This window comes from Anoplolepis gracilipes, chromosome 9, assembly GCF_047496725.1.
Source record: "Anoplolepis gracilipes chromosome 9, ASM4749672v1, whole genome shotgun sequence".
In the NCBI taxonomy this organism is placed as follows: Eukaryota; Metazoa; Arthropoda; class Insecta; order Hymenoptera; family Formicidae; genus Anoplolepis; species Anoplolepis gracilipes.
Window position 1 is genome coordinate 1 of NC_132978.1, and position 212500 is coordinate 212500.

The 212500-nt window shown below is 34.8% G+C and overlaps 9 protein-coding genes and 1 long non-coding RNA gene across 20 annotated transcripts; 5 read left to right on the top strand and 5 right to left on the bottom strand.

Moving 5' to 3' along the window:
- Positions 1-7753: 7753 nt before the first annotated feature.
- Sirt2 (Sirtuin 2) lies at positions 7754-14423 on the bottom strand. Of its 5 annotated transcripts, none has more exons than XM_072899362.1 (8): positions 14296-14423; positions 14185-14222; positions 13279-13527; positions 12594-12950; positions 11390-11585; positions 8460-8652; positions 8111-8301; positions 7754-7982 (listed from the first exon to the last, which is right to left on the bottom strand). In XM_072899362.1, the coding sequence occupies exons 2-7, from the start codon at positions 14213-14215 to the stop codon at positions 8245-8247; spliced, it is 1083 nt and encodes a 360-aa protein (XP_072755463.1). In that variant the 5' UTR covers positions 14216-14222; positions 14296-14423; the 3' UTR covers positions 7754-7982; positions 8111-8244. The 5 variants fall into 5 exon arrangements, with proteins under 5 accessions (XP_072755463.1, XP_072755462.1, XP_072755464.1 ...); XM_072899361.1 differs by having other exon boundaries at positions 14185-14327; positions 14387-14406; XM_072899363.1 differs by having other exon boundaries at positions 13279-13544; positions 14185-14402.
- A 688-nt stretch (positions 14424-15111) lies between these two features.
- LOC140669314 (bridge-like lipid transfer protein family member 3B) lies at positions 15112-27830 on the top strand. 3 transcript variants are annotated; one of them, XM_072899030.1, is made up of 17 exons: positions 15112-15314; positions 15850-16051; positions 16168-16359; positions 16479-16704; positions 16777-16943; positions 17018-17177; positions 17339-17596; positions 17678-17917; positions 18056-18082; positions 18513-18605; positions 18702-18883; positions 19062-19299; positions 19455-20677; positions 20774-20908; positions 23205-23576; positions 24133-24280; positions 25790-27830. In XM_072899030.1, exons 1-17 carry the CDS (start codon positions 15271-15273, stop codon positions 26155-26157), a joined length of 4275 nt encoding a protein of 1424 aa, XP_072755131.1. In that variant the 5' UTR covers positions 15112-15270; the 3' UTR covers positions 26158-27830. The 3 variants fall into 3 exon arrangements, with proteins under 3 accessions (XP_072755131.1, XP_072755130.1, XP_072755132.1); XM_072899029.1 differs by having other exon boundaries at positions 15113-15314; positions 17339-17599; XM_072899031.1 differs by lacking the exon at positions 18056-18082 and having other exon boundaries at positions 15114-15314; positions 17339-17599.
- Positions 27831-31293: 3463 nt separating this feature from the next.
- Positions 31294-43224, top strand: LOC140669739 (uncharacterized). Of its 2 annotated transcripts, none has more exons than XM_072899805.1 (6): positions 31294-31524; positions 31900-31999; positions 32732-32851; positions 33638-33812; positions 34295-34414; positions 42217-43224. In XM_072899805.1, the coding sequence occupies exons 2-6, from the start codon at positions 31940-31942 to the stop codon at positions 43092-43094; spliced, it is 1353 nt and encodes a 450-aa protein (XP_072755906.1). In that variant the 5' UTR covers positions 31294-31524; positions 31900-31939; the 3' UTR covers positions 43095-43224. The 2 variants fall into 2 exon arrangements, with proteins under 2 accessions (XP_072755906.1, XP_072755905.1); XM_072899804.1 differs by lacking the exon at positions 31294-31524 and adding an exon at positions 31608-31767 and having other exon boundaries at positions 42217-43222.
- Positions 43225-45970: 2746 nt separating this feature from the next.
- On the bottom strand, positions 45971-133672 carry LOC140669737 (paired box protein Pax-6). Of its 3 annotated transcripts, none has more exons than XR_012047396.1 (10): positions 132904-133672; positions 126177-126300; positions 106967-107132; positions 105709-105889; positions 87814-88004; positions 86804-86913; positions 52389-52648; positions 51271-51575; positions 49422-49828; positions 45971-47718 (listed from the first exon to the last, which is right to left on the bottom strand). XR_012047396.1 is itself a non-coding variant. In XM_072899803.1 (10 exons), the coding sequence occupies exons 2-10, from the start codon at positions 126187-126189 to the stop codon at positions 47624-47626; spliced, it is 1605 nt and encodes a 534-aa protein (XP_072755904.1). In that variant the 5' UTR covers positions 126190-126300; positions 132904-133672; the 3' UTR covers positions 45971-47623. The 3 variants fall into 3 exon arrangements, 2 of the variants coding, with proteins under 2 accessions (XP_072755904.1, XP_072755903.1); XM_072899803.1 differs by having other exon boundaries at positions 49518-49828; positions 51271-51548; XM_072899802.1 differs by having other exon boundaries at positions 49518-49828.
- On the top strand, positions 69127-71881 carry LOC140669740 (uncharacterized). The gene is made up of 3 exons (XM_072899806.1): positions 69127-69191; positions 69345-69794; positions 71275-71881. Exons 1-3 carry the CDS (start codon positions 69186-69188, stop codon positions 71764-71766), a joined length of 948 nt encoding a protein of 315 aa, XP_072755907.1. The 5' UTR covers positions 69127-69185; the 3' UTR covers positions 71767-71881.
- A 24024-nt stretch (positions 133673-157696) lies between the features above and the next one.
- Positions 157697-161737, bottom strand: LOC140669499 (proton-coupled amino acid transporter-like protein acs). The gene is made up of 8 exons (XM_072899393.1): positions 161587-161737; positions 161106-161198; positions 160631-160903; positions 159902-160256; positions 159574-159752; positions 158796-158980; positions 158153-158393; positions 157697-157795 (listed from the first exon to the last, which is right to left on the bottom strand). Coding segments are annotated over exons 1-8 (1335 nt in total). The 5' UTR covers positions 161589-161737; the 3' UTR covers positions 157697-157788.
- Positions 161738-185434: 23697 nt separating this feature from the next.
- On the bottom strand, positions 185435-188734 carry LOC140669735 (uncharacterized). The gene is made up of 3 exons (XR_012047395.1): positions 188517-188734; positions 187481-187630; positions 185435-186146 (listed from the first exon to the last, which is right to left on the bottom strand). It is a non-coding gene; the product is annotated as an uncharacterized lncRNA (long non-coding RNA).
- A 1125-nt stretch (positions 188735-189859) lies between these two features.
- On the top strand, positions 189860-191591 carry Rbm13 (RNA-binding motif protein 13). Its single transcript, XM_072899259.1, has 7 exons — positions 189860-189981; positions 190059-190105; positions 190181-190324; positions 190541-190853; positions 190943-191185; positions 191248-191325; positions 191398-191591. The coding sequence occupies exons 1-7, from the start codon at positions 189967-189969 to the stop codon at positions 191533-191535; spliced, it is 978 nt and encodes a 325-aa protein (XP_072755360.1). The 5' UTR covers positions 189860-189966; the 3' UTR covers positions 191536-191591.
- Positions 191592-201262: 9671 nt separating this feature from the next.
- Positions 201263-209547, top strand: LOC140669423 (post-GPI attachment to proteins factor 2-like). 2 transcript variants are annotated; one of them, XM_072899261.1, is made up of 5 exons: positions 201263-201708; positions 202260-202585; positions 202676-202943; positions 203040-203237; positions 206972-209547. In XM_072899261.1, the coding sequence occupies exons 2-5, from the start codon at positions 202331-202333 to the stop codon at positions 206977-206979; spliced, it is 729 nt and encodes a 242-aa protein (XP_072755362.1). In that variant the 5' UTR covers positions 201263-201708; positions 202260-202330; the 3' UTR covers positions 206980-209547. The 2 variants fall into 2 exon arrangements, with proteins under 2 accessions (XP_072755362.1, XP_072755361.1); XM_072899260.1 differs by having other exon boundaries at positions 201264-201708; positions 203322-209547.
- Positions 209548-209969: 422 nt separating this feature from the next.
- Positions 209970-212003, bottom strand: LOC140669429 (integrator complex subunit 12). Its single transcript, XM_072899270.1, has 3 exons — positions 211287-212003; positions 210841-211120; positions 209970-210130 (listed from the first exon to the last, which is right to left on the bottom strand). The coding sequence occupies exons 1-3, from the start codon at positions 211737-211739 to the stop codon at positions 209970-209972; spliced, it is 894 nt and encodes a 297-aa protein (XP_072755371.1). The 5' UTR covers positions 211740-212003.
- Positions 212004-212500: the final 497 nt, after the last annotated feature.

The window sequence follows — 212500 nt, forward strand, 5'->3', positions numbered from 1 at the left end:
AACCTACTTTAACCTAGTCTAGTCTGCTCTAACCTAACCTAACCTAACCTAACCTAACCTAACCTAACCTAACCTAACCTAACCTAACCTAACCTAACCTAACCTAACCTAACCTAACCTAACCTAACCTAACCTAACCTAACCTAACCTAACCTAACCTAACCTAACCTAACCTAACCTAACCTAACCTAACCTAACCTAACCTAACCTAACCTAACCTAACCTAACCTAACCTAACCTAACCTAACCTAACCTAACCTAACCTAACCTAACCTAACCTAACCTAACCTAACCTAACCTAACCTAACCTAACCTAACCTAACCTAACCTAACCTAACCTAACCTAACCTAACCTAACCTAACCTAACCTAACCTAACCTAACCTAACCTAACCTAACCTAACCTAACCTAACCTAACCTAACCTAACCTAACCTAACCTAACCTAACCTAACCTAACCTAACCTAACCTAACCTAACCTAACCTAACCTAACCTAACCTAACCTAACCTAACCTAACCTAACCTAACCTAACCTAACCTAACCTAACCTAACCTAACCTAACCTAACCTAACCTAACCTAACCTAACCTAACCTAACCTAACCTAACCTAACCTAACCTAACCTAACCTAACCTAACCTAACCTAACCTAACCTAACCTAACCTAACCTAACCTAACCTAACCTAACCTAACCTAACCTAACCTAACCTAACCTAACCTAACCTAACCTAACCTAACCTAACCTAACCTAACCTAACCTAACCTAACCTAACCTAACCTAACCTAACCTAACCTAACCTAACCTAACCTAACCTAACCTAACCTAACCTAACCTAACCTAACCTAACCTAACCTAACCTAACCTAACCTAACCTAACCTAACCTAACCTAACCTAACCTAACCTAACCTAACCTAACCTAACCTAACCTAACCTAACCTAACCTAACCTAACCTAACCTAACCTAACCTAACCTAACCTAACCTAACCTAACCTAACCTAACCTAACCTAACCTAACCTAACCTAACCTAACCTAACCTAACCTAACCTAACCTAACCTAACCTAACCTAACCTAACCTAACCTAACCTAACCTAACCTAACCTAACCTAACCTAACCTAACCTAACCTAACCTAACCTAACCTAACCTAACCTAACCTAACCTAACCTAACCTAACCTAACCTAACCTAACCTAACCTAACCTAACCTAACCTAACCTAACCTAACCTAACCTAACCTAACCTAACCTAACCTAACCTAACCTAACCTAACCTAACCTAACCTAACCTAACCTAACCTAACCTAACCTAACCTAACCTAACCTAACCTAACCTAACCTAACCTAACCTAACCTAACCTAACCTAACCTAACCTAACCTAACCTAACCTAACCTAACCTAACCTAACCTAACCTAACCTAACCTAACCTAACCTAACCTAACCTAACCTAACCTAACCTAACCTAACCTAACCTAACCTAACCTAACCTAACCTAACCTAACCTAACCTAACCTAACCTAACCTAACCTAACCTAACCTAACCTAACCTAACCTAACCTAACCTAACCTAACCTAACCTAACCTAACCTAACCTAACCTAACCTAACCTAACCTAACCTAACCTAACCTAACCTAACCTAACCTAACCTAACCTAACCTAACCTAACCTAACCTAACCTAACCTAACCTAACCTAACCTAACCTAACCTAACCTAACCTAACCTAACCTAACCTAACCTAACCTAACCTAACCTAACCTAACCTAACCTAACCTAACCTAACCTAACCTAACCTAACCTAACCTAACCTAACCTAACCTAACCTAACCTAACCTAACCTAACCTAACCTAACCTAACCTAACCTAACCTAACCTAACCTAACCTAACCTAACCTAACCTAACCTAACCTAACCTAACCTAACCTAACCTAACCTAACCTAACCTAACCTAACCTAACCTAACCTAACCTAACCTAACCTAACCTAACCTAACCTAACCTAACCTAACCTAACCTAACCTAACCTAACCTAACCTAACCTAACCTAACCTAACCTAACCTAACCTAACCTAACCTAACCTAACCTAACCTAACCTAACCTAACCTAACCTAACCTAACCTAACCTAACCTAACCTAACCTAACCTAACCTAACCTAACCTAACCTAACCTAACCTAACCTAACCTAACCTAACCTAACCTAACCTAACCTAACCTAACCTAACCTAACCTAACCTAACCTAACCTAACCTAACCTAACCTAACCTAACCTAACCTAACCTAACCTAACCTAACCTAACCTAACCTAACCTAACCTAACCTAACCTAACCTAACCTAACCTAACCTAACCTAACCTAACCTAACCTAACCTAACCTAACCTAACCTAACCTAACCTAACCTAACCTAACCTAACCTAACCTAACCTAACCTAACCTAACCTAACCTAACCTAACCTAACCTAACCTAACCTAACCTAACCTAACCTAACCTAACCTAACCTAACCTAACCTAACCTAACCTAACCTAACCTAACCTAACCTAACCTAACCTAACCTAACCTAACCTAACCTAACCTAACCTAACCTAACCTAACCTAACCTAACCTAACCTAACCTAACCTAACCTAACCTAACCTAACCTAACCTAACCTAACCTAACCTAACCTAACCTAACCTAACCTAACCTAACCTAACCTAACCTAACCTAACCTAACCTAACCTAACCTAACCTAACCTAACCTAACCTAACCTAACCTAACCTAACCTAACCTAACCTAACCTAACCTAACCTAACCTAACCTAACCTAACCTAACCTAACCTAACCTAACCTAACCTAACCTAACCTAACCTAACCTAACCTAACCTAACCTAACCTAACCTAACCTAACCTAACCTAACCTAACCTAACCTAACCTAACCTAACCTAACCTAACCTAACCTAACCTAACCTAACCTAACCTAACCTAACCTAACCTAACCTAACCTAACCTAACCTAACCTAACCTAACCTAACCTAACCTAACCTAACCTAACCTAACCTAACCTAACCTAACCTAACCTAACCTAACCTAACCTAACCTAACCTAACCTAACCTAACCTAACCTAACCTAACCTAACCTAACCTAACCTAACCTAACCTAACCTAACCTAACCTAACCTAACCTAACCTAACCTAACCTAACCTAACCTAACCTAACCTAACCTAACCTAACCTAACCTAACCTAACCTAACCTAACCTAACCTAACCTAACCTAACCTAACCTAACCTAACCTAACCTAACCTAACCTAACCTAACCTAACCTAACCTAACCTAACCTAACCTAACCTAACCTAACCTAACCTAACCTAACCTAACCTAACCTAACCTAACCTAACCTAACCTAACCTAACCTAACCTAACCTAACCTAACCTAACCTAACCTAACCTAACCTAACCTAACCTAACCTAACCTAACCTAACCTAACCTAACCTAACCTAACCTAACCTAACCTAACCTAACCTAACCTAACCTAACCTAACCTAACCTAACCTAACCTAACCTAACCTAACCTAACCTAACCTAACCTAACCTAACCTAACCTAACCTAACCTAACCTAACCTAACCTAACCTAACCTAACCTAACCTAACCTAACCTAACCTAACCTAACCTAACCTAACCTAACCTAACCTAACCTAACCTAACCTAACCTAACCTAACCTAACCTAACCTAACCTAACCTAACCTAACCTAACCTAACCTAACCTAACCTAACCTAACCTAACCTAACCTAACCTAACCTAACCTAACCTAACCTAACCTAACCTAACCTAACCTAACCTAACCTAACCTAACCTAACCTAACCTAACCTAACCTAACCTAACCTAACCTAACCTAACCTAACCTAACCTAACCTAACCTAACCTAACCTAACCTAACCTAACCTAACCTAACCTAACCTAACCTAACCTAACCTAACCTAACCTAACCTAACCTAACCTAACCTAACCTAACCTAACCTAACCTAACCTAACCTAACCTAACCTAACCTAACCTAACCTAACCTAACCTAACCTAACCTAACCTGACCTAGCCTGGCCTGACCTAACCTGGCCTGACCTAGCCTGGCCTGACCTAGCCTGGCCTGACCTAGCCTGGCCTGACCTAGCCTGGCCTGACCTAGCCTGGCCTGACCTAGCCTGGCCTGACCTAGCCTGGCCTGACCTAGCCTGGCCTGACCTAGCCTGGCCTGACCTAGCCTGGCCTGACCTAGCCTGGCCTGACCTAGCCTGGCCTGACCTAGCCTGGCCTGACCTAGCCTGGCCTGACCTAGCCTGGCCTGACCTAGCCTGGCCTGACCTAGCCTGGCCTGACCTAGCCTGGCCTGACCTAGCCTGGCCTGACCTAGCCTGGCCTGACCTAGCCTGGCCTGACCTAGCCTGGCCTGACCTAGCCTGGCCTGACCTAGCCTGGCCTGACCTAGCCTGGCCTGACCTAGCCTGGCCTGACCTAGCCTGGCCTGACCTAGCCTGGCCTGACCTAGCCTGGCCTGACCTAGCCTGGCCTGACCTAGCCTGGCCTGACCTAGCCTGGCCTGACCTAGCCTGGCCTGACCTAGCCTGGCCTGACCTAGCCTGGCCTGACCTAGCCTGGCCTGACCTAGCCTGGCCTGACCTAGCCTGGCCTGACCTAGCCTGGCCTGACCTAGCCTGGCCTGACCTAGCCTGGCCTGACCTAGCCTGGCCTGACCTAGCCTGGCCTGACCTAGCCTGGCCTGACCTAGCCTGGCCTGACCTAGCCTGGCCTGACCTAGCCTGGCCTGACCTAGCCTGGCCTGACCTAGCCTGGCCTGACCTAGCCTGGCCTGACCTAGCCTGGCCTGACCTAGCCTGGCCTGACCTAGCCTGGCCTGACCTAGCCTGGCCTGACCTATAAAAAAAAATTATTTTTTTATTATTTTTACGTCTGTTTTAGCTCATATTACTCACCTTATACAATTACATAAATTATGTTTTATACATTTCTCTGAAAAACTTACCGTTCTCAAGTTACAAAGTATGATTCTATAATCGTATTTTAAATTGCGGTTAGATTAATTGTTCTTTATTCTTCTTTATAAACCTTATTATACCGGAGCCAAACCTGACTCCGGTAAAATAAATATTTGAATAATTTATTCATGTAACATTTTTACAACCTTATATTTCGCGGTCAGGTCAATTGTGCTTTATTTATCTTTATAAACCTTATTATACGAGCCAAACTTGACTCTGGTAAAATAAATATTTTAATAATTTATTCTTGTGACATTTTTACCACTTTGTATTTTTCGGTCAGGTCAATTGTACTTTATTCATCTTTATAAACCTTATTATACAAGTCAAACCTGACTTTGGTAAAATAAATATTTAAATAATTTATTTATGTAACATTTTTACAATCTTGTATTTTGCGGTCAGGTCAATTGTGCTTTGTTCATCTTTATAAACCTTATTATATGAGCCAAATTTGACTTCGGTAAAATAAATATTTGAATAATTTATTTATGTAACATTTTTACAACCTTGTATTTTTGCGGTCAGGTCAATTGTGCTTTATTCATCTTTATAAACCTTATTATTTGAGCCAAACCTGACTCCGGTATAATAAATATTTAAATAATTTATTTATGTAACTTTTCTACAACTTTGTATTTTGCGGTCAGATTAATTGTGTTTTATTCACCTTTATAAACCTTATTATACGAGCCAAACTTGACTTTGGTATAATAAATATTTAAATAATTTATTCATGTAACATTTCTACAACTTTGTATTTTACGGTCAAGTTAATTGTGCTTTATTCATCTTTACAAACCTTACCATATGAGCCGAATCTGACTTATGTAATATTTCTACAACTTTGGCCCGTGTTCTAAGCTCACATTTATCGCTAAATGTGCCTCTAAATGTGCCTTACATGACGCGCTAAATGTGGCGGTATTCTAAACGCACATTTAACAGCGCATTTAGAGGCGGACCGCCATGTTTAGCCTAAATGCGCAACTTTAGGGTGAAAATCCTATTCTGAGCCACATTTATAGCACATTTATGCCATATCGATAGGTGCGTCGCTAAATGTGATCGGAGGCACATTTTAGCAAGATAAAAGCGCTCTGTGCGTAACAGTTACGGTACGATTGACAAATTTAATTGATTTTATCAACGTTATATGATTGATTTGTTTAATATAATGGATATATATCAAGTTCCTTTCAATTAATAGAGATTTTACACAACAATAATTATGATATTTGGGCATTTTAAAAATTTTCTTTATCTTAACAATGCATCAGTGTGTAAAGCCAAGTATATAAATTGCGAGAAGTTAATACAATAGCACTAAACTAGAAAAGTACATACAAAAGTACAAAATAAATACAAAAATGTATACAAAAGTACGAAAGTACAAGTACATAATCATGAATGTATTTTGGAAGAGATTGATCATGCGATTGAAGTTCGGGAAATAAATACAGTACGTGAACGTGAGTCGCGAGTGTTCCGAAATAGAATAGATGCTTTTGAAATTTATATTAAAGTTGTAAATTTATCTTATGGCGCGAAATTGACCGCGCGACGACCAATCACAGTGCCGCCATAAACGAGCAATTCGCATGATGTGACATAATAGTCAAAATGTACCTCTAAGCTAAAGGCGCTATAAATGTGCGGTAAGAATATGACGGATTTTAGTCGTATTACCAGAACATTTATCAGCGCCTCTAAAAGTGATCTATAAATGTGCCATTAAATGTACTAAGTACTATACTAGCCAATCATAGCCATTCTTCCAAAGAATGGAATGTCTGTGATTGGCCAGTAATATTTAGTTGGCATATCAAAGTATGCCAACTAAATACTACTAAAATGTTTACATAATTATATTTTAATGATGTAAACATTTTAGTAGTTTACATAATTATATGTAAACTAAAATGTTTACATAATTATATTTTAAAATAATATTGTGTAATTATTTGCAATGCGGTGAAAACGATCGATAATGCTATTAATCTTTAATTATTCTCGGGATCATTGAATTCCTTTCAGTGGCAAAAATTTACCTATGGCTGATTGCTGTATAATCTTGAAATATTTCGTCGGTGTATAAGAGTCAAAGTGGATAATCATAAGTTTGTTTCGTCAGTGTTCATGACTAACTACGCTGATCTGACTGACTGATTAATTCATGGTTTATGGACTTTAAAATATTTATTAAAGAAAATCGTTTGTAAGAAATAGTTATAAACTTACCTCTTATGTATAAAGATAATTATATATTTTCTTGCTTATTCACACAACTAAACGTAAAGGCAAAGTAAAAAAAAAAAAACCAATTGCTTGCTACGCAAAGACATCTATATAATAATAGATGTCTGTGGCAAAGACAGACTGATGCTCGACTTTAGCGCATCCGCACACGATCTTCTCTCCCCACCACCGTTTCTCATACATCGCCATAGCGTAATCAACGTTACGCAGTTATCTCGGTGGTGCAGTTTGACCATTATTTCTTATATGTAAGCGCAAAGGAGTCAATTCAACTATGTTAATTTCGAATATTCTAATTAAAATGTTATCTAGTCATATTTTGGCCGTATGCAGAAAACGAATCTGTAATTTACAGCTCTCCGCACGAGAATCCCTATATTCTCTCCAGCTGATATTAAATATTTAAAATTAACGAGCATTAAATTCGTGAGTAAAAAATATAAATGTACAGAGAAATTATAGGCCATCACCACATTATTTTATTTTTATTTAATAATGCACATTTTTTAAAAGCATAAATAAAACATTTAGTATCTATAAGCACAAAATATATTCCTATGTCTTTATTTTCCAATGTATCCAATAATTTTACCACAAAATCCATATGTTTTTACATTTGAATTTCTCATACAGAAATCAAATGATAAATGATTAGGAAGGGCTGAGTCATTGGTAATTCCTAATGCTATATTAAGATTGCACATTAATATTATTTAATTATTTACTTATAATAAAATAAGTCAATACACATATATATACATTTTTAACTAATTACAAATATTATTTAGTGTTTTAACAGTTTTTGTTACTTACCTTAACTCTAAAATTTTGTATTAATATATTCTTGAGATAAAATAAAATATTCAATAACTTTTAATCCTTTTTATCTTACAGAAAATTTTTCATCAATTATTAGTAACATTCATCATTGTCATCAGTTAATTATTTCATTTTTTTACATCCAAATTGTCATGTTCTCTTTGTATAAGAGTTCGTAATTCATCCTATAATTATAAATTATTTATTATCTTTGCTATGTATAAAAAACGAGTTATATTTAAACAAAAATAAAAGTAAAAATAAAAATATCAAAACATGCAGATATTAATTCATTTTCTGTATAAAAACTGAAAATAAATAAATATAAATATAAAAATTTTACCCCCCAGCCAAGTTTATCTGCCAATAGTTGGCAACCTGTGTTGCAATCACCCAACCAAGCTATATCACGTCCTCCTTGCGTATTCTTAGTATCAAACATCAAACCCTGTCGTAGTCCTAAGAAACGCGATAAACGATCTTGCATACCTACTTTTTCATTGTTGATAAGTAGACGTGGACAAGTAGTTTGCACCCTTAAAAAAAATTTTTAATATTATATATATATATATATATATATATATAGAGTAAGCTGCGTAAAACGTGAAAACTAAATATTGCCAAAAATAATGATAATCTAATAATATGACGGAATGATAATATACAGAAAAAAAACTTTTATTAAACAATTGAAGTATAAACAAAGACACATTTTCAAGTATAATATTCATTTTTTTCTATAAAAAATCGTTACGTAGAATTTGTACTTCCTTATAATTTGAATCCGAGCTTGAATCTTTCTTACAAAATTATTTATATAAATGATATAATTAATCCATTAGAATTGTTCTCTATAAATATGTATTATAAGAATTATGCTTTACAATGTTATAAAAAAAATCAGCTTTACTAAACTTTTCCATTTTACTCACTGTTATAGAAATATTGATAAAATAATTTTCTTATTCATTTATTTCATGAAATATTGATAACAGAATTTTCCTTTATTTATTTAGTACATATGAAATAAAAGCAATCTATTACTTTTGTTAACAGATTTAAAATTAATACATAATTTATGTAAAATTACCAATTAAAAGTGAATAATAACAGCATGTGTATTATTCCAAGTAACTAACAAGAAAAAGATTGAAACTGTCTGTCACCGATTTTGATAGGCCTTGGATACGTTGTACAACAGCTAAAAATAAGAGAAACATTTTGTTATACGCGTTCTCGCATATAACAAAATAATGTTTAAAGATTAAAACAGTCCTTTAAAGTTAATTGAATATATTTGATTTCAATCAAATATCATGGAAACATGTAATATATGAAAATATTTTTGACAAAAGTTTTATGGTACTTTATACATAAATGTGATAAAAAACTAAGTGCCGTAAATTTCTGTGATGAAAGAAGGGACGAATACAAACATTAGAGATCAGAGAGTGATGACTCTTTTATACCGCAGGTGGGTCCCCTTTTCTTAAAGTTTACCAAAAACTGTTTCAATATATGAAAAACACATGTAAGAGATACGTATTTTTTTTTTATCAGTATAATGTGCACAATGTCACTACAACTATGGGCCCAGGTTTGATTCCCGATTAAGCCACTCGTGTCTCCTCTATTTTTCGAGTTTGCAAAAATATTTTTTTAAATCATCTCCACTATATATACCCTTGTTTTATTACTTATACTTCTATTATTACATATATTTACTAATTAAACTTTACAGCTCTCTGTTTAATATAATTTCATATTGATATTTCCACTCACAACATCTAATAATACACACACAAATTATTATGTTTACTAACTGCAAAACTAGTAACTACTCTGTTTACTGTAATTGTAGAGATAACAAGACCAATAAAAAAACAAGGAGCACAAATAGGAAAATTACTTACATCTTCGAAAATATTAATTATACGACCCATGTTTACTAAACTTTTTTCTTGGTTTAAATAATATTACCTGCTCTTAAAATATGTGATTTTTTAACGCCTTTTTTTTAACATCCTGTAAATACTACTAATAAAATTTTAAATATATTATAGAAAATAAAAAAATATATATTTCTTACACGTGTTTTTTGTGTGTTAAAGCAATTTCACTTCAATTATATAGAAAATTCAGTGTATTTCCTTCGCTATAATAAAAAATAAAGAATGAAAATAATGTCAACATAAAATTACGTTGTTATTTCCTTATACATATACAAATTGCTTATTATGTTGTAAAATACATCATACATTATGCATTTGACTCGTGGTTATTTTATAGTATGAGGTAGAGAAATTGTTATTGCATATTGCGTAACATAAGCGCAATATAGACATATTTAATATAACATTCAAAATCAATTTCTTAAAAATGTGATTTTGCAAAGCAATGTTACAATACATAAATTTGGAATTAAACACTCTTTGCCTTTTGTCCTAATATAAATTTTAAAATCTACAAAAAAATAAAAGATGAAGAACATTAAAGAATGACATTTTTTGAAAAATCTAATGTGTAGTTATAGAGTATAATGCTGTAAAACTTTTGTCTAAAATATTTTTTCATATGTCACATAACTATTATATTTGATTGAAATTAAGTATATTGAATTAATTTCAAAGAATCGTTTTAATTCCTAAATATGCAAGAAGACCGCCTATAAAAAAAAACTTATCTTCTATTTTTATCTTACAACATATTCAAAGATCATTAAAATCAAATACAGTTCTGACCCTTGTAAGAATAATTATTCAATTAAGCTTTCCTTTTCCTATATGGAATCTGACTCGATATCACATTTCGTTCCAGCCTAAGTCGAATCTAGTTCGATATAGGAATTTATAACTATTTACAAATATTCTAGAGAACCCGAAAATATTTTTCGTATATTATATGACTGCATATATTTTTGTGAAGATTTCTTTCCCTTTTTTTATGCATTTTATGTAATCTAAGAGATTACTGAAAAATGGAAACACGTACAAGCTATGGGAGTATAAACAGTAATAACCGAATTTCATGTGTGAATTTTTTTGTTGATTTCAATAAAATGATTCAACTAATGACATGTCAGAAATGATTTGGACTGTAAAGGAGTTAAAAACCGAAAGAAACTATTGCAAACGCAATTTTGCTAAAGAAAATTTACTTTTTCTAATATAGAGAATTGCAATTTGTATTCTGTATGCGCTTATACATATACATATGTCCTGCAAATGAAACTCTACAGTTTTTAAAGTATTGCTTCCTAATTTTTGTACATACCTGTCTATTAGTGATGCAAAAGGTTGCACCACCAAACTTGATCCCATAATAATTAAAAGATCAGCTTGTACAAAATCTCGATCAGCAAATATTTGAAAGCGTTCAGGTAACATTTCACCAAAAAAAACTATGTCAGGTTTTACAACACCTTCATTGCATTCTTCACATTTTGGTATCATGCCTTCCATGATTTTTTCTATAGTTAAAATCATATAATTAGTCATACAATCTCATTTAAGTAATATCTTGCTAATAACTTATTTGTTCATGAGTTTGTTTAAAAAGTCCAATTTACTCAAAAGACAAAAATAGGACTATACTTAAAATTAAAATATTCTGTTTTACATATATTTAAAAATAGTGTTATGTTATTTACAAAAAAGATAGCTATATATTAATTTACAGAAAAGATAAAATTTATGTTAAAGTTTATATATATATATATATATATATATATATATATATATTAAAGTTTCATAAGTTTTTAAAACATCATAAGTTTTATGATAGTTCATATATTCTAAAATTCATAATTCTTTCTAAAAAATTAATGACTTCTGTGTATATCTTTTCATATAATAATATTTAATTAGATATTTAAAAAATTGTTACTTGATTGCAAATTAAAATATATTAATATTCAAAAAATGATTAGTTTATCTAAATGTTGAAATTTAGAAAAGTCATATTATTTGAATATATGTATACATATACGTACGTGCGTGCGTGCGTGCGTACTTGCGTGCGTGTGTGTAATATTGATAATTAACACTGACCTACTAATAATTATTGATTTATATATATATAAATCATTAATTAGTATGTCGGTGTTAATTATCATCATTTTAATATGTTTAACATATTAACTGCCAAATATGAGTTAACTTGTCATTTAAGTTTGTATTTAATTAAATTTTTACTACATATACCGAACATTAATTAACTCAATTCGATTTTTTCAACAGAAATAAAATTTTGTTAGTTTTATTAAAAAATAAATATAATTAAATTGCATAACATGCTGATATAGCATCTAAAACAAAGTTTACCTAATTGTACTATGGCAGCCAACATGTTAAGTTGTAAAAATATAAATTACGACTAATTAATAATATAACAAGTATAGATATTTTAAATGTGAAATTTATAAAAAGCGTTTAAAGTTATAAAAAAAAATATTCTTTTAAATATTAAAAAAATATACCTTTCATCCATGGGAGTGTATATGGAGCTCGGCATTTAAGACAACGACCAGTATGAAATGTTCCATGAGCTTCCACTAATTTCTCAGAAGGTAATCCAGCTACACGTTCCAATGTATCAATATTTTGTGTATAATGCCGTAGTAGTAGACCTTTTTCCCATAGCAAACGAATAAAGTAATGACTTGTTGTAGGTTGGAAACCTTCTGGCAACAATTCTTTTGCAAGTGTGAAGAATGGTTCCGGATTCTTCATAAAAAAATCTAACTCAAAAATAGCCTGCGGATAAGGTAAATTATATTTGTCTAATTTATGATAAAGTCCACTAGATGGAGACCGAAAATCTGGTATTCCAGCAGCTGAAAAACAGATAAACATTTATATAAATATCTATTGTATTTTACATATATGTTAAATTTATATATATTATATATTAGTATTATATCATATTATTTTATATAACCAATATATAACAACTAAACATAACGGTTATACAACTGCTGTTGATTATAAGAAAATAAAATATATTGTACACATGTTATAAAATACAAAAAAAATAGTTAAAAAATTTTAAAATATATAAAGATATATTAAAATATAGAATTATATAATTAAAACAAAGAAAAAAATTATCACAAACTAGAAGTAAAAAAATCTAATATAAACATATTCTAAATATATACTAACAGGTAGAGATTCCAGCACCTGCCATAGTAATAATTTTGCAATCTGGCTTTTCTTTAATGTAATCAACAATTCCATCTAAGCTAAGTTCACGAAGAATTCTTTGTTGCGACTGATCATTTTGACTACTTGTTGACAAATCAACAAGTCTTAATTTCTGAACTAGATATCTACGTAATCTTTCCATTTCAGAATCTTCTATCTCCGATGATTCAGGAGGAATGGTTTGTTTTTCTTCATCTAAATTATTGTCTAGAACAAAGAAAAAACTTGACATATAACAGTCAAGTTATGCATTATATTCTAATAATAAATATTATTTTTATGTTAAAAGTAGCTTATAAAAATTATTGAGGTTTCTATATGTTTAAAACTTTCCTGATATAAAATTATAGACAAAATAATTGAATATTAATAAAATAATAATTATTTTCTATTGTGTTTGAGCTTAAATTACTTGGAGAAAATCACTCAATTATGTTGATTTCTTTTAGTATGCTAATCTTACAAATAAATTTTGTCAATAATTTTGAGCTATTTAAATACTTATGTCTTATTCTAATACATGCCAGATTTAGAAATTAGTTTACATAAAACAGGTTTGTTCTTATTAACTGAACTTTTTGCACTTTTCATTTTTCCTCTTTTTCTTTCCAGTTTGTAAATATATATACCTATCCTATTTATGTATATTGTATTTCAGTTCAGTTGAAAATACAAACCTCATGTTTACGACACCACAAAAAAAAAGATGTAAAGTTAAGATACAAAAAATAGACTTACATGATATTTCTTATATATATATATATATATATATATATATAACACATTATATTCTTTGTATATTATTTTTTGTTTGATTCAAGAAAAGTAAATGTATATAGCGTATTAATATAGTTTGAAAATTACCTTTTCGGTCTTCTTCGATCTCCTTATCCATAATGCAACTTAATGCAATTATACGATTAATGTATGATTTTGAAAATGTGATTTGTATAAAACTATCAACGATACACTCACTTCGTTAATGATGGTACATACGATCCCACGATCTGGACAAGAAACTTCGTTAGAACAACGTCTATACGTGATGCGATTGTATAGAACGTACCTCGCTCTTTGAGTTATACTCACAAATAAAATAACTGCGCAGCCACCGATGAGGAATATATATTATATACACACATATATATATATATATATATATATATATATACATATACGAAACCTCTTATCCTACGACAAAAAATCCTCTCATGCTACGACCGCGAAAGAGGAATTATACCCCCACTCTCAAATGTTTGTCGTAGAATCAGAGGTTTAGGCCGGGTCTACAATAGCTGTAGTAAGCCTTAAGTCGTAAGAAATGAACCAATCATAAGCTTAGTTTATACCGAGCACTTGATACGCGTACTAAGTACTATACTAGCCAATCATGGCCAGTCTTCTAAAGAATGGAATGGCTATGATTGGCCAGTAGTATTTAGTACGCGTATCAAAGTATGTCGGTGTAAACAAGGCCATATTCATTATTCTTCTCTAAAGTCAATTGTAATTGGTTAATTTCTTACGGCTTAAAGCTTAGGGCTATCGCACACAAAATGCATAAGCTGCATGTGCATAGCATAAGATCGTACGAACCAATAATAATATTATGTAAATCAATATGGCGACTTAATGCTCGATGCTCATTGGTCCATACGATCTTATACTATCCTCATGTAGCTTATGCATTTTGTGTGCGATAAGCCTTACTACATCTATTGTAGACTCGGCCTTACATTGTGGTCGTACGGAAAACGGCAGCATAGTTCCTCTCAGAGTTCTCTCTGCTATATCTATGAATATGATGGATATAGTGTATGTTCTATGGTGGATGGATATTCATGAATATTTCGCGATAAGCGACAATTGGTAGATAATAAGAGTATGTGGTGTCAAACTAACCATGCTAAGACGTTTTAATCACCGTAAGAGTTAGGACGTGATTGAAAAATGGTCTCGATTATCAAAAATCAGTTGCTGAAACATTTGTCGAGGTATTATTCATGCGTAATCGCAAATTAATTAATCCATAACGTAACTTGGCAATTTTAAATGTGTGTGTGAGACACTGAAAATTACTCTCACAAGTCGTTCCATAAGTCATACGACACATAGGCACTTTCTTATCTTCGAAACATTCGTCTTATCATTATTTGCGTTACATTTTTTTTTTCTCTATGTGTTTTGTATAATTATAATATTGGTATACATTCACAAAACAGCTGAAAGTAATTGGAAAGAAAGTTCTCCTTTATTTTATGTTTAAAGCACATTTTTGTCATATGATTACTGACAGATTTATTCTTTGCTTTTACTTATCAGTGAAAACCTCTCTTTGCATTAGCTGAAACAACACACAAAAGTTATATAATTATATTTTGCAAATATAAAGATTTATATATTCTTATGCTAATTTATATATTCAAATATAGGTATGTGTTAATGTACAGTTTCCTTTATTGCACATTGCAATTAATAACAGATGATTATATTTTGAATGTAAAGCATTTATTTTTATAAATATTGTAGGTTTACCAAAAATTTATCTGCTGATAAGATAAATTTGAGCACATTCAAGGGTGAAGGAGAACTGACGAACTTAGAACTTGATGAAATAGTTCTTACAGATTTATTAGAGTTGCCATCATGGTTAAGACTAACTAATGCTTGGTGCAATAAAGTTTCATTTCGCATTCAATGGACCAAACTAAAAAGCGTTCCTATCAATTTGGTAAAAATAGTTTTATGTGCATACAAAAACATATATATATATATATATAAGTTTTACACATTATCTTTACAGTTTCTTATATTGCAAATAATACAAGTAAAGTATTATATTTGTAGAAGTTGGACGAGGTTCATATAGATGTAGAAACATGCGAAGATTTGAGAAGCATGTTTTCCCCGCAGGGTATATCATCTTATACAGGTCCTACAAAATATTCTTTTATACACAAAGTAATTGATGGAATAACGGTAGATGTTAATACTGTATTGGTTACATTTAAAAGTCCTGCATTTATTGCTTCAGTTCAGGTATGATATCACAATGTATAGCATAATATTTAACAAATAAATAATTTAAGTATAATAAGTTAAACAAATAGATTTTGACATTGAAATTAATATTTCTTTAAAACTACTACATTATTTAGATGAACCGGATTATGGTAGAATCAAAATCTGCAACGTGGCAACGTTGTGATCTTAGAACCACTAGAGTAAAGGATCCTGATCGAGGGCAATTACTTATCTTTAAGGAGTTAGAATGGCAAACTCTTAGAATAGAAGCCCAAAGTACTAAGGATAAAAATTTGACACCACTTCGTTTATTGACGAATCAAGCAAGATGTCGAATAACAATAAAAAAGAGGATATCAGGTCTGTTATGCAAATATTCATAAATATTATAAATCTTTATATTATTGCTAAATAAACTACACCTTATTACAGATTGTTTTGTTATGGGCTCTAGACTAGTAATTATTCTAGATGACCTTTTGTGGGTGTTAACAGACTCACAATTGAAGGCTGCACTCCATTTTCTCGATTCTTTGGGTGGTCTTATTGAGAAAGCTACAATTCTTGAACGAAAAACAAAAGCTGCAAGAAAATTAGAGGTTTGCACACTTTTATTTCAATTTTAATATAGAGAACTCAATGATTTATTAATTTGTGTTATTCTTAATTTAAGGTTTTACCAGAATATCAGGCTCAAATATCTCAACAAAGCAGAACAAAGAATCAATGTAATTCAGCAATATCAAAAATATTTACAAGATACGATGTTGTAGAAACATCATATCATTTTCTTTCACAACGTATTGATCTTCACTTATGCGATGATGCTGGTGGTAAGTCTAAAAGAGATTTGTATACTTGTTCTTATATGTTTGACTATTAAACTAGTATGATTTACTTATAACTAACTAGTATTATTTATTTATTATTTTAAGTATTTATTACACGTAATATGATTTTTGCATTATATAATATTTCCTGCTTATTAAAATAGGAGGTAGATCATTACATCCTGATTTGAAGGATGGTGGTGCATTACAAATTTCATTAGTTAAGTTTCAAATTGATTATTATCCATACCATTTGGCAATGGCAGATAGAAAGCATTGGGCCAAATACAAAGAAAATGCCACACCTCATAGTCAGTGGTTGCAACAATCGTTGAGTTCGTTTCGAAGTCAGTTCATGGATCTTATAGATTCTGGTAGAACACAACATTCTCCTCTAACAAGAAGTCAAGGAAATGTAACAGGTTGTGCGTATGAGTGAATATTTAATGTAAAATGTAATTGATATTAAAAAATCTTTATCATTCAATTTTATTTATCAACAGCTAGTGGTATGAAAGGTTCTGGGGAACATCTGGAAAAGAATAATCAATTACAAAATACGAATGTAACACCATGCGAGCAGAAGAAGTCTCAGCATCCTAGTGGTAATCCAGTGAAAAATTATGTCTTGGAGCAGCTTGCCAAATTAATGACGACCTGCATCATTATCAGGATCGACGATTTTACATTATACAAAGTGACAACAACGTCGCGTAATCCAATACCGAAAGAATTTATCACAGGTATATTTATTCATATTTAATATTCGAGTTACTTTATTTATTAGAATCGTTCTTTTTCTCTTTATTAAAAAATAGCGACGTTTCTCAAACATCAACAAGTTTATCAATAATCTTTTTATTTATGACAATTATGTACAGCTCAAGCAAGGAAGAAGCATACACCAGGTATAACAGATTAATAGTTTGTATAAATGTATGAAGTTTTTAGCTAAACTCGATCTATTTTGATAAATAGATTTATTTCTTATTCCTAATTTTTTTTTCTTTTACATCAAGTGTGTTTTATGTTAAATAATTTAAGAATGATTTATAACTTGTTATGTAATGTAATGTACATATTAATGTGATATTAATGAGATTAGAGAGTAAAGGTTAATAAAAAATATATTGATATTACATATCAATATTATATTTATTAATAATTAAATTTTTTCTTGTTAGAAATCATATGTTTTTTTTTATAAATGATATTGAGTGCTGTTTTAATGTTTTATTACAATAAAACAGATTATTATGCATGAGATAAGTGAATCTTTAGATTGAAATTTTATTTTGATTATTCAGCTAAATTTATTTAACTTAAATGTTTATTTAGGTGATCGTGACCGATTTAGTCTTCCAGAAGATGTAACAATACTTCATGCTGAGTTTACTTATTATTATTACCCAGGAGATATTACTTTTCCATGTAAGCAGAGATTTTGTTATAAAAGTATATTTTTCTTGTTTTTAATAATGTAATTATAGTGTAAAATTAAAAAATGTATAATTTTTTTCATTTTAGTGCCACCACCCAAGTTTTACGTACAGCTTAATCCTATTCAAGTAAACTTTGATGTCTGTTCGTGCCTTTGGTTTAATTCTTTTGCATTGAATCTTCATCATTCTCTTATGGGAAAAAACAAGCAGCTGAGTTCTTCACGTTTAATATATTTTGATGTAAAGATAGAGGCTATACTTCCAAGAGTAAGTTAGGACAGAATATATAATCAACATACTTCGAGATATATTAATTATATGATATTATATATTCAATATATATTTTATTATTATAATATGATATAACATAATATATTAATATAATAAATATTATGTTACATATACTTAAAAAAAAGTAACATTTATAAATAATCTGTATTTTTAGATAGTTTTTGAAAGTCAGCAGGAATATCCAAATCAAAAGGACAGACCAAAGTCCTTGCATCTTCAAACTTCCAGGGCATCTATAACAAATGTCCGATCTATGGAAAGATCTTCAAGAGCAGATTTGGCACAGTGTCTGAATGCGTTTCAGATGGGGCAAATGTTCTTTGGCGCAGAATTTCCCAGTAAATCAGGAGACTTCCATGTAGTAACCGATAAATTTCTAGCTCATTGCGGAGGTATGGCGTTACGATTTTCTCTCTCTCTCTCTCTCTCTCTCTCTCTCTCTCTCTCTCTCTCTCTCTCTCTCTCTCTCTCTCTCTCTCTCTCTCTCTCTCTCTCTCTCTCTCTCTCTCTCTCTCTCTCTTTCATATTTCTTTTTTTTATATTGTAGGCACTGATAATATTAGACAAATACCACCCAATTTCAGTAGCAATTCTGTAAACGAACTACTGCGTGAGCTGAGTAAAGAACTCTTGTGGACCGAGGCGAAGGATGTGTGGTGCTGCAATTTTGAGCCTGTGTGGGGAGATTTTTTTGGTGCGCGGGCCGTCGGTCAAAGTCGACCCGTGCCGTTTTTAGACGCATTTCCTTTAACATTATGGTGTCATTTTACCGTGGGTTCCGCGTCAACCGCGGAAAAACCGTCGGGTGCTGATATTCATGGATTGGCGTACATAAGCAATCTGGTTAGCGTACAGATAAATCATTATCAATACTTATTCTTACTCAGATTGTCAGAGATACTTTCCGAGATGGCTACATATCTGGCAGTAGACTCGAATAAGATTTTAAAAATCGAGAGCGGTGGATCATTGATTATAGGCGCATTGATACCGCAAGTGGAAGTGACGTTTGTGATGCCGTCGCATACACCCGGTAAGGAAAACTCCGGCGGCGATTTAGAATCTGTTGTGCCTGACTCGTCCAGCATAGCGGATGATCTCATCGGCTCGTCTACGGTCTGGCACACAGGTACTGTGAGCGCGCGTGTCGATTTTAGCGCCAAGAGAATGAACACGAGCAACGATGTGGAGACACCTCAGAGCGAGGCGTCATCGATGTTGTCTATGGATTATTCGCATTCTGTTGCGATATCGCAGCCGGTCGTCACTTTCAAGCAAAACGGCACGAAGAAAGGTGATCAGGAAGGTCCGGCTAATCCTACAATGTGGTGCATTCCCGAGAGTTGTGGATCACAAATTACAGTTGTCGGTACGAGCGATGAAAAGAAACATACGGTAGCTGAAGCTACGCATAATAAGCAGAGTAAAGATTCGATCTCGAACACGCCCTTCATTCCGAACAATTTTAACGTCAATCTCTCATCTATGAAAAAAGGATTCAGCAACTTAATGACATCAATTGACTCGGCTTTGAAAGCTTCCCCAGAAGACGGTAGTAGCGATACGATGTCCATGAGAAGTGATGTTAGCTCGGATAGCGAGAACTACGTTTTGGTGAATCTTCAGGATCAAGGAAAAATTGACGCAGTATTCGGCATCGATAATACGATTAGGATTACAGCGGTAGAAGAAGCAACTGAAGTGATAGAAGAAACGCCAGACACGCAAAGTGAAAAATCTATGGACAGTGTATGCAAAAGAAAGGATATAGTAAGTATATCATAAATTGCGTATTCGTGTACAAATTACTTCATGACTTCATGATTATTAAAGGTGAAAATAATTTTTTTTGCTTCTTGTTCATAGGTTTCCATGGTAACATTCAAACTGTCAAAGGTAGAATTTATACAACAGTCTTGCGGTTATTCATCTGTCATTAAAGTTCAAGTTTCTAACATTGACAATGATGAGTGTTCATCTATTCCTTGGGATGAGTTTCAGGTAAGCTAGATTTATGTTATAATCAATAAAATATTAAAAATATACACATATACGTTTATGCTGTTATTATATAATTATGCTCTTTTTATAAACAAAGTTTATTATTAACTGTATTGCTGCAAAAAAAAAGTTTATTCTTTTTCTTTCACTATAGAATTTTTGTTATTTTTACACAATATAGCAGTATTATTACGTCAAATATTACAATCTTAGAAAATAAAGTTTATTTAACATATTCTATATACATGAATTTAAAATATATATTTCAAATTAAAATTATATACATGTTTACACATTAAATCTTGCATTTGAAACAATTGAACTTGATAGTATTTGAAAGTTATTAACACTGATATAATCGCTTTTCCACATAATTATATAACTACAATTATGAAAAAAATGCATTGAAACTATATGTAACTTTGTGATTATAAATCAAAGTATATAAACCTTTCCACTTAGAGTATATACATTCGAAATAGCGACTTGTGCATAAGAGTTACTAATACTCAAGTAGTTTTGCAGTAATTTGCTCATTGTTTTTATATTACAACCAGTTGATATTATACATGTATATTTATACAATTTTTGTCTCTTAACTTTTTTTGCATGCCTCTCCCGCGTGTCTCCTTCTCTTGTGAATGTTTTTATGTGGCACTTGTGGCAGGTCAAGAGAAAGGTATTGGCAAAACCATTCATACATTTATTAATCTTTAACACTGTTAAAAAATGCATGCGTCGAGGGATATTGAACCACATCACAGACACATTATTGTTATTGTTACACTGTTGATAGATTTCTCGTATAATTAATGTAAGACGTTAAAAATAATAAATTAAAACAATTATTAATAAATATTATAATTAATAATAAATAATAAATTAAAATAATTATTACAACTACATATGTATATTTGCCATATATCATTAACAGATGCAATCTATAAAAGGTCAACTAGACAGATGTATATTTAATAATAATTGATATGTTTAAATGTATGATTGTATGGTAATCTTTCCTTTGCAACATTATTAAAATTGAATGGCTGCATTAAACATTTCTGCTTTTATTATTTTACATTTTATTTAATAAAATAATTTTAAGATTAATTTATCAAATGATTATATATTCATTAAATTAGAGAGCTTACTGAATGTGATTTTTGCTTTTAATTCTTTTATGATTTTCAGATACAACACGATTGATATAAATCTTGAATAATTTTGAAATTGTTAATTAACTAGATTATAATAGCAACATACAGCTTGATATTGATTCTAGACTTTTGGAGACTAGTGAGATTACATTACAATATTTACAATAAGCAAATGGCAACATACTGATCATACTAGAAACTCGTAGATATATGTATCATTTCATTTGCTTTTTATACACTGGCGGTCAAAATTATTACATATGTAAATTTATACAAAATTTTGCATGATTTCAAATAAGCATAACTCCGTCAAAAATGGTCGTATTTGAAATTTTTTTTTATTTTAAAGCTTAAAGTCTCTACTTTAAAAAGCATTTGAAAGGGCGGCGGAAGGGGTAAAGGAGAAATTCAAAATCTTACATTATGCTTTTTAAAGTATTAGAGACTTTAAGCTCTCTTTAAAATAAAAAAAATTTTTTTAAATACGACCATTTTTGACGGAATTATGCTTATTTGAAATCATGCAAAATTTTGCATAAATTTACATATGCGATAATTTTGATCGCCAATGTATTACCACACACACGCGCACGCACGCGCGCGCACGCACACACACACACACACACACACACACACACACACACACACACACACACACACACACGCACGCACGCACGCACGCACGCACGCACGCACGCACAGAGAGAGAGAGAGAGAGAGAGAGAGATGGCGCTATATTAAAATAAAATTTCATATATTAGATATATTGCATTGCTTTCTTGCATCTATATGCTTTTGTATTTGAATATTTTTTGCTCATATGCTAAATCTTATCCAAAAAGTGTGCTTAATATATGCAATTTCTTATCATAATGTGCGTCCATTCTATAATTAACAAATTTAATAATTACATTTTCAATTATATACTGTTAAATTAAAACCAAATTTTGTGATCTATAATTTACAAATATTTGTAAAGATATTCAGTTAGTGTACAAATCATATTTTAGTACAGTGTTACAAGTTGAGTAATGTAAGACCAACATATAGAAATATAGAGATATTTTATTAGCTGTACATTATATAATTTTAAGATTCATCTAAATTTAATATTATTTATTACGCATTTTGTTTGATAGACCAAGTTCAGCTCGCGATCTCGAGGCTGGGTGGAATTACCGTCCGATTCAGACTGCAGATCGCGCATTAAATTACGTTTGGATCATAATTTAAAAAATGCAGACGATTCTCACAGACTTTGGGATGCCAGCCAGAAAATTACTGACGACAGTGATAGGCCAGCGCCTCAAGACCGCGTTAGATTGCTCGAACAAGCCACATCCTATACATCTGGCATTGATGTACATGACAAAGAAAGCGTTATGAATTTATTCAAGGATAAATTAGATATGAAAGTCGCTAACATAACGATGGCATTGTCAATGAGCTCTGTAACGGGTTTAACGGATCTGGCAGAGGACGAAATCATACCTAAACCGATTCCCATGCAGGTGGGTAGGGTGTCGCAAATGTCATCTCTTCTTTCATTCAAAATATATAAAATTATTAAATTATTTAAGATAGAAAAAAAGCAAAATTATTATTATGATAACATTTTTATTTTTAATTATTTTTTTATTTTAATATTAATAAAAAAATAAAAAAATTATCATTTTATTTATTTTTTATAATATTTGTTTTATTTTAAGATTTAGGTTTTTATTTAAATTTATATTTAAAGATGAAATTTGAATTAGAATTAGATTATATATAGGATATGATTTTCTTTCCTTTTTTTAATTAGTTTTGGGATTTTGAATTTTAAGATTAATATGAGGCTTGTTCTTTATTGCTGAACTGACTACACTAGGCTGCACTAGTTCAGACGATATCTTTCTTCTTCCAATATGGAAGAGTACAGCCTAGCGCGGCCAGTTTAGCAAAAAAAGAACAGACTTATGTATAGTTATTCAATTCAAAAGAAGAAAGTAACAATAAATTAAATAAAAATAATTATAAAAAAATATATAATATCGATTTATTCGCTTGCATATTATTATATTTCAGATATATTTGGAAAATATATCATTACGTTTGAATGAGGATCGTCCACCGAATAACATAACTTCTCCGGGCCCGATTCCGATAGATTTGAATATTTCCAAACTTAGAATAGCACGAGATATGAGCGGTGTGTTTCACATCGAACCAGTCGGTAAGTAACACTACGTTTAAGTCATTTGTATCTTGTTTCTGCCACTTGCCAGTTAACATTTTTGAGTTGACTTTTTCTTTTCCGATTTCCATGATCTTAATTCTTGGTTGTAATCATTCCTGTGCGCCTGTAAATACGTATATTTGTAATTTAGTACCATATGTAGATATTTTTACATTGTGCAAGTGGCAGATTTATGTTTGAAAGTAATTAATATTAAATACTGCATAATTGTTCTGTGCACCCAGGCGGCCTTTCTAATGTGAGCATTGATACAACACATGTAGACAAGTAGCTTTAGTTTCTTGCTGCTTATTATTGCACAAACTTAAAGTGATATTGTTTCGTTTGACATATGCATAATCTACAAAGTATATATTACAAGCTCTTTATACATTTTTTTTTTTTTTTTTTTTACAAAAAGTTTAGACTTTTTGTAAATGCCAACTTGTAAAGATTTGGTGTTTTACAAAAAGGTTTTTGTTAAAAGATTGTATTTTGTGGAAAAACCTGTAGTATATACGTGTAGATAGAATATTTTAGACGTGCATTTAAGTAAGCATGACTCATAATTTTATTATTTATTTATGTAAAAAAAATTTGTTAGCTTAGTAACATCAATTATATTTTTTTATTCTGTTTTTTATTATTGAGTATTCTATATTTTATTTATATAAAACTTGTATAAAGGTACCCCTAAAAATTAGGGAATTAGTAGCATTTTTTTTTTTTTTTTTTTTTTTTTTTTTTTAAGACTATTTTCTTTGCGGCTACAAATTTATATTTTATCCATCAAACTGTATCTTGACTACCTTATATCTTATATAGATAATATTATCACATATTGATATTATATTCTTTAATTATAAAGAATTAAGGGCAATAGTTACATTTTTTATAAAGAATTTAATTAAGGGTAATAGTTACATTTTTTCATACATTTTACAGAAGATTATTTATTATAATTATATTGTTATATAATTTATTAGATATACAAAAATTTATGTGGCATATAATTTATTATAACATATTATTCAGTTGTATAATATTCCATGTACTTTTTTAAAATTATCTATTGTCATAAGTATTTATATCTTAGTTAACGCTATTAATAATGTACATATAATGTGTTTAAATGAATCTTATTAATGCGTTAAACTATCTTTGAATTTTAGCTAGTTTATTTTTATAATATTCCACGTACTTTTTTAAAATTATTTATTGTCATAAGTATTTATATCTTAGTTAACGCTATTTATAATATGTTTAAATGAATCTTATTAATGCGTTAAACTATCTTTGAATTTTAGCTAGTTTATTTTTATCATAAAATTTATATACATATATTTGACATAGATGTGACATATATATTTCAGTATGCCAATCTCTTTTTTATTATTATTATCTACTAAAAAAGTTAAATATTGTCACATTTGTATGTTCCTGTTTAAGATTACATAATAAAACTTGTATCCAGTAGGTCAAATAATAATTTTCTTATGATTTTAGTAACTACAATGGAGGAAGGCCGTTCAAATATTATGTTATCAAGTGATAATAGTCACATGCTTAAGAATGTAGAGTGCGAAAAGGAATTAAATATTCTGAGACAATCTAGTAGACAACTGAAATTGGATAACGAGGAATTGAGACGTCGTATGGGAGCTCTGGAGAGATTATCGGAAGAAAACGCAAGATTAATGCGCGCGAAAGAAGAATCGGATATAATAAGATCTCGATTGAGCGTTGCGGAAGATAGTATCGGGAATCTTCTGGAAGAGAAGAGAATCTTACACGAAACTATTACTGAGCTGCGTAATCAAAGACTGGAGGGTTCTGGAGGTAGTAATAGAGCTTCATGGTCTATTAAGAGATAGCATACCAGTTGTTTTGATTGCTCCAAATGTTGCAGCTCTACCAAATCTTAATCACTTGCACTTTGTATATTCTATAAGATATTTCTGTTGATGAACTTAGGATAATCCTTATGTAAAACAAAAGACTTCACATACATTTCTTTATAAATAAAAAGGTTTATATTTATGGGAGGTTTTAACTTTACATATAGATTAACAGGAATATTAGAGTAATTTTAATTTTTTTCTGAAAACGCTATGAGATTTATAACTGTTTTCAGGAATACATTATTCTTGTCTGCCGTAATTACGCTAGTAACTGCCGTGTAGCTCCTTTGCTTAAACTTTAAAACACAGTGATACAGATGCGCATGTGCCGCATATACGAACGTAAATAGAAAATATCAATTTTCTTATCGTGATTGTAGCAAGGCGAAAATAATTGTATGTTAATGCTTTTGTTTCACTGTTAAATTAATAATTCATGGTATGAATTTTTGAAAAATCGCCTGGGATGTCCACTATTTATGGATAGCACAGTTGAAAATTGCATATGACTGCATATACATTATATTATATACATAAATTTCATTACGTATTTATAATGTGATGTACATGTCCTTGTGAAAGCAAAATAATGATTTTAAAGTGCAACAAAGCTTTAAATAAATGAAAAAAAAAACGATTTGTTTAAATGTAAATTGAAAAACTAGACTAAAAAAATCTGCTGTCTCTTTATGTTTTCCAATATAATAATAGAATTGTGCAATTTACTTATTGCAATGTTGTGCACTATATTTGTGTTAGAATTTCAAAAAGATATGTATGTACACACAGGAATAGGAATGCCTTAATACAATTTGAATTTAAACACATGTTAGAATATACAGGGTTTTTTAAAAGTTCGAAAACGGTCGACTGCTTTATTTTCGAGATATTCAATTGTTTCCGGACTTTTCGAAAACCCTGTATATATATGTTCTGATATGTCCAATTCATGTATTATAGTATTCCTGTTGTCGAGTGTACATAGCGAGAAAGCAAAGTGCGCTAGTCAGTATACCACAATTACATATACATTGGATAATTTTACTATTTGTTATATTTTGACATCATTTTTATGAATATAAATGGGGATTGTAAGAATGTATTGTGAAATAATAATTTAAAGCATATGATTGTAATTTAGTAATATATACTAGTTGAGCCTATGGATAGATTTTAAATGAGAATTGTGACCTGGTGGTATCGCATTATATCATATACATAATTTTGTATCGACTGATTTAACAACTTTCATCAAATGATGATAATTACAAGTAATAATGATAAAAGTGATGTGTATGAAGCGTTCCATAAGATATAAGACTGTGTAAAATTCGGAAATGTTGGTCTATAGTCTATAATAGTTGCATTAGAGTTTTTGAGGTAATTTGTATAAACATTAGAAACGGCAAATTAATAAAATTGATAAATTTTTAATGAGAAGGAATTGTGAAATACGACGAATTGCAAAATATATTTAACATGTTTTTAGTTCACAATTGGTCGAATTAATAGTTGTTTTAGAGTTTGATTTTAGTAAATTTATTTTCTATGATGGGGGGATTGCTGGTCAATCTTACATAAATATGGAAAGTATTTTTTTGATGAATACGAAGACTAAATATATACGATTGAAATTTGTTCCATAATGTAGACTTCTGTGCTCTTACTAGAAACACCTAATGTATTATAATATGGATTTCCATTATTTAGATGCAACTTCGAACAATGCGTTTCCTTGACAAATATTTGAAAATAAATACAATCTAATGCAAATATAATCATATGAGATAATTTGTGCTTATATGATAATATTATTTGAAACGATACGACAGAATCGTCTAATATATAACTAGTAAACGCAATGTTTGAAGATAGCGTGACATATGTAAACTTTAGAAAAAGATAGAAGGTGAAAGAATTGCTGTTTTTGTTACTTTCAGATACAGATAAGCTTTTTATAATGCACATATCATACTTGTAATGAAGGGTTTACTTATATAACACGTTTATATAGTCTGATAATATTTTGCAAGAGCATAATTTTTATTGTAATTTAATTGTATCAATGTCCGTTTTTCAAGTCTGATTTCAATTTCCTAAGGTTTGTTTATATAGTTTTCTTCTTTCTTGAAAACTTGATGTTTGTACCAAATGTTTTTGTGTATTAGAGAATTAAACTAAAATTACCTCTTTTAATCTTTAGATTCATTTTCTTTAGTATCTATATATTTCTAATATAATGAGTAATGAATATTTATTATATTATACTTTATATAAGTATTGATATTTAATATTAATACTATAGTATTAATATTTAATATATTATATTTTTTATATATATTATAATATTGATGTGTATATTTTAAATATAAGTAAGGGGGATTTTTGCTTTTCTCTTCCATTTTCTTATATATCCTCATATAAAAATTTTAATAACAAGTACCAAAAGTATATAATCAATGATGAATAAATGTATCTTATTATTCAATTAACAGCAAATATGTTGTGCATAACTGTTATAACAAGTAAAATTGATTGGTATGAACCTAACTTCTTCCTTTTTATATATTTTTGAGTACTTATTACACATATTTGTGTATTTTATTATATCAATATTAATAATACAGACTTTAGGAAGTTGAACATGATGAATTAATAACACAATAGAAACGATAACATCACAATTCATCGAAATGTGTTTTACAGTTTGTATAATTATTTAGGCTTAATACATTTAAGTTTTATAGGATATTGTTATCCTGGTAAAAATAATATTTTTATATTAACTGTTTTCAATTTTTTGTTGTTAACGCGTGTTGTTAACTTTATTTTAATTATACAAGTATTTTGGATTGATATATTTTCGATTGTAGCATTGTGTCAACAGATAAGATTTTTTTAGGGGTATTTAGTTCCATAACATATATAACTTTATAATAGTTACTCTAGTTAGTAAGATTTCAAAAAATTGTTGCATATAAATATATATAAATATATATATATATATATATATATATATATATATATATATATATATGGAGAACAATATCATGCCACTTATGCATGAGTGCAATGGTTCCATTTCGTAAATTCATATCGTATGTCAGCAGCTATGTGATAGATTGTCTGAAAAAACGATGCAGCCATAATTTACGAAGTGAACCTATTTTATATATTAGCAGAAGTATAGCAAAACAATATATTTGAAAAAATTGTCATTTCAATATCAAAGTGCTAAAAGTATCAAGAGTGGGTTGTGCAATTTCCAAACTTCTTCATGGAGAGTATAAAGAGAAATTGATATGTATGTTTGCCATGTTTGTTCTTTCTCCATAGCTTTTATTGTGAAATATATTACAATTGTTTATATACATAAATAACATAAGTAATTTTGAGGAATACACATTATTTTGTTAATATATATGTATATATATATATATATATATACACATTTCAATATTATCTATGAATTATAACTTTTTGTGTTTCAAATATAGATTGAGTGTAATAATGTATTTTAAATATATTATTTTAAAAAATGTATTTTAGTAATATAAAAATAAAATGCTAATCAATATTGATGACATGATCACAATGATGACAATGTGGACAAATGACCCGGGAAAAAATGTTGGCCATATATGGATTTTGTCAATATCTGATCATGTCTTACCAAGTATAGTCATATATGATATTATATGATTATTAAATAAAATCATATGATATCATATATGATTTTATTTCATTATCATATTATCATATATAACTATATATTTGGCAAGATATGCTCAGATATTGACAAAATCCATATATGGCCAATTTTATATGGACTTTTTTTTCCCGGGGAGTTATATATATATTAACTATTTGTTATTATGATGTCATCAATACTGATTATAATAGCATTTTATTTTAATATTGTTAAAATATATAATATATACATATATAATACGAAAACTTGGCAATATATCTTAATTTTTAAATTTATTATTTTATATATATATATATATATATATATATATATATATATATATATATATATATATATATTATATATAATATAGTTATTATTATTAATTCATTGATAAATTATAAAAATATGAATTTAAAAAATTTAATCATTAGTTTCGTTTGTGTGGAATTGAAAGTGATAGCCAAAGTGTAATTTCATCTTTTTAATCTAATAAAAAAAAATGAATATCACTTTCTCAATAAAATTATTATTATAAAGAAAAGATATCGTAATGTTTAGTGTTATTCTAAAAAGTAAACTGTTCTTTCAACTCTCTGCCCCCTCTAATCCTATTAATATTATATTTTACATATTAATACTGTATACTGCTTAATTAATAATTACATTTATTTAAATTACATACACACACACACACACACACACACACATATATATATATATATAATTGTGTCTGCGCGCGCGCGTGTGTGTGTATAATTAAAATTCTATTAAAGTAAACTCTGTCTGAAGTTAACTAAAAAATGTAGTTTTGGTAATTTTTTAACTCCAAAAAGTTTAATTACAAAAAGCATCTCTTTTTTAATCGCTCTTAGGGTGATTCCACAATAGCTGTCGTAAGTCGGATGTCGGAAGAGTTGACCAATCATATGCGATTATTCTTCTCTAAAGTCAACTGTGATTGGTCAACTCTTCCGACATCCGACTTACGACAGCTATTGTGGAATCACCCTTATAACTCAGAAATTATTGATGCCTCGACATTCTCGCTGAGGAAAAACCGTCTCCAAATGATCTCAAGAATCTGCCATTAGCAGGTTTTTCACCAATTACAGGACACCCTGTATAATATTGTGTGTGTGTGAGACTTGTCGTTTAAAATTATTTCTAAAAAAAAAGTAAATCAGAAATATAAAAGTTTGAGAAGTAATGCGTTAGGCTTTTGAAAAAACCGCCATAACAGGATCAGTAACATAAGCAATAATAGTACTACGGTAGACTGCAGCGGATGCGATCCATTTGGCATTACAAATGTCCGAATCATATCCGATTGACCAGTCAGAACAAAAAATGTCTTAATTTTGATTGGTCGATCGAACGATTGAGAATATTCATAAACGTCAGCGTGGAGCGCGTCAACGTACAAACAACAGTTGGCAGTAACGTTTCCGCGGACGGGAAATCGTGCGAACGACAGGACAGCCGAGAGCGACAGCACGAACGGCACGTTGCATAGAGAGTAATTCGGTACTCACTGACGGGGGACGAGGTCGAGACCGAGATCGACCAAGCGAATCTGTGTGTTGAGTGGATTTTGTGTTGTGCACAAGGTTGTGCGAGAAAAAAAGGTGTCACCGTAGGATTCGAAGGTACGTATACACACAATGATAACGATATACACGAAAATGCGTGAGGAAAAAAAAAAAACCGAGAGCGCGGGTCACGCGAGACGAGTCTCATAAATATTGTTGCCCGTCGATCGGGAACGAAAACCTTCGTCAGTTTGGCCGTAGCTGCTTCGCGTACTTGACTGTACTTGACTGTTGCCGATCTAGCGATAGTTGACCGACTACGAGATCCATCAGAATTTCAATCATGTTTCGCACAAAATGGTAACGTTTTTCCTCTCATTTTACAATCGCCCATAAATTTATCAATCGTTTAAAAACACGTTTGACATTTACATTCGCGTTTCGCTCGACATTTGACGTATGTAACTTAGAAAGACTAATTTCTTTTTTCAGCAAGGAACACGATCACTCGTCCTTTTACAAGTTCTTACAAATGGAGCACAACCATAAGAATCTAGACTGCTACTTCTTTTATTATTCTACGTGCAAAAAGGTGAGAAAAATTCTCTCGAGATCATCTTTTCTCGAACCAAACTGCATCCCTTCGTCGCTTCTTGTTTAACATTAATTCGGAAAAAAAAAAAAACTCGTGATACAATCTTTCCATATTGCGATCTGTCGAGCTCGCGAAGGTTAGGTCGGCCATTTTGATGCCATGTTGATATGATTTTTTCTTAATATATCGTAATTCAAATATATTTCAAATATATAAATCACATAAAATTTAATCACTTATTATTGAAACTAAATTCTCGACCGACGCTGATGACTTTTTACCCCTATGTTAAAATTTCATTTATTGCGTAAATATTTTGTCACATAATTTTTGAAAAACAATATTTACTACATTGCGTGTGGATGGCTGGATTTTGTCATCCTGTTTATTTTAGTTCAACGTTTATATACATTTTTTTTACTTTGATTTATATGTGATTTAGTTAACGATTCAATTATAATATAATATTTATAAATAAAATATAGTATTCATACATTTCTAACTCATGAATAAATAATTATAAGTAAGTAATAAACGAATGATTATATTTACGATACTTTATATATATTTGATAATCTATACTATCTTTTGATTAATCTCACTTGCAGTATTAATTACATAATTTGGCACTGCAAGTGTTTATTGTTGTTAGTTATAAATAGTATTTAAGCTCAACTATTATATTAATCAATTTTACATTTCATCATTTTTTTTTTTTTATTCTTACAGGGCGAATTTTGCCCATATAGACATGAACCATCTGCTCTAGGTTGTGAAACTACGTGCACATACTGGCAGCAAGGAAATTGTCTTAATGAGCACTGTAACTTTAGACACATGGAATTAAAGGTGATTATCTTTACTAAATAAACTTCTCACTCGATAAATTAATTTGTGATAGTTTATGTAAATGTGTCAATTTACATAACGCAAACTTACATGTTTACAGATTCATACATGTATTTCAATTTTATACGTGTAAAATAATGTTTTACCATATTCTACGGTCATAATGTTATTCATTTAACTCTGTTGTCACAAGAAAATTAATAAATCATTCAAGTTATTTATGCATGTGAATTATCACACAAATCTGATGTAAATTTTACACATACACAGTTTAAAAGATTGCAACTAAGATTTGACTTACAAGTAGAAATAAATTCTGATGTGTTATCTATTTCTAATTCTCTTAAAAATTCATTATTTGTAGAGTTACTCTTCCTACACAATCAAACTCAATTTTATCAGATATTGTCAAATCAGAATCAGATTTATCTGTTAAGTTCTGATAAGATTTTTTAAATACTCATATATATATATATATTTTTTATATAATTATTATTTATATGTTATCTTCTCTTTAAAATATAAATCTGTAGAATTTAATATATTAATATGTAGCTTTATTATTATTTTTTTATTATAGTTATTGAAATAAATAAGCAATGCTTGATTTAAAAAAATAGTTTACATATCATAGCGATATTTGTCATATCGCTATGCGATCATATCAGTCAAACTATTTCAAATATTAGAATTTTTAACAAGAAGAATTAAAAATTTTTTTTTTATTTGATTCTATTTTATTTATTTATTTATTTATTTTTATTTTTATTTTTTTTTTTTTTTTAGAAAAACCGCAAGTCAATTCCTTGTTATTGGGAGACACAACCTGGAGGATGTAGAAAGCCACATTGTCCATTTCTGCATGCAAGTCCACGCAATATTACTAACGATCCTATCAATCCTGTGAAGACCACAGAAGTAGCAACAAAATCTCCTAATCAAGAATGGCTCAACCGTCAAGGTAGATATTTTCATATTGTTATAAAATAAATTTTAAATAGTAATGAATAAAACTCATCCGTTTAGTTGCAACTTTGAGTTTGAAAATTTTGTTTAAAAAAAAGATACGTATAAATTATTTTATACATTTATTGTTTGTGGATTGTTTCTATTTTGATAAAGAAACAAAAATTATTTCATTCGACAAAAAAATTTTATTTATTAGATTTACTTATATCAATATCCTTTTAGTTTATTTAATACTATTGACAAATTGAACGCAGAAAAAATAATACCGCTTATTTCAAGTTAATTTTAGAATCATTTATATCCTATATTTTTAGCTTATATAAATGAAACATAAATATAAAAAAGATAAATATAAAAGATAAGGTTTTAATGTCATCCATTAATTCATTATTTTGTTATTAATATCATATGTATAGTAATTAACTATCATTGTATATATGGACAAATATTTTTACATTTTTTTCTATCATAAAGATGACCCCAAGTATGACGGCAGCAGTACTACCGAGTCGGACCAAGGTAGAGGAAACAGCGAGGCTGGTAGTTTTATCGGTAGTCCCGCCGTTGATCCTCTCATCGTCAAATTTGAAGAAGGTATGAGGCTTTACTAGCCCCCCCGTCCATCTTTCAACGTACATTATCTTACGTCAGCTACTCTCTCTCTACCGCCTAGCTTGCAAACAAATATGAATCTCCCGAATGCGCTCGGTATCCCGAAGAGCCTGACAATCCCTAACAATCCTAACAGTCTCAACATCCCTGGTAGCATCAGCGTCACAAATAATCTAAACGTCCCTCCGCCGACCAATTCGCAATCCTCTCCCTGTCATCACACGCTGTCGTATCCGCATCATCAACAAAATTTACACTCTCACTCCCCCGGGCAATCTCTGTCGTCATTGCAAAATCAACAGAACTCTCCGCTCCTCCAGCAATCGCCGTACACGTCGATTCATACGCAACAAACTCCACAACCTCAAACCTCCCGATTTCCTTTTCCGTTTCTCGGTATAACGTCGTATAGAAGATTTTAAAATCGACGAAAAACTGTATGTTGTGGTCTTTATCAAGACAAATGTATAATTTTCTTCGTCCGTCAACCAATAACAGAAAAATACTTTCGAAGAATTCATGATTATTTAAAACTTTCTAAGTTTTCAACGATTAAGTTATCTCGATTCTGTGCTATTGATTCTCTCATATATAGTATAGTTAAGATAATTTAAACGCATAAAAAAAAACGATGAATTACTACGAAAGTATCATTCTGCAGAATAATATGTATATATCTTTCTAACAGCGAAAGATACATAACAGAAAAATCTTGTGTCGATTTTAATATAATATTTAATTCACAACGTTAGGCAATATCATATACACAGAGTACATTCCCAATATTTAATCGACTTCCACGTTTGAACTTGTTTTATAAAATGGATCGATCTAATGAGATGCAACTAATGCAAAAAAAAAAAAAAAAAAACATTTATGCTATTATGACACATTATTATAAATTGCAAAGATGATATAATTTGATTAAAGATTTTATTACATTGGTTGCTCTTATTGCAACGATCATTTATGTTTGTGCGACTTACCATATACAAGCTTATTTATTCGTATGTTGTCATGGAACAGAGGTATATATAACATACAATATATCTACATAGATTGAATTCACATTTTTAAAGAATTGGCACTTATTGGTAATCATAATACGATGATCGAAGTACAATTGCCCAATCGTATTAATCGATCTTATTGATAAATCTAGAACTCGTGTTGCCACGAAAAATTTAGTAGTAAATATCGATTTTTACAGGGGCTGCTATATCTAAACTTTGCCTAAATTAGCCCTCTAACTGCCTATGGCTATCTTTCTCCGGCTGCAGTGCAATCGGGCTCGAATTACCAGAATGGTCTAACTTAAGAAAAATGAGGTTCAAGTGTCTTCGTCAATGCATCACATACTGTAAGATGATCGCGAAAGCGAGAACCGTGCTAGACGAAAAAGAAGATAGCTATGGGTCGTCGCTTTACCACATACACGCACACATATATGCACACAGACATACATACACGTACATACACATAAATTTTTTACATTCATAGAGATTTTGCTCTTAGTTGCGGAAAGCATTGCTAGCATTTCAATGTTAATCGGGTACTTGTAATACGACGAATGAGCTTTGCTCGTTTTAGGTTTGCGTCTTTGACGAGAGAGTGTTTTGCTAGCATCTAAAAAGTTTATTTTAAATATTGCTCCGCGCCCCTCCCCCTTCTTCCGGATGTGTGGATTTGCATTACATCCTTTGCATGGCCGATTGAAAAAATATTATATATATATATATATATATATATATATATATATATATATATATATGTAGTATATATTCGGATTAGCCGATATGTACATCTCATTAAAAGAAGAAGAAAAAAAAAAAGAATCCTACGCACCTTATTCTGTCGGCCATGTCTTGGGCTGAAATAAGTGCAATGGCGAATAATAGGAAATAATTGAAATATTTATATCCAAACCAATAAGCGCGCGAGCATGTATGCTTTCTTTGATGTCACGTACTTTACTATTATGCGTGAGATGCGTGATGTAGAAGGAAAAGAAAGAAAAGAGTAGCGAGAGAAAGAAAATGAGAGAGTGGAAGATAGAGAGAAAGAGGATTTGAAAAAAAAGAGAGAAAAAGAGAGAGAGAGAATGAATGAATGCTTGACTAGAGAAAGGGATAGAGAAGAGAAAAAGATTTATATAATGAAGTAATATTCGCGCGCGAATCCGTATTTAAAGATTTAGACAGATTCCAATCGCGTCCTTGTCTTGTGTTTTACGCGTGCACGAATAATAATGCCTTCATATGTTTTGGCTTCTCACGTGAATTTGAGAATTTCAGGACGGCGAAATGGAAATAAATATCGCGGAAGTGATATCGTGCTTCACATGAAACTCACACCGGACGATAATTACGTAAATTTTCGCAGGTCACGATAATCCCGATGTTGTATCTTTACAACACAAGGGCAATTGAGAGAAAAATGAATAAAAAGAAAATAATAAAGTATTTAGATTTAAAATGTAAGTCAAGCGTGATCTTTTAACGCTTTAAAGAGCACGTTTAACAATTCGGCTTAGAAGCTTGCTTTCTACGTGATAATGTTAAACGCCGATGTCGTTTATTATATATCGAATAAAAGAATACACGATCGCCAAGAGAATATTACATATTATACTGATTCACTTTTTACGAGTTTCCGAGTTGATAATAGGATATAATGAGCCTTAATTGAGACGTTGAAAACGAAAACTGAAGTGACACATTATGAAAAAATTCTAGTTAAATATCGATGATCGTAAAAGTTTCATACAATTTACACTTAATTTTTATTTTCAACATTAAACGTAAATCTCTTGTTTTCAGCGCCTCAATTTTTCTAATATCGCACGTCTGATCTTACGGGCTCGTTCGGGGTTAGAAAAAAATTAAAAGAAACTCTTACTCATAAAATAATTTATCAAATTATTAATCTTGCACCGATGGAAAAATATATAATCAAGGACAGTATATGTGTATATGTGTGTATGTATATATATATATACACATACACATATATAAAGTATGCGTGCGTACGTGCGTGCTTGTGTGTGCGTGTATGTGTGTGTGTGTGTGTGTGTGTGTGTGTGTGTGTGTGCGTGCGTGCGTGCGTGCGTGCGTGCGTGCGTGCGTGCGTGCGTGCGTGCGTGCGTGCGTGCGTGCGTGCGTGCGTGCGTGCGTGCGTGCGTGCGTGCGTGCGTGCGTGCGTGCGTGCGTGCGTGCGTGCGTGCGTGCGTGCGTGCGTGCGTGCGTGCGTGCGTGCGTGCGTGCGTGCGTGCGTGCGTGTGTATGTGTGTGTGTGTGTATGTGTGTGTGTGTGTGTAAGATATGCTGGGCTTTTACAATAATAATAAGTTACATCACAAAGAGGAGAGAAGAACGTAAGGGAATATCAATGAGAAATAACGTAAATTATTTAGAAAGACTATGCCGGTTTTTCTCGAGTTTCCGATAGCGAACTTTTTTTTCGAGTCAACGGTGCATGTGATAATTTGATAGACTAAATGACAAGAGGCAAAATATCCTATCGTTATAGAACACGCGGTGAAAAAAAAGAAAGAAATTATAAAATTTTATGAGGTAATTATTGAAATAATTGAATTAGGAGAGCGTATAATAGAAAGAAAGAGAAAGAGAGAGTGAGAGACTGAAAGGAGAAAGACCTCAAATTGATAGATTGAATGCATACACATTACGCGTATTTTTTCGTGAAATACGCGTTGCAAAATAACTTTTTTTACATAGCGATATATGTTTTACATGCATATATATTATATTTAAATATATATTATAGAATTATATATATAAATATATATATATATTTTTTTTTTTTTTTTTTTTTTTTTTTTTAATATGGTCGAGATTATTGTCGAAGAGCTGCATGGGTTTTTTTTTTAAATACTCGTTATTGAGTTTTACTCACGGTTTCTTCGCGCAAAATTTGCGCGTATATTTCAATCGATCGGCCAAAATTTTGTGCCTTTAACCGTACAGAATCGTCAGTTTGTTTTGTGTTCGCATAATGTCAGAGTCACGTTTTTTCTTGTGTACGAGATATTTTTTAACAGGCAAATTAAAATAAACGCTGATTAAGTGATTATCCAGATAGATCTGCACGGTAGATTTCCCATTTTAAAACGGGGAAACAAGATGCGCAGGTCGTTCAAGAAAGGAGCGAATTCGATCGAACTCGATCGCGATGTGTATCCGGGTTTATAAAATCTATGTGCAAAAAAAAAAAAAAAAAAAGATAAAACGTACAGGAATATAAAATATGGTTGCGCGCGTGAGTTTGGAAAGCAAAAGAATCTAGCAGCGAGAATATAATATGAAAAAATGTAAGGATGACTATATCAAAGAAGAGAGAGAGCGAGAGAGAGAGAGAGAGAGAGAGAGAGAGAAAGAAATGTATCTGATAAATAGTGTGCCTGTGTGTGTGCGTGTGCGCGTGCGCGCGCCTGCGTGCGTGCGTGTGTGTGCGTGTGCGTGTGCGTGTGCGCGCGCGCGAGCGAGCGAGTGAGTGAGTGAGTGAGTGAGTGAGTGTGCGTGCGTGCGTGCGTGCGTGCGTGCGTGCGTGCGTGCGTGCGTGCGTGCGTGCGTGCGTGTGTGTGTGCGCGTGTGTGTTTGTGTGTGCGTGAACAAATGATGCGAGAGATATACAAGTATGAAGAGTAAGGATCTGCAGCGGCAGGTCCTGCCACGCCCTTCGACGAAGGGCCTTTATCTGTGCGAATATTTAACATCTATCTCCACAATTATTAATTATATCGAAAGCCAAAAGCTATCGACAGGATCGAAGGATCCTGCAGGCCTACTCTGTAACTTCTAATACATGCATTACACGTATAACGCATTTTTTTTTATAGGTACTACAAGTCCTGTAACTCATGCATTGTAATAATAATGCATGACGTATTTAAAGTTGCCGAGTAGGCTTGCTTGGTCGCAATGGACGATGACACCGTGAGCTCGCCACGTGCCGATAAATTCTTTCTTCTGCTCGTTAGCGAGTCGCTAATAGTCGTCTACGTCGATCATTACGGTCTCATTGACTGTAAATTGATTATAAGCGAGCCACGGGTGATGCTCGTTGTCTCACTCGGATGCGACTTGTCAGAGGCGAGACAGGCGAGACAGGCGCGTCTCGCTTTCGTCGAGCGGTAAATCTTTAGCGGAGAGTGTGCGAGTCTCTCTCGGTTGCGATTAAATCGGTGATTTATACAGGATGTTTGGATATGGTCACTGATCGTATTGTAAATCTAGGAGAGACAGCGAGTATACGTGATGTGTTTTCTTTACATCGCCGGGGCCTGTGACTCGCTTTAACTTGTCTGCGTGTACGTATGTGCGAAAAAGCGCGTAAAGTGAAAGAGAAAAGATAAAGAGAGCGTGTGTGTGAGAGAGCACAGAGAATATTATATTATATACATATATATATATTATATACTATATATATGTTACACGAAAAAAGGAGGCGGTTGCGTACAACGCGATTCTCGCCCCTCGATCTTCGTTTTGTGTAAGATCATTGTTTACAGCGATTTGTTAATTTGATTTTTTGTCTGCATTTCCTCTCCTTGTGATTAGAGAGAGCGCAAAAAAGCGAAGTGATTATCATTATCATTGTATATGTATCTCGCGATTATTACGCCATCGACGCTCTTGCATTCGACAAGAAAGATCATTTGATTCAACGTTACTCTTTTCTTCAAGGATTATAAATTGTACGACGATCTGAATTGGAGAATCACGTGCAGACTCGTCGATGCGTGAGTAATCGCAAGACCAGCATAATATTAGAGCGAACCGACAATAGTTTTTCGATCGCTCTTCTCTTGTTTCCGATTATATATCTTTTTATCAATGTTTTTTTTTTTTTCTCTCTAACTTCCCTCGACTCGCGACCTCGAACCTTCTGTCGTTGAAATGCGTGCGAATCGAGTCGCGAGTGATTTTTCACGGCCGTACGCGCGACCGGAGCTCTGTTTCTCTAACGTTTTCTCTTGTTGTTTCATTTCTCTTTTAGTTTTTATTTTCTTTCTTACACATTTTGGCCTCGGTCGCGTGGCGATCATGCGACGAACTTGTTAAAGTAACAGTCGACGTAACGATTGGAGGATGTCAACGCGTCAACTGTCAATAAGTCGAGCCCGCGAACACGCCTCCTTGCGATCGGGATCACTCTCGTGGACGAGAAACAGACGTCCGCAGCGCGGACGAGGCTCTCGAGAGCTCGCCCAAAATTCCTGAAAACGGGATTGAGATCACGGTGATGATGAATGACATCCGCGATCGTTCCTACGTCGACTTGTTACTCGTTACTGGCTACGCAGAAACGCGCGTTCGTTTTCTGCTTCTCTTGTCTCGAACGCGAACTATAGAGAAATAACAAAACAAAAAAAAAAAGAAAAAAAAAGAAACGAAATAGCCTTTTTTTCTCAGCCAATCATGGCTGCGAATATGTGGAAGAGGAGAAAGATTGATTGATGCTAAAGAGTAAGCGATGCGCAATTTAACTATAACGAATTGATGTAAGCGAATGGAAAAATCAATACTTTTCATTGAGATGATATCTGGATTTCAATAAACTTGATACCTCGAAAACCATCCGGACAATTGACCCGGAGAGCGAGCATATGACCGGTAAATATTTATATATGGTGACAATTTTTTGACAAATGTCATGCCTAGCATTACCGGCGATGCTCTTCTCGATGGGGCTTCTTCTTTCACTTCTTTCCGATTCCATTAACCGTAATTTCATTCATCTTTCGATTATTTTGAAAGAAACTTTCGTTACTTTCGTTACTTTAAAAATTTATAATTTTTGCGATTACGACGAATCCAGTCAAGATTTCTCCGACTTGTTTCTTTTTTAGATTGACTATAAATCGAGAGAACTGTTAAATAAATTGTTATACAAGTAAGTATTGTGCTCGAAGTGCGAATTAAAGTGTGGTGACAATAAGAAGCATTTTCATTTTGCACAATTTCGAACCTGGCAGCGCAAAAGAGAAATCTGCGGAGAGAAACCAATTTTAAACTGATAGAGATAAGAAAGAAAAATCGCGTGAATTTCTTGAAAGAAATGTATGTATGACGGGGGAGAGAAAGAGAGAGAAATCGGATTTTTTCTTGGCTGTATTAAGAAATTTTTATTGTGTAGATAAAAAGCTCGATTAAATAATCAAGTATTGATCAAAAAATGTGTGAAAGGGAGGATATACATCAAAAGTTGAAATGACGAATTTGAAGTTAAGATCTAAAATCAAGAAACCAAAAAAAAAAAAATGATCAAAAAGAGAATCTGTTTAGAGATTAAAGGACAGGATTTCAAGAAGATATGAAAATTATCCTATCACAGAGCGCGTGCATGTGAAACACGATATAATGTACAATATAAAAAAGAGCATTAGAGCAAAATTATTGCGATTGACTGCGAGAAAAAATTCGAGAGAGAAAGAGAGAGACAAAATATATAAATTTTTTATCGTTGTAATTCTCAATATGAAGTAAGATTAAGTCCTTTCTGGTGACGGATGAGAAATTACCAAAACCGTAAACAGACAATTGAGTGTTTTATGATTTAAAGAGAAAGAGAGAGAGAGAGAGAGAGAGAGAGAGAGCGTGGGAGAGAGAGAGAGAGAGAGCGTGGGAGAGAGAGAGAGAGAGAGAGCGAGAGAGAGAAAGCTGATTATATTTAATATAAACGGCCATCAACACATAAGTGATGCCTTCTTCGAATAATCCAGACGATTATTTGATCCATCGTTCTTCGTATGTTTCTTCCAGAATCCGATAATGAAAGTGCACCATCACCGGTAAAATCGCAGCCCAAAGTGCCGTACTGCAAGACCTACGAACAAATGAGACTGGAAGAGATCCAGGCGGAAAGTGCAGCGTATTACTCGTACGAGGCTGGAAACAATGTCGGACTTTTCCGCAATCAAGCGGATATTGGCAAGACTAACAAGATGATCGGCGCTAACCGATGGGTAAATTCACCCAAGACGGAAGAACCGGTAAAGGAGCTGGATTTTAAGGTATTGAGCCTGGAGGAGATCCGGCGACGGAAGAAGGAAAGAGAGCTGGCCGCTAAAACTCCTCCGAGGAATGCCTCGTCGGAACCTTCGTTGCCGATCGAAACGACGACGACATGCTTAAAGAAGCGTTCGATCGACCAACGCGATGAGGAGTGCTCGGTTAGTCCGGCGAAGAAGCGCAGGATCAGCTCAGAGTTCGCCAAGAATAACGAATCCGCCAACAAGACGCCACCGATAAAATTGCGAAGGTCCCTGAAGAGCTCTATTGCAAAGGATACCGAGATGAAATCACACGACGGCAAAGACACGACCGGAATGATGGACGATCAGGGTAAAATATCGTGTCGCGAAAGGCTGGAGAACTATAACGAGGAGTCGACTAACATAAACAGGAGAAGCGAGGTGGAGGTCAGACTGTGCGACAGCAGTACAAACGAGGAGAAAACTCAAACCCAACCGGAACAAGCGACGGATGACAAGAAATCAGTCGCTACATACACGACGGAGGATATCATGAGTAGTATGCTATTGGCCGGTCGTTCGTACGCAAATCCCGAGGATGAATACCTGAGACTAGATACGTCGTCCGATGATATTATGAGAGATATCGAAGACTTGCTCAAGTAAAAAAAAAAAAAAAAAAACTGCTGCTTAAGCGACTTTAGACTTAGCCTCTCTATTTGTAAGTAGAGATATTCACTAACAATAAATATATAATATTATACTCTGCGCTCTTTTTTCAAGGTTTAAAAATGTCTTAAAAAATTGTATATAAAAATAACATCTATTCTTGTTTTAATATTTGAATAGATATAAATTAAAAAAGAAGGATTATATCGTTACGCTCTTCAGATAACTATTTAATAAATCGTTGATATTAAAGTTCCATTTTATGCTTTAATTTCAATAAATTATATTACATCCTAATTTTTATTATCCAAATTTAAAATTATGCATTTTTCAATATATACATAAGTATTTCTCTCATATCTTTAATCATATATCATTTAATCATATGATTTTTTAATCTTAATTATGAAATTTCCGTGAAAAATTAAAATAATAAATATGATATTTCAAACGTGCATTGTATAAACATCATTTACAATTAGAGGTGCATGAAAGTTAAATTAAAATGTAGTAATCGGACTGACAATGAGATAGAACGATATTTCGTTACATATTTCGGAATCAACGGATAATGAATTTTTTAAATAGACGCGTAATAATAAAAAAGAGTAAACTCTGTACTTTAAAGTTCTAATACATACTTACTTTAATCTCGATATCATATATGCCTTTGAAGTTAAGACTTTTGATTGACTCCTTTATTGACGTCATAAGTACCATATTGAATTATGATGTTAGAAATCGTATGAATTATTTTCTTGGAAAATACATCAGAATTGTGGAAATAAATCAGATTTTTTTAATTTGTCATCATTCGTGATAATATTGCATAAATTAGTAAAATATATCTTACAAAGATTATCTTTTTGATTCGTTAGATTACAATCAATAAATAACTGCAAATCATAATCAATTCTCATAAGGTCCGTTTTTGCCGGAAATAGGAGTGTAATGTAAATTACATACTTATTAATAAATTGTTAATTAAAAAAATTTATTATATAATAAAATTTATTAATCAAAAAAAGTTTCGATATATCTTATCGACCTATTGAATGCGAATGATAACGTACTAATAAAATATATTTAGTACAAAAAAAGTATTCACGATTTCTCATTTCATAATTTAATATAACTACAGCAAATGAAAGCCTTAAAGACTAAGGCTATACTGAATGTATCTATTATATATTATTATTTTTAAAGCCTGTAAACATTTTGCTTTTGTACCAAATTACGTGATAACTATAATAATGTTATAGTTATATAGAATATATATATATATATATATATATATATATATATATATATATATAGAATTATATACATGTATATAATGATATTATGTATACACTGTTGCAATTTTGTAATAAATGTCCGCTGGGCTTTAATTTTTAACTCTGATATTACTTCTTTTATTATTTAATAGTCTATTCCCTATCAACACACATGTTCAAAAGATGTTTATAAGAGATCCACAGGATATTAAAATATGTTTTTAACATTCTATGGATTTCTTAAAAACATCTTTTGAACATGTGTGCTGTTAGGGTTCATACATATATCAAAAAAGTATCATTTTTTACTAACTTAAGTAGAGAAAGAAACATGCACATTTTTTAATCATTTGTACACATTTTCATAATGTTGTTACTGATATTTATTAACTAAATGATTATAATCAAAGCACAACTTTGTCACATCAGGACTAATTTAAACTTACCCATAAGTATTTTTTTCACTCAGAAGTAATCCAGAGTTAATTGCGCCAGCAGATCTATATCGCAATAGATATTTTCTAGTGAGGATTTAGGAATTACAACGTGTCTTCGAATGTAAATTAATTATTAAGTCGAAATAAATATACAATTGTTACATTTGCAAGGTAAAACGATGGTATCTTTTTGCTTGCACACATTCCTCTTTTCTTTATTTCTTTTACAATTGGTTCAATTAATTAGTATTAATTTGGACGATAATACAGGAGGGATCGTTGATATCTTTGTTGATTATCGATTATGCTAAGAGGATCAACGAAATGGCATCGAGATACATATGAATTATCGGATCGAGATGAACACGTTCGGGAAGGAGTTGCGCTTGATCTCTAATAGGAAATCACACGATCGTTACTTATCTTGATCAACAATCGATATCCAGTATTACATATATGGTTGTTTTACTCTCTGCAATTAATATTTGATATAGCAAGGAATATATACGCTAGGATTCTCCGATTAGAAAACAAGCGTTGAGAGAACTCTCGATTAAATGTACACACTATTTATTTAGAATGCATAATCGTACGCTTAACATATCTGGCCTAAGGGAAATCACAATCGACATTTTCGGTCCTTCTTTTTCTTTTTCTTTCTTTCTCTCCCTCTCTGTCGAACCTTGCACCTTCAATATAAATTACGAATTGATTTTATCAAGTATATTTAGAGAATTGTAGAGACCACTGTGTGCGTGTCGTGTGCGTGCCCGCGTGTGCGTGTGTGTGCGTGTGTGTGCGTGTGTGTGCGTGTGTGTGTGCGTGTGTGTGTGTGTGTGTGTGTGTGTGTGTGTGTGTGTGTGTGTGTGTGTGTGTGTGTGTGTGTGTGTGCGTGCGTGCGTGCGCGCGCGTGCGTGTGTGTGTGTGTGTGTGTGTACACATATATATATATATATATATATATATATATATATATACACATGATGACTGGGTCGAACACTGACGGGATATTATTAAAGACCATCAGCCCTGGGCAAATTTTCGTGACGGCTAAGTGAGCGCGATGAGCGCGGACGTAATTGAAGAATAATGACATTATCGACCGTTTTGACTTAATTATACGAGTTATTTGAATCATGCGAATATTTTAACTCATCTAATTGTTGTTTCATTATAAAAGATGTATAGATCTTCTGTGTATATAGCTGTCTCTAAAATAACAAAATAAGCGTTTTATTGTATCTAATCATTATTTTATTATCAATAGTACAAAGATTTTCTTACCTACATTAAGAAAATTTTTGCATTGTCAGTAATTTTTTCGCGTCACGTTAAACCGCTAAACCCCGTAAGACTACCGGTCTTTAATAATATCTCGTCGATGATCGAGATATTCTTACGATGTATGTACACACAACAAACTCACGTTTATTATCTCCTGACTCTCTCTCTCTCTCTCTCTCTCTCTCTCTCTCTCTCTCTCTCTCTCTCTCTCTCTCTCTCTCTCTCTCTCTCTCTCTCTCTCTCTCTCTCTCTCTCTCTCTCTCTCTCTCTCTCTCTCTCTCTCTCTCTCTCTCTCTCTCTCTCTCTTGCTCTGTTTTACACGAGTATAAATAATAACATAATACCGACTTAGAAACTATTTTTATTTCCCTTCCTCTCGCCTACAAGAATTACATCTACGAAACGTTGCGAATAAAAACTGCGAGAATTCTCGAGAGCGAATTTCTCTCTTTTTTCCCTCTCCGATTTTCATGCTAATTATTATTACACGAGTTGCACATTGCCGATGATTCATTTTTTTTTTTCTTTTTCACCGCGTCTCATCTTGCCCGATTTTATTTCAAAGATATGGGAAGTATAATCGTATATGAATAAAATGAAACTGCATAATTATAAAAGTGTGCATATACGTGGATGTGATATTTTGGAAAATTTTCCAAAACATCTTGCCGATCATTAATACATTATATAAAAAAATTACCACGCGTTTACTGACATATGTCTTACAAAGATCGTGTGTGACTTACGAGTTATTGGATTTTAATAAAACGTCTCGAAATAAAGAGGAGAAATATCTTTTTGCGTGTGCATTATGATATTAACATTGTTAGTGAAAGTACGGAAAAGCAGCATTATTATTTGTCTATAAATAATAAAGGGACTTGATCGGGAAGATGTTAATCGTAAGTGTAAATATTAATTTTTAATACAGGATATTATGAATTTAATTTTAACGATGAATAAGATTCACACCATCATATACACAGAAATTAATTGATTCGCCTATTGTAACCCAATTATGTCACATTTGTATTGCAATTATACAATTACTACACCGATTTATCATCAATACATAAACAGATTCGATCAGAACCATTTAGTTAAAAATTTAATTCTTCGCCTTGACCGAATAGATAGAACGGATTCTATTGTGTCTCGGATGTTTTAAATATCAATGACTTCACGGACAATGTTGTTTCTTCGGGAAAAGTTTCTGTGTGTGAAATGATGTTCATGGCGCATTCATTGCCTTAGAGAAACGGAAGCAGCGGACGCGAACACGGACAAATCAAACTCGTTTCCATGAAAGCAGAGCTTTGGCTTAAACGAAACGCGCACGGGTGTGATAGTTCACTTTGATTTTTGACTACGAGACAGAGTCGCACGCACAAACAATCAACATCATAAAGTGCGGAGACTTTCACGATCACGCGTAACCGTTTGTGTCGTTCTTTTTCGATAACGTAAACTAGATAGACGAAGAAGCTCAAGTCTAAGGAGACGAGGTCGACGTCGAGGACCACCACGGTCACTGCAGCCTCGGTGACCAATATTGCGCCGCCATGTCGGGCGCCGGTTGACCTGGTACCGCGATCGGCACACTCACGCCAGGCGATATTAGACCTGCAAGAGAATCCATTGTGTGGCATTCTAATAAATTCATGGACATGGAATATTTTGCATGCAAAAAAATTATGTGCAAATTGCTAGTACTAGTTTTGGTAAAAAACTTTAGATTAGAGGCCCTAACTCCGATTATGATGACCTTGACATATGTTGTCAAGATCACTGCTCTAAGTAACGTTGTAAAGGTTTTAGCCGTCGCTCGCTGTGCATTAAAAAGTTATGAACAAAAAAAATTTCATAAATAGTTTTCTCACATCATGTATATTTAATGAAGTGTACTTTTAATGTATTTATTTATTTAAATGTAATATATTGAACGCGTGAGCGGGGGAGAGAATCCCCCCTCCCACGGATTCAATATATCACATTTAAATAAATAGACCCATTAAAAGTATATTTCATTATTATGTGTGAGATGTAAAAATTCATGTAGCATCTTCCGTTTACTTTCTAACATTGAAATTTAATTACTGAAATTTACAACTATAGTCACGTTGACGAGTGAAAATGAACTAAGAAAGATTCGTTAAGTATAATGTGTTTATATTCTAGCATGAATTATCACTTTACATTAGCAAGGACATATAAATAAACAGTGGCTTATAGAATATCAAGCATGAAGAAAGTCATCGACAAGAAAATAATATAGAATTAAAATTTTACATTCTATTTCTAGTATACATAGAAAGTACATGCTAGAAAAGAATGTGCAGGTGGGAGTGCACAGGGAGACAAAGCCCCGTCCTCCATGTCTTCCCACATAAATAAATATAGTAAAACTTGAGAGTGTGGAAACTATAAAGGACTGATAGTACTGCGTGGAAGTTTTAATGTAAAATCTTAATCCATGTCCGAAAAACATATTGAGAAATTTTCTTTCTTTCTTAATTTTTACCTTATTGGATATAGTTACAAATAACCAATTTCCCATATTCTGTTGGATCATTATATACAGTTTCACATGAGTTTTCAGTACATATAATATGCGAAAGATACCTATAACGTAAATAAACTGAAACTTTTCTGTTTATAATTTTTTAATAAATAATGAGCGACGGCTAAAATCTTTTGAACGTTACTCAGGGCAATGACAGTACAATGAGTATAAATGACAACATCGTCATAATCGAAAGACCTCTCCTCTAATCTAAAGTTTTACCCTAGTTTTCTATATAAAAATTTGTATACAATTTCATAGCTTATTTAACATATAATATATAAAGTTATTAATAAATGTTAGTAATGATGAATTGTTCTATCATATCATCTCATCATCAATAAGATAGATGTGTAATAACACACGAAATCAAACCACAAGTGGGTAATAGCAATGACAGTATAAATACATACACATTTGATTACACTTTTTTTATAATAAAAATAATAATTATTTTTTAAGACACGCAGAGTTTTGTACAACGTATTGTTCTGTCAACATAAATTGCACGTCACTCTACTAACACCTACAATCCATTAACTAGAAATAAGAAGCGCTCAGGCGGCTAATATAGACGATGCAGGCGAGTAGCTTTACGGACATCCCTAGATAGCATTTACTGATATAATGAGATGGGGAATTATCTCTCACGAGATCGTTCGATCGCGCGAACGGGAATACTTTGAGGGGCACCAAAGAAGGTGGGGGGAGGGGGGAGGGGGGAGGGGGGCAAGGGAAGACAGAAGCGTGTATAATCCATTACCGGCAGGCTCGATAGCGTGTTATCCATGGTAGCCGTAGTAGTAGTCCATCGGCTAGAGTGCAAGCAGCGAATGCAGTGAGTGCGGTAGACACTCACCGGTCGAGCTGGCGTTCTGATTGTACTGATTGAGACCCGCCGCGTGATAGGGCTGCGTGGGGCTGCAAGTGGGTCTGGCACCGTAGCCTAGATGAAGAGGCTCGTAGCTCGGCGGTCTCGCGACCCCGCACGAGTAACCGTTGTCTCGTTGCTGGAGGCACGCGCCGGGACTCGGTCCGACGGTCATGCCCACGGTCATGCCCATCGGACTCATACCACCCCCGGTGGACAGTGAGGACATGCTGCTCGTCGTATGCTGGTTCTGCTGACTGGCACCCGACATCGTGAAGCTTGGCATCGACGTCATTGGGCTGTAATATCAAAAAAAAAAAAAAAAATGACATGACGCGACACTATCATTTCCTCTTCTACTGTAAAATATGAAAGTCTTTCTTAGTTACGTATATTTTGATATCACTTTACTGAAATAATATCGCTATTAAGCAAGTACTTTGAGAATAAAAAATTAAAGTTTTGAGAAAAGGAATTTTATTATAAACAGAGCTTAAAGAAACAGTGCTTAAAGAGTAAATAATGGAATTCAATACAAATAAATCAAAATTTAAAACATAAGTTGACGAATGTCCTAAAAACCTCCATAAGAGACATTACGATAAATGAACGCGAAAATTTAATAAATTAACATCATTGACAAGATGTGAAAAATAAAATAAAAAAACGGATAACAAGTTAAAAGATATTTCTGTTCTTGACTCGAATTTTATTATTTCACAATAAATGATATAAATATTTAACTATTATATTATATCATATATCTCTATTACATAGATAAAGTAAAATAGTAAATTATAAAATTAGCCATCAAATATAAAAAAAGTAGGCAAAATGGTATTTGAAATAAATACGTATTTATTTTGACATTTTTCTAATTTTCTTTACTATATAATATATGAAGTAATATTTGAAATAATACAAAAGATTATGTATTTATTATATATTATACTTGAAAGAATCAATTTCAAGTGTGTGTGTGTGTGTGTGTGTGTGTGTGTGTGTGTGTGTACATATACACACACACACACACACACACATGACACGCGCGCGCGCGCGCGCACGCATATATATAAGGTAAAGAAAAAGTATGGAAACTCTGAAAAATCTCAAAAAATATAAGTTTTATAGAAAAATGTTTCAGACAAAAGTTGTATAGTTTCATAAGGGGACATAAAATGATGTCATTGATTTAACCTTGAATAGTCGTGTGAAGGTCACGTAAAGGTCACCTTTTTCTTAAATGGGATACCCTATTTTTAATTGCAGATTCTTGTAGCTTACCTCGAGCTTTCCAAAACAATATATAATAAAACATCTTTTGGTTAAAAATTTCCTGAGATATTTTACAATTTGTTATGATACTTTTTAATATAAAATATGAAATAAATGGAAAAAAAAATGAATAGAATGTTGGCTTCGATAGCCAGGATCTTTTCGCTATCTTGTCTCATTGTCAGATTCTTTTTCTGTAAAACTTATATTTTTCAAAATTTTCCAGGGTTTCCTCATTCCGTATATCCGAAAACTTCAAATAAATAATTTTAATGTATTTGTATTCTTGTAGAAAAAAAATAAATGTTTGAATAATGATTGAATGATGAATTTTTAATCTATGCATATTTGAAATACATGCATCATTGGATAACTGCGATTTCATCATAATGTTAATCATCGTTTTAATATTTCTATTTTGGATAAACTTAGCCTCGATAAAAACTTTTTCGCGTTCTTTTCTCACCTGTATGAATCGGGCATGCTGGGTATTCCGGGATACACGGCGGTGGGCGCGAATCCGTGATGTATTCTAGGGGGCGAGGGTGGTGCCTGCGGTGGCGGCTGACCTCCGAGTATTCCCGATGGTGGCGGCGGCGGCGTCGGGTGACCAGCAGCCACTAGACTAACGCCGGCAGTGTGTTGCTGTTGCTGCTGCTGTTGTTGCTGTTGCTGCTGCTGCTGCTGCTGCTGCGGCGTCGGATTATCCCTCCGTTGCGTGCGTAATTTCTCCTCGCGCCGCCACTTGGCCCGCCGATTCGAAAACCAGACCTGAGTTAGTGAACGAGAAGACAGACGAAGATACAGGTCAATCGCTAGGCTACGGATAACTTTTCGTATCGGTTGACAATCGTGGACGAAACGGCTCATTAAGAAAACACGTTACTCTTTGTGAACATCTATTACGAATTATAATATATTATATTGAATATATGCTAATTTTTTAATTAATCTTTATGATTATTTCATCAATTTTAATACTTGTGATAAAATATAATAGACCTGTATATATTTGATATGTGCATAAAAAATAATATTATAAAACTATATAACATTTGATACAACTGATATAAAAACATTGAGATGAAGTTATAATTATATAAATAAAAACCGCTATAACGAATACCGTTTTCTTTCAGAAACTGCCAACCACTGTTCTTACAGCCATAAGCCACAAGTATGAAACCAATATGTTCAAGAATTAAAAGGTACAGCAAACTTTCATGTAATAAGAATCCGCAAAATATATAAATATAATTATCAATGAAATATATAAAAATTCACCATGTGTGTGTCTTATAATTCATGAGCAATGAGTAGCCTCTGATCATATATTATAATTGAGACCTTGACGTAGATAGGGAAACACAAAATAATCTTCTAATAAAATTATTCATAATTATTATTTTTCAATAATACATCATAATAAACGAATATTTACTATTTAATATTCTGTCCACGATAATTGCTAACTTTTCCAAGGAAAAACGTGCTATCATTTATTTGACGGTCTCAATTATTCTACTTGTAGTTATATAATCAAGTATTCGGCCAAGGCTGCGAAACGTTGTGCCGAATAGTCACCTGTATTCGCGCTTCTGGTAGGCCGATCTTGCCGGCAAGTCTCTCCCTGGCGAACACGTCCGGATAGTGCGTCCTCTCGAATTCCTTTTCGAGCGCGTCGATTTGCTCATTGCTGAAGCTCGTGCGATTCCTCTGCAGCTTCCTTTTTAGACGTAGACGCGCCTGATCGTCATCGGCGCCGCCTGACACGCTGCCGGCGTTGCTGTTGTCACCCCCGCTGTTCGTCTCGTCCGAATGCGCGCCGCCCTCGAGCTCCGTTACTGTAAAAATAAAAAGTATCGCCGCGCACCGTTATCACGTCTGTTGCACCTAGAGCGATTACGAGAAATTTCTCTTTGTATATGAAAAGTTTTTAAAGAATTTCTGGCAAATTAACTGTCTATTAGATAATATATACAATTAAATAATTTTTATTAAATATATATATATATATATATATATATATATATATATATATATATATATATATATAATTAAATAATAGAATTCTATTGATTTAATCCCTTTATGGAGCAATAAATCTCCAAGAATTTTTGAAATACATCCAAAAGTTTTAAATCAAAATGTATTAAATATTTCTTTTATATATTTTGATTTATCGAGTTTTAATCTGATTGTGAGTCGTCAAACGTGACATGTAAATTGTTATAAGAGTTATAATTTAATAAACTTTCTGGTGCACACATGTCTTCGGTCTATTCGGTTCAAATAAATTGTAAATTTTATAGTTCAAGAACTTTAAAAAAATCAAAATAAGTTTATTTACTATAGTATCAATATCAAATATCATAACACAATTGGTGAATTTAGCTTACAATTTGAATGGAAAAAATTAATTTCAAACTCAAGGAAAATTTTATTAAAATTAAAATTCATTACTCAGGAAAATTATACATTTAGGTAATATACATATAATATTTTTTGTCAAAATATCGATAAAGACTATCTCTCTAAATCTACTTGCGAACAAGTTGAGCTTTTCAGGAATTGTTCTGGGTTGTAACGGCGGAGGAAATCGGCGATGTATTATCAATGTCAGGATGTGTGATAACGTGTGGCACACGATTTGAGGTTTCGCGTTTACTCCCCTTCCTCCCTCTCTTTCTCTGGTTTTCTTATATCAATATCTACATGTGTTATATGCGTCGCGTCTTTGTACGTGTGTCTATTCGTGTGTATGTATGTATGTATACGTGCGGACGCGCGTATGTGAAGGAACACGAGCGATATAGGCAGGCGTCGCCGGGTGAACCTTATCGTCGGTTTCTGGGTGAGCGCGTCGAGGCGTCACCGGGTTTGCTTCGACGACGATGAGGGGTACGGTGCGGAGACATAGGGTAGAGCGAGAAGAGAACGATGAAGGAGAACGGGAGGGGGATGGGGCTACAGGGTGCCCGATAAGACGACGGGCGTCCCGACGCCAGTCGCCGGCCACCCTCCCCCTCCTTCTCTCTTTACGAGATACGCCACTGTCATTTCGCGACTACCTCCTCTCCGTTGGAGAGGCTCGAGTCAGAATCTGGTTCGATGTGACACGCTAATTGTGTCGCTGTTATCGAGATTTAATTATATATTCTATATAATTAAAGTTCTGAATTTTCGAAATAATCATATACATATAATTGATAATAAGAAATAACAATTTTTTAATTTTTTTTATTTCTGTTGATTGGCTTCATTATATTCAGAGGTAGCTAGAAAATAGTATTTGTTTTATCATCTTTTCTTATTACATAATTTCACATAAGATTTGAAATAAAAACGATATTTAAAATAATTTTTGCAAAAGTTTGAAAATTTTAAATATTATTTCGAAAAATGTTTGATATTTCTATTAGAATTATTCTATTAGAATTATATATTATTATATATTATGAATTATTATAGTTAATAATTTTATTCATTGCATTTTTCAAATAGATAGTTTCTATATTTGCATATTTTTATATATATCATTAATGATATGTATAATTAAATTATATAAAATATGCAAAATAGAATCTATTGTATTCAATAGTAAACTCAGTAATAAACATATTTTAAATATAATTTATTGAAAATATATACTGTATTTCACATTTAAATAAAACATTATTTAAAAATGTATATATATATATATATATATATATATATATATATATATATATATATGTATGTATTTCAAATATATAAATGTGAAGATGTATCGTTTGACAATAAGAAATTACGTTAAAATATATTTATTGGTGCAAATAGGTATACATACATATACATACATATATATATATATATATATATATATATATATATATACATAATATTTAATTTATTTTTAAGATGTGAATAGCATTAGTATCTCGATATATTATTTTCCTGCAGGATAAAAAACGAGTACATACAACATGTTAAACACGTAAGAAACTATATGTAAATAACAGAAATAACTGTTATCGTTGAAATTGCTGTGTAGATATTATCGAGAGATAATATCGAGTAATGATATTACATTTTCTATATCTATGACGTCAGATTACAAGTACCCGCGGAACTCGGGGATAACGAAAACGTCTGTAATAATCGTCGTATAAGCGGCAAAATCCAAGATACACATCTTCCCGATTCATCCTTTCGTTCCCCTCCGCCACGTGATTCGCTTGAGGAAGCTGGCAGACGGCCACGCTAGTAGCGGCAAAGTTCTCGCGGCTCGGTAGGGTTGGTTGTCTCGAACTTCTGCCCCCGCGTTGAGGGGAATCGAGTGCGAGGTTAGCGTACAAGTTCTCCGCGGTCTTCGTTCCCTTCTCTCTACCTTCCTCTTGCGTCCTTCTCCTCAGCCACCAGCCTCGGGTCGTTCCTGCGTAACCGTGTACTGCAAACGATATCTTTAGGGGCGGCCCTCCGTCAGTATCTACGACGCGGGGTAAACGTTACGAGGGTGTCTTAAGCGGTAATTAAAACCGCCTTATCCTCCTTCCCTCCCCCTACATTTCCTTTCTCCTCCCATCCTTCCGAGCCTTCCGTCGGAACTTGAGGAGCAACTTTGGGCCTTCGCGGTTGCTGGATCTCGTCTTTACCATCACGACCGAATCGCGCTGCTCATCGTTTCTACGCGGTGTGCTCGCGACTTTAGCAGCGATGCAGAGCATTTAAAGGGAAGAGATTTGCCGTCGGAGCAACTATATAAGATAGGGTGAAAGACAAGATAAATCGGCAACCAGAAATTGGTACACCATATTCTACATACGGACGATTCCCAGTGATAAAATATCGTAATTAAAATATTAACAAACTTTTTGTTACACAAAACATGTCAGAAAAAATTTTTCCAAAAATTTTTTGGAGCAATATTTTTAAACGTAAGATTTAGAAAATATTTAACTCGGATATAACATTAATATTATATTTAAATAAAAATTATTAAATTGAACAATACTTTACTTAATATTATACTGAGTACTTATTAATATCTTAATATTTTCTGTGTAGTAAAACGAGAAAGAAATGCAAGTCAAGCAAAGAATTAATTCACAGTATGTAAAGGGAATACATTTATAAATTACAAAAGATATACATATATTTTAGTTGATGATTTATATCTTTCTTTCAATTTGATTCAATTTTGCCCTCTCTTTGTCGATTTCACGCATAAATATTGTCTCAAATCATTCGCTTGCATATTTTAATTAAAAAGACCGAACTTGAGAGATGCTACAAATGTCACAGCATTAAATATATTTATACTACTTTTTGCGGACAAAAAAAAAATATATAGATAGATGAATAAAAATCTTTCAAGGGGGATCTGAAAGAGGGGGATCTCCGTGCTAAAGAACGTTTGGAAGATAGAAGCTAAACACGCGGGACCATTTTTGCCCATGGAGGGGAATCCACGTCATCCAGGCAGCTTCTCGTTTTTCCCCCTGTCTTCCTTCGTTTCTGGCCCCAACCAGATCATTCGCATCTTCCTTCAACGAATTATCCACCAACCGGGGCTGCCGCGCGTTCGAGCGTGATGGCGGAACTGTGTTCATGGTTTAAACTATACCAACGTCGTTCCGTGTATTCGATATTCGATATTGTACGTGCAAGATTCTTGATAATGTAGTTTGCACTCTTATATGTTTAATGTGGATTAAAAAAATGTACAGCAATTTTCATAGGTTATTTAAATAAAAATATATAAACCTTTTAAATGAATTTAAAAACATACAGTGAAATTTTTAGAACATATATTTTACCAATAATTACTTTTTTTAATGTATTTATTATAATGTAGAAATTATATAAATATATATGTACTCTAAACATATTTTTTTGTTCTGATAATTATTTGCCTTTAAGTAAAATATATTAGAGTCTAAAGAGTTGGATACATAACAGATTATTCGTCTTATCTCTAATTTATTCTATATCTTATATTTTTTATTTTCTGAAAAGATATTGCATCTCTTTTAAAGAATCCAAGAAAAACTTTCCATCATGTGAAACAATAGCGTCAGTTCTTTTTATAAATCAAAAACGCGGAATCGTTAAAACGCGTCGCGTCTTCAGGTCGTAGAGTCGAGTATACGCGATCGACGAGAGGACGAGAGAAGGGACGTTTATTAACGTCGATAATGGACTTGGTGGTGCACTTAGCTAAACGCTTTAAAGACCGCGTCGAGAGAGCGGTATTGTACGCGAACGTGCGCGGCCGCGACAATGCCTATTGCAATGAGGTCGCATTGTGACGATTCGTATCGGTAGTTTACTTTCAATCGTCGCGCGATCGGCCCGGGAAAAGGATCGTCGAGAGCAGCCCGTAAGAATAACAAGAGCGAAGAAACAAAAGTTGCCTGGAGAGGGGAAACCGATTTGAGCCGCAACGCGAGAAAAGGAAGAGAGAATAGTGAGAAGCTCTCTTTCTCTCTCTTTCTCTCTCTCTCTCTCTCTCTCTCTCTCTCTCTCTCTCTCTCTCTCTCTCTCTCTCTCTCTCTCTCTCTTTCTCAAAAGTTTCTGTTACCCGCGTGCCCTCCTAACTCGACCACGAGAAGTCACTCGAATGAGAAATAAAAAGTAAAAGGAGGAAAGAAAAACACACTCGGCAGGAGAGGACCCTAAGCGCTTCCGATCTACTTCTCTTCTCTTCTCCTCTTCCTCTTCTGCTGGTTAGGTCTACGACATGGGCTATTGCCATAAGTTCAAATTCATGCGTCACGTGATTGCAACTTGATGATCGAAGAAAACAATGCTACACTTAGGGAAACTTTACACATAGGGTAAACGGCACGTGGTCCACTCTCGTGCGTACTACGCAATCGATTCTCGTCGAGAGATGCACGTTCCCTCCTTCAGTCCTCTTGGATGACGAACACAGTGGCGAACACAAAGTGGCAAGCACCAAGTGGCCAACCTTTCAGACCGCGAGCTTCGTCGAAGCATGATTAACGTGACTCTCGTCTGGGAAGAGAAACGTTTTGTGGCTCGTGCGACGAGAGATCGAGCTCCCGAGGTACTGGAATGAACGATCAGCGAGAAACACAACGTGCATATACATTCTTTCATTGTACATTCATCCGTTCTTAAATTATTATACATTTATAATTTGTTTGCTAAAGCTCATTTTAAACGACTTATAATTTGCGAAAATTCTATTTATAATTATATAACTGTATCTTCTTCTCTGTATTTTGATTATATATATATTACATATTTACATATTTAAATATATTTATAATCTTGATATTTTGTGTGTTCTAATATGTATTTCTATACACTATATGTGTATTCTGATTTAATTTAAATGTTTTCAAATTCTATTACGATTTATAAGCCACATGTAAAACAAATTTAAAGAAATTAATTAATGCTGACAATAAGTTAAGAATAAGAAAAAATCTTTTTCCCAATTATTATTTTCCAACTACTTCAATACTAAATATATAAAAATTTAATAAAAAAAATAATATCATAATATATTTTTACATAATTCCGAATTAAAACATTTATTATACATATATTTGCTTGAACTATTTTAATTTCTTAACGTGCAAACACATACAAGTGAGAAGCTTCAAAATTAATACAATTATAAACCACAGATCTTTCTTTACTTCACAATCCCTTAAACTAGTTTTGCATGAAAGACGACAATCCCGAGCCAACACTTTGACTAAAACGTCGAGCATGTAAAGGACATTTTACGGTTACTAAGGCTAAACATATGAGACCGGAGGGACTCACGGAGGGAGGAAAGCCTCGGGTAAAAGACCAGATGCATTCCGCGTCGAATGGCATCAGAATGGCAGCGATGATACAGATGTTACGCGCGCGCGCACCATGTTCATTCAGACGAATAAGAGTCAACGTCGGCACGGAAAGTCTGACGGCCATTATTATTAGGGGGCCAGCTAATAACGCGTAATGCCAACCGCGGCCGCCCTTTTTTCGTGCATTTTTATTAGCGTATTCTACCCTCCTCAATGTAGAGAGTAACACTTCCCCTCGTTATATGTACGTGCGATGCTATAGGTGCGCGATGTACGCGAAAGCAGAAGACAACAGATCGGGGTACCACCCGTTTTGGTGCGACACCTCGCACCCCTCGGGATGACGATTATCGTTTTTAACCCGACTAGAAAAGCCAGTCGACGACAATGGCCGGCCATGATGCGTTAGCAACGGCCATCCAGATGTCGTAAAAATGGCGCAAAGGGGGCGGGAATGATAGGAAGACACGGGTGAAATATAGTATAGATAAATAATATATAAACAATTTCAGAGAATCCAATATTTATCAGGATGACAACGGTACTTGAATTAAACAAGACTAATTGTAAATAGAAAACTTCAACATGATTACTTGGTGGATCACATATTTTATATTAATACTTTATAACTATGTAATATTTTTAAATTTCAATATAAAGTAAAAATATATAATAAAAGGACATTATATGTAAAAAAAGAACATTATATATAATAAATATAATATAAATATAATGTAATGTAAATATATAATATAAATATATAAATATATAATAAATATATACTAAAATATAATAAAATTATTTTATTTCGTATAAACATATGGCTTTAAAATTATTAACTTGGAAAATTATTATTGCATATATGCAAAATGTTGTGTTTTAACTTAATTATAATTAGAACATAATTTATTAATACAGAAATCTATTAAAATTCGGAAAATGCGATTGATTTTTCAATTAGAAATTTAAAATATCTGCGAAGGATCATTTCCGAATAATAGAATTGTAGGGGCAAAAGAGAACTCTCTCCTCTCTCTCTCTCTCTCTCTCTCTCTCTCTCTCTCTCCTCTCTCTCTCTCTCTCTCTCTCTCTCTCTCTCTCTCTCTCTCTCTCTCTCTCTCTCTCTCTCTCTCTCTCTCTCTCTCTCCCCCTCTCCCTCTCCCCCTCTCCCTCTCCCTCTCTCGCTCTCTCTCTCTCTTGCTGCGAAATTGCGTATCGTATCGCTCAAGAGCGGATAGGAGTAAGAGGTATAATCCGTTCCGACCTAGTGCCTAATCCTATGTACAAATTTATTGGATTTCCCGTCCCTTAATACCGAATATGCGACGCGCGTCGAACTTTCCAACGTGAATCTACCGAAAATATATCTCCTGGATTAGAGACCATTTTCCAATTGAGATACTAAATGTTGCATAACAATGAAATTATATTTTTTGCAAATTATATTATTTGCAAAAAGATAGGAATAATCAAATATATCCGACACGTCAAGAGATAATTCGAGATAATTTCGATTTTTGCTTAAACAATGTAAACACTGCAAATTATCTATATATTATTTGTTTGTTTAGATTATTAAAACTCATAAAATTTGTCTATAAAAAAATTAATTTAATTTTATAGACTATATCTATTACGATTATGTCTTGAAATCAGAATCACTTTAATCTTTTTCTTATCATTACTTATAATGTTAAATTATATACTAAATTTAATGTAGGCACACATTTACATATTGACTTATATATTTGTCAATTGGAAAATGATGATTATAGCCACAATGGGAATGGAAAAGCTTCATGGGATTATAATGGACTCTATGGCGATAAACTGATGCGAAAATTAATGCGACATTCCAAGTTAAATTGAGCAGTACAGGTGATCTTCCCTCTTTCCTCGTTCAACTTACTCAGCCGATGCTGAATGATTAACAACGTTTGAATAATTCGATATAGGAGCGTGACGATCTCCACCGCGTTGTGTAAAATTGTATTCAAAAGAGTTAATACATTCACTGGCTCGTCGATGACGAGCGGGGAACAACGGTGAACGAGTTCCGGTTATAGCGGGCGCTTTCCAGCCGTGTTAAATGGCTGGAAAGAAACGAGGTGTCGACCCCGGGCTGGATTAAAGGCTAAGCGGTATAATATGGACTGTGCTCTGGTTATGCCGACCGTGCAACGAAACTGTTAGTATGAGCGTACAGATATACATAGATACCTAATCGGTAGCCAGTGAACGCGGAAGAATTGTACGCGTACTACGTTTTAACATTTCATACACACAGTTTGTGGAGCCAACACTTTCAGTATAATAATATAACGATGGTATCTTTTTAATCATATTATATCCAATGCTATTTTTCATAAATCAGTTGTGTCAATCACGATATTTTGAAGAGTTGTGTAAGATATTATATATAAGATTTAGTTCTTTTTTTTTGTAAGGTATTATATATAAGATTAGGTATCACACTGGTGATACATTGATTGGAGCTTGTCAACTGATTGCAAAATAATATATACCTATATATATATAATATGATATCTTGCTGATATTTCGTATATGTATATGCTATATTGTGAAAAAAATTAATTGTAGCCAAATGATAAGGTTCTTAATAAGATAACATGCCTAAAGAGACGTACATACGTGCTACGATAGAATTATACGGCTGATTTTGACCTCCAAACTGTCTCAAAAGGCTAGTAACCGTAACATCGAGGCAGGTCTCACGAGTTAACGGGATAATATATCGGACAAACGTTAAAGGGAGACATGCGAAAGGCGGGAAGAAGTTGAAGAATCGATCAAGCGAACGGACAGACGCCGAGAAAGACTGACGAGGGAGAAAGAGAGGGAAGCGCGTAAAACGAGGCAAAGGGGAGAGCGCGGGCGATGCAGAAAGGAAAATATTGGAAACTCCATTAGCGGCAGTGCAACCAGCCGTACACTGGAATACCTAAGCAGCTCTTATAGAGAGAACGAGAGGTGAATGAAGACCGAGGGAAGTCGACTATGGGGATTATTGCGCGATTCATTTGTAACATTCTCCCAGTTTCCAACAGTTAGCGTCATATCTCTCCTTTTTGGGGTCTCTTCCTGTCATCTTTTCTCATTGTCAGTTTCGTTCTGTAAATCTTTGCCAAATTCTTTGTATTTAATATTTTGATTTTCTGTGTGTTTTATATCTTCTTTCTCTTCTTTTTTTCACTTGTTAATAAGACAAATGCTTTTATGTGTATGCTTTAATGTGATTAAATATTCCTTTAGAAATAAAAATTAATGAATGTACGTAAATCAAATTGTAAATATTTTAAATATGTTAAAATAGATATATTTCATTCACACAAATCATACTCTTTTACTAAACTTCATTTCTTTTACGCAGACAAAAATGTCGAAGCATTTTAATAATTGCTGAATTACAAGCAATAAGAAAACTTTCCTACCATGACTTTAGATCTGTTGAATTTACCTAATCGAACTTTTATTCGATAACTTTTATAAGACAGATGTCAAATTAACCAAAAGAATCTTTATACGTGAAAAATAGACGCCACAAAAAATTTCAAATCTGTCAAATCAAAAGCGAAAGGATACTTTGGATACTAGTATATTGAATACTCATATTTCTCGGGATTGTTACAGCGGTGCCCCGCTGTATACTAATTCTTTCTTATTCTATTAATTCTATTTTGCCTTTTTTTTCCCCCTTTTTCTTAATTCGACGCGCGTCACGCGGAACAACGGTCGCCAGCCACTAAACGCCGTGAAATCGCTCGGCGATAACGCGGATCTCGCGGCGCGCGGAATTCACGTGATTACTTCCGGCCTCTTGAGCCGCGATGTACTTTTGCAAGTTTCGCCTCGAGATTTCTCTCCTCCCTCCCACCTTCCGATCTCGCGCGCGCTCGTTCTCTTCCCCCTCCCCCACCTCCTCTACCTTCTTCCGCTACGAGATACGGTTAAGATCCGTTTACGCGTCGCGTTACTTCCTCTCATCCGGATTTCCACGAGGCTTTTCTCCGCGAATCTCGGAATATCACGATTGATAGTTATTCGCAAGTTCGCGCATTGGTTTCCAAGGATTCTAATTAGACGAAAGGTAATGCTTTTTTTTTGAGAATTAATAAGAAATATTATATTCATGTCATTTAATGTTTAAATATCTGTCATTGAGTAATACACTATAATATACTCGTATACTAATATATATATTAAGTAATATACAGGGTGAGGAAAAGTATGGAAACCCTGAAAAATCTCGAAAAATATAAGTTTTACAGAAAAAGAATCTGAGGCAAGATTGTGGAAAAAAGGATCCGACCATCCAAGGCAAGGTCTGTTCATTTTTTCATTTATTTCATATTTTATATTAAAAAGTATCGTAACAAACTTTAAAATATCTCAGGAAATTCTTAACCAAAAAAAGTTTTATTATAGTTTTGAAAAGCTTTTTCGAGGTAAGTTACAAGAATATGTAATTAAAAATAAGTTTTTAATGTTCCATTTAAAAACTTGAAGGTGACCTTCACGTGATCTTCAAGCGATTATTCAAGGTTAAGTCAATGGCACCTAACCATCTTATATCCCTCTCAAAAAATCATACAACTTTTGTCTGAAACATTTTTCTGTAAAACTTATATTTTTCTAGATTTTTCAGAGTTTCTATACTTTTTCCTCTGTGTATACCCTATACAGGTTATGTAAACTGTCTTTAAGAATTTATCTGATTTACTTCAATTACTTTTAATATATGATAAATATTTATATCGATTTTATATAAGGTAAAGATTACAATTTAAGATAATTTTTCAGCAGATCTAAGCTCATATAATATACGAGATTGGAGAGAATTTTTTTTTTAATTTAAAATTAGCAAAAGTAAGTAAATAAAAAAGAAGATATATACTCTTTTGAGAAAATATCTGTTCTTAAAGAGTTTCCATGTTACCACTGAAGCTTAACTGAACACGTGTTCTTTTATCGACGATGTAACGACCGAAGTACCGTGATAGAGGGCGATTAAACCAAGGGTTGAACTTCAAGGTGCGCTAAATACGTCGAGCAAACTCAGACTCCTATACACAGTTGGTTAAATCGGCAAACATTGACTGACTTTACACATTTCGTGTTAATTTGACGATGTCAAAGATGTCTTCTCGTCATTGACAGTGCCAACAGTTCAGAAACCTATCGCAAGCATGCATTAACTCATTCAAAACGATTGAATGTGTGTTTAAGTAATTAATATTCTTAGTTTGATGTATTTTTCCTTTTATGAAATAAATCCACAAATTTTAATAAAATAGACATGGTATGTAATCGGCTTAGCATTATATGGTTAACATATATTAATTCGAATTTAATGCAACTCTAAAAATCTTAAAATAATTCCAATTTCCATTTTGTTATTTTTGAACGTCTTCTGATTTTGAAATCCTTATTATAATGACTATTGATTAGTTTTATTCATCCAATGTCTGAATAAAACTAATTGTAAAATGCGTAAACCTAATTATTTTCTCACACTATCGGAAAAAAACGAGCAAAGTATATTTAATTATCCAGTTAACAAGGATTCAAAATTGAAGCTCATTGTTAATCGACGTGACCGCGAGCAATCTCGCGTCGATGCCACAAGTCGTGCACGCCGGCGTGACCGGAATGTAAATCAAAAGCGGTTTCGAAACTCTTCCCCGATGACTGAATGCGGCGCGATGGAAGGCCATAATTCGTTTACGAATTGCAAAACGAGCCTTCTGGGAGCGCGCAACTGGTAGCCAAACAGTTTGCACGACGTCACGCACCCCCGTGCCACGTCCCAAGGGTGCTACAAAGTAAAATCCGGCAACGAGCGATGCTTTTACGCCGACGGACCTCGGCGGTGAACTGGCACAAATCACTGAAGAATTTCAAACTTCAAAGAATTTAAATAATGTTTGATAACTTCTTTTTTACAAATCATTTTGTACTATATTTATAATTAATCTTTTTAAAAATTATGTAAATTTTTGAGAAATAATTCATTGTAAACCATGCAATTATATCTTTTTAAAATCCTATAATTATCACTTCATCTTGCACGAATTAGAAATATAAAATTGATAATAAGGATAATACAATAGTTACAATAATATACAATATATGGTCAGTGCAATTAAACGAGTTTAGATAAATTATTATTAGTAAATTCATCACCGCGAATCGATAAAAAAAGCCTAGGTAGTTGAATTAGTTTACAAACTCCTTTGAGATAGTTTACGACCGCCTAGTCCCTTCGAACATGTAATTATCCGAATAAAACGTTGCATGCAGATGGGCTAATTTATTTCCTCGGAGGCGCATTATGGATCTCTGGAATAGACGTTTTGTAGTCGATATAAGTCATTGTAAGTCAATGCAAACGTCATGTCTGATTTACGTAAAATCTTTTACAGCGGTTTCATGAGAAATCTCCCTATGTTTCATGGGTTTGATTTCTCTTTATAGATGAGAGCGAAACTTACATCGCAAGAGACTATGAAATTGATTTTTTTCGAGGACAATGTTTTGGCACTTATGCCAAAATGTATTCTTCTATTCTCTCAGAATAAATTTTACAGTTTTCACCTTATAAAGAATATTTAATATCTATTATAATATGATAATAAATATAAAAATATAAACCATATATTTATTCAATAGTTTAATATTATTAGATTATTATAGATTATAAAATTATGAATTTTCAAAAAATGTCGATAATCTTATTAATTTTATTATATATTATTCGCATTGCATTCATTAGTAAATAAATTTGAAATATTTATTTTAAAATTTATACACATTTTATTTTCTAATTATATTACGAGTTTTAATATATCGTATAATCATAATTTTATAAATTAAAATTTGGAAAAATTTGAGAAAGAATGTTAATGAATTTATGTTATGTACGAAGAAAGCTTCACACATTGTATGCCTTTCTCCGACTTTCTCTCTCTCTCTCTCTCTCTCTCTCTCTCTCTCTCTCTCTCTCTCTCTCGCTCTCTCTTTCTTTCTCTTATCGTAATATCTTTAACAATGTTACTGATTCATTTTAAATGTGGAGCAGTTGAGTACGCGCCTCCAACCCGATGATCTTTCCCTATCTCCTTGCGGGTGATCGATATAAAATTGCAGTGGAAACAAGGCGGCGCGACGCTCAACACAAGCGATGTTGTTTCGCGTTCCCCGGAGGGATCTGATTGCAAACGAATGCGGCGGGGTTACGGTCTCTCCCTTCATAGACGATTAATCCAGTTTACTCGCAGACGTTACCTCGCCATGGGGTTCTTGTAAGCCGAGAATCCGCACAAACGTTCCTCCCGCGCTTAAATATATTCAATTACGAGGCTCAAACCTATGTGCCTCATTGTCTCTCTTTCTATCTTACAGTCTTGTTGTTTTCCTTTTTCACTCGCGCGACTGCAATCCTGACTTTCCACTTCCGTTTTGGCCTCTCTTAAAAATACAGATTTATGCGCTGACGATCTCGGTAAACTCTTCGGTATAAAGTCGGCCAGAATGTCTTACGAATAATACGAGATGCAATAGCCTACGATTAAAGTGACTATGCGTCTAATAAGTGCCTTGCAGTTTTTCATTCAATATTAGCTACGTAAAGAATGTTATTTGCAAATTAATATAACATTAATAATATATACCTATATAAGAAGATACATAGAGTAATGATTAAAGTGTTTGATTTTTTTTTTAACAGACGCATAAAAAATATTGCATTTTTCAGACAAGTGGAAAAGAGATAAATATAAAAAAGAGAATATCTTATATATATATAATAACAGTTTGCTGTGTTAGAACTTTAATAATGTATTGCCGAATATGGAAAGAAGAATCAAAGCTTTCGACAGTCTCGCATGAAAAGTCGAGATGTCACGATTCCACGATATTTCCCGATGTTTTCCACTACCAGGCTGACATGCCACCAGGGTTAGATGATAGAGCAAGAATAGAAAACGTCGGGTATAACGAAAACAACAGGAAAGAGAGAGAGAGAGAGAGAGAGAGAGAGAGAGAGAGAGGGAGGGAGGGAGAAAGAGAGAAAGGGGGACAGAGAGAGAGAGAGAGAGAGGGAGGGAGGGAGAGGAAGAGGGAGAGGGGGAGAGAGAGAGAGAGAGAGAAGAGAGAGAGAGAGAGAGAGAGAGAGAGAGAGAGAGAGAGAGAGAGAGAGAGAGAGACAGAGAGACAGAGAGACAGATCGAGAGAGAAGAGGGTCACGATATAGGGGAGAGGGTGCAGAGCGAGAGAGGAAAAGAGAGTTAAGCCTGCAGGCTGCAGACAGAGGCGAGCAGCGGTAGCGGCAGCGGCAGCGGCAGCGGCGCAAAGCGAAAGCAGGAGGGAGACAGGCATCTCGCCCTTCTTTTGTCCCTGGGCTTCGGCCCGATATTGAAATGGAGTCGTTGAGTGTGAATAATTTGCTTTGCCCGGGCCCACCCCTCCACCGCCGCCGTCGTACCGTCTCTCTCTCTCTCTCTCTCTCTCTCTCTCTCTCTCTCTCTCTCTCTCTCTCTCTCTCTCTCTCTTTCTCTCTCCTTTGCCTCTTTCGTTCTCGGCCCGACTCGGCGCGACTACCACCGTGATCGGTCCCCCCCTCGTGTACCCTCGCGGTCCCCGTCAACCCCTGTGCAGTAGCGGCGCGTTTATTTCGCGTCGCGTTGGAGAGAGTTTCGCGATTTCCGTAGTCGCGAATCGAACTCTTTTTCCACCGTCTTCTACATCGGACCGGCCAAGGGTGCGGACCGAGTTCTCTTAAAGTCACATTGTTGGAGAACAATATCCAGGATACATCTTGTTAAAACTCTCTTTGCATGGAGAATTATTTGAAAGCAAATCATATGTAATATATATACTTGTAAAAGATCGAAGAGCTATATTTTTTATAAATTAAATAATTTTATAATTTCAAAAGAATTAATAAAAAAGTATAAGATTAAACGATGTTATTTATTTAAAATATTTAAAAAAGAAACTTAATATTTTTTTAAAAGATTCAGGAACTTATAAATTTGTTTTACTCGTGTTTAATAAACATTTTGAATGTGATAATAAGATCTTATAAGATTGTACAAATTATTGAATTATTTTAGACCACGAAATACTAAATACTCATAAAATATGCTATCGGAGTTACTTTTGTCTGCCAAAAGTTTGATGTATAATTCGATTAAAAGTCTCCTTTCGTACGAACGATGTGAACGCCGATCGAGGAGCTCGTTGTACGCACGTATCTCTCGCAGTGACAGAGAGAGAGAGAGAGAGAGAGAGAGAGAGAGAGAGAGAGAGAGAGAGAGAGAGAGAGAGAGAGAGAGAGAGAGAGAGAGAGAAAGAGATCGGTCATTATAAATTCCTAAGTATTGTCGCGATCGATCGATCGAGCGACCCTGGTGCATCGGGCGATTCCATTCCTCATTTCTCGGATGCTGGTCAGATCGGGTACGCCGCGTCGGTGAATTGATTAGCGCGAATCATCGTCACGCGCCGCGCCGGCGAAATCCATGCATGGAATGGGCGACACGTACGACACGCATGCCACGCATGACGAGCCGCACGGTCGGAGTTAAAATTACATCGACGTAATCGTCGCATAACGCGGTCTTGCTTCGACCCGTAAAATATGTTAACTAACTCGATCGTCGGTCACGGCTGATGAGAACATCGATGATGGATTAGATAAGTCGAGAACGTTTTTCTTAAAATTCAAATCATTATGCAAAATTGGAGCATTTCTATACGATGCTTGGTAGCAGACGTATTTTAGCGAACGTACGATATGCTCATTGTAAATTATAATGAGTCCAGCTGAATAAAAATGCCTTAAAACATTAATGACAATATAATATGAATAATAATAAACCTCATTCTTTAATTAATTTCTTATTAGACTTTATTTTAATAGAATTTAAATATGTGACATATTGTGTTTTTTTTTTTTTTTCGAGATAGAATGTTCATCCAATATTTTAAATCTTGTAATAATGTTAATGAAAAAATTCGATAAATACATTATAAAAATATTTCACAAAAATGCATGCGTTTCGCTGAAATATAGCAAAAATGGTGTAACAAATGCAAGCATATACACATCGAACCTTTCTACCTTTCTACATTTAATCGTCGATAGAACAGAAGCACGATTTGTACGACCGGAACAAACACAATGCGCGAAAAAGCAAAGTTGGGAAAGGCGAAGTTGGAAGTCGTGGAAGACGAAGAAGCTGGTCGTACATCGAGCATTGAAGAAACGCCGCTTTTATGTTGAAAAAGGCGTCCGCTCGCCGACAAAGACGAAGGTGAACGCGCGCGAGCGACCGGATGATGAGCCAACAATGATCGAGGATTCATCAGTCTTTTAAGAGGCCAATGTCATTCGTCGGCCAGCGAAACGCGCGTCGCGCTACCCTGGGCGCGTATCCTCCTTAGATATGCAGAACACGGGACACGGGTGTATATAATACACCAACGTCGGCCATCCGAGTTCAGTCAGCTCGTCAACACAACCACAACAGCCAACCACTATCGTACAACGATGAAGGTAGTCATCGATTCTGTATTAAATATTTTGCGATTGATAGAAAGTCAGTTTTTGAAAAATTTGCGATTTACGTAAACCTTTTTGTTGATTAGTTTATTACAATAATATTATACATTCAGCCAATTGATGTGATTGATCGATCTTCGAAAATAGGTATTCATCAACATCGTCCTTTTGGCCGCTGTGGTCTTTGCCGAGCCGCCGAGATATCGTCAGCAACAACAATACTACTTTGCCCGCCAACAGGAAGAGGCCGCGCCTTATCCAGCTTCCGGCTGGAAACCAGCGGGACCATCCTTTAATCTTCCTCAAAGACAACCTCAAGAGCAATACGGAGCGCCGGATGCGCCTCAGCAACAGTACGGAACGCCGGACGCGTCTCGAAGGCAATATGAAGCACCAAGTGCACCTCGCCGACAATACGGATCGCCTGATGTGCCTCAGAAACAATACGCAGGACCAAGTGCACCTCAGCAACAATATGGAACGCCAACTGAGCCTCAGCGAGAATACGGAATACCGGAAGAGTCCACAACGACTGAGGCACCTAACACCACCGTAGAGGAAGAAGTGTCCACCGTTCAAGGCATCACTGAATCCGAGGTGAGTAAAGTGAAGCATCAATGTCAATTTGTTGTTGCTCGATTAAAATATTATAATTAATATAAATTCAAAATAATATGAAGAAACTTGGCTTCCAATTCAATTTTTTGTTGTAAAAAAATTTTTAAATTCATCAAAAAGAAATCGAAAGAAAGTAACATTCGATTTATCGATATTTTATATATATATATATATGTGTGTGTATATATATTATATTATATATTATTATATTATATATAGATATCGTGTAAATCGAATCATCGTGGTTTATCATATAGTATATGAGATATTTCCTTAAGAATGTAATTGACTATTTGAATCGTTAAATTATGTATGTACACAAGATTTCTAGAAAAAAAGTTGTATAAAATTTCTGTGTCTTTACATCTACATGTGCACTAAATTAATTACTTACAATTTTTTTACACATTAATTAGACATTTTAACGGAAAAATCGCAGAGAAAATTTTGCAGCTTTAACGCGCCAAGTTCCAGATGCCAAACGTACGCGTTCTCCGATTTTACATAACAGATTTATCATCTCGTTTTGGAGAGGAAACGCGCTGAAGCATCACCGTTGGCATGTGAGCCTAGGAACGTAGACGGTTCCGCGGAATTTAAATCGCACTGACACTACGAGGCTCCTCTCTTTTTCAATCTTCTACGCTCGCTCGTTCTCGTCGTTTCTCCCGCTTATCCTAACGACATTAGTATTCGAGGCGTCGTTTACTTTCGATCGCGAGTCTCAAGCACGTGTATGCCCGTACCAAATTCGAAGACACTGTCACCGGCGTGACACAACCCATAATGCATTCATCCGTGATTCGAGGTCGTCTGCGACTCTACGCTGCCTTCTGTTTAGCGAGATATTGAAAAAAAAAAAAAAACCCTGAGAAATCTGCTTTTACCAAAAAATACTTTGTCAATGGAATCGCTCCGTTTATTTAACATGTATACTTTGACTAATTCTTCAGCAAATAATTTATACCGTGACGTCGCACCAAACCTTTTTTTTGTGCCATTTATAATAAATATTTTAACACACTTGACAGCAAAACAATTTTAGAAAACCTTGTAGAGAATTTGTAATTACAAATAATGTTGACATTACAGAGAATAGATTTTTGCATACGCATTTTTTTCATAATATACATTTTCTCTCTCTCTCTCTCTCTCTCTCTCTCTCTCTCTCTCTCTCTCTCTCTCTCTCTCTTTCTCTTTCTCTCTCTCTCTCTCTCTCTCTTTTATTGGCTTCTATTAATATTTCTATCAATATATTCTATCTATATATTTTCATAAACACAATTAAAATACACTCTTTTTTTTTTGCACTCTTTTCTCTCTTTTCTTTTAATTAGAGCATGTAACGTAATAATAATAATAATAATAATAATAATAATAATAATATCGGTCACCGATGATCAGTGACTGATAATGTAAAGGTAAACAATTACGTACAAATAAAACATTATTCTTTCAGTCCGAGCCCGTGAACGCGGTGAACGAGCTTGAGGACGAGGACGTGGACGAGAAGCAACCTCAGCAAGTCGGGGAATACTATCTGGCCCTTCCCGACGGTCGTCTTCAACGCGTGCGATACATCAGTCGGCAAAACGTCGAGGCCATGAAGTACTTCGCGAAGATCCGCGCCGAGAACGTGGAACCTCTTCGCGGACCGATCTACGCGTACGCGCCCCTGCAGAAGTTGCAGATCTTGCCAACAGGCTTGCAATTGTCCGTCGCCCAGGTCGCCCAAGTCGCCCCGATTGCCGCCGAGGTCGCACCTGCGGACGCCAGGCCGCAGAAACTTGAAATCGAGCCTGTGACCGCGCAGGTACAATATCAGTACAACAACCCCTCGAGAGTGGTGCCTCTGACCAACCCTCTGAGTAACTCTTACACCACCTACACGACTAACTATCAAACACCGGCAGCCAATAGCGAGTCCAGATTCCTACTCACTTTCCAATGAACCAGTTGTCTCAAACTCGACAACTTGTAAATTGTATTGTACATGTTGCATAGGTTGTTGTATGTACTCGCAATTAGATTAAAGTAATGACGTAATAAAGCTGATGCTAACAAGACTTTCTATTGTGTTTTCATGTCGCTTGTAACTCTGTGATCGTAGAGCCATTTTTTTGCCATGATTACGTTGTGTACGTGGTCATTATTTATTAACCTACTGTGGCTCGTATCATATACCATAGAGGTATCATAATGAGATTAAATAATCTATAACTGATAATCCTACAAGAATCTGTATTTGCGAAAATTGTTTCAACTGAGACTTGCTATTTTACAACGAAATTAAAGGAATTTCTTCAGCATGCGATCGTGAGTGTAGATGTATTGATGCGAAAGAGAAGGAGAGAGATCCGTCGGCATGTAGACGGTGCCTAACCGCAAAATTCCAGAAATTTAATATCTCGCTCGACAACCTCGGCAACCGACAACCGGCAACCGGCAACCGGCAACCGGCAACCGGCACCAGGGTTGGGCGTTTCATAAGTTCACTCCCGACACGACCAATCCCCCGTCAGAATTCTCCCAAAATTCTACTGCGAGCGTTCCAACCTACACATACTCGTACACACACAAACTCTCCTCTCTTTTCCTCTCCTCTTTTCGGCGCACTCCGTTATCTCTCCCTATTCTTTACTACAACGACCGATGCGCGTCTTGAATGTTCTTTGCCAGTGGTATGTACATAGCGTTTTGAAGGAAAACAAAAACAAAAACAAAATGTTTACGCTATCGTTTTGAGAGATACGTTTAAATCGAATACGTTCCAATTGAACTTGAAATAGATCTAATTCTGCAATCTCACAAATTTGTAACAATTTTTTTTTGTATCTATGACCGATTTCATGATATATTTTATATTATTTATCCTAAATTTAGGAATTTTAAAAGATACATAACAAATATATAAAATAAAAAATCAAAATCTATAATAAGTAAAATTGTATACAAATTATACAACAGTTTTAAGCTAACAACTCTATTGAATAAAAAAATCTTGTAACATTTAAAAAATAATGAAAGAAAATGGCAACTCTAATCTGCAGCTTCAACCTTCGCCAAGATATCTCATATCAGGTATAATTATGCTCACCGAGTTAACGGAAACTTTTAATTAAGGTTCACCGGCAACAAACCGCTCTTAAGAATTCAACCGGACCATCAAGTCAAACCGAACAAAGGAATACCTTCCGGCAGCTCGGGAGCAAATAGCCCGAAGAAGCACAAACATCCTCGCCGAGATTTCGTCGATAGGCGCAATCGGCCGATTAATTAATCCGGTCAAGCGGTCAGGCCCAATTAAATTCCACTAGTCGGCCGAGTCTCGGAAACGCAAATCGGTGATCTCGTTCTTAGACGAGTTCTTCGTTGGAAACTTGGCTCGCAAGAGATACGTCTAATCCCTTTTCGCACTTCCTTCGGATGCCACCGGATCATCTCTTCACTGGAAAGCGCTTTTGGAAAACAAAATTTCTTCCACAGCTTCTCATTTGCCGCTCTTCGCCATCCGTCGTTTTCTCGCTCCTCTGCACCCCGTCGAGCATGGAAGCGTTCCCGAGAGCCAACCAGCCGGTGCACCCTCCTTTCCACGGGATATTAATTTTTCGGGAAGTTGTACCGTCGTGTGCCATTCCTTTTTTTTTCTGCAACCCCTCTCACTCTCTTTCCTTTCCTTCCTTTTGCTCGACAATTTGTCCTTCCTTGACGATTTAAACTCGAGATGAGTATCCGAATTTTTTTCATAGTTTTTAATCCTTAGCGAAAAAGATTTTGATTGAAGAAATCTTTCGACTACATTGTCTCATTGTCTCAGTATCATCCCCGATAATATTTTAAGAACAACTATTAATTTGAAACTAATAAAACATTTTAATGAAAAAAAATGTTTAACCAAAATATTGAAATGTCGGATAGATTTACATATGAAAGAAAATAAAGAGAATATTCTTTTGCATTTGGATTATAAACTTTTTCACTATGCTTAATTTTTGCTGAATAATTGTAAAAAACATTTGTAAAAAAAAAAATCTTAAGATAATCGAGTCCAGCAATATTGAAATAAAAAATCTATTCCCACAATTTTTTGCCGCTCAATTATAACGTTATATGAATGAGTTTTTTTATAAGCCTCATATCAGCTAGATAATATTTCGCGATTTCTTTCAGTAATCTTGTTCCTCGTGCAACATGAAGCATCGATGAGGGAGAGAAGATTAACTTTCATAATCCGGCAGAAACGTAATATACATGCATATCTCTATCGGAAGTTTTGCATATCGCTTATATCTCAAAAAGGTATCATCAATTTCACCATAAAAATCACTTCAAAGAACGAAATTAAATGAATAGTTATGATATTTTTAATATTTTTGTAACTATCAATTATACTATTGAAAAAAAGAAAATCCCTCAATATCATACTTGGGTCATTAACATAATTAATATATATATATATATATATATATATCTATTATATATTTTTTTTGACAACAAATTTTTTGTATATAAAGTATAAGTACTTTTTAGTAAATTTATAAACATATATAAACCTAATATCTGTTTGATACGCGCTATAAATTTATGACAATAAATAAATGATAACTTTTTAGCAAAAAAAAATCTGTATTTTGCGTAACAACAACTTGTTCGTGGCATCAGAGGAGAAAAGAAAAGTCAATTTTGGCGACCGGTCTCGACTTTGATCGGCGAGAAACAAAGATTCCAGGAACGTGATCGAATCGACTGTGAGAGACGATTATAGTTTCGGAGCACCTGAGGAGAGAGTCGCGAAGGAAAAAATAGAGGGGAGAGAGAGAGAGAGAGAGAGAGAGAGAGAGAGAGAGAGAGAGAGAGGGAGGGAGGAAGGGAGGGAGGGAGGGAGGGAGAGAGAGAGAGGGGGGAGAGAGAGAGGGGGGGAGACGTTAATAAAAATGAATTGGAGAAGGAACGAGAACAAAGAGAGAGAAACCGGAGGAGGGTAGAGTAGTTGTAAGAAAAGACGCTGAGAACGAGAAACACAGCGGTGACATCTGGCTCTGTAATGGTGGAGGACGTCGATTACACATCTACAGGGGTAGCTCTCTCTCGCGGCTTGGGGGGAGATGGCGGCGACTCGCGTGTATTTTTGCATGTGAGCGTGGACACACACCGCGGACCGCCCGCTTGTTTGTACGGTGCCGGATTAAGAAAATAGCGGGAGGCTCCCGCGGCGTCATGTCAGTGGGAACGCGGCCAAACCGATGTCCTTCCTCAGATTCTCAGGACTCGAGAGGGAAGAAATACGAGCGTTTCCTGCATGGTCGATTCAAAATAGTTAGCTTGGCGATAAAATATTTGCACACCATGATGTTTCATTCCAATAAAATAAAGTTTGAAACTTCTTTCATATATATAAAATTCATTTTTGTTCCACCTTCTTCCTCTCTCTCTCTCTCTCTCTCTCTCTCTCTCTCTCTCTCTCTCTCTCTCTCTCTCTCTCCTCCTCTCCCTCCCTTTTTCTCTTTTATACAGTACAGAAGAAACGAAAAAATTTTGATTTATTAATATTCGAAGAAAATAGTCACGAGTTTTCGACATAAGTCGAGAACTCACGACTATTCGATTATTTCTCGAGATTGGTTGTTTTTTAAATTTTGTGTAGATGCAAAACTTTTTCTTGTCTTATTTTATGTATTAGGTTAATACCTAATGGTATTCTTAAACATTCTCCCCCGCACGCTCCGTGTTTTATATTGTCGTTCTTTAACTTCTCTATTCACTATTCGGGAATTCTTCGAGCAACCCCACGCGACGACGAGGTTCGCAGAAACAAAAAAAAAAAGAAAAAAAAAATGGAAAAACAACGGAAGAGAAGAGGAGAGGAAAATAGTGCGTGGTTGTGCGTATGCATTCAATATGCGAGTGCACTACCGTCGACGGTGATTGGAGATCCCCCGTCGTCAAGCACGTCGAATTCTTTCCGGCTCTTTCGAAGTCGGCACCTGCTTTCGTTCGATCGCAACGACGTCGTCAACCTTTGTGATTCTTCTTCCTTGTGTGTCAACGTATCCCTCGCAGTTTTCACGAGCTACATATATCGCGTACGAATTCGTACCATATATGTATGTTTGTATGCGTGTGTGGATATGGACGCGTAACGATGGCGAATAAACGCATTGCGTCACAGGGTATGTCGATATTGAATCGGGAAGGGAGTACCGAAAACAATGAAGCACGCTATGACGAGAGAGAAGTCGCTCTTTGATTAATATCGCCGAATTAAACGAAGGAATTCAACGAAGGAAGGGGAATACGGTGTCTATAGTCATTGTTGTTGCGGTGATGTTTCATACAGAGAGATTGCATATATCAACCGTTGATTGAAAAATAAAAATATTTCGAAATTGTGAATTAAATATAAAAATTAATTTTATACTTTGATATATTCACAACTTTATATTTAATAATTTTATTAAATTATTTTATGAACAAAAATGTTTTAGAATAAATTTTCTTTATATAAAACAATGATATAACTGCTGATAAAATACAAAAAATTAAAAAATAAAAATTCTCTGTTTAAAAAACATTTTTTTCTTTTCTAAAATGACTTTTACCGTTAACTATTATTGTACTGCCAAACAGCAGTATTAGGTCAATCATGAAATAAAATCATATGAAATTCCGCACACACGAGGAACATAATTCAATCGACAGGTAGCGCACAATAAGCGTGAGTGCGCAATGCTGAAACATTATGCAACATTATGGGTGATTGATCGGTGAACTACAATCTTACGTAATTCATTGTTCGTCGACCATGTATATGATATACGTCAACACATTTCTCTTATTTTCATAATTTTATATTATTAAATATTATTTTAATCACATATTTAAATGCATATTCGAATTTCTTTTTCTCTCCCTTTAATGAAAATATGAGAAGATTATATTAATTGGATTAATTCAACAAGCAAACGAATCTTGCTTCATCTCATCGCGATATTAATAATAATATTATCTATTAATAATACTATTACATTAATTAATCGAATTTAATTCGGTAATTTGATAACAATATATTATAATAAAATGTGTTTTGTATCAAATAAAATTTTAACACAAATCATTATTATGTTATATAGAAATTCTTTATTTATATGTTGCTATTTTCAAATTTTTTAATTCTTTATCCTTTTCAAATCCTTATCACATCTGATAAATTGAGTATTCTTGTAACATTTTGTCAACAAATTTTTACAAATATAATCTTGATATATTTTAATAAAGCATTAAAAATATATATTTTAACAAACATATATTTTTAATGCTAATTTATTTCATCGCTTGATAAGTTGAATGCATCTTGACATCAAATGTCGATGGATTGCGAGGGAAAACGCGATAAAACTGTCGAACGAATTTCTCGATTCCGAGCGACTTGTAACGAATTCCGCAGACGCGTTTATCGTAGGTTGGATTCTTATAGGAGTGTCTCTTTTGGAAAACAGACGCGTAGCAGTTTGGCTCAAAACCTGGTGCCTCTCATCTCTTGTGCTCATCCTTCTAGTCCGCGGAAAACGCAGAGTTTAAACTCACAATCAGTGCCCTTTGTATCAATCGCATATTTCCTTTTTTTAACTCATTTTATACGGTTTTATAACAGAAAGTAGAAAAATTTTATAATTGATAAGATTCACACAGAACCCTATTCAGCTTTATATACGACTTGTAATATAAAGAAAACAATCAGAATTATGTAAAATTCTGTAAAATTAGGAGAATCTGCAGTTCAACTTGCTGTAATTTATAGACAACAATTGCACGCTAGATATAAGTAGATATAAATAGATATAATTGAGTGATATAAAATCCAAATAACATAGTTTTCAACAACATAATCAAGTAACAATATTAAACAATCTTCTTTTCTTAACTGATCTCCATACTTAATACTCTTTTTAGAATTAACAATAGAATTTTGCGACTGTTTTGGCAAGAAGGACCGTTTAGGTCGTGGAAAAGGAACCTTACATACACATACACGTTGCGTGTATCTCGACATTATTCATACACTCGTCACGTACGTGAGTTCAACTCTTGCCCCTTGCAACCTTTCCTCATCCCTCGCAGATACATCGACGGGGCGAGTAAGGTATTCGCGAGGCTCGTGTGAACGTTGCCTAAAAGAACGTCGGTCGACGTGTCACACCGGGGGGTGGGTTCTCGCTGTGTGTACTGTGTGTATATCGATTGGCATTACGAGGCAGATCAGTCAACCCTACCCGTGTGTCTCGTCGAGGGGTCGAAGGAAATAGCGTGTGAGGAGAAAGAGATCCTGCTGCCTCGTCCGCCCTCTCTTCGCGGCTGCTGAGACACTTTGTCACCCTCTCAGGCGTCTCATTCCCCTCCCTCCCCGGCCCTCAGCCCCTTCTCACTCTCGACGGATTGTCGGATGTTGAGGCCTACGAAGTCGAAGCGACACGTGGGGGAGAAAAACGCGTCCGCAATTAGCGCCTCTTTATTCAGTCTCTTACGACTCATTGGAAATCTATAAAAAAAAAAAAAAGAGGTGCGTCGACGTAAGCGCGACACCTTAGAGTTAAAATCGATAGATCGAGTACCACTATCGCCCTTATCGTTCTTATTCCACTTTGTCACTCTCTCACGCGTTACTACCCTTCCGATAGACGACGGCGAGTTGACGGATGCTCGCAAGGTTGAGCGGAGTCAAAGAAGGAAGGGAGAGAGGAAGTAAGAGGGAACTTACCCCGTTAACCCTCCGTTAACCTTCCGTTAAGGAATACGCTGGTAAATGATGGAATATAAAGATGCAGGGAAGAACAAAGATAAGGATCCAATCGCACAAGTGTCATCACACAATTAATCGCTGGATGAAAAAGTACTATTATATAACAATGTAATTAAAAATGTGCATCGAACATGTATCTTTTATAAGGTTATACTTATACATTCCAGACTCTAGATTTTTCCGCAAATTTCAGTTTCATGTTATTTTAAAAAATTTGAATTTTGTATATATCTTTCCCTATTATCTTGCTTACTGTTAAATTTTATTTCATGCATCTTAGCTATTTTATTAGCTAACCATTTTTTTACACCATTGTTATTAAAATTAGCATAGTAAGAATAAAAAAAAAAAAAAATCAACGTTGCGAGAATTTTGGTGTAAAACAGGAAACAACCGTAGCTTTTATCAGAGAAACATAAAACGTCAGCCGTCGCAACGTGCGTAGGAATTTCATCTCCAGATTCCGTTATATGTGTTTTGCGAACTGGTTCGCTCGGGAAAGAATTTCTCCTCGATCGCGGTTTCCGCGTGTGGTCGAAAGTCTGTAATGGCGAGACCGCGAACGGTCCGAGCGGAATGATTTGCGCGCAACACACGTAGGAATTACAAAATCGAAGGGAGTAGACACCCCCTCCGCCCTCCCGCGTCCGCAATTGCCCTTTTCCTCGCTTTCTCTGCCTCTCTCTCAATACGATGTGGTTAGTGCACCATATGTATAGGGTGTTCGTTAATAAATGCAATTTGATGAACAGCGATATTGCTTGTGCTAAAAATAATTTTTTATTCTCGTTTATTTTAATAAACGTTAAAATAATTTTTCACTTAGTTTTAATTAAATACGGTTCTCCCAGTAGCATTTCCCTATATTTATATTTATATTAATATTTAGATCAATATTTTAACAGCAAATATTTATATATTGAAATATTTTTTAAAATTATGCAAGAGGAAACAATGCGTATTAGAATTAAGTTCAAAATAACAGAAAAAGATATTTCAACTTTCGATAAAATATAAAGGAATCGCTCTATTTATCGAGCGCCTATTATCAATTCTATATTTGTTTTAGTTAGTAATCTCACTTTATAGACTCATACAATATCGATGGATTTTCCCACAAAAGTTACAAATTCGCGATACGTGGAAAAGTTAATTCTCTCCTCATTGAATGCATGAGAAAAATGCATGAGAAAAATGCATGTGTACATGTGACAAGTTTGTTTCTTTTTTTTTTTTTTTTTTTATCTAAAACGACATTCTGCCGCAAAATTTCGCACAATTTCGGCCCAACATGAATCGACAACCGAAATTTCTCGTATCGCCGCGAATGCGGTGAAGTCGATATCGCGCTGGCGATTTTGCACAGTGAAATATCGGGCACAAAGAGGATTATGCCAATTCGATCCTAGGGATTACCTCCGAATAATATCTCGGACGCGATGGAAGGGAGAGGATCAGTGTATTGTTTTCGATACGCAAATCTCAACAGAAATTTGTGCAACCGGTACAGAGAGAGAGAGAGAGAGAGAGAGAGAGAGAGAGAGAGAGAGAAGAGGGAATAGAGATAGACCACCGTAACGCATTATTAATCGACACACCTTTACTCAGCGGAATCTAAACGTCACGCCGCGTTAATTTATGGTTCATTCCGTCGTTTAAGCAAATTCATTCCTGGCAGCTTACTCTGTATTGCACAATACTGTATAAATAAAGATTTGCGTAAATTAAGGTTGTGTGTATGGATGAAAAACGCCGATTGAAAAATGTGATTAATTGAATCTAATCGAAAAATTACACAGATTTTTGATTACATGTTTTCGAATATGTAAGAGATGCATTTTTATAACATTTTTGAGCAAAAAAAAAAAAAAAAAAACTGTAATTATGATTGTGATCTAATCATTGTTAAATTATTTTTTAACAAAATTGTCAAAGTGCAAGTAGATACAGTTGTAAATCAGTAAGAATCTAGATATTTTATATTAGAATCTTGCGCAAACTAGGGATAAGTAAAATTTGAATCTTAAATTTATAATAATGTTCCACGAATGAGAATTAAAAAGAATTAATCTCACAATAAAAAAAAATAAACTAAGGGAAAAATAAGAATTTCAAATTCGTCGAAATTTTCGTAGAAAGAGAAGAGTGCGTAACACAATCAAGATATCTTTCCTCCTTCTTGTGTAACGTAATGTATAACGACTGACTGTCACGGTTTCTATCGGAGCGTGCGTGCGAGGCTCTCGCATTAGCTTCTCTCGCAGGGAAATAAAGCGGAAGACAAAGGGGACAGCGCGTTGGTATACGCGCGCCTACCGGTCAGCGCGGCAGATGGATAGATAGATAGATAGATAGATAGATAGATAGGTAGGTGGGTAGGTAGATAGGTAACCCGAGACTCGACGAGAGGTCAGCCTTCGCAGATTGACGGACGCGATAAATCGAGCCGCGGTGACATCGGGCTCGAGTGACGCGTAGCCAGGCGAGGCGAGGAGAAGCGAGGCGAGGCGCGATAGAACGCGACGCGACAACCCACTGACCTGCGAATCCAATGCATAGAGTTTCTCTCTTGTCGTGCATCGTCGCTGCATCAATGCGCACCGATACACACATATATATATATATAATACGTACACACATAGAAAGTTACCGACTAGAGAGAGAGAGAGAGAGAGAGAGAGAGAGAGAGAGAGAGAGAGAGAGAGAGAGAGAGAGAGAGAGAGAGAGAGAGAGAGAGAGAGAGAGAGAGAGCCTCGTAAATATTCCTGTTTATACGTCACCCACGTAATGCTCTACCGTGCCCTGTCGTGTACGGAGGTGTATGCGACATCGAGCACTGGAATCCTGAAATAGAACGGGGCAACGTGCATCTATGACACGATATATCCGGATATCGTGGTATGGCACATCAGGAAATCTCTCGGTCTATATCGAATTTCAAACTCGATCGTAAAAATGCAGCAAGGTTCGGGGATTCTCGATCGAGAAGCCATTTCCCGCCAGAAGTGAGAAGGATCGGTCCGCGGTCAAATTGGAAAGAGCAATGACGATATACGTGATAGCATGCCATGTTAAATGCAGCTTTTACGTGGAATCTGTCAAAGTTATCTCTCGAAAGATATTTCTGTAGAAATGACAATTTTAATATGAAAATTTTAGCAGAGATTTTAAATGAATTCATCCTAGCTTTTTAAACTAACCAATATAGTAGTACTCTAGATAATCACTTTTTAAAAGATAGATACATAACGTATCTCTACCTTTACCGGGAGAAAATTCGAGAGATAAAAGCGAAGAAGACCACGAGAAAGGTAAAGCGAAAAAGCGATGACGGATGGAGAGCGAGAGATTGGGTTCGCGAGATAAAGAAGGTCGACAATAATGCTCTCGGTGCACCCTCGATCCCGTGGCAGCGGACGCAGCAGCAGCAGGCAGTCCCATTATATTGTTTTACCTCGACCGGAGATCAGCGAATACGCCGCAGAAGGCATATATATGTGCGTTTTTGATAAGCAAACGAGAAAACCAACGGAAGAAGGGACTCGCAAGGGAGACTCAAACCCGTGGGTCGCGAGTACAAGGATCTAGACAGTGATAAAAGTACATTAATCCGACATTCGTGACGTCGAGAGATTGAATACGCGAGCGTGCCATCAAATCCAGAGCAATCATTCTCGTTTAAAGCTCGTCTGTAACGTTAGTTGCATTCGATTCTCTTTCATTTATATGATTATAATCGGAAAAAATTCGAGATTTAACATCTCGAACAAAAACTAGAAAAAAAAAAAACGATAGTGAAAGTAACGAAATTCCTTCACTTAATACTACATATGCTATGATTCTTCCTATTTTGCATAAATTTCAGTTATAACGTACTGAAAAATAATTAAGCAAACAACGTGACCATGAAAATAAGGTCACGTTAGTGGCAAAAATAATACGTTCGTGTATACGTCGTCAATAACTCGCATACCATGTACGTTGTCGCATATATCCAGTGTTTCACGTAGATAACATTCAAGTCATCTAGATAAAAATAAGATAAGACATACAATGTCTCTTGTTTCAGATAAGATAAAGATGATTTATTTCAAATTTATCTAGACAATAGATAATAGATAAAATTATAAAGCATCTTATCTTGATGATTTTAAGATAACATTTCTTTAAAAAATATAATTAAGGAAAAAATGAAAACATTATAATCGTATAATACAAAACACTAGCAACATGCTGCTTTCGAATCTGATACCATAGAGTCAGTGTATATACTACATATACTGAATGATACATTTTATCAAGCATTGATTGGGTTGAACAAAACTCAGCGTTTAGTAAGTGCTTAGGTGATTCTTTAATATATGATTGGATCTTATCTTTGAGTCACCTTTGGAAATAAATTTAAGAATCAAACATATTAAAAAGTGCTTATTAAGGACTAATTGTAAGTTTTGTTGATTGCAAAATTATCTTAAAGGTAAGATAAAGCAACTGCTTCATCCAAATGATTATCTAAATATAACTTCATCTAGATAACAGAAAACACTGCATATATCAGCAATATTGAAATCGTAGACATGCGTTTGATCCCGTGCGCGCATGTTTCCTCCGCAGTGACGCCTGTTCAGGACCCGGAGGTGAAAAAACAATGCTGCCACGACCCGAACCCCTTTCGTTTCGATCACGATGGAAACTCTTCCCGCGCTCTCTCTCTCTCTCTCTCTCTCTCTCTCTCTCTCTCTCTCTCTCTCTCTCTCTCTCTCTCTCTCTCTCTCTCTCTCCTATTTCTCCTTTTTCTCTTTGTCTCGCTGGTCTCCTATCTCCTCTCGACCCTCTCCTCTCCCCCCCCCCCTCTCTCTCTCTCTCTCTCTCTCTCTCTCTCTCTCTCTCTCTCTCTCTCTCTCTCTCTCTCTCTCTCTCTGTGTCTGTGTCTGCTCCACCCGCCTCTATATACATATTCCGTTCTCGTCATCCTCTGGTGAAATTCTTCCGCATGCCTCTACGCCGCGCCGCGCCGTCTCGTCTCGTCTCGTCTCGTCTCGTCTCGTCTCGCGCAACTCGGTACAATGCAACCCCGAGATGCATTGTGGATCAGTCTCACCAGACAACCTAGTGTGACGTCAACGACACGGCAACTATACGATAATGTACATATGACCGGTCGATTTCAAGAGATGTTTTTTTTTATAATCATCTCATTCATTCGCTCGTTTGACGATATCAGAAAAAACATTAAGAAACAATAAAATCTATCATAAAAATGAAATATTTTATATAAAAATGTCTTGATGCTTTTTGCAAAAAAGTACGAATAAACTCGTCAAATAAATTATCCAAATTCAATTCAATTGCAACTTATCTTTGTAATAATAAAATATTTTTAAATAAAAATTAAAATAAAATTTTTAAATAAAAATTTTTTGGAAAATTTTTACAAAGCCAAAACAGAAAATTTTGTTGTAACAATATAATGGTCTTTATAACCATTGAAAATTGAATAGCGTATCTTAAAAAGAGTTAACAAAAGAGCGACAGAATTATCTTCAAGGTAATTACAGTTTTTTTGCCTAGGTAGGTATTATAATCGTTTCAAGGGAAATTTCTGTTCTACTGATCTATTTTTCGTAACTCTCGTTAAGAAGGAAATGAAAATACCGGTGTTCTTTGCAATCAACGACAAAAAGGGGAAAATACATTCGTGTGTATCCTTGCTGGACTCTTTACCGCCAACTCTTTATAGAAAGCGCGAAGAAAGTGCGATAAACGCGACGTTCTCACCCCTTCTCGACACAAAGGTATCGACGTTATCGAGAGAACCGTGAGAACCGCTGAAGACTTAAATAACTCCCTTTGAGGAGTATACATAAAAGAGTGCTTAGAAGGATGCGGCGATGAAGGCTTGATTTCAATATGCGTTGCAAATAATTAAATAAAACGATTTATCACGTTAAAAGCGAAAATTGTGTAGCAAAATTCTCAATGTTAATAAAGAAAAATATGCAAAAAAATATCTTTCATACAATTTAGTATTTATTTCACATTTTCGTTATTGTAAATAGATATTTGTTAGATATTTATAATCACACATTATTTATAATGGTATTCTTTAGCATTTCGAAAATGGCGATTATTATTTAAAAAAAATGAATCTTGTTCAATAGAATTCAATATAATTGAGTGTATAGTTTGGAGAAAAAAATATATAGTTTGCATTGTACACGAAATTTTCAATGAAAAATAAAAGTCTTGATAGTCTGTCTAAATCTAACGTATAAGATGTGTTATATGAAGCAGGCCAGATCGAAAATCTCCCCCCTTATCGAGGGGAGACAGGCGGCGCCTGCAGCTCGCGCGATGATTGCGCCGTAATCTGCTTTCGCTTTGCTTTTCCGAGGAACAGGGAGAGGGTGGGAGAGGTAGAAGGGTGGTTGTTGCGTGATTGGCCGGGGGCGTCTCGTCGGGTCTTTCGTTTCGACCGATACATCGACAACACAGTCGAGATACTTAGGGAGGATACGCGGACAGAATAGACGCTCGAGGAGAGAAAGAGAAATTTTGGTAGCGGAACGAGGATGAAGATAAAACAACCCTTCTGACACGGGTTATCCTATAAACGGTGCCACCCCCGCAGCAACGTATCGATAATCCGGCCCCCGGGGCCCGCATGCGGTTGAACGCTCGCAACAGTTACCATATTTGATTGTAAATCTCCTTCCCATTCCCTTTAACAAGATAGAAATAATACAAAATAATATGCGCTGCATCGTAAAAATCTTGTGAAAACACGTGTTATTTTTACGTGCGAGAGAAATTTTATGTAATATTATTAATATTTTTAATAATTCGTAAAAGAGGTTGTTTCCTCCCAATCGTGATATTAATATAATCGTAAGTCAGTTGTATAATATAACAATGCGTATACGTGGTCAATAGCAAAATATGTTATTGATTCATATATGACTTGTTAATTTATACCAAGTGCATTGCCATGCAATTTCTGATTTACTTTTTTCAAAGCGATTTTTATGTTATTAGCATGTAAATTGTTTAAATTTCTAGAGTGTATTCTTTATCATAATCATTTCAAAATGAGAAGAAAAATTTTATTCATCCTAACAATGCTTATCATTTAAGTTTGGTTCAAAGAACTTTCCTTAAGACATAAAATGTATGACAAAATTATGCAATTATAGGTACTACGAAAAAAATCTTGACTCCTACGTAAAATATTTGTTGCAAAAAAATATCCTCAATTATATGTCACTTTGTCACAATTATTATATATATATAGATTTGCAATAGCAAACAATCGCGAATCTTTCGACGACAAGACCTGCGGGATGAACCTCACGATAAATAAAAAATCAGAGAGGCTCTTTTTCGTTGCGTCTGACACACCCCGTGTTGAGACGGTGGCGACGGGAAAACGCGGAAAAAGAAATCGCACGCGTTTGATGTGCCGGCAAAGGGAATGCGGTGCGATAGAGGGGACGAGGGGGGGGGGGGAGGGAGCGGGAAAGGGGAGAGAAAGCGGGAATACGCGATGTCGGAGGTGGAGTAGTTTCGCGTGGGTTGGTCGGTCGACTGCAACCACGTTTCTGCGCAACCCCCCGCAACCCCCTCGACCCCCGACCAGTCTATTCGACCCCCCCCTCTCTCTCTCTCTCTCTCTCTCTCTCTCTCTCTCTCTCTTTCCTTTTCTCTGTCTCTCTGTGTTTCGTTCCGCGTTTCTCTGTTCCTCTACGCTTCGAAGACCACGCTTAAACGTTACCGGAAAATTATTACCGGAAAAGCGTTGCGCACACACGCGTGCGGCAAACCGCGGGACCCACCGACGGAATTACATTGATATTAGTATCGTTTGGTCCGACAAATTAATTAATTAAAACGCTCCCGTCCCGTCTGCCGCCTGTGGCCACTACGCCACACGCGTATTTGCGTTTCACGCTAACGCTTTAACGCAGTAAACACGGAAATACCGTGCGCCAACAATTGTCGAAGGCTTTCTCGTGTGCGAAATCTTCCCCTATAATGGCCTTGTCTAAAAATACGGAATGCTTTCAACAAAGTGTAATATTATTCAACATCGAACTCTCGTTTCTTTCTAATAACAGGATTATTTAAACGAGAGTCCGTGCTTATTGAAAAAAATATCGAAAATCACGATAATTATGATAATATATAGACTTACCTTTCTTCGCGTGCAATATGTCCGCTGGATCTGGTGGCAGAGATGAACAATGGCTCGGACTCAAACTAGATTGTATTGACGAAAAAGGGCTTCCCGCACTCGATGGATACCTAAAAATAATAATTTGCTCTTAACAAATGCGTATAACAAATGTAATTATACTATAAGAATTAATTTCATCTTATAAAAAGAAAAAATTTATGCGCAACCTATAAAAAAAGAAACTTTGAAAACTTCAAATTAAATTAAATGACAAGCTTAAAATTTTGTTCCGTTTCGTTGCAAAGTCATCTCATTGTCAGTGCAATCATAATATATTATAATTTACTTTGTATAGTCGTCTCTGTTATCATTTGCAGACCGATTGTCTGCAGGTATCTTATTGTTATATTATATTTGAAGAGTTGAAGATTAAATAAAAAATTTAAAAATTTATTGCCTTTGATATACATATTCAGCAAAACATTTTTTTCTAAAAAAGTAATTATTTCTCATACTTCTTTTTTATAATAGAGATTGGAATAAAAAATTCCAATCTCTATTATGTCACAATTTCGAGAAACGTAAAATTAAGAAAGTATTTTAACATATTATAATAAACTATAAAATTAATATATAACACTATAACGAAGATAATAATTTCTTATAGATTTTTTATATACTCCCTTTTTTTCTAACACATCATAATATATGACGTGTTAGAAAAACAGGAGTCATATTTTATGACGTGTTAGAAAAAAAGGAGTATATAAAAAATCTATAGGAAATTATTATCTTCGTCATAATGTTATATATTGATTTTATAGTTTTCATACATTCTAACACGTCATAACATATGACGTGTTGGAGAAAATGGAGTATATAAAAAAATCTAGAAGAAATTATCTTTTTTTATATGTAAGTTAAATTATATTTCATAGTTAAATTACCTTCATAGAATATATATAATGCTTCTACATATAATGCTATTTACCAAGCACACCGAGTATATATTTGAATTTTAGTTTTACCAGGGATTGGGACGTGGCCAGCCGGTGGTCTGTCCGTTTAATAGCCTGAGTTTATCGTAAACGCTCTCCGCTGGACTGCCGGCACCGACGCCAACCCCCACGGCGCCCACCCCTTGCTGTTGCTGCTGCTGCTGCTGCCTCTGTTCCTTCTGCGCGGCCAGATTTCTCAGTACCCTGTTGATCGAGGACACCTGGAACCCGAATACATTTACTGGTGTGTAAAACAGGTTAACCATACACTTCGCGGCATAATTAAATGAACGTGCAACCGTCATCTGCGTACTTAATTCATTCGTGTATCGTGTATTTTGAGACGCTTCTTGTGAAAAAGAACGCAGTACAATTTTCACAGCGTTAGTAAATATAAAGGAATAAAAACAAAATAAGATCTTTCTGTATTAGTTATTAGTGTATACAGTGAAATTATCAAGTGACTATACAAATTTTGAAAGATAAAGGTAAACGCAACTTTAAACTAAAATTCTATTTAAAATCAAGTTTTGTCAAAGTTTTGCTAAACGAAAAATAAGGTTTTACTTGTGTTTTTCTGCTTAATTGAGATAAGATAATAATTTATTTTTAGTCACTGGTAATATAAAATATCGTTATTCGTCAATGTTTTCGTCTTTGACTTGAAACAAAAATCTCAAAGAATCTCTGGAATCTATTAACGATGAGATTGTAACAGCTAGCACATCTTATTATATTATATAACTAAATTTAATCAATCTTATATATTTTCTGCTTTGCTTTATAATTGCATCTCTTTCTCTTTCGTTAACTAAATTACTTTCTCTTTCTCTCTCATCCCAAAGTTTGAAATGGTAGGAAAATGTCGTAAAAAATTTCTCCCCCCCCCCTTTTTTCTTTTTTTCAAGGAACACCTTTAGAGGATTATCGAATGGTATTTCGCGTATCTTCCTCTCTTTCCTTCTTCGCGATATCGGATTTATTATAAACAAGAAATGCACGGCAAGTGATGAAGATTCTCTCCCTAGGAGGAAGGGGGAGAGGAAGCGCTTCTGCCCGATGAAATGCGACGAGAGCGGTAATTAAAACGATGCGGTGAGCGGCTGCTGGCGCGGCACGAGGGAGTTAATTACCTCCGCCTTCAATTATATCCGTCTCCGCGCCACTCCAAGGGGACTTGGCTTCTGCCGACGTAAGTACGCACTCGCGCACTCGCGCATTCGCGGAGCGCGAGTTTACGCTCTCTACGCGCCTACGTATTCGCATATACGTATACCGAACCTCGCGATCGCTCTCGAGTGCGACAACGCCACAGTCTATCGTGTTCGATATGAGAATTTCAACGGGAAATTTCCGAGAGAACAAATTTCCTATTACACGTGTATCACGAGATATCGACATATCATTTTGTGTTTAGGCTTTAATTTAAGCGTTAAAAAAATTAATTATATATCCATAGATTTACAAGCTTTTTGCTAAATAAGCTTTTTCATTCCATTATTTTTTAATTGATACTTATTATTTAATTTGATATTTCAATTTTGTTCATTGATATAATTTTGAATTGAATTCGTACTTGTGTAATACAAAAATAAAATAATAAATCGGTTTCTGTTTATTGGGTAACACATAGACAATCTATTTTGCGCGTGTGTATGTGATTACGAAAGCGATGAAATATCTACGGGCGCGAAAAATTTACGATGTCCTTTAGGACGGATTTGTTCTTTTATTTTCGTATCTTTTATTTGTCTTCTTCTGCAGGCTGCCCGGTCGCTTCTGTCACTTACAGCTCGTATAAATCCCGACGAAGTCGTAAAAGAATTCTCACGAAACTAAGCGGTACGTCCTCCTGCTGCCGATAGTTTTGTAATTTATTCCTTTGCATTCTTATGTTATACTACGCACGTCGTGGCGATCAACGCCGTATTAAAAGCGTTGTAAAATGTCAAACTTTTCAATTTGAACCTTTCGTGTCGTTAAAAGTATCAAGAGTTAATGGATTCACAAAAGTTCTTGCGATACAAAATTCATTTTAATGCACGTAGAATATAATATTTTACGGATAATAGTTGTAGCACAAAAGTGTAACAAATTGTTACACAGAATATCCTCCAATTATTATTATTTTAATTAATTAGTTTGACTGATTTTTGATAAATCTCAAATAAAACTTTTTTTTTTTTTTATATTAAAAACCCGACAGTTTCATTAAAAAGACAAAAACTTAAAATTTCAATACAATAGAGATCTGACAAAAATTTTTCTGCAAAAAGCTTTAGAAATTTATATATATTTGGGAAAAATTTTAGTATTTCAGTAAATTTTCAGTTCTTTTGTTAGTTGGACATTTTCTTAAGTTTCCACGAGTTAAATTTTTTTTTCAAATTAAAAATTTTTAAAGGTTCTAAGAGAAAGTATAGGTTCATAAAAATTTCGTCGAAAAGTATTACGACTCAAGACAATTGTGAAATAAGAAAATTTTTAGGAATTTTTGTACGCAGATATAAAATTGATACCCCCGTCTATATTTTGAACTCCCGCTTTTTCGCTTAATAAAACCTCTTTTAAAAAGGATTAAGAATTTTTCTATATATATATATATTTTCCTTTAAAAAAAATGTTAAACTTTTAGCCATTATAAAACAAATGTAACATAAAAATAGGATGCTAACATTTTACAAAAATAAATCAGCCATTAATCTACTATCAATATTAAGATAAAAGGTTATCCAAAAAATGCAAAAAAATAAAGAAATCTTTTACATCTTTTTAATTATCCATTGCACGACGCTTATGTTTTTTTATTATACGTCGAATTAGAAGACAAGACGAGATAGACGGTCGCTAGCGAATACTGGTGACAGAACACCGGATCGGTCATAGGAGATATTCGTTCCCTGGGGTTTGTTAGACCCGGTGTCAGGGTTCCACGGCATTGAAACGAGCTGACATCTCGGACCCAACACCGGAGCAGGAGCAGGAGCAAGAGAGCGTCGTCCCCCTCGGCGCCCACGACGGCCACCATCATCACACAACCGCACAATCTCGTCGTCTCTCCGCCGCTGACGCGAAAGAGACGTCACTGACACTCTCCCCTCGTCTTGTCTCCGACATCCACGTCCGATGTCCAAAACATCCTCTCTCCTCGCTCCTTCGAAGATTCAAATGCCTTCCGTCAGCAAATTAACAATCTCCGTGACGTAAGAGAAGATCCGAATAGGATGACCGATAGATGACGAATTGACAATGAGATTGAAACGAGATTATACTCTATTTTCTATTTAATTATAAATTTCTGATCTTAAATTATATTGTTATATATTTCACGTGTATGCCTGATTTTTTTTACAAACAGAAAGTTATATAATAAAGTTGATTTTTATGCGATGACGTATGCTTTCAATCGGAATCTATTGATAAGTATGTGACCAAAAATATTTATCATATTTATTGTAAAAAATACAATGTGAAATATTATATTTTATAAATAAATAAAAATATAAATAAAAATTATTTCATATTGTATTTTTATATATAAAAATACAGAATAAAATAATACAATATTTTTTTGTATTTTTTACAATCAATGCGATAAACATTTTAAGAAAAATATCACGTAAAGTGGAAAATAAAATGTTTTATTTTAATTTTACGCCAATTTTAATTTCAATAATAAGTTTGTTCCTATCAAATTTGTACCAATTCTTCTACTATGTGTATGCATCTTATCGGTAGAAAAATTCATCAGGCGATCTTTTCAATTAGGCAAGTTGGTTCCTCGATGATTCCGCGCTAGTAAAGTTGGCCGATGTTAAAATCGATCCACAATGAAAAGTCATTGTCGTACACAAAGAAAGCACTTGGCGACAAAGCCAGAAACCCGACGAGCGACGGCTGCCTGTCAAGGGACAATCGGCGCCTCATGTGACATCGAGTGTCCGGACTGTTTGACCGTTTTTTGATTGACGTCAACCACAAATATCATGCTGGCTGCTTCTGAACCGTTGCGATATATTTACGACGTGTGTCACCCCCGTTATTATTCGTGAAGATCGTTGTGCGTTGTAGAAATCGATACCACAATGGTCCCGCTTTTGTAGCGAGTCAGGCAGGCACTTGCGAAACTTTGAGACACTTCCTTCTTGGACCGATCTCGAAGCCATAGAAAAGTTCTTTTAAACGCATAATCTATAAGCTACTCTACTTCTGAATTAAATTTTAATGACAAATTGTTTATTTTTAAAGCTGACTTTTATGAAACACGAAGAACTTATATATATATAGAAAAAAAAAAAAAAAAAAAAAAAAAAAAAACATTTATTAATATTATTTAAACATATTATTATTACTTATTAATAAAACATATTCTTTGGAGAGTTATTTATTAGTGGAAATTAATTCAGGGTATAATGATCTAAACTGGTATCAAGATGGGATAGAAAATGAAAAACACATGGGCGAGAACTCGTGTTTTATTGGCTCATCGTCGACAATGGGATTCTCGACACATTTTTGCACGGTTATAGAGCCGGGCGATGTGATACGCGAATAGCATATAAAAGGAACGTAGATATTATCCTTCATCCTTGTGCGCACAAAGGCGGACACGCGGCGAGGGCTTAAAACGCGGCGCGAGAGGAAGAAGCCGGCATCGGATCGATGAAATTAGCATGAAGCGTGAAAAGCTCGAGGGTGGTCGATCTCTTAAAGAGGGTGCTGGATAGAGACGTCATAATATTGCTCTCACATGACATCACGGCGATAGTTGCCCGACGGGAAATCTCTTTCGCTACGAAAACCATGGTGTTTCGAGAAAACCATGTTTTAACGATCTATAAAGGAGTTATAAGAATCATTTTTGCATCTATTATACATCATTAATACTTTTCTTTCATACACATAATTCTTTATTGTATACGCAAAAGTAAAGAGATTTAATCAACATATCAATCTGCTATAAAATTACCCTCTTTTCTATTTTCTTTAATTCGGAAAATATTCTACACTCGATTTTTAACTGCATATTCGCTAAAATTCATCACTTTTATTTGTATATTGCGTAAAATTGGATTTTTACATATTGGATGTTGTCGAAAGTAAAAGAGAATTTTTAATCGCTGTCATGAGATATAGTATACGGACGACGCATAGCCTACACGCGTAATAGTGCGTGTACATATTATCTTTTAACGCGTAGGGATTCAACGCGCAGAGAATGCGGCTGCAATTTTTACGAGTGCTTATTCGCGGTAGTCGCGTATTTCCTGCCACGGCTCGTTCATATGTATGTATGATGAGACGAGGGTGTTAACCGTGAAGAGAGCGGAAGGAGAGAACACGAGGGTGCCACGACTTTCTCTTTTCCTCTCTATTCAGACTACTTCCGTTATCCTGGGGGTGCGTACGAGCCCGTCATACAGCACGGCTTTATTATCGCGAAAACATCCTGGAAATAATAGCCGGACGATTCGACACGCGTAATCAGCAGCACTTCATAAAACTTATTCAAAAGTCAGGGGGCATACTCGGAGGAGATACAAAAGCAGTTGCAAATGCGTTAGTGTTAAATACTCAAGAAGGGATACAAACTCTTTGCTTTATTCTAAAGAAGGAAAAGAAACAAGAAAAATAATAAAAAATAAAATTTAGTGGATTTATAACCTTTACTTATATTAAAACAAAAGTTATGTAACAATGTTGATAAAAAATATTTATAATTTCATTATTTCTTATATCTTCAGAAGATGCTTTTTAGCGAGAAATATAATTTTACGCCTGATTCTTTGTACGACAATACAAAAGTAAATCACATATTCCCTTCTTGTATTTTCAAATACAATAAAAATAAATAAATAAATAAATACCAGCGTCATGTAATATTATACAAAGAAGAATATCGTGATGAATTAAAGCCGTGATAATCGGATTTTAATGACATGGATACGGGCAGCTATGGAATCTATGATCTTTCCATTGACACGGCGCGTTAATCGGGACTTACATTATTCGCATTTTATATCTCCACGCGTCCCGTGCGTGTATTTCGAACTGGGGATGTGAGGACACTTTGGCACGTGCTGCCTAGCGACATTCTGCTCGCACAGCAACCGCGCTCGTATAACTAACGTATGCACGAGTCGAAAGTGAGCAAAATACCATAACCTGTCATTAAGCCACCCTTGTCGATCGAGAGAATAAAAGTGGACGTGACGACCTCTCGTACGAGCCTCGAAATTCACGGGTTTCATACGTTAAAATAATGACAGTATCGTATGCGTTACGTGTATGATCTCTTTCTCTCTCTGTTGTGGTTACAGTTTGAAATAAATTTTTTTCTAATCGAAATGCTTGCTAATTCTTATAGATGTAATCTTTATTAAAAATAACAACATTCTTAACAAAATCTGATATAGTTCAAATCTTCATATATTAAAGAGACTATAAAATAATAAATTATATAATATATGTAATGGTATAATAAATTATACCATTACATAAATACTGAAACTTATAATATCTGAATAATATTGATACTTATAATATTGAAATAAAATACACTTATTTAATTATTATAAAGTAAGAAATTATTATAAAGTAAACTTCAAAATCTTCCCTCTTCTTTATTGGAATCGGTACTACGACTCAAGGTATGAAACGCGATGTCGAAAAGAAAGACACGCAATTTCTCGGCGATTATTCTCGCAATTATGATCGTGACCAATTCGGAGATCCAAAAAAGTGCAGTAACAGGCGCGCCACGCGGCCTCTGCCCGATACGGGGATTTCTAGTATAAATTTTGCACCCTCCGCAATATATGGCACACGTTGTCGTGCAAAGAGTCACCGTCCCGGGTTGCGTGGGAAATTTTGTTGGGATCGGATCGGAGACGTAAAAAAAAAAAAAAAACTGCGAGAGAGGCGATCGTAGAGGCTGACGTCTCTATTATGCGCGTCTGTGACAGCCGTGCATTAACGGTACCCCAGTTAATTCGATCTGATAACTCGAAATATTCATGTTGCACCTTCGCTCGTTGGGGCGAATAACAAATCAGACTATATGCTCTCTCTCTCTCTCTCTCTCTCTCTCTCTCTCTCTCTCTCTCTCTCTCTCTCTCTCTCTCTCTCTCTCTCTCTCTCTCTCTCTCTCTCTCTCTCTCTCTCTCTCTCGATTACAAATACGACAGCCATGAAGATTGTAATCTCCGATGTTGTCTATTTTTTATTTCATTTTATTTACTACTTTATGGAAATTTTATAAAAATTTGAAAATTGACAAAATATACTATATGTGATAACTCATATATCAAATTGTGTTGAGCAATTTTTAAATTTTCCGTAAAATAACAAAAAGATAGACGGCATCAGAGATATTATGGCTCTTTTTTTACAAAAAAAAAAAAAAAAAAAAAAAAAACTGCAGTCAGCGATAATTAAAGATAGTAAGTAAAATAGTTAAGATTAAAATTTTTTAATTAACAAAAGATGCAATTATTATTACCTCTTAAATCAAAAGTTTGAGACACAGCGGAATAGCATAACGTGCGAACAAGGCGCGAAAGTATCCGAGCCAATTCCCGACGACGGAGACGATTCTACCGGTGTATCGTTATCTCGCGAGCCATTATTCCAGGAGTTATCATAGTCGGTTTGATTTATCGTACGGACCACCAAGAAACTTAGTGCGGTTCTAGCCCCACGTCGTGGATCGTATCCTAGTAGTGTGGAATATTATCGGTACGAAGAGAGAGAAAAAGAGAAAGAGAGAGAGAGAGAGAGAGAGAGAGAGAGAGAGAGAGAGAGGGAGAGAGAGGGAGGGAGAGAGAAAAGAGAAGAGAATAATGAAACGTTGGGGAAAGATAAGAAATATTATGAAATGGATAAAAAATTAACTAAAAATACATATGATAAAAATTGAGATTGTAAATGGAATTATTTATGATTTTGTTGATATTTTTAATCAATTTTTATTCACATTTTCAATTCTGTCTCTCTAAAATTATTTTTAAGTAGAAAATTATATTTAAAAATATATATAATTTTTTATCTCTTTCCACTTTATACTAATAAGAAAAATTATTTTGGTATAAATAACAAGTGTATTAGATTAATGTTTCAGATAGATTTTTTAAACTTTTGCTTTTCTGTTTAATGATTTTTTTTTGTGATCCATGTATCTAGAATTTTTTTGTATAATAAAAATCACAGTTATTAGATGGTAAAAAAATTGTACGTGCTTATTAAAGAAAATTATGTATAATATTATTTTTCAAAAAATTATAATTGTTACATATCATGAAAGTTGCAGTATTGTATAAGGAAAAAAAATATATATATATATATATATATATATATATATATTGCCATTCTTATATAATAAAAATTATGATTATTACATGATAAAAATTACGAGATTAATTGATATATTTTATTTAGTATAAATATTACAACAGAGAAGGTATGAAGAAAAGACTTATCGCTCGAACACGTGTTTTTAGTCGCGTGCGCATGAGTAGCGAGAGGATCTAGAGAGAGATTCAGGGGCGAGAGGAGTCGAATGGTCGCGCGCGCAAGCAAGATACAAATTACATTTAAATAGAAGTCGAGAGGAACGCGTGGTATTCGCAATTTAAACAGAAAGAGCCACGGGGAGAGTGAAATACAGACGGGAGAGAAAGAGAAGGAGGCATAGGGTGGCGAGTAGAGGCGATTTCAAAATACAACGGTGGTGGCGGAAAAAGGACAGAGGGGAGAGAAAGAAGCACGGAGGAAGAAGACAGAAGGGAGGAGGGGGAAGAAGGGTGTCTGATGCCACGTATAATCACAGCTTTTAATCTGGAACGGCTGAGGGTAGCGAGCTCTCGCTGATATAAGGGACTATCTCGAAGGCGGTGAAGAAGGGGTGGCGGTCACCGCCATCGGTGGCGCTCGTCGTCCAAGAGGGGCACTCGGTATTTAGCAGCGCGCCGGGGGTTCCCTCGGATAGCACGGGGGTGGCGTGGACGCCACGCGTCGCACCGTTATTGCCTGCTCTCGAGCGAGCACCACCAGCAGCAATCAATCCCCCAGTTCCTTCGGATTCTTGCGACGATGCACGACCGGCGGACGATGATTACTGAAGCGGACCGGGGGAAGGGAGAGAGAATGTTCCAGCTTTGCGCGGAGATTGCCACGTGTCCCATTTTGCCAACGTTTAACGAATCTGCCACGCGTATCGGTACCGATGAGCGTTTTAACGTAAAACTAATAAATTAAGGTAACGTACGAATGAGTTTTAAATTATTTTATACGGTATCTAGATGATTTCTAAGCGATTTCTTCCGAATTTTGTAAATCATAATCAACAAATCGATGTTTCTTGAGAAAATGGGAGATATTACAGGCTATGTATTTTGCAAATGCTTAACGAATCGGTTACATGTTTCGGTACCGATTAAAGAACTGGTCCCAAACTGTCCGCACGAGCTTGACGATCAACGTGAAACGGAGAATGATCGATCAGATGGCCGGTCATATTTGGGAAGCACGGCGTAAAGAGATACAAGACGATGCAAAAGAACGATGAAGAGAAGAACGAAGAAATCTAATGATCTCTCTTTTTCTCTTTTCTCTTTCTCTTCTCGCGGGAATATCGAGATTGTCGGAGATGCGTGGATAGGAAAAAAAGGCAAGATTTGACGAGGAGGAACACGTACCAGTTTTGAAAAAAAGGGACTCAACCACGGAGAGAGATTTCAACGTCTGATAGTCGTCAGCCGGGAGGACAATCGAGACCGGAGAAGCCTGAAAGTCGATATTCTTCGGCCGCACATTCGTGGGCCGTGTACAGTTCACGTACACGAGCATATGGTTCGCGCGGATCAGCATGACAACGACGATGACGATGACGATGACGATGACGATGACCTGATTGGACGGGGCAACCGGTGCACGGTGGATGAACTCGAACAGCGATGCTGGAACGCGGATAGGGTTGCGAGAGCAGTCAGCGGTTAAAATGACGTTAACCACTTCGACATAGAAAACTATCCCTTCCTCCCTCTCTCTTTTTTCCTACTAAAGAGAAATCTACTTTCTCTTTTTTCATCCGTATATTTCTTTATCACCTGTCATCGAGAATAGAATATCTTCGATCGATAGTCCTCAATCCAAGCAAGTCTTTTAATTATTTATATTATTATTAAATATTATATATGATACATAATAATATTATTCAATAATATCATAACTTAAAAAAATTGTTGCGTTTTATAATAAAAAAATACTTTCAAAAAATATGTAGTATTTTTTTTGTTAATAATTTATACTTACATATAATAGAAATATTCTGAATATATTAATGCTTTAATTAATGTATTAAAATAATGAAATAAAAATTAAGTAGAGTGTTGAGATAAATTTATAACAAGGATTTGAAAATATTTTAAATCTCTTACGATATATGGTATTAAAAATTGATCAAAGTTGAAGAATGATGTCAAAACTGACTTCCAGATATCTTCAAGAATTTATAATCTGCCTATTACTTTTATCTGCCTATTCATCAGAAAAATCAATTTACTAAATACATATACTATTTTTTTTATATATGAAATCAGGGTCAATCTTAAAGTTCGAAATTCTTTTAGCACGAATAATTACATAATCTAATAGAGCGATTAAATGTGCGACTACACATGTGGACTATCCTTTAATCCGATTTATATAAACAAAAGAAAGGAAATTACTTTCATGTTAAATCACAAGATCTAATTCTTCATCGAATCAACGTCACCATAACGTCACACGAAGACACGAACGGCGTTTAGCAGAGACCGGCGAGCCACGCGACTTCGCCGTGACAATGGCTACGTTCTCGATGGACGCGGTAAGTAACCGCAACAATGCCGGGGAGACAGCTCTAGGGGGTGACGGTGGAAGAACCAAAGTAATGGATGGTTCCTGGAACCCGAGGCGAGTGAATTGTTGGCCCCTGCACGTCCGCCTTGGAGACACCCTCGCCTTGCCCCGGCTGCGTAAATCAATGCACCCCTTCGTACACTCGCGCGCGCCACCAACCCCCTCGGCCTCCCGTTCTCCTCCTTCTCTTTCACCTACACCATCACACCAATACCACCGTAGCCGTGGCCAACCTCTCCTCTACATACTCTCTCTTGTTCTCTTTCTCGCGGCAGCAGCCCCTCTTCCTCGTCCCGGCGAAGGGTGAGTTAGGGGGTGTCGGAGACGTCCGGCTACTGCATTATGTATTTCTCACCGAGCCGCCACTAACTTCCACTCTTTCCCCTTCGGGCACTCCTTCTTTTCCTTTTCAACCCTCTTCCCATTCTCGACCGTTCTTTCTCGATGCCCACTACTCTTCCGTGTTTCTCCTCTTACCACACACAAGAACGAGAATCCTTCTCGCCGCTGAAGTCTTTTTCTTCTTCGCGCGCGAACTGACGTTCCTTTTAATCACCCGGCCGTCGCGCGTCGGTGTCGGTCGAGCGGGCTGCGGGCTGCGGGCTGTGCCCCCTCCCCCCCCCCCCCCACTCCCGTTGCGGAATTAATTTCCTACGCTCGCAATTGGCTCTTCGTAAAATATGGATGGATGCGGTAAAGAGAATTTATAATATAATATAATTCGATTTCTTTGATAAAGTTAGAGATGAGAGAAATTAGAAAATTCTCTCAAATATTTTTTTTTTTTTACTTGCAACATCTAATAATGTCGACTAATTGATCTTTTACGCGAGATTATTTCGCGAAACTATTATTGCGACGTTACGAACGTCAGAAACGATACAAGCAATCAAGGGCGTGCCATTCTTTGAATAGATGGAGATGTCAGTAGAGAGATGGCCACTCGCTTAAACAATCATCCGATTCGCTCGGACACGCGGATACAGCCTGTAAACTCGATTCTCGGGACGTCCGTCGACGGTAGGCGACTATTAATTACAGGGACAGCGCACAGCCATCGCTCGCCTCCACCCATCCCGATTCTGTCGTGGTACCCGTGATTTTCCACCCTTGCATCGGGGGAATGGGAATGGGAGCGAGGGCTGGCCGGCTGGCGGCCTGTATATCGCGCGATTTCGCGTACTAAAAGGGTTGGGCGGCGGTGGCGACGGCGACGGTGCGGCATTGACATCCAACCCTCTCCCCCCCCTCCCCTCCCCTCCCCTCCCCCTTCCCTTCCCTTTTCACTTCCCTTTACCTCCCTGCGGGATCGGACTGCCTGAAACCAGCCGAAACGACGGTGCTGGCCACCTCGACAAATGTAATCTCGTCGGCGCAGCGGCGCTCCTCTCGCTTGACAGCGGGTTCTCTGCGGATGACGAATGTTGTCATCGAGACGCACTTTTGCAAAAATGGACGCCAGATAAATTGAATCGCGGATGGCTTGGTAAAATCGCTGTAAGCTCGAGAAATCAAATTGTGCGAGAAACAACGAAAGCTACGCTGTTATATTGTAATAAAGTACAATTATATATTGCCTGTAAATATAGAATAATATTTATATATGTGACATGTAATTTAAATATATTCTTTACAATATCAGTAGATAAGTGTCAAAAATGATTGATTGGCATTTGTTGTTTGTCATATATTAGCTATTAGCTTATCTCCGCGACAAAATTATTCTCACGCGATTTATGATTTTAAAATTTCGATCAATAACATAACTTTTAAAAGTTAAAAATTAATAATGTAAAATAATCCATTCAATGAATTACACAGCAATCTGATTATAAATAGGAAGTTTGACAAAAAAAAAAAACGGATTTCTTACGTAAGAAAGATGCGCGCCGTATAATATAAAGATGCTCGATGGAGGCGAGATGTCAACGTCAGCCCTTGGAATGGACGCGCACGGTCATTCTGGTCAACGAATATAATCTCGTTTCGCAGTGACGCTCTTAGTTGATCTATCAGTAAGTTTTGTAAGAAAAAATGCCCCTTTGATCTTTCAAAAGTAAAACTTGAAATTTTATGACTTCGAACCTCAATAACCTCAGCTTCCTCCGTAATATTATCGATATTTTTATCAATCACCGATAATATTATAACAGTGTAATAAGATGTATATTAATATATTAAACTATTTCAAGTGTGTAACAAAAATTCTAAAAAGGTATAGAAAAAAATTGTTTAAATGTGATGATAATTATTTAAGTGATAAAGACACACGACCTGATAGATAACATGTTACATGATATTATAGATTAACTTTCTAATTTTTTTCTTTTTCGCAAAATTGACGACTGAAAAAAGGATTAATGTCGTCTGGCGAATGAGCAATTCACACACGATTCACAAGTGATCCAGTCTTGCTGGTTCTCGGATGAGAACCGCTGTCGGCATCCCGGAGCCAGTGGCGCGAGTAAACCAATAACGCGTCCGCCGTCCGCCACGCCGCGCCGGATGCCAGATTCAAATCCGGCAGGGACCGAAACGGTATTCCACGACGAAACGGATAGCGGGAGCTCCGCAGGACATTTCGAATCCGTCTCCGCGTCCTGCGGGCTTTACTGGTTTGTCGAGCCATTGGCTCGATTCGACAATTCCGCGCGCGTTCAACTTTCTCGCGAAAGAGGATGAATGCGATCGGGCGCCCGTTCTACACAAAACTGTTGCTCTCGCGCGTAATTTTACTTAATCTGGTTGTTGTAATTTTCACAAAATGTCGAAAAGATAGAGAACAATTAAATTAAATTAAGTATCGTTGAGTAAGTTTCTATGAGAATTTTTTATTATTAAATATACAAATTTAAATAATCACTGTAATTATTAGGTATAAAAGATTTAATTGAATTGTGTTTTTGATTGGAAAGTAGAAAGAATCATAATGCATGTAATGCAAAGTTGAGGCTGTAATGTTTATTACGGTAAGAAATTATGATAAACAACGGATTAATTGCAGCAACATACATGAAAAAAAGAAGATTTTTGGAGATGCTTCATAAAAATCATATCAAAATCTACATGCAAGAAAAACTTTGTTCATGAGAAACTTTGGCAATTTATACTTTTATAAGAGTGTCTGTCATAATTACGACGGAGAATGCATACTTTTTGTTTAGTCAAATAGATATACTTACATACAAAATAAAATTGTTAGAGCAAGATGAACAAGTCCGCAACAGGGCGAGCTTGGTTCGCGCAAAAGAAGCGGAAGAAAAAAAAAGAGAGAAAGAAAGAGAGTTGACGAAAGAGGAAAGAGCCGGAGATATTCCACCCGTTCCACAAGGTGTACGAAGCGTATCCAATTTGATGGCATTACAATAACGGGGGTAATGTCTGAGAATAATGAAATTTCCCCCAATCACCACGGCTCGCCTGGAATACGTTCCTTCGTTCCGTTCGTACCTTCTCTCATTCTTCCTCTTTTCTTCCCTCCACACCCCCCCCCCTCCCCTCGCCCCTCTTTCTCGAACTGAGGTCTTCTATCGTCTACCACACGCACACATGGATAACGCACAAACGGATCAGAGAAAATAAGTAGAAACGTTTTTGAATCAATCCCGTTCGCGAATTATCTTGCTGAGGAAAGTCGAAAGATTTTCAAGTCCTTTGGTTTAGGAGAGGAATTCTGTTCAAAAGTTTTTAAATGTCACGTTTGTAAAAAGTCTATGCCTTCCAGTGATATTTTGCGATATATTGCATAATGTGATAAAAATTCGAAGACAACATAATATATATTTTTTTAAATTCTTCTAGTAGCTTCAGAAGAATAGCTTCAGAAGAGTAATTTCAGAAGAATTTCTTTACAAAGAAAGTATAGCAAATATAATGTAAAATATTATATATATACCATATATATTGCCCACAATATATGTATTGTATACAATACTATATTATATATAATATTATATACAATTCTCGAAGACAAACATACATTTATCAAGACAAATCAACTTTTCGAAAATTATTATAAATTAGCATAGAACTAATTTTGCAATCGTACCATTCAGGCAAAGTACAATCTTCAAATTTTATTCAATGATACTTCGATGTATCAATTTTTTTGAGATACGTCATGTTAATATATTTTCAGAAAGAGATGCAATATCTGAAGACTTCACTGAATGTGAAACTGAAATTCCTTTTGACCGTTCGATCGCTTCCCGAATCCGTTCGACGCTACCTTTTACTTTGGCCGGCGCAATAATTCTCGAGCGAACTGTACGTAATGGAATATTACACGGACCATTAAAGAAACGTTAATCTTGCCCACAACAAGTTCAGAAGCGTTCGCAAGATCCTCAAACGCGGCCGGGATTACGCGCCGGCTTTGATCCTCCAACGCCCCGGAGGCGCGCTCCGGAGTCCGCAAGCTCTCCTGTAATTTGTTAAAACGCGAAATTCTGTAACGTCGCTGTTTGTGTCGGCGCCTCGTTACCGCTTAAAATGCTTAAAAGTCACGCCTTTGACGACTCGCTGTAACATACTTGTTAAACTTTTTCGCGTTGTTTCTTTAACGTGTTGAGCGGTTTTTCCACCGTTTTTCGTTTACTTCTTTTTTTTTTTTTTTTTTTTTTTTTTTACCAACCATTTATATGTAAGTAGTCAAAAAGTTACGATTTTGGAATGAGATTATATTGACGCGAAGTACATCGTTCTAATGTGTCATTTTTTACAGAAACATTTCAAGATTACGGGATTAAATACATAAAGAGTTGAGAATGATAAATTTACATCAAAAAAAGTTTTGAAGGAAAAATAAAAATTTTCTATTATAAACTCTAAGATGTCAAATGTATTTTTGCGAATTGCTTCAGTCTATTTTCCTGGACGCGAATGCTGAAATTTGTCGTGACAACGAAAGAGAAAAGGGGCTGTACAAAAAGCCGCGAAGATGAACTCTCGTCGGCTTTCTTTCACGAGTAAAGGCGAGCCTTTGACACTTTTTTCTCACATCGATAAGAATACTCTCTTGGTTCTACCATCATCCTTTTCCTCTTCTCCAACCTCGCTACAACTTTCACCCGTGGCCTCTTCACGAGGGTGGCTCGCGTGCATCTCGGCGTTGTTACGAAGACGCGAGGGAACGAGCCAACCAGCCAGCCAGCCAGCCAGCCAGCCAGCCAGCTTCAGCAAGGGAAGACGAGTAGAATGAAGAAGACGCATATAGAAACAAGGAAGAACAGCGTAGGGCAATGTGGGGGAGGGGGAGGGTAAAATTTAGCGACCCTCTTTCGCTTTTTACCCTAAGCGAGTCGAGAGCCCCTTAGCCACCGTTTATTGGACGCATGCAAATATCCATGGCAACGGCAGTATACGGGGAGGAACCAACCCCGTCGTCGTGAACACCGAACGTATCGCGGGGTTGAAGGGGACGGGAGGGAAAGGGTCCCTCTTTCCACAGGTCGGAAAAGAAAAAAAATAAAAAAGGAAGACGTCAGAGAATTTTCTTTTGATCCGTGCGTCGACCATCCTCGAGCAATCTCTTAATTAATTCTACAAGAATGGTATTACGTTCCTTTTCGGCGGACGTTTCTCGGTGTTAAACACATTCGCTCTGCTAATCATCATATATATATATATATATATATATATATATATATATATATATATATATATTTATATTTCAAGTTCAATTACACTTGAACTAATTGTGCATTTATTCATTCTTAATAAAGATATCTGGACAATTCCTCTTCTCCAGATATCTTTTGAGAATTATGAAAAATCATCTGGTCATCTTTACGATTTAAATTTCAAAAATGAGAATAGGAAATGATTTTCTTCGATCTCTCTTTTTTTTTTTTTTACTTTTCATTATTTTATTCTCCTGACGAAAATTGGCAACTCTATACTTGCGAAACAATAAAAAAAATTACATTTAATGTTAATATAGTAATGTTGTAACAGTGACAAATTCTCTATCGACGGAATCTCCTGGAATGTCGCGATTGCGAGATGGGAAGAATGATTCCCGCGTTGGGGAAACAGGGAACTCGTCGGGGCGGAACCGGTTAACGCCAAATCGTCTGTCATCCGTTTGGGCGATTAACCGCCTCGTGTTAACAACATCAGCCGCGCGCCGCGACGAGGGGGTGGAGTTTGCACACGTCGCCCGAGAGTCCATCAGCTCGCATAAACATCCTCTGTACAACCGGTCGCCAACCCCATGGAAAACTGATTTCCATCCCTCACCTCCGTCCCCCTCCTCGACTCGCGCTATCTATGTAAATGCGGTCCTGTTTTGTGTGAGTAGAGACAAAACCCCCCGTTGACAATACGCCTGCGCGTTTACAACTTCCATCCACCCCCGCCCGCCGAAAGTCAGGCTCCATTACGGCTGTTTTGCGACGCGCTTTGTATTGTCGCCGCCGCCGCGACACCGATTCTTCCGCGGAAACTTTTGTCAAACTGCGTAATCGATCAGTGAGCTTTAACTATAAATTAACAAAGATTTTTTTATGAGCCGCGAATCTTTATTATGTGATTTGTATTTTCACTGCTATCCAAAAAGAATAACACACGTTTTTATTAAATTTGCGATGTATTTTACGGTCTAGCAGATTTAATAAACTGAAATTTTGAATGATGTAGAATAATCTTGAATAAATCCAGTTTTTGCCACAATTTCATTACGTATTCGCGTTGATAGAAACTTATCTTCTCTTTTTATAGAAACTATGTATATATTTATTATATTTATTACATTTTACTCTCTCTCTCTCTCTCTCTCTCTCTCTCTCTCTCTCTCTCTCTCTCTCTCTCTCTCTCTTTTTCTTAATCATTATTATATTAACTATAGGTCAGTTTGTTTATTATGTTAGTAAAAAATATTTTTAATTACTTTAGTGTATTATTTATTTGTATCTATTGGCCATAATAATAATATTAACACTATAATGAAGATAATATTTTTATCAATCTTCTGTTTAATATATAAATCAAAGCAAGAAAAAAACTGAACATATTGTAGGTACTTACACTCGGGATGTTGTCGTTCGTGCATACACCCTCCTGCAGCAAGCGATCTCGAATCTCCCACGCAAAGATCGACGGGCACTCGCTCTTGTAGAGCGAGATCTTGTTGACAACCTCCGCCGTTGCCACACGAGGTTTGCTGCCGCCGATGGCCCTGGGCCTTATAGATCCGGTCTCATAGTACCTACAACAATAATAATTTGCGGTACAATGCGGTAGGAATACAAGAAAAAACACAACTCTAAAGTAGCGATAATACGACATTATACTTAAATGTAAGCATATCATCCGCCATATTATGATTTAAATTTAGATCGAACTGCATAATGCGGGAGCAAAGTCATTATTGAACAATATATTTACTTGATTGCGTCTTTTACGCAGTAGCTGTGCATAACATTAAAGTGTTTGAATAATCTATTTATATTCTCCTCTTGACTGGTTTGAATTGCATTATGACTTTGCGACATTCTTTTACTTCTTAAAATTTATAAACGTTATATATTACATTAATGTAAGACAATAAATATAAAAGTTTTTTTAGTGACACTATGAATAGATTTTTAAATTGATACAATTCGAGAATTTTAATTTATAAGTATATAATGATTTGAGAAGAATGTGCGTTCAAAGTGTCTACTCAAATCTTATAAAAAAAAAAAATTCCATGAAAATTTCCTAATCTTCTAAGTTTTTTGTTAAAAATTTTAGGTGAAGAGAATATTTCACACATATACATACACAGATTCTTTGATACAACTTTCTAAAATAAGTTTTATATATGTTTTCCAATGCTTTTCACTCGAAGAAAAAACATAGAGTCATTTCAGTTTCAAGTGCTAAATTTGCAAATATACTGAAAAAACTGAATTATTTTAAGATAAACATATTTCACTTGCATAACATTTTCATTTTTTATCACTAAAAATTATAATAAAAAGAATATGTACTGCATATTTTATTAAAACATTTAATATATAAATATAAACAAAAATATGATATATTTACATTAGGTATATTTTAAACATATAGTTCATAATTTGATGGATTGCCGATTATTTGCAATATAAAAGAGAATTATCAAAGTATTATGAAAGAGAATTTTGAAAAAAAATTTCCTAAATTCCAAATAAAATGTTAAAAGAATTTCCTGATTTTTCTAGATTCAAGAAAAAAAGAATTCCAAGTTTTCTCATGTTTTTCCAACGACCAGTAGACATTGTCATGTTAAGAAAAACGAATAAGCAGTATTGCAACCAACCTGCCGAGGATCTTCGAGACGCAGCCGTTGCTGACCTGCAGTATCCTGGAGATATCGCAAGGTCGCGCGCCCGAATGTGCGAGCTCGACGATCTTTTGCCGCGTCGAGTCCGGAAGTGGCCGGCCGCCGACGAAGACACCACCCAGCTGGTTCACCCCGCTGTGTCCTGCGAACGATGAAAAAATTGCATACACTTCATGCACTATGCTTTTAAACATCATTTTTTTTAGAACTAGATATATCAACAAATCAAACGGTAAAAAATTACTCCGACAAAAAAAAATTATATTTCTCTGAATTATCTCTCCTCTCGCGTCGAATGTTCGCATAAGGGGTGTGAAAAGTTCAAATGCTCCACCGCCTCTGGTGACTTTTTCGCGTTTCGACGAACAATACCGCTGTCGCCGTAGATCATGTATTTTCTCTCCTCCCGTTCAGAAGCTCAAATCCGAGAGGAGAGAAGAAGACTACGGCGGGTTCTTTCTTTCTTTCTTTCTTTTCGCGCTCCACGAAAGGGAGAGACGGAGTGGCGGAGGATGAGCGCAGGGGGTTGGTCGCGAGCGTCGTAATGTCAGCGAATCCCATCGTAGATAATCTTCGACTCATTGTGCCAGTGACAAGACAGGCACACACGCCGCCGTCTTGGGACACTCGAGAGAAACGGCACAGAGAAGAGAGAGAGAGAGAGAGAAAGAGAGAGAGAGAGAGAGAGAGAGAGAGAGAGAAAGAAAGAAGCGTTCCCTCGCGTAGATATTTTATATTCCCGTCACCGCCGTGCGCAAAAGCTGCATCCGAAGGTGACACCTAGAGTGGAGTGCCACGCCCTAATTTTTCCGGGGTAGAGAGGTCCTATCGTTTTCAAAAAATAGGTAAAACTTACAAACAAGATAAGAAATAAAAAAGTAAGTATCATTATATAACACATACCTACATATTAAATATTTTCATTTTTTGATAATGTAAAAAAAAGAATGTATGAAAAGATTTAAGATTGAATCTAGGATTTTTCAATAATATCCTGACGTATAATAAAATATCAGTATCAGAATAACTAATTGTAAGTAACCGTAATTAATTATCATAAATATGACTTTATACGATTATAAGAAATAATTAGAAAACAAATTAAAATTTTGTTTTTTTTTCATGTATTGTAACATTATGACATTTCTAAAATATATTTTTTGTTCTCTCTTGTAAGTTAATAATAATTAAATAATGTAAAAATACTTTTTTATAAATGAAGATGAGATTATTCCAAACTTTTTAATTAATACATATTACACTAATGTAGTGAAATTACATAAATGGTTACCCACTAACAATTATCACGATTTTGCACTGTAAAAGATTAAATTTTTTATTTCTTTATTTCATATAGTAACAATAAAAAATTATTAAATTCTTTATATACAAATTTATCGAGTAAATCTAATAACAGATATAGTAATAGGAAAAGATTAAATCCTCAGTTTGCATCGAAACCGATTGGAAACCATCAAAACAAATGAAATATGTTAGTTCAAACATTGTATATCTATACAAAGCTTCCCTACACGAGTAATCGCTCATGAGGTCCGTTAGGAAAAAGGCAACGTTAGTTGTCAAAAATATCCTGTTAACGCTAATTCGGCGCGTCGCATCGAGTCGACTGGCATACACACCCGGAGGGTTACAAGGGAGATTTATGAGTGCGCGCGATCGACGAAAAGGGGGCTCACGGTCGATTGACTTTCGAAAATGGGCCTAGCGCGAGAATTGCGAGCCATTTCTCGCGTGTATGTCCCATCATGAATGGGACTCTCTCGTTGTCGAAAGAGAAAAAGAAGAAATAAAAAGAGAGATTACTCCACGTATGCGCGCACATATGGTATATATAAAGGTAGGTGTAAACAACTACCGTTGTCATAATTCATAAATTAACGTGTCTATGTTTTAATAAGTCTCCTACTTTTTTGTCTCTATAAAAATCTATAAAGAAGAGACATGAGAAGGCACAAGAGAATGCAGAAGCGATGAAAGCGGAAATTCTCGTCCGGAGAAATCTGCCGATAATACCGCGCGGGACTCGCAAATCGGCGGGCAAAAAGCGGAGTAGTAAATTAAAGAAACAAATGGAGTCTGAAAAGGAGGGTGAGTGCGAGCAAATTGTTAAACGCGCTTCGAATGCCGGTTCTTAACGAGCGATAATAACTCGCGCAAATAACTGGCGCGTCTTTAGAGAGGGCTAGTTTCTCTCTCTTTCTCTCTTTCCTCTTTACATCCCTCGCCCAGCCATTGTGTTCGAGCACGAGAGAGCATCGAGGAATTATAGTTAGCTCCTCGTCGTGGACCCAACGCGGATTCTGGGGATACGTACGTTTGTATTAGAATCGGTACAACAACGCAAGAGGGTGTGCGATATACTGTGCCTTTAAGGCACCCGGTATTAACCGCGCGCGCGACCAAGGGGTGCGCTCGAGTGGGCATTCGGACCCAGAGGACGTGTTTTGATATTGTAACGTTTGTATTAAATATCAAGCCGGAAAGGGTGTCGCCGCCTGCCTGAGCCTCGGCGCCGTTTATTAGGACTTCATTAGCCGTCCCTTGATCCCTTCTCGCTTTCTCGCCCCAACACCCTTTCCCATATCATGATGCATCATCGAATACGCGCAGAATTTTTCCGAATGTCCGTCACCGTTTTTCACTCTGTGAATCTCTGAAAAATGTTATTACGTTCATCATAACTCTTTCTGATACATTGTTTTATATTATTATTAGTCTGTTATTGACATTCATATATATATATATATATATATATATATATATATATATATATATATATATATTAAATAATCAAAATTATGAGAGATATTAGGAAGAAAAATGGCATATACATCTTATTGTCAGAAGAGATTAGACTGTTTTAAAATCAATGAATTTCATAAGTTAAATTTTTCTTTAATATATTTAAAATATTAAATTAGAGAAAAATCTTTTATAAATAAACAAATTCGTGTATATAACACCACGTAAAAAATTACAGCATTTGTTTCTTTCATCATTACATTTGTGTTTGACTTGTTGAAACAAGTAACGACATAGCCTTCGCACATGTCAAACACAATTAGAAGCAGGAGTCAATTGCCTTGGAGTAGTATGCTGCATTGTTTTAATAACTGATGAACGTATAAAATCTATGTGACAATATAATTGGATCAAGGAGAGGGACGTTCACTCTATGCTGCTACAAACGCTACCATATGCGCGATAGGACTCATTACAATATATAATACACTATTTCTTAGAAAATAGCTTCTCATCTGTCGACGTAATAATGTATTTCCAATAGTTACCCAAGGCAAACTTTCTTATCCCGCGTTAGCGCAACCGGCTGTGAATAAAACCTTGTACAAATGCATTATTCCAAATGAGCATAGTATGAAAATTTTTTTTTTCTTTTGCATTATATATGCAAAAAAGTTGGTTTTTTTTCACTCTTCTTTTGATATGTTTGGCGAGTATTAATATATATATACTGATTTACATGTACTAGTTTAACTATATCTTGTTAATGACTGATAAGCCGAAAGAGTACACTAATGTTGTCATTGTCACAGCTGCGATATACTTAGCTATAGGAATAATATTATCGCGTATTATTCCAGATAAAAGAAAATATAAAGACAAAATAGATTTTTAAGCATGTACATACACATATAGATGTATGTATATGCCGCTGTCATATATAAAAGAAATTGCGGATAATAAGCTTGGCAATACTTTCGTAGCTCTGCATAATTAATAACACTCTACACATAATTTCTAATTATTAATTCTATTGATATTACATTTTTTCTTTTATGCTTACTTTACGGTCAGTGTTTTCTGTTATCTAGATGAAGTTATCTAAATAATTATTTAGATGTAGCAATTGCCTTATCTCATCTTTATCTAGATAATAATGCGATATATATTATCTATGTCTTATTGTTAGATAGAAAAATGTATTATCTGGCTTAAATTATTTAAAATAATTCTACAATTAACAGAACTCACTTCTCAATAAGCACCTTATGATTTTTTTAATATATTTGGTTCTTAGATTTATTTCCAAAAGTAATCCAAAGGTAATATCCAATCATATTAAAGAAATCACATTAAAGAAATAGTAAAGAATAAGCATTTACTAAACGCTGAGTTTTGCTGAATCGAACATGAACATCAATGCTTCATAAAGTGAACTATTCAGTATATATTGTACACTAACTCATTGTCAGTGGTGTCAGATTCAAGATGTTAGCAACATGTTGCTAGTGTTTTATATTATACGATTATAATTTTTATTTTTTCCTTAATTATATTTTTTTAAAGCAATGTTATCTTAAAATCATCTAGATAAGCTGCTATATAATTTTATCTATTGTCTAGGTAAACTTGAAATAAATCATCTTTATCTGAGATAAAATATTATATATCTCTTATCTTTATCTAGATGATTTCAACGTGAAACTGTTTACGCTGTATACGAACAAAAAGCACACAATTTTGGAGATTTTAATAGCAAGTGATCAGTGAACTCTAATCGAGGATCGACGAGCAAAGTGTTTTCGGATGTGCGCAGACAGTTTGATACTTTTGGCAGCGCGTAAAGAACGATGGAAAAAAATGGGAAGCTCGTTTACAAACGGGCAACAGAGCCTCGCTGACGCGACGGCTCAGACAGCACATTCATCATCCGTCCGACTTCTTCCACCCCGTCCGACTTATATATCCACCTCTCTTTTCCCTTCTTGTTCTCCGGGGTGGTCCTCCTCTCGCCGTCGTGACGTAATCAATTACGACGAGCAGCAGCGGCTCGTCGGAGGTTATCGGCTTCCTCTACGCGAAACTTGCTCCGCGCATCCCAATTTTTTCTATTAGAATAAAGTATTCTATTTTTATTTGTTTTTGACTTTCTCAAATGGATCATTGCGTTCCATCCCATCCCATTTTCTCTGCATCTCTTGTAAATGATATGTTGTTTCCATTTTTACATACGAGTATAGCATCCTTCTTTACTTTAAAATCCTATTATATATATAGAACAATTTTATATAAAATTTTATATAAAATATTTGTCAAGAATTTAAAAAAATGTATATATTTTATATTATTATAATTGTAATAAAATTATAGGAATAAAAAGTATATGTATATGCATATGCAAAGGATTTTCTACATGATTAGAATTTATAAAAATCAAAGATAAAACATATATTTCATGTTTCTATATAATTTTATTATTAACAAATGACTGACAAGTGTTCAATCAAATATAGAATACATGAGATATATAGTGCAACAATTCAAGAGTCAAATTTGAGTTTCCATCCATTTAGCGAAAGGATTTGTATATCAATGACACGGATTGATCGAATTTTGTTTGACGTGAAAAGCCTCATTCGGCAGTCTGAAAGCTCTTCTGTCGTAGCCATTGTCACGGATCATTGTGCATCCTTGTATCGAGTTGCGCAGAAGTTGCGGACTTGAGAACAAGAACGGCAATCTCTATCGTAAGGTTCATGTATTCGCTCTGCTAAAGTGCCATGACAAACGCTTACGGACAGTCAAAGTTGGTTCATCATCAACAGCACCTCGGCGATGCCTACTGCCAGGCGTCTCAATCATCCACCGCAAAGATGCGTTTCCGGCGAATGAATGAATGAAGGAAGGAAAGCACGGGACACCCTTCGAACCCATTTGAGGCTCCTCAACTTCGGGTAGATAGATAGGTAGGTGCCACGAAGGATGGCCACTTGGGCATGAGTGGCATCATGTTTCGCCACAGTAATCGCTCAAGAGGATGAAGAAGAAACGAAATATCTGCTCCATTAGATCTGTCGTTTCATGCCGATTCAGAAATACTTCTAATTCTCTTATTTATAACGAAATTAGATTAATAAAATCTCAGAAAATATCTCGTTGATATTTTTTTTAATCAGTATCCCGTGATTACTTAATGACATACATTTGCACTATTCTTTTGAACATCTCTTATTTCTCTTCTTTATAATTAATTCTTTGTAATTAAATATTTGTGTATGGTATGTAAAGATATAAAATTTAAAATATTTTCTTGTTGCAACTCAGAACATTACTTCTGATCCTTAACTGCTATTTGATTTTCATTCTTCAATTCAAAATGTACAAGAGAGTTTCCAATCGCTCTATAAATATACTCACAAATGTGTCAAGAATATAAGTGTAAAGAATATATATAGGGACACACGATGAAGTCCTCTGTGGATTTTACGGTGTCAATGATACGTTCTCGAACTAATTTATGGAATCTCGTCGATACAGGGGTTTCTCCGTGAAGCGTCAACGAGTCGGCCTAAAGTTGGCTACTCGCGTTTACGTCGGAAAGCTGCTAGCATAATACGGAAAGTCGTATGCATCATCGTAGACGACAGTAGTCTATTTTGTCGGTGAAATCGTTTGACGATATAAAAGAATCTCCCTCTCGTACCGATTTCCTCTCCTCCCCCCCCCCCCCCTCCTCCGCTTGTCGCTGTCGTATTGAGACGCCATGGACGACATGACGAGGGTCAGTCTATAGCACAACTGACCGTCTAGGTAGAGACGGAAGAAACCGCAAGAGAGCAGAAGAAGAAGGTACGAGAGAGCAGCGTATATATGAATGCGACCGGCTCGACGATCGTCATAATGGCCTCATTGTTGCGGACATGTTTTCAAAATGAGGACCCTTATACCTTAGCAGGGTGCGTTTTTCTCGTAGCCGCTATCGCGAACTACACGACACTGTCCTGCGCGAGGAGAAGCGGCGCACAATAAGAACTCGAGTATTTGTTGTACCGTTGTTTGCAGCCAATCTGCCGCGTGCTTTGACCTGCAGCGACTCCTCTTCTATTCCCCTCTTCACTTTTTTTCCTCTCTCTTTCCATTGCCGATACAACCTTTTTTCTCGAAAACGTGCTCCCGACAGTTATTAGCGTTATTAATGACCGGCCATTGACAACTCGATTCATCCTCGATCACCGATTTGTATCGAAGGGGAAAGATCGACTCCGGAGACAGATGTGGGATCTTGTTCCAGGTCAAAGGATCTCATCGACGATTTTGTACTGTGACACGGTTAGCCTATATACGTATATGGCTACATTCTTACGATACTAATGAGATTTCAACTTGGCGATTGATCTATTTGCAAAGTGTTAAATGGTCGTCGATACCGAAGAAACTGAGCGTGTAATTTACTTTCAGATGATGATAATAATAATCAATAAAATGACAATTCTAATTACATTTAAATTTCAAGATGAACAAACTGTTTTTATTTTTATTTTTTTTTTTTTTTTTTTTTCTTTCATAAAAAGTAATAGAAAATAGAAACAGACATATTGCAAATTGTAAATTAAAAGCGTTTTGTTATTAAATTATTTGAAATTAAAAGTATTAATAAATTTAAATTATTTTTATCAGAAAAAAATTTAATGTATAATTGTGAATGCTTTTTTAACTCTTTCCTCTTCAATAATAAAAAATATTAAAAAAATATTTTAACATAATATTTCCAATTTAATTTAATTTTAACATAATATTTTTAATTTATTTAATATAATATTTTAATATTTTCTAAATTTATAAATATTGAGAAATGCTGCTAGTTAATTAAATGTAATTAAAACATCAAATGTACATATCATCCATCTTAATTTTATAACATTTGAATCCTCTGATTCCTCAAAGCTCATTGTCAAGAATTATAAAAAAAATATCAGACAAATGTAACTCTCATTCGTCTTGGAATTATTTTTGTCAAAACAAACATACACATATTATTTCATATAATTTGAGAGGTAGAGTGTACTAGTTATAATATAATTTTTTAATTAAAAGTAAATGTTTGATTTATAAAAAAAACTTCAAATATTTCACCTTTAATTACACAACTCGATTAAATGCGTCATTACACGAGCAACTACTCGACGGTCCCGCGGCGATCGTCTATTACGCGCGCGAGTCAACGCGCTGCTCTGCGCCGGAAAGGTGAGCGCTTCCTGGAGGGAGTTTCTCTTTCCGGATCGAATTATCCAATTACCTGGAGGCCAACTATATGCTAGAAGGTCGGGGAAACAGATCGGGGATCGGTGCGGCGCGGCGGCGGCGGCCACGAAACGGCTGGCGCGGTCCAAAGCGGACTGGACAAAGAGCCCTGTAAACGCGTTATTCCGCGCCAACGAGTCTGTCAGAGAGCCGCTGCTTCTCTCTAGCAACATGGTGCGCTAGGAAGCCAGGTTCGTCCGCGGGCAATTCCGGTACTATCGTCCCCTTACGCGCGTGTCCGGCAGGTAGATCATCATCTCTCTGAATTATATTCTGCATCTCACAATATCAACTGCGATAAACATGGTACTTTAATCTTTTTGGAGTGAAAGCTTGTTTGTCAATTTGATTTTTTGGATAGCATGTTAAAGTGAAATATGATAAATGTTTCTATTACTTAATATATAAGTCTTCTCACAGTATATGCGGCTCCAATATATTATAACGAGAGTGATATATGTGTATATTTTTATAAATCAATATTTTTGATTAGAAAAGATTATATATATGACGTAGGAATAAATATATATTATACTTCTTTTCATAATTTCATCAATCTTTTTATAAAAAAGTTTTATTGATTGATTTTATCTGATTCAACCTTTACTCCGTACTATTGTTTTTGACATCTAACCATACAGATGGGTCAGCGTATTGTTGATTATTTTATTAATATGTAAAAAGTGTTTTAAAAAATCTGAAATAATTTATATATCTTCTTTAAGAGTTCTAAATGAAGACTAAAATCATAAATATAAAAAATAATTTATTTAAATATATATTATTTTATGTTTATTCGTTTTCGAGAAATTGACGTCGTTGGAAAAATCACGAACCGATCAGTACGGAATAAGTGTCCATTTCGAGTTTTTTTTTCAACAAAATTTCTATTTTTAAGACCACAGCGTTGATGTTTTTCTATATATATATATGATTAAACGCGTATCAGCGAAGCGAATTTCTGCATCGAAATTTATTTCCCACTCAAATTCCATGGTCTCTGCATTTACCGCTACTAATTCCTGTTTATACAGCATTATCCTCTAGACAGTCTAGACGTCGGAAAATTTGAAGAAACTCAGAAACACCGGTCGCCAATATTTCCGTTAAATAAGCAAAATTGCGGCAACAATATCGAGGAACATGTGTTCCGGTCATGTAATCCGCGCGATTTGTGAACGAGGAAAGAGAAAAAAAAAAGGGAGTAAGCTTAATCGCGATCGAGGGAGATTCTCGCTCCATCGTCTACGGAAGCCCCCCCGTTTTTTCGGCGGTTATTACCGAAAAATGCGGGAAGGGTCCGGCGAAGGAGCCTTGTGTAGACGTAGGCCGGGGGTCGACGTGCATGTGCCACCAGGAAATAAGGCGCCGCGAGGGCCCCTTTAACACACACGCACACAGAGGCGTACTACAGTACAATCGTACAAAGTGCACAATGAGACATCGACTGGTTGGTTGGCATTGTGGTCGCGCACCGCTCGTTCCCATGGGAGTGCGATGCCCATGGGGATTGTGACATAATTAGATCTACGTATCGGAATGATCAGCTGTGGGAATAATGCGGCAGCGTCGTCGATCTACATCTAACACGGGGATCTACGTCCGAGAGATGCAAATGAAACACCGAATACTCTGTCAAATCACGAATCATATGCATCGATCCATAGTAAATAAATTTTCACAAATATTTGATATTCATGGAAACAAGTTATGGAAAAATATTCTTTATATAAAAATTTTTAATGCTGGGAATAAGGTTAAAGGCTAGTTTAAAAATCTATCTCTCTTTATCATTAGCACTTTCGTAATAGACTAAAATAGTAAGTTTACTGAATGTTAAATGAAATGGAAAAAATACTTTACATTTTCATAGTCGATTTTGTCATCCCCATAAAGAAACTTTTATCATTAATATCCGCAAAGATGGCGTATAAATTTACATGATAGATATCGCGCGCCCTGCGTGAGAAAATATTCTCGAGATAGCAATAATTCTTCCACATATTTTCCATAACAATCTAGACGTAATACGCGAAAAATGTCGCTACAGGAGAAAAATGAAGAGTGCACTTTCGAGAGAATCGCAGGTGAGGTTTATTTGGCCTTGTTATGAAAATGAGAATGTGGGTCGAACCATGTTCGGAGATTGGTCCGGTAGTCAGGGCAGGTGTGCGGGTGGAATCGTTATTATTGTGCACGAAGCAGGACGGTTCTTCAGAGTTTGAAGTGGCATACCTCTCGAGTCCTTTTCGGAGAAAAGAGAGAGAGAGAGAGAAAGAGAGAGAGAGAGAGAAAGAGAGAGAGAGAGAGAGAGAGAGAGAGATTTTTCGGTGGCACGTAAAAGTACGTTTGAAGACGTCGAGAGATGGATGATGGAGAAAAACGGCCAAGAAAGGGCCAAGAAGAGAAGAAGACGAAGGGTAAATAAACTCGTCGCTGATGCGCTAACAGCGTATGCAGAAATGAACCTTTGGAGAAATCAAATGAAAGTGCTGCTAGCGCGCCAAACGACGTCATTATCGCGCGACGGATAAACGCGCCATGTTTCGCTAACGATTTTTCCTCATTTTATGCATTTGTCCGTCGTTTGTTTTCCTATTTTCGACGCAGGGTGCACCGCAGAGGAAGGAAATTACGTTTCCTGACTCTCCCACATGGACTGACATAAAATTTTGCCGCAGAGAAATAAACAATCCTGAAAGGAAGTGCGTGTCGAGTTAAGAATGCTTTAATCCTGTCGAGTTTTCTTTTCGATATACGAGAAATGCTTTTCTTGTACAATATATTGCATTTCATATACATATGTGTTGGAAAACGATTACGATATACAGGGCAAACAATCTTATAATAATTATATATATATATATATATATATACAGAAAAAATGTTGAATCGACAACATCATTACAGTTAATATTTATTTTATTAATTCAATAACATTAATAATAATAATAATAAAACTATTAAGCAATACGCTATGTATTAATCAAATCAATACATAGCGTATTGATTAATAACTTTATTGAATTAATATAATAAATAACTATGATGTTGCTTCAACGTATTTTGTATAATATATATATATATATATATATATATATATATATATATATATATATATATTAAACTAAATTACTATAATAGATTGTTTGCGTTAATTGTTGCACAACACCAGCACATTAATGTAAATCAGGTATCCGTTTTTCCGAGAGGCTTACAAAGTTCCATTGAAAGATCACGACATCGTACACGGAATACGTACAATAGCGAACCGATGTAATCTCCGGAAACATTTAGGGGAAAATTAGGTCGACAGTTGCTCGTATACCCATAATACATCCATGGTATATGGACTATCGCTCTCTCTTTCTCTCTGTCTCCCCGTTGTCAAAATATTTATTTAGCGAAGTATACGCGTCTTTATTCGATGCACGATTAAAAAAAGATCTTTTACTATACAACTATGTTTCTATTACAAACATATACATATACAAACTTCTTGTTTATTGGAATAACCATGATTAGTTCACTTTTAAATTACAACTTGTGAATCTTAACATTAAAATTTTTTTACATGGTGATTAAATAACAAATCACATTAATATTGCCCTAGAAATTTTATTTACTTTTTTTCTGCCCAATTCTTCTAGATTATTAAATTTAAGATTTTATAATTACTTCTTTTTAAGTTTTTTTTCATAACATGTCACGTAGGTATAATGCGTGCGATATAAACACACCCGTAATTTTTGCACGAGTCGCGATAGTGAATTTATTTACGCTATAACATTCAAGCAGAGAACGTGAAGGAATTTTCAACGCTAACTTAACCGCGTTTACCCTCTCAAACGCTTTCGAGACTCGTCTCGTCGATTAACGTCATGCCCGCGTAAGCTCGTCGGCGGACAAAAGCGACGTCCGCCGCCGATGTCGGCGACGATGTCGTCGTCGGCGTCGTCTCTCGCGGTGGCTTTTCACACCGTCTCCATTTTCTCGCCGTCACCCTCTCAACATCAGCGCGAAAGAGGGCGCGGTTTATATGACAGTTTTTTTTGTTTCCCGTCGGGGGACTATATAGTTAGGATGGAATAATGCATACGCGAACGAGCGCGAAAGAACGATGAGTAATGCGAATGGATCTCTAACGGCTTAAGATATCTCTGAGATATCCTGTCGGAGGCATCAAAGAATACTTTTCTTGATACCATCACATACTTTATTTATCTACTTTACTTTTTCTCATTTCTGTTACATAGCTAAAGTGCAAAATTATTTCAAAAGATTAATTCATCAATAAATTAATTTTTCATGAAAATATAGATATTTAAAAAACCCAAGTGTATTCATATCTATAAAGTATTTTTTTTTAATATTATATATATATATATGTGTGTATATATATATATACACATTATTATAAAACTGTTGTTTGAAAAATTTTATTGTATATTTCATTGTATATCGTGATCAGAGTCAAGCATGTTAATTTTTCTCTTATTTTGAGCTACGTATCTGTTACTTGAAGAAAGATTGTCCCAAATGTTTTGTAACAAGTTCAGCAGCATAAAATGTTCAAAACAAATAGTTTCATAAAAGTCTTGTGAAAACTTGGCGACAGAATTGGCATCTAAAGTGCGGTCAAGTTACCGCCATTTGGAAAGAATATCCAATAACATTTCGTAGTCTCTCGGTCTCTGTTCTCTCTCTCTCTCTCTCTCTCTCTCTCTCTCTCTCTCTCTCTCTCTCTCTCTCTCTCTCTCTCGCTCTCTCTATCTCTCTTTGCAGTGTTAAATCAGTGAGACGATCGGAAGATTATTCGCGATGGCCGCGGAAAATCCATGAAATTCCCATAGCAATAGCTTCACGTCGTGACAATGGCTAGGGTCGTCGGGCCGCTCGTTCTTTTCTTTCGCTGCGTTAATGAGCTCCCGGCTTTAATGCCACCTAGGTGGCACTTTCTTCTATTGGAGAATAGATAAATATAAGCGCGAGATTAAGAGCAAAAACTTCTCCACATTTGTGAAAACGCGAAAAGAAAAGAGATTTAAAATGTGCGTTTAACGATTAAAAAAATTTCAGAATATGCAACAGAGGCGGAGAGGAAGGGAGAGGCGAGATCTTACGAGATCTGAAAGAATAAGTTGAGTAATCATTCTTGAGAAGATCGATATGTTTTTCTCGACTGTACAAAACGATACTACTATTTTTAACCGTTGTGCTTCAATTCCGCGAATGCGAATGCAATGTAACTGCAAGATCATCTTAGCTGCCGGAAGTAACTGTCGGGCACCTTTTCGAAGAACAGTTTCTCCGTGAAAACTAAGATAGTCGGACAGGAACTGTGAGTCTTGCATTGTGAGTCAGGCGTATTCGACTGTGAAATTCCCTCTTCAAACAGAAACGGGTGGCCAGCACATTTGGAGCTCGGAGTCCATCCTGGTGAAGGGATGGTAAGCGGGGATGGCTCCGAAGAATTCGTAGTCACAACGCGATGGCGCAAGCGAAGGACCCCCGGAAAATCCACCATGTATCCAGTCCACGTACGAAATGCTTCGATAGATAGTCGTAAAAGCCGCCAGCGGCGGCGGTGGTTACTACAGAAGAAGGAAGAAACGGTAGAAGAGAAGGGCGTCTCCTCTCGTCCGCCTGAAATAACGCGTATCTTCAGCGTTTTCCAGCGGTACCGCACAAGTGGAAACGACGACAACGACGACGATGATGATGGCGATGGAGGGGAGTATTCGATACTTCAGGAAATACTGGAGGAGAGAGACCGCAAAAGCATGAAAACGTTTGCGAGCAACTGCGAGATAGCTTCCGCAAAGGATGTGCGGAGAATGCGCAAAATTATTGCGAGAACGTTTCGTTACTTTGCAATTTTTTTCTCTTATACGAAATTATAAGATAAGACTATAAATGGTTATTTATTCACTTTGTATGCGCAATGAATAAAAATTATGACATTTTCGATTATTTGAATACTAAATTTTGCTAATCTCATAATCATAGAATCTTAAACTCTCTCTCTCTCTCTCTCTCTCTCTCTCTCTCTCTCTCTCTCTCTCTCTCTCTCTCTCTCTCTCTCTCTCTCTTCAATAGAAGCAATTCTGAAAAAGCTCCAGTGTTAATTATTAGTTTTATATAAAAATAAAATTATTGTTTTCTTTTCTTCAGAACTACTTAGTGAACAAAAAAGCATCGTCGTGTGATCTATTTGAATTAATTGAATAAAAACCGTGCAAGCTGTCGTTGACGAAGCTTGAAAGCAGCGGGATCAAAAGCGAAGGAGTTTTCTGTTTTGGACGAGCACGGAAACCGTTTTAAAGAGGGTAGCTCTCTTCTCTCTCTCTCTCTCTTTTTTGCTCTCTCCGTCTTCCTAACGTTTTCATATTTTTGCTCTTCCTCTTTCGCCGCAGCAACATACGAAAGACGAGTACGTATATCGAGACCAAGGGAGAAAGGCCGGAGGGTGAAGAACCGCTGGGGGTTGCCATCTATTCGGAATTCAGAAACGATCAATGCTTCAGGAGAACCCGCCGCCACCTCTTCCATCTCCTCCTCCACCACGTTCTCTTCCTTCACTTTCTCGCCCTCTTTTTTTTTTTTTTTTTTTTTTTTTTTTTGTCTTTTTCTATCTTGACTCACTTTTTGCACTTATCGACAAAGAATGAAAAGGAAGAGAAGAGCTTGGGCGCTATCCTTTCTTATTCTTATTTCGCTACTCGCGTGCGCTACCCTTCATTTCGCCGTGTCGTCCCTTATGTGTAAGAGCAACTTCTGCACGACGGGGGGTTGATTCGTCGTCGGTGAAATGTCGTGCTGACAGTCGATTCCACGCGGTAAAGCGGAGGTCGAACGATTTGCCAAACTTCCGGATTTCTTCAGAAGGCGTACCGCCCCTGTTACCTGCCGCGCGAAAAGTCGCCGAACGGTTTATCCGATGGAAATTCGATACTCTGATATATACGGAAAAAGAAATTCCATTATATAAATATTTATGTAGAAAATTATAAAAAGTTAAACGAAAAAACATATGTGTATTAACAGACAAATCGATAAAAAAATATTTAACGCATGTATAATCTTATTATAATATTTGGAAAATAATTTCTTTAATTTGTCGATTGTCTTCATGTAATTTAAATAAATATTGTCTATGATTGAAATTGTTTTCTTTTGAGAAAATTATTTGATTAACGAATTGAACTATGTGTATTTTTACATACAATACATTGTATATTTTAAAAGGAGCGAGCATTATCCGTGATAAATAAAAAGAAAAACAACTACGAGCGTTATTTCGGAAATGTGGTCGCTAAGTTACTCGCGCGATTACTCGCGACAACTACGAGGTGCGCCTCCTCGTTTTACGCGACGGAGCAGGACAAATGTGCGGAAACGCGACGATTTGCCAAACTTTGGAAACTCTCGTCAGTAAATTACGGTTAAGAGACCATCGTTAGTTCGAAAGCTGCAGAATGTCGTTTGAAGCGTTAACCCTTCCAACAATCGTGAAAACTTTGTTAAATACTATCTCGTAGATATTTCACACCGGAAATGTCGTCGATCGGTTTTGTAATTCTGCGAAAGTTGTCCGCAAATATGCGGTTAAAAAATTTCGAAAGACTTGTTTCTTATCCATTTTTATTAACAGAAAATTCTCAAGTTCACTCAAGTCGACTAAACTTGAATTACATGATGCATATAAATGAAATCATGTGATGTATCATTTGCGTGAAAGAGAGTAAATTTTACATTTGTAAACCAAGTAATACTTGTTATATACAATAATTCAAATGCGATCGACTTCATAATAAAATAAAAACTGTGATATTATATTTAAATATTATTCAAGTCCGCTTTTAACCATTATTTTATTTTCAGAAAATACATATTCGAAAATTATTTTTATTACATTCACTGATGTAATAATTTCCAGCAAAGTAAAAATAATTCTTCCGCTTAACGTTAACGTTAATGCCCGGAGAAAAATCAAATTAGCGTAATAAAAACGCTTTCTGCCCACGCAATTCTAATTACTAACACTTCACAGCTCTGATTTTTGCTTGCTTTGATGACTTTACGAGATAAATAAACTAATCAACATTTGCTTTATACGCTGCAAAAATAACACAAATATATTATATAATTGTCAAACACTATTCTATCGTTGGAAATATAAAAAACTCTATATATAACTATTATAATATAAAAAACTCCGAATTTTACGGGAAAAACAATTTTGTATATTTATACGCTAATCGCTATAATTACACGAAATAAGGAAGTAAGACAAATGACAAGTTTTCCACTCACCTTTCTCACCTAACCGAAATCCCGAAAAATAATGGAAAAGGAAAGCACCTAATTTGTTACTCGAGTTACTTCGACTTGGCATAAAACAGGCATGAAGAATGAGACAAGACAGTTTCCACGAGCAATAATTCGTGGCTCTTTCGGGCGCAGGAGAATAAGGAAGGACGGATTTGTCATCGCCTGTGCGAGGCGAGGTCGGAAATACGATTTGTACGTGCGATCGATCAAAACAAGCCTTCGTCTCTTGGCACTGCCACGACGCGACGGCGGTCGCTCCATTCGGGGTGATTCGATGAGCTAACGCCAACTTAACGCTACACACCCCACTGAGCCGCACTCGGTCAGATAACTCGTGGATTTTCGAGCACCCTGCAGATTCCGCCGATCGCTTCCTCACTTGTGGATTCCGCCGCGGCGTTTAATCCGTCTTACCGCTCGCGCTGGAAATCTTTGCGGAAATTCTTTACACCAAAGAATTGTGTTTGTAAATGTCTTGACTTGTTACACACTTCCTTGAAAGGAAGGGGATTATTTTCCAAGATTTCTGCAGTTACATTTATATTATTTGCAAGCATATTACAATTATCCTTCTTTCGATAACGAGTTCATAACAAAACGCTTTTCTCACAAAAGAAAAGTTTTAATTATTATCTTGAAAAAGAACTTGCATATAAAAATATTTTATCTATCTTAAATTATTGAAACTTTAAGCAATAACAAGTTAAAGCAATCTGGAAACTAAAATAAATATGGCTTGTTTTCTCGCTGTTTGACGAGAGAGATTTAAAATATGTTAGAAGTTTAATTAATTAAAAAAACAATCAATGATATTTGACAATTCTAATTTCTTTTTAAGACTGTTTTTATAATAAAAATTCATTTATCAAAAGAATCGTCAATATACCAATATATTCTATCAAAGCTATTTCAATATATTCAAAGATTTATATATCATCACACACAGATCAATGTCCAGAGAGAGAGAGAGAGAGAGAGAGAGAGAGAGAGAGAGAGAGAGAGAGAGAGAGAGAGAGAGAGAGAGAGAGAGAGAGAGAGAGAGAGACAAATATAACAAAATATAGAACTAAAAAGATAAAATATGCAAATTATCTGCTGAAGATACCCCGTTGGACAGCTTCTCTTTATTCTGGCATTTTAGTTAAATTATACGATGGCTACCACCGAGAGGATGTCAAAGGACAGAAATTATGATCGGCGGAGGTACGGAAGATCCCGCGGAAGGAACGATCGGAGGATTCGGAGGACGTGGCGAGGAGCGCTGGAAGGCGTAAGAGAATGGAAATCAATACGTGAAGTGAGGAGCCAGTTTCAGGCAGAAGTTGCCAGCTTTAGAAAGCCTTGAGACGTCGTCTGCCCATCCTCTTCGGACCCTTGTGTTAAGAGAGCTCGAACAGGCGAGAGCGAAGGAAGCGCCAGTGACAGAGTTAAAGGGAGAGAGAGAGAAAAGAGAGTGGGCGTATGGAGAGAAAGAGAGAGAGAGAGAGAGAGAGAGAGAGAGAGAGAGAGAGAGAGAGAGAGAAAGAGAAAGAGATAGAGAGAAGGAGGGAGAGTTCCATTCAGGACTAATGGGGTTAAACGCCTTAGCCATCAACCGAACGCCTCCCTCTTGATTCTCGGACGTTTCGATTCGTCCGGAGCTAGAATTCGAATTATCCGTAATATCTCCGAACATAGTTTACGTTCATCGAGGCTGCGTCCCGCGAATTAAGTAGGGAAAATGCGGGCAAAACCGCGCTATAAACGGTACCTATTGAGCAACTATTATTATTAATCATTGTCATTAATCATTAAATTGTACTTTAACACGCTTTGAATAATTTCAAATTTTTTTCACTTAGGACCGCGAATTCTTTACGAACGATTTAAGAAAAATAATTGAATTAATTCTTAATAACTTTTTAAATTTATAAATGCATTAGACAGATAGCAAGCATTATTAAGGAAGCGTAAGAAAATTATCAATTTTGAATTAAATAGAAAAATATGCGAGCACATCGGCAACGTTAATGCAAAGTCTAATAAAAAGAAATTCGTCGCACGTGTGATCGTTATGCGCCATCGACATTTCGTAATCATCGGCCAGAAACCGTTAAGTTTTATGCTTCTACTAGACAAAGTTCTACTTGCTGTGAAGATTTTACCATAATCGTTCTTCTGATGGGCCGTTGTAATGGAATATCGGGATTGAAAAATGACGTATGGTCGGAGATCATAAATAGGAATATTCGATACACTTAAGCCTTACTATCTGTATAATTTTCTTATCACGCAACTTTTTGGAGACACTAATTTGCTCGGACATTTTTATCTCGCTCTAAGCCAATTTGATTCTCTCATAAGATTTAATCATCGTTTTTCATCAATTTTATTTATTATAAGCAATAGTTTTTTATTAATCTATGTATTGTAAATTGGAAAGTTTTAAAAGTTTTATTAAGAACTAAAGGTTTAACTAACTGAAATTATTTACCCGTATGTATGTATTGTATATATAAATATATGTATATGTACAAAGCTATATCAAGATAATTTTATCAAATTTTTGTACAAAGAGATTAATTTACTAACGTGAAAATTAAAATATTTTGTCGTCAGTTCAATTATTCATATTTAACTTTTCTGCAGTTATGCTTTTTTATAACACTCATTATTATCTTTGTTCATATATACTCATATTATAAAATGATTTCTGGCACGCGGATCGATCGGTGTTGAAATAAATTTAGATTTTTATATTCATTAGTTAATTAAAAATTATATAATTATATTTAAAAGGTAGATTTACCTTTGTGTGCCATGTCGTCAGCAGTGACGGAGGCTATGAGGCCGGTGGCGCCCGGCCATGGAGCGACCGCAGCGCCCAGCTGCTGCGAAGGCAGAATCTTCGGGCCTTTGAACACTTCCGTTCACTGAAATCCATAATTAAAATCATGAGATGTCAAATAAAAACTATGTAATAAAAAATTTCGATATCATAAAAACACAATAGTAGCATTTTCCCGCGTTCAAAAGATTAAATTTTATTAATCATTTGATGCGTGATAAATATTGACACTAAAGGAAAAGTTTTGCGCTGCAATAGTGAAGTATACATATAAATTATGACGTTGATAGAGAAATGTTTTCTTAGAAAGAATTAATAAAGTGATTAATAAAAAAAAAAGCGCGGTTTGTTTCAAAGATACTTGATAGTTTCGACGACTTGCCCGAACTGCCTCGTTACAAACGTCGTACAAACGTCACCTTAATTGTGTGCCGTATACTCGAAAACTGTGCGTATTCATAGCACCTGTGTAAATCTGCGTCATTTGCATATCGCGGGCGTATGTGCGTCGCGTCGTTGCGATCGCCTTGAACGGACAAATAAGCGCGACTGATCTCTCTTCGCGCTGTGTTATCTCTAAACGGTTCCTATCCTACCGCAACGTGTATCTATAGCCGATATATATAGTTTAACTTTATACAAAACTTACAAAACAATATTATACAAAACAACTTTAACGTATTATACAAAGTGTATACAAAAAAACATATGCAACAGAAAATAAATATATAAGACATAAAATAAATATATAGAATTCGAGATAAGACCAAATGTCCTTTTAATCAAAGATAAACGCATTTACAAGAAAAACTATTGAAAATAATCATCTAAATGTATACATTATTAAACAAAAAATATTATTTAAAATTTTATTTTCCACCAAGATAATAAGAGAAAGAGCGAGAGAGAGAGCGAGAGAGAGAGAGAGAGAGAGAGAGAGAGAGAGAGAGAGAGAGAGACTATAAATATAGAGGAAATATATATTTGAAAATATGACTAAAAATTAATAAATTATTAAATGCAAGAATTAAAATAATAATTTCAATTATAATAAGCTAAGAAAACTTATAATTATCTTTCAATGGCAAAAAATGTCAATGAATTAAGTTTTGTTAAACAATTAATTTTCAATAAAATTTATCTTAACAAAAATTTAAATCACAGCAAAGTTAGAATTAAATTAAATTTAATTTGTTGATAAATTTTATAACATATAGAAATAGCACGTGTATATGTAAGGATTATAGAAAAGTATTATTATTATTATAATTAAGCTATTTTAAATATTATTGAAATAAGCTATTTAATTGTGTAAAAAACTTTTAAAGATTTTTAATTGTGTTAATAATCTGTATCATCGTATGCGAGTTAATTTTCATGTATCCAAATACAACATAAGTTATTCCTGAGAGAATTGTATGTAATCGTTTTGAGCGTCGCAACATTGACAACATGAAGTGTCTTAATTATGAGGATCATGCTCGTTGAAGATGTGAACTACTCGTAAACGTAACACCCTCCGTGTACCTTTCACCACCACAGACAAAAAAAAGAGAGGGTGAAGCGAAAGCTCGCGGTGCTAGAGGGAATGAAAATGGAGTTAAGCGCGATAATTAGTGTCGGAAAGAGTTAGTCAGCTAAAAGCGTATAAGGTATATCGTTTCATAAGGTTAACATACGTAGAACAAAAAACAACACAGCAAGAAAACCAATTTGCGAAAAAAGTTTAAATCTGGAAAGTAAAAATTAAATTTTGCCGGAAAAATTAATTTAAAAAATTATAAGAATTGAAAGGACAACATTCGGAATCTTCATACAAATATTTCTTAACTAATTCAAAATAAATCTTTCTTTATTATTATTCTTTTTTAATGTAAGTATTGAATAACAATATTATATATATTATAAATAAACAGAAATCAAATAACATAATAAAGAAAAGATTATCAAATATGAAATTATAACAAAAAAAAAAAAAAATATCGGATGCTAACCCTTATGACATATTGTATGTTGGATAACACAATTGAATTTGTGCAATATCTTATCGCAGCAATAGCTTCAATATTTATTAATAAATGTGTTACTTCATTAATATGTAAATTGTAATATGTTTATGGTTCTCGCGAATGATAGTAAAAGAAAATCATTTCAGATCGAAGAAGACATCTCTTTCGTGAGAATGTTTACGTAAAGCTCATTGATTTGAGAATCAAAGTAATAATTTATAATATGATTCACTTTCGCAAGTTATCACAACGAGATTCAATACGAAGCAGTGTGCATCTGCAAGACACTTCCCACTTTTTCCCTTTCATTATCCACGATGCTCTTTGAGCTGCAACACAGAAGTGTTTTCTCGCACGAAAAAGAGGTCGAAGAGATGAGATATAACTGGAAAAGGGAAAAAAGCCCAACGAAAGAAGGTATGTACATGTTTATGTATATGCATAGAGAGAGAGAGAGAGAGGGAGAGAGAGAGAGAGAGAGAGAGAGAGAGAGAGAGAGAGAGAGAGAGAGAGAGAGAGAGAGAGAGAGAGAGAGATAGGAGGATGAAGCGCATCGCGTTCGCATATTGTGCAAGAGGATTACCTCGGATTATGCCCGACTGAGCGCAAACAGGATCACGTCGCTTCTGTTTGCAAGACGCCAAGCTGTCGATTTAGTGAACTCAAACTCGACTCTGCTTCGCGCGGAATCCCCATCAAGACAGCGGTTTTCCAAGAGATTTTTTTCTCCTTTTTATAATCATATATACATATGTACGATTTAAATTTGACAAGATCGAGAGTCCCGAATTAAAAAAAAAAAAAAAAACCTATTACATATTTTTTTTATTTTTAAGACGATTACAAAATAATATAAGACACGTATCGTTTAATCTCCAAAATAAAATGCGATAATTAAGGTTTCTTTTCACCCACAAATAAATATTTCTTAATTAATTAAAAATAATAATTATTTAAATAATTTCGATATCGTGTTCAGCGAAATAGAAATTGTTAAAGATATATTATTTTGCAAGTAGAAAAAAATGTTGCAAAAAAATTAAAAACTCTTTTTCTAAAGACAATCATAGAAATGGTAGATCCGGAGAGATCTGGATCTTTCACGGAAGAGTATCTCTCATAGTTACCGCAAGACAAGTTCGAACACTTCTTGAACATTCCGCAAACACAATACAGCGAGACGCAATGGGACGGGGAAAGGTAGCATTATACACGCGAATGGTAATAGGTTCCATATCCACGAGAGCTGCCGGCGCATTATGCTTTACATTTCCGGCGAAACACTGTTAATGGCACCCACCGCCGTCGCTACCGTGACTACCGTCGAAATCCACCCCTGTAATACACGCCCAACAGCCCCCGCAGGCATTAACCGCTCGCGCTACCGTATAAAGTGACTTCCGCCCGCGATTACATTCGTCTCATGAGCACGTACACAAGCGTTTGTGCATTAATTATTAATTACGCCGGTGAAGAATGAGAGGCCGCGTATTATCCGGCGATAATAACTGTTTCGCGTAATCGAGGACGATTGAGAGATAAATCGTTTTAACGTAACGTACGCAGCTTGTGTGGAATTAATTAACTTGATTTGAAGTATCTGCTTTTTATATTGCTTCTTTTCTTACATTTATACATACATTTAACGTTTTCTTATCGCAAATCTTACATAAATGTTGTTTTTATTATCTCTTGGGTAAATCTGATATATGTATGTATACAATCAAATCGTAACCACAAACTTGTGTCAATTATTATTAAAAAAAAAGTAGCGTAATAATAGAAATTTTGACACATGCATAAATTTAAATGAAATATATGTATCAAGACAATAATCTTTTAGAAGCATTATACTTAATCTTTTATAATTATTTCTTTGCCAAGTTATCTCTGTGTCCCAGAAAATTATTGCGATATGTTTTTACATACTGCTGAAAATTGTAAAAGTTTAAAATAACGTAATATGTTATCAATCGTTTTGCCATATAATTTTCTTATGCTTTTAAAGCTTACAATCTATAACAAAAAAAATGTCTACTCGACAAAATTATTTTGAAAAAAGACAAAAATTTTTTAATTGTCATATAATAACGATGAAGAGAATATATATGATCGATAACATTTCTCATTACATTTTACTTGATATCGATCAATACATAATGCCTCAATCCGTTCCAGATGTAGACCATCGAAAGACGTTTCATTGATCAACGTTAATTCGCGCGCGTCGTTTATAGGATCTATTCCTGTTTAACGGCACGTTAATAATGAACAGTTAACGAGGCGTTAAACGGTTATAGATCTTACGGAAGGCTTCCTTCGAAACATAGTACAATTCAATCCAATGCATTTGCATCCTGTACTACAAGGAGGTTAGCAATTTTCCGCTCTTTTGTGTTACAATTTACATCTACTTATGAGCATTCTGTTTCGGATTATTTATGAACTTTCTGCTTCGGATTATTGAATTGCTTTCTACGTTTATTGCCTTTCGTGTTTATCTATGCAGCTTAACTTCTCAAATTTTTCGAACATCAAGGTACTCCTCGAATTTTTGAATATTTATTTTTAGATCATATTTATATGTCATACTTTTTTTATTGTCTTTTTTTCATTTTGCGTCTCTCATTTTTCAAGCAAATTTGAATTAATCTATATACATGTATGTTCAAAATTTTTGACAAATATAGCTTGGAAGGGTATTTTTTTTTATGTCACTGTTATCACAAATTTTAAGAGTATATAAAATTTAAGTAAAATTACAAAAAAACACATTTCTTTATAGAAATTTTTATTTCTCACAGAATTCTCATAAAACACTCTAGTCAAGAGGGAGTAGTTTATATTTCACGCATAAATTCTTTACGAGCAAGCAATGCCGTGTTGCTGCCGTACGTTTGCCCCGATTAGAGAATCGCTGCCGCAAAGAAACTACTGGAGCAACCGACGTATAATACGTCGTCACGAAAGGAGCGTTCACAATGCATGTCGGATATCACCGCGGGGGGCGTCTACACTTGCGACGCTTGACATTCAGACGGTCTCATTCATTCGCGGTCGCATTTTACACGGCGAATCGTATAAAGCCTATCGCCTAATTACACCATAATACTGTGACTGTGGGAGACACGCGAAGACTGACAGAGAGAGAGAGAGAGAGAGAGAGAGAGAGAGAGAGAGAGAGAGAGAGAGAGAGAGAGAGAGAGAAAGAGAAAGAGAGAAAGGAAAAGACACATGCAATGGTGTGGGAGCGAAAAGGATGAAGAGAGAGATATGTATACTATTTGTATTCGACGCGCTATTCAATCGCACTCGTCTCCAGTATAGCTCGCAGGAAGAGGGTTGAGTACTATGCTTTAAGCCGTATTATGCGCTACGTGCATGAAATCTGCATTTGATAATGTGTTAATCAGCAGGCTGAATCAAAGGAATCTGCGCGCACGCACGTGATTATCGCGACGAACGATTAATGTTCCACACAATGTTCAATTAGTCAAATGTACTCGTATTTAAAGATGTAAATAAATGTGTCCAAATAAAATATTTTGCATATTCATTATGAGATAAACGTTGAATTTAATTGTGTTTATGATTTTTGATACATAATACTTTCCAGGATATTTTTGTGGTATGTATTTATAAATTGTTTGCGGCTGTTCTTTTATTAAATTGTTATCATATAATAACTAATATTTTCTGGATTTTATTCTTATATGTACCTACAGAATATTAATTTTGAAAGAGAGTATTAAATAATTTGAATAATCTTGTAATATATATTTTTGAATGCGGATAAAAATTAAGCCTTAAAACTAAACTTGAGCGTGTATTGCATTAGATTAATGATTACGAAAAAACATATAAAAATTTTGTACAAAATCAATTTTAACATACGGTATAGAACAAATTTTTCTTAAAATTTTTCTTTTCGTATTACGTCACTATAGTTACTACGTTACACTAATCTGGAATATGATTTACTGATGAAAAAACATTATCACATATTCAATTGTCCTCCCAATTTTCTCTCCAACAGTATATATATATATATATACTTGGAAAATTATTAAAATTTCTAAAAAATCGTTTTCGTATAAAAGCAGAAATACAAAAATTAAAAATTTTCATATAATTTCTGAAATTTACATAACTTTTTGTCAAACAAGATAAATAAAAATTACATAAGATTTCATACAATGCAAAGTAAATATTAAAAGTTTATTGAAGTTACATGATCAATTTTTTTCTAAAGTTAAGCCAAATAAAAACATACAGCGAAAACATACACTCTTCTGAAGAAAAAATAAATTAGAATAAGATCGATTTCGATCAACGTTGAAAGTTTTCCAATTTAAGAGTTGATTGAGAAACAAGAATTCTCTCTTTCTCATCGGATTGTTATACAATACAGATGTAAGATAGAAAAATTTCAATTCTAAACAAAAATTCTCTCCTTCATTAAAATTACAAAAACACAAATTGATAATAAAGAATAAAAAGAATAAAAATTGTAAAATTAGTTAAGAATTTCGAAGACTATAAATTAAAAAATATTTAGAAAATATCGCGAAACACAAATTTTGATCGATCTTTTTCATCTACCCCATCTTTTTTTCACTCACGCGCTCTTTAATCAAAATCAACCAAGATATCTGATTATGACGATTACAATTACATACCAAGATCTGCACCGACGGCCGACGGTGTCCGTCCTCCCTCCGACGTCCTCGTTCGGCAAAACCACCACTGCGAATCCTTTGGCTAGTCTCGTTTTTCGTCGCACCCCGCATATACTAAAAACACAGTCTCTCGAATCCGCGAGTTGTAGTTACGTCACTCTCGCGCTGGGTCGAACACTTGGATTCGACTTTATTGGGAGCTCGATCTATCCGGTTTCAAAATCGGTTCGTTCGCAAAACACCCCCCCTCACTTTCGCGGCTGATCGCGCGCGTTAATAACTCTCTCTCGGATTATTTATCTTGAATTTATTTCCCGGTCAAGTCTCTCGCGAGCGCGACCAACTTTACGTTAGACTATAGGCGCGGTGCGAAGAAAAGAACGATGATTACAACCAACCGCGCTTGTGCCGATCCGCGCGAGTGCAGCACACGTGCTGCTCTGCAGCGTGTGATTCCTCTCCTCTCTCACTTTCGTGAAATCCCCGTCGGATCGGGGCGGTGGAGGGTGGTCACGACGAGAAAAGCCTTCTACGCGAAGAGAGAGCCTAAACTCTGTGAGGGAGAGAGCGAGAAAGAGATATATATATATATATATATATATGTACGTACGCGCGAAGAGAGAGAGAGAGAGAGAAAGAGAGAGAGTTAGAGAGGGGGTGCGAGATGCGTATATCGGACGAAAGAGAAGAGAGGACAGATGGAGAGAGTGAGAGAGCGGAAACTCTCTCTGGCCGTGGAAATATTATTAGGTAAAAGCACACGCACGGACTGGCACGCACCGACTCGCGGACTCTCGTTGGGTCGCGCCGCCGCGGCCTCGTGTTGGTACGTTCGACTTGACGCTTGGACCAATGGCGGCGAGCGCAGCTTCCCTTTCTACGTGCGCGCTGCGACAGACGGTGGGGATCCCGGCTCCGCTTCGTGACATCATCGATTCTGAATGGTGGAGATGCTCAACCGTGCGGAAGGTACATCGCGGAGGGTGCGTGCTGTGCGCGCAGTGCGCACGCGCGGCAACGTGCGCGCAACTGCACCGCACGGGAAAAGGATGCGCGCGATAACGCGCGACGCGTCAGATCGAGATGGACCGCTACTACGCGAGGATGATTCCGTCTGTCGGTCTTTCCTTTCATCTCCCGGTATATTTCTTGACACTGCAACTACTGACCGGACATTTCTGACCGTTTCTAGTTGTTAGATTAATACCCTATTTCTTGTGTAAAAAATAAAATTCTCAAATTGTATAACTTTTCATTCCCAATCATTTAATAAAGGAAATCATGATGGAATTTCAAATCATTGATGGAAAATTACAAAATTTCAGAAGCTTATCTTTTACAGAAGAAATAGGTTACTAATCTAAAAAAAATAGAAAGTTGCTTGTAGTGTTAATTATCTCTTATTCTATTTTCCCTCCCGATTAATTCTAACATCGATTTATTAATTCTTGAGAATTGTACTGATTTATATGTATAATTAGGACGTTCAAATTATTTGATAAAATATTTAAAAGTTGCTATAAAATATATCAGTAAAAATATAAACAACGAATAACTTTCTCTTGAAATTTATAAAAGTTGATATAGAGATTTTAACGAAGCGTTTCTATTCATACAATGTAATTTGTAAAGATTTAAACATAAAATATCTTTAGCATGTAATTGCTCGAGAAATGTTTATAATATAATAAGTTTATATAATCCGATCAAAATTGAAAAAAATATTGACAAATTGAGAATTTTACACTTAAACGATGTAATTTTAATAAAATGATTTTATTTATGGCACACATTTCTCATTTCTAATTATGAATATATAATTACTCTCGACCACAGATAAGACTATATTATCTTCATGCATATTTGAACCAACCTTGGCTAAAACAGTTGGCTAAAAATATAACGACACAGCCAAATTTAAATAAGATATTTTCTAAGAAATAACGAGCTGCTTAATTACATATTGACAGTATATAAATTCTTGTGTACGATGTTTTTAAAAATAAATTTCCTTCAAATTTCCTTCTTGCAAGCTTGTATCTATTATTTTAAAAAATACGTATAAAATGTTTTTTATTCTTATCTATGTTTTATTATATCCACATGAATAAATAATAATTAAATTTCTAGATATATTCGCACGTTACTAAAATTCTCTTTTTAGCATCATTGTTTTTTCTGTTGGTTTTTTTTTACTGAATCACGAAACAAAAATTCCGACAAACTGGCAATTATTAAAAATTATTATATTTTTATTAATTTTTAAAGAAAATAAGAATTTTGACAAATTGCAGAAGAAAAAGAAAATATTATAAATATCATGTATCATTGAAGTTTGAATTCACGTGTTATTTTTCTTGATTCTTCTAACTTTAATTTTTTTGTTTTTATCAAATTCTTTTTTAAAATATAAATTTCTATAAATGACGCAAAAAGAAAAAAAATATAAATTTTTCGGCTTTTCTGTTGTTTATTTTTTTTTAAACTTTTCTAACTTTTTAAACATTTTTTCGAATTTTCAACACTTTTTACGAAAATAGAGTCGAAGAAACGCCGTCGGAATTTCGCATCGTTCCTCTTCTAGGGGCGCGTCTCGCGAAGGGATATTAAAATATAATTGGCGTTTGTGTCCCTTATGCGTGCAAAACGGTATCTAGTCACGCGTGGACCGACCGACCGTGGGTGTTATGCACGCCAGAATACGTCATACACGCGCGCGGGGGGTGATTCACCCTCTCTCTGTACCTCGGCACAGTATGCCCCTACAATCTTTCTCGTAGGACGGTACGAAACGGGGAGAGAGGGTAGATATGGATGCATCTACCCTTGTCGACGCGGTGCGTCAACGACGAGTCCGCAAGCTCGTTTCACACGGAATACCTATATCTTACAACGAGAACACAAGAGACACAGGCGAGATATAAGACAGTTGTTTTTTTTCTCGTAGAAATAATGTAAGTAAGCAGATTTTGAAAGCGCTATAATATTGTATACATAACTCCAAAGAAATACAAAGTTCCAATAAATACAAAGATAAAGTGATGCGAGAGATGTATTGATCTTAAAAATCTGGACTTTTATTCGCCTTCGAACGAAATGAGGTATATACCAACAGAATGGAGCAAATGGTTTTACATTGATTTATCGAAGAAAATGTCCTGTAAAACATAAACAAAATCAAAAAATTGCAATATTGTACGTTGCAAATTAAATGATGTCCTATAATTATTAGAATATAATGAAAGCATAGATCGGTGAAAAAAAGTAAATGTAATAAAATTAAAAGTAATTATATTAATATTACAATATTTTTTTTATTTAAAAATTACATATAAGAAATTTAAATATTCTTAATATTTTTGCATTATTGATATTATTGTTTATTTTATTACAACTTCCAAAAGTCAAAGAATCTAAAATAAACTAATATTATTTATTATGCTAACAAAATATTACTATTATGTTAACATAATAGAACTTTTACATCCTGAAACTTATTGTTAATATTCTTTTTCCTTATTATATATCTTGCTTTTATATCTTATTGTATTTTGAGTTTTATAAAGACGGTGAGATTATAACTGAAAGTTTTTTTGCAACGATCGATCATTGTACTATTTGAGGAAGTTGCTCACAAAATGTGTTATAAAAGAATGTTAATCTCGTTTAATTAGCATTCTTAATAAGAATATAGGATGACTGAAATAATAAACACGTTCACGAATTTCTCGATTTTAGGAGAAGAATATATTACCAATTAAAATGTTGCATAATTTAAAACGAGATCACGGCCATATAAGACGTCATTACGAATCCGATCAAACAAATGTACGAACGAGTTGCGAAGGTCAACTGTGGTGCGATGTAAGAAAGTCAGAGAAGTTTGCTCAAGTTATCTTCGCACTTCACGAAAACTTGAAGCTAAGATAACGGCGGCTAAAATGAAAACAAGTTTCAACAGATGCATGGAAAATTTTAGCAGTCGAAATATGTAAATTCTCTATAAATATCTGATGGTGATTAGTCTCTTTGTTAATTTAAAAAGGAGACCTTGACGAAAACAAATAAGCGCTAAATACAAATGACAAATATGATATTATGATAAAAGACTTTCTGTTTAAAGATATGTAAAATGAGATATATAAATAGATTATATGAAATTTATATAAAAACAATATAGAGACTATATAAATTTTATATAAAAACGCAACAAGATTTTTATATTAAAATATTAATCTGACTTTTTTTTATTACCTTTTATCATCAATTGAACTTTTAAAATTTCTCTCAATTTCTTTCGTCCAATTTTAATTTATAAGAAAACAATTCTTCAAGTAAACTTAAAATTAATTTAAACTGGTAAAATTTTATCAAAATTTTACCAGTTTAAATTAATTGTGTGTGTGGACTTTTATAGTGAAATGTATTATACTTGATAAATTTGGTATTTATACATTGTATATCATGCTTCATTATATAATTGCTGATTCATTACGTTTAATTTGTGTTTATATAAAGATGTACTTAGGAAAATTAAACGACTTCCTGTACACTGAGACATTCCGGATGCGGATTTGCGCGCGCATTTGCGTTTATGGGTATCCCAGAATCCCGGAGAGAGCCGCCGCTGCAGGTCACGATGTGAACCCGGCTTTAGGAGATCCACGCGGTGGAAGTAACGCGTTTCGATTTTGCGTTAGCTCAGCTACGCGTGAATCCAGCCAAGGTCAAGTCGTTCCCCGTTTCCGAGCATCCCTCCGGCACTCGGGCAGAGCTCTTAAGATCGATTCCAACCAATTTTATACGTAGGGTGGCCCGCTACAAAAGCACGATGACGTTAGGTGAGACACAATTATCCTCGTTTACACCTCCCTCTGTACCTGCTCCTGACTAGTCATTGTCATCAACTAATGCAATTTAATGAATTAATTATGCAATGTGCTCACAAGCTTGAATATCATCTAGAAATCAAGAAAATATCGTCGATAAATAGTATCTCAGTATAAAAATTAATTTGCTTATCGCAAGAGTCACTTACTTTAAAAATATTAAATTCAAGCTCGAAAAACGTCAGTATGGTCAACATTTTATTGCTTCGCATCTCAATAAATAAATTTGTAATATTTTTATAAAATTAACGTTTCCTTTTAATCTTCTAAATTTAACAACTTTTTTCATGTTTTATTTCATGTTTTTTTTATATTTCTAGTGATTTGAAAATTGTGCTAAAGTATTAATTTTTGTGTTGGTAGTATTAAATTTTGATTAATTTTAACGATAATATTTAAACGATCTGTCCATCAATATCATTCTCCCCAACAAACATAAGACAGACGTAAGTATGTACAACTATTTTCATACGTTTAACGTGTTGAACTTGTTATCGACTTCTCGCGCTCATCTATCCGTTGATTCTTCATCGCCACTTGAGCAAACTTGAGAATACCAAGTTGGCTCAATACGATGAAGGAGCCAACAAACCAGAGAAACGAAAGAAGTTATTATTTGCCGACTCTTGTCTGTTTTCGAACACACCATCGCGATAACGCATTTGCATTCTCAAAGTTTGACTTCATCTTCAAAAAATGAAGAATCGATCGAACTTTACATAATCGTCATCATATGAATGTTGCTTATTTCGTCGCTGACACTTTCTTGGTGTTCTGCAAGAGAAAATTTGTAAAAAATTCAAATTAAGAAATTCTGACAAAAATAAATTAGCGACTACAAAATGTGCTGTAAATAAATAAATAATATATATATATATATATATATATATATATATATATATACATACAAAATACATTCTAGAGTACAAATAAAAATAAAATTATTTTTTTATTAATCCTTTATTTTATAATAGATGCATATAATGTTATTACTTCAGGTAAAAATAATTTGCTATATTTGTATATTATTATTTTATATATACGGTTCTTACATTTACCTATAATTACAATTAGAATAATATTTATATCCAATCATTATATGTATGCAACATTTTTTAAAAATTTTAACAAATAATAAAAAGATGTATAAATAATAATGATACCTACAACTGTTTAGCAAGCTCGTTATTTTGTCTAATTTGATAAAAGTAGATGTAGTAATGTAAAGTTCGAAAAATTGTCTAATCATTTAAATCTTCGCGTGGTTTGCTAATAATTTTCTAAATGTAGCATAGTCTATCTAAAACACTTTTACGTTCTTGGATGAGCAGATAGCCAAACAAGATAAAGGTAGGAGCAAGAAGACGAAAGACTCGGCGAAGGGAGTTGCAGAAAGAGATCGACGTACGAAGAGCGAGAGAGGGAAAGAGAGCGAGAGAGTGGCGAAGCGGCGAGAAAGGGCCAGGTAGAGAGAAGGGCAAAACAAACAAATTAACGTCAGAGTCGCTTGTTTATTGTTGGGTGGGGACACGGTAACCACGCCTTTGTCAAGCACGCCCTCCGAGAGTGTTACCTCCGATATCCCCCGTCAACCCCCGTTGTCCCCCCACCAATATCAAACGCCCCTGGCTCGCTTGGTATCTCCCCACCTAGTATCGAGACGAACCCTCTAGGCCGACGTTCGGGTGTGTACACGGTGGTGGAAGTGACGTCAGCAACCCCGATGCCGGGCATGCAACAGGCTGCTCTCGGCTGGTTACTGAAACAACCCCGAACGACCGCGCGCGACTTGCCCATTTGCCTTTAAATTTGCCCATTACACCTCAAAGAAGTCAACGATTTATCTATGCATTTTCTCACACACTATATACAAGGTCACCTGTTACAAATAAAATGTAGAATATTTTATATTTTTACGGAGACTTTATTAATTACACTATAAAGCTATATCAATAAACTTGAATATTTATCACAATCATCTAACACACTGATCTCCCAGTGTCATAATTAAAAAAAAAATTATTTCTTAAATTATTTATAATTTGTAAATAAACTACTCTATATTTTTTAAATATTTTTGTTTTTTTATTTTTTATAATTTATCAGTGGTTTCTTTCAAAACAAAAAATGTATTTAAAAATGTTTTGGCTATATAATAGATGAAAAAAACTATCGAAATTTTTAAAAATATTTATACTGTTTGAAAAATCAAAGTAAAAAAATTAGATCTAGATTATAAAAAGAATTAAAGCATTAAAAAATAAAATTAATGTAAAAATTAAAAAACAAATTAATTTTTTAAATTTAATTCTTAAAGTGTCAAAAATTTTTGATCAATTTTTGATCTACCTTCTAAAATCAATTGCAAGAAATGAAAAAATGAAAACGCACACATACACAGACATGTAAATGTATATACACATATACTAACATGTATAATATACATACACAATATAAAACAATAAACGGCAATGATCATATCTGCTACAATTTTTAGCAAATAACTTTCAAACGAGTAAGTGAATCTAAATCAAGTTTTGTACAAATGTTTATTAGAATTTTGTAAATATATGTGAAAATTTTTATTTTGCTGGCAATGTTTTGTCCTTGTTAAATTTGTCAATAAATGCTAAAAAAACATAATTTTCCACAAAGAATCAATACTAACTTTAATTCCAAACCGTTAAGAAAGTTGTGCTTAAGTGCATACAGATATATTTAGAAAAATTAGTGGAATAGTCTACGAAATTTTCGTGCTTTTGTCAATATTTTGACATACGACACATACTTACATCCTTAACAATAAAATATATTTGCGATCGATGAATCGACAATGAAAATTCTTACAAGAATACATATTTCAATCAGGATAAGGGGAAATGAAGAGCTCAACAAAGATGCTCGTGAAAACGGTTATGGATATAATAAGAGGACGAAGAGGAAGACGGAAGAGGGAGAGATGGCTGTCTAGCGGGTCCGAGCGAGTCTGGCGAGTCAGTCGGCGAGAGGGCCGCAGTCGCGTGGATTGTAAATTATACTGGGCAGATAGAGAGAAATTCATGCTCTGATGACGCAGCGTTAACCACTCTCCGGTCATGCGATGATCAAAGGTAACAGTAATGGCCCGTGAGAGGATATCCGCCTGTATTTCGCCTAATATACTGCTCGCTAAATGCTGACGCGATTTCGGTAGTCGGACGGAGAGGGAGCGACGAGAGGGGGAGGTGGGGAGGAAAAGGGGATGAGACGTGCGAAGAGCGATAAACGCATTGCGAGAACGAGACAGAGAGAGAGAGAGAGAGAGAGAGAGAGAGAGAGAGAGAGAGAGAGAGAGAGAGAGAGAAAGAGAGAGGAGGACGCGAAGAGAAACGCAGAATGCCATAAATTGTCGAGGCAACGTGTGCACCTAATCTGAACACACTCCGTGTCGACGAACGGTCAAGCGAGAGATCGCGCTTACCGTGTAGCTTTCAAAAATTTCACACATTACCGATCTCCTCCCGCTTCGCTCCACCCCCGACTCGATCCATCATTTCGGCAGTTTACCGGGAGTCGCGTGAAAATTATCCCGATAACGTGTCCTCGGCCGTGGATCGTTTGTCTCGGCAGCTTGTCATTCTCTCTTACATCGCGGTTAAATCTTTTACATTCTCTCTCGTAAACCGTATTAAAAAATTAAATTATTATTAGCAGCGTTAAAGAAAAAATTTCAAAAATTGTTATATTAGAGAATAAAGGATGCTTTTTTATTTTTAACGAGAAATATTTATTTTTTCAAAACAAGTAATTCTATATTTTGAAAGTAAAATCTCAAACGCTCTTAATTTTAATTACGAGTTATGTGCTTCTCGATATCTCTATATGAAACTAATTCATAATATACATATATGTAACGATTTTTTTCCTAAAATATTCTATATATAAATAAATTTCGTTTAAAAACAACCCCCAACACTCGTTTCCAAAAACTTACATAGTCAAGCATATACGTACATATGCATATTTATTTGAGGGTGTCGAAAAACCGTAATAAAGCTCGAGAACGCGTATATTCCGGGGGCATCGAATAATGGGACCTCCCTGTGTACACGGTAGTATCGGTATAATAGTGTTTCTCACCCCTCCGACACAATAGGTCGGCCAGGTCAAGTGTGCGCACACTAATCATGTTCCTGGTCAGAGAACCGGAGGTCCGAAAATGTACTGACGAAATGCGAACTATGCACGAAATCACAATGCCCGGCTCGCACTCTCGGCCAGATGCCACGGGGCATTCTGCGTGATGCTGCCCTACGGCCGGTATGCGAGATGCGAGGGCCCTGGATGTTGGAACGCGCGCGTTTTCCCGGGCCGCGTATCGATCATCCGCGGTATAGTATACGCGCGCCGATGCCGAATACTATTAGATAATACCGTGTAGTTGATTTTGCGCTATTCTTTGGCAAGTTAATGGAAATTTCGCTACGTTGTACTCTCAGGACTATACAGCATTCTTGAAATAAAAAGAGTTAATTTTTTTCATTTATAATATTTTATCAGAGATATTCTTTCTTAATAATTTTAAAAAATTTGAATTTAAAATTATAGAAACGATGGAAAAGAAATTATAAGCTAATATTGTGTGTATCTAATTTCGATTTTAAATGTTTTTATTTAAAGCAATCTATTATGTAATTCAATTCATTTAAAATCACTTGATCTGGTCCGATGATTTTCAACCACTATATTTTGCAGCGTGATTTACGACGCACAATTACGTGATTATTATCACAATTTAAATAATAATATTCTAGATCTGTAAAAAAAATATTATTTTGTGGCAAATTTTCCATGGTTATAAAATATCTCCAAACTCACGAAAAAACAGGTAATTCTTAATGAAAAAAATAAATAAAAAATGCATAAACAAAGTATAATTGTGTATATAAAAGTTTTTTAATTATGTAAATGTGTTACTTTTTGTGAATCCCGAAATTAGTGCTTAATAAATTAGTGATAAAATTATTACACATAATAGAAAATTGCTTATTGTTAGAGTAATTTTGCTGCTTTATTTATTGAAAAAATAATTAATTTTTTTAATAATTAATAATTTAAAAAATTATATTCTCTATTTCCTGTCATCAATTGCACATATCTCATTCACTTGAATACGAAAAAAAATTATTAAATCCTGTATTCAAATAAATCCTGCAAATCATTATTAGAATATTGTTAGTAAAAAAATAAACATATTTTTATTACGTTTTTAAATCCTTAATATAATCGAGATTGCATTCCATTATTCGTTCCGTTGCGTGCAAGAGACTCGCGATGGCATGCAGGAGAGGTGCTATTGTGAGAAGACGACACGGGTAGCCAAAAAGCCAAAGTACGTATCTGCCACCTGTCTCACGAGGAGAACGTTATTCGATCGCTTTCGAGAAATCCAAGAAACTGTGTCGAAAGTTTTCCCACATAAAGCTGAAGAGGGATCACGCGAAGAACGAGGGGGCGGATGTGTCGCGCGAGAAATCACAATGAAGACTTTCGACCACTGTTGTGGGATTCGTGTCGAGAATGACAAAAGATCCGAGTCGCGAAGCGAAAAGAGTGAAAAGGACGAACTGTTGTCCGGGGGTTGGGTGGATAAAAAGAGGGAGGGAGGGAGAGAGGAAGAGAGAAAGAGTAGAGAACGCGTGGGATAAGGGAGGATTAAAATCGAGTACCCCTCTTCTCTAGGGGTATTAATCCTCGTCCCTTATTACAGATACGATAGTTCGTTCTTTTTTTTTGTGCTGCCTTACATTGCACAGATCACCCTCGAACTCTTGTGGATAATATAATAGGGATTAAATATGCATAAAAATACACACGCATTTGTCCTACACGTATACATGAATACTTTATGATAATTTACGATAATTGTATACATAAAATATAAAGAAATATTGTATATGTATATACGCACACACACATACATATATACATGTTGCTTCTATACATCTTTTTCCTCGTTAGAAATTACGTGTATATAGATAGTTGAAAATATATATATATTTTAAACTTTAAATATTAAATAAATGAAACATATGGTAGAAAGAAGAGCCTTGACGTTTAAACGCCCAGCTCGACATCGTGAAACGCGCGGAGCAGGGGAAAAAGGACGAGCAGGGAGAGTTTGAGGGGGTGTCTTTGAATGGGTAAGTTCCGGATTTAAAATCCCGGTCTCCACTCGAAATCGCGTTACCGAACGTGTGTCTCCGCACCCTTCGCAGCGTGCGAAGGGATTAAGAGTACTACCTACGTAAAGTTCTCTGCTTATTTCCACGATACTCACACCACGGGGTGTTCTTGGGTAACCGCAGATGCAACGTGTCAAAGTCCCGCTCTCGAGTCTCAAGTCTGTAAACGTAAGCGTGTTAATACGTCGTTGCCGTTGCCGTCGCCGTCGCCGTCGCCGTCGCCGTCGCCGTCGCCGTCGTCGTCATCGTTCTCGCGAAAGGGATAACCGACGAGTGAATGGCAAATGCACACGTGGCAACGTAATATGAAATGAAGGGCCGCAAACGAACCAACGTGTCGTTTCTCCATCTTTAACGCGAGAAAGAAGAAAAAAAAAGGAGAAACCGCTCTTCCGATATGTGGTAATTTAATTTCAAAGTTGGCGCGCCCGCAGCATGCACGAGGAAACGGGGAAATGTAATTAGAGAGTACTAACTACTCGAGTTCTTGCACGATATAATTAGCTCCGTCGGCCCGCTTTCTACGACGAAAGGCGAGAAGGAGAGTTTCAGGATTTTATGTATTGGATCTTTATACCTTTGCTACACACGTTTGATACTGATGTTTACCCCAGCGGCGAATAAAGTGTCTTGACAAGAATAACAAAGATTTTAAGCGCATCTGCTCTTATCTAAGCGAGTAACAAAAATATTGCGGAGCATACACTCTTTCTATATTCATACTTCCTTTTCTTTACAGAAACTCATGGCATACATATTTATAACATTTTTTAATTATATTTAATTTTGATTTGATTATCGTTATTCTCTAAATATTATTTTTCTAATTATTATTTTTCTCTCTCTCTTATTTTTGCCACTTTTATTAAATTATTCAGCTTATTAATAATAAGCTAAAAAATTATTATTTTACTCGTTATTGTATCTCTGTATTTTTATTTAACACATTTACATTTTAATATTTTATGTAATTTCAAGATTCTTATTTCAAGATATATATTATCCATTGTTGTCTACATAATTATTTGGCTAATTATACTCTCAAAAGATTTGTAAGCATAATATATTTATGAATAAAATATGTCTTTAAAACATGACGAATCACCATAAGCCTTCCCTTCACGGTGGTCCATTTCCCATCGTTCATCGTCTGTTGCCTGCTTGGAAAATATCGTAACTTCGTATAAAATATCTTGTATGGATCGCTCTGGCACATGACCGGTCGTCGATGGGTCATCCAATACTCTACTCTACTCTCTCTACTCTATGGCGAACTTTTTTTTATCCCGGCATGCCTACATGACTCGCTCCACGAGATCCGTTCATCGTTCGTCTCGTCGTAAGCAGCGAAGACTCTTTATGGGTTCTCGGCGTAATATTACGCTTCTGGGTGGCTTGCCCTTTCGATGATAAATTCCTTGTTTTTGAAACGGTGCTCCTACATTTTCCTGTTATATTGTTCGAGAATCGTAAATATCATTGAAAGAGTTAATTTAAATTACAATTACATATCATAAGAAGCGACAAGACAGATTGCCATAAATTACAGCGATAAATAAAGTATTATATAATTTGTAAATAAAAATACTAGCTCAATATTCAAGAATTTAATTTGTCAGCTTTATTTTGAATTCTTATCGCTTATTGTTTTCTCTACACTATCTTAAAAATTTTTTTATATCATTTTGTCTATTTTATGATCCTATGAATTCTAGATTCTTTTAAAAACAAAAGACACGTGTACCTTTAATGTATTTTAAATTCATTGAATTAAAATAAAATAATTGAATTTATAAATTAATAATTCTTTCTATAAAGATACATGATTGATAATTTACTTTTGACGTGTCTAAAAATTTTAATTAAATAAAGTTATTAAAATTAGATAAAAGAATAATAAATTAACCTGTATATTTATATCACACTTCGAACAAATTATCAAATTATTCTTTGTTAAAACTGCAAGTGAATATGTATATATTATATATGTGTATGTATGAGGGGAAAGGTGTATATATTATATATGTGAACCGTTCCTGATTTTTTAATTATACTTTTGATAAATCTATCAAAACTTACAATTCAGAAACAAATTTAAATGTGAAAATTAACAAAAATATGTAAAATTATTAAATAAATGTATAAACTTTACGTTCTTTAAGCATTATAAGTATCGCGACATGTATTACAAGAGTAACTTTTTATAGAAATGACAGAATCGTGCCAGAATGAAGGATGTGTCGAGACAAATAAGTGATACGAAGTATGCACGATCACTAACTATAAGCGATCGAATTCGTGACTCGACAGACATTAATGAAATCGAACACCGTGACATTCTCTTACGCGGTGAATTGCGTATGTAAGAAGTACAATATATACGCATAAAGATAGAGTCTCTCAATATCACATAAATGATATTGCACGGATAGAATATATCTCCAATTTTCCTCATCTGTTATTCTCAAGGATCGTTAGATAACTTAACTCGAGATTCTCTCTCTCTCTCTCTCTCTCTCTCTCTCTCTCTCTCTCTCTCTCTCTCTCTCTCTCTCTCTCTCTCTCTCTCTCTCTCTCTCTCTCTCTCTCTCTCTCTCTCTCTCTCTCTCTCTCTCTCTCTCTCTCTCTCTCTCTCTCTCTCTCTCTTGAAAAATATATCAATTGCAGATCTTTTACGCCTTTTTTATCTATGATTTTTTTTTATACAGAGTCGTTTTTTTAGCAAAATGTCTTAGAATTCTATTATCTTCCATGATTTTTTAATGTCTATTTTAAACAAGTTTAAATTGAATTATAAGGAGAAAATTCCAAATTTAATTCATAAATTTGTCAAACCTTGATTCACGCGCGTGAAAGTGACATTATATAAATATTTAATTGCTGTAAAATTATTAACCCCTTGTTATTAAAACAAATTTATCTTAATTTAATTTCTAATGTCAATTTTTCAATTTTATTTCTAATATTATAATAGCTTCTGATATCAGTGATAGTTAATTAAAAAAAAAAACAATATATAAAATTAGAAAACGACTAATATGTTTACAAAAAGATAATTTTTCTTAGAGGAGGGTTCTTGTGCTATTGTTAGACTCAATCGAATTGTTCTCCAAATAAGTCATCATCGATCCCGTTCGTCATCGCAAGTCACATTGGTCTCGCTCTCGAGAATTCTCGCCAATAACAATGAAGAAAAGTAGTCATCGTGGTCGCGCGTAACACGCGCCGCACGACTCAGCATCCGCATAATCGTGACAAACACGTCCGGCAGTTAGGCTAGTTTTGCTCTCACGAACATAACATATACAGAAATAAACAGCGGTCCGCGACGAATCGCACAAAGCTTGACATCTCCATCGGCGAGGCGCGATGAAAACGAGAAACGGGCCCCGCCGGAGTCACGCCCAACGTGAATCATTGTCTGTCGGGCATGTCGTTCCGCCCGAGATTTATCGTTCGGGGTCCTCTCTCTTGTCATTAGCCACGCTCGATTCGCGACGATTATCAAGCTCGTCGCCTCCATCCGCGTCCCGCGTCCATCCCTGCCACGGAATTTGTTTTTGTCGTCTTGACGAACGAAAAATTCGTCAAACACATAACATCGAGATAATTATATAAAAATCAAATGGAAGTCTTAATTGAGTCATTTTCCGTTTTTCTAAGATTATCGATCAATAAAAAGAAATTTATTTTATATTTAATTATTTACTGTTTGCAAAGACGTTCTCCTAAAATGTTTAAAAAAATAAGAGGAAACAATATACATTAGACAAAAAAAATTAAAGAGCTTTCTTTTATATAAAAAAGGCCAATTTTCAAGTAGTTGGAACTTCCTCAAAAATAATCGGAATAAGATCAATAAAAAAGCATTTTAAAGCGTGAAGTTTCTAGTTTTAGAATCTTTAAATGAATTTCAATTCTTTCTATTCGTTTTTAAAATTACATTGTAAGAAACCGACCTCTGTCGATTGAACAAATTTTTCAAAAGTTTGTCCAAGAATATCACATTGTAAGAAACCGACCTCTGTCGATTGAACAAATTTTTCAAAAGTTTGTCCAAGAATATCAAATTAAAAAAAAATCCTAAAACGATTTCATTAATTGGATGTTAAAGAGCAGAGTTTTAGCTTTAATTTCTTTTTTTAAGAAATGTTCTATAATTTTTTTTAGCCAAGATATTCATTATTAAAGCAAAATCGAGCTACTGACTTTGAATGCTTATAACTAGTGAAAAAATGATTCTACAATAATCATTAAAAAAGTAATTTAAAGAGAAAAATTTGCCCTTTAAAATGCTACTATCGTTTTTTCAATCATTATTAATTTTTAAGACGTAATTGTTACTTAAAAATCAAGTAAAAATTGCACTTTTATCTTTTTTTATTTAAATCAATGAAAGTTAATGAAAAAATGCTAAGATTTTCATGAACCCTGCAACATTTACAAGTAAAAAGCATCCCAATTACTCGTTCAAAAGGTTGGAATGTAGTTTTTTCTGTACGTTTCAAAAACTTAAATTAATGATTTATTATTGTTCGATCATTTTTTCACTAGTATAAGCGTTTAAAGTCAGTAGCTCGATTTTGGTTTAATAATGAACATCTCGGCGAAAGAAAATCATAGAACATTCGTTAAAAAAAAAAAAAAAGAAATTAAAGCTAAAACTCTCTTTAACACCCAATTAATGAAATCGTGCTAGGATTTTTTTTAATTCGATATTCTCCTGGACAAACTTCTGAAAAATTTGTTCAATCGACGGACGTCGCTTTTTTACAATTTAATTTTATAACGAATAGAAATAATTAAAATTCATTTAAAAATTCTAAAACTAGAAACTTTAAGCTTTGAAACGCTTTTTTATTAATGCGATATTATTTCGATTATTTTTAAGGAAGTTCCAACTACTTGAAAATTAGCGTTTTTATATGAAAGAAAGTCGCCCTTTAATTTTTTTTGCGTAGTGTATAACAAATAGCATTATATTTTAACGGTAGAATATAGAATAAAAAGTCACAAAATTTCTTCGTTTATTCCACATTAAACAAAAATAAAATTGATTGCGTGACGCGACATTTCCTTGGTTATCGCGTCTCCAAGTGGATAAAAGGATACAGGATATAGAAAATAGACGAGTAACGACATATTTGCATCCGTGATATCATTCATCGAGCGAGCGAGATTTATCGTCCGAATAAGGGCATCTCGTTACTCGTTATTCCGTACGCCGAATTCGTCGGGAGGAGAAGAGGGAGGGGGAAGGGACAATTTTCCCACCCGGATCATACCCAACGTCAATTTTGTTTTCGACGCAGCGGCCGTTAGCGCCGTTTCAGTCGTGGCGATTCGCAAACGGCTGCCCCGGCGTGGACGTTCGCCGTAAACCCCGTTGTTATTAGCATGTCGAACGATGTTGCGAGCAACGAGAATGTCGATCCGGCAGGCGTACGCGCCATTAATCCGCGCACCAAATTACAAGCCACGCTGATGTTCAATGGCCCGAGCGCGATTTCCGCGCTGCGTTACTTTTCGCGCGCGTACGTTCAACGCCAATTCATATCGACAAAGTATTTCTCAAGAATCTGGATGAGAAGAGCCTACTTCTCTCATCTGATAAAGAGAGAGAAGGAAAACGAACGATGAATCAGCTTTCCACGCTCTTCGTAATCAATTTCATCAAATGTAGAATATGAAAAAAAAAGGAATTCCTCAATATTTACCTAAAAACTGTTTAGCAGAAGAGTATATAACTTAATTTTCTTATTTTGAAAAATCACAGAGCTTAAAAGTTAATTTAATACATAAAATCTCTAACTGCTTCATTGAATGCTTTTATATTTATATGTTTATAAAATAAAAAATTAAATCTTTAAATCTAAAATCTTGTCAAAGTAATTAAATAATACTATTATCTTTGAACTATACAATATTTATGATATTTATAACCCTGTTTTATAACAACTCATGCGTGAGAAGTTCAAAGTTTAAAATACTAATTAAGATTACTTAAGTCTTCGATACAGTTTCATCTCTTGGTTCTTTCAACATAATATAAACTTATGAACTTTTCAATATTAAATTTGTCATCTCAAGGTCTGTATACAATAAGCAATATGTATCCTATAAAAAATGTTACATTCTAAAAAAATATGCCAATTACGAATTTCGAAAACACGTGTTCGCCTACGTATGTGCATCTCGGAGCGACTGACAATGAGAAAGATATCGAAAGAGTTGCTTCGATAAGCAATCACACGCGATTCCTCAAAAAGAGAGCAGGATTGCGTTATACAATCACACTGTACGTGTACGCATCCATATTGATGCATGTATGTACACACGTGTACGCAAATGTCACACAAGCACACACCTGTTATCCGTAGTGTGCAGGCGAACAAAAAGCGAGCTCGACCAAGTTGCTGTGAGAGAGAACGAGACGAAAGATCCGACGGATGCAGGAAACGCGATGAGGTACGGGGGAGAAAGTTGCACGCGGGGGTGGTTTGCGTGGGTGGCGGCGGCGGCGGTGACGGCGGCGGCGGCGGCGGCGGCGGCGGCGGCGGCGACGACGACGACGGCAGCGGCGGCGGCGGCGGCGGTGGCGGTGGCGGTGGTGGCGAGGTAGTCATGACGACCGCAGCGACCAATCATCCGGAAGTAACGCAGCGCGAGATAACTCTGCATCCAATCAGGTTTAAAGCGGGGACAGGGTTGGCCATCCCCCGCAGAAAATCACCCCCGTAGCGAAATTTCCACCGTACGAGGGTAGATATACAAGACGACAGACGGCTTTCTCCCTCTCTGTCTCCTTCTCTCTCTCTCTCTTTCTCTACAGCTATCGTACTCTGCTCTCGAAGCCAGGATGACAGCGGGACGATGGCGGTTGTTATCCCTCCTCCTGCTTTTTTTCGTCTTTTAATTCATAACCTTCGACCGCCAGCGATAACCTGCAGGTCGCTGATAAGGGAGCCGCGATGTCTAGGGATGAGAATGTCTGAGGCGAAGGGATGCGAGAGCAGTGGCGGCTGATGAGCTCGAAGATCGAGTTTTATATAGACGGAAGAAAAAGGCTAAGAGTTTTTGGCACGGGTATCTAATCTTCAGGATCTATTCCTCGCGACCATCTTTTTGCGACGTGTTTTCCTTCATATATCGTCCTTAACGGATTTTATTCGCAGAAATAAAAATTTCAACGTAGGAAAAATATTGTATAGCGAATATTCTTGAACATTTGTTAGACGTTCGATATCTTGCAACTATCCAATTTTCAAATATGCATTATGTTTTTGTTCTGTTTTTCATATTCGTTTATTATGAAAATTGTTTAATATAAAACATATTTTATACGATAAAATGAATGTAAAAATATTAATGTAAACAGATATCAGTATTTATATAAAAAAGAGAAAAAAATATTAACTGTTACATATATAATAAAGCACACTTATTTAATATTCATTGTGCAAAATTTTTACTAATTTTTTAACAATAAGATACTCTGTCTTAAACAAATTTAATCATCATTTTGATCGATGTATTACATATTTGATTTACGACAATTTTTTTAATTATAACAGCACAAGTATTAAAAAAAATAGCTGTTATTTTGATCTATTGCAAGATCAAATCTATCAATCATTAATCACAAATATCATTTAATTCATTATAATTTATAGTTTGCATTACTTTTCGTCAGCATAAGACATTTTTGATGATACGTTCGATAAATGTACGTGCAACACGGTTCACGCAGCTATTCTCTCAAGGTATTCCGTTAGGGAAAAAAAACACATAGCTTACACGTAAACGTGCCGTCTTATATATATCGAAAATGCGTTTATGGTCTGGCAGCGGACCGATAAGAAGCCCCATAAAACGAACGGCGTCCCGTAAGTGTTCGCGGCGTAACTTCGGGGTCGTCCGGGTTGTATCTCGCATTTGTCACGTTTATCGACTTCGCGCCGTGTACTCCGCACGGTTTCACCATGACACAGTTCGACGCTTTCCGCACCACGTTGTGACTCTGGAAAAGGACGACACTTTCCAAGTGAAAACTTTTTAACCCGCATCCAACACCCGTTCAGAATACCCGGCTAATAAGATGAGTTAAATGAAGGAGACTATAACGTAATTATTTTGTCGAAAATTAGATTTTACATTTCATTATTTTTATACTGAAAAAATATGTAATATATATATATAATGTTTTTTAAAAATATTATTTTATTTTTAAATACTATCTTAATAAATATTTTCGATAATCTCTGCATTGCGGATATTCATTATAAAAATTGTAAAGTCAGAATAATTTGTCCGGAAATATTTGTATATTTTTGAAAATTAATATTTTATTTAGTTGTACATATTTTTCTCTCAACACATACATACATAACGAAAAATCTTTTAAATAAAATGTATTAATTTCAGACGCCGAGGAAACTTATTAGAAAATTATTAGAAAAATTAGATTTTATATTATTATGGAGCAACATTATAAGTAGTAATAATAAGTTCGAAAAAAAAGACGGTAGATCTCCATAGATCGAAGAGAAGGTAATTCTGAATGAATTAAAAAAGTAAAACTTATTTTCCACGTGTAGAAAATAGAATCAAATAATCTTTTCAAGGAGAAATGAATCTTTTTTTGACAAAGTTTATTAATGCAAAATAATGCTCTTGAGAAAATACGGTTTTTTTTTTTTTTAAATCCATTCGGATCTTTATTTTACTATTACTTTTATGTCATACCATTTTGCCGAATTTTAAATGGACATTTAAAAATATCCACTAGACGACTCTTTGCTATTGCATTGCCGCTTTTGTGAAAAATTCTCTTCAAACAGCTCTTCCTGGCAAATCTCGCGCGAGATCAAATTGCTAATTCGCTTCGCGTCTTTTTGATTACGATACAAGCTCAGGGAAGCGGAAGAAAATAAAAGAAAAAATTTTTTCTCATCACTCTCTTTCTCTCTCTCTCTCTCTCTCTCTCTCTCTTTCTCCCTTCGCACGTAGCGTGCCTACCTCCGTGCGATGAAAGATGGATGGATGAATTCCATCGTTATCGAGTCGCACCCCCGTTTGTGAAACGGGGCAGACCTCACCCCGCCCGCAAAATCTCTCGGCCGAACGTGCATATTTCCATTTGACACGCCTCGCCGAACGCCTGATTTTATTAAAAACCTCCGTAACCCGATTCCGCGCGCTCCCACGGGGAATAAAATGTTTCTTCCATACTCACAACTCTCTCTCTCAATTTCCACAAGATGAGCGCGATCAGTTTCGATGTTTCAGAGATATGTATACACTGGGTATTTGATTTCCTCTCGGCGTCTGAAATTAATATATTTTATTTAAAAGATTTTTCGTTATGTATATATGTTAAGAGAAAAATATAATGTTTAACTAAACAAAATATTAATTTTCAAAAATTTATAAATATTTCCGGGCAAATTATACTGTCTGATTTTACAATTTCAATCACGTATATCCGGCATATAAAGCAAGCATTATCGAAAATATTTATTAAGATAGTTTTTAAATAAAATAATATTTTTAAATAATCATTATAAATATTAAAAATACGAAAAATCATTATATATTGTATATTATATATTTTTTAATATAAAAATAATAGAAACAAATAGATAAGAAGTATTTATTACAATAATTAACGTTTTTTAATTGTGATAATATTTTTAAATGTTTGAAAGAAATATTTATAGAAATTCTTATTTAAATAATAATAATAATAATAATATATATTTTTATTAGCTGTTTGCTGAACAGAAGAGCTGTTCTTAAAATTGATAAAATCAGAATTTCAAAGAATGGAAAACAAAACTTTACTAAAACAATAAGAACTTTGCTAATCATATTGGTTGACGTACAGTTCGTTACTTACCGATGCACTTGACCCCTCGTTTCGTAACTCAATTAACTGTCTTGATATACGAGTATTCTCTGGATGCTGAAAATCTGGAATATACAGCGAGAGGAAGAAGAGAGGGAAAAGACGAGAGACGAACATGACAAGCCGTACGACGAAAGAGGAAAGGAGAAAGTCGGCATGGTAAACGAGGTCGAGTGTTGGCAGCGTATAATTTCGATGACAAGCAAAGGGGTGGTTATCTCTCGTTGCCTCTCACCCTCTTGCCACGGACTGCGAGTGGTGAGCCACCCCCGCGTGATTGTATTAATTCAAGCCGTCCCCTTCCGCCCCGACTTCCCATTTACACCTCGCTCTCCCTTCTGTTCTGCCTCCTTCTCGCATCTCTCGTCCTCCCTCCTCGTCCCCCTTCTCGCTGTCGTCGTCGTCCCTCCTGAAGCACAACTTCCGGAGACAAACGAAGCGTGTCGGCGTCGCGTATAATGAAGCGCGCTCGTTCGTTTCCTCGGCAGTGTCGTTTTCTTGCCACCCAACTTCGCGCAAAGAGATGCCAGTCGGTGCCTAAATCTAAATTTGTAGCTGACGATCTTGAAATCCACGAATCATAGATAATCGATAATAATAGCGCTAAAAGTTAAGTAGAGAAAATTAGAAAAGTTCAGAAAGAAGAGAATATTGTGTCATTATTACACTATCTTAAAGCCGGAAGACGACATACTAATTTAGTCATAATATAACATTGAATTAGTTATCGCGTTACAAGAAAATTAATTATTAAGTCTTACCGAGAGAATTAAAACTTTATAGAGAGGCAAGCGATAAAAGATTATAAAAAAGTAATTTTTCTATACTAAAAAAATAAAAGTTTTTTTATGCTATACGCGTCAATATTTGTGTGCCAAGATACATGAGATTCGCTTGTCATTAAACACGGGAGAACTGGTATCGACACGATACTGGTGTTTGACGGGGCGCGTGACGTCCATTGTCATCGGCGCAATATGCGTTATCTCACCGGTGAGAGTGGATATCGTTCCGCAATGAAGGTCGGAAAGGGAAAAAAGGAAAGGGAAGTTGAAGCAAAAAGATGAACGTCGGGGTAAAGTGTTCGAAAAGGCTCGGAGTGGATGATCGTCACTCGTGGAAGATCGAAGTGAAAGACGTAGGGAAAGGGGTACCAAGCCGTTTAACGATATTTCACGGGGTTCTCGTCGCTCGTAAGGGTTTCCTACGGCGCACGGTATTACCGGAGGCAGTCTTGCAGACTCGAGATAAGGGAAGCCCCCGGTTCCCCGTTTCCGATAGCGAGAAACGGCGGCTAAGGCGCTCGCACCTCCACCTTAGCCTCGCATACGAGAGAGGGTGGTAGATCCTCGGCGGAAGGAAAGCCGCGAGCAAACCCCTTCTGGTTGCTACGCAGAGTATCCCCTTCTTCCCCCCACTCATCTCCCCCACCCCCCCCCCCCTCTTTTGGCCGCCATGAACTCGGTTAATATCTGCTTATCCTGTCTTACCATCCGTCTCCTTCGACCGTTTCGCTTCCTACGCGGCTTCCTTCTGCACATTATGTTCCCTGCGAAGTCTCACAAACTTGCCGACGTCGACGTCGACGTCGTCGCGGAATAATCTATGAACACGAATACGTGCGTGTGTGCCTTCGAAGACACATGTGCAAGTAAGTTGACTCTATATTTACACGTATTCGTGTAAATAAAATAAATGCAATGATATCGTTTGATTCCGTTTACAAATATTTAAGAAGCTAAAAATAAATCTTCTAAAATAAAATAGCTAAATTATATTAGTCCACGCTGAAATTGCGCAAGAAAAAGTACTATGTGTTTTGAAATTTGTTCTTTTTTTATTGTACAAACTTGCATTTAGTATATGTATATTATTTTTCTGTTAATTTCCCTTTCTGTTAATTTAAAAAATATCTTTATTATTATTATGTAACAAAAGAAAATATATATATATATTAATATTTATAGTTACTTTTTTTTTATTCCGAGATAGATGAATCGTTGATTGAGAAAATAGCGCACAAATTTTTAAGAATATACAATTTAAGATATACCAGCGGCAATATTTTATTATTTTTTTATAATAAAATAATAAAATAATAATTTATAATATCCTCCGATATAAAAATGCCAGCGTCCATTTTTGATAACGATAGAATTTTAGAGTAATTATTTACTTTTGCAGAAAATATACTTTCCTTTCTAACAGAATGAAAAACTCGGAATTAGACGCTCGATAGCGGCTCTCCCTCCCTCTGGGTTTAGCAATTAGCGGCTGTTTAAGGGCACGTGCGTTCATGCGGTCGGTTAATCTCCGTATGCACGGGGATAGCTTTCTTTCGTTTTCCAATTAGAAAGAAAAAAATCTCAGTGACTGTGTGTCTCTCGATTGGTCGGTCGTTACTTACTTATGAAAGGGACACGCACGTGTTCATCTAATTTTGCCTCGATATTTCCACATGCTTTCATGCGCTCTCGTGATTGCTTTTGCACATGTTCCAACAGGTGTAACACTTTATGCAAATATATATGCAAAATATCACCAAACAGAGTTTTAATCTCTGTTTGCATTTCCGAAACTGAATTCATAGCAAAAATTTCACAGCTTTATATATCTTTATTTTGCACGTTATAATACGATTAAAATATATATAAATCTTGATATATTACTAAATAATGTGCGTATAATTTATAGCATAAGATTAATCAACATACCTTCTTGCAATTTTTACATGTATCGTGAAATTATAAATTTTACGGTAATTTTTTTGTCGATTTTAAGTTTGAATTTTTTTCTGGCAAATTTTGCGATTCGCATAATGTGAGCGTTGCGACGTCCTTGGCGACTCATCGATATAATTATTAAACGGGACGTTTTCTCGGGGGGCTGGCCGTCGAGCACGAGGGAAGCCGACGGGTTCGGTAGAGACTCACACCACACCCGGTGTATCCTCCGGTAATGAACGCAGCCACCTTGAACTGGCAAACGGATGAGCGGCCAGGCGGAGGCAGTCTGTAAGGGCGAATCTGAGAGAGAGAGAGAGAGAGAGAGAGAGAGAGAGAGAGAGAGAGAGAGAGAGAAAACGGCCCCCGAAGTGAGACGGGGGATATGGTGGGTTAAGACGTGGAGGGTAACGGGGACGTAGTAGCCACTAAAAGGGGTTGTGTCCTCTCTATGTGATGAAAGCACCCTTCCGTGTCCCGCTGTATAGAGGCTCTCTCTTCGCGCCGACGCCGCCGCCTCTGCTTTGGTTCCTTCTACCCATAGTTAGAGAGAGAAAGAGAGAGGGTACCCATTTCTCTCTCTCCCTCTTTTTCTCTCTCTTTTTCTCGCCATTTGCGCAACGTCGTCCCCCTGGCCTTCACATGTACCCACACATTCGTGCATTCGCCATGTCGATACGTGTCTGCCAGTTTCCACGTGTGTCTCCCTCTTTATCATTGCGTCTCTCACGTATGTGTATGTGTATGTGTGATAAGCCCAGGAGCAGCCATTGACGCCTCGGTGATCTGACGCGATTATACGTAGCGCGCTCCTCTCCTCTCTTTTGCCGTATATTCCCTCTTTTCTCTCTCCTTTTTTCCCGCTTTCCTCGCTTTTTGTCCTTCACGCCTTTTTCGCGGTTTTTCCAGCCGCCTCACCGTCGCCACCGCCGCAGCTGCCGTGATTAGGCTGAATCGCGCGTAAACGGTGGCGGCTTTACAACCGCGCCCGAAGACAAAAGTAAAAAAAAAAAAAAAAAAAAAAAGAGAGAGAGAGAGAGAGAAAGAAAAACACTACGAGGCGCGCACCGACGGTATTTTCATCAGGCTGCAGATTACGAACAGAGGCTAGATTAAGAAACAGCCTCATCGTTGCTGTGACTTTAGTCTCTGAAAACAGAATAAAAAAATTGTCATCTTCATTATTCTTTTCATGTTCAAATAAATAAATAAATATATATATATATACACGTATGTATTCATAGTCAAGATTTCAGATGAGTTAGGAAGCGTTTCTAAAAACCGATATTATTTTTATAAGTTTTTCAAATTTGTATTAAATAATTCTCAAATAATATTAACCTACTTGTAATAATATTATAATATAATAATAATATACATAATAACTTGTATAAATTCAAACTTCTCTTAAATTTCGATTATGAATACATTGTTCAAATTCATGATAAAACTATGATTATAAATTTTTAATATTATAAATTACAATAAGTCTTTTCGTACACATACCCATATATAAAATACTCCACGATTAAGGTGAGATTAGTCGTGACAGCGCAAATCGCCGCGATGAAAGCGATGAAAAACATGGTACCACCCAAAATCAGTCTCCATTTGAACTTTCCAAAGTCCTCATAATGTACGAGAAGATATAACGTGACTGGGATTAATGTGGCCAAAGTTGATATGCATATCGCGCCAACTAAGCCGGTAAACAGATCGAGCTTGGGAATCGCCGCCGCTAGAACGCCTACGAAATATAAGGATTTCGTTGTAAAAAAATTTCTATTCATAGGATATTAACAATAGAATTGTATTGATTATCATAATTTAAAAAAAAATTGAAATAGTGACATAGCGAATATCGCGTATAGTGTACAATTATAGTATCCAGAAATATAATCCGGTCGAATAAGACTTGGACACAAAACTGAGTATCTATATCAAATTCCGCGAAAGTGGATTCCTGAACTTTAGTAATATCTGGGTCCCGCGAAGCGGACCGTAATTGTGGACGGATTGATCGATTTTGCCAAGTTGGTCGCTCCAGCACAAAGGGAGATGCAATCCGTCGCGGTCCATCGGATTTGGTCAAGTTTACTTTGAAGATATGAGAGAGCGGAAGGAAATATAAAGAGAAATTGTAGTTTACATGTAACGAGCGTGATGCCGAAACGAATAATCAGATCCCAAAGAAATGGTGTCCCTTTCCAGGTACCACTCTCGATGCCTGGTATAGCGTAACCATCCTTTAGAATCGTGATGGGCATGTAACACTGTAGTCCATACGTGAAGTATATCGCCAACGCTTGCATTATTAATGCCGCGATCGTCGGTCTAAAAAAAATTAATGAATATAAAAGTATAGATTAATAATAATAATAATAATAATAATTACACTTTATTTTAAATTATATACATAAATAATTAGAAGAAATAAAAAATACAAATACAATTGCCCACGAAAAGATGACGACAAAAAGATGCTATTTTTAATTTAACTTAAATAAAAAGAATTTACAAAAACAGCAGCTATAAAAAATATATAATATAAATAAATAAATGAGTAAAATAAAATATGAAGAGAGAGAGAAAATGTTATATATTATATTAAAATATATTATATAAATATGTTATATAAATATTAAGAAAATAAAAAAATTAAGAAAATGAGAAGCAGTTTAAAAAATAAAGAATAAAAAGAGAGAGGAATCGATAAAATTAACATAAAAAGTATATTTATAAATAATGAACTTATATATTATAAATTTGCAGTCGCATTTCTTTAACGGTTTATTGCTTCCTATGCGAAAAATTTAATCGAATAATCTCTCTTAATTCGAAAGTTTCCAATTTTCAATATTAAATAGATTATTCCTTTTTCGAAAAAATATAGATTCCATTAGAAATCGGGTCAAAATGAGATTTACCCATCAAGCTCCTCATGATTACGAATAAAATTTCCGAGCGCATCGGGTCCCCATTTTAAGTAACCAATAGATCCAACGAAAACGTGTATCAAAATCAAAAATGCCATACCCCAATTTAATATTCCACATAATTTAATGTAATTCCAGGGCTTTCTCATACTATGCTCTATCGCCAGTATCTAAAAGACGGAAAGATCGTATTAATTACTCTCACGGATGCAATCATCAAGAACAAAACTATACGAGTGATTCTGCTTAAATACAAAGGTAAATATAATTTTAAAAAATTCTAAAAAACTAATTTTATTCTTGAAAATTAAAGACTTACCACACCCGGTGAACACATACTAAAGAAAACCACGCCAATAAATTTCGGATATAATGTTACATTAGGCCCGACCGTAGTCCATGCATCGCCAATCCCGTCTTTTAATGCGTAAACGATTCCAATAGCTCCAGCGGCAAAAAGCAAGATGTTTCCGGCAATAGAAATCGGCGCGATGTCTGCCAGATTCTTCGCCATATTCATTATAAAAAGAAGAGGGAATAGCATAAGAGCGTAGTAACTCTGACCGATGACTTTTTCACTATCTACGCATTCTTGGATTATACCGGCAATGAATACAACATAAACCGATCCGATCCCGATGTAGCACGTTAACATCGTCACATCGACGATAAGTCTGTAAAATGAATAAAAATTTAAAAAAGGCCTTTTTCTCTTTAAAAAGCCTTTGTCTTAGAAATAATAAATTAATTATCTTAATATATTAATTTAATTAATTTAATTAATTTAAAATATATATTAATTATATTAATATATAGTAATATGTTTAACATAATTGTATAATTATTCTCTTATATATACTTGATATACTAACATAATTAATAAATTATACAATATATTACAAATATTTTTAATAATTATATTGTATGTAATTATGTTTTGATCATATTTTGATTCATTAAATGGAAAATATCGAATTAATATGCATTTTATTATGACGCAAGGAAATATCCGGAATTAAAATAACATGATTATACTGAAGTTACGAACGTTGCAGCACGCGCGGAGAGCCACGGTTCTCGCGCACCCGTGGTTAAAGTGGCGACTACCACGTCTTCATATATCAAGACCGGTTTTCTCAGACGGGTGCACATCATATGGTGGATTCTAACGAGCAACTGAAGGGACCCGGTTATCAACAGTCCCATAAGCCCGGTGCCAATAATCCCGATAAAGAGCCCAACGCAGGCAAATGCATTCGGCATAGCGAACAGACCTGTTCCGGCTGCGCTTTTTACAAGATTTGCCAAAGTATTAAAGTCTCTATAAAGAAACAAAACAAATAAAGTACGTAATATTCTCACAATGCAACTGACCAAAATAGTATTCATAGATAAAACAAGAGGAAGTAAGAAAAATGATTGCCCGATTAGCAAATTATATACGTTACGCAAGATTTCTTTAAAAGTAATATTAATAAAAATTACAATTAAATAAATGATTCGAAATGATAAAATGTACGTACGACACTGGTTTGTAAGTGACACGATGCATGTGGGGATCATAGACTTCAGTATTATTAGGTTCGCTTGGTTGTTCTTGAGCCTCTTGTTTATCCCTGAATTAAAGAAAACTCATGATAAAATCAATTCAATTATTTGTAATGCAATTACAATTAATGTCAATAAATATTTCTAATTTCACAATTCATTTTTTTACACATATATATGTGTGTGTATGTGTATAGTTTTATGAATTTGTGATAATATATTTTTTCCATTACAATACAATTTTTATAAATTATATTTCTTGCATTTATATATATACATTGGCGATCAAAAGTTTCTTAACTATATTAATATAATAGGTTAAAGATTCAAATAAAGTGACATTACAAATGCGATTTAAATAAATAATGATCCAGCAATTACACTTCAATCTTTCTAAGATTTGTTCGACTTATTGATTCTACAAATCAGTACAAATCAGTATAGACGCTCACTTACATTTCGATCTGTCAAGCTGCACGAAAATGTTGAAAATTACTGTTTTCGGTTTGCTTTCAACACACGACTCCGCTTGATTGCGCGTCAATCGTCAGGATCAAATTGCGACGTAACCCAAGGAAACACAGAAAGAAGAATCTCTTTCTCCCTTTCGTCGCTCGAGTTTGCGGGCACGTCGACTCCGTGACAGTCGTCGTTTCTCACGGCTGATTACGGCCGATTAGCCGACATTAGCATGGATTTCTCGCGCAACTAATTTTCACGGCGGGGGTAACGTGAGAGGAGATAGACGTAGCCGAGTATATATATATATATATATATTGTGATCCTCTCGCTCGGCTGGACCGAGCTGACCGACTTAGAGAGCGCGCCCGAACTCAGTTACGCTGAGCTTTTTCCCGAGGGATTTAACGCCCCGCGGATCCTCACAGATTGGATAAAGGGGATCATGGGCGACGTCCGTCGTTCGTGGGCTTTAACCGTGAATCTCGCGGTTAAGGCCAACGACAAACCGCTTTCTTTTCTTCGTCTCTCTGTACGTTTTCTTGTCCTCTGTACGAGACGAAACTCCTTATGTCAGCAGCGTTCTCCTGAATCCTCTCTCGAATGGTTTCTTTCGTTGATGTCTTCAGATCGATCTCGTTGTAGGGATGTATATAGTACGGATGTCGTTGGGTAAAATTATTTTATTTAACATATGATTAAAGAAATTTTTTGTGTTTAAATGAAAATATTATTTTATCTTAAATTTAAATAGAATATACATATGTTTCTCTATTTAAAAAAAAAATGTACACCTCGTGTTTTTCATGACAATATTCTACATACATCTTTCTCAACGATAATGTGTGTACAATAATTGTCTTATCGATTTAATAGAAAAATAAGAAGACACATATATAATTTAAATCTTACTAAAAGTAGATTACATTAAAATCGTTTCAAGTTAAAAAAAAGAAAGCAATTCCCAAAGAGGTGAATAGATCTCCGACACACATTGACGAGACGAGTACCGACTACTATTGGGGTATAGAGCAGAGAGACGCCAAAGGTAGAGAAACGTAAAAAGGGACGATAATATCGGGGACGTCCCGCGGTTCTCGACTGTGACTAAATCCGCGGTGCCCATGCAGTGTTTACACTCGAGATGATGCCTCCTAATGCTAATAGGTCGCCTGGGCGCGACGCGGAGAGCGCGTCGTAGCCCCCGGGTCTCTCTCTCCCAGTTTCTTAATGCTCAATCGCAATCCAATGAAAAGTGTATGAATAGCAAGCGATTATCAAGTCGAGCGGGCGCCCTCAATGTGTCCGTCGAGGCGTCCGCGGTAACCCCGCTGCGTTAACCGACGTCGAAGCCGAGCCAAATGCTACGAATCGTCTCTTCTGTCTCCCTCACGAACCCTCCCTCCCTCCCTTCTTGCCCTTTTTCGTCCCGGTTCTTCTCCTTTTTTTCCCTCCGCACCGAGCCAGAGACCGGTTGGCACGACGACTGTAAGCTCGGCGTAAGCTCCCCGTAGAACAAATTTGGAAACGCGACGCAGCACGTGGCTGGATATCGCTGGGCGCAATCGTTGTTATTAATCGAGTCAAAGGGCAACTACTGCACTAATTAGCCATGGCAATAAACGGCGCCGACTATATAATGATACAGGAGAAAGATCGATGAAACTAGGAGCGTATAAATATTTTTTGTTGACGCTACAAATATTTTTTTTAATATTTCTGTATATACATATATATATATGTATATATAAAACTAGAGCTATATTGTATATAATGATAAACGTGACGAGGCGCAATATTTCCGAACAATAAAATTAATCAGTTCAAAATATTACAATATGATATTTTGTAGCTGCTACACATGAAACAAACTATGGAAATCGCGTCGAACGATATCGCGTTATTTCGTTAATTATAATTGTTCGATTATAATTTCACATCGGCGGGAGGAAGGCTGGAACGGTTGCCGGGGGGCAACGGCAGATTCCTCCCTTGTAGTGATAATTAGCCGCCAATGGTTTTCCATGGAATATCGATAATCGTGCGTACCGCTAACGACTGCGATTTCCAGCAGCAAAAGAGATGCATATCGGCGGAGGAGGAGGCACAATTGGACAGATCTAACGTGTCTGACGCGCTTTTTCCGCATCGCCAACGACGCGCAAAAAACCTTTTTGCCAACGAACGCCGAAAATACGCCGTTATTTATCGGGATATCGCTGCTCGATTTGCCGCTGCCGATACGGAACCGAAACGGCGAAGCGGAAGCGGAAGCGTTTCATGTAGCGGGGCAGCTCACGGGCTCGTTTTGCGCGTTCGAAAAATCATTCGAGGATCTTGCTGCTGACGTTTTTGCATTTTGTTCAGCCCCGCAGGCTGTGTATGTATATATGCGTGTGTATGCGCGCGCGCGCGCGCGCGTGCACGCGTGCACGCGCGTGCATCAACCACGAAGAGAGTGAACCTCAACTACTGCCCGCTGCAGCCGCCGATGGCATTCCACCGACCGATTTTGTTTGCTGACACGCTCGCGTTCGCCGCGCACTGAAGGATCGTTTTTCGGAGTCACTGACTCGCATCGTACCCCCCCTGACCCGGTCGAGAGGACTCGGCCTCCTTCTGAGGGGTGTGCCTCGAGATGCTGCACGTGCCGCAATGAAATATCGCGCGTCAAAAATGCGTCATTTAAATTACATTGTTAATATATTCTCTGATAAAGTGTATATTCGTGATAATAGAGGAAAGTGCCTCCCAAAATCGATACGTTGTTTTATTTTTTCACTCTAGTCCATAGCTATGAAAACTCAAAATAAAAATGTATACTCATATATATTTATTAGACACCCTTTCTGTCAGATTGTATCAAAATTTTTATAATATATTTCAAATTTTTGTGAAAATATTTACTTTTGAAAATGGATAAAAATTAAATTGGCAAGTATGAGAAATTTATTTCAAAATTGACGTTTCCATGAAAAAATCAAACGAAATATGTTTAAAATGAAAAAAGCTAAAACCCATACAGCACGAATCTTTCAGTTATATTGCAGCAATGTTGCAAAAATATTGTAGCAACATACAATATTTTTGCAACATTGTTGCAATATAACTGAAAGATTCGTGCTGTATGGGAACAAAAATAAAATAGATTTCGAAACAATTTACATAAAATAATGTAATATATAATAGTCTTCATCTGCGAAAAATCGGTTTAACACAAATTTCTTTATTTATTTTCTCGTTTCTATTAATATAAATCAAACGGTCAATCACAGAAAAAAAAATATTCTTATTTTGACAATATCAAAATTTAAAGCTTGAAATGAGATTATATTGCGTTAAACAAAGAAAATTTGCTTGAATGAAGATATTTTTATATAATTCAACCAAGAGAAATATATTCTTGTTATTTAAGAATAATTTTCTTGAATAGAGAGGAAAAAATGTTGGATAGAAAATAACACATGTTCAAAGCGAAGATTATAATTTTCTTAGAGTAAAAAATAATTATCTTCTTCTTAAAAATATTATAGCATTATACATGACAATTATAATATTGAAATAAGATTATAATATTGTTATAAAATTCAAGATTTTTAAATTCTCTCTCTTCTAAGATTATAAATTCTTGCGTAAATATGAACCAATGAACGCGTTCTTATAAGTATATAAATTTTGATTTGATACTTACTCTTTTTTGTGAATATTTAACAAAATATTTCTCTTTCTTTTTTTTATCTAAACTAGTTTTGAGTAAGCTTATTAGCACAAATACGATCACTCGGGATAAAATGAAACGGCTATAAAGAGGACGCAAAAAACCGATGCAGCCTTTAACACGTGCGAGAGAGTTATATAGAGATCGCGTCAGATGTTCCGGTTCCGATTCTTCTGTCAAACGCGGGCCGTTTCAGAGTCGAACCGATCGAGGACACCCATCGGGCTCATATTCCGGAATAATTTAATGACTGCACACTCTCTCCGATTCCCCGGCATTGCTCTTGCCTCTCTGCCTTGTCGCCGCGGGCCGATGCTGGTTAAACGCTTCACAATTAAACGCGTAATCTCGGGGCATCGATGAGCGTCGAGGTAACTACCGGAAAAGCTCTAGCCACCATTTCTCCATCAAACTTTAATATGTTTAAAATGAGCCGCTAAGGTACAAATGATATGTCATTTGCATTCTCATTAGTAGACGCGCTCGAATTTTTTTTTTTTGTAATAAGATCGCCGCAAGAACGTTTTAACAATGACGTGTACTTTGGTGTGAAAATTTTTAAAAATCTAGAGGAGAGAAGGACAAGAGAAGCAGAAAGAAAAAAATTAGAAGATAATCAAACATATATATTGTGCGAGGATAATAAAGAAAATGCCAGATCTTTATACATGAAAATAAATGTAATTTTTTTAAATACATTTAATACACCATCTTTTAAGAAAGAAATATGTACTTGAACGTAGATCTGTCAACGCGTTTAAAGGAATGCTTACATAATTTTTCTTTAAAGTATCATGATCGACAAATTTTTTTTTTTCAAATAATGAACATATATAACTTTGTTTTACTTTGAATTTTCTTAACGTACATTTTTCTAAACCGAACGCAAAAAGCGAGATTGGCAGTTACATTTTCGTTTTCGTTACACAGAGTATTCGTCGTGTAATGCCATTCGATGAACGCGGCGCGTTTTCGCGCGGCGATGACGCGTGTTTTTCGGGCGCGCGAAGCGCGTTTTAGGAGAACGCGTGATTGTAAACCGTGTGTGGTACCAGTGTGCACGCGTGTATGGAAAAAAAAAGAAAAAAAAAAAAAAAAAAAAAAAAGCGGAAAACGCAAAGGGAGCGGAAGGTGGCACCGCGCGCGCAAACGACCAGGCAGAGGCGACGAGGGAAGGCGGAGGGGGAAGGCCCGTCGGGCGGCGTTGAAATCACAAGAGTGTGAAAATGTTTTGCAATTTCGAAATCAGGCGTGTGCCTGCTGGTTTGCGCCAAAGCGCGTTACCGGAAACCGCCAACCGGTGGGCTGCGGACAGCACCGGCGTCCACCGCAAAAGCGGATTGCGGTTCCGCCGGGTAACACGCATTAAAAACGCCCGACGCACACGCACGAGCCCGAATGCGAACGTGATGCGTCCTCCCTCGTCGTTTTTTTTTCTCTCTTCACTTCGCCAACGGATAAATCTATCTGTGTTTCTCTCATCTGTTTTTCCCCCCTTGTCTCTCTCTCTCTCTCTCTCTCTCTCTCTCTCTCTCTCTCTCTCCGTCGGTCTACTATCATTCACCCTTTTCTCTCTTTCGGACTGTTTTACACGCTGGTCCGCGTTTGCGCACGATCTACTGGAAAAAAAACAATACGGATTAACGCTCCCACGTAATGGTAGAAAATGCTCGGTTTCGCGTTAAAATTAGCAAAGACATTTTCGATTTCACATACTAGAGTGCAAGTCAATATTATAATTGCACGTTTTAAATTTGTAAAAAAGCTGCAAATATTATATTTTGAAAATGGAATTAAATTCAAAATAATATTTTATTTTTGTATTAAATATCTAAGATATAGAGTTAGCTCATCCAACATTTCTCTTAAGTCAACATTACTATAAATATGTATGCTCTCTATTTGGACTTGAAATCAATTCTATTATGATAGTTATGTTACCTTTAAAATATACATTCTAATAACATATTACTAATGACATATGGCAGTTTAATACATACATTCTAAAATAAAATATTGGACATTAATTTTTGTAATTAATAACTTGAAATGATATTTGTAACTAAATCTCTCTTTAATAGCATTAGTAACAAATCGCATATTTTTCACATTTAAATTTCATATAATTTCAGATATTTTTATCATATTAGAAAAGCATTATCAGCCATTGTTTATACTTGCTATTAACAATATTCATATACTGATTTACATAGAATCACGATAATGAACAACAGACAAAAATGCGTTTTATTTAAGAGTAAGAATAGCCGCGAGAGACAGAGAGAGAGAGACAGAGAGAGAGAGACAGACAGAGAGAGAGAGAGAGAGAGAGAGAGAGAGAGAAGGAGAGAGCTCTTTTCTCTTCCTGCAAACGTATATATGTAGCTCTTCTTCTCAGTCGTACGCACATATATATATATATATATATATATATATATACAGATACTGAAACGAGCAGTAACAAAGATCTTGAAAGAGTTGTCGGCGAGTTCAAAGTATCATCCCTTCGCGTGAAATAGTCGCGTCAAAGGGACACGCGCGTGTCTGCTCCCCCGATTTTCACTCGGTTACTCATCACCGTCTCGTACATATTTGCGCACATCATTTTCAGCCTTCGACCAGTTAATAATACGTATCTTTGTAGTTTCTCTACCAATTCCAATCGTCTTTTTCGTCACTAATTGCAATAATAAGTAAAAAATGTTCGCAAAAATTTAAAGATACGTATGATATTTTTTGTTATGTAGAATTTTTCTTTAACTGAAAAATATACATTCAAATACGGTTTAATTGATTAAAATTAATCAAATTAACATAGTTATCTTTATATTTAGACAAAAGAGAGTCTCATCTACATATAGTCATTTAAATTTTAATTATTTTATTAAATATTTTACATCCAATGTACTAAATGTTACTCAACTTTATCTTGATTTATTTGAACATTGAAAAGTTATTTTTATTTATTGTTATCACATTATCTCAAACATGTGCTTATAACAGTTAAAATTTTATAATAACTCGTGAAAAAATAAAATTTTTAACACGTGAATCTTGCCATGTGCGTAACATCAATATTATTAAAAAGACAAAATAATACGATCAACATTATACGAACGTAACATCTGTCTATCTTCAAAATGTTCATAACGTACCCCGAGATGTTCTCATGCGGTCTCAAACGGCGCAACTGAATGAAAGATATCGCGAAAGAAATCGCGAAACGCGAAACAATGAAAAGAAAACAGAAGAAAAAGAACGCGCCTTCGAGACGGGGTGTCTCGCGCGTGTTTCCGCGATGGCGCGACAGGGGGTGCGTGGTCCACGACGGGGGCACCGTTTCTCGAGCCTGTAATTTGAAATCTTCACAGGGAAGTTAGCCGGGGTCCGCTACGCGCGCATCGAAAAGGGGAGGAAAAAAAGAGAGACAGGAATAAGAGGCGAAAGAACCATTACCGAGGCACCCCTCCCTTGGCCGCAGAGCACCTCCCTCCATATTCTCGCGCGACAATGCAGCAAACTCCCGAGAAATTCACCCTGCAATCACCGGCGAAGTCAAACGTTCTCAGGAAGCGACAATGCCGGGGGGCGTTGTCGACGCGTTGGCACGACAATGAGATCATTACAAAACGCGGGGCACCGCGATTTCTCGCAAGCGCCAACATACCCCCTCAAGTCGGGAGTAAGCACTTAACTAACGTCTCACACGTCTCGCACCACTTAAACAGCTTTCGTCATTTCGGCAGATGCTTAACACGCATTTTGCGTGAATCTGCATACGCGTTAATTTACTGCGAATAATAAGTTGCTTTCGTCTTTTATATTTCCCTACGATAGGACCATATATAAAGTACTTATTACGCGTAAAAATGAAAACGTATTATGTCTTATTGCTACAGGTAGGAATGAACACATTTCAAGTGCATTTTAAAAATAATAATCATTTGATAAATTGATATTTAAACAATTTCTTAAGGAAATAGAAATAGAAAAAGGAAATAAAAAAATTCCTTGTAAAAGCATATAGAAAATACTATTTGCATTCATTTATCAATTATCAATTTTTATTAATTAAAATAATATGTAATTTTAACAGAATTGCTTATTTAAATACACATATGTTTGAAATATTTATGATTGGTAAAGATTAACTAATTTTGCACGTTGCTCTGTATATATGTAACAAATTTAATAGTGATACAAAAAAAAAAAAAAAAATTATGTAAACAAAATTAGGCGTTTAAAATTTGTGTATTTTACAATAATTTAACTCGTTCTATTTCTTTTTTTTTTTTATTAACTCTGAGAAAAACCTGAAGCTTAAAGAAAAAATTAGCCAATATCGGTAAAATAAATCTAAATAAATCTTTTGTCCGCCTATCGATTACAGAAAAAGTGACATTAAGGGGTCACTGTTAATATGCGCGGAGGAAGATGTGTATACGTGTTGTACATAGCAACGTTTAATAAATTTTACCGGGTCGGCGATTTATTTTCGGCGCGGATACCGGAACGCGCGGCAAATCGATCGCGACAGCAAATACGCGCAGCGGCGGTAGTCATGTAGTAAAGCTCGTTATCGCATTATCTCGGGCACCGGTGGCCCCATAGGGACGAGAAAGGAAAGAGACGGGGGGAGGGGGAACAGGACCTATTCTATGGGGAACTCGCATTTCACGCGGGGGTCCGATCGGCTCCATTATGCCACGCGGAGCATATCGCTCCGTGTATCTACGTGCTCCGCTCTGCACGGACGGCGCCGATAACATTGACGTCGCGATAATTTTGTAATATCGTCCGACGTGTATATACGTATTTATATGCGCATGCAGCATGCACGCATGCAGCGCGCATGGGCGAGATGCGAGCAGGATGTTGAACCGAACCTTATCAAATTTTCGGAATCGCGGTGAACCCGAAAAAAAATACAATAATAGGCAGGGAGCGCCCTATAACTACAACCTTGAAGCACAATGCAAACAATCGTGTTATCTCAATTATAATTATACTACGAACTAAATATAATATATAGACTTATAGATGGTATATAATAAAATAAAAATATAAAATGGAAAATAAAAATGGAAAATAATGTAGTTGAAAACTCTCTATAATTTTTTTCCATCGCATTAACACTTTTAATACTTTTTTTCTTATAATAAAGTAATCTTATATAAAATAATTTATAAAATATTTTCTTAGCCAAAGATATAATACATATATAATTAATTGATTAATTATATACGTAATTAATTATTAAAAAATTAATATATATAAATTGATATATAATATAGTTTTCTGATTGATAGGCGGACAAAAAAATGTATTTAGATTTATTTTACAGATATTGGATAATTTCTTCTTTAAGCTTCTAGTTTAACAGTCATGTTTCAGATTATTAATGAAAAAAGAAGAAACAAAATGAGTCAAATCATGATTGAAGATAAAATATACAAATTTTGAAAGCCTAATTTTGTTTATATGTATAATTTTTCGTGTTTGTATTATTTATTTTTGTTACATATACAGGATGTCTTGTAATTGGTGAAAAATCTGCTAATGGCAGATTCTTGAAATCATTTGGAGACGAGTTTTCCTCAGCGAACATGTCGAGGCATCAATAATTTCCGAATTACATATAAACGATTGAGAAAAAGGCGCTTTTCGCAAACTAAACTTTTTGGAGTCAAAAAATTACTAAAACTACATTCTTTAGTTAATTTCAGATAGAGTTTACTCTAATAGAATTTTAGTTTAAGGCTTAATTACAAAGATATATAATGACAAAAATTGGAAACTTGCAAAAAATGATGACGTCCTTCGATATTTTCGGAAATTTTTGAGGAAAAATCGACTCCAAATGACCTCAAGAATCTGCCATTAACAGGTTTTTCACCAATTACAGGACACTCAGTATACACAGCAGCGTGCAAAATTAATTACTTTTGCCAATCATAAATATTTCAAATGTGTATTTAAATAGGCAATTCTTTTTTTTAATTATTATTTTAAGTAATAAAAATTGATAATTGATAAATGAATATATATATGTTTCTTTTACTTTAAAAAAAAAAAGAAAAAAATTTAAATATAAAAAATTTAATTATATTTGCCCTTTTATAGAACTTGCTATAAATGAATAGTGTTTATATTTCGAATGCAATCACTTAAAATAAACAGCTATTGTGACATCATTTAATTCAGAATATTAAATAAATAGCATATTCTTGTACGTTTACGACTGATTCGTTGTAACATATCACGTCGATGCACAACGGCAAAGTGTGAGACACAGAGAGATCAAACGGCAAGTCTGCACTATGTTCGCATATAGAGATCGAGAGACACAGCGAAGAGGAAAAGTGGCCGAGACGAAAACACATGATGAAAACACCGGACGATTCATTCGGTGGCGACGATCCGATAAGGCAGCTTTTAAAGTCCTTTAAAAAGCAATACATCGTGCCGCCGTTGACATGACGAAGGGTGAGACAGAGAGGGAAACTCTCAATAACTATCCCGTCGGATATGCTCGCACGTGACTCCCTTATCCTTGTGATCTTAAATACTTGGCCGCGCGTGTCGATCATCCTGATCATCGCATTAACTCTCATATACAATATGATTCTGTCGGAGACTCATATCTCAAGTTGCGATCTCCTCGTGCTATAATAATTAAAACATCCTAGCTTCTCTACAGCAATTTCAATTTTAATTAAACTTTAAACGAATTGTAGTCTTTCAAAATTTCAACTTAAGAGTCAGTTATTAAAATATTTAATGTTAAAAATGATAGAAAAGAATGCTAAAAAGATGTTAATGCTAAGGAGATGATAAATAGTAATCGCGTAATCGCGTATGGCTACATTTTATACTTGGTCATATTTTCGAACACGCAATGTGACAAAACGAGAAAAGCCATCGAGAATAGCGTATAAAATCGCAACGGTGGGCAACGACAGTTTCCGAGATCTCTGGGGAGCCGCGTTACAGACAGGCTACGCGAACGTCCGTGTTATAGGGTTGTCAAAGCACCGACAGGATGACATCTCTATTATCACGTACCGACCATAAAGCAGGACAGGCACGCGAGATAGAGGAAACACGAGGGAGAAAGAGAGAGCGAAAGAGAGAGAACCCGACGGAGCAACAGAGAGGATTCGATGAGGAGAAGCGAGAGATTCCACGCAGAAACGCGTGCCACCGAGATAACGGATCTCCCCGATGATAATCCTCCTTGGTGCCGCGCAGACACCACATATGGCCAAACCCCATACGACTGTTAAACAGATCTCTGAGCTTGCAGTCGTTAAGAATATGTCCTGTATGTTATACGAATTTGTCATTGGGTTCACGTCAATCTAGTCGCGTTTGACAAGTCAAAAATTGCTGTATTTCTGTTTCTCTCATATATGTAAATAAGTAAATCACAAAGTAGTTGCAACCAAAATAAAAGTCAAAATTAATATATATTAAATATATCCATAAATTAATAAATTAAATGTATAATAAATTAATATATATGAATTAATTAGTGTTTATATACATATGTATTAAATTAGTATTATATATGAATATAAAGAGATGGAGAGAGAATAGGTCTAATTAAATAAGTAAAATTCCCAAAAATGGCCTATTTTGATTCATAAAGACATAGTAATATGACATAATACATTAATAAAATAAGAATTTATCTCTCTCTCTCTCTCTCTCTCTCTCTCTCTCTCTCTCTCTCTCTCTCTCTCTCTCTCTCTCTCTCTCTCTCTCTCTTATATCTTTTTTTATACAATATTTCAAAAAAATTTTAGTTATGAAAAAAAAATCACTCGTCGAACTTTATAATAGTAAGATTTATTTATATTAAATGATGCTATCAATTTCATTAGCTCTTCTATTTATTGATAAAAGTTACATTTTAATGTAACTTTTAACGCCAACAGTACACATTGCATGCTGAAAGTGACATTGCAGTGAAATAGAACGGTATCAAACCAAACACATTCGTTTTGGTCCTCGAGTGGTGTGAATGGGAGCCACTCGAGAGGGGCCGAATGAGAAGCTTGAAAGCTCGCCGCCGCGGCTTCCGGTCAGCCAGCACATAATTTCGTTACTTTGCACGAAATTGGATTAAGGGATTCGTTAAGGGCGCATTAGAGCGCGTTAACGCGTCACACGATGACCCCCGAATCCCGAATTACATCGTACCGCACGGTGAAATTTCAATGGGCAACCACTGACAACCCCCGCTGTGTGTTCCGGATACATTATGCGTTTCTCTGCATTTCCCTGCATTTTCGACGGTCATTTTCCTTCATCGTCACCTTTCCGTCTAACTGTGGCAGCTGAATTTATTCTCCGAACAAGATATTACTACAATGTAAAACTATTGTAGGATTTATGTGTTTTACATATATGTATATTAGTTTTTTCATAGATTTCAAACAATATCTATCAAATTCGATTTTTCAGAATTAAAAGCTATTTTAGTTACAGTGTAGTAAAAAAATATTGAAATATATGTATATATATTATAATTTCAACATTATACATATACATAGATTTTTCTCATAAATGTTCAGATTGTTTTTAACATTTTAATATAATCCAAGCAATTTTTAGCGAATTAATTTTAAATATTTTAAATGTATAATTTCCACTCTTTTATAAAATATAAAAAAAAGTATACTTATGTATAATGGTTTTTTACAATTTATTAAAATATTATAAAAACTGATCTCTAATCAGTTAATTCAGAATTATTTTATTTTTATGTTAATATTGCCGATAGAGAAGAAATATTTTAAAATTATGTCACTATCGAATCTGAATTTTATTATCCGACTAACTTTTTAAAGACGATTATTCCGCTAATGCACCGAATCTTCGTCTCCGAAGTAGCATTTCGATTCCGATTTCCGATCGACACGCTACAATGTCACAGCACGTAGTCATCGTCAATGAGGAAGGAGTCGTATTGTGTGAGAAGAAAGAACGCACGTATACCGGTTACAGTAACAAGACTCGTCGTGCGTAGCTTTATCGTGGAAGAGAACGCCGTGCCGCGCCGCGCCGCGCCGCGCCGATGCGTCGCTCTCGTTCGTCCATGAGGTTTTCTCGGCGACCGGATCGTCGCCGCGGGACGCGCAGGCCGGAGATGCTAGATAAATGACGGGCCGCACAGGCAAGGTCTGTTAATTATAAAGCTCACCGGCGATAATTGTCGTGTAGTTGAACCAACATTGTGACGGCATGTTTTCCCGCCACGCCTATCTTGCTGTTCGACGCAGCGGGCGAGCTCGCTTTCTTGCTCATGGGACCTTCTCTCTCTTCAACTATGCCGAGACCCCGTTCGGATATCGCCAAGTAATCTTCGAAATTTGCGTGGGAATGCGAGTCGCGAATCGATACGGTGAGTGTGAAAGTCGGTAGATAAAAACATTCCGTTGCTAAAAAGAATTCATTTTTCAGCTATAAAATAAAAATCATTGATTTTTGGGACTTGATCGAGATCGAGAGATTGTATCTTATCTTGCAGTTGTAGCAAATAAAATTTTATGAAAGATAACAAAAATTTTAATTTTTGATAAATCTAGAAAATTGTTTTATTCTTGAAGAATCATTCTCCGAAACCACAACAGAAACAAATCACGCGTTACTTTCTAATCTTCCGCTTCAATGCTGAATAATTCTAAAAGTCATTCGCTTTATTTCGACGCAAACAATGCAAGAAAAAAGAGAGAGAAGGAAAGAGAAAGAGATGCTTTTCCCTTCCTGAACTCGATAGCCAAAATATTGAATTTCCGCAGAAAGGAGAAAGGATGGACACCGTCGTTCCCCCTAAAAACGGCAAAGCGAAAAGTCGAGCAACAAAAAGAGTGGCGCGCCACCTTTTCTTTCTTTCCCTTCGCTCGCATTTCTTATAAATGCAGCCCTCTTACCCTGTCGCGAGGGCAAGATCTCACCCTTCGAATTGCACGAGAAATCCCGCGGCGACGGTCGATTCTAATCGATCTTTTGATTCTCCGTCGTTTTAACTCTGCCCCGCGGGCATCCCTTAACGAAGACGTCGTTAACGCCCTTTTCCCCGGTCGGTTTAGCATTTTTTAGGGCGAATCCTGTGTGCTTTTTTTTTTCCGCCGTTATCGCCACCGTGCTGATGGGAATTCCGACAATTCCAGACGCGCGAGAGAAATACCCAAACTGCGTTCGCGAAAACGTAAGCATTTATTACAATCACTTTGTATTTATGCGCCTGGAAAGTTCTCTGTTAATTTAGTTCTGTATTAAATAATTCTTATTTAAATCATAAAGTAAGAAAATAAATTTAGTTCTGTATTAAATAATTCTTATTTAAATCAAAAAGTAAGAAGATAAATTTAGTTCTGTATTAAATAATTCTTATTTAAATCATGAAATAAGATGAAATAAATTTTGAATAAATTAAAAAAGGAATAAAAGGATATTTTTACAAAGTTTTTGATAGAATTAAAAAATTATAATTAAAAAAAAAATCTTTCTACAATGAAATACATTTCGTTGGAAAAAAATGAAATAATGAATGTTTAAAGAAAATTTGCAAGGAGAATACTCGATAGATGAGGATCTCGAAAGTATGCAACTTCAGATGCGAAATGATCAGCTCGTGCAAATATTTTTGCGAGCGTGTAATACGCGGAATTATATCGCGCGTTGAAAGCGCAATATTCGATTTCCGAGACGGAATATCTTCGAGAACGATGGCTTTCGCTGCAAGTAATTTCAATTTCAATTTAACCCTCTCAAGCCGATTTCGCCGGTTCTCCATTACTCTATTTTGAGGATCGCCCGACAGAGACGTAATTATCCAATATTGTTAACGGCAACGAAAGCCCTATTACGAATTCTCCCGCACGCGACTAATTCCACGTTCCGCGAAATCTGTGAGCTTAATAATCATTCCTAGTTTCGCTAACGTAAGATACGTATCAATTTTCATTATTTAGTAATGATTATACGAAGTGGCTCGCGGAAAGTGATATTTGTTTTTCAAAGCAATTAATTTGCTAAATCATATAAATCAATCTATCGTATACAAAAATAATGATTCTCTTAAAATTTTCTGATGAACGTAAATTTTACACTGGAACAATATTATCTCGGCTCTTCGTGCCGTTGAATTCGATCCGCTATTTATGTCTTATAATGACACGGAATAAAACTCAAATAACCAGCCGTGCCATGCGAACATATTTCCTCGGAATTTATTCAAGATCCTTGACAAATATGGAGCGCAAAAAATTGTGTTTCTCCTGAGGGTGGAGAGATTCACGGAAGCGAACCTTCCCGCCGCGCCGTGCCTCCGGTAAAGCTCCGAAAAAGCGCGAGGGAGAAGAAGGGAACCGGGGATGTCTTCAAGGGTGGAGGTGGCGGATCCTCGAGTAAATTTTCGGGGACGACGAGAATTTGGGTGGGGGTGGCGAGAGACTTAGAGAAGAGAGGATGAGGAACGACAATAACTTCTCGGCTCGGCGTACAATTTGATTTTATGCAACGCTTGGCACGCCTCTTAGCGCGAGATATCCTTATAACGTTTAACTAGATTGTTATGATTGTTGTCCCGAGTCCCGAGTCCCGAGCACTGTTTCTCTTCTCTCTCTTTCTCCCTCTCACTTTCTCGTGTCGACCTTTTCTACCTTCAAGACCAACATACATACGAACACAAAGTAGTATATACAAGTACATAGAGGCACACACACATAGACAATGCGCTGACAAACGAAAATCCGTAAACGTGAATTTCCGACCATAAAGCTCTCTCTCTCTCTCTCTCTCTTTCTCGTACACATCTTCATGTCTCGTATGCGAATCTGTGTTTCATTTCTGTCTCGCGAGAAATACTGTCGCATCGCTACTGTTAATGAAATAATGAAAGCTTTGTGTACCGAGAATTAATGTAACCTTTGAGTTTGTAAGTGAATAGTTATCATGTGTAAACAAAGAAACGACAAACATTTCTTAAAAGTATGTACAAAATTAATTTAAATTACTTACAATTGTAATACTACTGCAATTTTTATTTGTATATAAAATTGTAATTGAGTAATACAATTAAAAAAATACAACAATTAGGCGATAAAGAGCCGACGCGGATATAGAGCGTGAAATAATTTCAACAAGTAATTCCATCAATGATTTACTCCATAATCTAAACGGTTCCGACTCCTTTCGAGCCTTCTTCAGTGACTTGAAAATATAAAAACAATCATATAAGATTTAAAAAAAATAAAATAAAAGAACTGACGATAAATTAATATACAAAATTTTAATTGTAAGCCGAGCTTTCTACAGAATAAACTGATATAAAAAAATGATTCACATTATATTTCATTAATTTAATTTTTTTCTCATGATTTCTAAGATTTACGATCTAAAATAGCATTTAGTAGTCGATACTTTGGATACTAACTCCATATCTCTAAAGCATGAAAGAATAAGGACAAACGCGCGGGAATACCCGTGAGATATCGTTATCGAAGATACGCTTTCCGCTTGCGAAGTCGAGAGACCCAAGTTTCAGATCTTCGACTTCTCAGGACTTAATCCGTGAGTTCGTACTCATTCCCGCGCGTTCCAACGACGTGCTCCGCGGTTCTCGTTCGAGCACGAGGGAAGGTGAATCGGCGAATCGGCGAATCGGCGAATCCGGAGGCAACACGTATGATATTCATATTCTCGACGAAGTCTGCCCGAAGGGATAGGGGGAGATGGCTGGCGAAGGACGAAGACAGAAAAGGGTGGCGAAGAGTGGTACAGGAAGAGGGCGAACGTGGCAGAGGCTGGCTGCTGCTGCTGCTGCTGCTGCTGCTGCTGCTGCTGCTGCTGCTGCTGCTGCTGCTGCTGCTACTGCTATTGCTACTGCTGCTGCTGCTGCTGCTGGTAGTGGTGGTGGTGGTGGTGGTTGGCAGAGCGTCGAAGGCAGTGGTGCAGACCAGTGACACGATGGAGGCAACCCTGGATTCTAACCCTATAGCCGAGGGGGTCGGTCGGCGCTTCTGCTGCTGCTACTGCTGCTGCCACTGGTGTTGGTACTGGAGCTGGTGCCGGCAATGTTGCTGGTGCTGGTGCGCACAGCACAGGCGAAGAATGGTGATAACACGAAGGCTGCGGCGGTACCGGCGTTACGGACGGAGAGGGGGGGCACAGGGGAGAGGGAGAAGGGATGGAGACGGCGGCGAAGGGTGGATACTACTCTGGATATTTCTTATCCCAGCGCACGTAACCCTCTAACAAGCTAGCAAAGTTTACCAATAAATTGTATGACGGTGAGCGTCGGCGATGGGAGTGGGAGGGATGAGGGAGGAAGCCACCGGAATATCGCGTTGAACGGTTATGGTGGTTGGTAGCGGTGTTGGCTCGCTTTTGTGTCTCGCCTCCTCCCCTCCTACCATCGTTTTTCTACCCTTTTTTTTTTCTCTTATCTTCTATTCACCTCTTACCGATGAGTCGTCTCGTTTAAGCGAAAAATATGTTTTTCGAAAATCATGAGCATCAGTGGAACCGAATCAACATCTTCCAAGTTTGTACGTCGATCTCATGTTCGGCGAACTTATTTCATTGCATTTCATTGTACGTGTTGAAAATGATCTTTGATAGAAACTTGGAAAATAGATTTTTTTATCTTCTTTTTCTTCTTTTCGATCTCCTTCAGTTCCTTCCGACTCTCACACTTGAACATCTAGGTTGGTCTACTTTCTTTTCCCACAAGTGACATGCTTCACAATCTCATCAATATTCTGTCTTGTACCATCATTTTAATTGAAAAGAAAATTTTTATTGAGAAGATAATAACAATATTTACAATTAATATAGAAATGAAATGAAAATTATATACATATAATTAACCACGGTTGTAATCGGTTGTACGTATGTATATTTTTAGAATTTAAATTCCAATCTTAGAACAAAGCTCAGAGCAATGTTTTCTTGAAAATTAAATACTAAATGAAATACACATCCGTGTGAAGTAATATTTCACGGCAACAGCCATTTATTAATTGCTGTATATGGGAAAAGAATATCTTGAAAAGATTCCGCTTGAGAAACGTTCGGAATATTTTCATCGCGAGGCGATCGTTTTTGAGCTTTAATAGAACGCATTTACGGTCGTGCGCCTTCTGTCGCGCAGAATCGGCACACAATTTTTCATATATATCTTTCTCTCCCGCATCCCTCCTTTCGTCGAAACGCCAAATGTTGGCGCACACCGCCAATGAGAGAAACAGAACGGGAACAGAAAAGCAGAGGGAAAAGAAGCGAGGGGCAGAGAAAGCGGACGATTATAACCGAATGCCATTTCGGAGACATAATGCGGCGCGCGCGAGCGAACGTACTTTATAATGGAGTCACATCACATCGGTTACACAATCACAATACTAAATCCGACATAATGGCTACCTACCTACGTACATTTCTCTCGGCGGGGCCAAAAACGCGCAAACATATAGCTGGCGTTACCGTTTCGGAGAACCGTCGGTCATAATATATAACGGTTTCTTTCTTTAAAAAAAAAAATCGTAAAATTGTTAAAAATTTTAAATTAGTCTTATCTAGATTCAATGTAATTAAAGGACTATGTACAGAAATCAGACATAGTGAAAAATCTCTCATTAGGCGAAATCTACATTATTAAATTATTTGCAGTATGCTTCACGATTTGTTCCATTTATAGTTTTTTGACAAATTTAAAATAAACTTTTCCAGTGTGTGTAAATAAATAGTCTTTGAATTTAAATATAAAAACTTTTATAAACATGAGTTTCGGATCTCATTTAATGGATAAAGTAAGCGTTAATCATCAATCAAGTTAACAAGTTTCAATTATAAAAGTAAAATGATAAAAATTACAAAAATAACAGTGGAATATTTTCGAAAAATTTTACATGTCCAAAATATTTAATTACAAAAAAGTGTGGAGAACGTTTGATACGCTACTTGTATAATTATGTATTATCATAATAACAATTATTCTCATATATATGTATATATATATATTATTAAGGACAGTATTGCGATAATTATTATACCGCCTATTTATTTTATTATAATTTTACAACAATTATATACTCGCAACTATTGTGAAAATCATGGATCTCCGAATCTCATAGTCGATTTTATCGCATCTCGGACACGGCCATGACGATGTCCGAGAAAAGGAAAAAATAAAGAAGAGTGCAGTAAGCACTTTGCATATACAGCGTGTATCAGAATCCTTATATTTTTCCCGAATTATAAAAATTACAAGCCAAACAAAAGAAACGGTAATCACTTTGATATCGCAACATTAATAACTACAAAATTTTTTAAAAGCTAAAATTTAGACATTTTAGGTACTGAATCTTAACAACATAAACAGATAAAAAATTTGACAGATATATAATGTAGATAAATAATTTTGTTTTCTATTTCTCTCTATCCAGTGAATTTTAGATAGATCCTTACATTAAAAAATAATTTAATCTTAATCTGTAAGAGAGACATAAAAGTGTATAAAATGGGTGATAAAACAATAGGAATTTTATCTAATCTTTATCTTGCTCTGGATGTTAAAAAATGCACGACTTTTGATACATCCTGTATATGCATACATTTGAGTTGATCGGAAGCGATCTATTCATCCTGAAATATCTCTTTTGGTGGAAAGGTCGTGGCGAGCATGCTCTGAATGTTGTCCATACCTTTCCGCCGTTCTCGTATATTTGCTCTTCTGACCGAGCAACCTCGCTGTTCGAATTTACCAAAGTTCTCTTCCGATTGCCAGGACGAAATCATTCGATTAGATAATCTTAATGCATAACCGACAATACACCTCCCTCGTGACATCTTAATCTATTTGTATACTTTACATTTTTTTTTTTAAATGTAAGTTTATAATTTTGTTTGTAAAAATTTGTTTTCTCATATATGTATATCATAATTTAGGAAAATTGTGAAATTAAATTTGGAAAAAATTATTTTACTTTAACATGCTGTAGTTATAGCATGCATATGTATAATGTGTTGGGAGAATTTTATTTTATTCAAAATTAAATATATATATATATATTGTCAGAATTTTCAGATCTCGAAAAGAATTGAGAATTAAACCAATGTTCGATCTTATCCGAATAGTATCAAATAAAAAATATTAACACATTTAAAACATTAATTAAAGATATTTATAATATTGCATGTTACTTGGATCTACATTAATGTTGCAAAAAATTTTATTTTACATGCAATATTTTTAAATTAAATGTCTAATAGTATATTCATACTTAAATATTTGAGATTTACATCCCTTTTCATTATGCTCTGGTATTTCCGTAATAAATAGACAATTACGGCTTTCATATTCGAAAAAAATAGCTTTATAAAATATAAGAGCTAACACACGCTTTGTTGACTATTACACAATAGTCAGTCAACAAAATAATGCGAGACTAATAACCAAGGTTTGTTTTAAAAAAAAAAAAAAAAAAAGCTATTAAGGGAGAGGAAACGATTAACAGAGAAAGCGAAAGAGAGAGAAAGAAAGCTTTGCTCAAAACTGGACGAAGAGACGCGAGGTGACTGGAGGAGGTTTAAGCGTTTCTTCTCCAGCTCTCTCTCTCTCTCTCTCTCTCTCTCTCTTCATGTGCAATCGATTCTTCCGCCATATCGCACGGACCACTTCAGGAGGGCAAGAAGGCACGCGTTAACGCCACCATGGCGAGACGACAGCTAGTCGGAAAAAACTTTACCCCTCGATCTCCTCTCTACCCCATCGTGTGCGTCAGATCTCTCTTTCTCCCTCTCTTGATACATATTTCTTTCCTTTTTCTCTCTTATATTCGACCACCTGCGGTTTTGCCACTACAATATTTACGGGCTTGCAGATCGACGAGCGATTTTCACTTAAGCCGATTCACTTCGTCGACGATTCGAGATATATCCGTTCATGTACTTTGTTTCACTCTTGAGTATCGACGCGCTGCAGCTTCAGAAAGACAGTTGCATTTCTGCATCAACCTGCTACAGATAGCTATCGATTGATGATGCGATTGAACATCTCTAAAAATATCTTCCTAAATATGTCCAAGAATGCAAGAGCATTCTTCAATATAAAATTCAATAAAAATTAACTATAGAATTGCGAACAGCAAACGGGTATGAATACTTTTGGCGTTGTTTTTTTCTAGCGCGACCATCGATCAAACATAATTTTTTCTATAAAGAAACTTAAAATAAATAAAAATGGCTTATATGTTACATATAATGCCCTAAATCACATCAGAGTCAAATTAGTTACAATAATGTTTTATACAACATGGCTACGATATAATTTAGGATATTATATGCATAAATCGTTACTATTTGTACAGAAAAAATCATTTGCCACTTATAAAAAAAAATTAAAGTACATGTACCTATGTATCGCATATATTTCGACTCCGATGCCATTAGGACATTATATTATATGTCTATATCATTTTTGTTTGTTTTGTAGAAAAAAATCATGTTTGATCAGTGGTTGCTAAAAAAAGATATGAAAATGTCCATCTTTTGGACCCTTAAACTATTGCATAGTTTTAATTTAATTTTCATCTAATCTAAACATATCATGCATAAAATAAAAGAGAAATATATGTCTATTTTAACTTATGTTATTTCTAATTCTTTCATTATCGTACGTGCATCTTTTCTACGCTACACCATGAATCATAAATATCCCTTGCTCTTCCTCAATTTATAAAATAATTTATGTCTATATATAATATTTATAATTATTTTTATTATGTATATTGTGTATTATATGTATTCTGTATATTTTTGGATAATGGAGGCAGATACTACGGCCGAAAGTTTGCTCGTTAGCAAATTGTCAATGTCATTTACGAAGGGGACCGCGTGAAACTTATATTTAGCTCCGGTTTCGTAGGGTTTTCAAAAATGGGCAAAGGACAGACCTTTGCTCAGTGCGCGCTTCAGAGACAGGCGGGTGCGGCTCGCATTAGCGCCAACGAGTCAGAAAACTCCCCTGCGGCTCGCGTCGCTACAATATTTATGGGGTTGCTCGCGCGAACGAGCGATTCTCGTTCGCGCGAGTTCGCCTCGTTGGGCGCTCAAGGTCCTAACGAGTCTTAACGCGTGTGCGGGATAAGCTCAGGACGAGCGCGAAAAATTAATGAGCGTCGACCAGTAGCGCGCGCGCGCCGAAGAGCCTCTGAAATTGTGCATATTTTTAAAGAATATCTTATCGCGCCGAAAGAATAACATGTATGAAAAGACTTGACGTCTCAAATAATTTTAAAAACGGATGTCGAGCGCGTCTCGTGTCTCTTTTTTTAAATTTTTGATGAATTTAATTTTTACTCTCATGAAAAATAGAAAAATGCTATGCTTTTTATTATTCCATTATTATTATTAAATTATTGGAAAATTTTATTATTTAAATTTTGACGAATTATTTAAATGTTATTTTAACTGAATAATATTTAATTATTAAAGTCATTTATGTAATGTCTTTTAAGAGCTCCTGCTCGGGGTTGATTATAGTTTATATATTAAATTTTTAAATATTTAAATATTTAAAAAAAATAATTTGCCTCAAAACAATCTGCACAGAACTATATCATAAAGTTATTCTAAATTATCTAATAATTAAATCGATATTTTTATATCTGAACTATCATTACATCCATTTATCTTAAAATCTCAATTATTCAAATTTATCACAATTCAAAGTCATGACTTGATTCTTCATAGTCATCATTTCCGTAGCATTAAAATTCAAATAAAACTATACCGATTTCGTATCCGGATTTAAACCGATTGCCTCGAGATTTTTGCTTCTTGTTTCGCGTCGCTCTTATTTTTATCTCGTCGGTCTTGAATCTGTTCTTTTTCAGCTTAAGAGAGAAAGAGCAGCACGGAATGAATCGTCGCCAGAAGTGAAGAAAAACTCATCCCCGGTCGCTCCCCCTTCATCGACGCCGAAGGATCTTCCTTCCGCCGTGAATCGGCGGCGCTTGTCGGAATCGAGTCGAGAAAATCGTGAAAACGGGCGAAGTCTCGCGACTAATCAGCCGACCGTCGGTTTACGCCTTCGTTCTCACCGCCATCGTCGTCGCGTTTCACTCTCACAACCTCCTCCACCTCTTCAAGAGGAACGGTCGGGAATTTAAAAGGGGGTGGCCGAGTTTTTCTTTTTCTCTCTCTTTCTCTCTGTTTTTATCTTTTTCTCTTCACCCTCCGTCGCTCGCAATCACGGGCGAAGTGTCGCCTTCGATGAAGGGTGTAAGTACCGGTCCCGAACGAGTAAGTTCAAAGAACCGGAACCGGAAACGGTTTTCTCCGAATTTGATGCGCCACCTCGAGTTCTCGTAAATCGAATCCTCTCGACGCGCGGAAAGACACGAAATCGAAGAATTGATGTAATAACTGATTTTCGAGTGAGAAAATAATAAAGTAGATTAAATGCAATACTTATATATAACAGACTGACAAGAATTTGATATGCACAAAGCATTGATGTATGCTGTTAATAGATGAATCAAGGACAAACAGTGACAGATCAAACAATAAATTTACGATAACATTAACGTTTATGAAATATTGTACTAAATATTAGTTCAACACAAAAGATTCATGTTTTTGAACAAAAAATGATCATCAAAATTTTTGTCATTAAAATTTTCCCAGTTAAAAACCTATCCAGTTTTATCATATGTTTACAGGTAATTCTAATTTCTAATTTCTAATTCTAATAATTTTAACAATAGTATAGAATTTTTGACAATAAAACTCACGTCGACAATCTAAGCTATAATCTTATTATAGCTTATAATTAATCTTAAACTAGAATGCATGTGTAATGAACATAAAAGTGAAATATGAGCAGATACGATTTCACTGGCGCGATAAATGATATATATCGAAATAATACATGCAACGTTAAATCAGCTTTATTAAAGTATCTTACCTTGCTTTGCGATGTTTATCTCACGCGTAAACACGCATCGTGCCAGCTTTAATATTTATGTGAATATAAATAAAACTCGCATACATTATTATCAATAGACATGACGCTTCTTGATCATCTTGTTACGATGAAGGAAGTGCGCGGGGATGGGTTCTACCATCTTCCTCCAAAACATTTTTTACATCGGCGGCTGTTTCCATACGTAATAAATACATGAGCACCAAGTAACGAGTGCATACATCCAGCGAAAGAAAGGGGAACGGAAGTGAGATGAAGGGATGGCGAAAAGTCGTTCGGCGCGTAGGGTAAATAAAGTTTTAAATTTCCGCAGCCCCCTTTCCCCCTCTGTACCTTGTCCTCCCTTCTTCTCCGGAGCTTCGACCGACGGCGCCTCCACTATCTGCATAATATATCTCTAATGTGGCGGAGGGAAAAGAGGGTGGCAAAACTTGCCTGCCGCGCTCCTTCGCCCGGTATAATGTAAGGCGAACTCCCCTGCGAGGGGATGGAGCGAGGAGGGAGCGACTTCTGGTGAGATCCCGCGAGCGAGTAAGGCGGAGGCACGGTGCTTAAATAACGCGAGTTTGGATTTATAGTAATACTTTTATGAAATAATGTTAGTGGCGGATATTAAGGCAGACACTGCTGGGAGCGTCGCTGGCTAAGCGCCATCCGGGAACGCGTCCTGCTCCTTTTCCACTTACCTTCCCGCCCCCCCTCCGCCCCGACGCCACGCCGGTCCTCCTTATCCTCGATTTTGCTTCTGACGCGCTGGAAAAACTTCCGGCGACGATTTTCCCGCCCGTATCGGAGAGTTTGATATTGATTTCTCGGACACGCGTGAATAATAGAAAGAAGGTCCTGTAAAGTGTAATATATAAAGGTAATAAAAGGATTACGTATCATTTAATTAAGTATTTTAAAAGAAAATTGAAATTAAAAAAGTTTATAAAAATATAAATTATATATTAAATCATAAAAAGAAAAGAGAGAGAGAGAGAGAGAGAGAGAGAGAGAGAGAGAGAGAGAGAGAGAGAGAGAGAGAGAGAATAATGTAATAATTAATTGTAATAGTTTGATAGAGACACATAAAAATAATATTTTCTATAAAAGCTGAAATTATTAAAAGATAGTTATTATTTATTTATTGATAAAAGGCACCAAAAATTGTTATAACATACCACTAAAAAAATCAAATATTATTTTTAAATCTACTTTAATCTTATGTAATTAATTTATTAAATGCTCGATGAAAGAAAATCTCAATAATTCAAACGTAAAATATGACACCGGGTCTCCGGGGTATTTTAGCGAATCACGCAAGCAAACCCCGCGGAAACGGCGGTCTGCGAAAAAGAGAGAAAGGGAGAGAGAGAGAGAGAGAGAGAGAGAGAGAGAGTCATGCAAAATTTGCCGGCGAATGCTCTTTAATTAGCACACCACACTCGGCGAAGAAGACGTCGGTATCGGAGACTGTCGAGAGAGAGAGAGAGAGAGAGAGAGAGAAAGAGAGAGAGAAAAGAGAGAGAGAGAGAAAGAGAGCGAAGAAGAGAAGGCACTTAAATAATTATCGTTTCGAAACGCGCGGAGCGGCGCGGCGCAAGCGGAGGCCGCATCTGTTTCTGATTATTAATTAATATCAACCAACCCGCGGGGGAGGGAGAGGAAGAGCGAGAGGGGAAAGGAGGCCGCATTCGCATGAGCGAACTCGCTGCTCGCGTACGCAACTCGCACACACGCTTAAATACGTACAGTACACAGGCACGCAGAGATGCACGCGCACACAACCATATACACGCGTGTCGCTCGCAGGGATAAAGAGAGCGTACGCGCTGCTAGAAAGCGCGCGTATGCATAAGAGAAACAGAGAGCGAGAGAGAGAGAGAGAGAGAGAGAGAGAGAGAGAGAGAGAGAGAGAGAGAGAGAGAGAGAGAGAGAGAGAGAGAGAGAGAGAGAGAGGGTACGGCGTGTATATTCATATGTTGCGCAGAAATGAACAGAACGGGCTCGGCGGGCATTAAAATTAATGAAACGGACGGAACACGCGCGTTTTAACGAAAATGTATGTGGGCGATCAGGCGGAAGTGCTCGTCCTCTCTCTCTCTTTCTCTTTCTCTTTCTCTATTCTGTTTCTCTTTCGAAAATGGGTTGCTGGAAAACGCGCAAACGCCCCTGGGCTAACCGCGAATACTCACCGCGTTATGTCTTTTGCGCACTCGTCATCACCGCTTTTTTTTCGCCGTTATCCTGCACACGTGGGAATAGTGTCGGCTACTGGATATTCAAATGCCAACTTATCAAAATTGTTGTCCAATCGTAATGTGTCTCTTTGCCGACAGCCATTTCTAAATCAGACAAGAGAAAATTTATTAACAAAATACTCTAAAAGATGTGTGACTAATAAAGTAACACGCAAATAAATGTGACACGTTTATAATAGATTGGTGTTTCTTTTCTTTGATGCAAATCTTGTAGAAAGCTATTTCATTTATCGTAAATCTTAAACATCTTAACAATAAAATCTTCAATTATATTTTTATCAAATTAAAGTCTAAAATTTACAAGAAAAACTAATATTTTGCATTTTTGCATTATTTATTTTGTTATTTTTAGTAAAAAATAAACTTTGAAGAAGAAAGAAAAAATTACTCCTATAAAATTATATGAACAATTTTTATCTTTTTATATAATTATATACATTTATTTTTTTTTTTCTTTTCTTCAAAGTTTATTTTTTCTAAAAAAACAATGCGAAAATTATTTTATTATTATCTTCTTGTTATATTTCCTCTATATACGAATAGAAATTATATACAAGAAAAAGAAAACATATGTATGTAATATAAGTAGACATATTTTATATTTAAATGTATGTATATGTTTATATATGTGATTATATATGGATTTTTTTTTCCGGAGATATATGCTATAATATATTAATAATACCTTAATAAATAATATAATACAATAATGATAAATAATACAATAATACACTGATTAATATTGCATTTTATTCACCTTCTTCAAAGATTTTATTTATTTTACATTCTTATACAAGAATTATACATTTAAAAAAGAAATTTAGCGCCGGTAAATTCACAAAATCAATAAAAATTCAATATCAATAAAATCTTTGTTTCTCTCTCTCTCTCTCTCTCTCTCTCTCTCTCTCTCTCTCTCTCTCTCTCTCATAATATACAAAGATTTTTACCGAATATAAAATCTACTTACGTCTCACTAATGTTATTGTGGTAAGTCCGTGAGAGCAGTTGACGAAGACATTTGAGATAGACGGTTTCTTAATTAAGAAACTTGACCGTGGATGGAATCACGGAAGTATCGAGGCAGTGACAACTTGACGTTTCGCCGTCGCCTAGGGTCTCTCTCTGTACGAATATAAATTTCTCCATTATCCAGATTAGTTCGCCAGGGGAGATACACGAGATGCTTCCTGCGTTAGTTGAGGCAACCTTTCAGATATTATTCTCGAAATGATAGGTGTTGTTGAATATAGCTTTTCCAAGTGGAGGCGTATATTTAGATCGTCGAAAATAGGAACAACACACGTCACATTCTACATGTAATTACCGAAAAAAGAGCAAATTCTTTGATAAATTTTTGAAAACAAACTTTTTCTTGCAAGAAAATATAATATAAAGTATTATCATTTATAACGATTTCTCTCTCTCTCTCTCTCTCTTTCTCTTGAAGTGCACTTGACTATTTTTGCTTTAAAAAGATTCTTTGCCCTGGCTCTATCAAATATTTCAAACTAAAAATAACGTTCAACGACACTTCCAATTTTAAATAATATTTTTTTATCAGAGATGTAGTATTATTAGATTATAATTAATACAAAAATTTATTTATTTATAGCCTTTTATTATTGAAGGGAGTTAGACTATTTTATAGATTTTCTATAAATTTTCCTATTATCTATAATTTCATATACATTTACTTTTATTTATATTCAATTATGTACACTCTTCTACTACCAAAAAAAGTCGCAATTTCGAGTTTGCCGAAACATCCATATCTTTGGTACATAGCAATTTTTTTAGCTTGTTCTACAATGCATAAGTGTAATTAATATGGGTTTACCTTCAAAACAGATGTGCAATAAACAAAATGATGAATAAGTAATAAAGTATCAGCATTATATTATATATCATGTCAAAGAGGAGATCGAAAGCTTCGTAGCACGTAGCAGCCCGCCAATTTTCCGCCAACTACCCACTTATCAGACCTTGTACTGCCATCTGGACCCGTTTTGAAAGCTATGTAGCCAAAGTCTATTTTTTAACACTACCGGTAAAATTACCATTTGTTTGTTATCCATAAATCCATACAGAATGCGAATAAAAAATACATACAATTTGTGAATTTAATTGTCTATTTCATCAGCTGAGATTGATTTTTTTTTTTATTCTAACATAACTGAGGCAGTTGTTTTGAAACTGACAGGTATTCCTATTTGATCAACTGATCTATCTGCGGTTTATAATTATGTTAGTGCTGCCATCTCTGGATGGATAATAAAAATAACTTGAATATAACCTTAGCTACATTTTGTACAAATATTTCAGCTTGCATGGATTGCACGTGTGATTTGTATTGGATGTATTGATATTTATACATAATTATAATATAACTTTGCTTTATTAGATTACAATAAAACAAAATGCAGCACGACGATGTAAATAAAATTCTAATTTTTCTTTTATGTATCTATAATGTTACATGATCATAAACATTTTTATCTTAATCTTACAGGTTGTGTGGAGTGTCATCAATAAATCATTTTGTTCCTTCAAAGTAAAGTAAGTATGTTCTTAAGAAATAATTTAATGTTTAAAATTTCGAACGTATAATAAATTGTAATATTTTCTTTACAGTACAAAGACACAAAGGTTTTGCAGAAATGAATACAATCTTACAGGTTTATGCAGTAGATCTGCATGTCCTCTTGCAAACAGTCAGTATGCTACGATTAGAGAGGAAAAGGGTATTATTTATCTCTATATGAGAACAGCGGAGAGGTAGGTTGCATTTATTTGAATCTTTCACACTTATATTTGTATAATAGTGACATTATTCTTGATGAGTCCGTATAGTTTATTTAGTAACAAAAATTATAAATTATTAAAATATCATTAAAAGATCAATGTTCCATTTCAATATGAAGAAAATTGCAGCATCATTTATTCTCATTTATACATTTTAATATATATAAATATTATAATTTCTTTTGTTAGAATACATACACCTAAAAATAGCTGGGAAAAAGTCAAGCTATCTAGAAATTTTGAGAAGGCAATTCAACAAATTAATGAAAATCTACTCTATTGGCCTGGTTTTATAAAAGCAAAATGTAAGCAAAGATTTCTCAAGATCACGCAATATCTCATTCGTATGAGAAAATTCAAGTTAAGACGACAAAAGAAGATTGTACCGCTTCAAAGAAAGATTGAAAGAAGAGAAAGACGTAGAGAAGAAAAGGCTTTGATCGCTGCAAGGTTAGAAAATGCAATTGAGAAACAACTTATGGACAGACTGAAGAAAGGACTGGTAACATTATATTTTATATTTGTTATTTATATTATGTCGCCACAAGAAATTAGTTATATTTCAGAGATATAATTTCTTTTATGTTCCAGTATAAGGGCGTTTACAATTTTCCACAAGAAGTATTTGATAAAGCTGTAGAGGCTGTTGAAGTTGAAGGAGAAAGTGAAGCGGAAAGCGAACAGGATGAGGAACAGGAGCAAGAGCTTAATAAGGAGATTGAAATGGAATTAGAAGAAGATAAGAGAGAACTTGAACAAGATGGTCTACAATATATTGAAGCTGATAGTGATGACGATGACTATGAGGATGATGATGTCAAAGAGTTTTCTATGGTATATGTAATAAAATAATTATTTATTTTAAAATAAATTTTTTTACACATTTTATTATGTAGGATGAAGATAGCGATTCTGGACAGAGGGAAGAAGTTGAATTATCAGATAGTTTTGAATCTGAAACCAGTGATATTGAAGTAAGAACCTTCTATCTTAAAATAAACTTGTTTTGTCATAGTCTCTAATATAAATCGCTCATATCTCATTAGGACTTAATCAAACCATCTACAAGCAAGAAAACAAAAGTGCCAAAAGTTGTAAAAGGAAAGGTACAGAGAAAATCACGACCAAGAGTAGAAATCGAGTACGAAATGGAAGAGGACAATCTACAAAGAGAACGAGCGTAGTACGATTGTGTAAATATTATAATTATGTGTTTATAATAAAATTGCCCAAACATTTATATATTCTCTAACATTTTTATTCGAACGTTTTTATTTTTACATTATAATTGCTAATCTGTGTACTTAGATTTATCAGTAATATGATGCAAGTTTCGCGTGCGTGTTTATATAACGTTGAAAATAGAGAAAAATTTATATTTATACAGGGTGTTCTATAATTGGTTAAAAAAACTTACTAAATTGTTGAAATCATTTGACAATTTTTTCTCAGCGAAAATGTCCAAGTATTAATAATTTCCGAGTTGTAAGCGATTAAAAAAGGGATTTTTCGCAAATTAAAATTTTGAAGTTAAAAGATTATCAAAACTACATTCTTTAGTTAATTTCAAATAGAATTTACTGCAATAGAATTTTAATTTAAGATTTAATTATAAAGATATAGGATAACAAAAACTTGAAAACTTACAAAAAATGATGACATCTCGACATTTTTCGCTGGAAAAATCGTCTTCAAATGATTTCAAGAATCTGCAATTAGCAGATTTTTTACCAATTACAAGACACCCTGTATATGTGTATGTGGGGATGTATGCGCGCGCGCGCGCGCATGGTATATTACATGCATATATGCGTTTAAAAATTCCGCTAACAAAGAGAATAACGTGCAGAAGCGCCGAACGGAAAAAGCGGGAAAACTCTTGATAACGTAAACGCGGATGGTAAATGTGCACAATTTTGGTTGCGATCCGTGCTGTGTCCACAAAATTTATTAACACATTTTGCTTATTCACTTTCACGTAAAAATAATTTGTTATTTCTCCACACTGGCAACAATTTACTTTTAATAACAAATAACCATGTAAATATTGTCAATATTCTAATTTTGCCAATAATATCTTGATTTTTGGTAATTCTTTTTCTTTTATTAAACTCTATTTTTACATTCTACATTTTACAAATTAAAACTTATTTTATATGAAAAAAAAATTTTCTTTCAACAATTTAATAATTTAGAGTATTATATTGTTCTACAAATACAATAATAAACTGTTAGATATCGATAGATTCAATTACAGTCGGACCTCTTATCCTATAACATTTTCGGTCCAGAATCTTCCCCTTAAACCTCTGATCCTACGATAAAAATTTGAGAATGGAGATATAATTCCCCTTTTGCGGTCGTAGCATGAGAGGATTTTTTGTCGTAGAATAAGAAGTTTCGTAGCATAAGAGGGTCGTAGGATAAGAGGTCCGACTGTAAATGAAATAAGAATCAGATATATTATATGTATATGTATATATACAAAATTTCTTTAATTAGAGAAAAATATTAATTTTTTACTTATTTAAGTAAAAATAGTCCGAATTATATCGTGTTCGCTGTCATAATCGTAAAAATTTCATTAATTTTCATTACATATTATTTTAAAAAAGATAAAATAAAAAATAAAAGTTTTAATTGTTCCTTGACAAGCATTTTAATTTATATAGCTAAAGCATTAGAGCTAAAAGAAGGTCCCCGCTAAATATTTAATCGTTATAAATTCTTGTATTACTAATAAAAAAGTTGATGCGAGACACTTTCTGTAACAACTAATCGTGATTTGAAAAAAAAAACGAAAATTACTTATCAAAATTAATTAACCCAGATCATTGTTGCAAGAGACTCTTATGTAACTATATATATATATAATATATAAATACATATTTATAATATAATTTTATTTTATTTAATTACTGTATTTCTATTCATTAGTTGACTCATTTAATTCATCTACTTGTCGCTTTGAATTTACAAATTTAAGAGCAGGACGTTTGATATATTAATTACGGGAAAAGAAACTTTATTAATTACTGTTAATTAATGCCGATTATCCAATTGGCATACTTGTACGCGATTAGTAATATTTAATTCTAAACTTTGTAATATTTTACTTTAGAATATACTCACATTTTTGTGCAATCGATATCAATATCAATCGGCGAATGTCGCGGGGTTGTGCGCGCTTCGGTGGGCGGAAGGCCCCGACCGATCAATCTATGCCGGCGTGTATCGATTCGGATATGGATCCGCGGTTGGATCGTGATTGGCGGCTTTTCGCGGGGCACAGTTTCGTCGACTCGTTCGGGTGGCCGACAAGATGGCCGGGAACGGAAAGGACCGCTTTGCTCGAGGCTCGTAGAGCGCTTGGATATGATTAAAAAATGGGCGCTCTGCGCCTCTGCCCATTGTCTGGCGGGTATTGGCCGGGTAACGAGGCCAGTATTTGACCACGTATTTTTTTAGCCAGTTGGACCTACCTTTGTTGCTCCTGGCCATATTCATTCTGACTCGATTTTTAGCCAGAGATCAAAGAAGAAAAATAATTCCTTCCTACTGCCGGTTAATTATTATCGCCGACAAATAAGACGACCTATATTTATTTAGGATCGTACGATATAATCGTTTTCTAGATGCGTTGTACGTCATTCAGTCGTTTAAAGTCGCAATAGATAATATAATCATGTATATACCAAAAAAATTATATTCTCGAAACATATAGTTTTATAAACTCTCCTTATAGATACATTCTTAATAAACGAAAATATTTTCTTCTTTACATATTAATACTTTTTTGACATATCTTATATATATATATAAATTAAGTAAAACTATGTATGTATATATATATATTTAACTTGCCAAAGTTTTAATAAATAGCCAATGTCAACAATTTATAAAATTGTTTTTTTTGTAATTATTGAAATTAATGATTTCAAATATTAAATAATATAATGGTAAAGAAATATCCATTTTAGTATACATTCTTACATGGTAAGAATATCTAAAATTACTCTACTCTGTAGAGGATTTCTCCCTTAAACTAATATTAAGAAGATTTTTTTGATATCTATTTTAAAAAAAAGATATTATAAGTAAAGTACTCTTAAGATGAGAATATAATTTTTTCGATGCATATAAAATATATTAGCATGTATGTTAGGTACCCCTCTGTCGGCAGGTCATTAACATCTGTATCTTTAAAATTGTTTTATAAAACTCATATTGCAAATATATAATTGAAATAAATATTTTATGTATATTTCATTCATCATTTTCATCATTACATTTTATAATACGTGTCTTGCATAAAATTGGAATAAATATTACATATTCTTATTCCTAAAATATTTTTCCTTTTCTTTCAATTTATATGTATAACTTTTCTATTTTAACAAAATTTTCTATTTAAAAAAAATGAATAAAAAATATAAAATTTTATCTTACATATAATAAAAATACAAAAGAAATTTTTCTATGATTTAAAATTGACTCAGAACTCACTAGAATACGTTATCCTGCCGTCCGAGGGTTAAAGCAACGGATTTAGCTATAATCTACATCTCTATCTACCAGAATCTCTACATAAATTCGTTGCTTTAAAATATAATAAAAACTTTTTGTCACTCACCGACACTGATGCGCAACAGCGGAGTTGTCGATATTGAAGCTATGTTATCTGTAACATACAAAATAAAATCCAAATTATAGCAGCGATTTTAAATAATTAATATTAAAAAATTTATTATTATACTTAATAAACTTATATTCGACGCGTGCAATAAGCAGATATATATAAATATGGAATAACTTTGTAAATTAAAAAAACTTTTCTTTTTAAATAAAAACTTTTTATAAGATTTATACCAAAATCTTTATCTCTAAATTTATTTTGATTAAATCATTCAACTAAAAGAATCGAATTATTTCGTATAAAGCATTTATTAATTAATATACAAATAATATTTACCCTGGGGTTGCTCCGCCGATGCAGGATGCCTCTCCTAGGCCTCCTCCTCCTCTCAGATTGTAAGGGACGTCAGGAACTATTGTTTTATACGCGCGATATACTTTTTTTAATTTGTTGAAACCACACAAAAATAAAATCGCGAAATATTTTAAACCGTACAAAAGTAAAAACGCGCGATAGTTTGACGGCACTCCCGCACTTTTACGCGCGATACTTTGACGGCACTCCCGAATTTCGAAACGATCGAAAATCCCATTTCATCGCGCACGAGAATTATACTTGAAGTCGACAAGTCGGGCGCGATCAAACTCCGAGCAAGAGTTAAGTCCGAATCGGAAGAGGACGAAAGATCGAGGGAATCGATCGCGAATGGGGTACGCTCGATTCTCGTTCGTGCAGCACCGCATCTCAGACCGACTCAAACTCATTAGGCACGATTTCGGATGAGCATATGTGTCTATCATACAGACAGTCCACATGATACGTCATAGGGCTGGTAGACGGATCAAGAGGAACACCCATTTCATGAATGTTCAACAATCTGAACATTTATCAACTGGATCGGACCTCTTTACTGAGCGTAAATCATGATCTAAATCCTCCAGTCGACGTTCTCAATGCGATATGAACGAAAACACGACCGCGATCGCGATGAAGCCGAGAGCCGAGACGAATGTTAAAAACAATAGCGCGCTATATTCACCAAGGTCGAATATTACTATTTTATTTCGAAATCATTTTAGACGTATTTTAATACGTTAAGATTTATCGTAATATTATTGCATATTATTCGTATTATTATTACGTATATTATCGTCGCGAGAACCGTGTACGGCGCGCTCGACCTCGAGGTGACCGAACGCGAGGCGCACGTGCCGGCGCCGGCGCCGACATCGGAGTAAGAACACGTGCGCACACTACGCCCGCCGGAGTAAGAATGAATGACTCATGGCTGTCACTAGACACGTACGCCGTACGCGCCGGGCTCCCCTCTCTTACTATGGAATGCGTGACGTCAAAGACAAGGTCGAGTATGCTCATTCTCTCTCTCTCTCTCTTTCTCCTCGCACCAGACAATAACAAATACACACTATACTACGTGATATAATTTAACGCGTTGAAATATGTACAATCAAATGATTCTAAAATACATATAAAATTCCTTAACTAAAATGATATTATTATTCGATTTAATGCGATATATTTAAAATACATGAAACGCGATTACGAAATGTGTAAAATACTTCAACGAAAGCAATCTTATGACTTACTGTATGACTATTATAACTGCACGATTTATTTATTATATTCGTTGAAAGTTATATCAACGATGTGTGTGTGTGCGTGTGTGTGTGAACAATTATTTGTAAAAACGATAGAAATTTATATTATAGATACACATATATATTTATAGACGTATAATAATTAAATATGAATTAATAATGAAAAATATGTACAAATTTATTGCCTGTACTTATTACATTTACTATATATGTATAACTCTATGTAATTATAGAAATTAGTCATATTATATTAAATAAATATTCTCTCTTTCATCGTAACAATTTATGCCGAGATCATTGTTGCAAGAGACTCATATATAAGTATATTTATAATATAATTTTATTATATTATATTATAATAATTACTGTTAATTAATAAAGTTTCATTTCCCGAAATTAATATATCAAAGGTCCTGCTATTAAAATTGTAAATTCAGAGTGACAAATAGATAAATTAAACGAGTCAATAGATGTATAAAATTACAGTAATTAAATAAAATAAAATTATATTATAAATATACTTATATATGAGTCTCTTGCAACAATGATCTTGGTTAATTAATTTTGATAAGTAATTTATATGAATGATTACATAAATTGTTACGATGAAAGAGAGAATATTTATTTAATATAATATGACTAATTTCTATAATTACATAGAGTTATACATATATAGTAAATGTAATAAGTACAGGCAATAAATTTGTACATATTTTTCATTATTAATTCATATTTAATTATTATACGTCTATAAATATATATGTGTATCTATAATATAAATTTCTATCGTTTTTACAAATAATTGTTCACACACACACGCACACACACACACATCGTTGATATAACTTTCAACGAATATAATAAATAAATCGTGCAGTTATAATAGTCATACAGTAAGTCATAAGATTGCTTTCGTTGAAGTATTTTACACATTTCGTAATCGCGTTTCATGTATTTTAAATATATCGCATTAAATCGAATAATAATATCATTTTAGTTAAGGAATTTTATATGTATTTTAGAATCATTTGATTGTACATATTTCAACGCGTTAAATTATATCACGTAGTATAGTGTGTATTTGTTATTGTCTGGCGCGAGGAGAAAGAGAGAGAGAGAGAGAATGAGCATACTCGACCTTGTCTTTGACGTCACGCATTCCATAGTAAGAGAGGGGAGCCCGGCGCGTACGGCGTACGTGTCTAGTGACAGCCATGAGTCATTCATTCTTACTCCGGCGGGCGTAGTGTGCGCACGTGTTCTTACTCCGATGTCGGCGCCGGCGCCGGCACGTGCGCCTCGCGTTCGGTCACCTCGAGGTCGAGCGCGCCGTACACGGTTCTCGCGACGATAATATACGTAATAATAATACGAATAATATGCAATAATATTACGATAAATCTTAACGTATTAAAATACGTCTAAAATGATTTCGAAATAAAATAGTAATATTCGACCTTGGTGACATATAGCGCGCTATTGTTTTTAACATTCGTCTCGGCTCTCGGCTTCATCGCGATCGCGGTCGTGTTTTCGTTCATATCGCATTGAGAACGTCGACTGGAGGATTTAGATCATGATTTACGCTCAGTAAAGAGGTCCGATCCAGTTGATAAATGTTCAGATTGTTGAACATTCATGAAATGGGTGTTCCTCTTGATCCGTCTACCAGCCCTATGACGTATCATGTGGACTGTCTGTATGATAGACACATATGCTCATCCGAAATCGTGCCTAATGAGTTTGAGTCGGTCTGAGATGCGGTGCTGCACGAACGAGAATCGAGCGTACCCCATTCGCGATCGATTCCCTCGATCTTTCGTCCTCTTCCGATTCGGACTTAACTCTTGCTCGGAGTTTGATCGCGCCCGACTTGTCGACTTCAAGTATAATTCTCGTGCGCGATGAAATGGGATTTTCGATCGTTTCGAAATTCGGGAGTGCCGTCAAAGTATCGCGCGTAAAAGTGCGGGAGTGCCGTCAAACTATCGCGCGTTTTTACTTTTGTACGGTTTAAAATATTTCGCGATTTTATTTTTGTGTGGTTTCAACAAATTAAAAAAAGTATATCGCGCGTATAAAACAATAGTTCCTGACGTCCCTTACAATCTGAGAGGAGGAGGAGGCCTAGGAGAGGCATCCTGCACCGGCGGAGCAACCCTAGAGTAATTATTATTTTTATTTTATTATTTCTACATTAATTATTATAAATACCTTATACAAATTAATTTAGTTTATTTGTTTGAATAATTTAAGTAAAAGAGAGTCGGCGATAAAGACTTTTACATAAATCTTACAAAAGTTTTAGTTTAAAAAATAGTTTATTTTTTTAATTTATAAATTTATTCCACATATATTTGCGTATTATTATTGTATCCATCAAATATCAAATTTAATGAGTACATAATAATTTCTTAATATTAATTATTTTAAACATTGCTATAATTTGGATTTTATATTGTATGTTACAGACAAGCTTCAATGTCAACAATTCCGCTGTTGCGCATCAGTGTCGGTGAGTAACAAAAAATCTTTTTTTTTTTTTTTTTTTAAACAACGGATTTGCGTACAGATTTGTAGATTATACAGACAGAGTGTAGATTGTGTAGACAAATGTATAGATTGTAGATAAATCCGTTATTTTAACCCTCGGACGGCGGGATAGCCGCGTGCATGGCGAACTTTGGGTCAATTTTAAATCATAAAAAAAATTATTTTTGTGATTATATTCCACTTATTATATTCCAAAATAAAATTTTATATTATATTTTTAATTCATTTTTTAACCTTTAAAATAAATATAATATTTGTATAAATTAAAAATTATAGAAAAAAGAAAAATATTTTTAAATTTAAAATATATATTTATTTTAATTTTATATAAGATACATGAAATATTTTTTTGATTATATATATGTATATATGAATTTTATAAAACAGTTTTAATGATACAAATCTTTAATGATCCGCCGACAGAGGGGTTAATATGCATGCTAATATTTTTGCATACTATATATTTTACATATATACACCGATAAAATTATATTCTCATTTTAGGAATACATTTTACTTATCTGTGTATAATATTTTTCTTTAAAATAAGCGAAAAGCATTCTCTAAGTTTAAGGGAAAAATCGTATAAAGAGTAGAGTAGTTTCGAATATATTTTTAACATATAAGAATATATATGTTGAATGAGAAATATTTTTTTATTATTATATTATTTAATATTTAGGATTATTAATCCTAATAACAAGAAATAATTTGCCCAGTTAATAGTTACGTGTTTAAAAAATAATTTTTACAAATAGACATTTGCTATTTATTAAAACTTTGACAAGTTACATATATATACATTAGTTTTTTACTTAATAATTTATAAATAAGGTAATTATCGGCGCCGGCGCCGGAGTAAAAGCATGTGCGCGAACTGTCACTACGCCCGCCCGATTCGGAAAGAATGACTCACGACTGTCATGGGTCACGTACGCCGGGCTCTCCCCTCTTTTACTACTCAACGTGTGACGTTAAGGACAGTGTGCTCTTTCTCTCTTTCTCTGCTATACTGTGTGACGCGTTGAAATACATATATCAAGTAATTCTAAAATACATATAAAATTCTCTAACTAAAATGATATTATTATTTCATACATTTAACGCACTTTAAAGCGTGTAACGCGATTACAAAATAATTCGTAAAATGTATTTTAACTAATTGTAAAATAATTTTATGTATTGTACAAACGATTCTGTTTTCTTATTGCATTTATTAATTTATAATGAACAAACATGTAATAAAAATTATGTCAATGTTAACGATTATTTCTGAAAAAATAGAAGTTTTCTAACAATGAGGTATAATTAATTTATAATAAAATTAATTTATCTTGTATCTTAGAGATTTATTGTATCAAATAATATTCTTTATGTACGCGTATATATATATATATATATATATTAAATTCAATAATTTTGTAAAAAGTAGTTCAATAATAGCATATACACACACATTTACACGTATTATATATACGCGTTTAAAATTATTATTAAAATATTTTTTAATACAAAATATACGTGTATATGTACAATTAGTTGTATCTTAGAAGATTTCTATTTTATATATATAATAAATATGTAAATTTATATATTACATATATATATATATATATATATATATATATATATATATATATATATTTAAAATAATTTTAATAATTTCTCTACCAGTATATATAGCTATATTGTTCTCTATGATATGTATTAAAATGAAAAAAGATGTGAGATAAAATAGCATATAATGAAATATATATTAATAAATATAGATTTATTAATAATATTATAAGATTTCCGTGTATCTTTCCTATCTACAATTATAAATCTAGCACGGACGCGAACCAATCGGTCGTTTTACCGTGGCATCGAAAAGTGGATCCAGCCATGTAGTTCCGCCGGCTATAAAATGGATCCAGTTGCGCCACTGTCTCGGGAGAAAAAGCGTCTCAAGAAAAACGGGCTTGTGGCGTCTTTCAGGTTTCTCTTTGATGATACACACTATACATTTTGTATATACATATACGTCTCGCTCGTCGGAGGTGAATCGAGACATCTGTGTAGCAGACGATTACTCGTGACGTGAAAAGAAAGAAGGTAAATTGCGCGCGGTCGTTTATCGCGGCCGACGATCCTAGTCCGGGGTCCGGGGACGGGAACATTCCTCGCTGCAATTTGTGTTCGCACCCTCGTTTATGGTTCCTATAATCGAAATCGTGATTGTGACATTGTGATTCATTAGCGGGGCGTTAGTCTGCAGTACTTCGGCATTGCGCATACGTCAAGATTTTCACGCACGTTGACATTTGCTTTCCGCCGATATCGGCCCTTTAATAGCGTATCCGATAAAAAACGCGAGAGCTGAAAACATGGTGAACCGTTCGCGGTAAAATGTGGTTATGAATCGTCACGATTTCCCTTTTTCGTTTACTATTTATAGGCAAGTAGGTTATATGGCAAATATTCCATTGCAAGAATCGAAATAATAAATAACATCGGAATGACGTATGATACAACATAAATAACACGTACTTGACGTCTCATATCAATACGTACGTGTGCTATTATTGTTTAATATATATATATATATATATATATATATAAATATGTATATAAATATATATCTATATATATATATATATATGTGTGTATGTGTGTATGTATATGTATATTATGTATATATGCAACGCGTGTGTTATATGTAACATACTAGATTAGATATCTACGGAAATGTTTTCGAGAGCACTCGTTGCGTGTTAATCTAATAAGAAAGATGCATGATTTGCCTTGATTTCCGTGTTTTTAAATCCCACGCTTTTATCGAGCAATTAACGTGATAAAGCAGAGGCGGAGTGCATACCCATCAATGCATTTGTTGATACGGTTGATTTGTCTTTATTGACTAATGTCCTGTTGTTTTTTTTTTTTTTTTTTTTTTTCTCGTACAACATCGTATCCTTCATAATTAAACCTAGCATTTTCACGAATATAAAAGTGTCCATTTCTTTGAAAGTGAACTCCTTAATCGCACGTAATATTTATTAATAAACAATTTTGAGGTGTCAACTGTGAAATGGAACTATCTGTAATTTCTTTTCATCAGGGTTATTATGGTACGTAAGGTAATATCAAGGATCATGAAATAAGTTGAAAGCTGGAGAGAAACATGAATATATGCCGCACAATTGTCTGACTGGACTCTGCTCTGAGTTACGTGTCACTGCTTTGCGCACAAATGCCAGAATGTTAGACAGCGCTGCTAATATGGAACTGAATAATGTGGGGAGCAACAGAAGTTCTGTGTATCTTGCGCTATCGTTTCGAAAACTATGTCTGGCGACAGTTGGTTTACCTCTTATATCGCTGTTATTTTGTTTCATCACAGCATACATATTCCAACAGGATGACATACACGAAACTCACTGTAGGGTAAGCATAAAATTTTAATTTTATCACATATGACGATAAATAAGTGATGTTTGTTTACATCAAATTATTGTATCTGTTTCTTTGTTAAAGGTCTACAATATTCTTCCATCAATCTCAGCCATTACTGGCGTATCTCCTCAGAGGTATCTATGGCGTGTCAGCATAGCATTACACATTGGACCTAGACTGGTTATTGCCAGTGTTTACCATTCATATTATTATAACATACTTAGAAGCATTGAAGATGTGCCTCTAAAAATTATGGGGAGCAGACTCCTAAATTTATGCTATTGGCTAAATATTGCCGAGGTAGCGGCTTTATGTGGTGTAACATACATTTCTAACAGGGAAAATTATTGTAAGTAATTTATATAAAATTTCATATATCTGCCACTACAATCAAAGTGTCAAACATGATGAATTTGCTTCAGTAAACGATACAAAAATATTACAGCGGTGCACGAAAAAATTTTCATAGTGTTCATGATTAGTTCGCTCACGTACATGCTGATTGCTGTAAGATTGGGTCGCCTAATAACTCCAAATGCACAAAGCCTTCAGTACAAACAGGCGCTCTTTATGATGAGTCTCGTCAGTACAATTGGTCTCATTATCTTCTTCTTGAAACATCGATTGCTATGTCACGATTTAGGTAAGAAATAAAAATTACATTTAAATTAACTTAAGAAAAAATATGAAAAGGAAAAATTAATTTAATATTTATTATTCTGAGCAGCATTTAGTTGGTTCTCGCTATGTGAGTATGTGATAGCTTTTGCTAATATGGGTTTTCACATCACTGTGATTTTGGATTTCCCAAAAGAACAACTAATCGTAGGTCGCGATTTACCTGCCGCAAAAATAGATTAACCTTTTAGGATAATTCGTCATTCTCATTGTCATATTAAAGTGCCTATTGCCTCTGCATGGAAGTGCTATAAATCATGGTTCTTAAGAGGTGAACATTTGGCACAATACACGATACACAATATCATTATCTCAGTTTTATGATATTTTACAAAATTACAATGTGTTCTATTGTTGAGATTTATATAATTTGCTTCCTGCGATTTTTAAATACTCGATATATATATATATATATATATATATATATATACACACTATATTATATTTATCTTTACATTTATATTAGCTTGCAATATCTATTATAATATTCAATTAGTAATTTTGTAAGTGTAAAGGGATGTCTGATTTAAGAAAAATGAGATGGAAAATCTAGCGCTTCCAAAGTGTGGCACTGGTTACTTTCAAAACGATGAAATATGTAACGGCCTTTTAATATCGGTTAACAATAGAGTATATATAATTATAGTAAACTATAGTTTAAAAAGTATCCTACATACAAACAGCATTTAATATTAATGTAAATGGAATATTATTACTGCGTCATATGAGATTACTTCTAAAGACTCTTTTGAATCTTTTTTTATAGAAACTTTTACAAGGTGAGAATTCTAGTCAAACATATTAATTCTAGTCGCGATACAGTTTACTCAGTCGCTTTACATTGTTTTTCATGTCAGAAGCTGAAATTAGATTATAGAATGTAGAGTTACATCAAATGGACTTTGAGATATAATTATGATTATTAAATATATGTATATAACTTTGAGTTATTGCAAAGATATATACAGTTAGGTCTTGTTGACAAATCTTACGATAGAAATCTTACATGAGTTACATTCATTCACCTTGTAAGAGATTAATTAATTTTGTATAGATTTTGAGATAATAAAAATCAGTTAATATTTCATGAACTGTTTTGTTCAGCAATATTATACTGCAAATGTAGGATAATTGCTCCTATGTTTGTATGTAGTATACGATAGTCTCATTAATATAGCAATTATCAAACACTGACTAATGATTAAAGCTGTTGCAATTGTATTAAAATATTTAAACGGGGATTGCATTCGGACCAGCTTTTTCAAGAAGTATGATCTAAATTTCTCACGCGAATTTATAAGACAAATGTTAAAAACAAAAGTTTCTATGAAATTTTACGATTAAAACCCCCCGTACATTTCTTGTTTGATCCATAGATGTATACGGTATGTATACGGTTTTCGGACAAGATTATACAAAATATATTACGCTTTAACAATTTTTAATCATCCGAAATAGTTGGCTAAATATTATTACTTTACATTATTGAATATCTTGATTTATCAAAAATAACAGATGTTAAAAATAAAACGGGTTTTATCGAACAATTTTTGATAAAGCGAGATATTTCGGTAAAATTTTACAAAGAAACAAGTAAAATTTGTTGTTCAAAGTATTATTAGATAGAGATATGCAATAAATCGCATTCAATTGCATATAATATCTATTCACTTTATGAAAGTTCTAATTTTCATAAAGTAATTTCTGGAAATCTTGTCCATGTTTTTCTGTCAAAAAAATTGCATGAAATGTCGAGTTAAAGTTTCATGTGAGAATAGAAAATTCATCACGGAATCTGTAAAGAGAAGGGCAGCCAAATCTGTAATATTGAAAAGAATTGCGCGAAATATCTCTTGATACTTGTATTAATAAACAACCTAGGATTTATTACATGTGTACGTATAATAAGCAGATGATACGTTACCGCGTCTCTTAGGATTTCGTTATAAAGGCCGATAGTTTCAATGTGACTCTAGATAGCACTCTCAGTTTAACGGTATCATTTTTGCACATTTTTACACACGATCGTTATAATTGTATAGCATATTTTGATATAACGAATTTTCATTGAAGTTCCTTGTATGCAATGATTTGATGAAAGAAAAAAAAAAGAGGAAAAAACAGACACTATACATATATTCTTCGCAGATATATTTGTCATCGGTAATCACATGGAGATGGTAGCTTTAGATAGTCTCTGTAATTATTATACGAAGGAGTGCTTTTCCTTGTTTTTCTGCACTTGCGGCGGACACGATGTGTTCCATCACCCGAGCGTAACATCTTGACGGTTCCTATACTCCTACGTGGAATCATTTTTATACATTATCACGATGTAAAAATTAATGCACTCACAGTAGTCTTGTTTGATTCATTGATACCGTTATCGGATGCTAATCTGTGCCAAGTGATGCACTAAAGATATATCGTCGAATTTTACGTCGAATGCGCTGCGCACATTAATAATGATCCTCAGAGGTCTTTAATGAATCACTTGTATTTTACGCTTCGTTGAGCAACCACTTTGCAGTCACTGCTCTTTAAATACACTAGCAATAATTGAATATCTTTTCTGCATCATATCGTTTATTCCGCTAAAGAAACAAGAATCGGAAAACATCAATATGATTAGATTGAGTATAGTAAGATATATTCATTCTAATAAACTGTGAATTTTTACGTTAACATTCTCGGAATACATATATAGGTACATCAAAAATTGTGTATTTTTTCTTTTAGATTGCCAAGCGAATTTTTAAAATTAATTTTTTACTTATCAAATATTTATCGATAAAAAATGGACAAATAAGAGCCAAACGCTGCGCAAATTATTTCATTTAGAATAAATAATTTTAAGAATTTAACACATGTTTGTAATACTAAGCGAATCTTTTTTTGATTAATTTTTTTATCCTCTTCAAGATCAAAGATATGTCGCGTTACCACCGTCAGCCTCTATCAATTACATAACTAACTTAAAAAATAATTGTATTGTAATAATAATCGTTAGCCAAATTTTCTCATGGCATAGAAGATATTTTTTCGACCAAATGCCTCGCAATCTTTTGGCCTATCAACTAGAAAAGATCGTGTTAATTAAATTTTTTAATTATTAATAATCATAATGCGATAAGACGACCAATTATAATAATTTTTAAATTTTTATGAAGCTTTTTTCCACTTACAATGTTTTACATTTTTCACATATCTTTTACTTATCTACGCTTTTAGTTTTACTTTGTAAATCTACACTAAAGAGATTCTAAAAATTGATAGAAATGATGATGGTTTATTTAGTATTACAAACATTAATATAATAAATTGTTAGAATTATTTTATTATAAATTGGCTCTTATTCCATTTTTTTATCAATAATTTTTAAATTCTAAGAGTCTTCATTTAATTTTTTTTCTTCAAATATCTATCTAAAGTTGTGACATAAGCTGTCTTATCTTTGTCTTTGAAACTTAACTTTCTTAAATAATTCTATAATTATGCAGTATAACTTCACCGTAAGAAATTCTTTTCAAAGTTCTGAGATGATTGAAGAGAAATGTGCGATTTCTGATGTATCTTATATGTATGTGGTTAATGGATACCGAATATGCGAGTCATGTTGCGAAGTTATATTGAATGTCTCTTTCATATATACATGTAAGTAGAAATTAATAGTATGTGGAAATGTTTTTTTTTTTATAGATATATAACGTTAGCTTATGGATATAAGTTCTATAAAAGTATCGCGAAACGAAAAATTTTGGTGATCAAGTTTTTCTTGTGCTAATCTTTTTCATTTGTACAAGTCACATGTTGGAAAACATGCAAAGGATACAATCCCACCGACATTAATTATTTGTATTAGTACTGCAAAATAATGCTTCCAAAGAGAGTTGTGTGCTAAACATTTATTTAGCAACAATGATTTTTTTGTGATTTGGCTCGATAATTGCACATGCGATTTATCGATATTTATAAATTTATTGTTAAGATATTAATACGCCCTGCGAGTGATTTAAAAAAAATCTAGCGAGCAATGAATTTAAACGTGAAGAATGTGAAGGATATTATTTGTGCTGTGTTATCTCTTTGCTGAAAATATTTTTTCTTTCTTATACGTATATGATAGAAGCTTTTTAGGATAAAAGTTGTGAAAACACATATTTAAAAATTTCGTCACATGAATTTTTACACATTGGCGATAATGACTAAACATATCTGTCAAGATTTTCTATCATACTGGAAGCTCTCTCTATCTTTCTCTCTCTCTATCTCTCTTTCTCTGTCTCTCCTTTCGCTGTAAATAATATACTAGCACGATATACAATTATATCTTGTACAAATGACGGAGTGGATATCAGTGATATGTTAAACAAATGGCACGACGATTTTCTCTTCATTAGTATAACAACTTAAATACAGATTTGAAGCAAACAAAATCTTTACACGAATATTCAAACTGTCGAGTCGCAGCTATTTTTCTGCGACTCGTATTTTTCGAAATCATTTTGCTACTGAAACACTTTTTCTAATTTACATGATATACCGAAATTGTATCGATAAAATGCTACGATCTCACTGAAAAAATTACTCGTATCATTTTGGGTAACTGACAATTCTGTGATAATAAGCACAAATAGCTTTGCTACATTTCACTTTTTACAAGTTTTATTTTTTCTTAAAATAACTTTTTCTTCTATTACCTTTATTTTTCTCCCTGCAGATTGTTTGAAATATATTTTACTTGTATTTTACGCATAATACCAAAAATTTTGATTGTATATTATCACAGAATCCAGTTTCCCGAAACATCTACTCTTATATTTAACGACGAATCGAGTAGTGAATTTATATATTTACGAATTATTATTGAAGTAGACAATTAATTAATCAAGTGCAGTAAATATCTAGTAATAGAATGAATCTAGTTAATTAGTATTATAATCTAGTCTTAATCTAATCTCTGATTTTGTGAAATCTTATTAGGAAGTCATTGAATTTGCGTCACACATTATATAACTTATTAATTCTTTCACGCATATATATAATTGTATAATTACATTCTACTGTAAATTTTGAGACAATTTGAATTGAAAATTTTCGCGATGCGGGAAGCAAAAACTTACGTCCGACGCCTCTTGTAGCTCTTTTTATCTTCGCCACAGTTTTGTGTATTATAAATCAGAGGGGGGGGGGGGGTTTAATTGAGTCTCAAATTCAACCGAAACCTGCAGCATTGCCGAAGGCATAATTGAACTCTGTTGACCTTAATGTAAGAGACTAAACTGGCGCGATTAAATGGCTATCGTGCGACACGAACGAGAACTCTTTCATCGTCCTTCAGCGTAACCAAATTTAATACGTCATTTCCTTCGCCTGTACCTAAGATATGACGAAGGCTCTGCTCATGTGGGTCACTGCATAGTTGGAAAATTTGTGTTAAATTTAACACAAACCGTATGTCCCAAACGGTCCAGAGAAATTTATCTATTAATTTAACATATGTGTTAAATAGTAACATAAATAATATCAATTTTATTGTTAAAATATAACAAAAATAAATGTAAATTTATCATAGTTTGATATAATTTTTGTGTGAAAATTTAACGAGAAAATAATGTTAGTGTGAGAGACACGTCGAGATCACGTTGAGAAGTGACGGTATTAACAGTCACTCTTATATTATATTATAATATAATATAATATAGAATAAATTCAACACTTTTTTCTGTAAATTTTAACAGATAAATTCTGTTATTAATAATTCGGAACATATTTATAATGTAAAATTAAAAATACGTTCACGTATTGTGTTATTTACACTCTTTTTCAGTTATTTTAATAATTTAACAGTTGACTTGAATTAACAGAACAGCAATATATTAAATTAACAAGTAAATGCGTTAAATTTTAACATAAAAATTTTAAAACTAATTAAATAGTAAAATTTTTAACAACAAAACACAAATTTTCCAACTGTGTGATTTTACATCACTACGAAATAGCTGTATTTTCCTACACAATACGGTCGAACATCGACATGATGTAATTATTCACTCCGATACTCTGTATTTCCGACAAATACACGACCGCTGTAATATAGTGTATATTTCTTGTAATCGGTTCATAGAGCGAGTGCCCTATACTGTGATTAAAAGTGTTTCTGTGTATGTGATGACTTGTAACGGGTTACAACACTGATTTCGATCAGGGCAAGAATGATTTCTATTTCTATCGCGAACGATTGTCAAGTAAATATTACCATACACACACAACCAGCAATGTGTTTTTATTAATCTCATTAAACAATCTACAACAATTCATTTCTTCAGGACTTATAAAAAAGAATTAAAACAGATATAATTTTAATTAGATTATTCAAGTACTTAACTATTCAAGTATATCAAGTATCATTAAATAATAATTTCTATAATAATATTTTATTTATATTTATAAATAATAAATTATTAATAATATTTATTCGTAATACAATGCAAACAATAATTATAATGTACATTTTTTCTTATCTATCGAGCGTTGTACTCTTAGCTTCAAGATATCTATGTTTTATTCCTTATTTTTACGAAACTATTTTATACTGTTTCGTCATATTTATCTAATACCTCTATACTTTTTTAATACTTTTTTATATACTTTTTATAATAAGATATAGAACAGAATCAAACCTGGAGGCGTATTCTTATTTAATCGAGGTACGACTAACGGAGAGTTTAGATCCGATTCTTTTTCGTGATTGCGTAGAGGACGATAGGCTTCTATTTTTTTGCGAGAAACTCGCTAAATCCTTCGTGAATAATGGAGTATCACGTAACTGCGCACTTCTGTTTTCTGCTAGCGAATCTGTAAGCACATTTTTCTTATGTAAGTATATTCTTCTTAGACATTGATCGAAAAGTTCGGTCGAACCGAACAGGTGAATTCTCAAGCATTCAATGTCACTGGATGAAACAGATTCTGTATTTATCTAAAAATTCATTTATCAATGCCAAGTTTTTACGTTACATTTTTCAAGATGTTTCAATACGCGGTATTTGAATAATATTCAAACGCATTTAACATATGAAATAAGATATCTTTAAATACAAACTTGTGTAATATATAGATTTGCTATTGTTTTTCATACAAGCAATTTTTTTCAGTCTCTCTCGCACATAAATTCATTACTGAACTATAGTATTAAAACTACTTAACATATAAAAAAAATATGATTGGATATAATTTTTTTATATTTTTTTAGCTTTCTCTTTAATTTATAACTTATAATTGATCTCTTTAATATTTTTTAAATAATTAAGCTTTTAATTTATCATTGAAAAGATCTGATTGAAAAGTGGATTCTTTTTGACACATTGAAATAAAAATAATGTTATTAGTTTTATACATACCTATTATCGAGAATTTATACTATTGTTTTGTACAACTATAAAGGATAAAAGACGAGAGGAATTTATATGATTTAGAAATAAATTTAAAATTTGTTAAAGTCAATATATATATATATGTCTGATTTGTCTTATCTATTGACGTACAATTTTTTTCAGACAGATCACTGTCTCTTTTTCCAGGCATTTTCAATCCCGAAATGTTTGCTTTGATCGTATCATTGTTTCTTCGAATTTTTTTTTTTCCTCCGAATCCCTTTTCCAAAATTCTAACTTTTGTAGAGATCGCCGACGACGTTTCCACGCATCGTCTGCATCGCCATACGAATCTAGGGTCGTAAACGTCAACGTCGATGACCGGAGGTTGATGGCACAACGGATGATAAGCATCTTGACACTCTTGGCAGTCCAGCAAAATCAAAGGTCCCAGTTTTGCACCGTTGCAAATCTTGGATTTTACACACCGTACACAGATGTACATACACAATTCGTTATGTAAGTCAACAGTGCAGCAACTCGTGCGATGGCAACCGTAACGATCAATAGTGTGTTATCTCACGTGTAAATGGATAAATTATAAGTTGGATCACGAAAGTTTAATTAAGAAAAAAAACCTTGCACACGATTCCATCGGCAGATCCTTCGTCGGGAATCGAGATTCTGGGAACGTTCTGGTCGTCGCAGCAATCCTCGTAATCGATCTCGAACACTTTTATATCAGCCGATTGATGGTTCTTGATGTTCTCCGTCGTGTCAGATTCGAGAAGGGAAATGACTTCGGGACCGTCCGAAATTTCGTCTTTTATCGTTTTGACGAATCGACCTTGGACATAGTCGCGCTTCTTTGAGATTCTTATCGGAATGTTTGCGTCATCCGTATTTTGCAAAAATCTTCTCGGCATTCTAGCGGCCAAGGTATTACCGGGGCCATATTTCTTCTCTATGCAATCGTCCAGCATTCGACGAAGCTTCTCGGCACTATTCCCATCGGTCGAATGCAATAGGGCCAATGCGTTGAATAAATCCTCATTCGCGTATGTAACGGACATGTTTCCCTCGGTATGCATTTTTTGAATCTGGATATTTCATATTGTGCGAATCAATATTAATGTTTGTACTGACCGCAACTTCCTCGATATTAATGCTATTCTGAATTATTATTATTATTTTATACACTACGCAAAAAAAAAAAAAAAAAAAAAAAAAAAAAATTAAAGAGCCACATTCTTTCATATAAAAAAAGGCCAATTTTCAAGTAGTTGCAACTTCTTTAAAAATAATCGGAATAAGATCGATAAAAAAACATTTCAAAGCTTGAAATTTCTAGTTTCAGAATCTTTAAATAAACTTCAATTCTTTCTATTCATTACAAAATTACATTGTAAGAAGGCGACGATTGAACAAATTTTTCAAAAGTATCCAAGAATACAAAATTTAAAAAGAAATTCTAGCACGATTTCATTAATTGGGTATTAAAGAGCAGAGTTTTAGCTTTAATTTCTTTTTTTTTTATTGAACGTCCTATGATTTTTATTCACCGAGATATTTCATTATAATAGATTCATTATTAAAGCAAAATCGAGCTATTGACTTTGAACGCTTATAATTAGTGAAAAAATGATTGTACAATAATCATTAATTTAAGTTTTTTACAGAAAAAACTTAACACTTTGGCCTCTTGTACGAGTAACTGGAATACTTTTTACTTGTTAATCTTGTAGAGTTCATGAAAATTTTAGCGTTTTTTCGTTAACTTTCATTGATTTAAATAAAAAAAAGATAAAAGTGCAATTTTACTTGATTTTTAAATAACAATTACACTTTAGAA

Excerpts from the sequence above, each read along its gene's own strand:
- LOC140669314 (XM_072899029.1), top strand. The coding sequence starts at position 15,271 with ATGGTCTCGATTATCAAAAATCAGTTGCTGAAACATTTGTCGAG. Across the intron at positions 17,918-18,055 it reads ACCGAAAGAATTTATCACAG|CTCAAGCAAGGAAGAAGCAT; the intron begins GTATATTTATTC and ends AATTATGTACAG. Across the intron at positions 19,300-19,454 it reads ATTTCTAGCTCATTGCGGAG|GCACTGATAATATTAGACAA; the intron begins GTATGGCGTTAC and ends TTTATATTGTAG.
- LOC140669740 (XM_072899806.1), top strand. Across the intron at positions 69,795-71,274 it reads AAGGCATCACTGAATCCGAG|TCCGAGCCCGTGAACGCGGT; the intron begins GTGAGTAAAGTG and ends TTATTCTTTCAG.
- LOC140669739 (XM_072899804.1), top strand. Across the intron at positions 32,852-33,637 it reads TTAGACACATGGAATTAAAG|AAAAACCGCAAGTCAATTCC; the intron begins GTGATTATCTTT and ends TTTTTTTTTTAG. Across the intron at positions 34,415-42,216 it reads CATCGTCAAATTTGAAGAAG|AATCCGATAATGAAAGTGCA; the intron begins GTATGAGGCTTT and ends TGTTTCTTCCAG.
- LOC140669737 (XM_072899802.1), bottom strand. Across the intron at positions 86,914-87,813 it reads TGGCCACGTCCCAATCCCTG|GTATCCATCGAGTGCGGGAA; the intron begins GTAAAACTAAAA and ends TATTATTTTTAG. Across the intron at positions 51,576-52,388 it reads TACCAGAAGCGCGAATACAG|GTCTGGTTTTCGAATCGGCG; the intron begins GTGACTATTCGG and ends TCACTAACTCAG.
- Rbm13 (XM_072899259.1), top strand. Across the intron at positions 190,106-190,180 it reads TTTTGTTCCTTCAAAGTAAA|TACAAAGACACAAAGGTTTT; the intron begins GTAAGTATGTTC and ends TTTTCTTTACAG. Across the intron at positions 191,326-191,397 it reads CTGAAACCAGTGATATTGAA|GACTTAATCAAACCATCTAC; the intron begins GTAAGAACCTTC and ends ATATCTCATTAG.
- LOC140669429 (XM_072899270.1), bottom strand. The coding sequence starts at position 211,739 with ATGCATACCGAGGGAAACATGTCCGTTACATACGCGAATGAGGATTTA. Across the intron at positions 211,121-211,286 it reads CCGATGGAATCGTGTGCAAG|ATTTGCAACGGTGCAAAACT; the intron begins GTTTTTTTTCTT and ends GTAAAATCCAAG. Across the intron at positions 210,131-210,840 it reads AATGCCTGGAAAAAGAGACA|ATTCGCTAGCAGAAAACAGA; the intron begins GTGATCTGTCTG and ends ATGTGCTTACAG.
- Sirt2 (XM_072899362.1), bottom strand. The coding sequence starts at position 14,215 with ATGGATAAGGAGATCGAAGAAGACCGAAAAG. Across the intron at positions 11,586-12,593 it reads TACACTCCCATGGATGAAAG|AAAAAATCATGGAAGGCATG; the intron begins GTATATTTTTTT and ends TTTTAACTATAG. Across the intron at positions 8,302-8,459 it reads CAGATAAACTTGGCTGGGGG|GATGAATTACGAACTCTTAT; the intron begins GTAAAATTTTTA and ends TTATAATTATAG.
- LOC140669423 (XM_072899260.1), top strand. The coding sequence starts at position 202,331 with ATGCCGCACAATTGTCTGACTGGACTCTGCTCTGAGTTACGTGTCACT. Across the intron at positions 202,586-202,675 it reads TACACGAAACTCACTGTAGG|GTCTACAATATTCTTCCATC; the intron begins GTAAGCATAAAA and ends TCTTTGTTAAAG. Across the intron at positions 203,238-203,321 it reads ATTGCTATGTCACGATTTAG|CATTTAGTTGGTTCTCGCTA; the intron begins GTAAGAAATAAA and ends TATTCTGAGCAG.
- LOC140669499 (XM_072899393.1), bottom strand. Across the intron at positions 160,257-160,630 it reads CTCTCCGCGCGTGCTGCAAC|ACTTATCGTCGATGTGACGA; the intron begins GTTCGTAACTTC and ends TTCATTTTACAG. Across the intron at positions 158,394-158,795 it reads CGGCATCACGCTCGTTACAT|GCGTTCTAGCGGCGGCGATT; the intron begins GTAAACTACAAT and ends TATATTTCGTAG.